The 283002-nt window shown below is 51.8% G+C and overlaps 3 protein-coding genes and 2 long non-coding RNA genes across 8 annotated transcripts; 3 read left to right on the top strand and 2 right to left on the bottom strand.

Moving 5' to 3' along the window:
* The first annotated feature begins 53549 nt into the window (after window positions 1-53549).
* On the top strand, window positions 53550-135252 carry NOS1 (nitric oxide synthase 1). The gene is made up of 28 exons (XM_039233421.1): window positions 53550-54508; window positions 64910-65036; window positions 80734-80862; window positions 82401-82546; window positions 84496-84658; window positions 85584-85675; window positions 88980-89121; window positions 91905-92044; window positions 93681-93855; window positions 97276-97377; window positions 99305-99499; window positions 99928-100013; window positions 102844-102988; window positions 104249-104353; window positions 104887-104945; window positions 107787-107903; window positions 111744-111918; window positions 114919-115057; window positions 115439-115517; window positions 121957-122150; window positions 123572-123741; window positions 126465-126675; window positions 127406-127493; window positions 129072-129193; window positions 130127-130275; window positions 131519-131713; window positions 133445-133563; window positions 135146-135252. Exons 1-28 carry the CDS (start codon window positions 53775-53777, stop codon window positions 135159-135161), a joined length of 4314 nt encoding a protein of 1437 aa, XP_039089352.1. The 5' UTR covers window positions 53550-53774; the 3' UTR covers window positions 135162-135252.
* A 13662-nt stretch (window positions 135253-148914) lies between these two features.
* Window positions 148915-151975, bottom strand: LOC120245574. Of its 2 annotated transcripts, none has more exons than XR_005531833.1 (3): window positions 151688-151975; window positions 150672-150809; window positions 148915-149300 (listed from the first exon to the last, which is right to left on the bottom strand). It is a non-coding gene; the product is annotated as an uncharacterized LOC120245574 (long non-coding RNA). The 2 variants fall into 2 exon arrangements; XR_005531838.1 differs by lacking the exon at window positions 148915-149300 and adding an exon at window positions 150062-150168.
* A 112-nt stretch (window positions 151976-152087) lies between these two features.
* Window positions 152088-197088, top strand: FBXO21 (F-box protein 21). Of its 3 annotated transcripts, none has more exons than XM_039229426.1 (12): window positions 152088-152343; window positions 153210-153345; window positions 155632-155726; window positions 162112-162233; window positions 165196-165342; window positions 165646-165782; window positions 166896-167032; window positions 175388-175567; window positions 176649-176781; window positions 184243-184433; window positions 186162-186319; window positions 194927-197088. In XM_039229426.1, the coding sequence occupies exons 1-12, from the start codon at window positions 152105-152107 to the stop codon at window positions 195112-195114; spliced, it is 1863 nt and encodes a 620-aa protein (XP_039085357.1). In that variant the 5' UTR covers window positions 152088-152104; the 3' UTR covers window positions 195115-197088. The 3 variants fall into 3 exon arrangements, with proteins under 3 accessions (XP_039085357.1, XP_039085286.1, XP_039085441.1); XM_039229355.1 differs by having other exon boundaries at window positions 184222-184433; XM_039229510.1 differs by lacking the exons at window positions 153210-153345; window positions 155632-155726 and having other exon boundaries at window positions 184222-184433.
* Window positions 197089-227185: 30097 nt separating this feature from the next.
* Window positions 227186-279322, top strand: TESC (tescalcin). Its single transcript, XM_039251564.1, has 8 exons — window positions 227186-227360; window positions 252256-252325; window positions 267369-267449; window positions 271767-271906; window positions 273418-273479; window positions 273583-273690; window positions 277172-277219; window positions 279054-279322. The coding sequence occupies exons 1-8, from the start codon at window positions 227303-227305 to the stop codon at window positions 279129-279131; spliced, it is 645 nt and encodes a 214-aa protein (XP_039107495.1). The 5' UTR covers window positions 227186-227302; the 3' UTR covers window positions 279132-279322.
* On the bottom strand, window positions 276250-277424 carry LOC120244879. The gene is made up of 2 exons (XR_005531662.1): window positions 277150-277424; window positions 276250-276578 (listed from the first exon to the last, which is right to left on the bottom strand). It is a non-coding gene; the product is annotated as an uncharacterized LOC120244879 (long non-coding RNA).
* Window positions 279323-283002: the final 3680 nt, after the last annotated feature.

Below are 283002 nucleotides of genomic sequence, written 5' to 3'. Positions count from 1 at the left end.
CAATGTAGTGATACTGAACAAATATTGGCTGCAGAAAGGGTTACTCCCAGAAGTAATCTTGTTTTCAGGGAGGCGGCCAAACCTTGGGTGGGGTTTGTTGTCAGTAATGTTAGAAGCGTTTTGGGGTTCCCTCGTGTTACTGGGGAATCATCTGAGGCTGTGGGATTTGTGACCAAGGGCTTAGAAATGTCTTGTCCTCAAGATGACCCTCTGGGACAGGAGTAACGCCTGATTTTTATCTCAAATGCCATCTCAGAATGTTTGGAAACGACTGCCTGGACCACCGCGTTGAGCACAGATACGGGCTCAGCAGGAAAGTGTGCTGTGATCCTCTAGTAATGTCTGCCAGGGGCAAGGGAAGAGTGGGTTATGCACACATGACAGCCATTTACCAGCTATTACCTGATCAAATGAATAGCATCGTGCATCCTGGTGAAAAATGCCCAACTAGAAATAGATGCAGAGCCATAACAGAGGGACTGTCCCGAGGTCCCATGTCACAGTGAGGAGCAGACTGAGCTCTGGCTGCAGGCTCCACCACTTCCATCCTGTGTGACCTTGGGCAAGTCAACTGCCTCTCATAGCCTTTGTTTCCTCATCTCATTATTACAGCAGTCACGTCATTCCTATCAAGTAGTATTTTTTAAGACTTTTTTTTTTAATGTTTTATTTATTTCCAGGAGAGAGAGAGAGAGAGAGAGAGCAGAGCAGGTCAGAGAAAGAGGGAGTCACAGGCTCTGAAACAGGCTCCAGGCTCTGAGCTGGCAGTCAGCACAGAGCCCGACACGGGGCTCGAACCCACGAACCGCGAGATCATGACCTAAGCGAAAGTCGGACGCCCAACCGACTAAGCCACCCAGGCGCCCCTCAAGTAGTATGTTTTAAAGATTAAGCGGGACCATATATGCAAAATGATTCAATACGCTCTATGTATCTGCTTCCTGCCCTGTCCCCCTAGCTAGGGCCATTCACTGTGAGGAGATGAGAAGTCAGGAAGGGAAGGGAGAAGAGCCTGGAATCACTGGATAAGAAATGTGTGGATGGGCTGATCTAGACAGGAACTGAGATTAGAACAACTGGAAAGGAACAGGAAGTTAAAAGAAAAAACACCCCAGAACTTCCTTAGAGATAAGAACTCATCTAGGCACACAGCCTCCTGGAAAGGCTGTTGGGAGTCACGGTTAAGAGCATGCATTTTGGAGCCAGATGAGGCAGCGGGGGAAGTCCAGCTCCACCTCATTCTGGTCGTGCACTATCACCTCTTTGGGTCTCAGTTTTCTCATCTGCAAAATGGGAGCCGTAAGGGAGCCTTCTTGCAGGGATGAGGTGTTACTTAAGTAAGACCTATGGGGGCACCTGGCTGGCCCAGTCGGTTGAGCATCCGACTTCAGCTCAGTTCATGATCTCAGGGTTTGTGGGTTCGAGCCCCACGTCGGGCTCACTGCTGTCAGTGTGGGGTCTGCTTTGGGTCCTCTGTCTCCTCCTTCTCTCTGCCCTAACCCTCCACTCATGCACACACACTCTCTATCAAAAATGAATAAACATTTATTTTGTTTAATTTTTTCTAATACTTATTTATTTTTGAGAGACAGAGCGTGAGCAGGGGAGGGGCAGAGAGAGAGAGAGGGAGACCCAGAATCGGAAGCAGGCTCCAGGCTCTGAGCTGTCAGCACAGAGCCTGATGCAGGGATTGAATGCGTGAACTGTGAGATCATGGCCTGAGCTGAAGTTGGACGCCCAACCAACTGAGCCCCCCAGGCGCCCTGATAAACATTTAAATAAATAAATGAGACCTATGGAAAGCGCCAGCACAGTCCCCGACACATAGTCTGTACTGTGATAATCGTAATCATAATTATTGCTATCATCATGGTCTAGCAGCATTTGCTTCTCCGTGGCCTGGAAGTTCACCACTAGGCTCCTTTGTTTCTGCCACGTCATCACCACATGAACTTGGGGAGGGTAGAAGAAATGACCACAGAGGAGAAGGCCTCCCACTGCGTCCAAGAGACGCGCCTCTCCTGTGGCCGGGTTGGGCGACCACACCATGCGGAGGCTTCTGAGTCCCATCCGGGCAGATGGCGTCTCCTGGGTCCTTCATTAATTATCACACAACAGAACAGTGCTGCTTCCCACTCTGATGCCCTGTAATCAGCCAAGAGCCCTCGCAATTTGATATTTGGAAACAGTCAGCTCGGCTCATGGCCTCTGCAGCATCAATTAATATGGACGTGAACATAAATTATGGGGAAGCAGGGACGGACACGGGGGGATGAGGTCACAGCAGCCGTGAACCTCTGGCTCAGATGAGATTCCCCCGGAATGGAGCTGATAGTGGGGTGCTTTGCCCCTCAGTCCCACAGGCGGGATCATTCTCCATCAGGGACCCAGAGCCAGAAGCCTGTGGCCGGGCCTCGGAGCTCCAATCCGTGAGGATGTGGGAGGAGCCCAGGTCGGCCAGCTCTCACACAGGCCACCTCGGCCGTTCCCCTGCCTCTGCTGCAGACTGCTCCTCAGAGGACGCTGCCACAAAACCACTTACCTCCAGGGACTGGTCTCAGCTTTGGATGTCCCTCCGGGCAAGCCAATACCTGATGCCCTTCTCCAGCCCAGCACAGGCTTAGGGTCCTTCCCTGACCAAGCAAAGGGCACCTTGGAGCTGTTTCCTAAAAGCAACCCCCCCCCCCAATTTGTTGGGAAGCAAAGGCTCAGAGGTCAGGCTGACTCTGGCTTGAGTCCCAGCTTGGCCATGTGGCAGCTGCGTGACTGCGTACAGGTGTCTTAACCTCTCCATGCCTCAGTTTTCGCATCTGGAAAATGGGGATTTCAAAAAAACTAGGTGGACAGACGGGTTTCACACGGTGCCTGGCGCACAGAGAGAAATTGGTCAGTGCGGGTGGCCTGAGTAGTAGTTAACGGATAGCTTGCTAGTATCTCACGGGGCTTCAGAGCTTACAGAGCCCTTGAACCACAGTCCCCATGGATCCTCCTAAAGTCTGGGAAAAGGAAGCAGACCAGAAGTCATCTCAAGGCGCTACTGGGCAGGAGCCCACATCCAGGATCACTCACAAGGTTCTTGGCAGGCCTCAGGGCCTTGCCTGACTTCCTGCAGAGCCCTCAGCCCCTCCCAACGTGGGCTTCTCCAAGGGGCTGCTCACAGCTTTCCCCAGGGCGGGGGCTCCCAGGGCCCCATGGGTCAACCGCTTTGCAGCCATTGTCTTAATCCTAAGGCAAGGACAGCAGAAGGCAAAGAGACAGATCTTCTGTCTTTTCGGAACCTAGTCTCAGAAGAGGCATCCATCACTTTAGCTGTACTGTTAGAAGCAAGTCACACCCAAAGAGGGAGGCTTCGCAGGGATGTGGATGTGACCCCAGGAGGCGGGGATCCCTGGGGGCTCTGTGAGGGCCACCTGCCCCAGAGGGACAGCTAGCCAGTCACCGGCTTGACTGCTTTGCCGGCATCGTCCTATACAATCCCTATTTACGAGGGGAAAAAACAAGTCTGCCCAATCCTGTTCCTATCCCTGTTTTATAGGTGAGAAACTTGAGGCTCAGAGCAGTCAGGTCACTGGCACCGAAATCAGGAAGAGCGGCTGGAATTTGAACCGTGTTTTTGTCATTGGCATTTTGCTCCACAGAGGTCAGGGCCAATGTCCTTTGGGATCCAGCCGCAGACCGTCTGGGCTGCCCTGAACTTGGGAAGTTGAATATCTGACTAATGGGGTCAGGAAGCCAGCCTCCTGGCTGGTCAGGGAAACCTTGCAAACAAACCGTAATTCAGTAATGCAATTTCCTCGACCAGGGAAGTCTAAGTATTCTGGAGCAAACGTCGTGGCCTGGCTGGCTTGGTCTCATTGGAGGCCTGAAAGTTACGGAGGAATCGCAGCCAGCCAGCACTGTCTGCTCAGACGGAACTCAGGAGAACGAAACTGATCGCATTGGGAGAAAGTTGCCTTGGACCCCCAAAGATGGGGAAGCACGGTGGCCTAGCCAAGGAGGCAGAGGGAAAGGGCCTGCTCGTCCCTGACCCCAGCAAGCCCAGGGCAGGCAGCCTTCCAGATGTGGGCAGAACTCATACCCAGCAGGGATGAGGACTCACACCCCAGCCAGCCTTGTTCGCCATCCCACCTCTGGCAATATCTGATTGTAGGACCCTAAGCCAGCCACTGACCCCTCAAAGCCCCGGTTTCCAGAACTGCAAAATGGAAGAGATGGTCATCTAACCTCACAGTACCATTGCCGGCACAGGGGTGCCGGCAAAGCACCCCACGGGAAGTAGGTGCCAAGCAAACGGTGACTCTTCTCGCATGGGGGACACGCCAGGCAGAGCTGTGTCACCGCCATGCTTGTTTCTCTCATGCCTGGCACAGACTCAGCCCTTAATCACGTGGGGCGAATCGATTAGAGAATCAAGGAAAAATGTAATTTCTGAACAGGGGGAAGGTCAGAAGGTGCACCTTCAAGAGTTGGGACCTTTTCTCAGCTGAGGGTCAACACGAAGTGGGCTGTAAGCCGATGCTACAGAGAGTGTTGGCCAAATGAGTCAATGGCATGAACTCCCTGCTTGGCAATCAGGTGTCCTTCGAGCCCTTCGAGAGAACGTGGGCTGTAGCCAGGTGGGAGGCTGGCCTGGAGCAGCTCTCATCCGTCCTTGAGGGGGCTCCCTCCCTAAGACCCCATGGGGACAGGGATTAATCCGGGCTGCCTGCCATCTGCCAGCTGGACCCTGGACCCTTCGGGACGACCAGTGGCCATTCGCAACTTACTAGAAAACCTGAAATAATGTACTTGCTCTGTGGCCTTGGGAGAAAGACTTGACCTCTCTGAGCTTCAGAAAATGGGACTCATATCAGCTCCTACATAATACGGACTTGAAGGGGACCCGAGAATCACAGTGCCTGGTGCCTGACATAAATCCTCAGTTACTGGTAGGTCCCTGTTCGCTATTAAGAGATGTGCTTCTTTCGAATGATTCTGCAACCCTAAAGATGCCCTTGGGTCTCCAGGAATGAAGCTAGGTGTATTTCTCTGGGAGAGGATCAAGGAGAAGCAGAGTACTGGGGGGCAGCTCACATGAGGGAGAGGGGACTGGGGTCTTTCTGAAGGCTAAAGGTGGGCTAGGGACAGGTAAGAGAGATCCAGATGTCACCTTGGCACTTCTGAATGTCTGCCATGGATGCATCATGTGGAGGCTCACAGAAATTTTGGTGTTGGCATAGGGGACAAAGAGATTGCCCATCGTAGCTCAGTCCGCTAGGGAGAAGCAGTGACAGAGGAGAGCAGGCATGGGGCAGGGAGAGGGACGCTTTCGTGCTCATCAGAGCCCCTGGCACCCAGGAGATGGAAGGTGTGTGTGTGTGTGTGTGTGTGTGTGTGTGTGAGAGAGAGAGAGAGAGAGAGAGAGAGGATCACTGGAAGAGACTTCTCATCTGCCAGGAGGGCTGCCGGCCGAGTTTGGGGGCTGCAGATGGTCAGATATTAAATTCTACATCTGGTGGCTGCACTGGCTGCCCGGGAGAATTCCCCAGAGGCCAGCTCTGGGTTCTGGACAAGCCACTCTGCCCTGACCCGACCCTCCAGTGACCCTCAGACAGGGCTGTGCTCAGCTAATCAGGAGAGTGTTCCCACTTCCGCCAAGACCCCGCCCATCCCCCATCCAAGGCACCCACCCCTGCTCTCTCCTGGGGATCTGCTCGTCCAGAGCAGGGGCTAAAAGAACACAGGGGTGGGCATCAGATTCACCAGGGTTTGATCGTGTTCGGGTTCCACTGGGCATTCACCCGGACCCCTCTGAGCCTCTGTTTCCTCTTCCATGATCCCTACGACACAGGGCATTAGAAAGACAAAACGGGGTCTCTCAGTCTTGATGCTGCTGACCTCTTGGGCTGGATAATTTTTGCGGTGAGGGGCTGTCCTGTGCTTTGTAGGGTGTCTGGCACCACCATGCTTGGCCCTTCCTTGACGTCAACCCACTAGATGCCTGTGGCACCCCGCCCCGACTTGTGGCCACCAAAACTGTCTCCAGACGTTGCCAAATGTCCCCTAAGGGTCAACGTTGTCCCCGCCAAACATCACTGCCACAGGGCGTTTTGTACTCTGCGCCGCACGTGGGGAACACTTGATAGGCAGAGGCTAGACCCGACCAACAACCAGGGCGCTCCGAATACTTCCAGGGGCGCGGTAAATGCTCAACACATGGTAGCTCTGACTATTGTCTTGCCGAAGGACCTTTCGAGTCCTTTGAAAGTAGGTTTAAAATAATTTTTTTAATGTTTCTTTTTGAGAGAGAGAGAGAGACAGAGAGACAGAGCATGAGCCAGGGAGGGCCAGAGAGAGAGGGAGACACAGAATCTCAAGCAGGCTCTGAGCTGTCAGCACAGAGCCTGACGCAAGGCTTGAACTCACGAGATGTGAGATCATGACCTGAGTCAAAGTTGGATGCTTAACGGACTGAGCCACCCAGGCGGCCCTGAAGGCAGCTTTTAAAGTCTGTGGTTCAACATGCATACATCAAGCACGTACAGAGAGCTGCAGGCCAGCCTGGGATGGACACATACGGGGACCCAGCTTAAGTAGAGAAGAGGAAAGGGACCAGGGGATTGAGGGGGGAGGGGGACACAACAGAAACACACACGCATCGTTCTCGTCTCCGTGACCTGGTACTTTTCTCTTGCCACTAGTGTCCTAACGCTCACTTCACATTTATTGACCTTCTACTCTGTTCCAGTGTTCTAAGAACTTGAAACATTACCTCGGGCGATCATCCAGATGACCCTAGGAGGTCACTTCTCTGATTGTGTCTGTTTGCGGGGAAGAGATGAGGGTATTTCAGCAGCTGGCCTGAGGGCTTGTGCTAGAGGGCTTTCCGCAGGGGGGTGGGGGGGCCGCCGCCCTGCAGAGAAGGGTTACCCAGCTGGCAGGTCAGGAAAGAGGGGCTGAGACCTGAGCTGGGTCCCGCTCCTTTCATAGAATCTCTTTCAAGGAAAGGAAGGAAGGAGGGGAGATCCAGGCAGTGGGTACAGCCTGGATAAGGCTCTGAGGCTGGAAAAGTCAGGTTTCATTCCGCAAGAGAGCCGGCTTGTGGGGGAAAGAAGTGCAGAGCAAGGGACAGTAGCAGCCCGCTCTGCCTCTTCCTGGGCCTCTGCCCCGGCTCTGGCCGTGCCAGGTGGGCAGGACCCGCCTCCCGGGCCTCCAGTAGCACATCCGTCCCGTACTCAGCCTCATTATGCACGGAGGTGTTGGTACTTGCTGGGCTGGGGTGACTGACAGTTCGGGTTGCCCAGGACTCCGGTGATGGTGGGGGGGTGTTCCCAGGACGTGGAACTTTCTGTGCCCAAAGCAGGACAATCCTGGGCGAACCAGCAAGGTCAGCCTCCCTACCCATGGCCCCTTTCCTGGCCCTGTACACATGCCACCCCGGGCTTCTGCCGGCGGGTCAGCCCACTTTCCACCCAGCCAGCCCTCTAAGCCCCCGGGGCCAGGCGGCCCGACAGCTGCTTCCCAGCTGCTTGGCAAAGCGCACCTTCCCCAGGGTGGGAGAATGCGAGAAGAGCCATGGAGACCCAGAGAAGGGGAGGGACTTGCTCAGGGCCGCGCAAGAGCCAGCAGCAGATCTGGGACTGGAGGCCAGGTCTTCTGGAAAAGCAGAGTAATTTCCACTCAGCTGTGAAGGAAAATAATGGCAATAACTGAGGTTTATCAAGCTCTCACCACGTTCCCAGCCTCACACTGAATACTTCACTGGCAACATAGCACTAAAGGCCCATCCTGACCCCAAAAGTCTTTTCTCATCAAGATCCTTTTTACAGAAGGGGAAACTGAGGCACACATACGTTAAATGATGGGGGCAAGATTCACACCCAGGAAGCCAGACACCACAGCCGGGGGAGGCAAGCATTGTGCCCCACGGCCTCGGGGGAATAGCATCTCACCCGGCCCCTGATTGCATTGCTCTGGACAGTGAGACCCTTGCACAGTAGCGCAGTGCGGAACACACACACACATACACACCCCTTTCTGGGTCTTTTGCCCCATGGGACACTTCCCTGACACCAGAACAGTCACATCTGGAATGGGGGTTTTCTACTTGAGGATTCCCCAGAAGGGAGCCATGCTTACCTTCAATAATGACTCGCTAATGCTGGCATTTCCAGCACTGCGGGAGGCTGAGCAATGGTGGGCAGGGACAGGGCGCCTCTCCCTCCCACCCTTTTGGCAACTAGTAATTCTCTTTGTAACTACAGGGATCTGGTACAGCAGGGGACAGGAGGCAGGGGTGAAGGAGATATGGCATGCATTCAGAACTCTTTATTTGCAACCCCGTTAGGCATCGGAGAGCCAGCCAGTCATGAACATGACACAGAGACAGAGAGGCAGCCAGGGAACCAGAGGACTGTGGTCTATGCCGGGTTGGAGGTGAGCCCAGGGGACTCAGAAACACAGAGGGGACACTCACCCTAGTCTCTAGAGGTAAGAGAGGTCTCCTGGAGGAAGTGATATCTCAGCTGATATCTGAAGGAGAAGTGGGGTTTAGCCAGGTAAAAAAGGGTAGGCAGGTGTTTCAGGCATAAAGAAGAGCTTATGCAAAGGCCCAGGGGTAGAAGACAATGACCTATGCTAGCAATCGTCAGTCACTTTATTCTCTTTTTGGCCAAAGTCTAGGTCATGGGGGCCAGGGGGTAAGGGGAGAGGAAAGGCTGGAGAGGTAGGCAAGGGATCAGATCAGATAGGGATGTGTAGTTCATTCTATCTTGAGGGCAATAGAAGGCCATTAATGGGCTTGGAGTAAAGGCATGGCAGCATTGATTATGTTTGTGTCTCAGAATATCACACTCACTGCTCTGAGGAGAATGAATTGGATAGATGGGGTGAATCTAGTGTAGACATGGGGTTGTATCTTCTTTTTAAAAAATTTTTTTTTATTTCTGAGAGAGAGAGAGAGAGAGAGCGTGAGCAGGGGAGGGTCAGAGAGAGAGGGAGACACAGAATCTGAAACAGGCTCCAGGCTCTGAGCTGGCAGTCAGCACAGAGCCTGATGGGGGGCTCGAACCCACGAACTGTGAGATCATGACCTGAGCCGAAGTCGGACGCTTCACTGACTGAGCCACCCAGGCGCCCCTGGGATTGTATCTTCTTAAGTCTCTGATTATCTTTAATACTTATTACAGTAGATGGGTGAATGGATGGAGGGGAAGGGAAGGGAAGGGAAGGAAGGAAGAAAGGAAAGATGGGGTAGATGAGGGAAGTAAGGATGGAAAGATGAAGGGAAGGAAAGAAGGAAGGAAGGAAAGAAAGAAAGAAGGAAGGAAATGAGCCCATAAAACAAATGAATAAGGTTCAAGAAGGAAATATTTCAACTTGGAATGGGAGAGAATTTTTTTTATAACAATCAGAACGGCCCAAAGATGGAAAGAGCTGCCTTAAGAGGCAGCAAATGCTCTGGTCGGCGGGGGCGGGGGCGGGGCAGAGAATGTTGAAGCACAGAGTGAGCTAGGACTCAGTGTCACAGGCGTCAACAACAGCACTGGCATCTTACTTTGTACAGGACTCCACATTTCTAAAACAGGTTCATATACTTTGTCTCTTTTAATTCTCATAACCGCCATGTATCTTCCTGAGTATTATCTCCTTTTCCCAGACGAGGAAATTCAGATTCACAGAAGTTAAGAGACTTTTCCAACTAGTCAGAAACCAAACTTGCCCTGGAAACCTTCTCACTCCTGGTCCCCTGCTCTTTCCAGAGAGCCCCAGCCGACTTCTAAAGCTGCTTCTAACCCTGAAATGATGGATTTCTTAGTAGAAGACATTTCTGCCCTATAGGGGCTTGCACTAACGACAGAAGATATCATTTTCTATCAGCTCCAGCTCAGAAAGCTGATTTGTCAGGACAGGCAGAGTGGCACAGTGGAAACGGGGCAGGTCAGGAGTCATCACAACTGCCTCCTACTGGCTGTGTGGCTTTGGGCAAGTTACCTTACCTCTCTGAGCCTCAATTTCATCTATAAAATGAGGGTTATTAATACCATTTTCACAGGGTTATTGAGAGACAAAGTATATAAAGGGCTGTCTTGGTCAGGATTCTTTTTTAAAGTTTATTTGTTTATTTTTGAGAGAGAGAGAGAGTGGAAGAGGGGCAGAGAGGTGGGGGGTGCAGATGATCTGAAGTGGGCTCTGCACTAACAGCAGAAACTCGATTGTGGGGCACGAACTCATGAACCGTGAGATCAGGACCTGAGCCGAAGTTGGATGTTTAACCGACTGAGTCACCCAGGTGCCCGGGTCGAGATTCTTTCGGTTGTAAGTAACAGAAACTCAACCCCAGACAGACAAAAAGGGAATGTATTGTGTCCCTCATTCCCTCTGTTCTCTGCTTATCTCTTCTTCTCTTGCAATGGAATCCCCAGTCTTCTCCCACAGATAAGCCTCTTCCAAATGGCATGGCCCGTACCACCCTCAGCAGAGAGCGATAGCTTCCTTCACCTAGTAACAGTGTATCAGTCCCAGGGAAAGCCCTTGATTGGTCCTGCTTGGTCACATGCTCACTCTTCAGCCACTAGGATTGGCCGCACCTCAGTCTTGTACTCACCACCATGGCCAGGAAAGTAGGCTACATTACGAAACGTTACTAAAACCCGTTACAAACACCCAGGGTTTTGTAATGGAATTACAGGCAGTGTCTGGAATGTAGTCGCTGCTCATTAAATGGGAATGTGGTTGGTGCCATTTCCTGGGGAAGTCAGTGACAGCTTTGTTTGTAGAGAAACAAAATCTTAAAATCTTGGGAAAATTCTAGCAGGGAGAGAAGGTCAGCTACATAGACCTTGTTAACCTTAAGTTCATGTTCACCTCCATGGAGACCATCATATGTTGCACCAGGATCCTCCGGGGGTCCTCTGTAAAGAATAATTTACACGTAGCAGGACTAAAATGGGAACCTTGGGAGATAACCAGGCCACTCGTTAAGGGTTCTCATACCCTGAAGCATGCAAATTTGCCCCTGGGGTTGTTACTCCTTTATTTGCCCATTATTTTATTCAACAATACTTCTGCGCACCTTCTTAGGCCTGAGGATTCGGCGGTGAACAAGAAGTGAACACGGCCCCAATCCTCAAAGCCTAGCTGGCACTCAGTCACGATTTACCTTTACTCTTTTGCTCACCTGTTGCTAAGCTTGCAATGTTTACCTCACCAATGAGGGGGATAAAAAGAACCACAAGTTACGGTTCACAGTTTACGTGATTGAGTCAAAGAACTTGTTTCGGTTCAGTAACAATTCCAAAACGAGTTTATCTCTTCCCCCTTGGGAAATTTCTTAGGAAGGAGGCACATGTCCCTTCCACAACTCCCTGAGTTTTCAAGCTGGTTCCAAGCCCAGGCATCATATGCACAAGGCACATGTTCTTTGGGCCACAGAACGCTCTTTAGATATAATTCGTTGCCAGCATTTGAAGCTCAGTAGGTTTCTAAAATCTGGATCTGAGGCTTCTCTCGAGAAGCCAAATAGACTGAGGGACAATGGACTCATGTTCCACATAGAAAGGATTGGCTGGACCCACATGGTGTCCACCGCTTTAGATAAGACCTGTACTCTCCCGTTCTTCAAGGTTCCCACGTGATGCATGTTTCTGAGTCATGATGCATCAGCTGGCCGGTTCCTCCAGGCATTTGACCAAGTTTGCTATCCTGGGAATAGAGACCATTGGGTGAAAGGGTCAGCTTTGCCAGGCGTCTCTGCCTAGTCAAACTGCCTCCGAGCTGCCGTTTCCTCTGCGGCAGCTCCTCCAAAGCCCCCATGGAGAAAAAGACATTTAGCCTGGGGAGACAGACGGGTGGCCTTATCCAGAGGCAGGTGAGGCCCAGACTTGCCTTTTTCACACTCTGTTTTCAAAACCCAGCCTATTAGGTGAAGGCACTTGAGGGAATAAAAGGCAGAGATTCAAGTGGTTTTCATCGCATCAAAGATGAGTGAGTGTTTTACCCAATGTGTCGAAGGCAGTTTTAAACATCATCAGAATTACCTTCATTCAGCCTTTGAATGGCTGGATTCTCAGACTTCTCTGAGCTCACAGAGCCTCTTCAGTGAGCGTATGAGAGCAGAGCAAGAAGTGGGTGGTTCTTTGGCATGCTCTCAGGTTGGGGAGAGGTGTCAATTACTTTTGGATGATTTGTGCCCATGGACTTCCAAACGCTAGCTAGAAGTGAAGAAGAAATGATTCATGTTCTGATTCAGAGAGTGTTTATTAAGTACCTACTATGCACTTCCAAATCTGTCTACAAGACAAATCCCTAAATTATGTCACCAGCTCAGACCTTTTTTGAATCTTTGTATCTTTCTACTTGACACTGCCATTTGAATGTCTCCCAGATTGCCAACAGCCAGATTCTAAATGCAGCTCTTTACCTGCCCCCACAACACACACCCAGAAGACTCTCTCACGTCTTCCCAGCTCAAGAAATATCAACTTCATCTCCGTAGTTTCTTAAGCTAAAACTTCGAAGTTGTTCTTGACCTCCTTCTCACTCATCCACAAGAGCCAATTCATTGCTAAGCCCTGATGATTCTTTCTCCTAACTGATCTGTTCATTGATTAGTTAAGGTAGTGCTAGCTGCTCTAACAGATAGACCCCACAATCTCAGTGGATCAGTAGAATAGAAATGCATTCTTAGGTCAAATAAAGTCTAATTAAGGATCCAGATGATGATGCGGGGACCCAGGGAGCTCCCATCTGCTGATTCCACCATCCCTTAAGACATTGCTTCCAACCAATGGACAGAAAAAGAGAAGGCAAGGAAGTCACACCTACTTTTAGCTGCTTGAGCCTAGAAGGGAAGCCATCACTTGCATTGGCGAGAACCAGTCACATGACCTCATCTAGATACAGGGGCCCTGGGAAATGTAGTCTCTGGCTGGGCAGCTCCTTCCCAGCCACAACATTACACGTTGGAAATGGAGAGCCAGCCATTGCCTCAGTTCCCTGCCACTTCCCCCATCTAAGCCACCGTCATGTGTCACTTGGGTGAAAAACAGTCTCCTGCTGGTCTCCCTGAGTTCATTCCTATCACTGTTCTAGTCTGTTCTTCACACACCAGCCATAGTATTGCTTCCAACCATATATCAGACCATCCGTGTCACTCCCCACACTCAGAATAAAACACAAACCCTCACTGAGGTGCACAAAACTTGATTAGCCTGGTCCCTGAGACCTTCCCCACTTCATCTTCTCCTTCTCCCATCACTGTGTTTCCTCCAACAACCACCCTTACCCCTGATCTGTTCTGTTATCCACACTTCGATCACCTTGGATCAACCTGCTGATCTTCATCTTCCAAGACTCAGCTCAAAGATTAGCCATATCCTTCAGAGGAGGGCTAGTTGAGTATTTATTTGTGTGATTCCTTGTTTATGTCCTTTTCCCCAGATAAGCTGTAAGTTCCCAGAGACTAAGAAGGCTGTTCTCTTTACTGCTGTGTCCCCAGCACCTAGCACATTACCAGGTACATATTTGTTGAATGAATGAATGAATGAACAAATGAATAACATGATGTCATTAACTCCCTGGCACAACTTAATGTGGTAGGCTCTATTGTCATTCCTATTTCTCAGATGAGAAGATAAGGCTCAGAGACAGGAAGTGGTTTTTCCTAAAGGCACACAGCAAGGAAGGGGAGAATCTACAGCCCAGATTTCTTTCTAGCTGGGTCTCTTAGCAATTCTATTTGGAGGTACTCTGGGAGACTTCTCTTTGTCTTCTCCCAGACCCTCCATTCTCTTCCCACATCCCAAGACCCTGGGAAACTCACCACTCCTTCCCATCTCCGCTGGGGTCCTAGGCAGGTATGGATCAGGCAGACACCTCCCCTGTATCAGTCAGGGCCCTGGCAAGAGAGGGATGCAACACTCAAACAGTGTATCAAAGAGAGGCTAATGAAGAGTCTGTTTTTGAAGGCATGGTCATGGTCAAGAGAAGCCAGCAAGGTGCATACAGGACCCAGGACCACGGGGATCCTCCTAGAGCAAGAGGAGGGAGCAGCTAACAGAACCTGGGGAGTGAGCTGTGTGGGGAGAGCTGTCTTTAACAGAGGGACATAGCCGCTGCTCCCCCAGCCCACAGGGAAGGACCCAGAAGGGAATAAACCCAACCTCACTGTCCTCCCAACTCCCACTGTTCTGCCCATGCTTTCCATTGGCTGAATCCAACCAGAAACCAGAGGCAAGGGGCTCTGCTGATTGGATCAGCCTGCAGAGGAGCCAACAGAGATGCAGAAGGGGGTGAGTGACTTGACCTGGAAGAGCCAACAGCTAGCCCATGAGACTTTCGGGTTGAAAGATAAGAGGTAGAGCCATCCATTAGGCCTCTTTGGTTTCAAGCACCAAATGACTCTGGCAAAACTCTAGCAAAACCAAGAATGTATTGGAGGGGTTCAGGTAACTCTAAGATGTCAAGAAAAGGCTAAAAAGCTGAGGCTCAAAGGTAGGAACCCACACTCCAGGACCGTATCTGAAGGAAGAGGGGAGCTCCCCAAAGAAAACGGAGGTACAATTGCCAGAAGAAAGGATGCAAGTGCTGGGCCCCCCCCCGCCCCCCCCCCCACACAGATGTCCTCACAGACTCATTGCTACTAAAAAGAAAATAAAACCAAATCAGTTGAGAAGCTAATGTCTCATCAATCCTCAGAAGGTTCACTCATTGGTGCTTAATCAACATTTGTACATTAGGAGAATAAATGAACCAAGAAATGCTAAAGACTGTGGGCTTTACCCAGAGGGCATTGGAGTTGTTGAAGTGTTTCAAGGTCAGGAGGTGGCATGGTGAGATTTGTATTTTGGAAAGGTGTCTCTGACTTGGGTGGGGAGACTGGACCGCAGTGGGCAGGGAAGCCTGTTAGGGCTGATGGGATGCCCTAGGTGAGGAAGATGGTGGCTCAGACTGGAAAGTGGTCATAGAGAAGGAAAGATAGAGTTTGAGGGGTTGGGGGTACAGTCACAGCCTTTGAGACTATATACCCATGACAGTGGATCAAGATGATAAATGCAGCTGAGAGCCCCCATCAGTGGGCCTGGATTGGGCAGCGGCAGCCTTGGTGAGGGGCTGAGGAGCTCTTGACGTGAGCAGATGCAGCAGCATATGCTGGTAGTTCGTCAGATGCTACGGGCATCTCTAACCCCATAGCTGTGGGTTCCCCAGGACAATCCCATGAACCAATATGGATATCCCCCTGTCTACCAGGATAATAGAGACCCAGTCACTGGGCCCAAGGATCTTCTGTTCTGTCAGCACAGGGAGATGGGCTCAAGGATAACCTTGCCCCTCGAAGAAGGACTAGGGGATCACCCAGAATCACCTGGCAGGTGCCCACAGTCTGTGTACAGCGTTTCCAGGGAGTATGGTGCAGCCCAGAATTAAACTAGAGCTCCAGACACATGACCTGCTCCCAGCTAAATCCTGAGCCACACAAAATTAGGCAAGGGGTTAATTCTGCGTTCGACAAAATGCAACCTCCCAGGTGTTCCAGAATGTGCCACCCCTTCTGGGTCTTTCTATATTTCTGGAGTTCCTCCCCCTTCCCCTGCTCCCCTCCTCCCTTCCCTGGGCCAACGCCAATCTTCTCCAGACTTTGGCTTGGAAGGTACACCCATGGGGTAGGAATTTCTTTGTCCCAGGCTGGGTAGGCCTTCTCCCTGCTCCCACCACCGCCATTATTGCCCACAATACATTGCCTTGTCATCGTGTGACCTTGAGCAGTTCCTTAGCCTTCTCTGAGCCTCCCTTTTCTCCCCCTGGAAAACAAGGTCAGAATAGTAGCCTCCTAATAGAGTCTTTGGGAGCCTTAAATGGTGTGACTCTTAGAAGGTGCCTAGGATGGTACATAGAGCAGAGCAAGCAGGCAGTCAGTGTTAGCTGCTGCTGGCCTCGGTCACTTCTCCGTCAGGAGACTTACTTGCAAAATCTGCTACAGTCCTTGGCTTTCCAGAGCCATAGGATCTTCCCAGGACCTCAGATGGCCCCTCGTTGATTCTGGCAGGACTCCTACTAGTATTGATCAAATATCACGGCTGCCTTCCTCTCAGGGGCGTTTATTGGCCCAAGAACTGTGTGCATGGTGGACCCAACAGATTTCTGAATGAAATCATGGATCCCTTTCCTGTGGCATCAACTCAGAGAGGGGTGAGCAGTCCTTAAAGAGCTTGGAAAAGTCTTCTCTTGTGTACTGAATGATGGGGTTTCAGAGTGATGGTGGAGTCCGGAGCCAACAGCCAAGAAAGAATATTTGAGACGTCTTTGGTGCAAAAAAGGTGATTTTATTCAAGCATGGGGACAGGACGTGTGGACAGAAAGGGCTGCTCTGGGGTTGTGAAGAGTGATCTGTTATACACTATGGAACTGGGGGAGATGATATCAAGAGGAAGTTTCTTTTTTTTTTAATTTTTAAATGTTTGTTTATTTTTGAGACAGACGGGGGGTGGGGGAGGGGGCAGAGAGAGAGGAAGCCACAGAATCCATAGTGGACTCCAGGCTCTGAGCTGTCAGCATAGAACCTGATGAGAGGCTCAAACTCACAAACAGTAAGATCATGACTTGAGCCTGAGATCATGACCTGAGCTGAAGTCAGAAGTCAGATGCTCCATCAACTGAGCCATCCAGGAGCTTCAAGAGGGAGTTTCTTAAAGGGATTTTTGCAGGGTAAGTCCTAGCTATTGTCAAGCTAAGGTTCTTTTTCCCCCCAGCAAAGTGTTATCATTAGGACAGTAGGGAGTTCCTGGAGATGAGACTATAGATAAGCTTGCTTTTTTTTCTTATAATTTACTAAGATATTTGTAAATTTATGGAGACTAGTGTCTTAAATGACTGATTTCTTAGTTAACCATTTGTTTTCCCCTTTCCTTTGTTCTTGGGCAGCCAGGAGTGCCTAAGGGATATCAAATACCTCCCACTTGTTGGGGCGGGGGGTATGGTAACTTGTGCTTGGCCCTCAGCTTCCCTTGAGCTCCTCCGTCACTGAAGGTGCAATCCTCTTTTTTGGTATTACTCATTGTTTACCAAACTCAAGGTTTTGCTTCCTGTATTCACCATCCCTTTATTAAGCACCAACTGTATGCACATCCTCCAAGAGGTCTTCTCTGCCACCTTACCTACAATTACCCGCAGCGCAGTCCCCTCTCTGCTCCCCTTGCTTTGCTGTTTTTGTCATAGTATTTATCCCAGTTTGACATTATATTCCTTGTTTCCTTGTGGATTTGTACGTTATGTCTTTACTTATTTTGTGGTCAGTCTCCTTGACCAGAGCGTCAGCTTCATGAGGGCCAGGACTGACCATGCTTTGCTCACTGTGAGGTCACCACAGCCTAGAACACACAGTGAGTGCTCACTGAATTTTTACCAGGTAAATATATAACAAGCTCTGGACCAGGGATTTTGCAAGTGGAAAAAATAATTGAACATTAAGATGTGGATTCTGGCTTCAGGATGCTTATTTGTTGGGTGGTCAAGAAAAAAACAGTTACAATTCTGGATACCATTGAGTGTATTCTGAGAGAGAGAGACCTTGCCATTCCCTGAAGGCAAGGGAAGAGAGATGGGTAAGAGACTCCTAGACCGACCACAGTTAATTCTTCACTGTCCGTTTCCTCACCTGGCCTGGCTACAGGTTCTAAATTGACAGCAGGGATCATATCTGCCCAGCTCATCATTAATCCAGGCTCAGGATGGAGTGTGGCACATAGTAGTTCAGTCAATGTCTTCTTTCACTTTCAGTTGGGAGATTGAGACTCGGGTCGGAATGCAAGGGATTTCTTTGGGGGGTGATCCCAAAGGTTATCATGCAAGTTCCCTTGGCGGGAAACCAGAGCTGATTCTGCAGGGGAGTCTTGGGAACCAGTGTAGACCACACATCTCAGAGTTACCCTGCTCAAGGGGACTTATGTGCCAACTCCTGTCAGGCAGTGGTTGAAGGTACTCCAAGGGCGGGGGGCGGGGGACGGGGTGGTGGTATGGGATTAGCACAGACATTTCTTCCACAAAAGAGTAAAGGTGCTTTAAGCTAGAGTTGCAGTCAGTATGTGTGAGAATTGTAGATGCCAATCAGATACAGGTGGGGCACTCTGGAAGATGCTACAGTAAATATTTATTGAGTGAATCAATAAATGAGTGAATGAATGTCAGTTGGATGCCTACTACATGCCAGGTGCCTTGTAGCTATTTGTTAATGTGATTTTCAAAGCTTTTGAAAGACAGGTAGACACTGGCGCTCAGCGAGGCTAGGTAACTTGCTCAAGGCCACACAGCAAGCAAGAAGCAGAGCTTAGATTTGGCCCAGTCTTGTCTGGTTCCATGTGCTCTCTCTCTCTCTCTCTCTCTCTCTGTCTCTCTTTCTCTCTTTCATAATGTCAGCTGGTGGGTTACAATAGCAATGTGGATACTCTGGGCTAGAAAATTCAGGAGGGGTCACTGCTTGTCTCATTCATCTTGTTTATCTGTCTTCTTTCTGGCTCCAGGTATGGGTCAACCCATCTTTGTCCTGAAGTCCAGCCAATGGATCCCCTTGCCCCGAGGTCACTATAACCCTCCAGGGATTCACTCTGACCAAAACTCCCCCCTTTGGATTGATGGACTTTGGAGTCCAATAGATCTGGGTTCAAATTCTGGAGCTGCCACTACTTAGCTATGTGTCCTTGAGCAAGTCATTCTACCTCTCAGTGCCTCTGTTTCTCCCAAAAGAAGGTCAATAACACCCAGCTTGCAAGGTGGCTGTGAAGATTAAGAAGGACTAGCATGGCCCATAATAAGTGCTCAAGAAATGGTAACCATGGTGATCTCCGAGAAGTGATGCTTACTTTATTTGTCACTCGCTACCCCACCTTGCTGTACCCCAAACTGCTTCCTCCACCCACTTCCTCCTCAGTATCAGCAACCAACATGTAGGATTTAATTGCACGGACCCTGGAGCCAGTCTTCCTGGGTTCAAATCCTGGCTCTTCCACTTAGCAGGTGAGCAAGAGCTAAGGTATAGAAATTGCCTGCCGTGTTAGGAGTGCTCACACGCTACTACGTTTCTATCCAAGTGTTTACCATCATACTTCTTGTTATTGTCATCGTTAATATTATCTAAAAGTCCTCCCATGAGCCAGCAAAATATTATTAGACACCGACTGTGTGCCAAACACTAAATGCAGTGCTGGGGCCCAAGACATGAAGAAAACAGGGTCCCCCACCCCCAAGGAGCATTGGATCAGATGCCAGTGGAGAAGCAGAGCCAGAGGACAGTGAATACAGAGCAAACTCATCAGCACTGGGACAGTGGGAGGGCCAGAAGAGCATTGGCAGCACACCCAGTGAAATGCCAAAACGTCCAGACCCTTCCCTGTGGACCCCCGGACACGGCTTTCTCTGAACACCCTGCTATCCCCTCTGTCCATGCTTCTCACTCTGCCCCCAAAGCTCCCACTTCCTGCCCTACAGCATGGCTAGAGCTCTTGATGAATCTTTGTGCTTCTCCTTGACAACCCAGCCATAAGCCTTTCAAGGCTGGGGCAGTATCTTAAGTTTCCTGTCTATGCCATGAAGTAGCCAATGCACAATGCTGCCATGGTTTTATGGATGCTGGCAGGAGACACAAGATTCTTAGGTCAGAGACACCAGATTCTATTATTCCCAGTAATAGTAGTAACCACGGTACGAGCGTTTGTGCCAGTAGCCTAAACCCCACTTCCCACTGGGCAACACGAAGGGGACCAGGTGTTGTGGTTTGGATTACAGGAGAGGAATCCCAAATTCAGAGAAACTGAATCATTTATAATGGGTGTAAGCAAACTCTTGAGGAAGTTAGTATCTTTTTTAAAAAAATTTTTAAAATGTTTATTTATTTTTGAGAGAGAGAGAGAGAGTCGGGGAGAGGCAGGGAAAGAGGGAGACACAGAATCCGAAGCAGGCTCCAGGCTCTGAGCTGTCAGCACAGAGCCCAACGCGGGGCTCAAACCCATGAATCACGAGATCATGACCTGAGCCAAAGTCGGAAGCTCAACTAACTGAGCCATCCAAGCATTCCTGGAAGTCAGTATCTTTATTATACAGAACAGTAGGCATGCCTACCTTTTGCTCTAAAAGGAAATACTATTTCTAATTTTCAAAGCTGTTATACAAACATCTTGAAAAGAGAGTCTGGAGAAAAGGCAATCAGTGCCTCTGCTGGCAAGACTTGCAGAAATGAATAAGATAGGTGGCCTCCCAACAAATATAGATGGATGGATGGACTGATGGACAGATGGATGGATGGATGGATGGATGGATGGATGGATGGATGGATGGGTGGATGGACGGATAGACGGATGGATGGACAGACGGACGGACGGACGGATGGATGGATGAATTGGTGGATGGATGGATGGATGGATTGGTGGGTGGATGGACAGATGGATGGAGGGATGGACGGATGGATTGGTGGATGGATGGATGGATTGGTGGATGGATGGATCGGTAGGTGGGTGAGTGGGTCAATAGATGGGCATGAGAATTAAACATTGCAATGTTTTTTAAGCTCTGTTCCTAGAAGTCATAAGCGCTTCAGGGGTTCCCTGGAAGAGGATAGTGCAGCCAGGGGTCTTGCCTCCTCCCCAGTGATTTCTCAGCAGTCCCTCCTTCATTCATTTTATATATTGACTCTGCATCCAATTCCATTTGGAAATTAAAAATATATGTATTGCCACAGCTAAAACAAGTTTGGAAATGATTGGTGGAAAAAAGTAATCCTCAAACTTAAAAATGTGTCAGGATCACCGGAGGATTGTTGAAACCCAGATTGCCAGACCCGACCCCCAGGGCTGCTGACTGAGGACTGCTTTCATAGAGAGACTTGTCCTGATTCTTCCATGCAACAGAATTCAGTTACTGAGTGCCTGTGATGTACTAGCTAACTGCTGGGCATGTTGAAGTCCATATAAACGGGTTCAGGCATGGCTCATACTTCTCAGAGATCTTCTAATCTTGAAACAGGGACAAGAACTCCATACTGATTAATAATTAATAATAATAATAAAAGGAGAAGGAGCTCTCATTATCTGAGCACATATTATGTGCCAAAAACCATGCTAAGGGCTTCACATGCATTATCTCAGTTAATCAGCACAATCCTGGGAGGTAGGGACTGTCATCACCCCCATTTTGACAGATCCGAAAGCTGAGGCTCGGACAGGGTAGCTAACTTGCCTCGGGTCACACAGCTAAGAAGTGGCAAAACCCAGGACTAACTCCAAAGCTTCTAAATCACACCATATCCCCGCACACCCCCCTCTTCCACACAATTAGGGTATAAGACAGTTTGCTTGGGTGTCAGATTAAATAAATCAAATGCCAAAGTATATGAAACTAATGGAGCTCTAGGCTGTCAGGCTGAGAAGAAGAGAGTGGGTTCTCTCATTAAGGCTTTAAAATTCAGGGTGAGGCCAGCAGAATCACTTTCTGGGGTTCAGGGCTGTGTAGACTTCAATGTGGCATGCCAGCAGGCTGGACCCTGAGATTGTCTGCCTTCTTCATTGTACAGAGTCCTTCAGGACCCCTGCCTGGGGGGCTATGGTTGCCCCAGACCCTGGCACAGTGCCAGGTATGTAGCCCACCAAAAAAAGAGGAGACAGTGGATGATTAAGTGGACAGTAGAAGATGCCATGAGAGTTCCCATGCCAGCCGTTCTCAAGTTTGTTTTTCGAATGAAACCTAGTCTGTCAGAGTCACAGACAAAGAACAGACCAGCTCAGAGTGGAGGGGGAGGCAAGGGGGATCGGGGCACCCTTCCCCACGTGCACAGGACACTGTCCTCTACGTGCACAGGACACTGTCCTCAAGGCCTCGCTGCAGGACCCAAGGGCGTCCTAGAGCAGAAACGGAAGCTATGCTCCAGTCCAACCCCCTTAATCGTATAGATGGGAAAACAGAGACCCAGAGAAGGGAGGTGCCTTGCCCAAGGTTGCACAATGATTGGAGGACAGAGTCAGGTGAGAAGCCAAATACCTTGGCCCCGGGTTGGTAGCTTTCCAGAACACTCAGAACACTGAGCTGAGCTGGAATCTCGTCTGCTCCTCTCTCTAGCACCTCCCCACCCACTACCCTCCCCCAGGGCTTGGCCTCAGAATTTTCCCAACTCTCAGAGATAAGTCCGAGTGTGTCATCTTTTCTGTTTATGTCTCTGGTCTGGGGGAGGGGCGGGGGGAGGAACAGAATTGCTAGAGATTGCTGCTTTGGTGGGGGGGAGGGAGCTGTCGTTGCCGAGAAGCTGTGTCTGCAAGCTGAGGTTGAGGATCCAGCCCAGCTCACTGGGGTGGCCTCACTGGCATGGAGTAGCCGACCTGGGACCAGGAGACCACCTGCCTCAGTTTCCCCTGAGGAGCTTGCTAAAAAATATAGCCTCTTGGATCCTCTCCCTCCACTCCCCCCACCCCAAGACCTACAGATTCAAAATCTATGGAGTCATGGTCCCGGAACTGGTGTTCTTCTCAGGTAATTCTTATGCACCTAGAAGTTTAGGGACCACTGTTTTCTGTTTTCTTTCTTTTTTTTTTTTTTTAAGTTTTTTCATTTTGAGAGAGAGAGGGAGAGCATGCAAGCAGGGGAGGCGCAGAGAGAAGTCCACGCGGGCTCCATGCTGTCAGCACAGAGCGTGATGTGGGGCTTGAACTCACAAACCATGAGATCATGACCTGAGCCGAAACATGGAGTGGGATGCTTGGCTGATGGAGCTGCCCAGATGCTGCCGGGACCGCTGCTTAGTGTCCTGATTGAGACCTGCCTTGCACTCAAACAAACACCTCCACTGCCTGGTGCTGGAATCCATTTCCTTGGTCAGAATTCTTACACTGATGGCTGACTTTGAATGTGAATGCCTTTAGAAGGGGGGCTGTGCACTCCACTTGGCCACAGGCCCTACCACTCCGTGATACCTCAGAGCCAGCCCGCTTCATCTGTTCCCCGGAAGCACTGGCTTCAAACTGCAAATACCTTGATTGGACTTCACACCCCAGTGTGACAAGCTATCAAAAACTCCAGGGTCTGGAGGAGCCCGAGATACGGCACCTTGGGTTGAGATGGGGGAGTACAGGAGCCCCCTGTATGATTGGGGGTGCAGGAGAGAACAAAAGGACTAAATAAGCCTCCTTCTGAGTTTTCAGTTCATTCTCCGGGGTGCTCAAGACCCCCCCCCACCCTAATGCCCCCACCTTCACATCCTTTTTGGTGTCTCCTCTGTGAACAGACACTGCAAGACTGGGTGGCAACCGGAAGATACAGGCAGTCCCCAGGGTAGCCCAACACTCTCATCCCTTTCAATTCAGCTCAGCATAAAGGGGACCCTTTCCTGAAGGGCCTCAGGAAAACAGGAAGGCTACAGTGAAGGTTTAGCGCCATCTGTCGGTCATTTGGGGAACTGCCTCTCTGCCGAACGGGCTGCGTAGAGCAAAGGACACCTGCAAACTTGCCGGGCGGGGGTTTCTCAGGCAAGAAGTTGCCTCCCTTTTGCCCATTAAAGCACCCCGTAAGATTGGTTCAGTTGCCTCTGGCCTTTCCAAGGTTTTAGACTCCTTTTAAAAAGCCACTGAATACTAAAAACCCTCTACCCCAGAAAAGCACACTTGGGCTTGATTTTGTGTGTAATTCCAGGAGCCATCTTCTGGTTCAGATCACTTTCTGAGACCCAGGGATGCCAAGGGGTTTGTCGAAGCACCCACAGCCCGTTAGTGGCAGAACTAGGTCTGGAAGCTGGATGTTCAAGCTTCAAATCTAGTGCTTCCTAGACCCAGGCTGCCTCTTTAAGCCTTAAAGGGCTCCTCCCTCTGTCTTCTCTGCAGGAGTCCTATGAATGAATGTCTGTCTTTGGGGGTGGGTGTTTGACCAGTCAGTAGCCATCCTGGGGACTGTGGCAACGCCTAGAAGTTCTAGGCTGTCAGACAACCTCTGTCCCTGCTCCCTGGCCCTGCTGGCCAGCCGTCCCACAGGTTCCCCCAGTGCCACTTAGAAGCACCAAAACCAGCATCTTGAGCCGGGAGCCAGGACAAAGATCTTATAGGCCACTAGCAGGCTGTTGCTCTTGGGTCAATCACCAAGCCTCCCTGGACCTTGGCCTCCCCATGTGTAAAAAGCCATGGTTGGGGACAGCCATCTCTAGGGCCCCTTCCACAGTGCTGCCCCTCCCACTCTGTGCAAGACTGACCCACAGGCTTGATCCTTCAAAGCATAGCTAAGTGGCTTCCCCAGCCAGGCACCCAGGGACAGGGTCTAAGTCTTTTCCAGAATTAGAGGACCTGAGTGGGTGGGTGGAATGGAGGACTACTTAAGGGAGGGGGGGGTTTATGTGCAGTGGGAGCAGAGGGGGGACACAGAGGATCCCGTCCACCCCCCCCCCCGGGTCTTTGAACTCTCCCTGTAGATCTTCAACTCAGGACAGAGAGGCAGACCAAAGGGCATTGCTGGGGAATGGAGGGGTGGTGGGCAATGGGGAGAGGCTGGGAGGGGCACAGCGTTTGGTATACAGTTGGTGGCTAATTAGGGAGCTATTGTCATTGCATGGCTGGACCCCAGTAAGCTCTTCATTCATTGATTCAACAAACATTAATTCGGCTTTTGGTTGGAGCAGAAGCTTTCCAACTTGAGTGGGGACCAGACTCTTCCGGAGAACTTGCATAAAACACAGATCACTGGGCCCGCACCTCAGTGTCTGGTTCAGCAGGCCTGGGCCAGGGCCCAGGAACGAGTATTGCTAATGAGTTAATATTGTGCCGAGGGGGCTGAGGCCTCTGATCCAGGGAACATGCTTTGAGAAGCACTGACTTTGAGGGACAGACGAGACAGACCCTTGCTACCATTCTGGGGCTCTTAGCAGCCCAGCAGGAACCCAGTAAATATCCTAAAGTGTGTTTCCTTAAGAAACAGCAAGCACAGGGCATTAGGGGAGCTCAGAGCTGGAGTCTTCCTGGAAGAAGGGATGTTTCCGCTGAGTCCCAAAGGCTAAGTAGAAGTGGCCCAGCAGAGCAGCAGAAGGGGAAAAGTTTTGTTAATCACTTACTTAGAATGTGCCAGAACCCCTCTCATATTCCTCATTGATTCTTCCCAGTCAATGAGAGGGAGGCAGGATTGACCCCATTTTACAGATGAGGAAGCTGAGGCTCAGAGAAGCAGAGGACTGGCCCAAGATCACCCAGTGAGAAAGCAGTCCCGGTCAGTCTGTGCATAGGACACCTCTCAGCCACTGCACCCCCTCTGCTGCTTCCCACCCCCCATGCCCCTCCCCTGGAGGGGGAGCTGCCACCCCCCACTGCCCTACATGCAGCTGCTGCCCGGCCGGACAGCCCTGTGCTCTGTCGCTACCCCCACCCCCACCCAAGCCCTTCAAGTGTTTTCGCTGCTGGGTGAATTCAACAGATGCCTTTCGATCGCAGCCTATTAAATTAGCCCCTCTCTGCAGCCCAAAGAAGATAATTATGTTTTCATTAGCCCTGGATAATGTATTACCCCCTCAGTGGCAGCCACATCAGCAAACCTCCCCTTTCCCCCTCCTCCCCTTGGTCCCGACGGAGCACTGTGCTCCCCTGGGCTCCCCTTTAAGCTGTTGGGTGGGGACTGGTTAGGGCCCTGGGTGACAGAGAGGGGGGACAGGAGGCAGCCTCCCTTCAGCCGGGAGAGGCTTTTTACACACCCGCCATCCACACAGGGGGAGAGGGTGTGGGCCCCAGAGAAGCTCCAAGGATAATTGTTCTCATGGTGACTATTTGTGGAGAGCTTGCTCTGAGCTGACCCCTGGATGTGTCGCAGCTATTTGAGTCCTACAGCACTTGGAGAGACGGGTGGCTTTACCGATGTCCCCCGCCTCTGCCTGAACACTGAGGGGGTCCTTCTGGAATCAGCTTAGAGCCAATGCCCAAGCAGCCTCGGAGAGGGAGAGACCTCAGGGGGCACCACGCACGAGCAGGTTTCGGGGACCGCCACGTGGCTGGGAGTCTCTGGTCCCAGTGCCAGCGGTCGAAGCCCTCGGGGCTCCATGCCCAGCACAAGAGAGGGGAGCTCCCCAACGCCAGCCACTCCCCTGCCATCCCGAAAGAAGGCTCTGACTTAGTCACTCTTTCTCCACAAGGCAGCAGGGGTGGGGCAGGGGGAGGCAGGAAGCCCCCCCACCCCCACCGCTTTGGGATGAGCAGGACCTGAGTTCTAACAGTTGCTTTTACCACCAGTTAACCAGGTGACCCGGAGCGAGTCTCTTTGCCTCTCAAAACCTCCAGTCTCCCTCCCCCCAAATGTACCATGGGAATAAGAAAAGAAATCATCTCTTAACAATTTTTATGATGAGTCAATGAGCTCTACCTATAAACTGCTTGGTCCAGACTGACAAAATGATGGAGTGCTCAGCACTAGATAGCCATTATTCTTTCTACTGTGATCACTAGCATCGTTCTAGTCCCCCAGCCTCATGGCAATAAACACCAGAAAGGAAGAGGAGCCTCTGTCTAAACTCTGCCTCCCGTGTCTCTCTCCTTCTCTTCCTCTTTCTCTCTCTTTTGCTCTCATACCCACACGCAGGACCTCTCAGGATGACAGGCTCCTACCCCGGGCTCCCCAAATCTCCGTCTGGAGAGCCACGTTCCCCGTGCTTGGCTCTCAGTTGCATCAGGGCACCCGGGGGGCAAGGCCAGACCTGAAGGAGCCGGATTTGTGTCACCCTCTTCCCAAACCCAGGCCGGTTCTGCCTTTTGGAGACAGACCCCACCTTGGTCTGACCCCACCATCTCGTGGCTGCTGCCCATCCCCTACCAGCCACCCTTCTCCCCAGATCAGAGCCACTGGTTCTCTGGGAGAGGATGAGCCCCGCCTTAGGCCTATTCTGGTCTCGACCCCGCACGCAGACGAGGTAGCAGGTGAATGGCCAGCCCCGTGGAAAAGTGGCTTCTCTTCCCCTGGCTTCCTGATTTTCCCCGGTTGCCATGGTAATTGAGGGGAGCAGCGTTCTGAGTCTGACACCACTGAAAGCCAGTGCTCAACTTTGAAATGGTTCAGGCCAGGGGAGCTGGAAGGACTCAGCTGCAGCCCCACGTCCCTGGGGTGACCCCCATCCAACCTTTATGTCACTAGTAGTCTCCGCATTGTTACTATTTTTTCTGGCTACTGTTTACTGAGCATTTACTACATGCTGGGCACTACGCCAGGAGCCTCGCCACCATTGCCTCATCGTGCACATCTTCCCGACGACCTCAGGCCCATTTCACCACTGGGGAAACCGAGGCTCTGGATCTTGGCCCACGTGGCACAGCTGGGAAGGGGCGGCAGAGCCGTGGGGCCTAAAGGGAATTTCTGGTGTCTTTCTTCCAGCAGGAAGCAAACACAGCTCTGTGGACCCGCCAGCTTACTCTTTGTTCCTTCCTCCCCTCCCCATCCCCCATGCCTCTCCTCCTGCCCCCAAAGTCACATCCCCCTCTACTGTGGTTGATATGCAAGAGGATCTGAAAAGCATGTCTTAGCGACAAGGGGTGGGGGGTGGGGGTCTTCTCCGCCTCATCTCTGCAGAACTCAGAACCTGAATAGGCTTGTTTCCCTCTGCAAGGCTGGTGGGGGAAGTCAGATCAAGCCACCTGGAGCCAGGTGCTGTGTGTGTGTGTGTGTGTGTGTGTGTGTGTGTGTGTGTGTGTGTGTGTGAAGTCTCGTCTCTTTCCTTGATTTTCCTGTTTCCCCAAGAGTGTGAGCAGCAGTAACAGTGAAATGCAAAATCCTTTGCAATCTGCCCAGGAAAAGACAGCTTTTGAGCCGGGTTTATATGGTTACCCATATGTTAGAGACCCTAAGAAAGGGAGGGAAGCTTGGATCTTATCTTCTCCTCCCCCAGCCGGGCCTAGGCCTCTCCCCACCTGCACGTCCAGGCAGACACAGGTGAGCCTGGCCCCTCCCCAGCTGCCAGGCCTAAGTGCTGCTCCCCGCAAGGCCAGAACATTTCCAGAACTCACTGCTTCTCTCCCAGTCTGTCCACCCAGAGCCAGAACGCAAGCAGGGGCCTCCTGAGGGTTCCTGGGGGCTTCCAGCCGCGCCCCACGTGGGGGACCGTGGGGCCCACTGTCCCGGCACGGAATCCTATCCCAACACTGATGTAGAGACCGAAAGAGCCCCCCCTGCCTCCCATGGGGCCTGGTCTGCCCCGAGAGCTGACCTGTGGCCACTACATTCGGCCCCCTCCGGGCTCCCAGAAATCGTCGTGGTGTGTGTGTGTGTGTTTCCTGATAGGGGGGAAAAATGGAAATTAGGTTATATAAAAGATGTATGCTTTGGAGCCCAGAGCGGCTCTTTTAATGAGGGTTGCGACGTCTCCCTCCCCACACCCATAAACCAGCCGGGTTGGACGTCACCGCTAATTCGTTTCAGCGATGATAGGATAAAGGAGGGACATTAAGAAATAAATTCCCCCTCACGACCCTCGCTGAGCTCACGGCTCAGTCCCTACATATTTATGCCGCGTTTCCAGCCGCCGGGCGAGGAGCCACTTAGCGCGGCGGCTCCTCCGAGGGGCGGCCAGGCGGCGAGCGGCAGCCGGGCGGCCGGGGTGAGCCGGGGGCGCGCGCGGGGAAGCCCGCAGCCTCCGTCCCGAACTTGGGTTAGCGGGGCGGAGGGAGGGGAGGGGACTCGGAGGGGTGGGGGCTAGGCGAGAGGGGGCGGGGAGCGATCTGAGAGGCACAAAGCGGAGGGGAAGGGGAGGGCGGCGCGCGGCTCCCATCCGGAGGTGAGCGGGGTGCCAGTGGCGCCCTCCGGCCGCGCGGGGCGGCGGACCCGGAGGATTCGGAACCGCGAGCGCGGCGGCTGCGGGCGCCCGGGAGGAGGAGGGGGAGGAGGAGGGGTGGGGGGGGGGCAGGCGAGCGGACCAGCGGGCGGGCGCGCGGCGCGAAGAGGCAGCCTCGGCGCTGCCCGGCTCGGCGGCAGGTGAGTTCTCGGCCCAGCCGTCCCGCGTCCCCTCCCGGCGTCCTGGGGCTCCCCGCTCCGGCGCCGGCCCCGGGAGCGCACGGGAAGGCGCGGGGTTTGCCGCGCGTCCCAACTTGGTTCGGGCGACCCTGTTCTCCTCCCAGCGGGCGGCCCGGGGCTGGGGGCTCCGGGCCGGGGGTCGGCGCGCCCGCCGCGCTCCAACTTTGCAGGGACCCGCGTCCCTGTCGAGCCGCGCGCCCGGCTCCGAGCTGCGCGCCCGCGGTAATGGCGGCCCCCTCGGCCCCGCTCGCTGCCCACGGCGGGCGGCCCGCGGCTGGGGAACGCCAGTCCCCGAGGATCGCTGCACCTGCCCGGCCTCAACTTTAAGCTTTCCTGCGCGCCCGGCCCTCCGGAGGTATGGCACCTGCGCGCCCCCGGTAATGGCGGACTCTTTGGCCTCGCTCGCCGCCCTCGGCGGGGGCCCGGAGGCGGGGAGGGCTCTGCTCTTGGGAAGCGTCGCTCCTGCCTGGCTTCCAACTTTGCGAGGATCCGCGTTGCGCTCCCGCGGCCATGGCGGGGCCGCCTGCACCTCTTACTCCGCCAGCCCGGGCGGGATTGGGGTGTCAGAGCGCCGGCTCCCAGAACCGAGGAAAGTTGTGCCTCTCGCTCGACAGGGGCTCTCGGGCTCCCGGCGCGTCCCCCGGACGGACGAGGGGCGCGCTGCGCTGGGTTTGGGGGCCGGGCAGTGCACTGCGAGCAACGGCTTTACTTCCAGGTGATCGAGGGTCAGGGCAGGGGCCCCGTGAGATCCGACGTCCCCTCGGATCCGTTGGGTCCGAGGGTCCGGACAGGGCTCTCTGGATTGCGCCCTAGAAACCCTGAGACCCTCGCCTCCATCCCGGGGACCCTGGGGCCAGAGCGCCCTGGGCTCTCTGCAGGCTGGAGACCGCGCTGCCTGCGATGGGCACCCGGAGGGATGAGGTGCGCGCTGACGAGGCTGTAGAGCGAGGAGAGGGGGCTTCCGACCCCTGGGGTCTATTCCTACATTTACCTTTTACTGGGTATGTGGCCTCAGTTCTCTTGTCCGTAAAATGGGAAAAACAATTCCTTTCTCGTGGGGCTGTGGTGAGGACATGAAAAAATTATGAATGCGAATGTAAAGTGCTCAGTACGCAGGGAGTGCTTCTGATTGTTTATTATTATAACGCCGCTGGGCCAGATCCGAGAGAGACTCGAGGGTCAGGGGTTTCCTGCCGGAAGGAACTGCAGTGCAGGGCTGCCCCTCAAGGCCCCCAGGCTGTGGTCGGTTGCACGTACCTCTAGTGGAACCCAGTGGTCCAGAGGAAGATGCACGAGGTTCTTCCTGGCAGATGAGACCCGCCTCTAATTCCATAGTTTAGCTCAAACCATGCACACAGACCCCAGAAGAATATACAAGTGGCCAGGGACGGAGCACCCCCAAGGGGCTCCCTGAGCATAGATGTGCTGGTGAGCCCGCCCAGGGCACAGGATCTGGCCTCCTGGTGGCCCAGGACCCTGAAAGGGAGGAAAAAGGAAGCAATCCCTCAAGCCAGTCCTCCCAAGGAATTAGAAAAATCTCCCTCTCTTCCACCCCTTTCTCTAATTGGGGTTAGGGTTGATGCAGCCTGTTCACAGACTCAAGGGAGCACTGATTTTCCCCATTGTTATTTTGAACTTAACCCAGGGAAGGGGCCTTTTGTGCCCTCGCTGGGAGGGGTGGCCTCAATGCCTCTTTGTCCCCAGGCATCTCAGCAGACAGATTCGAGAAGCCTTGGCAAAAATCCCAAGGGAGGCATTCTGCGCCGCCACTGCCACTACCACCACCCCAGTACTTGCGGTGAATCCAATTTCCAGAAGCCCCTGAAAGAGTGCACGGCTTTGTGCCATCTCCAAGGCGAGGTCACATAACAAGGTATCCCTGGAATACACCGGGAACACTCTCCCGGAAGTCCCCCAGGTTGCCAGTGCAGTGATCTGCATCCCATTTTGCAGATGCGGAAGCTGAGGCAGATTAACCCTGCCCACAGTCACTTAGACGGTAAGTATCACAACTGGAGAATTTAGTCTCCGTTTTTAGCTCTTTAATTTGGGGGGCAGGGGAGCATGTCTGGACAACTAAGTGGTCTAACCAGTCCATGCCCCTGCCCTCGCACCCACAGCCTCATTCCCTGATTCATCTGCTCAGGCAGAGGCTACCCCGGCGGCCAGGGGCACGACTGTGTCTCCAGAAATTGTGATTTCCCCTAAGTCCCTGACCACGTAGAGAAAGAGCAAGCAGCAGAGCAGAGATCTGGTAAAGATCTTTGCTTGAGACCAAGCCACTTAACCTCTCTGAGCTTCGGTTTCCTGATCTGCAGAATGAGAACGTAGCTCCCACAGGGTTGTGTCGGAGATGTTCTGCATAACGAATGCGAAAGGTGTTCTGGAAACGATAGGTTTAATGCCGAGACTGGTGATGGTGGAAGAAAGGGAATCATCCCAGAAGGAAGTCGTCTGTAGCACTATTTGGGGCCAGTAGTGTGCATGTGGTTTCCAGACCAGTCTGCTCTATGCTTTTCCTGTCCCTTCGTTGTTTCCCCCGCACGGTCAAAGCAAGCTGTCTAGGAGGCTGTCGTCCACAGAGAAGGACCTTCCAGGAAAGGGAGAGAGGCTAGAGGCGGGGTAGTGGGTGAAGCCCAGGACGCTGTCCAAGGTACTGACTGGACATTTGTCCCAAAACTTTCCTACTGGTGGGGTGCCAGTTTCCTAGGACATAGACTTGGGGGTCAGTTCACCGGGGTATCGTGAGAATGCACAGGTCTGGCTGTGGGTCCTTCTTGGCTGTATGTTTTGGGGGTGCCTTATGACAAGGCTCAGTGTGTTGCCCGTCATTCTGGTTCTGTGGGTCTGTGCGTGCCTCGGCGAGCTTTGGAATGCGATTGAGAGCCAGTGGCAAGTGTCCGTGCCCGTTAGAACCAGGGCTTTTTCCTGTTAGAAACTGGAATGCGCAGAAGTTGAATTTGGCATTTTAGGGCCAATTTTCATCTGGGCCTTTGAACAAAGGAGCATGCTTCCCATGACGGGTCAGTGTGGGTTTGTGTGTTTAACAGCACGGTGGCTGCAGAGACTGTAGATGTGACCATTTTTATCATCCTCGTACGTGATAGCGTTTAGACCTCACTAATCTCACAGCTTCTGAACAGCAGCCCCGTAGACTGCCGCCATCAGAGTCCACCAGGGTGCTGGCTGAAAGCAGAGATGCCAGAGCCTGCCCCAGGGCTAACGAGTCAGCGTTTCCAAGGGAGCCCTGAAGTTTCTGTGTTTTTAACAGGACTTCTGCAGCAGACTCTAATGCCCTCAGCTCTTGCCCCTCACCTCATCGTACAGATGGGGAAGCAAAACTCAGAAAAGGTATGTGACTTGCCAGAGATCACACAGCACCATATTGACAAACCTTGGTGCCTTGACTCTTTGCCTGTGCTCCATTTGATAACATCATGTTTACTCCAGGATAGAGAAGCCCCTTAGTTTCTGAACTTAAAGGGATTTGACTACGTGTCTCTCCCTCTCTCTGCCTCTTGCTCACTCGCTCTCTCCCAGTTGTGGTCCGATTGTTTGGGAGAGACTGAGTCGGATTCCTTCCAGTTTGACCTTTTGCTGTGCATCAGCCCTAGGTCCCTGTGTAATGTTGGGCATTAACCACATTGGTGAATCCATCTGTCCTTTCAGAGAGGATTTCATTTAAAAGTGACCTATTGGGTAAAACTTTAGGAAGTGAGTAATCACAGATGCTAACAAACCCTGTCTAACTACCACCGATCACACCAAAACTGTTGGGCTGAGCTCTTCGACAGCCGCGTCAGCCCCTGACCCAGCCTTCTCAAGTCCTGCAGGTGAACACCACTCGCAGGCCTGAAACTGTGAGCTGGAAGGTTGAGTCTACTTGAATCGGTTAAATAAAAATAATCGATCAGCAGGAAAGGCACCTCAGCCCCCCATAAAAGTGTGGCTAGCAGGGTGCACCAGGCCTGTGTCTTGGCATAGGCGTGTTTGGTGATGATCGGCCGAAGATGAGCAGCAGTTACGTGCGGCTCTGCGGCAGACGTCAGCACATTTGTCAGATGTGTAATGATGAGTGCTAAGTGGCAGGCTCGGTGCCGGACCCCAAGGGCAGATGCCCGGACGAAGGTGGTGGGAGCCCCGATCTGAGGAAGCCTGTGGGCTGGTCGGGCGGTGGGCTCCAAACCAGCCTTGGAGCAAGTGCCATGGCTGTGCCGGAGAAGCAGCAGTGAAATGCTGCAGGAGGTACCCGGGATGGATGGCTGGGGGCATCAGCGTATGACTGCTCAGAGGAGGCTGCCGGCCTCACTGGTGCGCGACTCCCTCTCAATGACGGGGTCCCCAGGGCCAAACTGGGTCAAGTGCAGCCAGGTTGAAAGGCAGAGACCACACTGAGCATCAAGAAGGGATGTCATCTGGGGAAGCATCTGACCCCAGGCCGTAGCACTTGTGGATTCTGTGACTCGGGGTGAGTGAGTTAACCCATTTGAACCTCAGGTACGTCATCCATAAAATGGGGGTTATGACTACTGCATGGAGCTATTAGGAGGATTTGGTGAGATAGTATATGTGGAACTCTGGAATGGGGAGCAGCATCAGTCCCGTGTTAGGGAGCAGAACAAAGCAAAGAAATGGGAAAAAGAGAGACCCCTTTAGTTGGCCCTCTGATGTGAACCATGCCTGTTCTGCTCGCTCAGCCCCCATGTTCTCATCTGTGAAATGATGCTTAGCATTCAAGGGCAGCTCTGTTTGGAAACCTGCAGGAATGTTCTGGCTGGCTGGCACGGGGTTCGCATTTTGGTCTGGTTTTGTTTTCTTTTTACCTTTGGGTCAGAAACCCCACTATTAGATATTGCTGATGTCACTTGCATGGCCCTTGAAGCCATTTTCTGTTTACAACCCCTCAAAGACCTTTTCCACTTTAACGTTCTGCAGCTCGCCGGAGACAAACATTTGCCCAGTTCTCGTCTGTCAGTGGCATTCGTGATTTCTGCTGACAGTTCCTGAAGGAAGCTTGCTCTGTCAGTGCTGGAAACACAGAGACCCTTGGCAGGGATGAAGTTCTCATTTCCAGCCCGGGCAGTGTTTCCTCTTTCCTCACCTCTGATTTGCAATTTTCTGCCCCTGGACCATTGTACGATCATCTCTTGTCAGTTGGGGCTCCCAGAAAACACAGATCGTCTTTTTCTTTTCTGGCCATTCAAGATGCTTTAGGACTCTTGCACTAAAGACACCTTTAAAAATCCCACAAATTATCAGGGGTGTCCAGAAAATTGTCTCAGCTTCTGCTGGAAGACTTGGCCCGCCCGCGTTAAATAATCCTCTGGAATTCCCTCCTCCTTCAAAACCTGACAGCTAAAGCCCTACCCTGGGGATTTAAACGGTGGGCCTTTCTGGAACCTGTTTCCAGGTTGAAATGAAGGGGAGCGTGGCAACTTCAGATGCTGTGGCTAAGCAGACAGTGCTTCTGAGCTAAAGGATTTCTTGTCATGAACAGGAGTTCAGGCAGCCACTTCTTCATCGAGCAAATGAGCCCTGAGCTCCCAGCTCTGTGCCAGAGCCCCGCACATGAGAGGCTGGGACATAAAGAAGCAGAAGACGTTATCCCTGCCCTCAAAGAGCTCTAGTGTCTAAGAAAGGGACCAATTTGCGAATGACTAGAAAGCTATGGGGCACATGCCGTGGGCAGTCTGTCCTCTTTGGTCATTAACATAGCCGTGTGGATTTCATGGTGCTGTAGTTCATTACAGGACTTGTAAGCCTAAAAATGTAACCTAGAGGGATAAATCAAAACACTACCTGATAGCAACCGACATGTTTTGGGCGTGGGTTTTTCTCCCCTTTGGATTTTGAGGCAGACTCTTAGCTGTGAATCTTCAGTATCCAATAAGGAAAATGAAAACAATTACATTCATGTAACCAGAATGCAGGTAATGAAAAGAGTCAATAAATAACATCGATGTGCTAGTTTATGAAGATAAGTCTTAGCTGGGAAAACCTTCATTTGTCATTTCTTTCTGAATATCACTGTAGTCGCTGAAATAACATCCGTTTATTTCTCGCCATAAAATGATGAGACAGGATGGCTGTTGGGGGTTCATATTTTTATTGGTTTTGATTATTTTTTTTAACAAGCATGCAAAACTCCTCCGTGTAGGTAAATGTTTCCTTAACTGCTATCTTCAATGCACAGGATTTCTTGGGGGTACCTCCTTCAAGACTTGCCTTCTGAAAGTCTACATGTCTTTCCGACTCCTGCCTAGTAGGCTTTTAAGGGGGTGCGGTGCGTTTCAGAAATAATGTCGTTGGGAGGCACATTTTGTGTTTAAGATGGGTGATTACATGGGATGAAATCATGTGGGGATTCTGTTTTGAGGAGGGGCTCTTTTTAAAAACAATATGGTATAATTAGATTTGGGTTTGTGTTGGTTTTTTTTTTTTTTTTTTTTTTTGGTCTGGTTCCAAACTGGTGTCTAAGTCAAGCATTGTGTCTTGTGCACTTCATCTCTCAAGTCTGATGACAAGAACCAGCCCCCATGAAGCCAAACGTCTTCCTGCTCAAGAACCTCTTGACAGCCTGTTTCCATGTCGCAATTGGCTTTTCTCTCCTGAGCAGTAGGGATTAGATTTAATACCTCAATTGCCAGTGTTCAAAATACAACCTTCACTGAATATTTGGGGACCTTTTGCAAGTACCGTTAATTTTCTTAGGTGTAATAATGACGCTGTGCATTTTGTGAGAGGCTGTCTTAATTCTAAGATATGCGTGCTTAAGAATTAGGGGCCGGAGTGTCATGATATCTGCAACTTATTTTCAAAAGGTTCAGGAAGCATAGATACAGATAGGAGATAGTAGTTTAGATAGATAGATGGATGAAGCCAGAGAGAGCTGATAGATGGATGGGTAGGTGGATAGACAGATGGACGGACAGACAGGCACAAGCCAGGCAGATATGGCAAATGCTAAGAGTCGTTGACTCTGGTTGGAAGTTTATAGTTGCTACTATACTATTCTTTTCAGTTCTCTGTGTTTAAATATTTCATAATAAGAAGTGGGGGTGATAATAGCTTCAGGCTTTCCTCTGCGTTGAATTTTCCCAAGTTTCTTACGAGAATAACACTCAGCTCCTCATCTCTGCCCCCCCCTCCACACACACGCATATGCACACATGCACACATAGACACACGCTCATGAACACTGCTTTTCCTGGAAGAAATAATCCTGTGGTTTAGCAGAATGTCACTGTTTTCCATGGCAGCCTTTCTTTACATTTTTCCCCCAGCATTTTAATTAGGGCTATGAGTCACCGTGCTTTATGAAGGCTGGTGACAATGTCATTTACGGCTGTTTAGCATCCCAATCGAGCCCTCTTCTGAGGCGCTCATTACATCAGGGGCATTGAGCAGTGAGCAGGCGACACTTCTCTCTGTCAGCAGCAGAATAGGTTCCGGGCCTCTTGAGGAATTCAGAAATGAGCTTGAGGTTCGTCCCTGGAATATCTTCCCAAGTTGCCTTTCCCACTGCGAGGCTTGATGGCCTGGGTGTGGTTTGAATGTATTTCAGCTCCAAAGGGTGATCCAAAATTGAGGGCTTGACATCCTTCTTGGAGACAGCAGGCTTTTCTCCCAGGCACAGGGGTCCGACTTGCCATGACGTTGGCTTTTCGACATGCGAGACCTCTCTGGATATGAGGAGGCAGGATTCTGGAGCCCATCCAAGCCAGATTCAAATCCAGCCACTGCCACTTATTCATCCTGTAACCTTGGGCAGGTTGTTGAATCTGTCTTTAAACCTCATATTCCTCCTCTGTAAACATGAGGATGACTCCACCTCACTGGGTCATTGGGACCATTAAATTCTCGGTGCCTATTGGGTGTTCCATGTGTTTATTCATAAGGGTGAGGCTCACCATGAAGATAATCCAGCGTAGACATGGCACACCCTTGACCATTGGGGTTGCTTCTGATCTTCCTCATTCCTAGACCCACGGTGCAATGGAGATGAAGTTTTCTCGGCCAGGGTCCAACCGGGAAACAGAAGACACCTGTAGTTGGGAGACTTTGATTCCAAGATAAATTAATGAAAGCATTCTTTAAGAATATAGTTTAAGATGCCAACAAGGGATAGTGAAGCATCCAGGAACCAGCCACAGGCTGAGTGATGACCACCCCAGGCCCAGTGGAGCAGGAGAGGGAGCATGTTACCAAAACACTGTGGGCCGTGGAATGGGGTGTGGGAAGCTCTCAGCAGAAGCTGGGCTCAGAGAGGAATGCAGACCTCAGCACCGAGATGGCAGGGATCCCCCCTCCCCCTCCTCCCCATCTCCTGTGTCCTCCCATCTGCCAAACCCATCGGAAGCCAGAGGACAAGGAGCCTCTTGATATCCCTTGAGGTCAGCCTCCTCCTGGGGCCCAGATTAGTTAGGAGAAGGATGGAGAATGGATCTGGGGGCAAAGGATAGAGGACGACCATCCCCGCACAGACAGGGAAAAGATGAAGACCTTGTTGATTATCAGGAAGAAGGCCAACCCCAGCTCAACCCTTTGATCAGAAACCTGCTTCCCTCATCTGGGATGAGCTGGAGTGTCTCCAGTTTTCTGTAGGATCCCCATGAAATTCTCAAAATAAATCAGGCATTTACTTTCAAGTACCAACATACATCCCAAGGTACTTTGAGGAAATGGGAGTGGCATTATAAAAGCCAATCCGTTTCAAGGCATCATGACTTAATCGGCAAGTTGTAGGCTAGCACCTTGGGTAAATAAAACATGCAGTCTTTGGAGGAGGTAAGGCTTGTTGGAGAGGCTGCTGAAATTGGTTTGGTGTTCAGTCAACAAGCAACCAGTTGCATGTCCACTCCATGTTGCTCTGAGCACATAACTGGAGGCCGTGGCCAGGTACACCATACCTACCGGGTATGTGTGTTGTAAAGCAGTTTTTCAATGCCAAAGCAAACCATTCTAGTGGTGGAGTCCCAGGGACACTGAAATTTTGTTGCTGACCTTCAACAAGTAGTACATCAAACATGGAGTAACTTTGTGATGAAAGCCACGTGATCTTGTGGAAAGAACCACGGAGTAGGAGCCGGGGGACTGGTGAGGGTCCAGCAAGGATGACAGCACGGGCCAGCATTCTTCACATGCTTGCAGAGGGCCGGGCACTGTGCTGAGTGCTGGGCTCACAAAAACATAGCCCTTCCAAAGTGGTCAAGTATGGTAAACTTCACGTAACAAGAAATGTGTCATTTTAAACTGTACGATTCCGCAGCATATGAGTGCATCCACAGTGGTTTCCAGCCATCACTGCTGCCAGGCTCCAAACCCTTCCCTCGCCCTGGCAGGAAACCTTATCCGCACTAAAACCTGAAAACAAGTGTTCAGACAAAACCCTGTGCGTGAATGTTCATAGCAACACCATCCGCAATGGTCAGTGGGTGGGAACAACCCAAATGTCCGTCAACAGATAAACCACACATGGCGTGTCCATACAATGGAATAATATTCAGCTATAGAAGGGAATGAATTACTGACGTACGCCATGCCGTGGATGGACCTTGAGTACGTGGAGCTAAGTAAAACATACCAGGCACAAAAGACCGCATAGTGTAGGAGTCCATTTGTACGAAATGCTCGAAACGGGCAAATCTGTAGAGACAGAAAGTGGATTAGTGGTTGCCAGGCGCTGAAGGGAGGGAGGGGGGAAAGGCAGCGGAGAGAGACTGCTTCACTTGAACCCATTTTTTAAAACCTTTTATTTTGAAGTAGCTTTAGACTTAGAGAAATGTTGCAAAAATAGTGCAACAGGTTTCTTTATACCCTTATCCTGCGCCCCCTCGGGTGAACGCCATACAGAGCTTGGTTATAACTGTTAACTGAACTTACCAGCCTGTTTGAATGTCACTTTTCCCACAAATGACCGGTTTCTGTTCCCAAATCTTATCCAGGATCCCACACATTTTCAGTGCTGATTTCTCCTTAGTTTCTTCTCATCTGTGACAGTTTGTCACATGGGCTGCCTCTTAGGAGTTTGAAACTGCTGAAAATTACCAGTCAGTTACTTTGGAGAATGTCCCTCAATTTACCTTCGTTCAGTGTTGCCTCATGATTGGAACATGGCGGCATCCATTTTTAAAATTTACTCACTATTTGTTTTGATCGATAATAGACAAACGTGGCTGGCATTTTTCTCCCATGGTCCCATGGATATTCCTTAAAATGAAGCTATAATAAGGGCGCCTGGGTGGCTCAGTCGGTTGAGCATCCAACTTTGGCTCAGGTCATGATCTCACCATTCATGAGTTCGAGCCCCGCGTCAGGTTCTGACAGCTGACAGCTCAGAGCCCGGAGCCTGCTTTGGATTCTGTGCCTCCCTCTCTCTCTGCCCCTCCCCCACTTGCACTCTGTGTGTGTCTCTCTCCCAAAAATAAATAAACATTTTTAAAAAGTTCAAAAAAAAGAAGAGGAGGCTATAGTAAGTATTTAAGGTAAGGAGTAAGTCAACTGTGAGGAAAAATAGTAGACAGATGATTGCATAAGTGAGGCACAGGTAGTCGGGGAAACATGAGACGTCATTTAATGTAATGTTCACAAGAACCTTGCAAAGCAAATACTACTATTTGCCATTTTACAGATGAGGAAACAGAGGCACAGAGATGCTAGATGTCTTGCTCAAGGCCACCCTTGAGCAGTAAATGGCAGAGTCAGGATTTGAAGGCCTACGGTCTTAACCATGACAATCCCCCAGAAGACTTCCTCCCCGCCTCTGTGATGTCTGCTTAGGAGGGGGCACTGTCGTGTGTCTTCTGCGATTGTACTGCAGGGGGGAAGCCCCCAGAGCTCGGTTCGGTAAGGCTGGATCAGGCGGGGATGTGTGGCTTGGGGCCGAGGGACGGGTGTCCTCTGGAGGCTTGCCGGGAGCCCGGGTACAACACAGAAGGAAACCCAACCAGTGCAGGGAACCCCAAGGCAGAGTCACCTAAGGAAAATGACTGGGATCTTGGACTGTGTGTTCCCTCTAAGGGAAGGGAAGCTGCTTTCTGTTCAGCTCTTGTTGGAATGAGTAGGCAGACTGGTTTGACATCAAAAGTGAAAGCTCCATTTAGAGAGAAGCGTGTCACTCCAGGAAGGGTTTTTGTAAATGCACCAAGTTGAGCAAAGCAGCAGCGAGGGAGTTAAAGACGACTACTCTGTGAAAGGCTCTCCCATTCTCAGTAACTTTAACTCAGGGGAAACGACTGAGTGAGCATCAGCCGCAGGGCATACGTGGGCACAGATGCAGAGGGCTCTCAGGACGGTGTGCATCCCATTGAGCACCCAGATCAACCAGGGGTACTTGGAGCAGGACCCAAGTCACTAAGCACATCTGTCCTTTCATGGGGCGGCTTCTAAAGGTGACCTTCCTTGTTTCTCTTTAAAACTCACTATGTAACAAGGGTCCCACGGTCCAATAAATGCCTCCAGGGTCCTGGCAAGAAACAAGTGAGAGAGGGGGGCTGCACGGGGCTGAGGGGAACGGGAGAGCCCATACCCTATCTAAAGGGGGCGCCACTATGGGGCGTTAGGCATCCAACTCGATTTCTGCTCAGGTCATAATCTCACAGTTCGTGAGTTCGAGCCGCACATTGGGCTCCCACTGACAGCACAGAGCCTGCTTGGGATTCTGTCTCCGCCCCCCTCTCTGCCCCTCCCCTGCTAACGCACACATGCGTGCACTCGCCCCCCCCACAAAAAAATAAATAAAAATAAACATTTAAAGTGGGTGCACCCCAGCTGTTTGCCGACATCCAGAAATGCAGATCTAGTACTAGCGTACCCTCCAGCCTTCAAAGAAAACCAAAAATTTGCATTTCATGTGAAACCTCCAGTTTTTTTTACATGGTGGTAACCAGTTTGAAGAAAAAAACCTGTTTTTATCTCTGTTGACCCAACGGAACTCATATGTATGCCTATGGGCTGCGGTCTGTGGCATCTAGACCCGAGACTTTTTGAAGCAAGTGATATCCTGGGTCTAAAGAACTTTTGTGCTGAACGGTTATAGTTTGGGTGGAAATGAAATTTCACTTGCAATGGCCATTTTTGCCGGTCACAAAATAGTTGGGTATCTGCAGTTTCACTCGGTTCAACCTAATATTATTCCACTCCCTTGCCTCAAGTGTTCTGCTTAAAGCTTGAAGGGACCGCAAGAAGAGGAACACAGGGATTTATTTATTTTTTTATTTTTTTTATAGTTTATTTATTTTTGAGACAGAGAGAGACAGAGCGTGAGCAGGGGTGGGGGGCAGAGAGAGAGGGAGACACAGAATCCGAAACAGGCTCCAGGCTCTGAGCTGCCAGACAGAACCCGACGCGGGGCTCAAACCCACGAGCTGCAAGATCATGACCTGAGCTGAAGTTGGACGCTTAACCGACTGAGCCACCCAGGCACCCTGAACACAGGCATTTAGAGTCAAACAAATCGGACCAAGGTTTCTCAGGCCACAAGGGCATGCCAATCACCTGGGGTCTTCTTAAAATGCAGAGTTGGATTCCTAGGTCCGGGGTGGGCTGAGGCTCTGCATTCCTAACCAGCTCTTAGGTGGTGATTGGAGATCTGTGGACCACAGCTTATATATAGTAGGCACTAGACCATGTCCATCAGTGGTGATTTTACAGACTTCGTTGAGACCCACCCCCTCCTCTTTGCCTCCCCTTTTTCTGAGTCTAAGTGTTCTTACCCAACGATGTGAAGCCCCATTTATTTGTTCTTTGATTTGTAATGGGTTGTGTTATCACCTCCCTGTAGCTGCCTGAGAGCAGCAAGTGATGTGTCACCGGCCCTGCCTTCCTGCGTGGCAGCCACCAGCCAGAACAGTGCTCTAGATGTGACAGATGTTCTCTAGTTCTCTACAGTCCCCACGGCTCCCTCTCACCTCCCTCCTGGGCCACCTCATTCAATAGCTGTGGGCTCAGGGATTGAGACTCTGGTTAACTGAGCCCCTGCTGTGCGCTGGTCACCTTGCTGTGCCCCGAGGGTCCGACGGTAAACCAAAACCTCAGGACCCCCGTCTTGAAGAAGCATACAATTTCATGGTTCGTTTAGGATGATAGGTTTGGGGACCAACGTAGTTACTCAATAAAAGCTGAGCAAATGAAGGAGTTGTGGCTGGGGTCTCTGATACTATGATCCTTAGTTTTTTTTTTCTTTTTTCTTTTAAGAACTGCATAATTTTTTATGGCTCCCTTCATCAATACTAAACAAGTACAATCAGCTTTTTAGCCTAACGATGAATCTGATCTTTTAAACACTAACCTTGACGAACAACTAGTATGGAGACTATGGTCCCCCACAGAGCTCTAGGACACCTGAAAATCCTGAAGTTGCACGTGTGCAACTTTTGTGATGATTTTCCCCCCGCCTTCGCCTGTCATGGTGTCTTCATTCACCCTGTTATCAATCCTGGATAGGCAGATAATAATTGGACGTGGTTCATCAGGAAGGGAGGGATAAGAAGATACTTGACTGCTTGGCCTTATTTTGAATAATCAGGAAACAGTAAAAACAGACGTCAAGGGCATTTACCATGGGGACTGTGCCTCACATCCTGAGATTAGCGTTACTGTCAAATACAGGATCCCGAATAAGTTTCCTGATTTCATGGGGAAGAGCAAGGAAAATGAGTATGGAACTTGAGGTGGAGAAGAAATCATGCAAGAGACCTGAATCCTACTTCTGACTCCGTCTTTAAGAAACTTTGGCAAATCCTTCCCTATCTGTAAGCCTCAAACTTCTCATTTGTAAAATGTAGGGTAAATCCAGTGTCTTCTACTCTTGTTGCTTATTGGGTCATGGAGTGCATAGAGAGTCATAGTAGGGATTGTCTCCCCATGTAAACACACATATGCACATGGTCACAAAAGTTGTGCACAGAGTTCCAGGACTGTCAGGAATCCCTGAGCCCTGCTAGGGGTCCACAGACTCCATATTATGAACAAGTGGAATAGAAAACCCCTCCGGTCCCTTTCAGTCACCAATTACTAAAATTCTAGGTGGTCATCAGGCCAGCTAGAATAACAATACACAGTAGTATTTGGGAAATGACAGCAGCAAAGATGTTGAACTGCCATTATTTGTAGGTGATATAATTATCTGCTTAGAAAACCTGAGACTAAAATTTACTGGAGCTAATAAAAGAGTTTAGCGAGTAAAAAAATAAAAAGAAAAATAAAAAGCAAAGGCTTTGAGCTCAGACAGACTTGGTTTGAATCCCCATCGTTGACAGTAGCTGCATAAACTTCTATGACATAATTAATCGCTTTGAGCCTCAGTTTCAAAATCTATAAAATGGGAATAATAAGATCATTGCCTTCATACAGTTGTTGCAAGAATGAAATTAGATAATTCAACAGAGTGTTTATGTATACAAATGTTCAAAATATTGGGTTGAATTTGATCATTTGAAAAACTGCTAATTTAATATAGTTCAGCCTAGTTAATAAAAATTAAAGAAATTGATCATTTACTTAGTAAATATTTACTTTGTGATTACCAGGTGCTAACATATTTTAAGAATAGAGTGAATTATATCTTTCAAATCAAAGCAGACCTGGGCTGCTTTTACAAATGTACATCAAACCCATATCTGGCTTGGTGAGATATTTTTCCTCCCGTCCTTTGCCCTCATCCCCATATTCATGCTAATATAGGACACCTCTGGATGTATTTAGTCATTCCGAGAGTCTTGATCTTTTACTCAAGTTTAACCCATTTACATTTATTGTTTTTACTGATCTATCTGACATATATGGTGTTATTCTCAACGTTGTAGTTTGTGTTTTCTATTTAACATATTCTCCCTTTGCTGAAATTCATTTGTAAATGATTTGTTCCTACATGGATATTGTGATCTGTTTGGAGGAAACTTTCAAGTTAAGGGAACAGATATGATCAGCCCTCCCTTAGAATAATCATTCTTCTGTCTTTTTCCTTCTGTGGGCACCTTTTGCTTGACCCAGTTTCCCTGCACCAGGGACACCCAGGCTTGAGAGGAGACACTTGGTTGAGTCTCAAGTTAATACTGAGCAGCAATTTAAAGAATAACATTCTTGGTGTTCTCCTTGAAATAAAGACTTAGCATTGCTACAACAGTTGACATTCACAGTTTACAAAGTGCTCTTTACAGCATCTGTCTTATTCAATCTTCACAAAAACCTTGGACATGGTTGTTAGTACCTTTTCAATTTCACAAAAGGAAATTGAGATTCAAAGTGTTTAATGACTTTCCCAATATCAAATGGCTGGGGAATGAGCCAAATCAAGTGTATATTTTCTGTAAATATACACTATTGGTGTGTCTCAAAATTATGGAAATAATAATCTCAGGAAATGTTGACTTTTGCAGTATACTAGGCCAGAGTTAAATTATTTATTACTATTCAGGAAGGACAGGTCTATCAGATAAGTATCATTCATTCTCATCCTTTCTCTTATCCTATTCTTACCTGCCCTCTGATTCTCTCTCAGCCAGGAAATGGCACTCTTTCCATCTACTTGTAGAGGCCAGAAGCTGGGAAGTCACCATGGACAGCCCTCTCTCCTTTGTTCCCTCTACCCGCTCAGTCACCACATTTTGTTGACCCAACCTTCTAAATCTCTTAAACCCACCCTAAGGGGCACCTGAATGGCTCAATCAGTTGAGCATCTGACGTCAGCTCAGGTCATGATCTCACAGTTCATGAGTTCGAGCCCCACATTGGGCTCTGTGCTGACAGCTCAGAGCCTGGAGCCTGCTTCAGATTCAGTCTCCCTCTCTCTCTGCCCCTCCTCCGCTCATTCTCTTTCTCAAAAATAAACATCAAAAAATTAAAAAAATAAAATAAAACAGCCTACCCACTTCCCCCCTTACTCCTTTCATGACGCTAACCACTGTCATCTCTGGCCCGCCACAGCCTCCTCGCTGGGCCCGCCCCCATAGCCAGCCTTGCCTCTCCGACCCATTTTCCATGCAGCAGCATGGATTAGATTATCAAATCTAAATCTGACCATAGACCTCCTCTCCTCAAAACTCTCCAGTGCTTGTCTTTGCTGTAAGAACAAAGACCAAAATCTTAGCTTGGCTTTCAAGAGACCTACGTGATCCAGCTTCTGAAGACCCCCCCCCCCCCAAACTTTATAAGACATTGGCTTTCTTCTGCCACAGCGGAGAGGGCCCAGTGGAGTACCTCAAATGCCCGCTCTCTCCCTCTCCCTTCTCAGTGCCTTCTCTCCTCCACTCCTCCCTCCCACCATCCACCCCTTCAATCTGGCTAACTCTGTATTCTGACTCTTCCACCAGGAAGCCTTCCCTGACCACCACCACCCAGACTGCCGTCCTGTCCATGTTCCTGCTAACACCCTGTACTTCCACTTTGTTCTCCTTGCTGCACTTGTCACTAATACCACTCTCCAACCCCTGCCCTCCCCCACCCCCAGGTTGTAAGTTCTGAGGGCAGGAAAGCTGTCTTATCTATCCCTGCATTTCCAGTGGCAGCCTCCTTGCTGACCCAGGTGGGAGCTGTGTAAGCTTTCATAATGAATGAATGGATGGTGTGAATGAAAAAAAAAAAGCAAGAGAGGAAGGGAAGGAGAGAAAAGGCGAGGAAGAAAGAGAGAAAGGGGGTTAGGTTAATTGGGGGTATGAAATATGCACTCTTTCTTTGTAATGATTCTTTCGTGATATTTCAGAGCCCACCGGTAGTGCTTCATTTTTATAGTAATGAGGCCATCCTCTTGGCTGTGGTTATGTTCACATATCTGGCCTGAAATTGTTCATTTTCCTTGAGGTGCAATCGAAAGTGACTCTAAAAATAGTAGTTGAGCAGTGCCTCACGTTTTACATAGATCATCCCATTGGATGTACTCCCGCTTCATTTCTACCTGAAAGGTAGAAACTCTCATTTTCCGCATCTTTCAGATGACAAAGCTGAGGCTAACAGGTAGTAGAAGTGGGTCACAAGCCTTTGTCTTTTGGCTCTAACACTCACCACTTTGACCACTGCATCACACCACCAGCAATGGAGTATGGCTGGTGGGGGCCGCGGGGAGCAGAGGTGCGTCTCTGAGGGTTTTTGTGCCCCTGAGGGGTGATGGAAGGAATCTAATTACCTTAGCCCCAAACCCTGGAGTTTTCTGTCTGTATGATGGATATAGTGCTCTCCAGCTGACTGAACTCACTCATAAAAATGAGCTTTGCAAAATGAAGATGAAATGTAGGCTCCATAATTCCCCAGATCTATTCCAACATGGGGATGATAGCCCCATAGCTCTCTACTGATGATGGACTGGAGACCCGTGACACCCCCATCCCACCCCACGCTGTTGACTCATCACCAAGATCCAGGGCCTGAGCTGCTGGCTGCCTCTCTTGAGTTCCAAGTCCCAACACACCCAATCCTGCTCCTTTGGTGGTCCGAGGACTCGGGAACAGACACCCACTCCACTGAAAAGCAAGACCAACCTGTGTATCCACAGCTTTTACTTGGTTCTTCAACACAAAGACGCTTTTAAGCACCTTAAGTCTGCCCACTTGACAGTACAGAGGACCAAAAGAATAATGGCTGCTAGCGTGATAGGTATTAGTAATCACAGTGGGGAGAGGACGCATCAGATGGGCACTTACCGCGGTACATGGCATAGTGTAAGAGCTCAGAAAATATTAACTATTATTCCGTCTTCACGGACACCCTGAAGAGATGCTTTTCTCATCCCCGTGTTATAGATGCAGAAACTGACTCAGAGAGGTTAAGCAACCTGCTCACCATCCCAAAGCCAAGTGGAGAAGCCAGAGTTACAGATGTAAGACAGTCTGGCTTCAAAGATCATGCTCTTTTTTATATATGATACAAAGCATAGTAAAAGATGAATAAATAAGCCTTACAGAAGAACACATTAAAAATATATACATATACAATGAGAAGTAAGCTTTTCTCCCACCCCACCCCCAGCCTCCCCACCCCCTTTCCCAGAAGCAAGCACATTTACCAATATCTTGGGTGTTTTTCCAGAGACAGTCAGTGCCTCATCAAACTTATATGGAAGCATGGATGAGTACATGGGATGGATGTGTAAATATATTTATATGTCAGTGCTCTCCACCTTTAAAATTTAATAGTGTATCTTGAAGCTCATTCCCCAATGGTCCTTTGTTTTTTGTTCTTGTTTTTTTTGAGAGAGAGAGAGAGAGGGAGGGAGGGAGAGGGAGAGAGAGAGAGAGCGAGCACAAGCCAGCGGGGAGCAAAGGGAGAAGGAGAGAACTTCAAGCAGGCTCCATGCCCAGCAAAGAGCCTGACACCGGGCTCAATCCCACATCACCATGAGAGCATGAGCTGAGAGTATGACCTGAGCCGAAATCAAGAGGCAGATGCCCAACGGACTGAGCCACCCCAGCGCCCCATCCCCATCGGACCTTTTAGATCTAATCTCCCCCTTATTTAATGCCTACACTGGATTCCGTTGCATGGATGTGCCATTGTTTATTTAATCTGCAGGTATTCTGAACAACCTTGCGAGGAAGCTGTGTGTGTGTGTGTGTCTGTGTGAAGGATGTTCCTTCTAGTTTATCTGCAGGAGAAAGTCCTAAAAATTGAATTGCCAGGCCAAAGATCTGTGTATTTTAAGTTTTAGGGTAAATATTGTCAAACTGCCACTCAAAGAGATAGTCCCAAGCAGCAGCACAGGAGAGTGGGGGTTTCCCAAAGCCTCACAGTGAGGCACACTATCTAACTGGAAACCCCTGTGAATACTCACTCTGCTGACTCTGAACCACGCTTGTAAGATGTGGGCATCAGATCTGAGAAGATCAGGGTCATCGCCAGCAAGCTGTAGTCATGCCGCTGGGGGAGTGACACGTCTCTGGGATCCCCAAGACACAGAACGCCAACTTACCCCCTTGATTTGCAGAGGTTGGCGGGTTTGTAGCTATGACTTGCCAGCGTGGGAGAAAGCGCGTCAGCCTGATTCCCGGGGGGCGTTCTCTCTGGGGGAAGACTGCAAATTAGCAGTTCGGGAGATACAAGGAAGTTGGTGGTTTTGTTGTGTTTTGCTGTTGTTGTTGTTGTTGTTTAAACAGCACAGTTGAGTTACGGTTTGGGCCTTTGATTTTGTTTTGTTTTTGAGACATGGAGCCTTGGAGTTTGTTTTTAAATGAGATTGAAGGGAGATGGGAAATGGCACTGTAACTCCGGCAGAGCTTTTGTGGGTGTGCAAACAGAAAACACCCAGGAGTTCACAGGCTGGGTGCTGATTCTTCAATAGCGTTCATTTAAAAGGTAATATACATGTAATTAAAAACATTATTTAAATGATATTCAAATAGAAACATAAGGTAGTCCATGCAAAGTGTGTCTCCCTCCTGCTTCTGACTGCTAGTATTCCTTGGGAATTGCAACCAATGATACCCATTTTTCCAGAATATTCTCTGCATTTACATGTGAAGAATTCACCTGTGTGCATTTTTCTTTTTGTACCTTGGAGCTCATTTTGTACCTATGAATAGAGATGTGCCTCGTTCTTTTTTTTTTTATAAGTTTATTTATTTATTTTGAGAGAGAGAGTGCATGTGCATGCATGCATGAGCAAGGGAGGGGCGGGGGGGGGGTGTGGAGAGAGAATCCCAAGCAGGCTCCGCCCTTGTCAGCACAGAGCCTGATGCGGGGCTCGATCCTACAAACCGTGAGATGATGATCTGAGCCAAACTCAAGAGTCAGACGTGTAACTGACTGAGCCACCCAGGCACCTCTGTTCTTTTTCTCGTACAAGCCTTTGAAACCCAACGTGTATTTCGCTCCTACAGCACATCTCAGGGGAACCGGCCACGGTTAAGGAGTTCAGTGGCCCCATGTGGCTTAGTGGTTGCCCTACTGGAGGGCACGGCCCTAGACCCCCCACCTGTCACTGATTGATCCATGTTGAATGAGCCCCTTGCTTCTCCAGGCCTTTGATTGCTCATTTTGGAATGGAAGTTGGGTTGGATAGTCTCACTGGCTGCCCTTCCCCCTAACGTCCTCTGACTTCCGGTGCTATAAGTGGAAAGTCACGGACCAGCCAGGACAATCAGGTCTGATATAGCAGCTTGATCTCCACATCTGTAAAATGGGGACAATCTAATGTGACCCTGATCAGGGTGAGGATGAAAACTATGACAGCTGATGGGGGTGTGCTTTGGAGAGAAGGAGAGGAAAATAAAGGAAGCGTGTTGTGGGGTCGGTATCCGGATTAGGAATGACCCTGGTGAGTGCTCAGTGTCCACTTGCCAGACGCAAGCTTGCCTCCTGGGCTCACTTCTCCAAACCTCAGTCACCTTGTCATGGGGAAGGGGGGGATGGCAGTTTCTCTTTACACCCGCTGCCAGGATCAATAAGGCGCCCATGCAGAGGGCGCCATGCTTAGCACATAGGAAGCTCTCCACCTGAATCGGCTGTCTTCCCCACACTTCTGGTTGCAAAAATGCAGCCCGGAACCCGGGGCCGCTTGCCCAAGGTCACAGAGTGAGATGGTAGTAGCAGACGCTGGCCTATTTTGGGTCCCTCCTTCTCGCTGGCAATCGTCCCAAAAGTCAGCCCGCTAATTTCCTCTCAGCAAGGTAAATGAAACAAATACACTCGAAACCACTGAACTACTCGAATGAGGCCCGGGTCCAAGTATTGTTTCCATGGTATGTACGAGGGCGTGCACGCATGTGATTTGTCTCCAACCCCCGGCTCCGAAGGGTGGAGGCTGGCTTGGCAGGCACACTACCCAGCACCCGGCTCCTTGCGTTCAGAGCCCTGGACCGCGACCAGCGCCAGATTCTGCCTTGTGATTTCCAGCAAAGGACCCCCCTAGGTGGCACGTGAACTACCTCTGGCAAAACTGTGATGGTGTAGAAAATTAAAATTAAAAGCCAGGAAGCCCGAATCGTTACATTTTACGTAACAATAACAGGAAGCCGTTTCTTTTTTTTTTTTTAATTTTTTTTAAATGTTTTATTTATTTCTAGGAGAGAGACAGCATGAGTAGGGGAGGGTCAGAGAGAGAGGGAGTCACAGACTCTGAAACAGGCTCCAGGCTCTGAGCCGGCAGCCAGCACAGAGCCCGACGCGGGGCTCGAACCCACGAACCGTGAGATCATGACCTAAGCGAAAGTCGGAAGCTTAACCAACTAAGCCACCCAGGCGCCCCAGGAAGCCGTTTCTTCGGAGCATCCGCTGTGTGATACTGCTGAGGACCCTGCTTTCGCTATTTTATTTAATCCCCCGGTTACCCAGGGAAGCGGTAATTGCTTCCAACCCCATTTTACAGATAAGGAAATAGAAGTTCTGGGAAAATAAAGAACTCCTGGAAACAGAGAGCCGGAAAGGGCCTTAAAAATCTCCCCTGTGGGGGCACCTGGGTAGCTCTGTCAGTGAAGCTCTAGACTTCGACTTGGGTCGTGATCTTTACAGTTCGTGGATTCGAGCCCCACGTTGGACTCTGTGCTGACAGCTCAGAGCCTGCTTCAGATTCTGTGTATGTGTGTCTCTCTCTCTCTGTTCCTTTCTCTCTCTCAAAAATAAATAAACATTAAAAAAAACTTTTTTTGAATCTCCCCTGTGGCAGAAGGGCAACCAGCCACCCTAGCTGACCCGGAAGTGTCCTGGATGCTGAACATTCACAAGCTGGGACAAGTCGGTCTCCCTGTAGCAACTTAATTTCGTCATCTGTAAAATGTGGATATTCGAACCTGACCCTGGTCAGAGTGAGGATAAAAATATGGCAGCAGGTGAAGATGTGCTTTGGGGAGGAAAAGGAGGGAGACAAAGTGTAGTGTGATTATTAGGACCAAAATAGACCCTGGTAAGTGCTCAGAGTCTGGTGGCTGAGATGGAGGCTTGTTCTCTCTCTATGTCTCTCTGTCTGTCTCAGAAGACACTGAGTATTCCTCCACCTCCCAAGCCCAGCCTCTTTCCAGTTTCTTCCAAAGATCAAGTTGCCTTTCTAAGGCCTGAGTCTGAGAAAGAGCACCCCAGTTTCCCAAGCACCAGCCAGCAGCCCTCCCTGAGAAAGGGGAAAAGCTGAGCGCGGCTGGGAAGGTGTATGGATGGCTTTATTCTTTTTCTTTTTTCTTAAGCCAAGCCCAGGCTCTGTCCTCCCCAAGGTCTGGCCCAAGCTAGAATGGGGGGGGCGGGGGGGGGGTAAGTGCTTACCTGTGAATCCCTTCCTTAATTAAAGAACAGAGTCCACTGCCTAACTTGGACTAGAGAGGGATCTAGAGGTCCCAGCTGTCTCTGCTTCTACCTAAACAACAGACATCCTGGGTTCGGTACACAGAAGAAATGGGGCTTGGGGAGAGTGAAGGAAGCAAAGCGGCTGCGGGGAGGGACCAGCCCTCCCAGTGAGGAAAGGCACAGGGGCTGTGGTCGGTTTTCTCTGCCGAATGCTGGCAAGGCACTCCGCTGGTCGACACTCGGGCCACACACGCTCACACGCACCGCCGAGAAATGACACAGCATGAGGGCGACGCATGAATACACAGAGAGAAACACACACACACAGCGACGCCAGATGGAGAACGCAGCCCGGGCTGGGCCTGGGTATTCATTATTCCCTCACCCACACACAGAGGGGCTGGCGGAGTTACATAACGCAAGCTGCAAGGGGGGAGGCTGACTTGCTAACCGCCCCGCCTTGAGGGGATCCAGGAAGCGGCACCTCCTTCCCGGGGTTGTCTGCACCCATCTCCTCACAGCGGCGGTGGGAGCTTGTCAGCTGCCTCAGCCCCCGGATGACCCTGGGAATTCACTAACAGGGAAACAAGGGAGGGAGTGTCACTTTGTTGGCAGTGGCAGATGGGGGCTCCCTCCTTGTGCGAAGCGTGGTGAGGATGCCGGCAGGGAAGAGTGTCCAGATAGAGCTGGGAGAGGACTTGAACCGGGGGATAGAGAAAGATGGAGGGGCTCTCTGCTGCCTCCCGCCTGCCCACACTCCACCCACAACCCACAGACGACCCGCTCCGACCCAGACCCATAGGACATACTGATAGCTGCCCGCTGTGTGTGCATCCCACAGGTGCACACGCCCCACCTGGGCCATAGCGTCTCCTGTTGTGGCTTGGTACCCTCGACAATACTCTATTTCTCCAAGCCTGGGGGAACTGGGGAGAGTGGAGAAAATAACCAGAATATGAACATTTTAAAACTAGAGTGTAAGCGTGAAAGCTCGGGCTCAAGAGTGGGGCACGCCCGAGCTCAAAGCCTGTCTTTCCCATCGTTTCTGCATGACCTGGGACAAGTAATTAAACTACCCTTTCCAGGCTTCTCCTCTACTGAAGGGTAATCGTGAGGATCAAAGGAGAAAAACAGTTACACCTTAGGAGTGTACATGCTCAATAATTTTTTTTTAATTTTTTAATGTTTTTATTTATTTCTGAGAGAGAGAGAGAGAGAGAAAGAGAGAGGCAGCATGAGCAGGGGAGGGTCAGAGAGGGAGAGAGACACAGAATCTGAAGTAGGCTCCAGGCTCTGAGCCAGATGCAGGGCTGCTCAGCACAGAGCCAGATGCGGGGCTTGAACCCGTGAACGGTGAGATCATGACCTGAGCCGAAGTCAGACGCTCAGTCGACTGAGCCACCCAGGCGCCCCCCAATAAATTTAATCTTTCTGGATTTTTCTTCAATCAACAAATGCTCACTGAGCACCTGCTGTGTGCTTCTGCCAACCCTTAGGGGGACCCAGTCTGCTCTTCTGCATGTTTTCCTATTAGAGTTTCGGGTAGTCTGTGGAATACAGATGCCCTCTAAAGTTTTGTATGGACCTATGTCCTCTGTATTTATTATATCAAATTTGGTTTATAATGGTTTGTAATGTGGCCAAGTCTGTCCTTTGAGCCAGGAACAAGTCGCCAATGATGAAAATGGTCAGAAAGGCCAATTGACATCATTGGTGGATGGCCCTCCCCCTTCCAGTCGGTTTGTCATGGGGACTTTGGGAATAGCTGGGACAGAGAGCCCAAAGATCCGTGCTGGCTGAGCTCCTGACCCATGAGTTGAAAATGTTTATAAAACACAGAAAACCAAAGACCATGTGACAGGTTGTTTTCATGAGGTGGGAAAGAGATAAGAGATAAGATCGTCATTCTTGGTATCTGATTTCCATGGATATCAGTGGGTTTTCAGGGAGACCCTCGGTCTTGGAAGGCTTTGATTATGGGAGATGAAACGAGGACGTTAGCAGCTAAGTGGGAAGGTCCCTCACCCCCTCCCCTCGAGGAGGAAGGATTTCATTTCTAGGTTGGCTTCCAAGCTCCAGTGTCTTGCATTGGACTTAGCCAGCTGCATTTCCCATCTCGGTTTTGAAGGCGGTGTCAGGTCCTCCACATCAATCTCCCTTTTGTAACTCTCTCTGTCCCCTCCCTCATTCCTTCTCTCCAGCACAGGCCTGACGGGCCGGCGGTGCCCAGAGAATAGCGTGCCGAAGCTTGCGTCACCTCTAGACACATCTAGGCACATCGACCAGACGCATCCCCTCCCCGGTCTGCCTGACCTGTTGCTTAGGGACACGTCCCACGGCCGGTCCTGACATCCGCCTGATCAGCCATCACTTCCTAGAGAACAAGGAGGAAGGCAGACACGGGAAATCATGCCACTGACGGCCGGGTGGCAATGAGTGGGTGATGCCGCATTGACGTCAAAGGCGGAGGAGACAAAGCCCCGGAGCAGCTCATTCCGGAGTTGTCCCAGCACTGGCCCCCGGCCCTTCCTTTCTGTACACCCCAGAGCCTGGCTTTTCCTGGTGGAACCCTGGTGGCCCGACGTATTTTGAGGTCTTCAGACACACGGATGCTAGATGCCATGGAGAGTCAGGTGTTCAGCGTTCAGCAGATCCAACCCAACGTCATCTCCGTCCGCCTCTTCAAGCGGAAGGTGGGGGGCCTGGGGTTCCTGGTGAAGGAGCGGGTGAGCAAGCCCCCCGTGATCATCTCGGACCTGATTCGAGGTGGGGCCGCGGAGCAGAGCGGCCTCATCCAGGCCGGGGACATCATCCTTGCAGTTAACGGCCAGCCCCTGGTGGACCTGAGCTATGAGAGCGCCCTTGAGGTGCTCAGGGGCATCGCCTCTGAGACGCACGTGGTCCTCATTCTGCGGGGCCCTGAGGGCTTCACCACTCACCTGGAGACCACCTTCACTGGGGACGGGACCCCCAGGACCATCCGGGTGACACGGCCCCTGGCCGCCCCCCCCACCGCTGTCGATCTGTCTCACCAGTCATCGGGCAGCAGAGAGCACACACTGGCAGCGGACGGGGCCACGGGTGCTGGCAATGGGCCACGGCTCGCCCCAGATAGCGGGCACGAAGCCGGTTCTGTCCCAGGTACCAACAGCCTGGCTCCCAGGCCCCCGGCCCAGGACCCCGCCAAGAAGAGCGTGGGAGTTGTCATCCAGGACAACCAGAAGAGTGATTTGCTCAAAGAGATAGAACCTGTACTGAGCCTTCTCAACAGCGGGAGCAAAGAGATCAATGGAGGGGGGCCTCCCAAGGCCCAGACGAAAGATGCGGAAGTCCAGGTGGACAGGTAAGCCCTACAGGTGTGTGTGTGTGGATGTGTCGTATGCAACAAATGTGTGTTGCAACTCGATCTCTCAGCCCAGAAGCCCACCTGAGCCGTCTCAGACACCTGCAGATGCACATCTGCTCAGCCGCTCTTGCCTCTTTCTCTTAAAACCTCAACCGTAAGAGCAGAATGGGCATGGTAGCTGATGTCCTGTCTTCCAGCAACCCCTCGCCGGGGGCATTTTTGCTATCTGCAATTCACGGGGCGGAAGATTGAGGCTCAGAGAGGAGGGGCCTTTCCCGAGTGGCCCAGTGAGCAGGAGGCGCGGGTCCGTAGCAGCCTCCGCCTAGGGCGAATGCCAAGGTCCTGGGAAGGGAGACAGGATGGGCTGAGGCCTGCGTAACCCTCAGCTTAAACCAGCTCTCACCTTAGGACAGCCGCTTGAGATTCCAGCTCCTTCTCTGGGGAGGATGGGCAGCTGGGCCAAGGGGTCAGAGAATAGTGGGTCTAGGCATAGAAGAGAGAGGCAAGTTTCCCTCTGCCCCCATTCTGGTCTCAGAATGCAGGTTAGCACTGACCCTACAGTCCCTACTTCTTATTCAACCCCTACTACAGAGGAGGCTCAGATGTGGGGCCACCCAGAAACCCAGGCCAAGATTCCCCCCCCCAAGTCCCCCTGAATGTCCAGATAGCACTTAGAGGCCCCCAAGATGTCCCTTAGGAGCCTGGATTAAAGCAACTCCCCCCAGGCCCCTGCACTGATTCATTTAACAAATGTTCGTTGAAGACCTGCTGTGTGCCAGACACTGCTCTGGGCACCGGGGGTGAAGCAATGAATGGAACACACCCACCACCTGACTTTGTGAGTATATGAAAGAGACAAGCCCCGTGACCTTGGGGGCCTTACAGTGTCATGGGGGAAGGGAAAGAATCAATGAGATAACGATGTTAATATGAGTAAGCCATCAGTGATATGTGCTAAGGAGATAAATGGAGTGAGTTAAGGGGTCAGGAAGTGTTGCGGAGGGTGCCTTTTAGAAAGGGAGGCTGGGCAGGTCTCAAGGAAGCTGATATTGGACAACCCAGAGGAAGGGGAAGAAGGGCACCTCGAAGCTTTATGGAGGAGGGGCGTGCCAGGCAGAGGGAACGGCAGGTGCTAAGGTCCTGAGGTGGGAGTGTGCCTGATGTGGAGGAACTGCGTGGGACCCAGTCTTCCTTCCTGATGGGTCAGCTCCCCAACCGCCCTTTTGGGGGGGCCTCGATCTGTGGCACCCCAACTCAGGCCACCGTTGCATCCTGGAGCTTTTCCAACTTCTCCCACCTGGGCAAAATTTAGGCTATTCAAGCAAGACCCCGAGCAGGAAGATGGGGTCTCTCTCAGGAGCCCCAGGGATCCCCTGCTGCCCTTTGAGCCCCTGTCCTCCAATCTGCCGCCCCTCTTCTGTGAGTCCCTGGGGAGCGGGGGGTAGTTTGGAGTCTCCCAAATGGACCCATTCCTTGGGTCCCATCTCCACAGGCGATGGAGGGTCTTGGCCCCAGCACACAGGACATGGTGTGACCCTCTCGGGGAGGGCGAGTGGGTGGGGGGCCCCTAGTATCCTGACCTTCCTTCCCAGAGCTTGGGGCCGAGATCGGTCCTCAGGGCTGTCCGGGCTTACAGAGATCTGGGGCCCGGTTCCCCCAGGACTAGCATGGACTAGCATCCTAAATCAACTGTAGAATCCAGAATGGGTCATTGGGCAGGTTTTCAAGGAGGCACTAGACGTGCCCCCCTCCCCCCCACCCCCGTCAAAATCTGAGCACAACCTCTTCCTCCGCATTCTCTATGTATATGCCTCCCCGCTGCTCCTCGACACCCCCTTCTCCCAGAAAGAGCAACAGGACCCTGAATGAGAGTGACAGTCCCCTCCCGGAGGCTGTATTTAATGATCCGTACACTGGGTTCTGACTCTCAGCTGTGCACGAGGTGTGCCTGGGGTTGTAAGCATCAGAATTCCCTGGGGCTTTATTTCAGCCCCGCCCCAGACCTGGGAGCCTGACTCTCCCTTTATGATATAGAGAAGTCCCCCGGAGGGTCCCTCTCATAATTGGGAGCTCGGCCCTCCCCCTCCGAGAAGCCAGTGGGACCCTCTCCCAGCTGGCAGTGCAGGATACAAAAGCCCGATGCAGGACACTAGGCTTGGGTGAGGTTGTCACATACAAAGGATTTAATAGGAGTCAGGCCTGAGGGGGGTCTTCAAACACCCGACTCCAAAAAGCAGCCTTTGTTTCCCTGAGGATGGGGGCACGGGGTCTCCTGTGGCCGACCTATTTTCCCAAATTGGGAGGCTGCCCCCCTGCTCTCAGCCTGCCCTCATCCATCACGGTCCTCCCTCCAGTGACCAAAAGGAGCAGAAAACCCTGCTTTGGAGGAGGTACAGTTTGGAAGGAAGTGGCCCCGGGCAAGGTCCGGGCTCCATGAACCCCGCAAAGGTACACGGTTCTCAGGAGGAGTATTATCCAATAATAGCGCAGGGTCCCCTGGCTCAATGGCCCACACCTGTGCTGGACTCAAAGCCCCTCCCCCACTTTAATAAGTATTTTTTAATTTTTTTAACATTGATTTATTTTGAGAGACAAAGTGCGAGCAGGGGAGGGGCAGAGAGAGAGAGGGAAACACAGAATCCAAAGCAGGTTCCAGGCTCTGAGCCATCAGCACAGAGCCCAACGCAGGGCTCAAACTCACGAACTGTGAGATCATGACCTGAGCCGGACGCTACCCGACTGAGCCACCTGGCAGCCCCTACAAATATTTTTAAATGCCCCCTTTATTAACCAGGAGCTAACAATGCCCAAACTATAAGATAAAGGAGACCAAGCATAAAAGTAATTTATAATAACAGAAGCTATAATTTCATCTATCGGGACTCCGCTGTTTGCCCCTAAACAGAGAATTGGTCTGCTCAGGACAGTGTCGAATGCACATGGACCCAGGTGTGTTGTTTTGGCAGCTCTGATGCCACCAGCAGTGTCGCGGTGGTGTGATCTTCTGAAATGGTGACAGACTTCCAGTAAAATGATGTTCTGTCTTTACCCAATGGCTGCCTGCATGGAAAACTGAGTATATGTTGAAGCCATTTTTATGTAAGACCGAATCGGGGTCCTGGCTCAGAAATGTAAGCTTGTGTTCCATCTTCGTTGATGTGCTAAGGTTGCCTGGCAGGTGCAACCCTTCTTCCTTGTGTGGGTTTGCCCCTGGGCCATCCCCAACTCCTTTCGACCGTGATGCCGGGAGCCCTCACCATCGTCGGAACAACCAAAAGTGCCCTCAGAAATCACCAAACGGCCCCCCAGGGGGCGGAAACAAGTGCCTTGCTAACTGTCAGCATCCCAAGTCAGGAGATGGAAGCCCAGAGACAAAATGGGCTTCAGCGCCACTCTCGGGGCTTGGCCGGCCGGGGAGGATTCAAGTCCCTTGGAGCACATGGCTGCCTGGAAATGACTCCTCCTCCCAGTGGCTTCCCCATCCAGGCTGCTTTTTGGGGTGGGGGTGGGGGGTCAGAGCCGGCACCCGGAATCTGGATGCCCGGGGAAGCCAGCTGCCCACCAGGCCCAGAGCCCCACATCCAGGTCACAGTCAGCAGGCCACGGCTTCCGGGGGCCGAGCAGAGGCTGGGGCTGTCTCTGGTTCTCAGCGGTGCCCTTGACTCTCCTGCTCTCTTGGCCTCATTTCTTTCCTTCCGTCTTTCCTCTTGGACGGAGACCTAGTCTCCTGTTTCCTCTAGCTCCTTGCCGTCACGGGGTGTCCCTAGGCCTGATGTTTGGAAATGCTGGCCCTTAGCTGGGGAGAGAGGTGACGTTTAGCCTAGACACAGTCTCACCCTCGATTCTGGGGACGAGGTGGGCCTGGCAGGTGGCGGCCGTGTAAGGAAAGGAAACCTGGGGGCTTCTGGGACCTTCGGCACTTGGGAGCGGTCACTTTAAAATCCCGCGTGTCACCGCATATCCAGGTTGTTCAGCTTGCTGCCCTGAAGGAGGGTTCTAAAGAGGCCAAGGTCCCTGGTCCAGCATCCATCTGGACCAGCCGGTCAGCCTCGCCCTGCGCTCTGATGGCTTCTCCTCCGCTGGCCGGGCACTCGGCTACTTACAGAGAACCCTCGGAGCTTGGGTGAATTCAGCCCCGCATCCTAAGTAGGTTGTGTGGTTTGCACCCCCTTATAGACAAGGAAACTGAAGCTCGGAGAGGTGGGGCAATTCGCCCAGAGTCACACAGCCCTGGCCACAGAGTGCTGTCTTGGTTTATCTAGAAATCTCACTGTGGGCGGCTACAGTTAGTGCAAAACTGGGCGAGAGGATGTGGCTAGAGGTACAGAAGTCAGTTTTGACCCTGGAGAATGAACTTAATTGGGGAAAGAAGGTCTGTTGTGACAAGCTTATGTTTTATGATCAATATACTAGTCGAGCTGTACTGAGCACTCCAGGTGGGCCTGGCCCCATGCTAAGGTCTTTACATCAATTAACCCATTTACTCCTCATAGCACCCCGTTTTCCCATTAAGCAAACCAAGGCTCAGAGAGGCACAGTCACCTGTGCCGGGACACAGAGCTAGCAAGTGACAAAGCCAGGACTCGACCCCCAAGCCCATGCTCTCGGCCTCCGCTAACATAGATTGCACTGCTGGCCACAGTGCACTTGACCACTAGCCATCAAGTTTCTCAGGACATGGGGTATTTTCTCAGCCCAGAAGGGAAACTAAAGCCCTGAGGTACCATCCACACAAGGCAGCACCCCAGGAGAACTGGCGGCAGGCTAGCCAGGGACCGCACCGATCTCAGGACTGTCCGCAACAGAGGGTCTCCTCCCTGGCTGCTCTGGACATGCCTTGTGGCTGAATCACTCTGCTGGCTTTGCCTCCAATGGCTGCCTTCACACTGAATCTCAGTGTAAGTTTCCATTCTCACCTGGACCGTTTGCACATAAGGGGCTTCCCCAGTCCATCCGTTCCTGGGGAGGGGAGAGACGTCTGGTTATAGAGTTATTACTCTTGCTTTGCCCTCCCTTCCGTCTGTGTCCCCTCCATCTTGTCAAGTGGCACCCAGCCCCTCATTCTGGGGAAGAGCTACGGAATAAGCCCACCCAGCCGCCCACTCCCCCCAAGAGTGTGTGCAAGGAAGGGGAGCTTCTTACTGTCTTTCGTTCAACAAATATTTACTGAGCGTCTTCTCTGCCCCAGATACTGCCCTCGGAACTGGGGAGCCATTGATGAGCCTCTGCCGTTACGGAGTCATAGACAAGCAACAAATAATAGACAGACTCAGGCAATTGTGTTAGATAGTGACACATGCTCTAAGAGAAATGACATAGTGGTTTGAAGAAATATGGCTTGGGGTTGGGTAAAAAAAAAAACCAAAACACTAGATCAGAGGGTCAGAGAAGGCCTCCCTGAAGAGGCAGCGTTTATACTGAGGCCAGAAGGTACGAACCATGTGAAATCTAGGGAAGGGCGTTCCTGGCAGAAGATACAGCGGGAGCAAAGGCCCTGAGGCAGGAACAGGGTTGAGATGTTCAAGGAATGGAAAGAAGGTCTGTAGGACGTGAGTGTAGTGAGTAGGAAGAGAGAGCTGGGCAGTGAGGTCACACACACACACACACACACACACAATCCCAGGCCATCCCTGACACCAGATACTCATTGTATCCATTTCTCCTCGCTGTGGTAACAAATGACCACAAACGTGGTGGCTTAAAACAACACATGTTTATTCTCTCACAGCTCTGGAGATCTTACATGTGGACGCTCTAGAGGCAGATCTGTTTCCTGATCTTTCCCAGCTTCTAGAGCTGCATTCCTTGCCTTTCTTGGCTGGTGGTCCCTTCCAAGCCAACACACAGCATCCTGCTTCTGGAGTCACGTGTGGCCTTTGTCTCCCATGAGGGGTCTCCTGCCGCTTCCTTCTCATAAGGACACGTGTGACGGCACCCTTATGGCTATTACAGTTAACGGCCCATCCAGTCAATCCAAGATAACCGCCCCCCATTCCAAGATCCTTAACGTCATCACCCCTGTAAAGACCCTCTCTCCATGTAAGGTGACATGTGTGGGCTCCGGGGGTTAGGACTTGATGTCTTCGGGGGCAGTTTTCAGCCCCCTGCCCCCATCCAACAAGCCCTGTTGAGCAGTTCTGTGGCCAGGCTCCAGACTGGCCATGACTCTGAGGTCTCATTGGACTGAGTGACCTTCCTTCTAGTCCCCCCTTTGCCACTCATTAGCTACATCTTTTAGGAAAGCCCCTCGGCCTCTCTGGGCCTCAGTTTCCCCATGTGTAAGACTAGTGTGTAGACCAGATGAGCCCGAAGATTCCTTCCAGAACTCCCATTCAGGTTCCTCCTAAAGGTCAATGGCAGGCATGCTCATCACAGGCCAAACCTCCCGTCAAGCCCCACCTGGAAAGTTTACTGCTCCACTCAACGTCTCCAGAGCATCATTCCAGGGAGAGGCACTCAGACATCCCTTGAGGCCAGGGGTCACACACTGGGGGTCGAGGGTCACACTCAGATCTCCCTCGAGTGTTATTGGGCCTGCAGAGTTCTCTGAAACAGCGATTTTGTGGCAAACTAGAGAAATCAAGAGGTTTCACCTTAAAACTGATTTCCAGCCTCTCAAAAAATAGTATCAGAAGAGCTATTAGCACCAAGTCTATACTGCAGGGAGACAGCCAGCCTTGGGGGCTGGGCAGGGGCTGGCGCGGGCTCTCCAGTTGCCCGGCATCCAAAACCAGCCAATCTGCTCAGCCCAGACGCTATCACCACTGGAGTTGGAGGCTCCTGCCCAGCGTTCATGATGTGCGCAATTACAGTCATGATTGTTGCTGAGCCCAGAGGCCCTCACCTCGCGTCTCAGCTGGAGAATTGCAGTAAAATTCCAGCTCTCGGGAGCATCCTGTTCCCTGTCACGACCTGCCCCCACTCCAGCGTGGAGAGCTCTAGAACAAAGCTTTGCAAAGACCCCAGATTCGCTTTCCAAAGCCCCCAAGTCTTCCTACTTTAACTTAGCTCCCAGCACCCATGGCCAGGCGGAGGGTGGATGGTGAGAAAGGGGGTCAGGGAACAGTGTGGTGTCTGTGGAGATATGCAGGGGACCCAGCTGCTCCTTAGCGGCCTCCTGGCCTGGTCGGGCCAGAGCAGATGGCCCCCACCTCCAGACTGTGCCCCGCACACAAGCCTGGCCCTCCTGCCCCTGGGTACTTGGTGTTGATTGGTGATCAGCCCAGTGCAGACTTCCTGTGGAGGTGAGCCCACCCCCCTGTATGAGAATCCAAGGCTTGGCCTCCGGGAAGCCCCTGTTGGAAGGACCTGGCAAAGGTTCTCAGAAGGTCTAGAGATGCCAGACTGACTGTTGGCTTGGGTAGGATTGTCCAGCTAGCAAAGTGGAGGCCAAGGAGCTTAGGTTTAGTCCTTGCCAGAAAGCATAGAAAATGCTCGCCAAGTGGGAGATGGACCTCCATGCCTGGTCTTAGGGGGGGAAAGAAGAGACAGAGCTTGGGGAGATGTTGGCATTTCCGACCAGGAGGGAGCCTTGCTGGTCACGGCCAGAGTCAGGCCCAGAGCCCTCCCGGGAAGGTGGGTCTCCAAGGAGGTCTGTGAGCCATGTGGGGTGCTTTTGAAAATGCAGATTCCAGGGTTCCCCTAGACCCACTATGTCAGACCCTCCAAAGGGCAAGTTCAGGAGAGTTTTAACCGTTGATTCCAATGCACCCAGAAGTGAGAACCACCAAGCATGACCACATGATGGCTCTGGGGTTGCCGGTCCACCTGGAATGCAAGCCCATTGGACGATGGCCTTTCTAGGGGGCTAAGGACACTTGAAAGGAGATAGAAGCCACTTAGTGAAGACAGGCTCTTCAGTCCCATCTGGGAACAAGGGGTAACTGATCAATAAAGCCTCGTAGATGTCGAGATGGGCATAGAGCAAGGATGGGAAGGACTGAGAAGCATGAGTCGGGGTCCTTAGCCATACCCAAGCCAGTGCCTCTCAAGAAGGAGGAGTCCATTTGTGCGAGACTGAGAGTTGGGAAATACTGAAACGCACTTCTGGTTTTGCCCCTGGGTAAATGGAAACAGAATCGCCCAGCCTGCATGTTCCCTCTGATCCCATAGTAAAAATATTCTTCCCCTGCTCCTCGCTCAGGGCTCTTAAATAAGTGTGTAGTTCACAAAACACTTCAAATGCATTATTTAAACAGAGGTGTGAAAGGCTTTTTAAAAAGGGGGGAAGGGCGACAGAGAAGCAGCTGTCCCTGAAGACGCACACAAGACAGGCACATGAGCCATTTCAGAGTTGCCTAGGTAATTGTTCTCTGCAATTCTTGCAAACTGGCCTCATTCAGCAAGAGATGTTGGATTACTTGCTCTTTAGCCTCTGGCTTAGAGTAACTAGTTTTTCCTGTCTCTGTTCAAAAAAAGGAAGAATCTGGGCCGAGCATCAATCAGACCTAGTTTCAAACCCCAGCCCTTCTTTGTGCTTTCTCTGGGACCGCGGGAAACTTACACAACCTCTCCGGGCTCAGTGTTCGCATCTGTAAAATAGGGCTTTTGTTGTCTGTTGACATTAGAGGAAGTCAGTTCTGTGCAAGCACCTGGCATGTTACAGATGCTCAAACAATACTAACCTTCTCTCTTCGCCGCTGAATCCCCACTTATAGTCGCGTGGTATCATGGGATCGGGAGTCTCAGAGCTGAGAGGGAGCAGAGTGACATTTCGAGCGGCTCTCTCAACAGACAATTTCTCTGTTTATCACCATGTAGGTAAACCATTGACTTGTGAAATGTCTGTAATCAAGAACCACTCCCCGTGTGTTTTGGTGACATTTTGAAGAGGGTAAAACAGAATGTTCCCTCTGACAACTGCAGACCTCTCCAACCAGAAGAGCCAAAGTGGCTCTGACGCAGGCCACCGGGATTTTTGGGATATGGAGAGGAGGGGAGGTCTGGCTGGCCCCAGGTGAGCAGCCACGGGGGCCACTCGGGGCCATGCACTCAGAGCTACATCCCTGGCTTCCGATTGATCCCAAATGACTGTCAGCGCCAGACTAGGGGTTGGGGGGAAATTCTAGAACCAGGATTCTAAGTTCCCAAAGCTGGGAATGTAGAACAGAGGGCCAGGTGAGGGTCAGCTTCTATACCTGGGGCCCAAACCAAGACTGAGCCGCAGAGCAAGCCATGGTGCCCCAAGATGGAGAGCAGACAGATGCTACAGTCAGAGTAAAAGTGGACGGGCAAGTTCAAAAGGAGCCCGTTGCCAGGAAACCAGAGGACAGCGCTCAGAGGGAGGAAGAGGTGAGGCAGGGCTGGTCAGGAGGTCTGGATTCTGATGCCAAGCCAGTCCCATCTCAGCCATGACTTCTCTCCATCTTAGAGGGTGGCCAGGCTGTGGACCCTGGCTGAGATAGTCCCCTCCCGAGTCCAAGTTCAAGAGCAGAGAACGAGAAAAAGGTTTCAGTTAAGAAGTCAGCCTTTCGAGTCAGGAACCAGTCTGGGTTTGAATCCCAACTCCATCATCCCTGGCTGTGTGACTTAAGCCAGTGATTTAACCTCTCTGAGCCTTAGTCGCCTCGTCTTATGATGACTATGAGACTTATGATTATAGGAATGAAGATGCTAATGATGTTGATGATAATGATGCCAATGAATGGTAATAACGAGAGCTCCCACTTCAGAACTCATGTGAAGAGTGGGCTGAAAAACTATGACCTTGAGCATCTTAGCCTTTGCCTCACTTACACTATCTCTAAAATAGTGGTTAATACTCATACCCACCTCATAGAGTTGTCCAAGGGATTAAATTTAAACACTTGTAAAGTGCCTGACACATAAGGAGTGCTCAATAAACACTAGCTGTCATTATTAATAGTGTTGTTATGTCTGTTCCCCTCATTTTCGGAATCATTTCTGTTTCTCTCGGGCTGGCCTCCTTAGTCTTACTATCAGTGCTTATTCAGCACTGGGATAACTTATCACCCTGGACCCCAGGACTTGTTTTCTTCCCTGTCTCTCCTGACTCATTTGTCTTATCTGTGGGCATAAGTTGTCCAGGGGGTCTGCCCGGAGATGAGCCTTCTGTGTTCCTAGGTCTTCGAAATGGGGAGGGGGGGGAAAAGCCCCGTCAGGGCCACTCTGAAGCCAGTTCCACGAAGGTGGGTCCACGCCAAGCATCGGTGCTGACGCCAGCGAGCTCTGCACTTGACAGTGGGGCTGCCTTTCCACCTGGGCTTGGCGACAGCACAGAGCGGCGCTCTGGGCGCCCACAGCTTGCCGGCTCTACGTAGGGTCCCGTGGGTGACCCGTGGAGGTTCTGTCCACAGACTCGGAACTTTTAGAGCGGGGCAAGCAGCCTGTCATTCCCGATGTGTCGCCTTCCTCACCCCCCCCTGCTTTGCCTTTCAGAGGTCTGGACGGCAAGTCGCACAAACCACTGTCCCTCGGCGTGGAGAATGACCGAGTCCTCAGTGACCTGTGGGGGAAGGGCCACATGCCCGCCGTCCTCAACAACCCGTATTCAGAGAAGGAGCAGGTAAGTGGCTCTCACGTTCCGCCCGTGGCTTCCTGACCCTTCTCCGTGTTGAAGCTGAGGGGAGGGATGCCAGATGTCCGACCGCGTTGGGGTGGGAATGAACCACCATGGCTCAGGGGCGTTGAGGCAGGAGCCTGTATCCTGGGATATGGAGTTGGCCTTTGTTTGTTTTGTTTTGCTTGCGAACTTGCCATTCTTCAGACTTTAACTCTGTTTCCACCAGGAAAGGCAGGCACATGCCATTTGCACTCCAAATTTACAGGGTAGAGACACGTAGTAAAAAGGTTTCCTCTCCCCGAATCCCAGCCACGTGGTTTCCCACCCCAGAGGCAAGCAACATTCATCATTTCTGTGGTCCTTTTGGTAAGACTTTATACGTAGACTGACGAATACACGCACGTATTCTTTCCCCACACGTGAGAGTACATTATACACATTGCTTTGCACGTTGGTTTTTTTCACTGATCAGCATATCTTGGCGATGAGTCCCAATTAGCGGGCAAGGAGAGTCCTGGTTCTTTTTCGTGGCTGTATAATATTCCATTGGTGGCTCTGCCTCACTCACTGAGCCTGTCCTCCATAATGGACACTTGGGTCACTGCCACTATTTCGTGATGACATTCCACACATGCCTTGCTGTGGCACACAGGCAGGCTCTTCAATAGAGTAAATTCCTAGACGTGGAATTTCTGGGCCCCAGATTATACACATTCGTGTTCTGGGCAGACACTGAGAAACTGACCACCGTAAAGATTGTCCCAAATCTACCAGCCAAGCAGGATAGTGGTGGGTTCCCCACGGCCCCGCCAGTATTACCAATTTTTCGGTCTTTGCCAATTTGCTGAGATGTGCCTTGACAGCTGAGTCCATACTGTTTGTGAGCATGGATAGACCTGGCGAGACATCAGCAGTGCCTTCTTCTCACCTTGGGTAGCTAACAGACTGGGCTGATGCAACCCCATTAAAGCGTGTGAATCCCCCCACCCCGCCAGCCTCTGCACTACGATGAGGTGCAGGTTGGAATGATGAATGGGAGGTCAGAATGGGGAGATGGCCCAGGTCGCTCAGCAGGCCATCTTCCTCTCTCTTCAAGCCCTCGACGCCACAGGGGAAATTGCCACGTTCTGCCTTCTGACGCGTGTATGTGATGGCACCCTTCACTCCTACCAGCTCACCTGAGCAGTGACCCCTAGCCTCTGTGCATAGCCGTACAGGGGAGGATGGGACATCCCAGAACCTCAGAGGAGATTGCTTCCCTCAGCTGCCGATAGCTGACCCGGAAGATAAGGTTGTCAGGGGCCTGTGGTAGATCAGAACCCCGCTCCCATTGGCTAGTTCCTCTTTCTCTTGCAGCGACCGACCTCTGAGTGCTTGGGGGCTGAGCGCCAGTGTAGATTTCTGCTGCACTGTCCTCAAAACTCAGGGCCACACCGTGAGCAGGAGGGGGTTACTTTTCATTCATGACTAAATAAACACATGAAGTTAGCATTTTTCTTTCTATTTTCTTTAACTGCAAATAAAGGGGTATCACCATAATTCACACCCTCCCAAGATGAATAAAAAGGACAGAATGAGGCGGCCCCAGGCTAGATGAAATGTGAGGTCTGCATTTCAATGTCCTAAGAGACCATTTGTATCCTAATCACAGCTTCTCTTAGAAACTGTGGACAAGCTGACCACCTTGAGCCTATGTTCTTTTTTTTTTTTTTTAATATTTTTTATTTATTTCTGAGAGAGAGAGACACACAGCATGATCAGGGGAGGGTCAGAGAGAGAGGGAGACACAGAATCTGAAGACAGGCTCCAGGCTTTGAGCTGGCTGTCAGCACAGAGCCCAGCGTGGGGCTTGAACCCATGAACCGTGAGATAGTGACCTGAGCTAAAGTCGGCTGCTTAACGGACTGAGCCACCCAGGTGCCCCAACCTTGAGCCTACGTTCTGGTGGGACAATCATCTGCATGGACTGAGTAACAGCCGTCCCTCTAGACAGAGCTTGGACTCTCCATTTTGCCCCAGCACCCACTACTCCCTCTCACATCCCTCTCAGTAAGGCTATTGTCTGTGGTCACTTTTTATTTTTTATTTATTTTTTATTTTTTTTAAATATTTTTTTATTTATTTCTAGGAGAGAGAGAGAGAGACAGCGTGAGCAGGGGAGGGTCAGAGAGAGAGGGAGACACAGACTCTGAAACAGGCTCCAGGCTCTGAGCTGGCAGTCAGCATAGAGCCCGACGCGGGGCTCGAACTCACGAACTGCGAGATCATGACCTAAGCGAAAGTCGGACGCTTAACCTACTAAGCCACCCAGGCGCCCCTGTGGTCACTTTTTATAACATCAATGCCACTGATTCTCTTGGGACGAAAGGGAAATGTTTTCACAGCCATGACTTTGTGATAAGAGTCAGACCAAGAGATTTATAGGTTTCAGGAGATGTGAGAAAGATTTCGTGTTTCAGAACAATGAAGAATATTCTTATGTGCTTAATACACAGCCATCTTGAAAGGAGCCACCCTGCTTTGCTGACTTCCCTTGCCTTCCTTCCTGTCCCCTCCAGGCATCAGAGTTTCTAAGTGCTGGTTTGCAGTAACCCCCGAGATCCGACTTACAGAGACAAAGCAAAGGAAGCCTTGACCCCACTAGAAAGACCCTGAAAGTCACTGCCGAGATCTTAGCAACAGCAGGACGAGAGCCATCTCCTTTTATGCTGTCCACCTCTGTTAGACAGTGACAGCTTGAAAGTCATAACCTTGAACACCAAGCCCGAGGAGTAGTGGGGTTCTCAGTGTTGGGAACGAGGCAAGAGTGATTAATACGACCACTGGCCCCCATTTTGGAGATTTGTGGTGAGATGATCAGGTGTCATAGGTCAGGCAGGTTGCATTATTTCCCAAATCCCATAAACTGGGGGGCTTACAGACAACAGGTATTGATTCCTCACAGCTCCCGAGGCTGGGAACTCCCAAGATCAAGGTGCCGGCAACTCAGTGTCTGATGAGAGCCCATTCCTGGTTCATGGCAGGTGCCATCTTGCATGTCTACACATCTGGGGTCTCTTTTATAGGATCAGTCCCATCCTTGGGGGCTCCACCCTCGTGATCTAGTCACCTCCCAATACCATCAACTTGGGGGTTTAGCTTTCAACATACGTATTTGGGCAGGGGGGCAGGGGACTCAAACATGGCGACTCCCTTGGCTTGGAGGAGAGAAGGTGCTGGGAAAGTTGGAAGAGACTGTATCTTCCTGTGGGTAAGACGGCCAGGCAGTTTTAGAATCAGGAGACTGGACGCATGGGATACAGAGCAGCAGGGCTTGGGATGTACATTCACTCCTTTATTGTCAGCAAATCCCCGGTGTTTTCTATGGCCCCAAAACCACTGGCCGGCGCAATCATCCCGGCCCAGTTGTCTGAGCCTCCGTGTTCAGATGCCTCTCAGAGATACGGCTGGAAGGGGGCAGGGATCCAAGCGCCTGGGTAAATTGGAATCCAGCCCCAGAGCTAAAGGAAACAGCCCCGTTACCTCCTGCTGGACGTCTCCATAGCCACAGTGTGGTGAAATGTTTCCAGGCTGAGCACATTAATAGAAAACGTGATGCTCTTCACCGTGTCCTAAAAGGCCAGCGTATATGCTTAGCCTCTTCTCTACCTGCTCAAAGCCTCTTTACCTGGAGCTCCTGAGATGGGCTTCCTTCCTCTCGGTTGTAACCCACATTGGCTGCTTTTTTAGGCTTAGGTGGGGGACAGCGTTGTTAATAACACAAAGAGAGACCCAGCCACTACCTGCTTTCGTGAGTCAGGAAGAGACAGCAGGAGGTGGAAGAGGAACTGGTCCACATTTCCCTGCCCCCGCCCCGCCCCCGGGGACTGAGCAAAAGGCAACAGAGTCCAAGTGAAGCAGGGCGGATGCAGGCTAGACAAGAGAAAGAACTCTCTGACTCAGAAGACTCTTCGCTCCCTGAAGGAATAGTGAGGTCTGCCCCGTCCTTGATTCTCTCCTTTGTCCTAATTCAAGGAAAACCAGCCACCTTCTTTTAAATCAGTCTCAGGAGGCTGAGATGTTAATCTGTATCCAGTGGTTATTTCTCTTACTAATAGTTTGGTTCAACAGTGAGCATGGCCGGTGAGACCCAAGGTCCTGGTCATTACAACGCTGTGTGTGATTGTGATGCTCATCGTCAATTGTATCTGGCATGGGCTGGTAGATTAAAAAAACAGTTTACCTGTCACCACACACTCACCCAATGCCAGCCACGTGCACAGCCCTGGTGGAAGCAAAGATGAGTAAACGTGGCCCTCCCTGCCCTTAGGACCTTCCCAGACAAATGTGGGGAGACAGACATGGGATACAGTGCAATTAATCTAAAATGCAAAGGAGCACAAAACACCGTGGGAGCATAAATACCTTGGCAGGAGACACAGAATCCGAAGCAGGCTCCAGGCTCTGAGCTGTCAGCACAGAGCCCGACGCGGGGCTCAGACTCATGAACCGGAAGATCATGACCTGAGCCAAGGTCGAAGGCTTAACCAACTGAGCCACGCAGGTGCCCCTCCGTGCCCCTCAGCCTTCGTCTTATTAAGCAATTATTGCCTTACCCACCTGATTTGCTTTCCTAAGGGGGAAGAGGATGTCCGCCTTAAGGGCAGAATGTCTATTTTCAGATGCTAATTAAGCACCAGTCCAATCCTTAGTAGATGTGAGGGAGGGGTCTTGGGGCCCCTGGGAGATGGGATTTCCATTTGGGGTCCCCCCCCATCTTATTCAGCCGGCTGCCCAGCTCTCCAGCCTCTTGCTGACAAAGGTGATTAGGTAATCAGGTAGATGACTCTTCTATGACATCGTCCTGTCCACCGTCACTACCGCACCCAGAGCCTGGCACTTCCTCACCCCTGGGGGACCTGGGGCTGGCTGGCTGATTTCAAAATGTCAGAATCTGTTGAGAAGCTTTTCTCTACTACGAGGTACGTGTCAGCTTCATACGGTCTCTCTGGAGAGCCCCAAATTGAGAGGCTCAGTGTGGGTCCCCGGTCCTGGTACGATCAGAGGCGGTCAGGGCCCCTCTCTGCCCAGGCACATGGCCCAGCTGGCCGGCAGGTGCGAAAGGGGGCAGCCAGCCCCAGCCAGGCTGCCTTGGAATGAAGGCGAACCAGCAAAAAACGGTCTGCCTCTCGCGGCAACCCAGCCCGCCACAGGGAAACCAGTCAGTCCTGACTCACCGTGCATTCATGTCAGGGTGAAAACAACATAATGCGGATTCCAACACCACCTTGTGTGGTGTGGCCGTTCGAACCCTGAGACTCCCCCCACCCCTGGCGCGGAGCCAAGAACTCAGCTCTGGGGTCCGCTCTGTTGGGGCGTCATCCCACTGGTGACCTTGGTCAGACAAACAGATTAGCGCCTGCTCCGTTTCCTGACAGGTTCATGCAGGGGGGGGGGGGGGGGGGGGGGGGGGGGGGGGGGGGGGGGGGCAGGTGAGGAATGACAGCGTGTACGGCAATGGCGGCTGATATTTGCCAAGCGATGTCAGACACCGTGCTGGGCACCTCAGCTCCGTGTTCCCAATTAACTCCCACCCCAATTCAATGAAGTACTAGCGCCCCCATTTGACAGACGACTAAACTGCGGCACAGAGGTTTAGCTTGATGAAGGTCCCATGACTAGTGAGTGGTGGAAACGGGACTTGAATGAGGCCAGGGAGCCCCAGAGCCCACTCTTAATTCTTAAAGGCCCGGCGCAGAATAAGTGCTCCAAAAACGTGCATTATTATTGCTGATGTTGCTGGGGTTTCATCTGGCTAATTATCATATTGCTACTTTCGGTGTAGATTTACTGCTATTTGTTGTATTGCTAACGTGAGGCAGACAGGTCAGGAAGCATGATCCCATTCTACAGATGAGACTTTTGGGGCTAAGAAAGGAAAGGTGACACCACCGAGCCTTGGTGACAGAGTTGCACCTGTCTCCTCCGTCATCATTTTTGTCGATCATTGAGATCGAGGTGGTGTGTATCTTTCTGCCGCTTGGGGCCAGGCTCTGGAAGGAGGCGCCATGAGCAGCAAGAGTTACGGCGGGAAGGCAGGGACTTTGCGGGCCTGGCTCTGTTAGCTGTGCATTTGAACTTGTCACTACATCTCTCAGAGCCTCTGTTTTCTCCTCTGAAAAATGGGCTTACCATGAGCAATCCGTGAGCCAGTGGATGTGCAGCGGCTTAGCGCCGGCCAGGTAGCGAACAGGCACTCGCTAAACGTTGCTCGCGGTGGAAGGAGATTGGACAACAACCAGTGCCCTTGATAAGTTCACCGCCTGGGCGGCGTCTCTTCGTCATACTGTCGCCTCAGCCTCTGGAAACTTCCATGTCTAAGACAAGCTACAGACATCACATACACACACAGCAGTTTTCATACTGTGGTATTTGGAATTCCGTAGAATCACACCCAGAATTTCCCTGCAGACCTGCCTGGCAGCTTTAGCCAGCTCCATCCAGGGTGCTGTCTTGAGCTGCCTGTTCATTACTCCCTTCCCTCAGCCTCTCTGAGCACCTAAGGAAACCCCTGTGTTTTGAGATTAATCTCTCTCTGGGGGAAGGTGCCCAGATGGCTGGTGATAAACGGCTGTGAAACTCATTATTGTCCTCAGCTCAATCGGACCAGCTATCCCTTGGCTGCTTCCAGCCAGCTCTAGGCTGGATCCCCCCAAAATCACCTGCAGCACCCCCACTTTGTTAGGTTACCAGGTGTTCCAAGGCTGCCCTCAGATGGGACAAAAACAGCCTCAACAAAGATGCTTTCTGGGAACTTACGGGGGACAGAGTCCCCCTCGGGCCCCACCGGCAGCCAGAGTCAAACCTTGCGAATGCTCCACCCATGACGTCACCTGCCAGTGACCCTCAGGGTCTTGATTGGTCACTAAGCCCTGAGACCAGCCTTCCAGGTCCTGCCGCCCCAGGTGGTCAGAGCCAGGGAGGAGCCAGGAAGCGGGGCCTCAATTGATGGGGGTTTGGGTTCAGCCCTGTCGGAATTTCCACATATTTTGCTCACTGCTTGTTTTAATAGTGAGTAGATTCAAAGCAAGCAGTCCTGGGCATGCTTCCTCATCGCATCAAACCATATTCATATTCTTTTCCCAGACACGCCAAGTTCAGTCAAGGTCATTTTTCCTCCTCTCTGTGTAAACTGATAGTTCTCCAAGCAGATTTGTAGAGGTCAGTAGAGCCCCAACCCACTTCCATTTTCCGAGAGTCCTAGGAGATTTTAAAAGGGAAAATGGTCAAAACATAATCACCAAGCTTGTGCATTTTAAATATTTACCTTTAGCAAGTTAATGCTCTTATTAAACAAGCACACACACGGTGCCAATGCAGTAGAACAGGGTTAGGCCACAAGGTAATTACAGGATTTCCTTTTAAAGTTAATTCAGGACGCCTGGATGGCTCAGTCGGTTAAGCGTCCGACGTGGGCTCAGGTCATGATCTCACTGTTCCCGGGTTCAAGCCCCACGTGGGGCTCTGTGCTGACAGCTCAGAGCCTGGAGATTCTGTGCCTCCCTCTCTCTCTGTCCCCCTCCCGTGCTCACTCACTCTCTTTGTCTCTCTCAAAAGTAATAAAGTAAATGTGAAACTTAGTTCGTAATGCGCAGATACATTTTGGTCTGGTAACGGGCCCAAGTGTAGAGCTGTCTGATGAAGTCTGTTTGCCTTGCGACATCAGTGCGACTTTCAGCATCTACTCAGCAATGTCACTTAAAGACCCCTTATCTGCAGAGCCGCATGTCTGTGGGTCCAAAGTGTGAGGGTCTGACTCTGGAGCACCTCCTTTCTTTAATCATCCTCCACAGAAAACAGACTGTTGAATTGGGGGGAGGGCAGGGGCGGGCAGGGAATAAGTGATTTCAAGCTTCAGTGAAGTCATTATAAAGAATGAATCACTTGAGAAATAGTACTTTGAATATACTACAAGCAAGTTATACTCCAAAGCACTAAACACAGTGGGTTAAGTCTGTCTGTCTGTCTGTCTTTCTTTCTTTCTTTCTTTCTTTCTTTCTTTCTTTCTTTCTTTCTTTCTTCCTTTCTTCCTTCCTTTCTTCCTTTCTTCCTTTCTTCCTTTCTTCCTTTCTTCCTTTCTTTCACTGTTTATTTATTTTTGAGAGACAGAGGGAGACAGAGGATCCCAAGCGGGCTCTGAGCTGTCAGCACGGAGCCTGACGCAGGACTCAAACCCATGAACTGTGAGATCATGACTTGAGCCCAAGTCGGACGCTTAACCGACTGAGCCACCCAGGTGCCCCAGTTAAGTTTTATAAGTAGCAATTTTTTTTCACGGCGTAGATGGGTGGGCACCTGCTGCTGTGTGGGCCTGTGGTCCTGGCCCTGAGCTGCCACGGCTCCTAACCGGACCACACTGGCAGCCCTGGGGAGGCGGCGCCCACAGGCTGGAACGGCGCTCCTTGAGGCTGCCCCTGGGGGCGCGCTGTGCTGCCTCGGCCCCCCCGGGTGGCTGGCCCGACACCCAGCTCAGCCCCAGGATGCCGGCCTCATTTTAGCACAGGCCAAGCGCACAGGTCGCTGCAGGCCCAGGAGGGAGAAGCTGTCCCTGGCGCCGACAGTCAGAGAGGGAGCAGCTACTTGCCTTGTACAGGTTTGGGCTTTCACTCCTGGATTCGTTCCTGGGGCTGTTCTGAGAGAGCACGACAAACCGGGTGGTTTAGACGGCAGGAAGCGTGTTGTCTCATGGTTCTGGAGGCTGGAGATCTCCTGAAATCAAGGAGCTGGGAGGGCGGCTCCTGGTGAGGGCCATGAGGGTGAGCCCTCCTCAAGGCCCCTCTCGTTGGCTTGGGGATGGCCGTCGTCGCGTTTACGTGTGTGTGTGTGTGTGTCTTGAAACCGCCCCCCTACCTTTTTTAAAAGTTTATTTATTTTTGAGAGGGAGTGTGAGCAGGGGAGGGGCAGAGAGAGGGAGACACAGAATGTGAAGCAGGTTACAGACTCTGAGCTATCAGCACAGAGCGGGGCTCAAACCCACGAACTGCGGGATCATGCAGTGAGTCAAAGTCAGACGCTTAACTGACCGAGCCACCAAGGCGCCCTGAAATGTCCCCCTTTTCAGCCCACCTGAATGACCTCATTTTAACGGAACTACCTCGTTAAGGACTCCACCTAAGGCCATAGTCTTTTTTTTTCTTTTAATGTTATTTTAACGTTTATTTATTTTGAGAGAAAGAGAGAGTGTGAGCAGGGGAGGAACGGGGTGGGTGGGGGAGAGAATCCCAAGCAGAGCGGCACAGGGCTTAATCTTACAAACCATGAGATCACGACCTGAGCTGCAGCCAAGAGTCAGAAGCTTCATTGACTGCGCCACCCGGGTGCCCCAGGGCCATATTCTGAGGTGGTGGGGGGCTAGGACACCAGCATAGGAATACGGGCGGGATGCAGTTTGGCCTGTAACAGCCCTAAGATGCTGTGTCTCCCAGGGGCCTCTGTCTCTGCTGCCAAGCCCATGGCCCTGTCCCACCATGAGGCTCCTGACCATGACAGCCCACAGTTACAGGAGGGCAAGGTGCACGGCCTCTGGCTCTAGATCTTCCAGATTCCGATGTCTCCTGTCTGTCTTCCTGCCTTCAAATCCCCCCTCCCTCCACCTTCCCATCTCTTCTGCTCCTTAACTCCCCAACCTCTGCTAGAAGGCTCCAGAAGGCTGGCCATGCTCCCACTCACGAAGCACCTGCGAGCCAGTGCTGACTCTGTCCCTTGCCCTCCCGCCCTCTCACACCCCCAGGCTGTCTGTCCTGCCTCTGGCACCCCCTGTGTCCAGCTCCTCCCACCCCTCACCCCCCCACTGCAGCTGCGGCTGTGTTCCGCCCTCCCGGCTTCCCCTCAGCCCCTCCCCACGGCAGCCCTTGCAGTCCTGGGTCCTAAACCGGAGCTTTGATAAGCCCCCTCCCCCCGCATCAGGCAACTTCCAGGGTCCCCCCTTGTCTACTAAGTCAAGACAAAAGCTTTTGGCTTAGCCTTCAGGGACTCTACGATTTTGAAATGCATTTAGACCTCCTGGCATTCGTCAGCTTGGGCTACTATCACAAAGTACCACACACTGGGGGTGGGGGTGGGGGGCTTAAGCATAGAAAGTGATTTCTCATGGCTCTGGGGGCTGGGAGTCAGAGGTCAGGATGCCAGCCCAGTCACATCGGGCGAGGGCTCCCTTCTTGGCTTGCCGACGGCCCCCCTCCCTGAGCTGTAACTCTGCCTTTCTGTGCGCGTGCAGAGAGAGGGAAAGAGAAGGAGGGAGAGGTCTCTTCCTCTTCTCATAAGGCCACCGGTCCTATCAGATTAGTTCAGACTCTCATGACCTCTTTTAACCTTAATTACTTCCTAAAGGTCCTGTCTCCTGATGGAGTCCCATGGGGAGTCAGGGCTTTAACGTATGCATTCAGGAAGGACACGGTGCAGTCCGTCGCAGACCTCAAGTGTTTATAGAACACGTACTGGGTGCTGGACACTGGTCTAGGGGTTAGCGACAGAGCCAAGTAGACAGCGGGTAGACAGAAAACTGCATCTATATCTACATATCTGACTAAGGCATAGAGTCATATGTATATATTCACCCGCGGAAATGTAAACACTCAAATTGCAGGCACTGATAAGAGCCTTGAAGAAAAATAAAGCGTGACAAGGGAAGAGCGACCATCAGGGGCGCGGCACTGTTTTAAAAGATGATCAGGAGAGATCTCTAAAGCAGTGACATTTAAGCGGATGGAGACAGAAGTAAAATAACTTAAGCGTTCAACCGCAGGAATTTGATTCTTTGGATCGAGAGTCCACAGACTTTTCTGTAAAGGGAAAGGAGGAAACATTTTTGGCTTTTGTGGGCTGTGTGATCTTGGTCTGCATCACAACTGCCCCTGTTCTGCTGCTGTATCACAAAAGCCTCCACGGCAATATAGAAACAAATATAGAAACAAAGAATGTGGCCCTGTGCCAATAAAACTTTATTTGTAAACGCTGAAATTTGAACTTCGTATACCGTGTATGTGTCATGAAACATTCCTCTTCTTTTGATAGTTTTATTCAACAGGGAAAACCATTCCTAGTTTACGGGCTCTGTAAAAACGTGCAATGGACCAGGTGTGGCCCGCGGGCTGCAGTGAGCAAACTCCTGCCTGCGTCCATATGAGGCTTCTCCCAGTTGTGCGATGAGAGTAGAGACCCCTGTAGGGCGAAGGACACGAGTCCCTGGCACACAGCAGGTGCTCGATATGTATTCATTTTTTGTTGTTGTTTTTAAGTAGGGTTCACGCCCCGCATGGAGCCCAATGCAGGACTTGAACCCATAAAGCTGAGATCAATACCTGAGCTGAGCCAGAGTCTGACACTCAACCAACTGAGCCACCCAGGCACCCCTCAATACATATTTTTTTAAGAAGATAGAGGAGGGAGGGGCCAGAACGAAACAGGGTGCGGTCGGTTAAGCGTCTGACTTTGGCCCAGGTCATGATCTCACGGTTCATGAGTTTGAGCCCCGCGTCGGGCTCTGTCAACAGCCTAGAGCCTGTTTCAGATTCTTTGTCTCTCTCTCTCTGACCCTCCCCTGCTCATGCTGTCTCTCTGTCTCTCAAAAACAAATAAACGTTAAAAAAATTTTTTTTTTTGAAGAAGAAAACAGGGGGTCAGGATGCCTGGAAAGTGGAATTCCTAGCTCAGGACCCCCAGGCTGATACGACCTCACCTCACCATGTCCTGTTGGGGTGTAAAGCCATTACCTTCCATTTCTTTGGGGCCCCTGCAGGCTCCGGAAGAAAAGAGGTGTTGACACACCTTGGAAATGCCCACAAGTTCACAGCCTCCTGTCCTTCCTCAGGGTCAAGCATCCCGGGCAGCCCCCCCCCGCCCCCGCCAGCCCACCAAGATCTAGCTGCTGTCTCCCACCACCTGAAAACTTCCACTGACCACCCCCCAGACACAAATCCAGAAAAGGACACGTGTAGCCACAGCCCAAAGCCCACTTGTGGCCTGTCTCCTGCTTAATAACTCACAAGTGCCACTAATGTGCATTTTTAGTGAGAACATCTCAGTCCCCACTCAGAAAACTCATTTGCTTCCCCCATGCAGGGCCCCTGACTGCTAAATTAATCTCCCCATTTGTCCCCTCCTGAGTCATCTAATATTACTGCTGGCTAATTAAACATCAAAGCCCCAAGTACAACAGCCCTGCCAGAGGGCTCCTAATGCCTGGTTTCAAGGGTGTAGTTCAATGCAGCCCAGGGTGGAGCGAGTCAGGGCTAACGCCCGGGTCCCCCGGGTTCTGGGCTCGAATGACCACCCCTCACGCATCTGCAACCTCCACAGATGGCCGTTTTCATTATGCCTGTTACCTCGCTACCTCCACACCCTGCCGATGAGGGCTGCTGGCTGTCCCCACCCCCAGGAGCCGCACCCCACGCCTCTTCCTCCCGCCTCACGGTGCTCCCCACCGTCTGCCCTCGCACCACTCCCCCCAGGGGGTCCTAGCTGGCCCCCAGTGCCGGCTCTGCGTCTCTTTTCCCCCACCTGGGATTCCAGCTACCCCCTCAGCCTCTAGGCCATTCCTAGAGATGGTCAAGAGAGGGTGTAAACTGGCTGAGCAATGCCCAGTCCTTAGGGAGGGTGGCCGGGGTGCCTCCCCCATGGGCAAGGTCAGATTTTGGGGGTTCTCATGGACACTGAGGAATTCGTCACCGCAGAGCCTTGCCCAAAGGTGTGACTTCCGTCACCCGCGTGTCTGCTGGAAGAGACAGTCATGGAGACAGAATCCTATTTTTTTTTAATGTTTTTTATTTATTTCTAGGAGAGAGAGAGAGAGAGACAGTGTGAGCAGGGGAGGGTCAGAGAGAGAGGGAGTCACAGACTGAAACAGGCTCCAGGCTCTGAGCTGGCAGTCAGCACAGAGCCCGACACGGGGCTCGAACCCACGAACCACGAGATCATGACCTAAGCGAAAGTCGGACGCTTAACCGACTAAGCCACCCAGGCGCCCCCCCCTTTTTTTTTTTAGACAGAATCTTAAAGAAGCGTTGAGGCTGTCTGGCCAGGCCTCCAAAGGAAACGGAGCTGTTTGTATGTGGCTCCACCAGGGGATGTAAGTAAAATAACCTGGGGCTGAGTAGGCAGGAAGTGCGAGTGAAGGGAAGAATCCCTCCAAATCCACGCCCGCCCCCGGTGTGGTGGGACGGCAGTAACACTTGCGGCAGTGACCTTGCCGAGAGCACTGGCCGGTGCACTAGGAGTAGCACGTTATAACGCCCGTAGCGAGAAGTGAGGGCTGACAGTTAGGAGGTGATTACATTCATCCAGGAGAAAGACGATGCTGGCCTGGCCGCGGTGTTGCCCAGTCAGATGGGGGGAAAGAGAAGGGCGTGGATTCTAGAGCTGCGTGGAAGCTAAGATGGTGCGACTTGGGGAGGCACTGGAGGTGGGGGAGACAGAGAATGGAGTCCAGGACAGCCCCCAATGGTGGCTTGCACAGGTGGGTGGGGATGCCCAGCACTGAGATGGGAATCACTGGGGATGACCAGATCTGGCTGCTGCAGGGGCGAGTCATGGCGGCCTCCATGGGTCCTCTGTCTGCCATCTCTTGCGTGGTTCTGGAGACATCTTCAACACGCTGTTCACCGACCTTCTGTTCCTCAGATTCCAACATGGTGGCACAGATGCCTTAGCACAGAGCTTTTCTATTCTGCGGGCCAGAAAGGTGGCTGTGCTATGCCTCTCACCTCAGGACCTTTGCATAAGCTGTTCTTTCTGCCCACAAGACCTTGCTCTTCTTTCTTTGCCAAATTAATACCTACTCGTCCTGAAGGTCTCTAGTTAGAAGTCAAACGTTCTGGGTTAGGCTCCCCTTCCATGTGCTTCCCCAGTGCCTTATATACAACCCACATCCCAGGTTATGATGGCCATTGCACTTGGTTATAATGACGCATAAACTGTCATCCCTCCCTTGACCCCCACATTGCACAATGAACTCCATGAGGACAGCGATCACATCTGTCTAGTTTGTCACCATGGCCCTGGCCCTTGCTACCTTGCTTGGAACATAGGAGATACTCAGTAAACACATGTTGGATGAATGAACGAACGAACGAACGAACGAATGAATGAATGAATTATGCATAATGACCAAGAGGCAGGAGAGTCAGCAGCTAAGAGCATGGCTTGAAAGACAGACTGCCTGGATTTGACTCCTGGTTCCAGTTTACTAGCTTTGTGATCTTGGACAACTTAGTTAACCTCTCTGTGCCTCAGTTTCCTCGTCTGTAATATGAGCACAATTAGATTTTGCTTGGCACATAGTGAGTGCTTATTGAATGCCAGTTTTCAGTAGTAGTCCTTCAGCGTACTCTGTGATTTCTTTCCTGGACTTAGCCCACTTAATCGTAATTCACCAGTCTTCCTCACCAGTCTGAGCCCCTCCAACCCGATGAGATGACAATTTGGGCTCCTTTCTGACTTCATCTCCTTGAAATAGCCATACTCACACACTCCAGCCACACCGGCCTCCTCGCTGGACCTTGGAACTTAACAAGCTCATCCTACCTCAGGGCCTTTGCACTTGCCTTTCTCTCCTCCACTTAGTCATCCATATATATTCTTACAACCAACTGATATTATATCATTTGTGTGTTGGTTTATTTATAATTTGTCTCCATTTCTTTGACAATAATGTCCCTGAAGGGTCAAGGCACTTTCTGTCTTAATCACTACAGTGTCCACAGTGCCTGACAGTGTCTAGCCCATAATAGGTCCTCAATAAATACTAGCTGAGCATGTGAATGCCCCGCCGCAGGGTCACTACCCAGTGCTCCGTTCTTCGGTATGAATGTGACTCCACATTGGCCTGTCTTCTCCCTTCCCTCACTCAGCTGTCATGTCAAGGTGTGCCTGCTGCATCTGACAGTTGCTGACTAACTGAGGCTTGTCTGTTGCAAAAGCAGGTAGACAATTCCTCAGAAACACCCAAGACAGAATGCGATCCTCATTAATGAGGCCTCAGATGGATGAGCCAAGAATGTCAGCCAGGACTTATTCCCCCCCCCGCCCCCCACCTACTGGGCAATTTGTTTATAGAAGTGAAGACAAATGGGGGACTGAGGGTGTTTAAGACAGAGCAGTCAGTGCAAAGGCCCTGAGGCAGGAACACACTGGGCATTTTTGAGAGGCAGAAACCTAAAGTTCAGGGGAAATATTCATGCTTCAGAACTATCTGATTGGATCTTTTCTGTTTTCCCAGCACTCACGAGAAATAGTGCATTTGGGCCGTAGCAGGAAAGCCCAGAAATCCAAGTAACTTGACCTAGCTTCAGATGTGATTCCTTAGGCCTGAAAGCCAGTACTGTTCAGAGGCTGACGGTGTCCCTTGCTCGTTTATTCATTCAACAAAAATTCACTGAGCCCCTGCCATGTGCTAAGACCTGCGTTAGACACCAGCAAGGCCACCTTTGAGTTCCTGATCCCTCTCCGCAGAACAGTACCCCAAAGGCTTTCCTGCAGTGCCTCCTTCTTCATCGGCAGAGGGGCCAGGTTCCCAGCCACCCTGCCCATGTCACCTTCTCTTGGTGCAGACACTTGGTAACTCTGGCACATTCCAGGAAGACCAGCTCTTTTCCCCGTCTCTGCAGACAGTTTCCGAGTGCCCACCGGACCCTGCCTAACGTTCCTTCTCCAATCTCTCCTCCAGCCCCCTGCCTCGGGGAAACAGTCTCCCACGAAGAATGGCAGTCCCTCCAAGTGCCCCCGCTTCCTCAAGGTGAAGAACTGGGAGACCGACGTGGTTCTCACTGACACGCTTCACCTCAAGAGCACACTGGTGAGTAACCCAGCAGGGCATGGACCCACCTCACACTGGCCGCATTTGGCGCTGGACAAGTCTGTCGTGGGGCCAGCCCCGTGCACAGCAGGGCGCTCAGCATCGCCCCTGGCCCATACGCGTGAGATTCCTCGCCCCCCTTGAAGTTGTAACCACACCACAAATGTCTCGAGATATTTCTCGGTGTCCCCGGGGTGGGAAGCCCCTCCCATCTGAGAACCACTGGCAGATACCTACTCATTCGTGTAAATATTTTCTTTTTCTAATTATTTTAATATTTCTGTTTATTTTTGAGAAGGAGAGAGAGAGAGTCAAGGTGTGAGTGGAGGAGGGGCAGAGAGAGAGGGAGACACAGAATCCGAAACAGGCTTCAGGCTCTGAGCCGTCAGCACAGAGCCTGATGCGGGGCTCGAACTCATCTACCGCGAGATCATGACCTGAGCCGAAGTCAGAGGCTTAACCTCCTGAGCCACCCAGGCGCCCCAGATATATTTTTTATTTGTGTACTTTGAACCTGAAAGAATCCAGGAGGGATTTCTGGTTCTGAATGCATTTTCTTTATCTCTCATAGTCTGACGCTAATGGGATCTTGAGCAAGCCCTTCTTTGCTTTCACAGTGTTTCCGCTAAACTTTTATATCCCATTTTTTAACAGTCAGCAAATCACCATATTGCTTTACATTTTCGTTGAAAATGAGCCTCTTCAAAGAACATCGTATCGGTGAGCTGTTGCCGTGTAACAAATTTCCCCAACGCTCAGTGGCTTAAAACAGCCACTAATTATGTTTCGAAAGTCCAGAGATTGGTGCAGGGGTCCTACTGGTCGCCGTTGATCTCAAGCCTCTGCAGTCATGTGAGGGGCCGGCTCTGGGTGGGCTGGTCTAGGATGGCCTTGGCCGTGATCACTCACCTCTATTTCATGTGGTCGCTCCATCCAGCAAGCTAGCCTAGCCTGGTTCACATGGTGGTTGTGAGGTTCTCAGAGAAAATGAGCAAAAGCATGCAAAACCTCCTGAGGCCTAGGCATGGGGGTGGGCATGGGATCCCATCTGTTATTTTCTATTGGACAAAACCAGCTCATGTCCAAGGGGAGAGGATATAGGCTCTACTTCTCAATGACAGTTGTTGTGAAGGCACATTGCAAAGGGTGTGGATACAGGGAAGTGAGGAATTGGGGCGACTTCCTTGCAATCAGCATCCCATAAATGTGTTCAGCCATACTAGCAGTTCTTCCTTGATGAATATGGGATCAAAAACTACTTGAGGATTCAGCAGCAGTGAGTCTGACGCTTAGGGAGAGCCAGTCAGGAAGCCCCTCTTCCCCAAGCCAAGTAGAGCAAACACTTTCAGAACCCCAGAACGCCGCCCATCATTCCCTACCAGGCCTGATGACCCCATCCTACAACGGCCGGAAGCTGGCACTTGAGCAGGCCTGTTTGGGAATTAAAGGCCAAGTCAACTCCACCACCAACGTCAGACCCATGTCCTCAGCCCGACGCGGGCCTGCACGTGGTAGCTCGAATCTCTCTTTCCCTCCAGGAAACGGGCTGCACCGAGCACATCTGCATGGGCTCCATCATGCTTCCCTCTCAGCAAATTCGAAGGCCCGAGGACGTCCGCACGAAAGAACAGCTCTTCCCTCTCGCCAAAGAGTTCATTGACCAGTACTACTCATCAATTAAAAGGCAAGTGTATGTTGGCTCCGGGGACCCAGGGCGAGTTACCAAGTACCTGGGACAAAGACTTCAACTCCAGCTCTTCAGACAGTTGAACCCAGCGTAAGGGCTCTGCCCACCATGTACGCATGGGTTAAAAACTAGTGGCCCGGGGGCCAAATCTGGCCCCCAGAAATGTCTTGGTTTGGCCTGCAAAGTGTTGCTTAAATTTATAATAGTTCAAGCAACTCCGTGCCCAGGTATAAAAGAAACTCTCCCCTTGTTCACCAGAAGATATGCGTGTAAGTGTTCACTGAAATGTGAATTTAATGGGAAAAAATTTAAAAGGAAAGAGCCAACCAGAAACCACCTCGACTCCCTCAACAGGAGGATGTGTGGGGATGTGGTGGTATTTTCTGAGTTACGGAATATTATACAGCTGTACAAAGTGAACGAGGTAGCCCTCAGCACATTGGTGGGAATGAAGCTTGAAAATAACTCTGCAAAAGGTAGAAAGGATAAGTTTGTAGAAGAATGCATTCAGGTTAGCATCATTTATATAAGCTTTGTAAACATACAGAATAATACAGTGTGTGATTTAGGGAATATATACACATGTGACAAATATATGGAGAAAAGCTTGAGACACTTCCAGGAAGAAAATGGGTTATGATGGAAAAATAGTTGGGGCGCCCAGGGGGGCTCAGTCGGTTAAGCGTCCAACTTCAGCTCAGGTCATGATCTCACGGTTTGTGGGTTCGAGCCCCACGTCAGGCTCTGTGCTGACAGCTCAGAGCCTGGAGCCTGCTTCGGATTCTGTGTCTCCCCCTCTCTCTGCCCCTCCCCTGCTCATGCTCTGTCTCTGTCTCTCAATCATAAATAAAAACATTTAAACAAAATTTTTTAAATGATGGAAAAATAGTCCCCAAGGAATTATAATATCATTTCTCTTTTATTATTTTTTAAAGTTTTATTTATTTATGTAATCTCTCCACCCAACATGGGGCTCAAACTCATGACCCTGAGATCAAGAGTCATACGCTCCTCTGACTGAGCCAGCCAGGTGCCCCTCATTTAGTATTTCTCAGGCTTGGGTATTCATCACAGTATTCTCGATACCTTTTTGTAAGCCCCAAATTTTTCATAATAATTTTTTTCAGCCTTCTCTACTTGAATTCCTTGTCATCACTTAAAAATGAGAAGATTTCTCTTTAAAAATGGCTCAGTCAGCATGGAGGAGGGCACTTGTTGGAATGAGCACTGGGTGTTATATGTAAGCCAACTTAACAGTAAGCAAATTTAAGGGGAAAAATGGCTCAGTCGGTGGAGCATGCGATTTTTGATCTTGGGGTTGTGAGTCTGAGCCCCATATTGGGTGGAGAGATTACTTTAAAATAAGATCTTTAAAAACGAATAAATAAAGGGGCGCCTGGGTGGCTCAGACGGTTAAGTGTCTGACTTCGGCTCAGGGCATGAGCTCACAGTTTGTGAGTTTGAGCCCCGTGTTGGGCTCCGTGCTGACAGCGCAGAGCCTGGAGAGTGTTTCACATTCTGTGTCTCCCTCCCTCTCTCTCTCTCTCTCTCTCTCTCTCTCTCTCTCTCTCTCCAGTTCCTCTTGAAAGGAGATCTTTGGTTTTATTTGTTTGTTTCTGTTTTTGTTTTCAATCGAATTTTATCTGTTTGTTTGTTTGGAATAGAATTTAGTGGTTCATCTCTTACATGTAACACCCAGTGCTCTTCTCCTGAAATGAAAGCCAGGTACAGGCTCTCTGGTCGGTTGCAGTCTCCACCCAGCCAGCTCGGTCGCCGTGGGCCTTTGTGGACCCTGGCATTCACAGGCCACCTATGTTTGAACCACCGTGTCCGCATCAACCCACACTTGCTGCAGCTTCTGGCCGCGCGGAACGGCTCACTCCTTCCACCGACCCCTGACTCGGGAGAGAAGGTGACACTCCCATGTCCCTTCCCTCCTCACTCAGATTTGGCTCCAAAGCCCACACGGAGAGGCTGGAAGAGGTGAATAAAGAGATCGAAACCACCGGAACCTACCAGCTCAAGGACACAGAGCTCATCTACGGGGCCAAGCATGCTTGGCGGAACGCCTCCCGCTGCGTGGGCAGGATCCAGTGGTCCAAGCTGCAGGTAGGGGGTGAGGCTCCTTGGAGGGTGGGGAGGGAGGGAAGGGGCCGTACAAAGGGCCGGCTCTCACCAAGGCCACCTGGCCGGTGTGGCGAAATCCCGGACGGTGGTCGCGGGGTCCCTGCCTCACAGTCAGGTCTCACTTAGCCAACATGCTGGGCTTTTTTTTTTTTAATGTTTATTTGTATTTTGAGAGAGGTGTGGGGGAGGGGCAGAGAGAGAGACAGAGAGAGAGAATCCCAAGCAGACTCAGCACTGTCGGCACAGAGCCCGACGTGGGGCTCGATATCACGAACCATGAGGTCATGCCCTGAGCCGAAATCAAGAGTCAGACGCTCAACCGACTGAGCCAGCCAGGCGCCCCAATGCAGCGTTTTGGTTTTTTTTAAAGGAACTTGCACGTCTCTTGGTTAAGTCCACTTTACCACAGACCCTTACCACTCTCTTTAGTGCTCCGCCTACGCTTTGCGTAGCTATATTATCCACCTACTCTCTGAAAGCGTTAGATTCTCTGTCCCCTGCAAGGATTTCTGCCCCCTTGGGGAATAGTTTGAAATAAGAAGTAGATTCGTTATCAAGGTGGGGTGGGGGGTGTTTGATTTTTGTTTTTAAATCCCTCATCCCTAGTGACCTAGCAGAAAAACCCTGCAGCCCGCCCGAGTCTCCTTTTTGCTCATCACCCCTTCACCGCCTTCACCTACACACCACGCCTGCCTTCAGGGGAGGTTTTCTGGTCTGATTGACCGTGGTTATTAGGACAGGAAAAAGAAACCATAAACGCCAGCCCGGATCACACGCGTGGAGTGCCCGCTACTCTAGAGGGACAGCAGGTGGCGTGGGCTCCAGTTCCCGTCCCTGCGGGAAGGCTGCGCCGGGGAACCGAGGAGGGAAGGAGGAGGCGCCCGCTCTCACCGTGTATCCTTTGCAGGTGTTCGATGCCCGCGACTGCACCACCGCTCACGGGATGTTCAACTACATCTGCAACCACATCAAGTATGCCACCAACAAAGGGAACCTCAGGTGAGCCCACCGGCTCCGGGGAGGGGGGTCCGATGGCCCCAGGGCATTGACTGTTGGGTGTGGAGTGGGCCCACCTGCTGGGGAAAGGCTCCCCGTCTGTCTCCTCTTGGGGAGATGTGCCACACGGCCAGAGGCGGCCGGGCTTCGTTGTTCCACCTGCCATGTGCTGTCTCTTCCGGAAGAAACAGACTCTTGCGTGGCAACCAAAATCCCGTTCAACCCTCACAGTTCATTCTCAGCCGTGGAGGGGGCAGGAAGGGGTGTTTCCCGTTGCCCGGACTCAAAAGTCCCATTGCCAATGGTGACGTGCTTTTACCAGCTCTCGCTCTTTTGCCTGGAGCTGCCTCAGAATCTCCCGGGATTTAAAAGAGAAGTTTGCTTCCTGCCGCTGTGAGCACTGCTCCTCCAGGTTAAGCCAAGCGAGCCACGCCTTGGATTCCTAAGAACCAGCCCGGGAAGGAAGCGAAGACAGGGAGGCACCGATGTGAGCTGCTGGCTTCCACACTGGCCAGTGGCAGCTGGAAGGCGACAGCTGGGGACCCCGCAGCCCAGCCGTTAGACGTGTTACTCCTGTGCGATGAGCCCTGCCCAGGCATCTGGTCCAGCCGCCGAGGACCGGCCCCGGGGTGGGGCCCTGTGGACCACAGCAGGGACAGTCCCACCAGCCCCCCCTAGTGGCTTATTTGCATCCAGCATGGGTTTTCTTGGATGGGTCCCTTCCTTGAGAAGGAAATGTGTCCCAGCTGAGCCCACCAGTGGGAAAGGGTCTGTCATGGAAGCCCAGAAGCTGCTCGGGGAAGTAGTAGTCAGATCTTTTCCTGAAAGACCTCACCCCTCGGAGAACACCAAAGGGTCAAGGTCTCAGCCCTCAAAGAGCTGATGGGTGGTTCTGGTAGTTTCCAAACGGTGCTATTCCAAGGCAGTATCGGGGTGGGGGGTCACCGGAAGCCAGACAGTGCACCTCCACTTTTTTCAGTTTTCAGTTGAGGGTCTTCTTGAGATCTTTTATTAAAGAAAATATTCAGCCGATTCCTTTTTTTTTTACACTTTTTAAAAAATTTTACTTTAGAGAGAGAGCACGAGTCGAGAGGGGTAGAGAAAAGAGATAGAGAGAGAGAGAGAGAGAGAGAGAGAGAGAATCCCAAGCAGACTCCATGATCAGCATGGAGCCAGATGGAGGGCTCAATCCCACAACCCTGAGACCATGATCTGAGTGGAAATCAAGAGTCAGACACTCCACTGACTGAGTGATCCAGGCACCCCATTTTTTTTCACAAGTTTCCAAAAAATTTTTTTAATGTTTATTTATTTCTCAGAGAGAGAGGAAAAAAATGTGCAACGTGAGGGAGGGGCAGAGAGAGAGGAAGACCGGGGATCTCTGTACCAACTGCAGATAGCCCGACGCAGGCCTCGAATGCACGAACCGCTAGATCATGACCTGAGCCAAAGTCAGACACTTAATCGATTGAGCCACCCAGGCGCCCCCACAAGTTTTAAACCACAAATCTGGACATGATAAGAAGGCCATATATAGAAATTATCGAAACATAACAGGAAGGCTGGCAAGGGAGAAGAAGGGAGGGAAAGAGAGAGATGGAATTTAAACAGAGCAGGGCATTCGATCTGCCATTCAGTGAAATTGTGTTTAGGAAACAGAAGCGTATTCTATTTCTTCTGCGGGTCTCAGTTCCCGCACACAGAGTAAGGATTCCGCCCGCTGTATGCGACTCTGGTGTTTCTAAACGTGCCTTTTAAATATATATTTTACACAAACAGCCTGTATCTGGTGCTCAACCAAAGAAACGGCAGTGTGTCTTACTGCTAGAGGGAACACTGACAGTTTGACTCATTCTGTGTTCGTCTCCAATATGGCGCCTTTGCCACAAGACTGCTAAGAGCCCTGGTGGACCTATGTGACTTCCACCTTCAGCCCCCGTTCTAGACTCAGCGTCCGTCCCTGCAGTATTAAATGCAATACTGTCTTGCGCACACGGTAAGACCTACGTGGGCTCAGGGGCGCCTGGGTGGCTTAGTCGGTTAAGCGTCCGACTTTCGCTTAGGTCATGATCTCGCGGTTCGTGGGTTCGAGCCCCGCGTCGGGCTCTGTGCTGACGGCCAGCTCAGAGCCTGGAGCCTGTTTCAGAGTCTGTGACTCCCTCTCTCTCTGACCTTCCCCTGCTCACGCTGTCTCTCTCTCTCCTAGAAATGAATTAAAAAATTAAAAAAAAAAAAAAAAGACCTACGTGGGCTCAGAAAGAAGGTGGTCCTGGGAACAGATAAGACAGGGGATGCTTTGTGGAGGAGGTGAATCTTGAGTCTGGCCTTGAACTTGGGTACACGACAGCAGTGAGGGATTCCAGCTGAGCTGGATAGCAGGGCAAAGGTCCAGGGGCAGGGTGTGTGTAGGAAAGGATCTGAAAGCAATGAGGTGGCCTTACCGTGTGATCCTCACACTGACCCGAGCCAGGGTGGTGTCTCCCACAGCCCGGGATCGAGTCCCCTGATGGGGCTGTTGAGTCAGGATGGCAAGAGCCGCTGGTAGGAAATAACGCTGAAATCCCGTCGTAAAGAAGTCATTCTCCTTTCAGTTGCTTTCAGTCCTTCTCATGATCCCAAAGACAAAAGTCTCAGTTTGGTGCTGAGATATCATTAACGCCTAACGCTGGTGATGTCCCCTTTAGGGGAGCGAGCTGGGCTCCGGCTCAGTGTCTTCAACAAGCACAGATATTTCTGCAACATAGTAATAGTATATGGCCTCGCAGTTCCAGTTGAGGGAGGTGAGGCCAGTGGCGATCTCCAGTTTTCCTTTAAAGTAAATAAACGTGATTTACAAGGGACGTTGATTTCTTCTTAGTCCTGTGTCTGTAGATACTGGTATGGTTCGGGGGAGGGGTGGCAAGTAGGGGAAAAGTAAGGATGGGGGTAAAAGAGCAAGAGTGGAAGTTGAAATCAGTGGTGTTCACTCTTCAAGGGGAAAGAGGGTCCCCCGTTGTTTCCATGGAGATTCCCGGCTGCCAAAGAACCCCTGGAAAACTGGCCCAAGTCAAGAGTGCTTCAAAGTCTCCAGTTAGAGCAGTATGCTCTGCTCTTAAGCGAGCTGGTGTGGGGCCTCCCATACCCTACCCTTCCTCAGACCAGTGGTCCAGTGGAGGGCCAGGGCATGGTCCCTCCCTTCCAACAGCAGCTCCGTGGGCTCTTGGGGACCTTGGCACAGAGGCAATCCACCCTGAGCCTCAGTTGGTGGCCTGGGTGACGTCTTTGCAGTGCGCCCACCAGGCGCCTCATTTCCCTCTCTCCACCGCAGATCCGCCATCACCATATTCCCCCAGAGGACTGACGGCAAGCACGACTTCCGAGTCTGGAACTCTCAGCTCATCCGCTATGCTGGCTACAAGAAGCCCGACGGCTCCATCCTAGGGGACCCGGCCAATGTGGAATTCACAGAGGTGTGTGCCTCCCACCCCACCCGGTCCCCCAAACTGTCTTTATCCATGGCCTTTTCTTCTTTTAATGTTACCGCCATAGGGAAAGCAGCCAGTGGGTTACCGTTTACTCCTCTCCAGACCCCCTGCTCCTCTGGGCTGCCCCCAGTCCACCTGGTTCCCTTACAGCTGGTCGTTTGGTCATTTTCATCCATTACCTCGCCCGACCCTCCTGATAGGAACTGTTGCCCCATTTTACAGACGAGTAGACTGAGTCTCCCCATGGCCACATGAGTTATAAAAAGGCTACTAAATGAGCAGAGGGAAAGCCAGAAGTACAGTCCAAATCTCCTGCCTCCCACCAGCAGGAGAGATGCTGATTGTGGGAGCCGTGTCTGGCATTTGCTGCCTCTGGATTGGGCACTATGGCAGACTCCTATCATTCATTCATCTGTCGATGCAGCAATTCTGCCTGCCCACCCACCCCTTCTTTGGATGGGCTTGTCTCTGCATGGTACGAACACAGCTCCTGGGAGCCCAAGTGAATTCATAAAAGCCACCACGAGGGCCGCCTGGGGGCCTCAGTCTGTTGAGCGTCTGACTTTGGCTCAGGTCATGATCTCACAGTGCATGGGTTCATGCCCCGTGTGGGGCTCTGTGCTGGCAGCTTGGAGCCTGGAGCCTGCTTCCGATTCTGTGTCTCCCTCTCTCTCTGCCCCTCCCTGCTCACGCGTTGTCTCTCTCTCTCTCTCTCAAAATAAATTAAAAAAAGAATAAAACAGTTTAAGATAAAAGCCACCAGGAAAGCAAACACCACCATCACCCCATTGGGTGGTGATGCAGCACAGGTAAGTCATGGTAGCTTCTAGCACCGTGCCCACGAGAGACACCACGGGCACACCCATGCCTAGAATGATCTCAGGCACACGGCCCGGAATCCCTTTTCCTTATCAGCCACTCAACCCCAGCCGAGGTTCATCTGTTCTTCCCTCACACCCCAGCCCCGGACCTTCCTCAGGACCCAGCTGGCAAGCCCAAACCCCCCCCACCCCCCCACCCTGACTTCATTTGCATGCAGCTTGCTCCACCCCCTCCCTGCTGACTTCATTTGCATGCGGCTTTTCTTATTGAAATGTTATTACCGGGAAGAAGGGGCTGTAACCAGGGCGACCAGGAGTTGCACCTGTGCCGGTTTAGACGCAGCCAGACTCCGGCTCCACTTGGCTGAGCGCTAACTGCATCGTTGGCTGACCTTGTCCTCACGGCCACCAGAACATAAACGCCACAGCCTCTCCCTCCCCTTCTGTCTCCAGAAACCTCGCTGACAGCACATGTTCGTCTCAGCCCCTGATTTCCTACTTCCTCTTTCTACTAACACGGCAGAAAGAATCTCCCCGAACATAACCACATGCCTGTATCTTTCGAAACCCTCCGGCTCTACACGGTCCAGTGCGGCAGCCCCTGGCCACGTGTGGCCAGTGAGCACTGGAAATGTGTTGAGTCCAAACTGAGGTGCGTCACGGGTGTAAACGACACACCGCGTCTCAGAGGCTGAGAACAAAACAGAGAGTGGGAACTACCTCATTAATAATTTTTACCTCAATTACAGGTTGAAATAATATTGTAGATAATGTTAGGCTAATCTATTATATTTATTAATAATTAATACACCTATTGAGTTCATAAATGTATGAAAATTTGTTAATGTTAAGTATCTTATTATAGTAATATTAATAATGTATTTAGGGGCGCCTGGGTGGCTTAGTCGGTTAAGCGTCCAACTGCCGCTTAGGTCATGATCTCGCGGTTCGTGGGTTCGAGCCCCGCGTCGGGCTCTGTGCTGACTGCCAGCTCAAAGCCTGGAGCCTGTTTCAGTCTGTGACTCCCTCTCTCTCTGACCCTCCCCTGCTCACGCTGTCTCTCTCTCTCTCTCTCTCCTAGAAATAAATAAAACATTAAAAATAATAATAATAATGTATTTAATAATTTATCATTAATAAATTAATGATGATTCATACACTTAGTTATACATTATACAGTATATATTTGATATATTTGTTGAATAAATATATTACATATTTAACCTTAATGTCAAATATATTAATATATTGATAGCAATACTTTAATACAGTATTAATAAATTGATATTACTATAATAAATTATAATTGTGATTTCTAACTTGAATAGTATTGAACTTTTTAAATTGTTGACATATTATTAAAATGAATATATCATTTAAATTATTGCACCTGATCTTTGTTGGACTTTTGTTTACTTTTTCAAGCGTGGCTACTCGAAAAATTTGTTAATTGCCTATGTGGCTGGCTTTATATTTTCATTGGACCGCTGCTCTCACAGATGCATTTATGCACAAATTCTGATAATTCTGCGCTCACCAACTATGGTAGATTTTCTGTATCTCTCAGGGTGCCCGATGCAAACAGCTCCAGAGCGAGTTAGTAGGACATCCTGGACCCTGTGCTCGAGGGCATCACAGACGCAGATTCAGCTCTTAACCCTCCGGAGTTCTGGGGCCGCAAGAAGAACTCAGAAAACGTAACAGAGCGCAGTGCAGGAGACCAGATTTGCCTTCTGTCCTGAGGGCCAGGAGAAGGCACATAGACAGACACGTGTGATGTCAGACAGAACTGTATGGCGGGGGTGGCGTGGCCCGAGCCTCCAGAGGAAGGTGCTGCTGGCAGGCTTGCACTGGGGCCTCTGCCCTGCCCTCCATTGCCATAGCGTCTGGAGGGTCTGAGGACATGTTGACCGCGGCTGGTTGTGACCTGGCCCCTTCTGGTTGCAGATCTGCATCCAGCAAGGCTGGAAACCCCCAAGAGGCCGCTTCGATGTGCTGCCACTCCTGCTCCAGGCCAATGGCAACGACCCCGAGCTCTTCCAGATTCCCCCAGAGCTGGTGCTGGAAGTGCCCATCAGGCACCCCAAGTAAGAGGGACTGGCATGGGGTGCGTGAGGGTGGGTGGATTCGCCCGGCGCCCCTCCTTACCCATCCCTAACCCCCGGCTCTCCCTCCAGCCTGGACGGAGGCTGAAAGGGGGGGTCTGGCCCCTTCCTCACGGTGGCCTTGGGCAGAGTGTGGGCTTCCCCAAGAATGAGTAAGTCCTCCTGACTAGCCGGAGGACCACCATCTCTTCTGAATCAGAATCTCCCTCCTCACCCTCCTCCCAAGCTCAGCCAGGACCTGCCCTTTTTCCAGCCGTATGAGGGCACCTCCTGTCCTGTGAGCCCTAGAACTATGTGACCTGACGTGGGTCAAGTTCAAAAGGAATTTGGAGCCAGGAAGGAACTGCAAGGGCTGGGCCAGCCGCACAAGCAAACTCACACTTTGAGAGTAAGAGAGGTCCTTAGTGAGACAGTAGCCTTGGAGGCAAAATTGGGGGGTAGGGTGAGGGAAGGGTGCCCCAAAGCTCAGTGATCAAGATAAATATTATTTTCATGTAATATACTTATGAAAATCAATTTTATATCAAAAAATTCAATCCAAATTTAAATATTTTTACCTGAAATTTTCTAATAAAGACAGGATCCAGTTCAGGGCTGAAATGCAGGTGAAGTAGGTGAGTCAGGCCTGTGCAAGGTGAGACCCGTTTTCATTTAAATTTTGGATATTTTGTTCACAGTGGATTTTTTTTTGCATTGATTGTGATTTTTTGAAAAACGTTGAGTTAATTTGGAATATAATGTAAATCAAAAGCAGTATTGGACTCAATTCCTAGGCCTGTTGGTGCACCCTTAGATTTTGCACCCAAGGCTAGTGGCTTGCTTATTTCACCCCAGTCCCAGCCCTGGAGAGGGAGGGGGTGTCCTGAGGCCATGACACTGCCCAATATCTGGGAACTCACCCAGTCTCCGTGGTGAAACCTGGCATACCATTCATTAACGCATTCACTTACTCATTCGCTTGTTCAGCACAGTTTATTATTCTTGCCCTGGGCCGGCCCCCGTAGCCGACTTGGTCTCTGCCTCCATGACGCTTTCGAACTCCAGGGGGAGAATTTACACATACTGTTACCCAAATAGCCACTTAATTCCAGTAAAGTGCTGCAAAAGAAATTTTATGGTGCACAGGGGCATCATAGTTGCCTGACACATCCTAAACTGGGCATCAGCAAAGCCTTCGAAGAGTAAGCAACATTAGCTGAGAATTAACGTTTGGGTAAGGGCTGGACAGACACAGAAGGAAGAATGAATATCCCAGGCGGAAGGGACTGCCATGCAAAGGCCCTGAGGTAGGAAGGAATTCAGCAAACTCCCTTTTCTCCTGGATTAACTTTCAAGAGTGGGTTTGGGAGAAAAACAGCAGCCCGGCCGGTGCACTGGTTCTCGGGCCTGGATGTTCACCCAAATCACCTGGGAAGCATGTTAAACATGCCTATCATCAGACCCAGCCATGGAGCCCGTGATCCCTCAGGTCTAAAGCAGAGCCCAGGAGTCCGGTTCTGACAATAGCAAGTCCCAGGAGGGTGCTGGCATTTCCACATCCCCAGACTAAGGCTGTCCCGCCCACATGTCTGCCTGAGGGACTGCCCCGTGGTGAGCTGGGCCATGTCACTCTGCACAGGTTTGAGTGGTTCAAGGAGCTGGGCCTGAAGTGGTACGGCCTCCCCGCTGTGTCCAGCATGCTGCTGGAGATCGGCGGCCTGGAGTTCAGCGCCTGCCCCTTCAGCGGCTGGTACATGGGCACGGAGATTGGCGTCCGCGACTATTGTGACAACTCTCGATACAACATCCTGGAGGTGAGGTCCCTCCGCGGCCATCATGACAGGCCAGCAGAGGGCAGGGGGGTGGGCCCCCCAGCTGAGCTTTGGGGCTAGGAAACTTGGAAATGTCTGCAGCCACGGTGAGGCCCCTGGTGATCTCAGGGCGCCCACGGCGTGGACTGCGCACGCTGTTCACGGCATTTTGTGTCACATGCTTAGCTCATCTCGGCACAGCCTCCAGGTATGATAGATAACCCCCATTTCACAGATGAGGAACTTGAGGCCTCTGGGAGGGTTAAAGTGAGCAGCTCAAAGTCACAGTCTGGCTTTGTGGTCCAAGTTCATAACCACCCGGCTACACAGCCTCTCGTTGGAAGGGTTTGAAAGTGACTCATGAACTTGGGACATTTCTTGCCTCTTTCCTGAAAAACAAGGGGGAGGGGGTTGGCAGTGATTCCCCAGCATCCGTGTTTCTGGGTGGAGGGTCTGATTCCCTCTTGGCTGAGTCATCCTTGTCGGCTAAAGGCTGCTGGGATGGAGTCTGGAGCTCGGATCTGGCGAGTGCATTGGGATAGTCGTGGCCTTGCCAGACGCCGTTATCCCTAACAAGTGTCTGCGGTGGTGGGTCTTGTTTCGAAAGGAGGCACTAAGAAACAGAGAGGTTAAGCCCTGGGCCTATGTCACACAGTAAATAAGTGAAGATTAGAACTCAGAATCACAGGGTGCCTGGGTGGCTCAGTCGGCTGGGCATCTGACTTTGGCTCAGGGCATCTCACAGTTCATGAGTTCAAACCCCACGTCGGGCTCTGTGCTGACAGCTCGGAGCCTGGAGCCTGTGTCGGATTGTGCGTCTCCCTCTCTCTCTCTGCCCCTCCCCTGTTCTACCTGTCTCTCAAAAATGAATAAACGTTAAAAAAATTTTTTAGGGGCGCCTGGGTGGCTTAGTCGGTTAAGTGTCCGACTTTCGCTTAGGTCATGATCTCGCGGTTCGTGGGTTCGGGCCCCACGTCGGGCTCTGTGCTGACTGCCAGCTCAGGCCTGGAGCCTGTTTCAGAGTCTGTGTCTCCCTCTCTCTCTGACCCTCCCCTGCTCACGCTGTCTCTCTCTCTCTCTCTCCTAGAAATAAATAAAAATATTTAAAAAAAAATTTTTTTAAAGAACCCAGAATCAAGCATTAGGTTGATGTTGTTAACATTCACGGGTGTTCATGTCGATGGACCTTGGAAACATTACCCTGAGTGGGTTAAGTCAGACAGAGACAAATACTGTATGCTACCGCTTACATGTGGAATCTGAAAAAGCCAAACTCCTAAAAAAAAAGAGAGAGAGAATAGAACGCTGGTCACCAGGAGCTGGTGTGTGGGGGAGTTAGGGAGGAGATGTTTAAGGGTACAAACTTGTAGCAGAAAGATAAATAAGTTCTGGAAATCTAATGCACAGAACGGTAATTATAATCCACAATACTGAATTATAAACTTCAAAGTTGCTAAGAGACTAGATCTTAATTGTTCCCACCACAGAAAAAGAAATAATAATTATGTGACACGACAGAGGTGTTAGCTAACAGCGGTAATCATATTGGAGTATATAAATGTATCAAGCCAAAACCTTACGTTTGTACACCTTAAACTCGCACAATGTCATATGCCAACTGTGTCCCAAGTTTTGTTTTGTTTTTTTTTTAATTCCACGGGTATTAGCTTGGACACAGAAGCCAGGGATCCTCAGCCTTGCCACACACTTGAATTACCTGCAGAACTTTATGATGCCTGAATCCCACTCACCAGGATTCAGATATCATCGTGCAGGGACAGAGCCTAGATACTAGCATTTTTCAGAGGTTCCCCCAGAAGATTCTACTGGGCAGCCACTGATCTGTCCAAACTTCTGGCAGGAAACGAAGAGACATTTCAGGCAATTTCCATAGATGTGCCTCAAGTCACATTCGGGGATTTTAAAAAAATCATATAATCTTTTTTTTTTTTTTTCTGCTAATGCTTTCCATTCTTCTAAGCAAAAGAATGCTCTAGAAGTAACAGTCGCAGCATAATGGCTACACACGATTTCCTCTCTCATAATGTAACTCGAGGTTTTTATGTATTTATGTAAAGCAGCAAATTTCATTCTTTGTGTGTATGTGTCACTGCCAAAAGGGCCATAGCAGAACCTAATGCCTCGGCCTCAAAGAATGAATTAACATGAGCTCTGCTCTCATGATCCCTGCTTACGTTTCGATTGCAAAGAGTCATCCCCGAGTAACTTAAATGAGATCGTCTCCCGCCCCAGCCCTTCAAGCCCGATGGCTGTTATTTACAACTGGTGACAGCAGGCCTGGGAAGCGGTTTACCCAAACCTGAGAAACTGTCGCATGCTAGCCCCATAATGAGACCTGGGCTCCCACAAGTGACTGGAACTGACAGAGGAAAGCACAGCGAGGCTCTAATTAATGAATTTGCTGCTGGGTGTTCCCCAACTCTTGACATCAGCTCCTGAGCCGTAGCATAAATGTCAGGAGTTGCTGTGGTTTTTTCCAGTAGTTTTGCCACAGGAGTGGGCCGGCTATGGTAGCAGCTCGCGGGTCCTTGGGCATTATGCATCTGCCTGGGCCCCAGCTTTGAGGCCAGCTGGTTCTGCGGACCTCTCTAAGCCTCAGTTTCCTCTTCTGTGAGATGGAGTCAGGCAGGTGTCCATCTGAGGTCAAAGCACCCATGATCCGGATCCCAAGTGTAGCTACTCCAGGCTTAGAGCAGGGTCAGTGGGAAAAGCTTGTCCTTCTAGAAGGTGGGTGATGTCACTCTCAGACCCACTCTTCTGCTTAAAACCCTCCAAAGACTCTTTCCATGATACAGTATTGGGAATAAAATCCCGACTCCTTGGCTCATCCCAGATCCTGCATGATCCAATCCAGTCCAGGCTTTCTCTCCCACCAACTCCCTTGACTCCCTACCCACCCTTCAAACACACCAGCCTTCTTTCTGTATCTCAGATGGTGGAAGCCTGATCCCACCACAGGATCTTTGCACATGCTGTCCTTGCTGCCTAGAACTTCCGCTGTAGACCTGAAGATGTCTTGCTTCTCATTATTTTGGTTTCACCTGGAGTGCCGCCTCCTCAGTCGGCCTTCCCTGACTATCCTGGCTCAATCCAGCCTGCGTATCCCTCTTCATCTCATCTCCTTGCCTTATTTTCTCCCAAGGAATTAGCTCTCATCCTAATATTAACTGTCTCTCTCCACCACTAGAAGGGAAACTCACAAATAAAAGGGCCACCCAGGTCTCTCTAGTTTCCTGCTACCAGTAGGGTCTCAACTAAAAAAAAAAAAAAAAATCTTTTGAGTGAGTTAACCAGCCCGGCAATGAGTTGACTCACTCGTTAAGACATTCATTGGTGCCACTAGCTAGCCCTGCCTCTCCACAAGTGCCCAGCCTGTGAGTCTGTGTTTCCTTCCTCTTTCAGGAAGTGGCCAAGAAGATGAACTTGGACATGAGGAAGACGTCCTCCCTGTGGAAGGACCAGGCGCTGGTGGAAATCAACATTGCTGTCCTCTACAGTTTCCAGGTAGCACAGCACACCCATCCTGGTTCAGTCCTCCAAGGTGAAACTAAAACGCTTCCGAGGCTTGGAGCAGACGGTCAAGAGACCTGGCTGGTGGGGGGGGGGGGGGGGGGGGGGGGGGGGGGGGGNGGATCTGTCCACCAGCGAGGTCCACATCCCATTATGTACGCTTTGATCTCCATCTCCATTTTGGATCCTGGGTGGGGACCATTTGAGGAAGAGATAGGTAGATGGGGGAGGGGCAGCCGTGACCAGTTGCCGATGATTTATTAGAATTGGGATCGCAAGCGTCCTTTGTGTCTGGCCACCTCTTTGGGGTTCAGACTGTCACACAACGGACACAAACACTCGTCCTCATTAACCAGACTCATACAGGCTCCTCATTGCGTGGCTCTGTGGTAATTCTGGAGGATGGCTGTAGAATTTATCATCTAAACCATGATACTCTTTTTTAAGTTTATGTTATTTATTTTAAGAGAGAGAGAGCATGCATGCAAGCAGGGGGAGGGGCAGAGAGAAGGGGAGAGAGAGAAACCCAATGCGGGGCTTGAACTCATGAACCGTGAGATCATGACCTGAGCTGTAATCAAGAGCTGAACGCTTAGCTGACTGAGCCACCCAGACACCCCAAGGCATGATACTTTTGAGAGCGAAAGGAAGACACTGCTAATAATAGTGCCAGCGTGATGGGCACAATGCTGATGGTATTTTCCTGGGCAAACCAGAAGACTACAGAGTAGAGCTCACTCTCTGTAGCAGAGACCAGCTCTATCTTCTGGGGGCTGAGTCTGGGAAGCTAGACCCTCCCAGACACACATGGAAGGCACACACAGAATGAACGCATCAAGTCATGGGTGGACGTGAATGTGAACTGCAGGCCTCTGTGTCAGGAGTAGGGAGAATGGATACTCTGAGGAATATTCCAGGGAAGAGACAGGCTGAGATGGGAAGGGAGCCCCCACTTCTCTCTCAGCTGTGGAGGAGTGAGGTCTCGGGAGATGCTGAGGAGGATGGAGCATGGCTCAGTGGGCTTGGGGGACTGGTATGCGGACCAGGGAGCCAGAGACAGCAGTGAGCAGGCTGAGTGATCGAGGCAGGGAAGTAGCCAGAGAGGGAAAGCGCTGTTTAGACAAGGTGTGAATCCAGACTGGCCGACCAGAGCGGGCCCCAGGGACCGGTTATCCCGATATGCAGCCCACCCACTGCTACTGCGATTTCTGTGTTTTGGTTTTAATAAACCCATCCTTGGGGCCCCTGGGTGGCTCAGTAGTTAAGGCATTGGACTTTGGATCAGGTTGTGATTTCACAGTTAGGGAATTCAAGTCCCACACCGGGTGAACACGAGCCCCAGTTCAGATGAGCCCTGCTGCTCGCTCGCTCGCTCTCTCTCTCTCTCTCTCCCCCCTCACTCACTTGTGCCCTCTCTCTCTCAAAAAATAAATAAATGGATAAATAAACCCATCCTTAGTACTTAAAATATTTTACTTTAAGAGGATTTTGTATCACTGCCATAAATGGAATTAGTATCAGTTGCCATAAATAGAAGGTAATTATAATATTAAATTAATAAGCAAATAAACACAAGGAAAACAACACCGAGTTGTCAAATTCTAGCTAAATGCTGCCTGAGCTTTCTCTTACTTGCTAAAACTTGCTAAAAAAAAAGAAAAGAAAAGAAAAGAAAAGAAAAAAGAAAGGAGGGAGCAAGGAGAGAGAAAAATTGGCAAATGAGGTATTAAAAGGTGTATTAACATGAAAAGGGGAATCTCCCCTGGATATAATTGAGAGAGAAATGCAGAGAATCAGTTTACAGGGCCTCACATCATCTCGGGGACCACCCTTTGGGAAACACTGTTCAACGGAGAAGGGAGTCCCCAAAAATACCCCAGCTCCCCTTCCTGCCTGACTTTTACCCCCTCTCCTCCCGCAGAGTGACAAAGTGACCATCGTTGACCACCACTCTGCCACCGAGTCCTTCATTAAGCACATGGAGAATGAATACCGCTGCCGGGGGGGCTGCCCCGCCGACTGGGTGTGGATCGTGCCCCCCATGTCTGGCAGCATCACCCCCGTCTTCCACCAGGAGATGCTCAACTACCGACTCACCCCCTCCTTCGAGTACCAGGTCCTGACCCTTCCTGTCTCTCTTGTGCTAAGTCTTCAATACTTGGTATGCATGTTTGGCTTCAAGCGTGTCTCAATTCAGACTTCCTCTGTGGACACTCGTGGGCTCCATTGTCCATGTGGCTAGCGGCTGCCATATTGGATAGCACAGCTCTAGCTAAAAGGCTAATGGAGACAAAGGAATAGTCAGTGGTCCCCAGGAGTGTTTTAGAGGGACCCAGGGCTGAGTGGGAGGGTCTTGCAGGACGATGCAGGCAGACTGGACCAGCCACTCTGTGCCAGGTTCGCTGGGGTCACCACCAGCAGAATTATTCCCTTCAGGGGCTGAGGGTTGGGCACAGCTGGTCAGCCACAAGCACCCAAGGAGTCCGGAGCCTCTCCCAAGAGGAGCCAGATCCGCTCACAGTGACTGTAGTCTTCTCTTCCCAGCCTGAGCCTTGGAACACCCATGTTTGGAAAGGCACCAATGGAACCCCCACAAAGCGGCGTGCCATCGGCTTCAAGAAGCTGGCAGAGTAAGTCTCCTGGAAATGGAGGGTGGGGAATGGGAGCACCCCCAACTCAGGGAGCCCCAGAAAAGGAGGCTGGGCAGAGGCCTATGCCTCTGACCTCTTGTGCGATGCGAGTTCTCCATTTTCTCTGACTGTCTCGTGCCTTCTTTGCCTCAGGGTCTGAGATGTGGATGTTGCTTCAACTTTTTTCCTTCCCAACCTCACTTTCCTCACCTCTGTTTCCTAAATTCTTGTCTTAGAGGCAATGACATTTTGATAAACCAGCTCTCCTAAAAATAATAATAACGGTAATAATAATAACAACAGATTCATAACATTTGCCAATTTCCATGGTATCAGTACTCCCCCCTATGGCCAATTTCAGGCTCCTGACAGGAAGTCGCTGAACCCAGAGGAGGGAGGAGCTGGGACAAGTCAACTCCGGAGGGCTCTCACCCAGGGCTGAATTCTAACATCACTCACTCATTCATTCATTCATTCATTCGGCCAACAAATGAACACCGAGGGCCTGTTCTGTGCCAGGCACCATGCTAGGTTCCAGTGATGCCTGATGAGACAGATAAATGACGTTCTTGTCAAAGCTCAAAGCCATTCACTTGTCGAAGAGTCACACAAATACAGAAAACACTGCAAGTGCCATCAAGGAGTGATTTCATGGTGCCGTAAATAGACCTAACCCCATTAGGAGGTCAGAGGGCTTCCTTCAGAGGATGCCAAGTGGGCTGAAGAATGAGATGACTAGACTAACCTGAGCAAAGGAGGGGAGGGAAGGGGGCTTATGGGCCAAGGCCACTGGAGAGTAATGGTCCTGAAGAATGTGTGGCCAGCCAAAGGACCCGCTGACAAGTGAGGTGGGGCTGACCGAGATGACCGAAGGGGGCTGCCAGCCTTCTCCTAAAGAAAACTAATTTCACTGGCCCACTCAGCAGGGACCCCTGTTTGGAGTTAACCTTCTGGCAGAGAAGCTAGGTATGCACCGAGCTGCTCTTCCCCATCAGCCCTCTTGGGCCCAGAACTCTCTGGATACAATCCCTAGATGTGCAACAGGTGGCATCCTTTCCCTAGACCCCAGAAGCAAGGGCTGTGGATCCTGCAGGGACTCCAGCCTGGATCCCGGCTCCATTAACACGGCCCATAGCACCTGTCTCCCCCTCTCCCTCCTTTCTCTCTCCCTCCACCTACCCTGATCTCCAGCCAGAAGAGAACACATCAGCACCCATTCTTTCCCTAACAAGAGAATCACAGATATTCTCAGGGAGGGCAGCCTTTGGCTTCAGTTCAGTTCAACTGTTTCTGGCAGAAGGGGGTAAAAAAATCTAAAACATTAATTGCACTATTAAGTGAGGGGTAGAAACAATGGGAGTTAATTATAGATGCTTTTTCGTGCTCTAGTCATTCAAAGGGAATCCTCCAGGCACCTTTTATTCTTTTCTATTTCCCCCTCTTGGTTCGGAGTGTTCCTGCAGCGTGGGTGGTTTTCCCTGATTCTAAAAAATTATTGATGAATTTGCCATCAAAAATCCCCAGGTGGGGGTAATTAGCGATTTGTCACGCTGGCTCAGGTGAGGCCCAGGCATTCCTGAGCCACTGGTTGGCCACCTCACGCCCTTGTAGATGGGAAGAAAGGAACACTGGTTCTGAATTCTCCGTTTTTTCGAGGAAGAGCCTAGACTTGATATTTCAACTCCCCAGGGCTCTGGTGGTAGCAGCATCTTTAAAATTCATCCCTTGCAGGAGTGCTGATGCATAGGAGCACATGTACCCCAGTGTTCACAGCAGCACTCTCAGCAATAGCCAACTCATGGAAGGAGCCTAAGTGTCCATCAATGGACGAATGGATCAAGACGATGTGGTTTATCTACACGATGGAATAGTACATGGCAATGAGAAAGAATGAAACCTGGCCATGTGTAGCAACATGGATGGAACTTGAGGGTGTTATGCTGAGCGAAATAAGTCAGGCAGAGTAGGACAGATACCATATGTTTGCACTTATAAGTGGATCAGGAGAAACTTAACAGAGGACCATGGGGGAGGAGAAGGAGAAAAATAGTTGGGGAGAGGGAGGGAGGCAAACCATGAGAGACTCTTGAATGCTGAGAACAAACTGAGGGCTGATGGGGGTGGGGGAGAGGGGAAGGTGGGTGATGGGCATGGAGGAGGGCACTTGTGGGGATGAGCACTGGGTGTTATATGGAAACCCACTTGACAATAAACTATGAAAGAAAAAAAAATAAAATAAAATTCATCCCTTCTTTTGATATTTGTTTAGCACCTATTTGATAGCAGACTCTGTGCAGGACTCAGAATATGCAAGCCTGACTAAACCAGGCTAGTCCTTCCTTTGTGGATCTGTAAACCTCTAAATTTCCTTCTGACTCAATGCCTGGTGATTTATTAGTGATTCTCTCTATTTTTCTCTCTCTTTCTCACACACACACACACATGAATATAAGCCCTGTGACAGATACTTGGCTATGTCCTTCAGCTCCTATAACTATGCCTAGCACATGGTTGAGCACTCAACAAATGTTTGATTAATGAACAAATGAATGAATGAATGATTATCTTTGGGGGCAACGCTTGGCAAGCCAAAGTTCTCAAGACTGGGATTGGTCAACCAAGCAACAAACTAACAAAACCATGTTAGCTCATGACGAGTCAGTATGGTGCTAAACTCAGGCTTCTAATGTCCCTAAAACCACCAGAGATCAAGAGACTAAGTTCCCTCCCATTACATTTCAAGGATCATGGTTCTTGCCCCAAAGTCCCAGCCTAGCATCATCCCTTTTTTCTACATTTCCCATTTTCCTCTCCATCCTCTTCTCTCCAGAGCCGTCAAGTTCTCAGCCAAACTCATGGGGCAGGCAATGGCCAAGAGGGTCAAGGCGACCATCCTTTATGCCACAGAGACGGGCAAATCGCAGGCCTATGCTAAAACCTTGTGTGAGATCTTCAAACATGCCTTTGATGCCAAGGTGGGTAGGGGGAAGCGCCAGCTCCCTGGCCCCATGGTGTATATAGTTGGGAAGGGGAGAGAGGGAAGTCAACAGAGATGAACCTTTGAGAATGCGTGAAAGCATGTCCCAAGGTAGCCATCGGCATGCATATGCGCATCCTCGTAAATTTCAGGGGACTTTGATGCCCCCTCTTCCCGTGAGCTTCCACGAGTCTGGGAGTCCACAAAATGAAACCCCATCTCAGAGCAAAATCTTAGAGGGTTTATGAAAAAAAAAAAAAACATTCTAGGGTCAGCTTGGGAAGCTCTGTATTAAACACAGTGCAGTGGGTTTCTTTGCTGAATGACTTCTCGGAGCCTTGAATTTGCAAGTCTGTACGGTTGACCGTTGAGAAAGATGGGGGATAGGGGCACTGGAAATCCACACATATCTTTTGACTCCCAAAAATGTAACTACCAATAGCCTCTGGCTGTCCAGAAGCCTTCCTGATAACGTGAACCGTTGATTAACACCTGTTTTGTATGTCACATATGTTATTACTGTATTCTTACAACGAAGTAAGCTAGAGAAAGGAAAATGTTAAGAAAACCATAAGGAAGAGAAAATGCATTGACAGTACTATATGTATTGGAGAAAATCCACATTTAAGTTGGATCCATGCAGTTCAAACCCATGTTGTTCGAGGTCAACTGTATTCTAATCTCCCAGTGAGAAGGGGATAGAATATAAACATGTTTGTGCGTGGGTCGCTTATTTTCAAGCAGCCTCTTGGGAAACGGGGCTTCCCTAGAACCTCCTTGAAGATGCCAAGGTAGAGGGCAATAATCTTCCTCACGGCAGGGATCTCAGACTTATTTGGGCCAGGTCCCATGCTGCTGGAGCGAGGATTAGCAAGGAGGCTGAGCAGACCTGGTCAGGCCCGGCTAGGCCGTTCCCAGCCTGAAAGTGGTCAGGAAGATTCCAGGATCAGTTGGTTATCAGAAACCCAACGTTCTCGATTAAGATCTGTCTCTATTAGCAGCCAGCGCCTTCCACCATTGCCGCAGGTTCTTTGGGGTCCTTCAGGCCACTGTGACTTTAAGAAAGGTCCCACGCTACCCACTGGAGCCCACTGAAATAGTGACACCCCGAACTTTGGTTTTTTTCCAAAGGACATGGCTCAAAATGACTCATGTTTTTCCTCTGTCTCTCTTCTTCTCCTTCACTTTTTGTTCTCTCTTACCTTGTCACCACCTCACTTCCTCTTTCCCTACCATCCTTTCCCCCTCGCACACCTAGGTGATGTCCATGGAAGAATACGACATTGTACACCTGGAACACGAAACTCTAGTCTTGGTGGTTACCAGCACTTTTGGCAACGGAGACCCCCCAGAGAATGGGGAGGTGAGATGAGCCTTCACCTGTTCTAGCATGTTCTCCAACAAGGGGAAGAAGGAAGGGCTGCCGTTCAGTAGCAGATCCTCCCAGAGCCTCAAAGCCCGGGACTTGGATTTGGATCCAAGTTCTACATGGACCGTTCTAAGACCTCAGTCTATTGGTCCCCACAGATGAGCCAATCTTTAGTGAAAGTGCTATCGCCTCCGTGAGCTACTTCTTGGGAACGGATGATCCCGTCAAGAGCTTGGCATCCCCTGCTCCAGATGAGAGAAGTAGGGACAAAATTTTGTCAAGAGAAAGCCACAGTGGGGATTGGTGTGCCGGGGGGCGGAGGGGCCACATTCTGTAGTCCCTTAATCAGCTGGCCCTTTCACATGCACCTGCTGCCCAGCCTGAACCCCTGACCGTCTCTGACATCCTGGTCCCCAGAGGCATCAGGCTCCCCTTGTACCAGCCAGGACCCCAGACGCTCAGTGCCCTACCCTATTCTGGGTTCATAAATCCATGCTTCACATTTTTACTCTTCTCTTGGCTTCCAGAAATTCGGCTGTGCTTTGATGGAAATGAGGCACCCCAATTCCATGCACGAGGAAAGGAAGTAAGTGAATGATGCTCCAGGGTCATATGACACACTGTGGGGGTAACTGAAAAGCATCTTTTGACACCTGGGGTTCACATTTGGGTCCCGGCTGGGTTGGGTGACCCAGCCCATTTGTGAGCAGTTTTAGCCGGTGGGAGTCTGGGGTTCACTGACGCTGACATTTTGGCCTCTCTGGTAACTTCACAACCCCAGGCCTCAGTTTCCTTTTCCATCAAATGGGGCTTATTATACCTGCCTTAACTTCTTGTAAGAATCAAAGGAGAAAATAGATAATAAGCGTCTTATGAAAACTTAGGAGCCCCATGTAAATACTGGTTCTTATTATCTTTCCTCTTTGGAAACCTACATTCAAAAGCAGCGAAAATAAGCTTCTTTCCCTAGAGCTTTTCCATCTGATGCTCACGGTGGAGTTGTAGCTAATGTAGAGGTTGAGTTCAGAGGATACCTCATAAGGCAAAAATAAATAAAAAAATAAAAAAGCCTGTAGCCAAAAGATGTACATGGTGAAATTGCATCCCAGTGTTGGGTTGGGTTCTAAAGATATTTCCTAAGGTGACAAATACCTGTGATCATGATTACCCTTGCGAAGCCCGGTAAATCCCCATAAAGTAGAGAACGTACAGCGAGTGCATGCTGAGCTGTCTTTCCATGAACACAGCGTCTGCTCGAACATGGAGCAGAGCAGACGCCACAGCCCATTGGTGCTCGCGGGCCGTGGTCTGCAGAAAGCCTCTCCCGCTTTTCTCTCAGCCATGCACCTGTTGCCGAACTCACATCCGTTCCTTCCATATCCAGGGGGTATCTGAGTCCCTCGCGATCAGTCATCTTTGACCGTGAGCACCTTAGTCCTGGCTCTCCCTGCCCATCTCCTTCCCAGGTGGCCATCACAGGCTCCCCCTCACCCCTCCTTCAGGGAGAGAGAGGGCACCATCCATTCTCCCCTCTAGGTACCCGGAACCCTTGCGTTTCTTTCCCCGTAAAGGGCCTCCCCTCCCCCAAGGTGACACAGAAGTCCATGGTCTGGCTGCAGCCCGTGACAGCCAGCAGAGGTAGCGTGTGCATGTGTGTGCATGTGTGTATGCATGTGTGCATGTGTGTGCCTGTGTGCAGGTGTGTGCGTGTGTACATGTGTGCGCGCATGTGTGTCCATCTGCGTGCACATGTATATGCCCTGTGTTCACATATGCGTGCAGGCGTGCATGCACAAGTGTGCATGCAGATATGATTGTGCACGTGTGCACACATGCCTGATGCCCACCCAAGCATCCAGAGCCACATGCGGGTCTCCTTGAGACCCGCATTCTAACCCAGGCTGTGCCACTAACTCACTAAGCAGACTTGAGGAAGGCGTTTGACCTCTCTGGACCTCAGTCTTTCTCATCTGCCAAATGGGGAGAACCCATCTGTGCCCTGACCATCTCTGGGACTGGCTGAGAGGATCAAAGGAGAAAAACAAAGAGGAAAGCATTTGGAAAAACCTCAAGCCTCACACAAATACACGTGCTGTTATTTTTAACCCACAACCATCAACTGTCCCTCCCACACTAACAACACAGCCACCCCTGGGATGTTGCATGACTTATTTGGAGAAGTGACTCAGTGTGAGACTATTTTCGGGCAGAAAATACACTTACATATATTTAGAACTTTCCTGATGCTGGAACAAAAACTTTGAAGACCATCCAGCTACCAGAATGCACGATGTCTTTTTGTCTGTTTGTGTGTGCGTCCTCTGTGCTCACATGTATCTGTTGAGCTGTTATGTTTTGCTTTCGGTCTCTTGCCTTGGGAGGAGTTGCTCTGTTTTGTTTTTTGGTCTGGGAATTTCGTTCTTGTTTTTGCTTTGTTTTCGCCTTGTCTGAGAACAACACTTTTAGAGGAATCCACGGAAACGGGATCTTATTTTGATGTCTTGGCGCTCCTGAGCCTCTTGTTCCCGTGGCTCAGAACTGAGATCTAATTTCCAATGACATCTTTCTTCCCCTTCCCAGTAGTTTAATAAAAAATTCAGTCTCTTTTCATGCCGCGTCTCAGTGCGGAAAATTTCCCACATTTACTTGAAATGGGAAATGTGACAGATCCTTGAAACATCCAAGGATCATCACTTGATGAAGACAGTGTATTGGGTGGGAGATGTCCAGCACGATCTGATCAAACTTTCGGGGGTGGTATGAATGCTGTATGTCTGGGCCACCCAAGAGGGCAGCCACTAGCCACACGCGGCTCTTGAGCACCTGACGTGTGGCCAGTGCAAGTGAGGAAGAGAATTTTTAAATGTATTTATTTTGAATCAAGCCACCCGTAGATACCCGAGTGGACACACCACTTAGTTCCTGGCTACTCAAAGTGAGGACTGGGGACCAGCAGCTTTAGTGCCTCTTGGGTGCTGTATTGTGCTTAGAATGTGGAACCTTAGGCCCTGCCGGGATCTGCCGAATCAGAACCCACATTTTAACAGCATCCCAAGATGATTCTTGGGCTTGTTAAAATCTGGGAAGCAATGAAGCGTTCTCTCATGGTTAGGGGGTGGTCTGATCTTATTTATGACTTTTTGCCAATTAAATCATTTTGGCTGTCTGGCTCACAAGATCCCGGAGTTGAGGAGTTGGGTACGGTTGGAAACCTCTTAGACACAAGCAGTGTTATGCATGGATGGCTAGCGCTCGTGGGGGATGTGGGGAAGTTGATCCATTCCGGAAGCATCCATAGAAGTGTTACGGTCTCAACATGCACAGGAAGGTCCTAGAAACAGGACTGGTCATTTGAAGATCCCTTGGGGTGTTGACCTCGGGAGAAGGTTCCAAGCCAGAGCTCACAGGGCCTCTTCTGTTTTGACAGGAGCTACAAGGTCCGATTCAATAGCGTCTCCTCGTATTCGGACTCCCATAAGGCCTCCGGCGATGGGCCAGACCTCAGAGACAACTTTGAGAGTGCTGGACCCCTGGCAAATGTGAGGTGAGCAGGGGTCAAGGGCATCAGGGAAGACATCTTTGGGGGCCTGGATTTATTTGCAAAGTGGGCTTCAGGGGTCTCCCTCATATTCCTGTCCATCTCTCGAATAACCCGTGCACTCTAGCTATCCAGGGACCCCCCTCACCCTATGAAAACACAGCACTGAGACCCCTTCGTGTACACACTCGCTCAGAGCCCCATCACCCAAATCTCACCCCATCATCAGTACACGTTTGTGCCGAAGGATGTGAATCCCTAGAGATTTCTCAGCAAGCTGCCCTTCCCGGTGATATGTTACACCGGATAGAAACTTCTGGAGACACTCTGCCAGGCCCCAGTGGTTCTCAACCCCGGACACACATCAAAATCATCTGGACATGTTGGCAGTATACCGATAACCAAGCCCCATTTCCAGAGACTCTGGTGTTATTGGTCTAGACTGGGGCCCAGGCAGTGCCTTTTCTTTTTTTCTTTAATTTTCCAAGTGACTCTAATGTGTAGTCAGACTGGCTAATCCCGTTTACCAAAGCCCAGTGACCACATACCAGATCATTTTAGGTGGGATACGGACAGATAGTTTATACTTTAAGAATTGCCCATGCCGTCCAGCGAGCATTTGGAAGGAAAGAAAACTGCAGGCTCCTGGTCTCACAGACGTGAGCGAAGACAAGGCTGATATACACTGAGCATCCGGGCCCGGCCGCCAATCTCTCTGACCTTTGCTAACGGAACCTTCTCACACCTGCTCAGTTCAATGCTTAGTAGATAATACATGACACAAGGGGTCCTGAATGTGGAAGTATTATGCCCTGTAGTGTACTTTGTAATAGACTTTATTTTTTTCAAGCAGTTTTAGGTTCACAGCAAAACTTAAAGGAAGACACAGAGAAGTCCCATATATTCCCTCCCCTGACAAAAACAGCCTCTTCCACCGCTGACATCTCTATCCAGAGTGGTACATTTGTACAGTTGCTGAGCCTACACTACGCACATCATTATCACACAAAGTGCATATGCACATCAGGGTTCATCTTGGTGTTATTTTCTGTGGGGTTTGACATCAGTGCATTGTTTTAGCTTAACGTCGAAACATCAGTTTTGCACTTTGACAGTCAGACCCATTTTTCTCTTTTTTTAAAAAATTTTTTTGTTTATGAGAAATAGAGACAGCATGAGTGGGGGAGGGGCAGAGAGACAGAGGGAGACACAGAACCCGAAGCAGGCTCCGGGCTCTGAGCTGTCAGCACAGAGCCCGACGCGGGCCTCGAACCCACAGACCGCGAGATCATGATCCGAGCCCAAGTCAGATGCCCAACTGACTGAGCCCCCCAGGCGCCCCGGACCCATTTTTCTCTTATTCGATCTGTCACGGCCTAGAGCAGGCACTGGCAAGCGGTAGCCTGCAGACCCAATCCAGCCTGGCCACCGTATGCTTTTACACAACCCATGAGCTGGGAGTGGTTTTTACACTTGAACATTGGCAATTCACTTGAGGATGGAAGCCATTACCGTTGAACCCCAATTAAACAAAACGCTATTCGCCCAAAAAGGAACTCTAGTCTCATACGTAGACATATTATTAAAAAATCATCCTCAATAACTGTAATAACAATTTAAAAAAATTTTTATTTTGTCATTAAAAACGTGCAGTAATTGGTTTTCTTTCTGTTATATAGGCATCCACACAATAGCTTCAATTTTGTTTCTTGGCCTAGAAACCTAAAAATATTTAGTCTCTGGCCCCACGTCTAGTGAGTTTGCCAATTCCTGGTTTGGAGGCTTAAAATAGGACGTTTGAAACCCTAACATGAAGATCATGTTGGAAACGTGAGTCTAGGAAATGACTGGGCGGCAAGTCCTCAGGTGTACCAGGAAATGTATTAATGGATGAATTGCCTGAACCATCTGTTAGTGAACACAAGTGGCTTTGGTGAGCGGGTGAAGACAAATTGAAAGCAAGCTAAACAGCAGTAATAAGTAAATAATAGTATTGGCGGCGGTCACATATGGCGACCTCGTGAACGTACATATTGCGTGCTTGAGGAATAACAGCTTAACCACAAAGTCATGACCGGTGCTGGGAAATTCCAGTCTCCCCTGGGCTAAGGCTAAGGGGGTGGCTTGGGGCAGAAGTACTCCTTCCCAGCCTCCCTCCAACCAGTCTGCTCCTGGTTAGCAGCTCTCCTGGCTGTTACACCCCCGCCCTTGAAGGAAAAGGTGAGGCACCCAGCTCCAGGAAGAGCATGGGTGTAGGAGTGAAGGTGGGTGGGGGAGGGGAGGGGGGAAACATTGCCTAATCCCATTTACTTTCTTTAGAAAGGCTTTACAACCCCAGGGAAAGAAGGGCAGGAGAGAAGGGCCCAGAGAGGAAGCATGCGTTAAAAGGGATTAAAAGGGGCAGATGTTAACCCAGGCTAACCTTCACCTGATCTGTGAGACCCCCGGACCCATCTCAAGGGCATTGTCCAATGACAGAGAGAACGGGAGTCCCTTCCCAGCTTCCATTCCTCCTCCCTGCACCCCCTCCCCAGCTCAGTCTTTCACCAACTTGACCGCTTCATTCTAAACAAAGAGACTGGGAGGCAGAGGCGGTATGGAATGGCCGCACTGTCAAGACCCGCAGCCAGGACCAAGCCTGGCTGTCACCCTGAAGGGTGACATCGAGTGTAGGGCAATGAGCTAGGAAGAGTGGCCGTGTGGACACAGCCCTCCCCTCTTCATACTTCAGTCAAGGCAGCCCCCCCTTCACAGAGAGGAAAATCTCATTAGCCGGACCCCCACCGATTCAGACACCCACATTTTCCTGCTGGTGTCCGTGCAGAGAGGGTTTGTGAGGCAAACTAATTTCATAGACATCGCACGGGGTGGAGCCAGCATCTTTATAAATCTTTCATCCCCTTTTAGAAGAACCTGTTTACACACCAACGTTTGATGTGTGTGTGTGTGTGTGTGTGTGTGTGTGTGTTTAAGCTTTTGTTTTAATTCCGGTTAGTTAATATACGGCGAACATTTGATGTGTTACTGACAAGTCCTTCTGATCTCTTCGTTAACACAGGTCCCTGAGGACTGCTGCCTTATGGTTTTCATTACCTTTGTCCTTGACACTCATCTGGCTGTGTCCCTTATAGAATTCAAGCCCTCCCGTAAAGTAGACTGATTTCTCCAGCTTAGAGAGGGGCACACAAGAAATAGACAATGGTTCTGGGTCATTGCTATCCCTCAACTACTCATCCTCCTTGGGACCATTGGGAATTTTCTCCTGAGGATGGTCCTACCTTGCAGAGGCCAGATGGAGAGGAGAAGAGGCCCCAAGGTCTCCCAGATCTTACAAGGGCCTAACCCAGGTGGGCTTGGGGCTGTCTGACCACCGCGGGCCACACACAGTCCTTCCGGAGATGCCAGATGTGTTAGTCTGCTCAAGCCGCTGTAACAAAATACCAGAATGGGCAGCTTCCACAGCGGATATTTATCTTCTCACAGTTCTGGAGGCTGGAATTCCCAAGATCAAGGCGCCGGTGAGATTGGTCTGTGCTGAGGCCTCTCTTCCTGGTTTGCAGATGGCTGCCTTCTTGCTGTGCCCTCACATGGCCTTTCCTCTGTGCACGTTCAGAGCGGGAGAGGGCTGCTGGGTGTTTCTTCCTCTTCTTCTCAGGACACCAGTCCTATTGAACTAGGGACCATCTTTATGACCTTATTTAACCTCAAGTCCCCATCTCCAAGAACAGCCATATTAGGGGTTAGGGTTTAAATATATGAATTTAGGGAGACATGGAGTCCGTAAAGCCAGACACCCCCTCGTGCCCCACAGTCGCCTAACGCAGACGTCTGTTGTCTCCCCGGCAGGTTCTCCGTATTTGGCCTTGGCTCCCGGGCTTACCCTCATTTCTGCGCCTTTGGACACGCCGTGGACACCCTCCTGGAGGAGCTGGGGGGAGAGAGGATCCTGAAGATGAGGGAGGGAGATGAGCTCTGTGGGCAGGAAGAGGCGTTCAGGACCTGGGCCAAGAAGGTCTTCAAGGTAACCACCTGCCTGGACCCCAGAGACCAAGGGGGGAGGTCATGACCCCCACGACCTCCAAAGACAGAGTGTCTACACCATTAGAAATGGAAGAAACTTGAGGGAATCTATGGTCTCCCCGCCCCCCATGTGTCCAGCCAGGAGACAGTTTTCAACAACTCACAGGAGTTTGGGTGCTCTTAAAACACGCATTCTCCACCCAGAATCTGACCTCCTGCGTTATGGGTAAGGAGTTGGTCTATCAAACGTGGTACTCCTGAAATTTCAGAACAGGGAGGAATCCATCCCTCACTCACATTTGGTAGACCAGTAGGCAAAAATAACCATAAAGTAAGTTAGCCAAACCAGGGGGCCGGGCCTTGGCCTGGAGCTCAGATCTTACCGATTTGTCTACTTTGACATACTTACCCCTCTTGCGCTAGATCTTTGCTGACCAATGCAAGAGCACTAGCCCCATGTGCTATTTATTTTTTTTTAAACCTTTATTTATTGTTGAGTGACAGAGAGAGACAGAGTGCGAGCAGAGGAGGGGCAGAGAGAGGGGGAGACACAGAATCCGAAGCAGGCTCCAGACTCTGAGCTGTCAGCACAGAGCCCGACGCGGGGCTCAAACTCATGAACTGTGAGACCATGACCTGAGCTGAAGTCGGAGAGCTCCCCAGGCAACCCACCCCCTTGTACTATTTAAATGTGAACGTAAATGAATTTGCATTCAGTTGGATGAATGGATAAATGAATAGAGTATGGGTCTACAATGGCATATTATTCAACTATTAAAGAATGAAGAACTAACACCTGCTACGATGTGGATGGAATGCGGCAGTAACAGGCATCATGCTAAATAGAAGAAGCCTGACACGAAAGGTCTATGATCCCGTTTATATGAAGTATCCAGAATAGACAGATCCAGACAGACAGAAACTGGAGGGGTAGTTGCCGGGGGCTGGGACCATGAGAACGGAAATGACTGCTAATGGGTACAAGGTCTCTTCTGGGGGTAGAAGCCGTTCTGAAGCTCGATAGTGGCCGTGGTTGTGCAACTTTGTAAATACACTCAAACCACTGAATTGTACCTTTTAAAATGATGAATTTTATGGTACATAAAAAATTCCTAGGGGCGCCTGAGTGGCTTAGTCGTGTAAGCATCCAACTCTTAATTTCAGCTCAGGGTCATGATCTTGCGGTCGTGAGATCAAGTGCCGCGTTGGGCTCTGCTCTGACAGAGCAGATCCTGCTTGGGATGCTCTCTCTCTCTCTCTCTCTCTCTCTTTCTCTCTCTCTGTCTCCCTCTCTGTCTCTCCCTCGCACCTCCTCCCTTCTCTCTTTCAAAATAAATAAATATTTTTTTAAAAGAAAAAAAAATTTCTCTCTCTCTATAAAAATAATTAAAAGTTTAATTATAATACATAATATCGTATATTATGACAGAAATACTCTATATTGCACAACTGCAGAAGTATTCTATATAACATGATTGCAGAAATATATTGATATCACATAAAATAATGAAATACATTAGTATGCTATAATAAATGTATAAAATTTTAATGATTTTTCATTGAATTTTTAATTCCATCTAATATATATTAGATAGAATTTGAAATCTCATTCCTTGGCTGCATATTTCGTATGCTCAGTAGCCACAGGCAGCTGCTGGCTCCTGTAGGAGACGGCCCAGAACATTCCCATCGTGACGGAGCACCTTCCTGGGCAGGGCTATTCTAGACATGACGTCACAGGGGAATAAATGGATAACGGTCTTCTATCTAAACGGGGCCTCATTTGACTGGCCATCCTGGGAAAACTAGGAAGCCATGAATGTGGACAGGCTCCTACATTTTCATGTGCTCCTACATCCACCCTGGAATGCATTCTCTTCAGCACCCCTAGGAGAAGGGGGATCCTGTAGCTTCCTGTCATTCAAGTCGCATTCAGATCTCATTTTCCATTTTGCGGGCAAATGCAGATAGCAGAAGGGGAAACTGAAGTCCCTGAGCTAGAGGGATAATAATGGGGGCAGGCTGTGTCCTTAAGCTTGTTCTGCATTTCTTCCTGGACAAGGAAAATTGAGATAACTCGGCCCTTTTGGCCTTGAGAAAACTACGGTTGTTGACTCCGTCAGCCAATTTCAGTTGAACACCCAGAGCCAGGGTCTGTTACCAGCCAGCATCCCCTTCAGCTAGCACCGCCCCCTCCCATCAGACACCCAGTCCTCACAGCCGCTCACCTACTTCCTGCCTCTTGAAATCTGCCTGTTCTGGACATTTCGCACGAACGAAATCATATAATATGTGGTCTTTTGAAACCAGCTCATTTCACATAGCATGTTTCAAGGTTTGTCCACAGTGCAGTGTAGATACTAGGACTTCGTTGCTTTTTGTGGCCAAACAATGCTTTGTTGTATGTATATATCATTTTGTTTAGCTATTCATCCACAGATGGACATTTGCATTGTCTGAAAATCAATACTAGGCCAAAAAAAGGGGTAAAAGCTACCCTTAGAAATATTTTTTTTTAATATTTTTATTTATTTCTAGGAGAGAGAGAGAGAGACAGCGTGGGCAGGAGAGGGTCAGAGAGAGAGGGAGATGCGGACTCTGAAATAGGCTCCAGGCTCTGAGCTGGCAGTCAGCACAGAGCCCGACGCGGGGCTCGAACCCACGAACCGCGAGATCAGGACCTAAGCGAAAGTCGGACGCTTAACCGACTAAGCCACCCAGGCGCCCCAACCCTTGGAAATATTTTAACTATCCATGGCTTTTGTGCCCCAAACCTGAATTCCAAACAGTTGTTCTTAGGATCACTAAAGTCGGAGAACTTATGAACTTGACAAGAAAGGAAGGAAGGAAGGAAGGAAGGAAGGAAGGAAGGAAGGAAGGAAGGAAGGATGAATGGACAGACGGGCGGATGGATGGAGGGATACACACCATGGTTTGGAGCTGTGGGTGGAGAGCCCCTCTTGGCTGAAAGAGGTCACCGAAAGCCCTGCGTGTGCCACAGGCAGCCTGTGATGTGTTCTGCGTGGGAGATGACGTCAACATTGAGAAGGCAAACAACTCCCTCATCAGCAACGACCGCAGCTGGAAGAGAAACAAGTTCCGCCTCACCTACGTGGCCGAGGCTCCAGAACTTACACAAGGTACCCCCCCCCCCCCCCCCGACCCAAGACCGGGAGGGGGAGGGGAAGGCAGGAGATGGGTTTCGTTTAGTGCAATCCTGTCAAAACAAACCCCCTGCCCCCACCCCACGCTGTCAGAGGGAGGTGCCCTTGGACTCTCCTCCCCCCAGCAGGGTGGTGTGACTCTGACCTCTTCTTCTCAGCTCAGCTCCACCAGATCTGCTTTTCCTCCATCTTCTCCACAGCCCGCCAGCCCACCCCACCCAGAGTCTTCTCTGTCACCTCCTGGCTTCACCCTGGAGGACAGTGGAAGTGTGATTAGAGAGTCAGTAGAAGCTGGAAGGGTTGTACCGGCCACATTTGAACACCATCTCAGGAAGACTGTCGTTTTTCTCCCCGCAGGTCTGTCCAATGTCCACAAAAAGCGGGTCTCAGCCGCTCGACTCCTCAGCCGTCAGAACCTTCAGAGCCCTAAATCCAGGTAGGAGCAGCTCGGGTTGGCCCGGGGTTACCCACCTGTGCTCCGATGTCACCCCCAATCAGGAAGGAGCCCTGGCTGGCCCAGAGGGCTGGCTTTCCCGTTACTCTTCCAGGTGCCATTGAGACCCCCTTGCTGCCTCGTGGCATCGGGGTTTTCCTGCTTTCCCTTTGCCAAGCTCCGACCTGAAGGGGCCGAGGAAGGAGATGGTGATAATCATCGCGGAAAGTAGAAACAGAAAGGTTTTATGAGGCATTATTGATACAGACCACACGCTTGTCGAACTGTGAATGGCAGAGAACATTTCCCCCTTGTGGGTCATTCTTCTCTGTGGAGTCTTGAAAACTGGCTACCCAGACTCTGTTTACATTCCTCTGGGATGACGGGAGGCTCATCACCTCACAAAAGAGCCCACTCTGTGCTTCGAAGTGCGGATTGTTCGACATGATCTTACCATCGCTGTAACTGACGGGCATCTTCCTAGCACTTCGCTTTGACCCCGGTTTTACTCCAGTGATCCCCAAAGCAGATTCAGTTCTTCCAAATGAGGGACCCGCTAGTAGCCAAGGCCACCAACTCGCCTCTCCGGGGTCTTGATTCCTTCCCATCATTCTTCCTAAGACCTAGTTTCCCAAGCCTTTCGCTTTAGTAAAAGGACACAGCCTGTCCTGCTGGAAGTGTCATTCTCAGACCTGGTCACGTGCAGCAGAGAACCCATCATAGCTGCGCTGAGGCCATGGTAACCGCCACCCCCCACCTGAGCAGGACACACCGAGGCTGTCCAAGATGGCCGGCAGTGCCCTGACCACCATGCTGCCCTCCCCTTAAGCTTATACACTTGCTGCTCTTAGACATCAGGTGGTTTCAGAATGACGGAGCCAGGTCTGTCCATCACTCTCCTTACATCAATAATATTCTTGGCCTTAATGAAGTCCTTTCCATTGATCCCTATTGAATGGCATTTTGTTTTTACTTTCCCGCCACAGCGCACAACCATCTTTTGAAATCTTGATTCGTTGCATGTGGCAGGGTCCAAAGAGCGGGTTCACAAGCTGGATGGCCCTGGGCTCTCGCCCCAGATCTGCCGCCCACCAGCTGTGTGGCCGTGGGCAAAGGCACTCCGGTCCTCCCAGCCCCTCTCTCCTTATGTCAAATGAGAATGGGGGCCATAAAGATGGCTGACGTTTACCTAGTGCTTTCTGTGTGCTGAGCACCGTTCTGAGTGCTCCCACTGCGGGGTCTCCTAGTGCTCTTTGACCAGCCCAGAAAGTAGGTGCTCCTGTTATCATCAGCATTTGAAACATGAAGAATGACGATTAGAAAATGCAAGTGACTTTTCCAAGGTCACACAGACTCGGGTCTCTGACTCCAGAGTCAGTATGCCGAATGGTCCCCCCATGCTTTCTACGTGGGCTTCAAACCTCCGATAAAGTTATCAGCAGGATGAAGCCCCCAGAGCCTCCGTGTTCTCTCAGATCCTCAAACACAAAAGAAATGGATTGGGAAATTAATCCCTTTGAATAATTAGTTACATGTGACATTCTGATACAGGGAGGGACTCTGTATTTGAAATACACACCCTGCTTCCCATTCTGCCCTGTGGAAAGGGATGACTGTGGTAGCGTGGAGAAGAAGGGGCTAAGAATCGACTGGAAATTTCCGTTAGCAACAAGCTCTGAAAGACCAGATCACAAAAATTACTCCCTAAACCATAAAAAGCAAGGTCCTTTGCAAATGTTCTGCATGCTAAGTTGGACCAGAGTCCCAGAATAGCCCCCACTCACCTCTGGAAAGGACAGCTGACTCTGTGCTGAGTGGCTTACAAGAGTGTTTCAGAGAGGTTAGGAACTGAAATGTAGTATTAAAATCAGTCCCGAAGGAGCACGGAAAGAACCAAATTGTATGCAGGTGTCTCTCTTTTTAGAAGCACGATCCAGGGGCGCCTGGGTGGCTCCATAGGTTGAGTGTCTGGCTTCAGCTCAGGCAGTTTGTGAGTTCAAGCCCTGCATTGGGCTCTGTGCTGACAGCTCAGAGCCTGGAGCCTGCTTCAGATTCTGTGTCTCCCTCTCTCTGACCCTTCTCTGCTCACGCTGTGTTTCTCTCTGTCTCAAAAATAAAGAAAACATTTAAAAAGAAAATTTAGAAGCACAATCCATAACACTACCTATTTTCAGGCTTTACTGCCATCTCCAGCTTTCCAAGTTGTTGGGTTTTTTTGTTTTTAAAGGATAATTGAGTCAAAAGATATGATACTCTCCCCCATTTTCCCTTGCCCAAGTCAGCACCAAGTCAGGGTTTTGGGGCCAGGAGGCCATAAGCAAGATATCACAAATCATTCTCTGCCTCCCAGGCCCTTAATTGCAAGCAAAGTGCTTAAGAGGAAGTAAACAACCCACTGATGGTGATCTTTGCACATCTAAAGAGAAAAGTGCCCACAGTTACTGCCTGGCCAGGAAATACACTTTCTAGGAACACCAATTAGCAAGCAATACAGAAGCAAACATAACAGAGTGGTAATGGGTCATTGGGTGGAGTGACGTCAAGTCCTGGATGTCAGCAGCAGGAGGGAAGACACAGAGTAAGCTTTAGAAAGGAAACAAGGACAGAGGAGGAAAATGTAGACAGAGGCTGGCAGGAGCCAGGATGCAGAAGGGGCCCGAGCACAGAGGCATCGTGGAGAGTGGCAAGAAATGACAACAGACAGTTCTTGGTGGAAGAGCTCTTGATTCGGGTCCCGCCTCGGACGAAATTGCTCCTCTCCAGCCTTTCCCATTTCGACAGAGGACACCAGCATTTGGCTTAACCCAGACACGCAAGCATCTGTCTTGTCTCCTGCCCCTCCCTTGCGCTGCACATCCGGCTCGCAGCCGGCCCTGTGGTCCCGTGAGACTTGACTTTCAACTTCATCTCAGACCTACAGCTGCCGCTTGGAGCAAAGCCATGTTCATCAGTGGTATAAGTGGCTACAGTAGACACTAATTTGCCTCCTTGTTTCTTGGCTTTTCTCTCAAAGGTACGTTTGCTAACAGCAGCCAGACCAGTCTTTTAAAAACATAAATTGAATCCTCCGCAGCTTCAAGCCCTTTAGAGGCTTCCCACTGGATAGAAGAGACCTTCAAACTTCTTTTTTTTTTTTTTTAATTTTCTTTTTAATGTTTTATTTATTTTTGAGAGAGAGATAGGGACAGCATGAGCAGGGAAGGGCTAGAGAGAGAGGGAGACACGGAATCCGAAGACAAGCTCCAGGCTCTGAGCTAGCTGTCAGCACAGAGCCCGATGCGGGGCTCAAACCCACAAACTGTGGGATCATGACCTGAGCCGAAGTCGGACGCCCAACCGACTGAGCCACCCAGGTGCCCGAGACCTTCAAACTTCCTGCCATGACAGGTCATGATGAGGCCTTTGTGATCCTGCCTCCTTCTCCCACCCCCCACATCTTTGTGGAACACTCTCCAAACACTCCAGCCTTCTTTCCTTCCCCAAACATGCCATACCTTTTCATACCCCAGGGCCTTTGCACATGCAAATACTCTTCCCAAACAGATCTTTGCATGGCCTCTTATTCAGGTCTCTCCTCAAATGTTACACCACAGAGGCCTCCCTAACCATCCTTAACTGATGGTCCCGCAGCCCCCTGCCCCAAGCCCATCACCACCACCCATCCACATTGCCAACCCCCTCCAAGACCTTTTTAAGTGGCTTCTCAAAGGATACTTTGTGTATCCAGTGTTTCCATCACTGTCTCACCCATGCCTAGAACAGTGCCCAGAACTCAACATAAATTTGCTGAATGAATGAAACTTGAAACTTACAATATTTACTCTTTACATTGAAGAATGAACATTAGCATTTTTTCCCATTTAATGCTGGACGTTATCCAACTGCTGTTGGATCTGTCAACCTGCCAATGAAACACTGCCCAGCACACGTGTGTGTTATGCTTCTGTATGATATACATATATATATCATATGTATTTATGATATAAATCACAAGCAATGGAAGAGGCCCCAAATGACTGCTACCTTCCCATACTTCCCTGTCTCGCCTTCCCGCATACTTCCCAATGGCCCATATGTGTCCCAAGCTTTAAAAAAAACAGCAACAACTTACAAATTTCTATACAGGACTTACAAACCGCCCCCTCCCCCACCACAACTGATTTAAGACACTGGTCCCCAGGTTAGTGCAACTGGGAGGTGGTTGGGGGGAAATCTGCTTCCCCCACTGGGTTTCAAGGACCAGCCCATCAGGGTGTCCTGGGGCCACGCTGGGCTTAGCAAATCATGCCTGATCAGAGGCTTTCCAAGTTCCCTTGGTTAAGCTGCCAGCCGCAGGCAGAGCCTGGGCTCACCTGGCTAACCTGCCGGCTGCCTCCCCATTCCCTGCCTGCCTGACCACCTTATGTCACGTTCAAGAGGACTTGGGAGAAATGACTGTGAACGTGAGCCAGCTCAGCAAGTACGGGTCCTCCGCGTTTCTATTTTGTACCGCCCAGAACGGACGCAAATATACTTCTGAAAGAAATCGTGATGATCTGGGAGAAAGTGGGAAATTGATTTGCGGGCCTTTCAAAGGCTTCCTGCGGTTGGCGCGAGAGGCTCCGAAATTAGCAGCCCCACAGCGCCCCCTGCCGGCTATCGGCCTCCGCTAATTCCAATCGTGGAGCTGTTGGGAGGTGATGATATCTTTGCTCTCTAGGAACCAGAAATCCCTGTGAGCTCAGAGCAGAATCAGTCGCGCAGGTCCTTATAATTGACGAGATTAGTGCCCCAGAGATAGCAAAATCTGTCCAGGAAAGGAGAATGGGGCCCCAGACCCTGACACCACCATTCACAATTTCAGCCACCAATCTCCCCACCGGACTAAGGACAGGGGATGCCTTGCTTCAAGAAAACACTTGCAAAAAGTGAATGTGCCAGCGCAACCATTTTTAATAATGGTGGCTATTTGCAGCACAAAAGGCTTCTTGGGTGTGCCAGAGACTCCTTTAAATAGCGAGTCCCATTGATCTATTCAAGTGTTGATTTACATACCATGGAGAATGTAGAGACTTCACATCGAATATGAAGGGTCTCTATCAACCCAGAACCAGTTGGCAATGAAGAAAAGCAGATCTGAAATGCAGACTCAAAGAGTGCAAAGAATCCAATTTACCAAAGTGTGATCAGCCCCCAAGTGTTCAGGTGGATCTGTACTAAAACTTTTTATTTTTTTTATTTCTTAAAATGTTTTTATTTATTTCTGAGAGAGAGAGAGAGAGAGAGCGTGAGCAGGGGAGGGTCAGACAGAGGGAGATACAGAATCTGAAGCAGGCTCCAGGCTCTGAGTTGTCAGCACAGAGACCGACACAGGGCTTGAACCCACGAACTGTGAGATCATGACCTGAGCCAAAGTCCAACGCTTAACCAACTGAGCCACCCAGGCACCCCTGTACTAAAACTTTTTAAAGGACCAAAATGATCATAGTCTGTGAATTCATTCTTGAAACACCTCCTGCCCTTAAAATTCAAAAAACCAATGCCAAAGAGAAGTGCCTGGCAGATTTAAATGAGTTTCTCTCTGCTTTCTCTCCTTAGATCTCTCAAATTGATTTTGGCGGATTTGCACATACCAAAACCCAATTATGTTTCTCTTTTCCATGACGATATGAGTCTCCTTCTCCCCCCGCCCCTGCCCCCGGCAACTTACAAAAGAGGAGTGGAGCATGAGAGTCCCAAGAGAGAGGGCATTTCACAGATTGGGGACTCCGCTGCCTTGGCCCCAATGGGGTTGTGATTCCTGGGAGAACCCGGTTAGTCCTGAGAACAGAGTCTGTTGTGGTGGCTGGTTAGCCCTGGGAGTCTGAGGCTTCTTCGTCTAATAAATATTTCTTGAGTCCCAACTATGTGCCGTGCACAGTCCTGTGTGTCAGGAGCAGAGCAGTGGACAAAACAGGTTCTTTGCCGCCTAGAGTTTGTGTTGCCCTGGAGGCCAGAGGGCAGGCAGGGGACCCGGCCACAGACCATGTGACGATGTACACTCCACTGGGAGGCAGATGGTGGTAACGGGTTGGAGAAAGGCCGGTTAAAGAATGTAGAAAAGCAAGGAATCAATCAGAGGACCTAACCCTGAGGTGCTCTCAGGCCCAGAGGTCGGGGAGATGAGAAGGGGCGGCCAAGGAGAGACGATCAGGAGAGCCTGGGGTGCTGGAATCCAGGAGAAAGGAGTTGAGAAGGAGGAAGTGAGCAGCCGTGCCCCGTGCTGGGCACTCGGAACTTGCCGTTGGGTTTGCAATGAGGAGCTCATGCTAACAGCTGGGGTGTGGGGTGACGGGGGCAAAGGACTGGGGGCCCCACAGAGAACGGAAGGAGGGGGGTTGCGGCCACAACAAGAGACAAAGGAGCAAGGAGAGGAGGCAGTTGCTGGTGACCCTTATCTGCTGTTCCTCAACTTTCCCTCCAGCCGGTCCACCATCTTCGTGCGTCTCCACACCAACGGCAATCAGGAGCTGCAGTACCAGCCTGGGGACCACCTGGGCGTCTTCCCTGGCAACCGCGACGACCTGGTGGCCGCCCTGATGGAACGGCTGGAGGATGCACCCCCAGTCAACCAGCTGGTGAAGGTGGAGCTGCTGGAGGAGCGAAGCACTGCTCTGGGTAACTGCGGCAAGGCTGGGCCCCGCCCCCGCTCCCAAGGCCCCTCCCCTTCTCCAGGGAGCTCCCGGGGCACTGCCCGTCCTGTCCTGTCCGGGACTGGGGGAGAAGAGACGGTCCTTCTTCCCAGTCACCAATCCTGGGGGGAGAATGGGTCCCTGTCACCTCCAGATTAGGAGACGGAAGACCCCTCCCTGCCTCATGGCCGAACAACCTTGGCCCCACGGGCTGAGCCAGTGTCCGTGATACCAGGACATTTGTCGCTCATCCTTGGGGGAGGGGCTCACCTTCCTTCATCGCCACCGCCTCGCTGACCACCCAATGCATAGCAGCTGAAGGACCGTCCCTCCTCTTGAAATCAAAAGGCACTGTATGCAGCTCGATGGCGCTCTAGAGGTTGAACCACATTTCTGATACCACTTCTGGGGCACCTAAGTGGCTCGGTCGGTTAAGTGTCCAACTCCTGATTTTGGCTCAGGTCATGAGCTCATCGTTCATGAGATCAAGCCCCACATTGGGCTCTGCGCTGACAGCATGGAGCCTGCTTGGGATTCTCTCTCTCTCTCTCTCTCTCTCTCAACCCCCCCAACCAACCAAACCCACACACTCTCAAAATAAATAAACATTAAAAGAAGAAGAAGAAGAAGAAGAAAGATACCACTTTTGAGAGAGGACACTTTATAAATCCTACCCAGCCAGTTCTTCCTTCATGTTGGAACAGCACTATTTTTTTATGTTGAGTCGAACCCATGACATAAAGTAAAGGCTTGTGTTTGGGGGTTATTTCAGCTGAAAATGACACAGAAGCAGTACAGTGTAGTAGTTAGAACAAGGTCTGGAGCAGTGCTGCCTGACTCCACACTTATGAGCTGTGTGCCTTGGGCAAGTTCCTTGACCTCTCTGTGCTTCTTCCATTTTTCTCAGTGGCAAAACGGAGATGATAATAATGGCACCAGTCACCTAGAGAGAGCTGTTGTGAGAACTAAGTGAATTAATGGAGAATAGCGCTTGGCATAGAGAAAGTGCTAGGAAAGTGCTAGGTATGTTTGTAATTTTAAACACTGGAATCCCACTTAGAAGTCTGAGAGGCTGGCACCGTGAGAAGGCAGACAGAGCCAAAATAGACCCGTGTTCAGTGGGGGGCTCACTGCATAGAATGCCATGGGACTGTCTCATGCTGTTTTAATATGGTTTATTTTTTTAACTTTTGAACTGGTTTGCTCAATTGATTTTGGATGTGTGCCTTGCACAGATGAGATAATTACGTGGTCCCCAGAGCCCTGGGTGTAGATGTGGGACATGGGAGGTGGCAAACCAAGAGGCTGCTTGGCTCACCGGCCCCATCCTCTCTCCCAGGAGCTAAGCCCTCGGAGCTCAGACTCCCCTCCCCCTCTCTGGCCCTCACCTCCGTTGTACCTTCATAGGAGTCATCAGTAACTGGACCAATGAGCACCGCCTCCCGCCCTGCACCATCTTCCAGGCCTTCAAGTACTATCTGGACATCACCACGCCGCCCACGCCGCTGCAGCTGCAGCAGTTTGCCTCCCTGGCCACCAGCGAGAAGGAGAAGCAGCGCCTGCTGGTCCTCAGCAAGGTGGGTCTCTGGCCTCATACACCCCCAAGGGCCCCTTTCACCTCCTAGTTGGTGGATTTATAGAACTAGTCCAACGGTCATCCAGCCAGCAGGTGGCAGTGTTGAGCAAGAGTTGCCAATTTTTAGTTCGCAGATGGTCGCCATATTGGCTAGTCTTGTCCTGACCATCTCCATTCTAACTAAGGTCTGACAGAACGAGGGAACCCTGTTGAATGTCAGAGTTCTCTGGCCCAGTAGAAGTTGCTGTGCCAACTCGTGTTCCTCCTTCCTTCGGAACTCTTGAGCTTCGGTTAGTTTTAGTTGTGTCTGAGCCCTTGCTTAGGAGGAAAAGATAGAGAGAATCCCACTTGCTGTGTTTTAGAGAGAGGCCTTTCCCAAAGCAGAGGAGCTATTAGTAGCACTGCAAGATACAGGAGGCCCTCTGACGGTAAAATGACTCAAACAAGCACTTCTTTCATCCTTGCTTTGGCTCCCTTGCCCTAAGCTGCTGCAAAACCATGTTCAGTAAGAATCCTACCCAGGAGGACCACCCAGACTTCTCCCAGTGGGGCCTCCTCCCCACTAAGCAAGGCACCAGCAAAGAATGATTTAGCTTTCTTCTGCTGTCCAGGAGAGGGCACTGAACAATGGGCAGAGAGGAAGAGGCTAATTCAGAAAATGCGTATGACATTCGACGCTTGAACAACGCCAGGGTTAGGGGTGCTAACCACCCCCTGTGTAGTAGAAATCCACATATAACTTTAGACCCCCCCCCCAAATAGCGACAAATACAGCCTAGCGTTGACTGGAAGCCTTACCAGGAATATAAACAGTCAATTAACACATATTCCATATGTTATATGTACTCTAGACTGTATTCTTTTTTTTTTTTTTTACAAATAGTTTATTGTCAAGTTGGTTTCCATATGACACCCAGTGCTCATCCCCACAAGTGCCCTCCTCCATGCCCATCTCCCCTCTCCCCCCCTGCCCAGACTGTATTCTTACAATAAAGTAAGTTCGAGAAAAGAAAGTGTGTTTGAAGGACCTGTGTTGTTTGAGGGGCACCTGTATTTAGAAATGAGAAAAAAAACACCAGAAGGAATATGTATAGAGAGTTGTAAGGGGTTGCCTCTGGGGAGTTGGAAACAGACTGGAGAAGTGAGAGCATTAATTTTTATCATAAGCTTTGCAGAATTGTTTATTTATACTATGTACATGCATAACTTTAATTTAAAGATGTAATTAATGAGTCGCGGGCTGCTATGCAGAGGGACCAGAGAGCAGCACTGTTTGGACAGGGTGATTTCAGGTAGAATTTGATAAACTGTACGTCTTAGCCCGTTTCTTCCAAAGAGCACAAACTCTAAGGTGGGATTAAATGAGTGAAGATATCTAACAAGGGAAACACCCAGGATATTTAACAAGGGAAACACCCAAGTAAGAGAAAAATGGGAAAAACTCAGCTAAGGCTGGGAGAACCATCAGACCTCTGACAAATCGGACCCCAAGTGATGGAGAGGGAAGGAAGTTTGAATGGAAGCATCTAGAACGGCAGCCATAGCCTTTGGAAGGACCAGGGATCTATGTCTGTTTCTGGGGGGGGTCCACTTCAGAGAGTAGCTCCTGAGGCTCTTGGCTAACTGCACCTTGTAGCTAGAGGTAAGTGAGACTGGAGGTCTGGGGGACAGGCCTCAAGGGTGCCACACCCTATCAATCAGCAGAGCAAGGTTGTCTTTAGGAAGGTGGGGGAAAGCTTCGTTATATGATGCACTTATAATAGGCTTTATTCTTCAAAATCTGAGCCTTGTATAAGCTGCCCAGGGCAGCTTCTGTGATGTGGGAAAAATAACTCGAGCCCCAGGGAGTTCCTCTGTTCCCTGGTAGCAGCTGGGTCGTGCCGTCTACGTGCCCCGGAACGTGGGCCTCCACACCCTAACCTGTTCCTCTGGGGCTGCCGTTCACCATCTTGAACTTGACCTATGCATCTCCAGCCCTGCAAATTCACAGATCACAGGTCTGAGTCTGTATCAGCAAGTCACGACTCCCTCCACTTCCCAGTGCTTCTCTCTTGACCTTTACATGTGGCAGGCTCTATAATGGTTGGGGGCCCAGATTTTGGGGGCCACACTGCCTAGAGCAGATGTCAGCAACCTTTCCGCATGGACAGCCAGGTAGGAAATGTGTTAGGCTCACGGTCCATGAGGTCGCTGTTAACAACCGTCAAACTCTTCCATGATAGCCCAAGAGCAGACAGCACCTAAGTGAGTGGGTGTGGCCGGAGTCCGATCAAACCTCATTTGTGGGCACAGAAATTTGAATTTCGTATCACATTCTCGTGTCGTGACTAGTATTCCTCTTTTGACTTCCTCCCCACTCCCCATCCTTTGAAACACCTAAAAACAACTCTCAGCTCACGGGCCCTGCAAATAGGTGGTAAGCCACACTTACGAGTTGCGCTGAAGTTTGCCACCCCTGACCGAGATTCAAAACCCAGAATCACTGCCTCAAAGCCAAAGGGCGTCAAGAGTTGTCCATTTCCTCCTCTATAAAATAGGGAGGAAAAAATGTACTTATTTCCGACGCTCGTTGTAAGAATTAAAGTCTGGCACGGAGTGATTACTGCGTAAATGTTAGCCACCCTTTACGAGGCTACTAACGACCTTCCGCAGCCATTCTGGCACCCTTGCTGGGCATGCGTACCAGGACGGGCTGCGAGTCCCGGGTCCCTCTCCTTGGTACAGGGTTTGCAGGAGTACGAGGAATGGAAGTGGAGCAAGAACCCCACCATCGTGGAGGTGCTGGAGGAATTCCCGTCCATCCAGATGCTCACCAGCCTGCTCCTGACCCAGCTGTCCCTGCTGCAGCCTCGGTACTATTCCATCAGCTCCTCCCCGGACATGTACCCCGACGAGGTGCACCTCACCGTGGCCGTTGTCTCCTACCGCACCCGAGGTGGGCAGACGCACTGGGGGCGGGAGGGCGGGCTCCGGGTCTGCATTTGCCTCCCCTCCTCCCCCCCCCCGGGGCCTCTATAGGTCTGCCACACCCCAAGTTCCCGGGCAGGAGACCCATCCCCAAGGCCAAGGGCTCAGGGAAGAAACGGAGCATGTGCACGGCCCCTTCAGGCAGAGCCCACCCTGTGCAGAATCAGAAAGCGGGAAAGATGTGCGCTTGAAATTCACCTCTGCTCCCCAAGCCTGAGAGCCCTTTTACTGCCTTCGTCTCCTCGTCACATCCCCCCAAGGCAGCGACTCAAACAAACCGCCCCCAGCCGTCCCTCGGGGTGGGGAGCTCCCCGCCGCAATGTCCAGGTAGTTGTAGGTCAGTCAGATGCTCTAGCGTTTTCTCTCCTGCGTTTTCCCTCCTTGATGAAGCAATTAAAATGTACGGTGCCTGGGGGCGCTCTGAGACGGGCATCCTGGAAGGTCACCCAGAGCACCCTGACCGTGACCTTCTCGGTGGGCAGGATCCGAATCCCACCCACCCTCACCCACAGGAATCCTGGGCCGTTTCAGAGCCTCGACTCACCCCAGCTATACCATGTCCCCTTCAGAGGAAGGGGTCCAGACAAGGAATGGCAAGGCGCAAACTTGGCGTGGGGGCTCTGGAGGGAGGGGGGAGGCCGGGGACTGGGGACCGTGGGGACAGGACCCGCCCCAGACCGCCTCGGTTACTCTGCTAGATGGAGAAGGGCCAGTTCACCATGGCGTGTGCTCCTCCTGGCTCAACCAGATACCGGCTGACGAAGTGGTTCCCTGTTTCGTGAGAGGGTAAGGAAACGAGCAGCAGTCTCGAATCTGCATATGGATGTTCCGAGATGGGGTGGGTGGACCAGCCCCGAGGTTTCTAGAGAAATGGCTGAGTCAGACAGAACTGAGATCGGCAAGCAGGCAAGCACTTCGTATCACTCCAAGTTGTTAAGTCAATGGGATCGTGGGAGGGCGACGCGGCAGAAACTCAGCAAGCCCTGGAGTTCAAGTCAGGTCAAGGTAACGAATATGTATCAAGTGCATGTACAGCGCTAGATGCTGAGGCTACAGGAGACAGCCAGGCAAACACAGTATCCGCTTTCCTGGACTGGGCAGCCTTGTGGAAATTCTATCCGATGTCTCCCAGACGCCCTAGCTCCCACTTTCTTGGAGATGGGAAAAGATCCACACCCTCCCCCCACACCGATCAGAGCTGTTCCTCCCAAACACATTTCTTTTTTTTAAAATTTTTTAACATTTATTTATTTTTGAGAGACATAGATGGAGCATGGGTGGGGGAGGGGCGGAGAGAGAGGGATACAGAGTCCAAAGCAGGCTTCAGGCTCTGGGCTGTCAGCACAGAGCCCCATGCAAGGCTCGAACCCCCAACCGTGAGATCATGACCTGAGCCGAAGTCGGACGTTTAACCGACTGAACCCCGCTGAGCGCCCCCAAACTCACCTTTAAAGGGCATTCCTGCCTACGATGAGCAGTGCTATACTGTGCACTTAAAAGTTCTGTTAAGAGCGTAGAATTCATTGAAGTGTTCTTCCCACAATCCATCACATAAAAAATACAACTTAAAAAAGGTTTCACAATAAAGGCTATGCCTGCGCCCACTTTAGGTTCCTGCTTTGTCAGCCACTAATTTCTCTACCTGAGCAGTGGTCTCGACCAGTGATTTTTCTCAGACTAGATTTTTCTTGGGACCAGAGTCTTCATGGGATGGTCCACATACCATTGGCATCAGAATCCCGCGTGGTGCTTCAAACATACAGTATCCTGAGCCCAGACTTGCTGCGTTGCCCAAGAATCTGCACTTTTAACATCCTGCCCCTCCATGATTCTTTTATACACTGTGGTCTGCTCCCCGAGTTTAGATCTCATGGGTGGTTAAACTGGTGGTTCTCAGAGGGGGTGATTCCTTTCCCCACCTCTGCTCAGGGCCCATTTGGCAAATTCTGTGGATGCTGTTGTTTGTCACAGCCGGAATGTGCTCCTGGCATCTAGTAGGTAGAGGCCCGGGGTGCCACTCAACATCCCACCATGCACGGGGCGCCCCCCCCAGCAGAGAAGTGTGCAGCCCCAAATGTCAGGCGTGCTAAGGTTGGGAGCCCCGAGTTAAATCTATCCCACTGCCCTTTGCGGCTTAGCTCGGCAATGAGGAAAATTGGGAATTTGCGTCGTGGCCAGATTGCCTCTGTTTGGGGAGTTCCCCAAAGCTGTGGGACCTCCCGCTCTCATGAGGGACACCTGACCCCAGGGGAAGCGTGTGATCCCACAAGGGTACCAAGACGACCGCCTGGTCTACCCAAGACCCAGGCGCCCTGGATCCGATCCGAGCTCAGCAAGCCTCCTGATTCTCTCCTTCTCATCCAGAGCACCCAGCTTCCACCTGCCCCGGAACCCTCAGGTGCCCTGCATCCTCGTCGGCCCGGGCACTGGCATCGCCCCTTTCCGAAGCTTCTGGCAGCAGCGGCAATTTGATATCCAGCACAAAGGTGGGTCGGAGTTCAGCAGCCGTGGGATTTCCACCCCGCTTGGACGTGGCGAGGCCCATCACCCCGGCAACGAAGGAGTTGTCGCTGGGTCGCATCACTGCCGGGGGCAGGCCAGGGGGATCCTAGTACTGACCTGACCCGTAGGTGAGGTTCACGGTTGTGCTTCGAAGGACGTATCCAAACAAATCTCGCACCTGATTCGGCCTCGGGCCTGAACGTCCGTTCCCAGAGGACATTTCTTGGACCGTTATGATAGGGCCCGTCTGAAACTTCAAGCAGACCTGAAGGAAAAGACATGAAGCCTTCTCAAATGCATGTCTGTTTTGTGGGCTTGTCCCAAAATGTTTGTACTCAAGAGCAAGCTTTGCTGTGTGAGAGACACAACAGATCAGCTTTGGGAGGAGTGGGAAAGAAGCCCACAGTGGCGGCGTGCCTTAAACAGGGGTTTACTGAGCATCTAATAAACGCGAACACTGTTGGAGGCGCTAGAGGCATAGCGATGAACAAGACAGAGACGCGACTTAAAAAAATACCAGTGATAAGCTGCTCCCATAGAGCAGTCATTCAGGGGGGATAGCTAATTCCGATCGAGGATTCCCTGCCTGCTGGGCGCCCCTGTTTTACTTCTCACGGCCACCCTGTAAGCACTACCCAGTAGGGGCCGCTAAGTAGCCAGGGGGTGGGGGCGGAAGGAAAGATTGAGACCCTGAGCACCCTCTACCTGCTTCCCTCATTGTGTGCATGTGTGCGTATGGGTGTGCGTGTGTGCACGTGTGTACCCCAGCCTGTGTCTGTGTTTGAGCGCCTCTGTGTGCACGGTACACACTAAGAATCGCAGCACACACCCTCCCCCCGCCCCCCGCTGCACCACCACCCACAGCCCCAGGTCAGGCCTCGGAGCTGTTGGTGACATGACATCCTCCCGGCCCCCAGGAATGAGCCCCTGCCCCATGGTCCTGGTGTTTGGGTGCCGGCAATCCAAGATCGATCACATCTACAGGGAGGAAACTCTACAGGCCAAGAACAAAGGGGTCTTCAAAGAGCTCTTCACGGCCTACTCCCGGGAGCCGGACAAACCAAAGGTAACCCCTGGCCCACTCACTGTCCCTGTACCCCAGCCCAGCACCCGCAGACGCCCCCACACCCTTCCCAAAGTCTCCTGCGGAAACTTGCTCTATACGTGGGGAAGCAGGAGCATAAAAATATTGATTTAAAATATTTGACAGCCCATAGCCTATGATGCCGCTTATGTGAAATATCTGGACCAGCCAAACCCATAGAAACAAGAGAGCGGATTTGTTGGTCACCAGGAGCAGCGGGGGCGGGGGCGGGGAGGTGACCGCCAGTGGGTACAGGGTTTCCTTTTGGGGGCATGAGTAAGTTCTAGAACTAGACGGGGCGATGGTTACACGGGGCTGTGGCGTACTACACGCCACAAACTGTTCGCTTTCAGTTTCGCGGTACCTTCTATGCGGTGTGTATTTTACCAAAAATCAAAAAATGTTTAAAACTATGAATTAAAAAGAAAAAAAAAAACCATTTAACAGCCCGTTCGTCCGTTAGAGGCACTGCCAGGCAGAATGGACACGGGCCTCCGGACTGGAGCACGTGCCTGCTGGGTCTTGGGGAGCCCCAGGGGGCGGTCCCAGGAAAGGGCCGGGACAGCTGGGGCGGGGCGGGCCCGCGGAGGGTCTGGGCCGCGGCTGCCTGACCTTGGGCGTGGAAGGGCATCGAAGGTCTTCACAACCGGGACAGCCCTGCCAGGCTATGCCAGCTGCAAGTCGGCCTCCGCCCGGGGCGGTCTCCTGGGCGAGTTACGGGCATCCTGGACGAATAAGGCCCAGCGCCTTAGAGGATGTACTGGACACCCTGCCCCCCCTCCTTCTGACCCACCTTTGACATCAGCTCTTGCTGCAACAGCTGGGTGTGTCCAGCTGTGAGCTGAGAGCCCCTCACCGCTCCCATCTCTGCCCTGGGGCCTCCCTGGCACCCCCCCTCCCCCCGCCACAGGATGCATGCAGTAACGAACCCCGCACCTACCAAAGCAGGGCGTTAACACCCCACGGGTGCCCGCTGCCCACTGCAGGGGGGAGCAGGTGGACAGTACCCGGCTCGGCGCTGCGTCAGGGGTGCGTTCTACCCCCAGGGGGTCCTTAGCACAGCTGCGCTCCGTTCACACACCCTTGGATTGGCTCTCCCTCTCCTACGCACTCCCCCCAGTCCCCTGGGGTCACCCCTGAGGTCACCGGTGTCAGGCTCTGCTCCCCAGGGAGTGAGCGGCCCCGGAGCCCGGCTCCTTCTCACGGCTCTCCGTGCTCCCTGCAGAAGTACGTCCAGGACATTCTGCAGGAGCAGCTGGCAGAGCCTGTGTACCGAGCCCTGACGGAGCAAGAGGGCCACGTTTACGTCTGCGGGGACGTCACCATGGCCGCCGACGTCCTCAAAGCCATCCAGCGCATCATGACCCAGCAGGGGAAACTCTCAGCGGAGGATGCTGGCGTGTTCATCAGCAGGCTGAGGGTGAGCGGCCCCGCTGGCTTCCTGGGTCCCTTCTCTGGCATCCAGTTCCTGTCTCCTCTTCCTCGCCCCACCTGTCTCAGCGATTAGGGGAGCCATGATGGCGTCCCTCCTGCTGCCACGTTCCCATTTATGGCTCAGGGTAGACGATACCGGTGGTCCCAAACCATAGTTGAGGGAGAAGGAAGGATGACTGGGCGCTGGGTGTGCGGGTGCCTGTATTAAATAGGGATGACGGCAGTGGTGTGTGAAAATAACAAGTGGGTGGACCACTGGGTAGCTAGATAGAAAGCATTCTCGCCCAATTTTCCTTTCCCCAGAACCAAGCTGCAGCACTGCCCCATGCGGTTGTGCAGGTTGAGCACTGCACAAAAAGGTTTGTCTGAGGCGAGCCACCCTATGCTTGCACAGAGCCATGTATGCTGGTATGGAACTATGTCTACCTCAGAAAGAAGGGTGCTTTCACCTAATTTGCACAGAGGCTAGCAGCAGCCCAGCAAGCAAAGTCCTAACTGAGCAACCAGCTGCCCCAAATAGGAGGAACTGAGTCCCGTACCTTCACAAGGCTCCAGGGATGATCCCATCCTTCCCTGTTCTTCCCTAAATGGGCATTAACCAAACATTTTTTGCACAAGAAGTCTTGCTCTAAATCTAATGCTAAGCTCCTGGTGGAAGGAAGGAAGGAAGGAAGGAAGGAAGGAAGGAAGGAAGGAAGGAAGGAAGGAAGGAAGGAAGGAAGGAAAAGAGAGGGAGGGAAGGAGGGAGGAAGGGAGGGGAGGGAAGGGGAAGGGAAGGGAAGGGAAAGGGAAGGGAAGGGAAGGGAAGGGAAGGGAAGGGAAGGGAAAGAAAAGAAAAGAAAAGAAAAGAAAAGAAAAAAAGAAAAGAAGAGAAAAGAAGAGAAAAGAAAAGAAAAGAAAAAAGAAAAGAAAAAAGAAAAGAACTTTCTGGTAGAAATGTCAGAGAGCTCCTATTGCTCAATCTCTTTGGTGTGAGCCCTGGAGACCCTGTCTTAGATTCCCAGACCTCTGCAGAATAAGGTTGGAAAACTACTCCAACTAAAAGTGAGCCTGTTCTACAAATGAGCAACTTCCTTCAGGACCAAAGGGCGCCAGGACTTAACTCTGGGCATTGTCGTGCGTCACCGTGATCCCGCAGCCAGCACCCTGCCCTCAGCAGTGAGGCACATTTCCCTTGTTGAATCCTCAAGGACATGGCCCTTTGAGGATATTCTCCATGCCTGCCCCTCAGTTTGCTGAAGGGGCTCCCACGCCTCCAGAAACTTAGGCGCAAGAAATCCTGGTCTTTCTTGGTTGTTTACTTCTGAGCAAGGATGCTCATCTTTGGATAAACTCCCGTGTGCCCGCGAAAGTCTCCACTCCGGCGGCTGTGGCGTGTCCCCTGAATGCTAACCGGGCACCTTTGCTCCTCTCCCATCTCTGCTGGCCTCTTTGGGCTGGGATGCCTCACACTGACCCAGCTGTGCCCAGATCTGCACGTTGCGGGAACAAGGGGGGTTGGGGAGCAAGATTTCCCTTGGGCCCCTGCGCTTCCTCTTGTCAGAACCAGCGGCCCTGTTTCTGGATGCAAACCGAAATGTTCTTTGCCACCTGGGCCGGAGAGACCCCTATGGGCTGGAGAGCACAGGGTCTTTAGGGACATTCCATTACAGGGTGTCAGCGTGTCTGTCCCTTTGCTGCCTTTGGCTGGCGTTTGATGGCTGTTTCTGTCCCCCAGGACGACAACCGGTACCATGAGGACATTTTCGGGGTCACCCTGCGAACATATGAAGTGACCAACCGCCTTAGATCTGAATCCATTGCCTTCATTGAGGAGAGCAAAAAAGACACTGATGAGTAAGCCGTCTTCATCCTGTGGGCAAGGGGCGGGGGGGGGGTGTCTGGCTTCATTTTACAAGGGCTTTCCCACAACTGGGGGCGGGGCTCGCAGATGCACATTCCCAGGCCACCCCAGCCCTGCTGGCTCTGAACTCTGGAGTGAGACCTTCAGTTTGTGCTTTAAAAAGCCCTCCAGGGGGGACGTCCGGGTGGCTCAGTCGGTGAGCGTCTGACTCCCGGCTCAGGTCATGATCTCACTGCTTGTGAGTTCGAGCCCCACGTGGGCTCTGTGCTGACAGCTCGGAGCCTGGAGCCTGCTTCCGATTCCGTCTCCATCTCTCTGTGCCTCCCCTGCTCACTCTCTCTTTCATTCACTCTGTCTCTCAAATATAAAATAAAAACATAAAAAAAATTTTTTTAAGCCCTCCAGGGGATTCTGAGGCCCCTCCCCACGTGGGAACCCTGGCTTTGGGTGCCCTGCGTCTGCCTGGGGCGCCCCCTAGTGGAATAATGGCTCCAGCCTCGTCCCCTAAATTGCCCAGAACGTTCCCATCCACACAAATCCCAATTGGTGTTATTATGGCAATTTTACCAGCCTTCTGGAAGTTGCTGGGGACAGCCTGAGGCGTCACAGGACTGGATTGAGTCTCACTATTTCAACCTTATCTTAATGCCCAGCCCAGTCAACTGCGATTGTAAGGCACTCCCCCCGTTTCCACCGGAGAGAACCTCCAAACCACCACCGTCTGCCCCTGGCATTAAATTCGGTAGGAATTCGGCCGTCTCGTTTTCGGTAGCATAGGGAAGACATCTCGTTTCTTTTCTTTTCTTTCTTTTTTTTTTTTAGTTTATTTATTTTGAGAGAGAGAGCAGGCTTGCACGAGCAAGTGTAAGTGGGGGAGGGGCAGAGAGAAAGGGGGAGAAAGAGAAAGAGAGAGAGAGAATCCCAAGCAGGCCCCGCACCACCAGTGCAGAGAGCCCAATGCGGGGCTTGAACCCACAAACCACAAGATCGTGACTTGAGCAGAAGTCAGACACCACCCAGGCACCCCAAGACACCCCATTTCTTCTTTTTTTTTTTAAATTTTTTTATGTCTTTATTTTGTGAGACAGAGAGTGAGTAGGGGAGGGGCAGAGAAAGAAGGAGACACAGGATCTGAAGCCGGCTCCAGGCTCTGAGCTGTCAGCACAGCCCGACGCGGGGCTCGAACCCATGGACTATGAGATCATGACCTGAGCTGGAGTCGGTCGCTTAAGCGACTGAGCCACCCAGGCACCCCATGACACCCCATTCCTTAAGCAGCCTCCTCCCCACCCCCTGTGAGGATACAGCGGTCTCGAAAACATGCTTTGTGTCCAATAGGCTCGCACACGACTGCCTTTCAGATTACAATTCCTGTGGCTGTCAGAAAGCCTCTCTCATTCCCTCTTCCTCCCCTTTGCTCAGCCTGCCCAACCGCACAGGGCAGTGCTGCAGCTTGGTTCTGGGGGCAGAGGGGGAGAAGAGGGGCGGGCTACAGAGCCGCTGTGCCCAGAGCTTGGTGGCTTCTCGGGCTCTGATTCGAGGATGCTGACTCTCTCCCTCCCTGTCTTCCTGCAGAGTTTTCAGCTCCTAACTGGCTCCTCTTCCCCAGACGGATGGCCGGGGGACTGTCCCCTGCGCTCCGGCAGGGCGGGGGGGGCTGCAGGTTTTATAAGCGTGGACACTGCGGAACCTTCCCTCCGGGCCCCCGCGTGGCCCCCACTGTCCCTCTCATACTGTCAGCGTGGTTGTTCGTCTTCCGGGCCCCCCGCCCCCCGGTGGTCTCCTTGGCCCTCCGGGTTTTCTCCCTGAGTTTTCCTGCCGCACTGCAATGCCTTCATCATCCACAGTGGCTCTTACAACACCCGTGTCCCCCCCGCCCCCCCCCGACAAGGGCAAATCGCAGGTGCATGAAACCACTGGAATGTGGCCGTCGCTCCTCTTAGGGCTCGTTTTCTGGGGTTTCCCCTGGAGAGGCTGCAGGGACTGGTCAGGAGAGTCTTCCCAGCCAGTCCCTCTGCATCTGAAGCCCCCCCCCCACCTTGTCCCTTTTTATGATGACGTCCTGGGTGTGTGTGTGTGTGTGTGTGCACGCGTGTGCACGCGTGTGACAGGCCTGGGTCTCCATCGTCCGCCTTCCCCCCCCCGTGCAAGCGTGTTGCCTCCGCCTCTCAGTGCCGAAAACCATGCCCTGCCTTGTGTTCGTCCCTCACGCGTCCGTAACTTATGATCTGTGCTCCGTGTCCCTGAAATTCTTGTCCCCGAAGCACCTGTCCTGGATGCAAAGCGCAGGGAGAAGGGAGCGTGATGACGGAGGGGAAACCGCCCTCAAACAGGGGCTCACAGAATTGCATGCATTCAGCTCCTGGCGGGCACTAGTTAGCAAGCGGGGCCCGCTCTGGGAAACTAACCCATCTCATCGATGAAGCAAACCCCCTCCCCGACCCCACCGCCCCAGATAGGATCACCCGATTTGGCCCTCCCCGGATAACCCTACCTGTGAGTCTGGGAGGTAATGTTCCCGTCTTTGCCACCAGGTGACTTTGGGCAAGTCGCTTTTCCTCAGTTTCCCCTTGCAATGTTATGACGCTAAAAGTACAAATAGAGGAAACATTAAAGTGGCAGAGACTGGAGACTGCAAACCATCTCAAGGAAGAAGATCATTGCTGGGTTTTTTGGTTTTTGGGCTTTTTTGAGGTTTTTTTTTTGTTTTTTTTTTGCTCCAAACAGGGGCTTGCTGATCCACCCAGGAAGGAAATCGTAGAACCCCATTAAAGTGGGTAGATTGGAGAGGGAAGCCATAATGAGGCTTCACACAGCCTCTTGTACAGGACCACAGCCCAGCTGGCCGGGCCCACATGCTCTTGGCCTTCCCGTGAATGATCCCGCGGTTTCTAGCCTGATAAAATAATTTTGACACATTAACGAACTATGACTCCGATCAAAAATGGGCGGCAGAGTCTTCAGTGCGAATCAGGGTCAGCACAGTTCCTACCCAGCAGGCCACCTGCTGAGCTCACCCTCTCAGCAGGAATGAGCTAGGAGGGTCCCTCTCTACCCATAAGGGCTAAAATTCAGTGGTGGGCCTGGAAAGAATTTCCTGGAGGGGCCTGTCCTGGGTCCCCAGGCTTGGAAGGGGGTGCCTCAGACAGTGGGTTCTTCTGTTTGGTTGTGTTATGTCGTACAGAGAGGCAGCCTTGCCTTTCTATATGGCATAATGGGGATTTCGGATGCTCTGCTTGGAGGCCTGCCAAAGAGAAAGTGCCCTGAGCCTCTCTAGAAGGGCCTTAGGACAGGGAGTGCCAAAGAGGTGTCCCCAGGAGGGGACAATCTTGGAGATTCTTGAAGGCAAAGGGCAAACTAGACCTCGCCTTTCTCCACCATCGTTCAAGGAGGGATTCATCAACGCTTCTCTCTCCAGACCAAGCTCTGGGCGTGAGTGCTTTTCCATCCCCAGATAAGTACTTGTGTGCAGTTGCTGTGTTCCAGGCATCTTCTTCGTATATCCCTATGCTTCTTGGTCACAGGCAGGCAGATGGAAGCATTGTCTCATTTTATCAGGGAGTCCAAAGCAGTGATTATAGAATGGGGATGCATCTTTCTTCCCAAAAAGGATTTTTGCCTTTAAACACCTTTCAACTCCCAACACAAGCCGCTTCATGATGCCCGGCTAGAAGACAGGGGATTGGTCTGATGTATTTCTCTCCTTTGGCAGAATCCCTGTTAGGAAAAAATCTCGCTGTAATGAGCCTTTCAAGACTCAGAGTCCTAGTTCAGGGTTTAGGTCTGATCCAGGATGGGTAAATGCTGCCCCCTTGTGGTGGTTTTTAGTTCAGTCCCAGTAGCCAAAACTACGTACACAAATTTGGTCTGACCATAGGTGAGCAGAAAATAGAACTGACTGGGCATTTGGGGGTTACCTGGGTTACAGCCCTGTCTTTCCCCCTCTGCCTTGAACTGGCCCCCAGTGTCCTCAACCTTACTGAATAAAAGTGAGTTTGGCCAAGAGGAAAGAGACGCCCCGTGCGATAGGAAAAGGAAAAATGGCCGTGCTCCCCATCTTGACCTATGGATCCATAATCAAGCCTTGAAGGCGCAGTGAAGCGTACAGAGCAACATGCAGTTCCTGTTTGTAGAAGATCGGAATCCTGTATTTAGACACACAAGCCTTAGAATCGACACACACGCCTGGGGTTTGAGAAGTGGGTGGATTGCACCTTGCCGGTCTGGGGACACAAGCTTTCTAGGAAGTCGGAAGAGGGGGGACGGAAGGCACAGATGGGAAAGTAAATCGGGGCCGGCTGAGGAAGGCTGAAGAAGCTGAGGGTGGCGAGGCAGGTGCCGGGCAGGTGAGCAGGGGCCAGGGACCAGGGGCCAGGGAGAGGTGAAGGCATGTCGAGGAATTTTGACTTCATTTGGTAGGCAGCGCGAAATCTCTAAGAATGTTTTTTAAATGGGAGGAAATAAGGTAATTGGCACTGCGCTTGGAAAAGAACATTGTGGCCGCAGCATAGAGCATGGATGGCCGGCCTGTTGAGCCATCGCTGATGTGTTTGCTGTTACCAAAGCTGGAGTGAGGGAAGAGGCAGATGTAGGGATAAAGCCACTCCAGGGGTTGAATCAACAGGAACCAGAGACTGATCTGCTGTGGACAAGGTCAAGAGTATTACCTCCAGGCTGAGACGGGAGCCTCATGAGAAAAACAAACAAAAAACACCTTCTAGGGAAAGATGAGTGTACAGTTGTTGACATGATTACCAGCCAGCGGGGTGAATCGTTGGCGGGGTCTGGCCGTGCCTAGATGCACAGAACGAGAACTGACCCCAGGCCAGTAGACATTAGCCTGAGAACACGGGATTCTCTTGCCAAAGACCTTCTCGGCAGCCACCTGCTTTGGACATCGAAAAGGAGGTCAGGTTTTTCCCTAAGTCCAAAACAAGTGAGATTTTTTGACCCAGATCACAGGTAAAAACGGTCCCTGCGCCAGGATGGCCAAGCCAGATGTCTGGGCCCCTTCACCTCTTAGAACGTTGGCTGTTCATGCCATCAGGAAAGCTGTGGGGTTCAGATTTTGTTTCGAGCCGGCCATTACCTGCCATCTTTGCATCTCCGCTACCCTGAGCCCTGGCATGTCATCATGCCCACCTTACCCACAGAGGCTTCTGTCTGAATTGGCCAGTTAATCTGAGACTGCCTGCAGGTGACCAAGAGAGGAACATTCCTCTGGGCATCTTAGAGGACTTGTCCATGCTCCCCGATGTCTCCCAGCCCTTGTAAACTTCCGGCACCTACATGTCCTGGTAGCTCAAGAATTAAAGGCCAGGGGCAGGGATGGAGGAAGCGAGATCGGAGAGTCCCTGTCCCATCTCCCACCGTTTGGGACTCATCACAGATGGTCCCAGTGAACCTGGATCTGACCTTTGGGCGCTGACACCACCAGCCTGGTCTCTTCTTTCTCCATCATGCATACCCTGTCCTTGGTCCGCTGCCAGTCCCCGCCCCCAAACACCGATGAGTCTCAGACCTAGGTGAGGACCTGCGTAAACGTTCACCCCTGGAACACGGGTCTTGAGTCCATACCCTGTTAATACTCGTCAAAGCCCCGTGCAGGGGCGGAGGTCAGGGGTAAATACGCCTTCATTTGTTGAATATCTGAACGGTTCTGGACAAGCAGGGCATTCTCCCTGGTCCAGGACGGAGACCGTTCTTAACGAGGTGGCCCTGGCAGGCAGGAACAAACCTGCCTTACGATGCTGCTTTCCAGAGTCTTCTAGAAAATGACTCCAGGACATCGAAGTGCCCGGGCTTGGCTCCCAAACTCTCAGAGCCTCTGGTCCAGGGGCCAGCCAACCTCAGCACTGTTGGCATTGGGGGCCGATTCTTTGTGGTGGGGGCTGCCCCGGGCATTGTAAAAACATGATGTGGAGTTTCATCTCTGGCCTCCACTTGCTAAAAGCCAGTATCGGTCTCCCTCCTGCCAAATGTGACAACCAAATATATCTTTGGACAGTGTCCAATGTCCCCTGGGAGCAAAAGCATCTCTCCTGGGTGCCCCAGGCCTTTCCATCAGGGACCTTTCGGAGTCAGCAGAGAACCCCTCAGGCTGATGGCTTTGTTTCCATCATCTGCTGTCAAACTGAGACTCAAGGGATTTGGAGGGGGACTGGGGGGGGGGAGGGCAGGGAGTTGAGGGGATAAAAAAGTGGCTTCACAAACTCCCTCCCAAGACAGAAGGATGATGCTTCCATTTCGGTAGGATGCTGTACCCTTGGCATTGCTCTGATTCGGGCCCATGGAAAGCCCAGTGCCTCCCCGCCCTGCCTCCCCCGTGCTTTCCTGTGTTGCCCTTCTCTCGTAGGACCCACCCTGGGCTCAGCGGTGGTTTTCTGGAAGGCAGAGAGAGAGGAGAGAGAGCACGCAGTTGGCCGCCCCTCCTTGCTGTACCAGTGGGTTTCCATTCAGGGTTGAGGAGCCGGGGAGGTGGGCAGAGTGGGTGTCGCATGTCACCACACACACACGCGCGTCAGAAACTTGGACGTCCCCCTACCTCTGAGCTCTCGATGCTGCTAATGTCTGCCCAGTGTCCCGTGTGCGCTCCGGCACCTTCCTTTAAGGACCGACGCCCGCCCCACGCGCCTCGCAAGGTCGTCCAAGCTGTGTTCACTGCATGCTCTCCTCCTGCCTCTCCTCCTCTTCTAACTTGATGGAATTCAACAAAAGTCTACTTATGCCTGTTTGCATTATGGTTAAAACATTAAAAAGTGGAGTCGACCTCACTGGCTGTTGTCTGTTGTTTGATTTGCTTGGAAGCTCTCCCACTTTTGCCTGCTGTCGCTGGCCAGGTGCCCCCATGAAGCCCCCCCCCACCGAGATGGGTTGGGGAGGGGCCTTAGGCAGGGGAGGAGAGGGGAGGGGAGGGGAGGGGAGGGAGGGAGAGCAGTCCCCCTGATGGGAGGGAAAGCCTTAGCTGCAATACTGTCGCAACAGAAATTTCCGCCAAGGGTGCGGGGAATTCTGAAGGTGACCTTCCAGAGCTGCCCCATGATTTGCAGCCGGAAGGCCGGGTTTCACACCCCTCTGTCAGTCAGTCCTGGACCAGCCTGCCCTCTGCAGCAGAAGCCACCCCCAAGGGGCGGATTGTGGAGGGCACCCCAGGGTGCTCTCTGCAGCTGGGGAGCGGTTCTGGGGTCCTGACGTGAGCCAGATCCCTGTGGGGCATCCCAGGTCCTCGCCCCGCTGCCCCACCATGCCTTTGCCCCCATCATGGCTGCATCCGTTCAATGGGCCCCCAAGAAACTGTACCACCTCCACCCCAGCCCTGCCTCCCGGTGCACACAACCCCGAGGACCCTAAATCCTAATTCCTAGCCGGCCTGAGACCCAGTTCCGAAGGGAAGGAAATTCAAAAGCACCAAAAGGACAGATGAAGAGGAGCTGACCCCAAATGCCCTGACGGGGTGGTTAGTATAAAAGGATACACTGGGGGGTGGGGGGGCCCAAGGCTCTGTTATGTCCTTCTGGAGGTGGCCATTTGGATGCTGTGACCGTTTTGACATTCACGCCTATTTCCTGGCTGAAAAGCACAAATGGCTAGAGAGCCTTTTACGCTACAGAATAACCTACCCAACATCAAACATTCCGCACATACCATCCCTGCCTTCTCCATACTATCCCTGAACCTCAGGCCCAAGTTCAAGTGCACGATGCAGGGCAGAGATGGCGGTGGGACCAGAGAATCCCTTGGTGTCCAGCTCTACCCTGCCCCACAGAAATCAATTAAAACAGTGGCTAAAAGTTATTAAATGCCAGTCCTCATGGGAATAATTAGACATGTCTCATTACTCAGCTTGGGAAACTGAGGCACAAGGAGATGAGCCAGTTTGTGCAAAGTGAACAGAGTACATGTTACAGGTAGATTTCGAACCCAGACCGTCCAGCCCTAGACTCTGCATTCTTCACCACCAGCCAGTGCTGCTGCCAAGATATCCAGACTGTCAGAGTTCAAATCCCAGCTCCTCCACTTCCTAGCTGTGCAACTTTGGACGAGTTACTCAACCTCTCTGCTTCTTCCTTTCCTCATGTCTGGAAGGCTGTGATTGTTTCCACTTCATTGCCTTGCAATGGGATTAAATGAGTTCATATATTAATGTATTCAACACGCATAGAACAGTAAAGGACAGAACAGAGTAGTCCCGTATGTGAGTAAATAAACTAATGTTACAGCTTCCAATGTTCTCAGCTTTTTTTCTCTTATTGAAGCTCCAGTCTTTTTTTTTTTTTAATATTTATTTTTGATTTTTGAGAGAGTGAGCAACAGAGTGCAAGCAGGGGGAGGAGGGGCAGAGAGAGAGGAGACACAGAATCCGAAACAGGCTCCAGGCTCCGAGCTGTCAGCACAGAGCCCGACGCGGGGCTTGAACCCATGAATTATGAGATCATGAACTGAGCCGAAGTCAGACGCTTAACCGACTGAGCCACCCAGGCGCCATCTTGGTGTAATTTGCCATTTGCTATTCAGCCCTGGGTTCCTTAGGCACCACCGCAGACCCCTGTTATCAGAGGAGACACTCACTCTAAAAGCCAATTCCCCGGTTTCTCCCGCCACCTGCCCATTAGCGCTTGCTGGGGGTAAAGACAGCCTTCCGCATTTTTAACCAGCCCCCCAACCTGCCCTGGGGTTTTGACAAGTCCAGCCTCAGAAGTAGCTGGGAACAATTTAACATTTCTCTGCATCCTGACTGGGGTGGCTTCTGTTGCCTGGCAACCAGGTGAAAAAATCCAAGTTTACACCAAAATGGAGCCTTCCCAACCACAAATCAAAAGGAGAAGGGGGTGGGAGACAAATGGGGGGAGAGGGAAAGCGGATTTTTGAGTCACTGCAGGTCGATATAGTATATGCGCCTCACGGTCAGTTAAATAGTAAAAATGTACTTTTTTTCCCCTTCATCGGACCCTTGGCAAATTCACCGAGAGCACAAAACCAGAGAAAACATTTACAATCGGTGGGTCAGTATGGAGCTTGGAACCCACATCACTAAAAGGAAATCGCTCTAGCAATGGCCTCTGGAGGAAAATAAGATTAAGTTAATCAAATAGCAGACAATTAAAGCTGAGTAATGAGTAAAGTGATTTTTTTTAAAAAAATCTTTTTGCACGGCTAGACTTGGGGATGGGGGACGAGGCTGGGCAGTCTCTTGGTCTCTCTGCAATCTTAGTTTTCCCTCCACTAGAACTCAGAGTTGATAGTGGCAGCCTGACTCTCTTAGCTTTTCCTTATAGTTTCCAAGAAGGTGAGATCTGCAAGTTATGAACCCTTTCCCCCTCTGCTCCCATTTCTGGTCTCCTAGGGAAGTGGTGGGAAAAAGATACGAAGTTCAGGAAAGTCTCTGAGACCCACCGTACATTCCAGGTGTACTATCGGCGGCCTCGGTGAAGCAGTATGCAGTAATTGAATCCGTTTTGTTTGGAAGGCTTTGAAAAGAGGCGCTAATGGAAATGCAGTTATTAGCAGAAGAGCTACAGGCAAATCTCTAGGGAGAGAGACACCTGTTCCTTTTTTCCTCCAAGCTGGCGGCTTCCCCTTCCTTGAAATATACACACTGCCCCCAGATTGCCCTTCTGAAACCCCTCTTTTACCTGTCATGCCTTTTCTTTTTTTAAAAAAAATTTTTCGGTGTTTATTTTTGAGAGAGAGAGAGACACACACACACACAGTGTGAGCAGGGGAGGATCAGAGCGAGAGGGAGACACAGACTCTGAAACAGGCTCCAGGCTCTGAGTTGGCAGTCAGCACAGAGCCCGACGCGGGGCTCGAGCCCATGAACTGGGAGATCATGACCTGAGCCGAAGTTGGACACTCACCCGACTGAGCCACCCAGGCGCCCTTCGTCATGCCTTTTCTGCAAGGCATTCAATGCCACCAGGGACCAGAGGAGCAGGGCCATCCTTCCTGGCTAATATTTAGTGCAAGCTCTGGCCACAGGCAGGCAGCCTTCTCAATTTCGGTTTCTTCCATGGCTCTCTGCAAAGCTTCCCCATGTGTGGGTTCATGCCAGTGTGTGTGTGTGTGTGTGTGTGTGTGTGTGTGTATTTCACCTTTGTCTTTATTTTTTATATAATTTATTGCCAAGTTAGCTAACATACAGTGCATACAGTGCATTGGCATCAGGAGTAGATTCCCGTGATTCATCACTTACATACAACACCCAGTGCTTGTCCCAACGAGTGCCCTCCTCCATGCCCATCACCCATTTTCCCCGCCTCTCTGCCCCCCTCCCCGCCCCCATGGTTCTAAAGGCACCTTTTACTCTCCTTCTGGCTACCCTTTGTTTCTGTCCCTCCCCTTCCCTGGAGAGATCAACCCTCCTCTTTCCCCAACTCCAGTCCCATTTCTATTGCTGAGGGTTGGATTCAAACATTCAAGCCTTTTCAGCTTCTCTGTACCAATCGCTGGACGTATCGGAGATACTGGTTTCAATGGTTGTGTGTGTCTGCGCGTGTGTTTTATCTGCCTCTATGTATGTGTTACCTCTTACCACTGAACGCTGAGTAACAGCCAACCATGAAATCTCCCCAGCACGCGGCACGCTGAGCTGGGGGCCATGTGGCTGCAAGCAACAGTCGTGTGGACACCTTTATTGTGGCTTCGTAGAACCCATCAGAGACTTCTGACAGCCAGAGCAGTGAGATCATCAATTTGTGAGGGTTTCTTTTTAATGTTTCTTTATTTTTGAAGGAGAGAGAGAGACACAGAGCGTGAGTAGGGGAGGGGCAGAGAGAGAGGGAGACACAGAATCCGAAGCAGGCTCCAGGCTCCAAGCTGTCAGCACAGAGCCCGACGCAGGGCTGGAGCTCACAAGTCTTTTTTTTTTTTTTTTTTAATGTTTATTTATTTCTAGGAGACAGAGAGAGAGACAGCGTGAGCAGGGGAGGGTCAGAGAGAGAGGGAGTCACAGACTGAAACAAGCTCCAGGCTCTGAGCTGGCAGTCAGCACGGAGCCCGACGCGGGGCTCGAACCCACCAACCGTGAGATCATGACCTAAGCGAAAGTCGGACGCTTAACCAACTAAGCCACCCAGGCACCCCTGGAGCTCACAAGTCTTGATTGAGATCATGACCTGAGCTGAAGTCGACTGAGCTGCCCAGGCACCCCATCAGGTTTATCTTATAAAGTGTATTTATTTATTTGAGGGTGAGAGAGAGCGAGCGTGAGCGGGATGGGGCGGAGAGAGAGGGAGAGAATCACAAGCAGGCTCTGCACTGTCAGCGCGTAGCCCTACATAGGGCTCGATCTCACAAACCATTAAGATCATGATGGGGGCCGAAACCAAGAGCCAGATGCTTAACTGACTGAGCCACCCAGGTGCCTCTAAATTTGTGTCATTTTAAAGCTAGTCAGTTGTGGTAATTTGTTACAGCAGCAACGGAAAACGAATCTGCGGTAGTTCGCTGCTGCTCTAGGAAGGAATCCATTTCCTTGCCTCTTCCTGCTTCTAAAAGCTGCCGTGTTGACTCCCACCTTTGCCTCCATTGTTACATCTCGACTCTCTGCCTCGGACCCTCCTGTTTCCCTTTTATAAGGACCTCGGTGATTACATTGGGCTCACCCAGGCCGTCTGGGAAAATTCCCCCATCTCAAGATTCCTAACCTAATCACATCTGCAAAATCCCTTTCACCATGTAAGGTAACTGTGATATTGTGATTTAGAGTAAAAAATATATATTTGGTCTTCACGCCTGTTTCTGGCAAAGAGTTCCTAAAACCCTTGGAATTTCCTAAGTGGTAAGAGCGATAATTATCCCTCACAAACTGCTTTCACCACCCCTGAGTGTATGTGAATGCACTGACTTTTCGAAAGCATCTGCGGATGGGGGCTGGTTGCCAGGGAAACGAACCACATGACCAAAGGGTTGGAACTTTCAGTCCCACCCTCCTTGACCTCAAGGAGGGCAGAGGGGCTGGAGGTTGAGTCAACCACCAGTGGCCAATGAGTGAATCATTCATGCCTTTGTAACGAAGCCTCCACAAAAACCCGAAAGGGCAGGATTCGGAAGCATCGAGGTTGGTGAACACGGGGAGATTCGGGGAGAGGGGCACACCTCAGAAAGCATGAAAGCTCCATGCGTCTTCCCCGCCCCTTACCGCGTGCCTGTCTTCCATCTGGCTGTTCCTGAGTTCTATCCTTGCATCATAAGCCAGTGATCTGGGAAGCAAAATGTTTCTGAGTTCTGTGAGTCATTCTAGCTCACTCATCAAACTGGTGGCGAGATCATGGGAACCTCCAGTTCATAGCCAATCAGAGCTACAGGTAACAACCTTGGCTTGTTAAGTATCGGCTAAAGGGGGGCTGAGGCGGGTCTTAGAGGTCTGAGCCTGAACCCGTGGTGAGGAGGGATGCTATCTCCATGTAGACAGTGTCCGAATTGGGTTGAATTGTAGTGTCGGAGAATTGCTTGGTGGGGTTGGGAGGAAACAGACCCATCAAAGTGATATAATCAGAGGCTCCAGGGATTAGAACTTGATCGTGTTTGGGGGCGATAACTCAGCCTGCCGTAGTCCACCCTCTGGCCCCCAAAGATTGATCCCCGCCCCATGCAAGATACAACCAGCTCCACTGACTTGCACTCACAGGATTACTTACTCGCTAGAAATATAATGACGAATTACTGTGCGTTAGGGGCTTTTGTAGACACTGGAGATCAGCCAGGAGGGCTCAGATCTGTTGGAAGAAGAGAGACAGTAATTTTTTTTTTTAAGGAGTATGTTATAGTGATGGATGGTGATATGCAGTTTTGGGGAAAAAACAGACGGAGAGTTTAAATAAGGCGGTTTGGTGGCGAGTGTGGGAGGGAGGTCTCATTGACCTCATGGACTGAGGTGGCCTGAGGGAGCAAGCCAAATGGTGAGTTAGGAGCTGGGACGCCAGCACTCTAGGAAAAAAAAAGAACTGAATTAGCAAAGGCCCTCTGGGGGAACAGAGTCTGGGGAAATGGACTAGAAGAGAAAGTGTTTGTGTATTTATTTTGAGAACGAGGAAGGCCATTGAAGTTGATGGGGGTCATGGAAATGATCTCTCTAGTGAGATTGTAGAGATCTCTTGGGAGAGGAATATTGAAACCCTCCAGCCAAAGATAACCAGACATACACCATATGCCCAGAGTCCACAAGGATGGGCTTATGTGCAGGGAGACGGGACACTGAGGAGCTCTGGAAGGGGGGGCATGTAGGATGGGGCGGGAGGGGATTGGTCTAGTGTTTGGGCTTATATTTGGTAATTTTAAGCAGGATCTAGGGTAGCGGGGACCAGCCCTGTGTTCAAGGCAGTCAGCAGTTCAGTATAAACTTTAAAATCTAGAATTTCCCCTGTTGCCCAAAGAAAAAGAGACTCATTCCCTTCTGCCCTTCTCAGAGCATTTCCTTGAGAAATTGCGTATGTGCAAATCTTTCCTCTGTCTCTATGATGTGTACACAAATCTTTTTTGTCAATGCTATTTTTTTTATCATGGTAAACTATATATAACAGAAATTTACCATTGAGCTATTTTTTAATGTTTATTTATTTATTTTTAAACGTTTATTTATTTTTGAGAGACAGAGAGTGAGCAGGGGAGGGGCAGAGGGAGAGAGAGGGAGACACAGAATGTGAAGCAGGCTCCAGGCTCTGAGATGTCAGCACAGAGCCCGACGCAGGGCTCGAACCCACAAGCCGCGAGACCATGACCTGAGCTGAAGTTGGATGCTCAACCAACTGAGCCACCCAGGTGCCCCAGCACTGAGCTATTTTGAAGCATACAATCCGATGGCATAACGGGCATTCCCAATGGCATATAACTGCCACCTGTATCTCTTTCCAGAACATTTCTTATCACCCTAAACAGAAACGATAACCAGTAAGCAATAACTCCCCATTGCCGCCTCCCTCCCAGCCCTCGGTAACCACTCATCTACATTCAGAGTCTACGTATCCGCCTCTTCTAGAAGTTTCACAGAAGTGGGATCATTACAATTTTCATCCTTTTGTGACTGGTTTCTTTCACTTAGCGTAATGTCTTCAAGGTTCATCCATGTTGTAACACATATCCGTGCTCCATTCCTTTTTATAGCTGAATAATATTCCATGGCACATAGGTGCTACAGTTTGCAAATCTTTTTGAAAGGCTAAACAAGCCGGGGCGCCTGAGTGGCTCAGTTGGGGCTGAGTTGGTTGGGATTCTCTCTCTGCCCCTCCCCTGCTCACATCCACCCCCCAGAATAAATAAATAAAATTAAAAAAAAAAAAAAAAACTAAACAAACCTTCTGACAGTAGTAAAACCCAGGAATGTTTTCCTTATGGGCTTGAGAAACATGTCTTTGAAATGTAAATATCAAGGAAGCTAGAGTTCTTATCTCCCTGTGACCTTGGGGGTTTAGCTTAAGCCTCTGGTTCCAAACTGTAACCACTGGCCTGTGGTGAAGATAAGAAGTTTTAATACTTCCTTGAGACAAAGGCAATTTGCTAGCACAGTGTGTACCCCCGATTGCCAAATGTGCTCAGGACGAGCTAGGAAAGTTGTGATCGGGTCCTCAACCTTGAGGACAAGATAGCATTCATCTCGAGAGCATGTATGTGATGCGGTACTTGGCTGTATATGAAAAGGGTGTAATTTCCCTCTGTGTAATCTCACTAGCGATTGCGTGCTGTGCCTCAAGTCTGGTTTAATGCCTGCTCACTATTGAAACGACTCTTTTCTAGAACTGTGGAGAGGATTTTCTGGATTGGCAGGAGACTTGAATTTTTTCCCAACAGTGTCTTGGTCATCTTTGATCAGAAATGGGCAGAGGGAAGGCCTGGATGGCATTGATAAGAATATAAGAGTTGTTCTTAAGAATGGCCTACCGATCACCGGTGCAGCCGTGGGATCTGCGTTCCACCTAAGGAGCTGAAAACTTTGTTTACTAAGGTCTCAGTGTCATTGGGACTGATTTCCACATTCTCGGGGCCAGGGTGAAAGCCAGGGGGACATTTAGGAGCCACACTGGGGACAGGGACTGAGACTGTGGCTGAGGAAATGGAGAGAACGAGACAGATTAACAACCATTGGGAGTGACCTGTTTAGAGAAGAAAATTGCTTCCTCATTCCAAAAGAAGAAAAAAGTTTTCTCGGAGAAACTGAGGCAGAGAGACCATAACCTCTGTTTGGGCATTTGAATACAGATAGTGTTTCCCCGCACACTCAAGGCAAGATCCTAACGTGTGTGCAGTGGTTGACAGCTTGGAAATCTGGACCCACCACCACATTCCAATTTAGAGCTGCCCAGCTAGGCTTTTTCCCACTTCCTGATCCACAAAATCAAGGACACAAAAGCAAAGTTGTACTATGCTGTTTAAATCTTGGGTATATTTGTCACGCAGCAGTGGTGACTGACATATGTGCACAGTTTCGTTAATAGGAAAATCTGATGTTCCCTCCCCGCCTTTGCCTCAAAAAGTGATATTTACTCAAAGAAAAAAAATGACATGAAGTCCATCCCTTGGCTCTCTTCACTCCCCCTTCCTGCTCCTCTTCAGCCCCACATGGACTGAACCCTGGGTAGGCTTAGGTAGCAAGACAGCCCCTCAGATGAGGTCAGGGACATTGAGGGGCATCTCCTCAATGGAGGTGTGTAGAAGGTCTTGACGTCTCAAAGAGTCTTCTTGTCTTAGGAAGATTTGTTTTTTTGTTTTGTTTTGTTTTTTAATGTTTTATTTATTTCTAGGAGAGAGAGAGAGAGAGAGACAATGTGAGCAGGGGAGGGTCAGAGAGAGAGGGAGTCACAGACTGAAACAGGCTCCAAGCTCTGAGCTGGCAGTCAGCTGACGTGGGGCTCAAACCCATGAACCGCGAGATCATGACCTAAGCAAAAGTTGGACACTTAACAGACTAAGCCACCCAGGTGCCCCAGGAAGATTTGTTTTTATCCCCACTTTAGATATGAGAAAACCGAGGCACAGAGCGGTTAACCTCTATTTGGGCATTTGGATGTGGATGGGGAGGGAGAAAGAGTTGCCAAGGATGGCACCAAGTTCCGGGTTTGCAGGAATGGATGGATGTCAGTGTTTCGCAAGGCAGGAAACACTGGGAGAGATCAAGGTGAAGTTGCTGGAGGGTGTCTGTTTCCTCCTGGATACGTTGAGTTTTACGGACCCAAAGGGAATGTCGAGTGAGCAGTTAGTTCAGCAAGCCTAGATCTCAGAGGAGCAGAGAGAAATGTGGACATTTCGAGGGGGTTTAGGGCGCCTGGCTGGCTCAGTGGGTGGAGCATGCGATCTTGATCTCAGGGCCACAGGTTCGAGCTCCACATTGGATATAGAGATTACTTGAAAAAACTTCCAAAAATAGGGCCACTTAAAAAATAAATAAAGGCAAGTTCTTTAAAGAGGCAACTGAGTTAAAATGAGGTCATCAGGATGGCCCCTAATCTAACAGGACTGGTGTCCTTCTAAGAGGAGAATGGGACACAGACGTACACGGAGGGAAGACCTTGTGAGGACAGAGGGAGAAGATGGCCATCCACGAGCCATGGAGACAAGCCTCGGATGAAGGCCACCCTGCCCACACCTTGAACTCAGACTTCTGGCCTCTAGAACCATGGAAAAAGAAATTTCTGTTTAAGCCATCCACTCTGGGCTGCTTTGTTACAGTGCCTTAGCAAACTAATACAATCAGTGACGTACTTTTGAACAAATATATTGAGGTGAAATTCACACAATGTAAAATTAAACATTTCAATTTTTTTAAGTGAGCTCTACACCCCACAACGACCCTGAGATTAAGAGTTGCATGCTCCTCCAACTAAGCCAGCCAGGTGCCCCTAAAACTAAACGTTTAAAACTGAGCTACTCAGTGGCAGTTAGTACATTCACAGTGTTCAACCACCACCTCTACCTAGTTCCAGAATACTGGAACAGTTTCTCCCCATTCCCCAATAACAAACCTGCATCCAGCACTTTCGCTGTGTCGGGCACTGTTCTATGTACTTTACCTCTATGTGCTCATTTAATTCTGTTGACAGTCCCGGGAAGCCAGTATTCGTATTATTATCCACATTTTACAGATGAGAAGCTGCCCCTCAGAAAGTCTTACCTGCTTGAACTGAACAGCTCATTAGACAATTGCAAATAAGACAGTTATTGAGGGTCGGCTACGTGCAGGGCCTGGGCAGAGTCACTGGGCACCCACATGTGTATCAAATATAGTCCCGATGCTGAAGTTGCTTTTGATCTAGGAGGCAAGATGAACGTTGAATAGTTACAAATTAAGTAAGTAATGACAAGACTGAAAAAACCTGGGAAGGAATCATACTTGGGGCAGTGGGGCTGAGGTGAGGGAAGAAAGGTCGTCTGGAGAAAGAGAAGGAGTAGCTAGGAGGAGGATATTCTGGCACAAAATATATTCTAGGCAGTGGGGCCAGCATACATGTGAAGGCCAGAAGTGGAAGGAAAGAGATCAGGCTGGCTGGGGCGTGGCTAGTGAAGGAGAGAATGGCTTCAGATAGGCAAGGAGAGGTAGGCAGGGGTCTATCCCTTTGCAACAGTGTTAAGAGATTTCAGATTCATTTCTAAGGGCAATAGGGAGCTATGGATGGCTCACCCTCCCCTGAAAGTTAACTTTACAACTTTATTCCTTTCAGGGCATTCTGATTTCCGAATTAGGGTGGGGGCCACCTTGTTGAGCCTCTATGTACTGACAACAAATCGTTCTATGCCTGTGTGTCCCCCTCCCCTCCCAGCTGGAATTCAAACTCCTGGGAGGCAAGGACAGCATCTTACTCACATCTGTATCCCCAGGGAACACAGCACAGGGCCTGGGTTAAAAATAATAATAATAATAGTAATAACAGACACAGGCACCAAAAGTAAAGTGCCCACCCACACTTGGATGGCAATTCCTGCTTTGAGGGTTCAAACCCAGGCTCTACCTTTTCAGTGTCTGTGACTTTGAACCAGTGGCTCCCACCTTTATGAGCCTTGTTTTCCTTATTCATAGCATGGGTCTCATGGACAGTACCTAACATTCAGGGCTCGAATAAGGAGAAAGAGCCTGTAAAATTCTTGGCACTGTACCCACTCAAGAATATTAAATTAGGTATTACGACATACTGGTTTAGAGCACAGTCAAGCAGAAGTCAAGCGGATCCGAATTGACATCTAGGACACGGGATTCCAAGTGTGTCCGTTTATCTCCCTGAATCTCAGTTTCCCCATCTCTGACTCAGGGAGATAAGAGTTGATAGGGTTCCTGGGAAAAATCTGATGAGCTCATGCACAGGAAGCGCTCCGGACACACAATTAAGAGGGACTCTGCTTTGATCGCTGGTTCGCGGCACCAGGACCCACCGCACAGCAGTCGGTTTGCGAGAACGGCGCGTTCCCCTGGGTCGGCCGCGGCGCGCGCCGCGGGGGTGTGGCCACGGGCGTGGGCGGGGCGATCTGAGGGCCGGCCCCTCGAGGCGGGTGGGCGGGGCGAAGCGGAGGGCCCTGGCGCGCGCGCGCGGCGGGCCCAGGTACGCGGACAAGATGGCGGCGGCAGCGGTCGACAGCGCGATGGAGGTGGTGCCGGCGCTGGCGGAGGAGGCCGCGCCCGAGGCGGCGGGCCTCAGCTGCCTCGTCAACCTGCCCGGCGAGGTGCTGGAGTACATCCTGTGCAGCGGCTCGCTGACGGCCGCCGACATCGGCCGCGTCTCCAGCACCTGCCGGCGGCTGCGCGAGCTGTGCCAGAGTAGCGGGAAGGTGTGGAAGGAGCAGTTCCGGGTGAGGTGAGCCCGCCGCCCCGCCGCCCGCGCCCCCCGCCCTGCGCCCCCGGGGGCCCGGGCCTGGCCGGCCCGCGCCGCCGCCTCCCGGCCCGCGCGCGCACCCCTCCCCGGCGGCCACCCCCGGACCCCTGCCCGCGGACCGACAGACAAAGGCCTCCAGGCCGCCGGCTCCCGGGGCCCCTGGGGTCCACGCCGCTGCCCAAATTGCGCATCGGGAAGCGCCCGGGAGCCGGGCCCGCCTTAGAGGGTGGCGACGGTAGGATCGCTGCTGATCCATCCCGCGCGCTTCTTTGTGCCCGACTCCGAGCTAAAATGTTTACAGCGACCCGGCGACGCAGCGATCCTAACAGCCCTTGGAGGAAGCGGACGCAGCATCCCCTGCTCGCGGGCGGAGAGCACAGATTTCGGGGTGGGACCGCGGAGAAATCTGGCCTTGCGGGGTAGCGACTTCCCTTCCCCGTGAGCCTCAGGCATCGACTTGAGGCGGCGATCGTTAGACCTGCCTTTCGCCGTTCGTTATTAAGTGAGGTGATGTGTAAGCAGCATGTCCGCGGGGCCCGGCTCTGGGGAGGCCCGCAGGAAATGTTAGCAGCCCCTGTCGTCACTGTTATTGTTGCTGCAACTGTCCCCATTTTATGGATGGGGAATGGAGACGCAGCGTTCCCACTGCCTCGCCAAGGTCACGGCGCGAGCGAGCGAGCGAGTGAGTGCGTGCGTGCCGGGTGGAGATCTGAACTCGGTCCATCGCCAGGGCCCCTGGTGCGGCTAACCCGCACCGCTCTTGCCATGTGTCTCAAAGGCTGCCTTGGATCTCGCGTGTCCGCCTTCGGGTCTCTTGTGAAGCTGAGGGGGTGTCTCTCTCCTTGTAGGTGGCCTTCCCTTATGAAACACTACAGCCCCACCGACTACGTCAATTGGCTGGAGGAGTATAAAGTTCGGCAAAAAGCGGGGTTAGAAGCCCGGAAGATTGTAGCCTCCTTCTCAAAGAGGTTCTTTTCAGAGCACGTAAGCATCTGTCGATGGAGCTCCGGGCTCCTGCCTCCTAGTGGGGCCTGTTTCCGGGTCTGGAGGCTTCGGCTCCTCCAGCCCTTCCACACCCCCCTTTCAGCCCCTCTCACAGTCCCTCACTCACTCAGATGGCCGCAGGAGTCATTGTGTCCTTTTCCTCTATCCAGCACCGCGGAGCCATTTGTCCCTGCTAGCTTTACTTTTCTAAAGCCCGAGAGAGAATGGGGGCGGAGGGGGAGGGACGGGCCGCAGCACAATGTAGAGGGAATCCAGATGAGGTTCTTTCCCTCCAAGGGGGTTAAAACCCATTTTTCCCAGCCTCCCCTTGAGTTTCGGGGATCCTCAGAGATCAAAGGGCTATACAGATTTCACCCAGTAGTTTTCCCCCAAGGGTTGACCAAACGAATACGGTTTTTCTTCTCTCTGGCTTGGAAGATTCTAAGCGGTGGGGAATAGCTTGATTTCTTAAGGTTAACAGAGGATCCGGGGCTATCTGTAAAATCAGAATTATTATTCCCTCAGTTGAATTATCTTATATATCGTTAGCCCCGAAAAGTTTTTGTGTGTGTGTGTGTGTCTGTTGTTTTTCTTAATATTGCTGAAATGCATGGGGTTTCTGTTGTTTTTGTTTTCCCACAAAGTGTCTCAGAATTTGTGTGTTGGGTCCTGGTTCTTTTTGTAACTCTGGGAAGTAGTTCACGCTAATCTTTTTAAGTTTATTTCTTTATGCGGGGTGGGGGGGTGTCTAGAAGTAGAGCCAGTCTGGTTTATTTATTTTTGGTCTGGGAAGTAGTTCACGCTAATCTTTTTAAGTTTATTTCCTTATGCGGGGTGGGGGGGCTGTCTAGAGGTAGAGCCAGTCTGGTTTATTTATTTTTGGGTTGGTTTTTGTTTGTTTGTTTGTCTTTTTTTTTTTTATTTTTTTTTTTATTTAAAGAAACTGTTTGTCCAAAGCGAGGCTTGAACTCATGACCCTGAGATCAAGAGTTACATGCTCTACCAATTGAGCCAGCCAGGCACCCCTGATTTATTTTACTATCATGGTTTACCGAAGATTAATTCCTCTTCTCTTTTCCTTCTTTTCTTTTTTTATTTTTAAGATTTTATTTTTAAGTAATCTCTATACTCTAAATGGAGCTCGAATTTACAACCCCAAAATCAAGAGTTGCATGCTTTACTGGCTGAGCCAGCAAGGCGCCCCGATTAATTCCTATTTTCTCATTTTAATTAATACTGCTTCATGGAGCTCATACATGCAGAGCATTTTCAAGGCTTTTCAAGTTTTGAAAGGGAAAATTGAACTTTGGACAAATCTGAACGTATTCCCCTGGGGAGAATAAAACTAGATATCCCCCAGTATAATTCATTTCTATAAATGAACGTTCTTTGATAATAGGATGGACAGTTTATGTCCTGGATGAGCCAGGCCCTGGCCCGAAGCATTCATTGCAGATTTTAAAACCTGGTACAAATGAGTTTGCATACATGTGTGTATATGGGCGATGGATGTATTTGATGCACTTTGTCCTGCGCTCCTGATTTGCAGCCTCTACTTCTAGTCCAGCTGGTTTTGTGCGCATTTTTGACAGTCTGTGTGTGTGTCCAATAATGATGAATTGTTGTGTTTTTTTTCCTTAGCTCCCTCTTTCCTGGTACCACTGCCTAATTAGAAGTATGTCAAGGACTTTGAACATAGTAGGGATATACTTAAGATTGATCTGGGGGCGGATGATTACTTTGGCTCAGGACCTTTCTATTCCTGTGTTCTCTGCATGCACACAGGTTGACATGAAATTTCCTGGCTACTTTTAAAACAAAGTGGGAGAATTAATGGAATTTTTAAAGCTCATTGGTACCATCACCTAAATTTACAGAGAAGATAGGCCCAGTGAGTTGAGTTACTTGCCCAAAGTACTAGACTTCTCTGGGTCTCTTCTCCTACTTGACTACAACATAAATTGCATGAAATCATTGTGAATTATGGTATTTCATATTTCAAATCCTTGTTTCAGAGCGATCTTTCTTCACGTTAGAGCTCTGAGTATTCACTTTGCGAAACTCCGGACTGTGAAAATATAATTAATGCACAATTGACAAGAAATTCTGAACAAATTATTGTCCCTGCACATGAGTGTTTCCACTCATGGTGAGTGGTACAAGATGGCGTAGGTTAGCGGTTACCACTCCCACGAACAGGATCATGTTTGTGTCTCAGATCTGTGTATGAGAGCGATAGCACCGTTGCCCATTATTGAGGCCTGTTTGTGTATGTCTTCTTCCTAGGTCCCTTGTAACGGTTTTAGTGACATAGAGAATCTTGAGGGACCAGAGATTTTTTTTGAGGATGAACTGGTGTGTATCCTAAATATGGAAGGAAGGTAAGTCACATTTGTGGCAGGGATTGTTTGTTTGTTTGTTCTAATAGTAATGCCCAGAATTAACTGCTGTAATTGGTATGTGGCCGAACCCTGAGGCATGTGCTTCCAAATCTTTCATGTCTTTGCTGTGATTATATTTCTGGAAAATTCCGTGTAAATAATGTAAGTACACTGAGACAATGGATATTTAAAGAAAGCTTACAAAAGTCCTTTCGGAAAGAATAGAGAATGTGTATTTCTGTCTACTGTGTGTCGTATACTGGGACCTATTAATGAATGCCATTTAGTAATATAAACTACCCTTCCTTTGTTATGACTCTGTCTACCATCACTGAATTTGTCTGTTATGGGTTGAAAAAAAAATTTTTTTAATTCTTTAGGCTTGTCTTCATGGATTTTTTTTTTTTTACAATTTCTAAATTTGGGTAAGAAATCATCTTAGTTTGGCCATGAACATTATAGGTATCTGGTTGAGCCCTTCTTTTCTCTCTCCTGATCAAGAAGAATCCATCATCTCTTGATTATTGCTTAAAATTTTTTATGCCTCATATTTTCTGCTGTGAAGGTTAAATTCCAGTTTACCTAAAAGATGACTTGGCTTCCAGTTTAACATCCCTGTGAAAAAGGTTTTCTGCTCTAAAAGTTTGGAAATGTCAGTGATGGAAGCTAGGAAAGCTAGCATCTTCCTTAAGAGAGCTCATTGCGGTGTGTCACGTAAGGTATTTTTCTTGTTTTTAAAGCGATTTAGGAGAGAGGAGTATCTATCAGTGGAAGAACTGGAGGGGAGAGGCAGGATGTGCCACTATTCTAGGCCTTGGATGAGTTCAGATGCAGAGGTCATTTTTCCGTTTCTATTTTGGTTTATCTATAAATGAATTAAAGTATGATCTAATAGTCAGCATCGTGCGGCCTTAAAAATAAAAGCTGACCTGTCTTTTTACGTAGGCATGCATATACTGTAAAACACATAAATGTCACCTATATACCAAGATTTTTGGCTGTTTTGGTTTTGATTTGATGTTGAGTGCAGACTTTTTTTTTCCTGCTTATGCTGTTCTTCCCTCCCTCCGTATTGGTTTCCCTGCCCCGCCCCTGTAATTACTGATGACATGAAGACTTAGCTTGGTCTCCTCTGTGCTGATATACATTGTTGATATACGTGGGGATGGATGGAAGCAGATCGTTATTTCACAAAATTGTGATCATAAAATAGGTACTTTTCTGTATCTTTTTTTTTTTTCTCATTCAGCATTACCTTGTGGAAATCTAATCAGCAGAGTTGATTCATTTTAATCAATGGCTATGTACTGTTTTACAGCATGTACCACAATTTATTTAACTACCCTGCCATTGATGAGTAACCACAGTCTTCTCCATCTTCTGTTCTGTGGAGGGCGGTGTTTTTCGTGGTGTCATGTCTAAGTCATAGGCTCCTAGGAATGAGTGTCCAAGATCAGGCTATAGAAGTTTATTGAAAAACAAAAGATAGTGAGTCCTTGACTGTGGAGACTTACTATCACAAAAATGTCAGTTCTTCTAAAATTAACACATAACCCTAGTGCCACTCCATTTAAGATCCAAAAAGAGTATGGGGACAGGAGTTTGTGTGTGTGTGTTAATTGGATAATATTGGCATAAAATATATCCAGAGCAATAAATTCACTAGAAGAGCCAGAAAAAAACAATTTTTAAATAATTGCAACATAAGACTTGGATCATTAGATGATAGGACGTACTATAAAGCTAGCTGTAATCAAAATAATATGTTTAAATGAAAGTTGAGAGCTACATCAGTGACAAAGAATTATTCAGAAACATGTCCCAGCAAAAAAGACCATCTAATATATTTAAAGTCAGAGGGGGAAAGATGGCATATTTAATGAATGGTATTGGAGGTAACTGAATATTCATCTGGAAGAAATTAGAACATCATATAACAAAATTAAGTTCCACAAGATTAAATAACCTAAATTTCCAAGTTATCACAATGAAAATCCTCAATTCAATTGACTTCGTGTCCAATCTAGGGAGACCTACTTAATCAACACTGATAATACAAAAGCAGTACAAGAATATAGGCAAAGGGTTTTGCAATAAAAAATAAAGTTCCCTGTGAGCAAAGGAACTATAAAGAAAGTCGATAGAATTCTTAACATTTCTAAGAGGAAATTGAAAAATGTACTAAGGAGGAGGACATTCATAGAGCAAATCCAAGTAGCTGAGAATCATGTAGATCTTCAATTTACTCTTCACAGAAATGTTAAATGGTAACGAAATACTGCTTTTTTCACTTATCCAGTTGGCAAAATGACTAAATAGGCACAGCCAGCTAAAAAGTATACTGTTAGAGACTTTTTAGAAGTAAATGTCATAGGTATGTCACCCCTTGGCCTGACATATTTTGAGCCTAAAACAGTTATTTTTAAAGGATGGGGATTACGCTCACATCTGTAAATATTTTGGGATACTGGTGTTCTTGAAGGACCCTGTTTGTTTTCATTCCCAGCAAATGCTTAATTGTGCAGATATGGAAAGTATAGGAAGGAAGAAGGATAGATTTCCAAAAATGCTAAAGCACCAATCTCTAGTTATTTGAAAAACAGTTTGCTTTTATGGTATTCTGGACGGCCTTTTAAAAGAGTACATCTGCAATAAAGGTTTGAAACAGCATAGTAAAAAAGGCATACACTGTACTTGAGAAAATGACCCAGGGTGACCATCACTGAAACACTTCAGTAAATCTACTGGATTTTAAAAGACAGAAAAGTCCTTTGGGCATCCAAGCAAAAAAGATGAAGTCATTTACAAGGGAAAAAAAATCAGAATATCATCAGACTTCTCAACAACTGCTCTGGGCCAGAGGATAAAAAGAATAACATATTTAAGATGCTCAAGGATCAAAAATGTCAGCCAAGGATTTTTATATCCAGCCAAACTGACTTCCAAGTATAAAGGCTGCAGACAAACTCACCAACTTGCAAGGACTCGGGGACTTTTGAGCCCTTCGTGAGAAATGTTCTAGAAAATGAGCGTCAGACAGTCAGAACAACCAGAGCGACATGGACACAAGGACTAATGGTGAGCGTCAAATCCGTATTTACTTGTAGGATTCAACCCAAGTGACACTTCACAGGGTCGAAGGTATTATATGTAATGGCCGTAAACCCTTTCAGTATAGATACAGCACAACTGCTTAAAAAGATGAGCAGAGAATAGGGGAGAATGTAAGCAAAGTAAATTTAGCTGCTTTCATTACTCAGCAAGGTGATAGATACATTGATCTCGTTATTCTGAGGCCAGGTATGTGTATGTTTCTAAGAGAGACGTGCAATAAAGCAGATGAGTAACTAGGTGACACTCTTAAGTCACCTCTGGTATCCCGGAGAAGTGGGACATTCCTGGAAGAGAGAAAGCTATAGATACACAATAGGGAGAATGGTTAAAAACTATTGTTCTGAATTTGATTTAGAAGTGTCAATATGAATTCCTGAGATATGTTTATTTTTTAAAATAATACTTCATTGTTTGTTAAGGAAGCTTTGATTGAGGACCATGTCCTAAGAATAATATAATTTTTTACATTCAGTGACTTTTTGATTAAACTCCTGAGATAGATTTAAAAATAGATAGGTGTGTGCGAGTACACACACATGAAGACATGAGATTTATTATTTCTATCCATTGATAAGGTTCAGAAACAATAACCAGCCTAGTAGAAATGATAATCCCTGGCACCCAGATGGTGGTCTTAATATACCATTTCCCATCAGAAGAAGCCAGGGTGTCATGGAAGGGGCTGAATCTCGGTCTGATACAGGAATTGTGAAAGGTGAGGCCGGAGAGTCTTGGAGGCGGGGAGCCAGATATCCGGAGAAGTTCCAATGCTCCATATTGTGAGTGGTCAGGGGTCAATGTGGAGAGGCTTCCGTTGGCCAGAGAGGTGATCTGAGCAGTTGTGTGGGTAACCACTGGAATGGAGTGAAACACACCAACTGTGTTCAGCTCTGTTAGTTCATAATAATACTTAGCAGCAACTAATCATTCTCCCCTGGAGGATAATAGAAATCCAAATTATTACCATTTTGAAAAACACTACAAGGAAAACCTGAGCATTTATCCTGCCTTTCCTATATGTTGTGCCGGGGGGGGGGGGACACCAAATAGTAGATGAGAGAAATGCTTGTAGAAATGCTCTGGCGCATAAATGAAGAAGGGCTGGTGGACTTAGAATATCACCGTTTTGCGACCTCTAATGCATGAACGGACCCAGGCACCGAGGAGCAGTGGCCGCCCGCGTCAGCAAAAGAGACCGCCAAGGCATGACTGCCTCCCGGTAGAAGGACTTCACTCCCGCCTGCGAAGTAGTCTTGCCAAATGAAGAGAATCTGAATCTGATCCAGCCTCCACATCCAATTTACAGGAAATTCAGAAGACAGAAGAGCATGGGAAACTATACGTCGTGGATGCATTCAGCAAATGCCACACTGGGGAACTGCAGGTCACACAGCCAGGTTTCTTCAACACGTAAAGCGCAAGGGAAAGGAAAGATGGAGGGGGACCCTGTGGATTAAGAGACTTGAAAGACCTCAAAACCGGCTAGAGTGTTTAGGGATGCGTGTTTGGTGAGGCAGTGATGAGCGCGGAAGTGCGGAGTTGTGGTCACTGTAGATGGGAGGGGAGGTCCTTGGGCAGCCTCCGGGGGATCCACACAGTTTCGTGGCCTGAGTGGTGGGTACAAGGGTGTTTGCCTTATACTAATGCATCAAGCCCAGTTCATTAAGCTGCGTGCTCGTTTCATGCAGTTTTCTACACTGACATACTTTACAACTCCAAGGTTAAAAGGCCAGCGGGACCTAGCTCTGCCGACATTCATTTACTAACCGAAGACTGGGGGTCCTTTACTTCTGAAGTCACGCAGATAAACCAATCACTGTCACCCCGTTTCCCATGATCCCCATGTACATTCGGCATGTGTGGTGAAGCGTTTCATCCTCTCGGCAAGTATTTATTGAGCATCCGCTGTGTGCCAGACCTCTCCCGGGCACTGAGGACACGGCGGTGAAAGCACAAAAAGTCACTAACCTAGTAAGATGATTTAGCACATTAGGAGAGGAGAAGGGGCTGTGGACAGATACTAACCAGGGAAGAGGGTGAAGCGGGAGAGGGGAGAAGGCCTTACTCAAAATGGCGTTTGAATGAAAACCTGAAAGGAGGTAAGGGTGCAGATTGCAGATCTCCAGGGAAAGAACGTTCCAGTCAAGGACCTGAGCGCACTGAGGCCCCAAGTGAGCACCACCAAGTGTGATGGAACAGCAGAGAAGCCGGTGCGGCTGGAGGCCAACGGAGATGGGGAATCGGGCGGACATGGGGGACCGGGCGGACATGGGGGACCGGGCAGAGATGGGGAATGGCCGGAACCAAGGCCAGAGAGGTAATGGGGCAGGAGTTTAAAGCAGCTCTTAAGTCGTCATCAGGACCGGAGCTTTTACTTTGAACGAGGTGGAAAAACCCTGGAGAATTTGGGTTGAGGTTTTTGTGCTGTGACTTCACGTGCTAACTGGAGCGCCCTGGCTGCCGTGGGGAGGGTAGAGTGTGGCGGGGCAGAGTTTGCCACCGGGAGCTCTGAGGACGTTGCTGGGCTCGTGAGAGGTGTTCACCTGGCTGGTAGACTTGGAAGGCAGAGCTGACAGCGCTGGTGGGTGGGTGGGGTGCTCTGTGGGAGTAGGCCCCCAGGGTGTCCCGGGGAGCTCCAAGCTTTGCAGACTGATGGCAGTGGGAGTCGCGCTTACCAGAGACAGGGTGACTCTGGGAGGGAAGGCATGTGTAAAGGCCTCCCCAGGTATCGGAGCGGGGACGTGGAGTAGCAGTTGGACGTGTAGGTCTGGAGTTGCCAGGAGAAATGCCTTCTAGAAGATAAGCTGAGGGCTGTCCGAAATAATATTCGAGAGAGGGAGATGGGAGGAGACCACCCTGGCAGTGATCGTCGAGAAAATCAGCCGCCCCGGCCTGAGCTCCCGAGACAGGTGCCCAGCGGCCAGTGGGGGATTCCAGCCACCTCACCCCTGGCTCCCGAGCCCCAGCCAGCTGCCCCAGCTATTCAGGTTTCTCTTAGATTTCCTTTTAGTCAGTCTGAAGCCCGGCAGGTCAGCGTTGCTTGGATTTCAGCAACAACTGATTTGTGTTACATTACAGATGCAAAGTCCTAAGTTGTGTTGTCTGCTTCTGTAATGACAGGTACTCTGTGGCCACGGACCAATTGTAGTTTTCTTGTGAAGTGGATTCTTTATGTGCTGTAATTAGTGTGAAGTTAAAAAAAAAAATAGGGAATTGGAGGTTCTTATTAAAAGTGTCTTGATTCTCATTGACTTGTGTGCTTGTTTTCCAGAAAAGCTCTGACCTGGAAATACTATGCCAAGAAAATTCTTTACTACCTACGACAGCAGAAAATTTTAAATAACCTAAAGGCATTTCTTCAGCAGCCTGACGATTATGAATCGTATCTTGAAGGTGAGATCTTAGAGATGATCTTCTGACAGGCAGCCAAGCTGTCGCTCACAGCAGCAGTGGACACTGTCCCTGAGGGCAGAGCAGTGGAACGTGGACCGGGCTGCGTGGGCTTCTGGAGGTGGGATCATATGGTCTGATCACTTAGGCAGGCAAAAGTGCTCGGCCTACAGCTAAGATTTTGCCAGAATATTTGACTGTCAGTTGAAGACCGTGCTTTCTGAAGATGCACTGTCAGTTCAAAGCATGAGGCTGATGTTTTAGCTATTGAGGCTAAATTCCCTGTTTTTCTAAGCTTTCAGGCATCATTTCCAAATCAGAAATAAATGTATCCAGTTTTGTCTCCCCGTGACCTCAAGCAGATCCCTTCGCCTCCCCGTTTGGCGTTTAACGAGGACGAAGTGTCCTTGTGTGTCAGGGAGGCTGCTTGTCCACAACAAGAAGTGAGGAGGAAGAAGTCCAGTGGACGGACACGATGAAGGAATAACTTTTTGTTCCTGCTAAGTTGGGCAAGAACAAAATGTGACTTAATTTTTTTTAACTAATTTAAATTCCTAGCATATCACACAAGCACTCCCATAAATCATGGTTATGAAGTACAGATAGGCCTGTCCGTTTGCTTTCACTCCCTGCTCCCCACAGTTTGCCCAGGTCACCGGTTTCTCCTCGCCAGCGCTTCCCTCCTGCTCACACCCCCGTTTGATCACTTGTCGCGCGGGCCATAACCAGCTCTCTCAGCCTGCAGCTTGCTGAGCAGCGCTTGTTTTCCTGAGCCTCATGGCTTCTGACCCCCTCATGCTAGTCTAGCCTGAAACCTGGCCTTTTCTGCACTCCGTGTGACCAGCTGATTCCCTTCTTCTTTCTTGTTTTTTTTTTTTTTTTTTTTTTTTAAATGAACCCTTTGCCTGGTTTTGGGGGCCTTCCGTAATCCAGACCTCCCCTGGTCCCAGACTTTTCCCCGTCACTCTCCAAAACACACCCTTTGCTCAGCCAGTACTGTCCTCCCTCCTGGCTTCATGTCTTCATTAGTGGGACCGCCCTCTTCAGTCCTGCTTGCCCACGAGAGCTCAGGTCACATTTTAACTCCCGTTGAGTTTCTGCTGACTGCCGTAACGTGTGCAGATCTTACTCCCCTCAGGAGAAGTACAGGCAGTAGCACTGACTAGTAGCCCGTGGCGCGGTGTCTGTTTTAGATGCGGGCATTAAGTGTCCCGTGTCCCTGGTCCTTAACATTATTGTGATCTCTGCATACTCCACGGTGCCCAGTGTGGATTCTTGCTGATTGCATAAAATTCTCATATCCAGAAGGAAGTGAAAAATCTGCTTCAGTCGATTAAAATCACAACAGCCTCACCACCCTGGAGTTCTCTGTGTGTACTGGAGTTGAGAGTCACCCACTCTTCTGTTCATTCCACAGTCAGGAATAACTTAACAGGGTCTGTTTTCTATGGCTTGTTTCTAAAGACGATTGCTTCTTCTTCATCTTCCAAATAACAAAGTAACATGATTTTCTAGAAGTCCTCCAAATCTGTACTGTAGGCACTGGGTAGCCATTACAGGTTTTTAAGTGGTTGAGCAGGAAGTTGACTCCAGGATCATGACAAGAATAATCTGATACTATTAGTGAAGTCTAGGAATCGTAGCATCAGGACGGCATGGACTCTGGAGAAGTTCTGCAGCCAGCAGGTGAGGAAACTCCATCCCAGGGAAGTCCAGGAGCCAGCCCCTGGCAAGATTGGGACTGGGGTCTGGGACTCGTGTTTGCTGCTTTCAGCTCCTCTCGGGTGTTGAGTAGGGGGTAAAGATCCCGAACTGAATTTAAATGACTTGAATTTAAAATGACACACAGGGGCGGCTGGTGGGTGGCTCAATTGGTTAAGTCCTGACCTTCAGCTCAGGTCATGATCTCACAGTTCGTGGGTTCGAGCCCCTTTTTGGGCTCTGTGCTGACAGCTAGCTCAGAGCCTGGAGCCTGCTTCCAACTCTTGTGTCCCTCTCTCTGCCCCTCCCCTTCTCATGCTGTCTCTTTCTCTCTCTCAGAAATAAATAAAACAATAAAAAATAAATAAAATGACATGTAAGTAATAACTGCAGCTTCCCAATTAAAAATGTCTTATAACCAACTGATCAAGTTAGCCCTTTGGCATCTGGTTAGAAAATAATCTAAGGTAGGGGCACCTGGGTGGCTCATTCATTTAGACATATGACTGTTGACTTTGGCTGGGGTCATGATCTCACAGTTTGGGTTCGAACCCTGTGTGGTGCCCTTCATCAGGCTCTCCCCTTGCTGGGGCAGAGCCTGCTTGGGATGCTCTTTTTCTAAAATAAATAAATAAATAAGAAAATAAATGAATAAATAAGTAAATAAATAAGAAAAGAAATGGAAAGAAAAGAGCCTAGGGTAGTAAAGAGCAGAGCAGTGATGTTCAAGAGACTGTCTCCTTGTGTGAGTCTTCAGCTACACATCCCCTGAGTGTCCCTGTTTGTGTAATTCAGAAGTACAGTTGTCTCCAAAGTTCTTTTACCGTTTCACCCTTGAGGGGTACAGTTTGCAGAAATACGTCATTGTGAGGGCTTTCGGCTTTTATATTTTGTTTAAGTAAAGGAACGTGGCTTACACCATTAAGCTTTTCAGAGCTCTTGGGAAGGTCTCCCTTACAGCTTTTATTCGTCTTTCCAATAGACTTTGGCAATCTGCTGCATATCACGTGATCTCTTGAGTCCATAAGCTTTGGGTGAGAGTTTGGTTTATTTTTGTTTTTTTAAAATAACGTGTGTAAACTCCTTTGTTGTGAGACTGTTGCTCCTTTGCCGTGGATTAGCAGCGGGGTCCGGCACCCACGGAGGAAGCTTATCTGGTAGGACGGTGGAAAGAAGAACAGCCCTCGGTGTCTGCGCTGCGTGACCAACTACTAGGAAGAGGGTGAAAACGGAACCTATTCAGTAATTTCCCGTTTATTTTCAGGTGCCGTGTATATTGACCAGTACTGCAATCCTCTCTCTGACATCAGCCTCAAAGACACCCAGGCCCAGATCGACAGCATCGTAGAGCTCGTCTGCAAAACCCTGAGGGGCATCAATAGTCGCCACCCCAGCTTGTCCTTCAAGGCAGGTGTGGAATTGCTTTGGATCCAGCTGTATTTGCAAAAGAAACCCTAGCAGAGCAGTGGGTTGATGCGAGAAATTCTGTGGTGTGTTTCCATTATGTCACCGAAAAAGCAGTTAATGCCCCAGCCACATGTTCACCTGCAAAAGCGTAAAAGACTAAATTCATGTGCTTTTCTCCGCCCTGGCGTGGCAGCGCCTGCTGGTAGTCGTGAAGACGTGGCCAGCGTCTGCGCGTTACAGCTTGTTTGGGATGCTGGTCACAGCCTCGCGCGTGCTGCTGTCCTCAGAGTAGTTCTCTGTGTTTCAGGTGAATCCTCCATGATAATGGAGATAGAACTCCAGAGCCAGGTGCTGGACGCCATGAACTACGTCCTTTATGACCAACTGAAGTTTAAGGGGAACCGAATGGATTATTATAATGCCCTAAACTTATACATGCACCAGGTAAATGTGGGTGTATTGAAACATAATCATCTGTATTTTTTAAAGCTCATTTTTGACAAATTGTATAGTTTTGGAGCACAGATAACATTGTCTTTTCATCTCTCAGTGCCCAGTGAAACTCACTTTTGCCTCTACTCTCAGGATATTGCTGTGGATTTTTATTTCTTTTTAGTGTTCTCTGTGTGAAAACCCTTGAGATAATTTCCTGTCCAGAAATACATATTTCTCTGACGTTGTTTGTTTAATTTGTATCTTATGAACACTAAGCTATGAAACTAATTGGGTCTTTTTTCTGCACTGGCCTCTAAACGGGTTGGAGGAAATTTGGCCAACCATTTTGGCCAAATCTATATTTAGTTTTTATGTGCTTTCTTCTTGGCACTGTGTTTAGATCTATTCTGTTGCTCTGTATGCTACCTTAATTTTTTTCTGTCATATTTTATACACTCTGTGAAATGGCCTTAAATTCTTTTGGGATGAACAGCCTATCCGCTGACAGCGGAGCCTGCTTGCCATTTTCTCTCTCTCCCTCTACCCCTCCCCTGCTCACTTGCGTGCACCTGTGCTCTCTCTCTCTCTCTCTCTCTGTTTCTCTCAAAGTAAATAAGTGAAACTTATGAAACAACAACAACAGAAGAACATCCTAGATCACAGGTCTGTGGACTTTTCCTGTAAAGGGCCAAACAGGCATTTGGGCCGGGCAGGCTCTGAGTCCCACGGGCTTAGTTCTGCCATTGGACTTGAAAGGATGCACAGGCATCACAAAAACAAACAGGTGTGGCTGTGTTCCAATGAAACCGTATATATGGACAGAGAAACTTGAATTTTATGTAATTTTTAATGTGTCACAAAACAGGATTCTTTTGACTTTTCTTTAAGCACTAAGAACTTTTAAAGCTCTTATGCAGTCCGTGCAGAAACAAACGGTGGACTTGGCCCACGGACTGCAGTTTGCAGACGCTTGATCTAAAGAAAGCAAAGATTCCTCCACTTAAGCCACAAAACCTAGTGTCATTCCATATGCACAGTGAGTGCCTAGTAAGGACTTGCTTTGAAGGTATGAAAAGGTATGTTTCGTTTCTGTGAAGCTAAAGGATTTTTTTTCTCCTTTAGGTTTTGATTCGCAGAACAGGAATTCCGATCAGCATGTCTCTGCTCTACTTGACAATTGCCCGGCAGTTGGGGGTCCCCCTGGAACCTGTCAACTTCCCCAGTCACTTCTTGTTAAGGTGGTGCCAAGGTGCAGAAGGGTGAGCCACCTACGCCGTGTTGTGATTGGCCCTTGGGACTCACTCCCACTGTGTATGAGGAAGTGGAGTAACTGAACGGAGGTTAACCAGAGCACTGGTGGTGGGCAGCTGGCTAGTTCCTTGGCCATCAGTGTCCGTACTCTGGTTCTGGGAGGAGGGCACTGGATCTTTCTGTGTTACTGCTTAAAACTGCATGGGAGTTTACAGTCATCTGTAAGTAACTATAAAGACTAGGACCAGGGGCGCCTGGGTGGCTCAGTTGATTAAGTGTCCAGCTTCAGCCCAGGTCATGATCTTACTGTTCATAGGTTCCAGCCCCACGTTGGGCTCTGTGCTAACAGCTCGGAGCCTGGAGCCTGCTTCCGATTCTGTGTCTCCCTCTCCCTGCCTCACCTCTCTGTCTTTTTCTATCTCTCAAAAATAAATAAACATTAAAAAAAAGAGTAGGACTAGAGGGGCTTCTGGGTGTCTAAGGGTCTGACCCCTGATTTCTGCTCGGGTCATGGTCTCACCGTTCCTGAGATCAAGCCCCATGTCTGGCTCTGCACGGACAGCTTGGAGCCTGCTTGGGATTCTCTGTCTCCCTCTCTCTCTGTCCCTCCCCTACTGCACATGTGTACTCTCTCTTACTCTAAAGTAAATGAACTTAAAAATGTTTTTTAAGTTGATGTATTTTGGAGCAAGAGAGCAAGAGTGAGGGAGGGGCAGAGAGAGATGGAGACCTAATCTGAAGCAGGTTCCAGACTCTGAGCTGTCAGCACAGAACCCGATGTGGGTCTTGATCTCATGAGCTGCCAGATCATGACCTGAGCTGAAGTCGGACACTTAACCGACTGAGCCACCCCGGTGCCCCAAAATAAATGAACTTAAAAAAAAAAATCATAGGACTGGGAGTTCAAGGTTTTAGGTGGATCGTAAAGTCCTTTTGTTGGAAAGCAGATCAGATCAAAGAGTTTTTTTTTTTTTTGGTCTAAAGAGGAGCCTTGCTTTTGATTTTTAAGTTTTTATTTAAATTCCAGTTAGTTGGTGTCCAGTGTAATATTAGTTTCAAGTGTACAATTTGGTGATTCAACGCTTCTGTACAACACTTGGTGCCCTCACAACACATGCCCTCCTTCATCCCCATCACCTGTTTCCCCCACCCCCCCACGCCCCTCCCCTCTGGTGACCATCAGTTTATTCTGTGTAGTTAAGAGTCTGTTTCTTGGTTTGCCTTTCTGGTTTTTTTTCCTTTTCCCTTTGTTTTATTTCTTAAATTCCACATATGAGTAGAATCATGTGGTATTTGTCTTTCTCTGATGTATTTCGCTTCTCATAATACCCTCAAGCTCCATCCACATCCTTGCAAATGGTAAGATTTTATTCTTTTTTATAGCTGAGTAATATTCCATTGTAAACATACCACATCTTTTTTATTCATTCTTCAGTTGATGGACACCTGGGCTGCTTCCATAAGTTGGCTGTTGTAGATAATGCTGCTATAAACATTGGGGGCATGTATCCCTTTGAGTTAGTATTTTTGTATTCTTTGGATAAATACCTAGTAATGTGATTGCTAAATTAACTTTTTGACGAACCTTCATATTGTTTTCTGAAGTGGCCGCACCAGTTTGCGTTCCCTTCCACCAACAGTGTGCGAGGGTTCATTCTCCTTTCTCCGCATCCTTACCCACACCTGTTGTTTTTTGTGTTGTTGACTTTCACCATTGTGACAGTGTAAGCTGATATGTCATTGTAGTTTTGATTTGCATTTCCCTGATGATGAGTGGTGATGAGCATCTGTTCGTGTGTCTGTTGGCCGTTTGTATGTCTTCTTTGAAAAAATGTCTATTCGTGTCTTCTGCCCATTTTTATTGGGATTATTTATTTTTGTAGTATTGAGTTTTATGAGTGTTTAAAATCTATTTTGGATACTAACCCTCTATTGGAGCTGTCATTTGTACCTGTCTTTTCCCATTCTGTAGGTTGTCTTTTGGTTTTGGTGATTGTTTCCTTCACGGTGCAGAAACTTTTTATTTTGATGAAGTCCCATTAGTTTATTTTTTGCTTTTGTTTCTCTTGGCTCTAGAGATGTGTTTAGAAAGAAGATGCTACCTGTGCTCCCCTCTGTGATTTTAATGGTTGCCTGTCTCACATTTAGGTCTTTCATCCATTTTGAATTTATTTCTGTGAATGGTGTAAGAAAGTAGTCCAGTTTCATTCTTCTGCTTGTCTAATTTTCCCAACACGATTTGTTGAAGAGACTGCCTTTATTCCATTGGATAGTCTTTCCTGCCTCATCGAAGATTAATTGACCATATAGTTATGGGTTCATTTCTGGGTTTTCTGTTCTGTTCTACTGATCTAAATGTCTATTTTTGTGTCAGTACTAGACCGTTTAGATCCCTACAGCTTTGCAAGATAGCTTGAAGTCCAGAATTGTGATGCCTCCAGCTTTACTTTTCTTTTTCAAGGTTGCTTTGGCTATTCGGCGTCTTTTGTGGTTCCGTACAAACGTTAGGATTGTTTATTCTAGCTCTCTGAAAAATGCTGCTGGTATTTTGAGAGGTATTGCATTAAATGTGTAGATAGCTTTGGGTAGTTTACACATTTTAACATTATTTATTCTTCTGGTCCGTGAGTGCGGAATGTTTTTCTGTCTCTTTGTGTCTTTACTTTCTTTCATCAATGTTTCTGGTTAGGTTTGTTCCTAGGTGTCTTACGATTTTTGGTGCAACTATAACTAGGATTGATGCCTTAATTTCTCTTTTTCTGCTTCATTATTGGCGTGTAGAAATGCAACAGATTGCTATATGTGGATTTTGTATCTTACGACCCTACTGACTTTGTGTATTGGTTCTGACAATTTTTTGGTGGAGTTTTTTTGGGTTTCTACATAGAATATCATGTCCTCTGCAAATAGTGAAAGTTTGACTTCCTCCTTGCCAGTTTGGATGCCTTTTCTTTCTTTCGGTTGTCTGATTGCTGAGGCTAGGACTTCCGGTACTGTGTTAAATAGCAGTGGTGAGAGTACACATCTCTGTCTTTACCTGACTATAAAGGAAAAGCTGTCAGTTTTTCCCCATTGAGGATGATATTCGCTGTGTGTTTTTCATGTGTGGCCTTTACAACGTTGAGGTATTTCCCTCTAAACCTACTTTGTTGAAGGTTTTTATCATGAACTGATGTTGTACTATGTCAGAAACTTTTTCTGCATCTATTGAAATGATCGTATGGTTCCCATCCTTTCTTTTGTGAATGTGGTGTATCACGTTGACCGATTTGTGAATATTGAACTACCCTGGCACCCGGGAATAAATCCCACTTGATTGTGGTGAATAATTCCTTTAACGAACTGTTGGATTTGGTTTGCTAGTATTTCACTGAGAATTTTTGCATCTGTGTTCTTCAGGGATATTGGCCTGTAGTTCTCTTTTTGAGTGGTGTCTGATCTGGTTTTGGTATCCAGGTAATGCTGGCGTTATAGATTGAATTGGGGAGTTTTCCTTCCTTTTCTATTTTTTGGAATAGTTTGAGAAGATTAGATATTAACTCTTCTTTAAATGTTTGGTAGAATTCCCCTGTGAAATCACCTGGCCCTGGACTTTTGTTTGCTGGGAGGTTTTTTGCTATTGATTCAATGTCTTTGCTGGTTATGGGTCTGCTGGCTATGTTTTCTGTTTCTTCCTGTTTTAGTTTTGGTAGTTTATATGCTTCTCAGAATTTATCTATTACTTCCTGGCTGTCCAGTTTGTTGGCATATAGTTTTTCATAACAGTCTTTTAATTGTTTGTAAATCTGTTTCTCCTCTCTTATTTGTGATTTTATTTATGTGGGTCCTTACCCTTTTTTCCTAAGTCTGGCTAGAGGCTTATCAATTTTATTAATTTTTTTCAAAGAAGCACCTCTTGGTTTCCTGGATCTGTTCTGTTGTCTTTTTAGTTTCCGTATTATTTATTTCTGCTCTAATCTTTGTTATTTCCCTTCTGCTGGCTTTAGTTCTGTGGGTTTTTCTTTTTCTAGCTCCTTTATGTGTTAGGTTAGCTTGTTGATTTGAGATGTTTCTTACTTCTTGAGGTAGGTGTGTATTGCTATATACTTCTCTCTGAGGACCACTTTTGCTGCATCTCAGAGGTTTTGGACCTTTGTGTTTTCATTTTCATTGATTTCTATGTATTTTTTTGTTTATTCTTTTTTTTCCTGGTTGACCCATTCATGTTTAGTAGCATGTTGTTTAACCTTCTTGTATTTGTTGTCTTTCCCAATTATTTCTTGTGGTTGACTTCAAGTTTCAAGCATTATGGTCAGAAAAGATGCATGGTACTATCTCAGTCATTTTGTATTTGTTGAGGCTTGATTTGTGACCTAACATGTGATGTGTTCTGGAGAATGTCACTCATGCACTTGAAAAGAATGTGTTATCTTGCCCTTTTAGGAGGGAATGTTCTGAATATATCTGTTAAGTCCATCTAGATCAAAGAGTTCTTAAAAGAACGTCTTACTCTGCAGTCTTCCATAAAACCTTCCCCCTTCCTCCCTTCCCCTGGGGGGGGGTGGGCGGGCGGGAGAGAGCAGGGTAGCTGTGTTCTTCACTCATGTGCAAAGCAAATGCTCAGTTTCTTATTATCAGTGATGTTCCTTTTAGATACGATCTGTGACTGATGTGTATTTTATAGACCAGGTCACTAAGTTCTGTTTTGTTCTTTAAATTTGGTGTCCTGTCGGACAGAAAACTTTTCAGCTGTAGTCTCGCTTTTGTGAAAGAAATCGTTCACAAATAGTCAGAACTATCTTCTCATTAAATGTGACATTTAGGGGCGTGTGGGTGGCTCAGTCGGTTAAGCTTCCTACTTCGACTCAGGTCGTGATCTCACAGTCCGTGGGTTTGAGCCCCGCGTCGGGCTCTGTGCTGACAGCTCAGAGCCTGGAGCCTGCTTCGGATTCTGTGTCTCCCTCTCTCTCTGTTCCTCCCCTTCTCGTGCTTTGTCTCTCTCTCTCTCCCTCTCTCTCTCTCTCAAAAATAAAGATAAAAATAAATGTGCCATTTAGAGGAAAAAGAAACAGTTATTTAATTGTATCCTGTTCTTTGAATGACCTTGTAATATCCTCTGGTGAGTGATGAGCAGAGCTTTGAAGTCTCGGCTTCCTCTGAGCCTTGGTTTCCTCCTCTGTGAAAATGGAGCACAGGTTTTTCAAGTGGTTGGAGGATCGAGATGGCCCAGTGCGTTACACACCTAGCAGCATTTGTGAAGCACGCCTAGAAGAGAGGTGTCACTTGTCTCTGTGTCTCTACCCGTTAGTTTAAAAAATAAAACCTGTATAGCTGGAGCCTAGGTATTCTTCCTCATCCCCTCCTTCTTCCTGTCCTCTGCAGAGATAACCGCCAGTTACCTGCAGGGTTCTGTTATTTCCATGCCGATGTTTATAGTTCATTACGTGTGTGTATTTCCTTAAAGGGTAGGCACGGGCGACCTTCTTTTCCAGATACCCTTTTCTAAATGTCTATGGCATGGCTGTTTGGGTAGCAGGTACCCATTTTCCATTATTGTAAACAGGAAGTATGCTTTCTCAGTCCATTCTCTCGCCCTAAATAAGCCACACCAATTTCCCCAAATATCTCAAAAATAATTCTTAAATGCCCATGTAATAATCCACCAAGGATCTCTGCATGACATAAAGCATTTAAAACTGCAATTACCATATTATTTGCCCTAGAAACTTACTGCTGGGCACAGGTGTGCATGGTAACAGTCCCATTTCTCCTCCTGGGGCTACAGTGAGTGTACACGAATAGTGCACATGAGCAGCGAAATAATTTGTCAGTGCCCCAGGCACCGGGCAGAAAGGAGCCCTGAGCCCCTGGCTGGGTCCTCAGAGCGAAGGAGTCAGGAGGCTGGTGAGAAGAGTGGGGGCGCACAGCCTGTGAAGCAGCATTCGGCCACAGGCCCTCTCCTCGCTTGGACCCATGTTCCTCATGCCCTCGGCCCCTGATCTGTCCCTGCACCAAGACCGCGTTGCGTTGTTTTACTTACTGTAGCTTTATCTTTCACTAGTATCTGCTAGGTCAGACCCCCCCAGCGAGTTCTTCAAAATTTCCTTGGCTATTTTTAGGCTCTTGCTCTTCTGTAGATTTAGAATCTGTTCACCAGCCTCCTTGAGGAGCCCAGAGGGTGCTAATTGGCACCAGAGCTCCCTCTGGATTGGATTGATGAGCTACTATGGGCAGTGTTGTCGGTGTTTCACTACTGAGTCTGCGAACGTACACCTCCCTGCACATGTGAGCTGTCCTGTATACCCCCACAAAGATTTCTTTGTTTTCTTCATGAAAGTCTTTCTTAGTAGACTCCTTTGTTAAGTACCTTAAATTTCTAGTGCTAATGTAAATGGTAATTTTTAAAATTACATTTTTTAAGTATTGATGGCTTCTAGGGATATGATTGATATTTAGGTATAAATCTGATAGTCATCTCCTTCGCTGAATAAATTACTAGAGCTAATTGTCAACTCCTTTGGGTTTCCAGTATAGATGGTCATATTGCCTACGAATCATGACAGTTTTGTTTCTTTTCTCTCTAGCCCTTGCATGTCTGTTTCTTTCTTTCTTTTTTTAATTTTTTTTATAGTTTATTTTTGAGACAGAGCATGAGTGGGGGAGGGGCAGAGAGAGAAGAAGACACAGAATCTGAACCCCGCATGGTTCATGTGGGGCCCGAACCCATGAACCATGAGATCTGACCTGAGCCGAAGTCGGACGCTTAACCAACTGAGCCACCCAGGTGCCCCTGCACATCTGTTTCTTATACTTAACTCTGGTGGCGGGGCCCTCTTACACGAAGTTGTGTAGAAATAGTGACAGCAGCTACCCTGGTCTTGGGTATGACTTTAGGTAGAAGCTTTTAAAACGTCATCATCAAGCATGTTTGGAGTATTTCCGTTCATTGAGATTATCAAAGCTCCCTTCTAAATTCCTAGTTTGCTTAAGTTTTAAAAAATTAATTTATTGTGTTTTAGAGGGTTACAGAGGGTGGGAGTGAGCAAGGGGCAGAAAGAGAGGGAGAGAGAATCCCACAAGGAGCAGGGGGCATAGAGAGATAATCCCACTCAGGCTCCCCCCGCCGCCCTCTCAGCACAGAGCCTGAAGTGGAGCTTGAGCTCATGTACCAGGAGATAGAATCTGAGCCAAAGTTGGAGTCTTAGCCAACTGAGCCACCCAGGTACCCCTGCTTAAGTTTTATTAATAAGTAGGCATTCAATTTTTTTTCCCCAAAATCTGTTTTCTGTGTCTACTGATAAAATAATACATTTTTCTCCATATGTGCTGAAATATTTTAACATTCACTTAATCCTTTCATTCTTGGGGTACATCTGTCTTAATCATACGGATTTTTAAAAATACATTGCTGTATTTGATTTGCTCCTATTTTATTTAGGATTTCTGTCTATAAATTTGTGTGAATTTGTGTGGTTCTCCTAAACTCACAAAAAGAGTAGAAGAGACTCTCTTGTTTTTTGGAACATTCTGTCTTGCTCCAGGAAATATATTAGTATGACTCTAGGAAGAAATCTGGGGTTTTTTAAGCAGCCCAAGAGAAAGTCTCCTGCATGCTTTGCAGTGGACATAAGATCAAAGTGGAACAGTTAGCACTCAGGAAGAAAAAACGCAACTGTCCCTGAAACAAAGACCCACCTCAATCCCCCAGGAGTCCTCTGAGAATGTTCTCGGTAACGGTGGTGAGGACTTGCTTCGTGTGACCTCTTCCCACGGCTCCGCTCTGGCCACCCCCCCCTCCCCCGCAATAGTACGGTTCCTGGGAGGGGTGGCATGGGGGAGTGCAGGGGCTCAGCTGTCTGCTTAGGAGCCGGGTTCCCAGGCTGAGCCCTGGGTGATCCCCGGGGCATGTCTGCAGAGCTGGGGGCAGGACCCTTGGCCAGGCCAGGGCTCTGTAACTCTCCCCACAGCCCCAGGGGCCCAGGGCCCACAGACGGTAAGCCTGCTAATCTGCAGAATCCTAAAGTGCCTCGGGTCTTCCCAGCCAGCTTCGGATAGAGCGTCTTGTAGACTAGGTCAATAAATTCTCTTGTGTTCTCTTAAACTTGGTTTGATCTGTCTTAATCTCCCCGCAGAACTATGTGTGACAGCATACATCAGTGCTGTTTCCTAAACATCTGTGTCCTTTAGTCATAACACAGCAGGGAATGTCTAAAGGGTCCGATTTTAAACTTTAGGCGAGGCCTTAATATTTTAAGTAGAAATGCTGGTGTGTTGATATTCAGCCTCTAATTTGAGCTTCTTGCGGGGCGGGGGGAGGGGATGTTAGACACTGCCTCGTTCAGCTCTGGTTTGGATTTGGCTGACTGCCTGCGCTGTCTGGATAGGGCGACCCTGGACATCTTCGACTACATCTACATAGACGCTTTTGGGAAAGGGAAGCAGCTGACGGTGAAGGAGTGTGAATACCTTATCGGCCAGCACGTGACGGCGGCGCTGTACGGCGTGGTCAATGTGAAGAAGGTGTTACAGCGAATGGTGGGGAACCTCTTAAGCCTGGGAAAGCGGTAAGGTCTTCGTGGTTTTCCGGCCCTCCCGCAAGGTGCGTGTCTTGGAGGCCCGGCTTGCTTGCCCTGCAGAGAGGGCTGTGCTGGGGCCTCCCTGCCATGCGGCCAAGCTCTAGATGCCATGGGCACAGCTGGGCCGTCTGCGGCTGTCTGCCCGCCGTGGAGAGCAACTCAGCCCTGTGACGGAATGCTGTCCTGGCTGAGGCTGTGCCGGGTGACTGACACTCCTGCAGCTGACTCGTGCAGGTTTTCTGTGACACTGAATGCATTCTTTAGCCACCAGAATATTTGAGACCCGTAAAGCTTATTTTTCAGGGCAGGATGTTTTCCGGTCCCAGTGGTTTGTCGTCTTTTGGTTTATACGTTTCTATCACTTAGATAAGAAGACAGACAAAAGTATGAACCCGTTTCACTTCTGAGCCCGAAGAAACTTGTCTTACAGGAATAATAGAAGATTGTGTGCTGTAGTCATAGTTCTCTAATGGTGGACTCGTTTGTTTTTTTAAAGTAGAATGTGTTTTTTAGGTTCGTTACAAAACGGAGCAGAAAGTACAGAGAATTCTCATCCTCCCCCGCCCCCCCCCCAACATCCCCCATCAGAGTGGGACACTAGTTACAGCCGCTGGAGCCCACGGATGGGTCACCCTCAGAGTCCATAGTTAACACTCGCCTCCACTCTCGGTGCCGCATGTTCTGTGGGTTTGCGGGAACGCGCAGTGACGTACCCACCTTTGTGCTTTTGTGCAGAGAGTCGTACCGCCCTACGAGGCCTCTGTGCTCCACCCAGTCAGGACTTACTTTTAATTACGTGCAGTGTTACCAAAAGTGCTTATGGCTTTCATGCTCATCACCAAAGTGGGGTATAAAGGTTAACATTTCTTCTGGGGCTTTTTTTTATTATTATTATTATTATTATTATTATTAAGATCATTGTGAGTATTTGCCGAACAGAGAGGAAGTATCAGAATCCAAAAAGGTGTGTGGCTTTGTGTCCCTTACTTATAAAACCTGGGTCTTGCAAACGAGGGTCTGAGCTGCGAGGCAAGCAGAAAGTGAGGCCGTGATTGGTTCCCCCAACTAGGGAAGGCATCGACCAGTCCTACCAACTCCTGCGAGACTCGCTGGATCTCTACCTGGCGATGTACCCGGACCAGGTGCAGCTGCTCCTCCTGCAAGCCAGGCTCTACTTCCACCTGGGCATCTGGCCAGAGAAGGTAATTATTTTACTTTGATGCTTTGCACTTGCCTTAGAGAGGGAAAACTAGCTTGAAAGGCGGCTCTTTGAAATTTATCCTCATATCAGTCAGCGTGGGGCATAAGCGTGAACTTACTCTCCCGATCTTGACCCGTCAGATAAATGTTTTTTGTCCCCTTTAATCTAAAACCCTCAGTGGCATTGCCGGAGCTGCCCGGTGTCTTTGTGGCCCGTGCCTTAAATAACACCTAGAGCCGGGGCGCCTGGGTGGCTTAGTCGGTTAAGCGTCCGACTTTCGCTTGGGTCATGATCTCGCGGTTCGTGGGTTCGATCCCCGCGTCGGGCTCTGTGCTGACTGCCAGCTCAGAGCCTGGAGCCTGTTTCAGCCTGTGACTCCCTCTCTCTCTGACCCTCCCCTGCTCACGCTGTCTCTCTCTCTCCTAGAAATAAATAAAATATTAAAAAAAAAAAAAAAAATAACACCTAGAGCCACGAGCCTCAGCCCCCACTCACCTGCGGGCGCTCAGACGTGTTTCCCCCAGGTCACCCTGAGTCAGCAAGGGGAAGCAGAACTTTAACTGTTCCCTCCAGCAGAGCTGGTAGCTCTCACACTGACCACACGTGAGCACCCCTGTTCAACAAGGAAAAGTAGATCTCGGGTGCGTTCCGGTCCAGCTGCTGGACTTCACGGACCGTTTCCATCTTTGAAAACTGTTGAACTTCAACACAGCCCCCCCGGGCTCCGCCGTTCTCAGCGGCAAGCACCGTCAGAGGACGTGGCGCCTGCGACTGGACCCGACCCTCGGCGCGCTGGGGGTGCAGCGGGTGTGTGAGTCCGATGGCGTCCCAGCGTGGGGGCGCTGCGCGTTCCCGTCGCGCCCTGGCTTTTCCACGGAGATGTCTTAATAGTCCGTTTTGTTTGTTTCGGGCAGCCTGGTGAGAGAACTTTATTCTGGGTTCTCCCAGGGACATCGCGGTAAACTCCGCCCGTTACTAGAGAAGGGCAAATAGTGTGACCCCGCGTTGCCTAGAGCCAAATCGTCTCATTTGTTCCCACTTCAAAGCTCTGGAATTGTGGTGAGAAAGGACTCGTCAGTAGGGACATCCCTAGGCTCCTCTCTCAGAGAACATCTGTAGCCAAAGTGGCAGATGGCCTCCCGCACAGCGTGTGGTCGGCCAGAACCAGACCCTCCACCGAAGGTACCGCCTGCTTCCCAGAACCTCTTGTCCACAGCTCAGTCGTTCATTCTCCTCTTTCGCTTTATTTTTGTGATGCTGGGATATACATAACCCTTTTTTGCTACTCTTCTCTTCAGTTAAGGAATGAGATCATTTGTAGAATGCTGAGACCCTTTTTAGAAGCAAATTCTGTGTTCCATCACACAGCAGCCTCGGAGGCGGTAAGGTTCACATCTGCCCTGGGGGCGAGTCTGCAGGCGCGCTGACATCCTTTCCTTTGATGATGGACTCCGTTTCGTGCCCACGCTGTGCGCTGGGCACGTACCTTAGTGTCCTGCTTGGGTGACCGAGAGTGCCGTCCTGCCAAGCACATGTCACCAGAGCAAGTGCCCAGTGCTTATTCGCATTTCCTCACGACGACCATTGATTTGCTTCTGGGGTTGATCCCCTCATTCGGGATCAGGAATGCAAAGTGGCCCCCCTCCGGGAGTGTGTGCTTGAGCTAGGCTAACGCCCCCGGAGAGAGCTGGAAGACTGGGGAAGATCAGGAAGATTCCAGGGGCCACTGAAGCCATGGGGAAAGGCTCCTCTCCAGAGAGAGTGTTCAAGTGGACCTTGAAGGGTGGGAAAGCATTTCAGAGGGCAGAGAAGCAGGCTGTCCGGTGGGCGGGAGCGGCCTGTGCGCGGCAGAGAGGTGGGCAGGCCGGGCGCTGCGGGCCCGCCCTGCAGGGTATGTGTGCACGTAAACGTGGGCAGCTGCGTGTATAAAATGGTTTTCGGATCAGTTTCTGGAGGACTTGGAATAGTTGGCCTTATTAGGTAAAAGGGAAACATTCCCACACTGGGAAGACTGGAAAGTCAGCTTGTTTTTAGTTGAAGTAAATCAGGAAGAGTGAAGAAACATAAGTCCACTCGGTCACTGTCCTAGCCCAGAGTCCTTATGGCTGTGACGGAAAGAGATAGTGGAGGGTGGTCACGTTTTGAAGTCACCAGCACCAAACCCTGTGGGGTGGGTGCTGGGTTTTTGTCATTCTAGAAGTAGTGAAACTGAGGCAGCGGGAAGTCGGGTAACCTGCCGAGGTCACCCTTGCAGGCGGCGATGGCATCAGGAGTTGCGCACGGGCGGTTTGGTGCCCCTGTGGGCCAGCAGGCTGTGGGGGGTGGGGACTGTGAGGCCGGCACTCGGGCCTGTTCTTCCTGCCACCAGAACCCCCTCCTCAGTTTGACTCGTGGCCCGCCCTTCCCCCTTCCTCCTCCACGCCTCCCTGGAAAGGATCTCCTTCCGGTTTTCCAAGGCAGCCCCGTTTTCCTTTATGTCTCCTGCGCCTACAACTCCCTGCTTCTGCCATCGGCATTCTGCTGACTCCAGCCTTTCTCATCTTTGGGAAAGAACTGAAAAGTGCTCCCAAGACATCCCTGCCGCACTCCCCTGCGGCCACCTCCTTCTCTCCCCTCCCCTGCAGGGCTCCAGCCCCAGGTGGCCGCGTGCCTTGCCTCCCGCCCGCGCCCCGGAGCTTGGGGATCATTCCCCCACACACGCTGCTCTTGCCAAGGGAGCTCATGACCCATTTACCAAAACCTTTCTTTTTGTTGCCAAATCCATAGATACTTGTCTTTCCTTATCTGTGTTGATCACTGAGGGGCATTTGCTGCTCAAAACACTCTGTTCCTTTGACTCTGGTCTGTGGTTCTCAGGCTGTTGCTAGTTCCTTGTCCTGTGTTTTTTCCCTGCAGGGTAGTTTCTAGACTTCTGTTTATGTCTTTCCCCAAGGTGACGTCTCCTGGTCTCCTTGCCTCAGTTACAATCCACAGGCTGACAGCCCCCGGCTGACGTCCTGCCTGGACCCGAGGCTCCAGACCCACACGCCCAGATGGCCGCCGCACGTCTGCACATGGCCCGTCCCCTAGGCCTTCCGCCTGCGCTGCCCCCTGCACTCTTACACTCTGAACCCGTTCCGTGCACGGCCGCCGGAGCAGTCTTCATAAAATGTCGGCCCTGCCCCCGCAGTGCTCAGAGCCCTCCTAGTGGCTACCCCCGGGTCTTGAAGGTCAGGCTCCTTCCCTCCGGTGTGGCCTACGAGATTCTTGGCGGTCTGGCCCTCCAGCCTGAGCGGCCTCAGCTCTCACAGTTGCCCCTTTCGTACTCTGTGCTGCCCGCACATCCTCCATCTGACTGTTCTCTGGCCTTGGCGCTTGGTGCGCACCAGGGCGCTGCCTGAAACCCCTCTCCTGGGGCCTCAGCCCCTTTGCTGCTGAACCCCCAACCCGAGCCCGGCTGTGGCAGTCTGGGTGCCTGCCCTGCCGCACAGCTTTCTCCGCCAACACTGGCTGCTCGTGTACTGTGCCTTCACCAGGGCCTGCCCGGGTCCTGGAGGGCAGGGACCGCCTCTGGGTGGTTCTTCACTGTAGCGGCTCCCTGGCTCTCTGCACTAGGCCCAGGACGCAGGACATGTCGAGAAAATGGTTTGAACAAGTGACAAGGAACTTCCTTAGATGGTGAGGGAGAGGATATCCAGATTTTCCTACAAGGGAGACTGTTTGGGCACATTAAAAGTGGGTATATGGATGGGGCTTCTGGTGGCTGTCAGTTAAGCATCCAAGCTCGGTGTTGATCTCAGGGTCATGAGTTCGAGCCCCCATTGGGCTCCGTGCTGGAAGCCTCCTTTAAAAAGTGGTTATTGGGGCACCTGGGTGGCTCATTTGGTTGGGCAGCCAACTCTTTCGGCTCAGGTCATGATCTCACAGTGGTTCATGAGTTTGAGCCCGGCATCAGGCTCTGCTGATGGTGCTGAACCTGCCTGGGATTCTCTCTCTGCCCCTCCCCCCACCCCTCACAAAACTGGGTGTTTGGAGAACAGGTTTGTTTCAGGGGCAGGAGAAAGTGTTCAGTTTGGGGGTTGTTGAGTTTGATACGACTGGGGGCCATCGGGTGAAGCTGACGACATCCGGTGGGGGCTCCCGCATTAGCATCTGGGGGCTGAGGCCCCAAAGCAGAAGAGCCCACAGACAAGTAGAGGTATGGGCGGAGCCGGGCACTCGGCAGAGAGCCACAGGGACCCTGCAGTCGGGACAGGACAGGGCCAGCACGCTCTGCCACTTGGCTTTGTGGGTGTGTTGTATCAGAGGCACATCTCAAATGAGGCCCATTTGCTTACGTTTCTGTCGCAGGCTGCTTTCCAGCCATGGAGGGCAGAGAAGAGGGCAGAGAAGGGTGGTTGCATCGGAGACCTCACGGGCTGCAAATCCTCAATTACCTTCTGGCTCTTGGCAGTAAAGGTTGCCAGTCATGAGTGATAGACCCCTGTGTTCCAAGATCCCTGCCCCCAAAATTGTGGGCTCTTGGGATTGTCAGCCTGGACATTTGGTTGGAGACCTCATGGCGCCCTCACTATCCCCAGCACTGAGCTCGGTCGTTCAGGAGCACACCAGGCCCCTGTCGTGGGGTCTTTTCTGTTTCTGCCCTCTCCATTCACCATGTCATCCGCACATCAGGGGAAGGTGGCAGTAATTATCCCCGAACCTTGTCTCTTCCTGATCCTACAAGTCAGTTCAAACCTTCCCCTGTGCTTAGAAGACTTCCGAGTTAGGTCTGTTCCGCTTATCTGCGGGGGAGGGGCTGCTAGTTAGGGAGGGAAACCTTGTCTGTAGAATGTAGCGGAAGTGTGGTCAAAAGTAACTATGGTCAACCCTTGCATGGGGCTCTGTGCTGACACTGCTGGACCTGCCTGGGATTCTCTGTCTGCCCTTTGCCTGTGGTTAGGGGAGTTAGGGGCGCTGACCCCTGACACAGTCAGAAATCCACGTGTAACTTTTGACTCCCAAAACCTAGCTGATAGCTTGTTGAGTAGAAGCCTTACGGGTAACAAATAGGTGATTAACGTATTGTGTATGTTACCTGAGTCACATGTTGTGTTCTCATAATAAAGTAAGCTAGAGGAGAGCAGATGTTCCTGAGAAAATCACAAGGAAGAGAAGATACATCCACAGTCCTGTACTAAAGAAATCCTCGTACAGGTGGACCCAGATAGTCAACCCCGTGTTCAAGGGTTGGCTGTGGTTGGAGCTGTGGATAGGAGCACAAGAAAGCCACATGCAGGCAACGGAAATGGAAGCACACCGTGCACATCCGAAGCTTGTAGCTTCAAAGGATGAATATTATTAGTGTCCCCCACATTACAGCACAGTACCAGTTAAAGCAAAGTTGGGATGGTGGATGGAAATTGGCTCTCAGTTGATACCAGTTGAAGCCAAGTTTGAGGGGCCTAGGGTTATACCATTCTGTCCATATGTGCATGTATGTGTGTGTTTTTAAGCAATTTTATTGATTTTTTTAAAAAAATTTACTTATTTATTTTGAGAGAGAAAGGGCACTCACATGGGAGGGGCAGAGAGGGAGAGAGAATCCCAAGCCTACTCCTCACTCACTGTCTACGCGGAACCCAACATGCAGTTTGAACTCATGAACCGTGAGATCATGGCCTGAGCTGAAATCCAGAGTCACACGTTTAACTGACTGAAGCACCCAGGCACCCCATTTTTTATGTGTTTGAAAATTTTCCCGACGGTGAATTAAAATGCTCCTGCTCTTGCTCGGGTGAGATGGCGGTTGAGACCTTAGATTTGGAGTCCTCCTCGGGCCCACGTTCTCCCTCCGCACCTTCACGCCCCTGGCATGTTCATTAACTTCACAACGCCTGATTCCTCTTTGGAAATCGGCACTGACTATACTTCACGTTGGGAGGATTAAGTGAAATCGGAAATGTGATGGGCTTGACACGGATCAGTGATCAGTGGAGAAGCAGCGTTCACTGAATACTGAGATCCTGCAAATCTCAGTCTGGAGGACAGGAGTGGGCTTGGAATAACATCTTACATTGCAAAAAGCTAGTTTTTGGTGGTTTTTTTTTAATGTTTGTTTATTTCAGGGAGAGTGCACGCACTTGCATGGGAGGAGCATGGGGGTGGGGAGAGAGAATCCCAAGCAGGCTCCGTGCTCAGCGCGGAGCCAGACTCGGGGCTCAATCCCATGAACTGTGAGATCCTAACCTGAGCTGAAGTCGAGTCGGATGCTTAACTGACTGAGTCACCCAGGCACCCTGCAAAAAACTAGTTTTCACAACAATTTCAGTGGGTCAAAATACATCAGGAAATAAGACAGTTATTAGTCATCATTTGATACATGAATAAACTAAAGGTGAAAACAGTTTGCTGGATCTGGGACTAGATTCCAGGTCACTCTGCCTAATGTCCTCTTAGGGCTCAGTAAATGGGAAAAGATCCTGTTTCCAAAAGAACATGTCAGAGACCCTCTGCTGAATGCCATCAGAGAACAGGTGCTAGGTGGTGTGTGTGGGTGTGTGTGTGGGGGGGTGTGTGTGTGGGGGGGGGGGGGGTGTGGGTGTGTGTGGTGTGTGTGTATGTGGGGGGTCAGAGTGGGGGTGTATGTGGGTGTGTATGTGGTGTGTGTGTGTGGTGTGGGGATGGGGAGATATAGGGGGTGTATGTGGGGGGTGTGGTGTGTGGGGGTGTATGTGGAGGAGGTGTGGGGGTGGCAGTAGGGGGGTGTAGAGGGTGTATATGTGGGGGGGTGTGGTGTGTGTAGAACTTTGTCTGAATTGTGGTTCCCTTAGCAGCACTGTGTACAGTAGGAAAACAACCTTGGAATCAGTTCTGCCGCGAGCAGCTTAGTCATTTACACTCCGCACAGACGTGGTGTCTCCTTGCCCGCGTGAGTTCGGAATTCCGCTGTGATTTCAAGTATCTGAAGCGATCAGTACGCGTTCAGAACCTTGAGACCCACATGTTCATCAGCTAAGCTAACGGGCATCCCTTGGTGGCTTCTCTGTAGCCCCTTCCACTTCCTTGCTTAGTCTAGTCAGCTCTGTTACACGTCCCCTTGGTCTGGATTGAAGCGGCTGCTCCCAGTTCATCAGCGGCGTGTTTAAGTCATCTCCTCTCTGTGTATGATAAATGGAAGCCCCACGCTGACCCCCGAGTGTTAGAACCTTCTGTGGGAGTCCCTAATCAGACATGCCGGAGGCGGCAGGCTCTTGCCCTGTCCCCCTCACTTGTTCTGCCCACCGTGTTTCTAAGTGATTCCCGTGTTCCTGCTGGTTGCATCGGGTGTGGGGCCACTGCCCCGTGTTCGAGGTGAGACCACCGGCTCCCAGACCCGTGGGCCACCAGCACGGCCCCGCCTTGCCGTCCTTTGCCAGGTTAGGTAGCTCTAAATCCCGTGCTGCGAAAAAGAAAAGGCCTAAATGAAAATATTATCTCCTAGTCTTTCTGTCTTGTCTTGAAGGTGCTTGACATCCTGCAGCACATTCAGACCCTCGACCCCGGGCAGCACGGGGCGGTGGGCTACCTGGTGCAGCACACGTTAGAGCACATCGAGCGCAAGAAGGAGGAGGTGGGTGTGGAGGTGAAGCTGCGCTCCCACGAGAAGCACAGGGACGTCTGCTACTCCATTGGGCTCATTATGAAGCATAAGAGGTGAGTGGCCGTGGCTGCCGTCCCTGCGCGGCAGCAGAGGACACGCGTGCCTGCGAGCGCGCTTCCCGGGAGCCGCGGCGACGGACTGGCCACTGCAGGAGCCGAACGAGGCTGGACTGCGTCTGCACTTTTTGTTTTGTAAGAAGAGACTTGCTGTCCTCGCTCAGGGCCTTCTAACGTAAGGATATGTAAGCCGGGGCTTTTCCTCTCATTTCCTCCTGTCCTGACGCTCCCTTTAATCTCCTTCCCCAGGAACCCCGCTGCAGGGCAAGCGCAGGGTCGATTTACGAGGCAAAACCAAACTGCATCCACGGCGACTGTGTCGGTTACGATTTATAAGCCACTAGCAGGCTGGGAGCGGAGGGTTCCTGTCCTCCCCAACGGGGTGCCGCAGAGCTTTAAAATGCACTTAACGTAGGGAATGGGGACTGGAGTTGCATTGTGTCACATTTCCCCAGGGACGACACGGATTGGCTAGTAAACCTATAAAAAGAAGCTCATTCAAGTTTCCTTTTATTAAGCACGTCTTCCAGTGTGTCCTTTTTTCATCTGAGTTACTCCTCTTATGGGTTTTTAGCCCTTTATCCTATTACTAGTGTCTGTGTGCATATATGTTGCAAATATCTTGTCCTAGTTTGGAGCTAGTATATTTTGTCCGTTTATTTTATTTTTTAAAATGTTTTATTTTTCTCTGAGAGACAGAGAGACAGCGTGAGCGAGGGAGGGTCAGAGAGAGAGGGAGACACAGAATCCGAAGCAGTCTCCAGGCTCTGAGCTGGCTGTCCACACAGAGCCCAATGCGGGGCTTGAACCCACGAACCGTGAGATCATGACTTGAGCCGAAGTCGGATGCCCAACCTGCTGAGCCACCCAGGCGCCCCTATTTTGTTCATTCAGTGCATTCTTTTTTTCTTCAACTTTAACATGGAAATTTCAAGCAGATATGAGTAGAGACGAGTATAGTGAGCCAGACGATGCTCCCATACCCAGCCTCAGCAGTTGTGGGGACGGTCCCCCTTCACTGTTTCATCCCCCTAACCCCACCCCTCCCCAGAAGCCGGTGCCAGGTGTCATTGCATCTGTGGCTCACCTGTAGCTAGTTCAGTGTGTACTAAAAGGGTAAGGCCTTGCTCTCTCCTTTAAAAGTATATTTTCCATTGTCTTGTCATATCTCAGAAAAAACCAGCTCCTTCACCTCGTCACTTAGATCTAGTCAGAGGTCCTGTTTCCCCAGTTGTCCTATAGGTTTTTAATATCCTATTAAATTAAATCCTAATATCCTAATGTCCTTGAATCTGGGTCCTTTAATACTGTTGAATTGAGTCCTCTTTTCCCTTATGGGCTGTATTTTTCGTTCCTGGTTTAAGGACTCTTTTTCTGTCCCGTGTCATGAAGCCAGCCTGCGAGTTCTGCGTTTCCTCTCTAGGCCCTTGTCCCACCAACTACTCACTGCTCTCAGGCCTGGGTCCTGACCCCTTTCCCCGGTTGGCTGACCAGTTGTCGGTGACTCTCGGTTGAAGTCTGGTTTTTCCACCTGAAGTGCTGTCTTGATAGTGAGAGGGGTTTGTGAAGGGGCCAAGAGTGCCCTGAAAAGTGCTTCACAGGGATGAGAGCAGGGAGATTTGCAAGAACACGAACTTCAGAGAAGCCCCGTCATCAGTTACGTATTTCATAGTTGCCGTGACAAGGTCCAGGGAATTGATTTGCCACTGCTCTTACATTAATTAGGTACGGCTATAACTGTGTGATCTATGGCTGGGACCCCACCTGCATGATGGGACATGAATGGATCCGAAACATGAACGTCCACAGCCTGCCTCACGGCCATCATCAACCTTTCTATAATGTTCTGGTGGAGGACGGCTCTTGTAGATACGCAGCCCAAGGTAAGCACCCAGCCCTGCCTCCACCTGTGGTGACACACAGGCCCACGTGAGCACACACTGGAGCACTCTGGTGTTGTGGCCACCGTTGTTTAGAGATGGCTCACCTCATCAGGGCCGGGGTTCTGCTGAGCATGGGTGGGTGTGCCCCGGTGCAGCCGTGCCCTGGGCCAGACAGTCCCTGCCCCTCGATTCTCCCCTCCTCACAGCCACACCCACGACCCGGTGCTGTTGCCGACCTCTGCCGACCTTTGCCATTCATATTCCCGAAAGTCTTGCTGCCCAGGCCCTGCCGTTGACTCCCTCCAGGCAAGAGGGCCGGCCGGTGCCCTGCCCGCATGGCCTGGCTGAACTGGAGGGCACTGAGCAGGCAGTGTTGGGAGGACGCCCCCAGCAGCCCCGGGGGGGCAGCCGGCCCTGCGTCCCCAGAGATGCCCTCGAGTGGCCACTGTGGGAACTGCAGCCCGCGGCGCTGGCCCTGAGAGCCCCTCGCAGTCAGCAGGGGCTCCGTGGTGTCTGGGGCCACTGCCAGCCCTGAGAGGTGCTGGTCCAGGGCCCTCGTGGCAGGGGGAGGGGGTGGCGTCTGTAGGGGCAGATGCCTCCAGTGTGGGTGCCCTCTTTCTTTGCTCCCCCATTCACTGGGGTGAATGTACTGCCTGGCTGCCTGTCAGAGCGTTCCCAGCTTTCATCTTATAAAAACAAACACAAATGTGGGGCACCCGGCTGGCTCAGTCTGAGAGCCCGCGACTCTTGATCTTGGGGTTGTGAGTTCGAGCCCTGTGTTGGGTGCAGAGATTACTAAAAGAAAACTAAATAAATAACCACAAAGGCTCGGGTAGTGCTGCTGTGTGACAGGCAGTGTTCTAACGTGTATCACCTCCGTCTGAGAGCCAGCGATACTGTCACCGTACCGTGTTGTAGATGAGGGAGCCGAAGCACATGGGGCTCGTCTAAAGTTTAACTTAACAGAGTGTGCATTTGAACCCGACACCCTGGCGGAGAGCCTCGTCCTTAAGCGTCATGGCCACACCTGTTTGTGTCTGACCTGAAACAGCAGGCTTTCCCTAATTCGGGATTGTGTATCAGATGCGTAAAGATCTCAGAACTGTCAGAAAGACTAGAAAGTCTCCTATTAATGTTCACTGGTCAGAAGCTGAGAGAGGGTTGTAAACAGAATCAAGAGAGGTGTGTTCTTTGAGGCCATGCAGGTCGCTTAGCCTCCGTCAGTGTGCTGGGCCAGCTGTAGGGGAGGCTGTGCGCCCTGTCAGATGAAGGGGCCGACGGCAACGTCATCTCACTTTTGACACCGTGCCATTAAAAACAAAATCATGTTAACAGTGTCTAAAAGCCAACAAATGATTTAGAGATTATCGGATGGCGCGGTGGGCTCTTGCACCCGCACTGATCACCTGGTAAGCACTGCACTTCACCTGTCCCAGGAACAGAGGGGATCGTCCCTTCCCCAGCACTGTGGGCCGGTGTCCACTGTGGGTGTGCCTTTGTCCCCCTTTACGTATGGTTGATATTAAGACATCTAGTATTTAACGTTTGAGTTTCTAGAAACATTTATATCAACTTTAAAATAGGCTTTTCAGAGTAGGTGGAACTGGGTGTGCAGTTTCAGGTGTTCTGAATTTGGTGTCCGTGTTGGGGATTCGGGAATTCATCCCTAACAGGTCTAAGTAGACTTTCGGGGTGAGGTTTATTAGAGTTGTGGTATGGTGATGAATTGGTTACAAAAAAAAATCTGGTCGCGATTCTGCTTTCTAAAACTGAGATTGAGCTGAGTGACTGTGAGCAGGGTTAGCAAAGTTGCCTTTTTTAGTTTGAAATTCTGAGACTTTGAGAAGGTCTTAGAAGCGAACAGCCAGTATTCCCGGACCAGAGCTGTCCGTCTGCCCCGGGGCCCTGTCGGCCCCCGGTCGCTGTTGCCCGGGTGTGGGCTGCGGGGCCAGAGTGCACCCTGGCCGTGGGCGCGGAGAGGCTTCGGGGCTCTGGGGCACCCCGTCTCTCTGTCCTTGCCCTAGGACGTCAGCTGTATCTCCCGAATGTCTCTCCTGCTTCCACCCACCGGCCTCCGCTCTGCCTGTCTGGTGAGGAGGCGTGCCGTGGGGTGCTCCAGACCCCCGCGGATGCTCGCATCTGTCTCACAGGAACTTCTAAACATAAATGCAGTGGGGCCTGGGTGGCTCACTCGGTTGAGCGTCCGACTCTTGATTTTGGCTCAGGTCATGATCTCGCGGTTCGTGGGTTCAAGCCCCACCGTGGCCTCTGCACTGACAGCACAGAGCCTGCTTGGGACTCCTCTCTCCCTTTCTCTCTTCCCCTCCCTCCCTCACGCTTGCCCTGTCTCAAAATAAGTAAGTGTAAAATAACAAGGTGAGTGTAAACAGCATGTCGTTAACAAGATGCTAACCTCCTTTTTTACAACTTTCGATTATAAGCATTTTCAAATATGCAAAATGGTCAGAAATATACATCGAATACCCCAAACACCGTCCATTAGATTCAACAGCTAGCATTTACCGTATTTGTTTTCTCAGTGGGTAGAGATGTTAAGCTTCTGCTGGACTTTTTGAGAGACTGTTGCAGACCTCACCACCTAAATGCTCAATCGGGCATCTTCTCAGAATAGGCTGTTTCTCGGCGTCGCCGCAGTTAGGTCGCCACGTGTAACAAACAGACGCTGTCTGCTGTCTGGTGCTCGTCCGTGGTCCGTCTCCCCCTTGCCCCTGGCACAGCTCTGATGGCTCTTTGCTGCTCCGTGTGACCCAGCCAGGACCCACACGCTGCAGTCGGTCGCCAGTCTCCTCCCGGTGAGGCCGGTTCGTTCCGCACTCCTCACCTTGTTTCCTTCCTGTCTCCTGTGCCTGGCCGAGGAGCCCGGCCGGGCCCAGCATTCTGGATTCGTCTCGCTGTGTCCTTCCCTGTTTGTCCTAAACTGGAGGCAGAGCCCGAGGCTGGATCCGATCCGGGTAATACTTTTGGCTCGACTGCTCACTGTCAGCTGCTGTGTGCGTCACCTGCGTCCCCTCCGGAGTGCGTGGTGACCAGTGCCCACTGTCGGCCGGCCTGCTGTGGTCCACGTAAGACACAGTTTTCCCTTTGCAGCCACCACTGACGTCCTGCGCATGTCCTGTTCCCAGGAACCGTGATCCCTCATTTTTGTTTCGGCGCCTGTTGAATCTCGTCGCCTAAATCATAGGAGAGTTGCCAATGCCATTCTCTCCCATTTCTGTGAACGAGAGCTTCGCTGGCCCTCCCTCTCCCTCCCGTTTTCCTTGCTTATTTCTCTGTCACTTTTCCCCTCTCCTCCCATAAATTCCTGAATTACTTCAATTTTGTTTAGAGAGAGAGAGAGTGCAAGTGAAGGAGGGGACAGAGAGAGGGAGGGAGAGAGGGAGAATGCACTGGGGCACCTGGCTGGCTCCATCGGTAGAGCATGCTTTTTTTTAATATGAGATTTTTTTTTTTTTCATTTTTTTGACGTTTATTTATTTATTTTGAGAAAGAGAAGGCAAGCAGGGGAGGGGCAGAGAGAGGGAGAAAGAGAACTCCACACAGGCTCCATGTTGTCAGTGTAGAGCCTGGCAGGGGGCTCAATCTCACACACCATGAGATCGTGATCTGAGCCAGAATCACGAGTTGGATGCTGAAGTGACCGAGCCACCCAGGCACTCCAGGCATGCAATATTTGATCTCGGGGTTGTGAGTCGAAGCCCCATGTTGGGTGGAGAGATTACTGAAAAGTAAAATCCTAACACTTAAGTATTTTTTGCACCTTTCCAGTTTAATTTATTTGTATCAGATTACTTTGTTTTCAGATCTCTTCATGATCTAAGTTTGTACCCTTTGGCTCCGGTAACCCTGTTGGGGAGAGCCCGCTGATGAGCACTTCCCTAATTGTAAGCTCTCCACAGAGAGTGGAGGAGTGGATTAGAAGCCACACACATCCTCAGAGAGCTTCAGTCTGCACGATGAACAGAGTTTTTCTCTCCACGTGTGAGATTTCAGCTAACCCAAGTGGGGTGCCCATGGATAACTTTTGCTCCCGCTACGGGGCACACTTGAGCACCTTCCAGACATGGGGGCCGGGGTGGGGTGGGTGGGCAGCACCTCCTGCCCAGCTTCCCGTCCCCGTGCTTAGACCCTGCAGAGAGCGAGCCTCACAGATGGTCCGCACCTGAGTCCACTGCCCGCACTGGAAGGCCAGGGACTCACCGCAGTGTGACCGCACAGTCCCGACGTAGTCTTGTACGGAGGGACCAAGCCCCTCGGGGAAGGCTCGCGACATGGTGCGCCTCGCCGAATGTCAGCTCCCGCCTCCGTAATTTGTCCCACCCTCGGGCTGTCCCTGGCAGTCTGCACGTGCCGGCTGGTGCGTGAGGGGTCCCGTGGGGGTGAGTTTGCATTCTCAGCCCTCTCGGGGGTGATGTGCTCCTTCTCCTGTCCTGGCAGTCCTTCCACCAGAGACACGCTCGTGCACGTGTCTGTTCTTGTCGGGAAAGGACAGCAGTGTCATTGAAAGGCTCGCCAGGGAGCCTGTCCAAACTGCAGAGTGCTAAGCTGCAGTTAAATGATGAGTTGCAGATAAGTGCTTACAGTATGTTTCATATCATAAACACACAGAAACATCACCAAGTTCTCTTTATATGTGGGGGGGGCTCTGCGTGGTGGCCCTGTAGCTTTACAGAACTGGATTTAGATATCTGGGAAGCTGAAATTTTTCTTAAGTAGCCTCCATGGGGCTTGAACTCATGGCCCTGAGATGAAGAGTCGCATGCTCTACCAACTGAGCCAACCAGGTGCCCCTGGGTAGCTGAAAATAAGATACACAGGCACGGGGCGCCTGGGGGCGCTGAGTCAGTTAGCCATCCCACTTCAGCTCAGGTCACGATCTCGTGGTTTGGGAGTTTAAGCCCCACATCGGGCTCTGTGCTGTCCGTGAACAGGGGAGCCCACTTCGGATCCTCTGGCTCCTTCTCTCACCGCCCCTTTCCCACTGTTGTGCCCATGCTCGCTCGCTCTCTCAAAAACAAGTAGACACATTTATGTGAAAATGTCAAGGAAATTGGGAAAGGCTTGTTAAGATTTCTCTGGGACTTTTGGGGCGCCTGAGTGGCTCAGTCGGTTAAGCATCCAACTTCGGCTCAGGTCATGATCTCCCGGTTCATGGTTCTGTGCTGACAGCTTAGAGCCTGGCGCCTGCTTCAGACTCTGTATCTTCCTCTCTCTCTGCCCCTCCCCACTCATGCTCTGTCTCTCTCAAAAATAAATAAATGTTTTTAAAAAAAAGAATTTCTCTGGGACTTTTAGGTAGGCCCTGTTTGATATTTTGCTCACTAAAGTTTAGTATTGCTTAGAGTTTTCAGTACTCTTCAGGTGAATTTTTTTTTTTAACTTTATTTAGTGGATTCGTATTTGTCCCTCATAATACATAGTACCATCTTCATTATCTTTTCTCCTTGAAAATGTTTTTGTATTAGTACCTTCTTTCCTGTTTTGCTAGGAGCCTGGGCAGGTAATGCACAGAACCCAGGCCCCGCCCCTCCTTACTGGCCAGGCATGGCTGTGAAGGTCCCTGCCACCGGCCTCCCATGTGGCTTCTCTGCCGGTCTGTGCTGTCCGTTCCTCGCTTTGGACCCACACACAGGATTCTGCACAGCCGCTGGGGTCACTTTTTTCTCCCATAACCTGACCTTGACTTCCTGTCCTCTTTGCAACACTCAGGAGCTGCTACTTAACACACAGAAAAAGAGTCGGGGCAGGGGTGGGGGTGGGAGGTGGGTGATGCTAAAGCCGACACCTGAATCCGTCAGAGCAGTCGCTGTCGGCATTTTGGTCTAGTCCGTACTTTGTGGTGGGGACTGTCGTGGGCATTTGTCAAGCGGCGGCCCCGGCCTCCCACCTGATGCCAGCGGCAGCGCCCGGTTGTGACAGTCAGACCCACGTCCACGAGCTGCCGAGTGTCCCGCCAGGGGCAGGGCAGCCCCCGGGTGAGAACCACTGCTCTGGGCAGACCGGCAGTAGAGCAGCTGTTCTGAATGAGCCACTTGAATTCTTTTTGTTTTAAATATTTCCATCATCCCTACTGATGACAGGTGGCTGTGGTCCCTGCAGAGCAAAGGGCTTTTTTGCCTCTTGGTGGTGACTCCAGAGTCTTGGCCCTTCCCCCAACACTTCTGTGTTTCTTGGTGGGAACATGTGAGGCCCTCGGCCATGGCTGCAGCCCTCAGGCCTGGCGGGGACGCTGGCGACCAGGGCAGGTGCAGCAGGGCCATTTCTCAGCCGGTGGCGATGGTAAACGGCTGAGAGTTTTTTACACTGTTTTTTCTAGCTGCAGCACAGGAAACCTATAGAACCGGGGCACCTGGGCGGCTCAGTCAGTTAAGCGCCTGAGACTTGATCTCAGCTCAGATCTTGATCTCAGGGTTGTAAATTCGAGCCCCACTTTGGGCTATGCGCTGGGCATGGCGCCTAGTTATAAAAATAAATACATACATATTAGCAGAAAAGAGAAAACCTGTAAAATCTAAAGGAAATAAAGTTCTCCGTAGAGATCCAGCGTAACGGGAGCTGCCCGTGTTCACAGACGGCTCAGTCCCCCTTCCCCTCGGGCTCCTGCGTCCACAGAGCACCGGCAGCCGGAGCCTGCGCTGCCCTCCTGGGGCCACGCGGGCCCTCCGGTCAGCCCTCCTCCGCCCCTGAGCCCTCTGTCGTGTGTCTCCTCCTCTGATGCCCTCAGCCCTGGAACTGGACTGTCTGGGTTTGAGTCCCCGTACATCCTGGGCCAGGCCTTTCTGTCTGTGTCACAGTTTACTCGGCTGCAGACGGGAGTTGTGACGAGCCCCTGGTGCACGCCGGCTGCCACGGTGCCTGGCACGCCCGCTGTGAGCGCCCATTGGTAAGAGTACAGGGAAATAGTATGCCGTGGACGGGGCGGCCCTGCCGCGTGGCCCCCAGGCTCTGTCTGTGGTGTGTTTTCCTCCCCCTTCCCTCGCAGCGTGTGGAAACCAGGTCACAGCCACGGCGAGCTGCGGTGGACCGTTAGACCGCCCTTGCGCGCTCGCTGAGTAAGGCTGGGCTCATCTCCACGCTCATCCTTGCACACGGTGTGTGTGTTTTCCTCGGCAGCACCGGTTCTCAGACTGCTGGCCCTGAGTGTGTCGCACTGACGCAGCCTGAAGAAACCAGTCGCTGTTAGCACAGAATTTCTTTACATACCTTCTCATTTTGTTAAAAAAAAAAAAAACCCAAAAGAGTCCCAGACTGAATCACGCAGTTCCTTCCCGCTCCCAGCATCAGTTAAAGTCTATGCTTCCAGAAGAGGGTCTTGTGGATGCTGGGGATGCAGGGCCTCTGGAGGGAGGGCACGGAATGTCCTGGATTTGCATTTCAGGACGTTTGCCCCGGCTCTTCTAGGGACAATTGGCTGCTCTGTTTGTGTCAGGCCCTGGGCTAGGCTTGCACGGAGAGTCGTTTGTCATCTGAGTGAGTGATAGGCAGTGCGGAGTGTGGCTCTCTCCCGATCAGAACCGAGCCTGCCCTGGTCCCCGGTCACAGTGGGACGGTCTGCCTGGCCCAGCTCCTCTTGGGGCCCGGCCCAGGGGGTGTGGCTCTGCTTCTTCTGAGTGGGGGGCTTGACGCTGTCCTTCCATCGGGCTCTTGGGGGAGCCATTTTTCAAAGTTTTGGGAGGAGAAGCGATGTGAACAGAGTTCAGCCTTTTGTTTTATTTTTTAATGTTTTTATTTGAGAGAGAATCCCACGCAGTCTGCGCTGTCAGGGCAGAGCCCAGTGCAGGGCTCGAACTCACAAACCGTGAGATCATGACTGAGCCAAAAGCAAGAGTCAGGTGCCCAACTGACTAAGCCACCCAGGCGCCCCTAAGATGTCAGCCTTCTGAATACCTTGTACATATGTCTTCTGGTGGTTTTAAGGAGTCTGGTGGCAGAATGGCGAGCAGGGAGAGGAGGTAGCAGGGTCTCCTAGGAGACCGTATGAGTAGCAATAACCCACATCCGTACAGGTGGGAGGTGCGAGCCGCCCATCGGCTCCTCCCGCGGGTTCCCCACAGCCCAGGGCAGGCTCGCCTGCACAGCCCGCAGCCGGGACTGAAAGGCACCGGGCAGGGCCCAGGCGAGGCGAGGTGAGGTCTGCGTGGGAGCCCCAGTTACCAGAGGAGACGGATGGCGGGGGCCAGACGTGCAGCCACGTGGTGCGGGGGCTCCACGAGGCGAACTGAGGCAGACGGCGGGCAGGCTTGGGTGCCCTGGGCCTTGTACGCTTGGCTGTTTGCGCGATCGAGTCAGAGGAACGTGACGCACCTGTAGTTCGCCAGTCCCCAGAGGCTGGAGAGCTGCCGGGGCCGACCTCGTGCCCAGAGAATGGGAAACATTCTCTGTTCTGTGTGGAGCCGGTGGGGCGCGTTCCTCCAGCCCCCCGCCCGTCCCCACTGCTTTTTCCCGTTACCTCTCCAGGCCCCATGCACGTGCCTTTCCTTCTCGTCTGCCTCACACGAAAGGGGGCGAGCGATAGGATGCTCTCTGGATAAACGATGCTGCAGAAATGCCCGTGTTAACAAGAATGTCCATGTGCCTCTTTACCAACAGAAAACTTGGAGTATAACGTGGAGCCTCAAGAAATCTCGCACCCCGATGTGGGACGCTATTTCTCCGAGTTTACCGGCACTCACTACATCCCGAACGCAGAGCTAGAAATCCGGTATCCAGAGGACCTGGAGTCTGTGTATGAAACGGTGCAGAATATTTACAGTGCAAAGAAGGAGGACGTAGAGTAGCGTCCAGTCGAGGACCCCGAGCCTTTGCTGCTGCCGCTGTCTCCAGGAGAACAGGATTCCGGAAGAAGACGCCTCCACGGATCTCTCTGGGTTCACACCACCAGGAAAGCCACTTAGCCAGTGGCGCCGGCTGCCTCCTGCCAAGTTTAAGTGACGTGTGCTCTCCTCCAGCCGCAAAGACAATGTCGCTCTCCGCTACACTAGTGAATTCATTTGACGGCACTGTGTTCAGTGGCATGGCTTGTGTGCTTGTCCTGTGGTGACAGTCTGTGACACTCTGTCTTCATGAGGCCTCACAGTCGACACTCGTAGAGTCCTCCTTCCTGCCCACTTCCCGTTACGTCTGTCTACACTCGTCTCCGACCGTTCCATTTGCCGGACCGACGGGGTTCCGCGTCCGCACCGGCTCCTTGCTGGGCTCGCCGCAGAGCGCGTGGCCCGGGGCGGGCACCGGGGCCCCTTCGCCCTTTCCGCTGCTCTTCAGCTGCAAGGACTTTAACCCACGGATGCTGATCAGACCCATCCGGCTTGTTTGTTCCAATATGTGAAATAGATTTCAGCCGTCCTCACCCTTCCTTTACCTGAAGCGGGAGTGCGCCGAGCCTCGCCCTCCCGGTTCCCCCCGGGTCCACGCTCCCCTCTCTGCGAATCCTTAGTTTTCTTGTCTCCCTCACGTGAGATCTTGTGAGAAAGTGCACCGTCATGGCCTTTATGGATGGATTTTCCCACAGTCGTCTACTTTTCCTCCTTTGAAATAAGTACTTTTTTTCCTCTTTTAATTCTAAAAATTATTCCAGTATCGTAAATAGATCTTAAGTCCGTGACGGGTTCTCCTTATAGTAGGAAACGCAGTCTGGTGTTAAAACGTTCACTTCTAGAAACCACACTCTGTGGTCTCCAGAGACCTAGAGGAGGTTTCACTTTTGGAGTCAGAAAAAAAGAAATCATGAACCTTACACATTTTTTAAGAAGGAAAGAGGAGGTTCCACGTCCCCTGTCACCACCCAGACTCCCCCTCAGACCCAGCCGGCTGTGGCAGGGCGGACGCAGTAAGACGTCTTTCATCTGAGGGGTGCCCATCCGGGGGGGCGGAGGTGGGCGTGTCCTGCTCCCTCGAGTCTCCGCCGCCCCGAAGGTCCCCGGGCTCCCGCTCCACACCCTTGGCCCCCGCGCGCCCGCCGCTCTCCACCTGCCAGTCCTCACGCGAGCTAGCTAATTCGTAGTTAACCGGCAGAAGCTAACTTCCGGAGTTAGGTCCTACTTACGCTTCTCTCGGAATCGAAAAGACCCCGCTTGCTGTAGGGAGCAAGGAGGCCTCCCGGGCTGCGATCCGACCCCGCCTCGCCCCCCTTCTGTGCATTTATCTGCATGTGGTGCCCCACACCCCGTTTGATGACGGCCTCGTTTCCCCCTTTGGAAGCCCCGGGATGACCGAGGTTTGGGGAGGCCACCAGAGACCACTTAGTCCCTGACGGCTGGCGAGCCGCTGTTAGAAAGAGACGAGGGTCTGGCCGGCCCCCGCCAGCCCGAGTTCGCACTTGCCAGTCAGATCCAGAGCCTGACGGTCCCGGGCGGCCTGGAAACCCGGCCACTCCCGGCACCCGGCCCTGGCGGGCCGGGGCTCTTACACTACTCTTGTTTAAAGGTGAGAACTAGTTAATCTCGAGGTAATACTAACAGAAGCATTACTAACAGACTGTGGAGCATGCTGAGTTATCGTTGCTGGTTTCCTGGTTTGGTTTCCTTTTTTCTTAGAGCAACATCAAAGCCAAGAAGGATGGTTTGACCTTTACTGACCCAGTGTAAATATGTATCTAGACCGTTTTTAAATGTGTTTCTTCATGAATGCTTCATTTGGCTCCAGGAAGCCTGTGTCACCTGTGTAAGTTGGTATTTGGGCACTTTATATTTTTCTAAAACCGTGTTTTGGATCTCCTGTACTCTAATAAATCGTAAGTTTCTTTTTAAAATTTTTTCCAAAAGTTTTCTCCATTTAAAGAAGTCCTGTCATAAGAAAGTAGGACTTTTGCAGTGTTAAAATACTAAACATTTGGGTATAGTAACTTCCTTTTCTCTTCAAACGAATGCCAAGGTTTTTTTGTACAATGATTAATAAATGGAACTTACCCAGAGAAACCACGCAAGTGGCCTGCACGGTCTCGTTTCGGAACAGAAAGCCTGGCCCTGACGGCGACAGAACGCCTCTGGCTTCCCTTCTGATCCCAACATGCAAAGCTTGGCTCCACTGAATTTTTCTTAACGTTGGTGAGTGAACAGGGTACCTTTATTCTGTGGGTTCCCGGCCAAACAGCAGTTTTATAAGCTGCCCGGGAAGGCTGAGGGCACCTGGCTGTAATGCGAACGTTGCAGCCCTTTGCTGACGTTAGAGACCTTGGCACAGAGGGAGAAGGGCAGGTGCCGGTGCGTCGTTGACGAGGCGACAGCTGCACGACGTGCTGCGTGTCCACGGCGCCCCGCGGAGCACGCGTTGTCCGTGACGTCCCCGCGGGCCATGCGGAGAGCAGCGGTCCTGTGCCACGCGCTCGCCGGTGTCCTGCGCTGCGGTGGGTCTCGGGCCCGTCACGTACTGTCGTGTGATGTGACTTTATGAGAGGAGAGTGTACTGTGCTGTGTCTTCCCTGCTTTTCAGACCCCAGGACTTTCCTCCACAACACACACACACACACACACACACACCCCTCACACACAGCCCCCTCGAGGTCCGGTGTTTGCAGACGTGCTTTGGGAAACGCTGTGCCCACACACACACACACACACACACACACACACACACACACCCCTACACACACAGCCCCCTCGAGGTCCAGTGTTTGCAGACGTGCTTTGGGAAACGCTGTGCCCAAAACTAGCCTGCCTTCTCCTCAGGCTAGTGTGGCCACGCGGCTCTCGTTTGGAAACGTCCATCTAGCCCGATTCTGGAAGGCTGACTCACGCGCATCCGCCCAACCCTCACGGGGGAGCTCCGTCGGAAGCGCGTTCGCACGGCGAAGCTGTTTTACGCGGGAGCCAGCAGTCATCCTGTTGCTGAGGCGGTTTTGCATTTCAGAACACCTCCTGAAAGACCTGTTCTCGTTTTAAAACGTCTCTTTCTTAGCGCATTAAACCGAGTCCAGCGTTTGCGTTCTAGGCTTTCTTCCACCACTAGAAGGGGAAATCCTTGTTTGCCTTTCTCCATACTCCAGGTACGTGAACTCAGATTACCAGCAGCCTTTGTCATTTGAAAAGTATCCTGTGGCCATAATAATCCAGACGTAGCTCTTCATGTTTTCTTGTTTGTTTTTTTGGAGGAAAGGAGCGGATGTTCATTTAGACGAAACGCAGAACTTGGCCCTGTGACCGCTTTATTTCTGGAGACGTCGACAGTTGTATTGCATGTGTTATTTTGTATTGCAAGCTTACCTTGAGCCAGCACTGGCCGAACCTGTATTCTTCACGGCCGCCCTCTAAGGCAGGGCCAGGTAGTCAGTTATTTTTCCGGGCCACGTAAGGTCACATGTTCTTTGTTCTTAAAAACGTAGACGACCTTCTCGGCTCGAGGCCCGTAGACAGAACAGGCCCTGGGCTGGGCTGGCCCGCGGGCCCCGGTCTGTGGCGCTCTGCTGAGGTGCGGGCCCCGCCAGCCCCCTGCCGCACAGGCGGGGAGCCCAAGCGCGCCGCTCGCTGGTGGGACAGCGGGCGGGAATCCGGGGTGTCTGACCTCCGAGGAGCCCCGGCTCCGGACAACCACACTACCGCCACCTGTAGCAACTACCTCGCACTGGTTTTATCCTTTGCAGCCACTTTACCTTCTAAACGTTTCGGTTCTGAAAACTTAGAATCTCGAGAGGAAAGGACATTCCTGCGGTGACTAAAATTCTGTGCAATTCTAGACTAACTGTATTATGGCCATTAGCGATGATTGTATTAGGGTGATGCCGGTTCTGTAATAAATAGACCCAAAAACATACCATGGCTCGAACACAATAGAACTTTCTTGCTCACCTGACACCAGGCCGGGGAGCGGGGTGGACGGGGGCCCTGCTGTCCACCTGCCGTATGTGGCTCCCAAGCACACCGTGGGGCCATCGTCCACCCGTCCCGAAGGGCAGTGAGCGCAGAGGGACATGTCTGGGGGCCCCCACGCGCGGAGGCTGGGGGTGGCCCTGGGCGGCACGGCCACTCAGGTTACGCAAGGGGGCTGGGAACGAAGCCCTGGAAACCGATGCGGCCAGTTCCCCCTGCGTGTGCTTCCTCCGCAGGGAGACGGCCTCTGCGAGGTCAGGCTGTCCACGATGGCGGACACTTCAGTCCAGAAACTCGCTGGCTTGGGCCGCAGCAGCACGGCCACCAGTGGGGGCCGGGGGGGAGTTAACTCCTTCATCCACACTCCGCAGTCCCTGCAGCAGATGACCATGAGAGGGACGGAGGGGACAAGTCACATGTGTCGCTTCTGCCTCAGGGACCAGACGAGTCGTGCACGCACCAACCCACAGCATAACTCTGGGGGAGCCTTGGGAATGCCTCCCGTGCACCCAGAAGGAAAAGGAAAGGTTTGGGGGCTCCGCCACATCTGTGCCTCTCACCCCAACCCTCTCCTACCCACTTCCTGTGTCCTGTCCAGCGTCCGTCCAGCATGGCTTCTTGGGGACCAGCCCCATGAGCTAGAAGTTTTGACACTCCCCTCCCCCCGCTACACATTCAGTGAGGGTGCAGGGGCCAGACAGCTGCGGTACAAAGTGCCATCTGGAAAAAGAACGAGAAGCACAGAAGCCAGTGCTGCCAGTGACAAGATGCTGCTGGGCAGGCACTGTGAAGCCACCCCACGCCCCCCATGGTGGAGGGGAGAGTGGCTGCTGTACCCCTCCTGCCCTAAGCCCAGGCCTCCCTGGTCACACCATGACTGGGGGGTGGGGGTGCGTCCTCCCTGGGTGCTGGGCACCTTGTCCGTGTACTTCTGCCTGGTGCAGGTTTGGGGCGAGCCCTGGGTGCCTTTATTTTTACCAGCTTGTGATTCCTCGGGCAACGATCCCTACAAACCCTTAGCCGGCTACTCACCCATCTTTGCCTGTGATCATCGTTCTTTTCCAGAACTTTCCAGTCTGCTCCATTTCCTTGCCTGTGCCTGCCTGTCTCTCCCCCCGCCCCCTGACTTCAGCCTGCTATTAACCACAGCTGAGTCCAGCTGTTTAAAGAGCCTGCGTGGCTCAAAGCGATTCTCATGCTCCTCTCTTGCTGGGGGGTGCACGGAAACAGCTGCCTTCTTGAACCTAGGAAGCCCAGGATTTCTGACCTCTGGTTCTCATGTTTTTCCCTGAGCGTCTTCCTTGTGACACCAGCAGGCGGCCGGCACACCCTGTATTCTCTCAGCTGCCTGCTCTGGACCCGCCGCGGCACTGCTGGCTCTAATTGCAAACGGTGAGCAGAGCCCCAGACACGGCCTTTGCACCTCCCAGCTGCCGCACCTGTTCCTTGCCCCCGGCTGCCGAGCCAACGCTGTACCATTTAGGTTTTTGTGACAGCGGATCCCCTTGCAAGGCTTTTAGTTTTGGGGGCGACGAGGGTAAGGGGAGGGTGGTTTTTTGTTAAGTTTCAAGTTAGGCTACTGTTTCCATAGGAAATTCTCCTTCCCCGTTTGGCAGAGCAGAAAAACCAAACACGAAACAAAAAAACACAGCTGAAGACAGTGACGGCAAGCTTTCTGGGGATTAGAAAGAGCTAGAAGCACCTTGTTCAGTGAACTTAGGAAAAGAAGTTGACAGAATAAAGGAAAGAAATCTGGGGAAGAACCAGGCGGGCAGTTCTAGAAAGAATCCTCGCAGGGCCAGAATTCCCAACTGCTTCCCTTAGAAGGACACAGATCTTAACGGAGACTTTCATATTCAAGCCGCAGAAGTCGGAGCACTCTGAGTGAAGGCTCGTTTTTTCCTCTCCGTCTCCAAAACCTTGTCCCCGCCCCCCGCATTGGGTTTTGGAATTCTCTAGTAACCCACCACTTACTATACGGTGATGTCCTCCCTCGGTCATGGCCGCAGGACAGGAGGACATTGACTTCCCTCCTCCCTGCTTGCTCCTTTGGCTGGTCTGCCCATTAAATTGACACGAAACAGATGAACAGGAGAAAAGCTAGTAATAAATGTAATTTCTTACTTAGGGTTGCCCGTAGAAAAGCCCATAAAGCACTCAGAGGAGTGCCCAGAGCGGGCAGCTTGGTACCTTCTAGACAAACGACACATTTGTGAAGAATCGAGAGCAAGGGGTTTGGGTGTGGGGGTCGCAGATTAGTGGAGAAGCAACCGGGGTTGTTTCCACAGCCTTCTCGGCCCCCAACTGCCTGTCTTTCCCCTGGCAGAAGGAGGGTACCGAGCCCAAGGGAGGTGGATTTCCCGCTCTCAGGGGGGCAAAGGAGGGTCAGAGTGTCCTGGACCTGGCTGCACTTTCGTTCCAAATAATAAGCCACAGTTGGGTCCTTGGGGGCGCCCGCCCTGAGCCCCACCTCCTGTTCTATGCAGAAGACTTTGCCCGCAGGCTCTCCTACGGGCCCCCCCCTCAAACCCCCTTCCTGGCTTTGCTCAGCCTTTTTTTCTCCCCCACCCACCCCAGGAACTTCAGACAAGTTTTTCCTCATCACCTCCCCCATGAAATTGTTTGGCTCTTTTTTTTTCTCAATTTAGGTGAAATTCACATGACATAAAATGAACCATTTTATTTTATTTTTTAATTTAATTTATTTTATTTTATTTTATTTTAATGTTTGTTTTTGAGAAAGAGAGAGACAAAGTCCGAGTAGGGGAGGGGTAGAGAGGGAGGGAGACACAGAATCCAAAGCAGGTTCCAGGCTCTGAGCGGTCAGCACGGAGCCCGACGCGGGGCTCAAACTCACAAACTGTGAGATCACGACCAGAGCTGAAGTCAGACGCGTAACCGACCGAGCCCCCCAGGCACCTCTAAAAATGAACCATGTAAAAATGTACAGTTCAGTGGCATTTAGTACGTTCACAAAATTTTGCGACCACCACCTCTGTGAGACAAAAACGCTTTCGTCACCTCAAAGTAAAACCCTGTACCCCGTTAAGCGACCACTCCCCATCCCTCCCTCCCCCAGGCACCCAACCTACTTCCTGCTCTATGGATTTGGCTGTTTCCGAACAGTTCATGTAAATGGGCTCAGGCAGTATGTGGTCCTTGGTGACTGGCTTCTCTCACTTAGCAGCGTTTTTGCGGTCCATCCACTCAGTAGCATAAGTCAGTGCTCCGTTCCTTTTAAAACCGAATACCATTCCACTGTGTGGACGCGCCATATTTTGGGTATCCATTCAGCTAATTCAGCTATTGATGGCCATTGGGGCTGTTTGGATTTTGGGGCTGTTGGGAAGAGAGCTGCCATGAGGCCTGCGTGAAATCTGCTTATGCACTGTATGGACACCTGTCCCTTATACATCCCGAGAGTAACGACTTCATTCTGCCCACTTTCCCTTAGGGGGCAAGGTCGCCCCACTGAGAATGTGAGCCCTCCCTGGGAGGCGGCACTGGGAAGAGCTACCATCTCTGGCTTCTAACTGGTTGCCCACTGGTGTGTCGAACGTCTTTAAATGCGCCCACCTTGGTGCCAGGAGCTCTGCCTGGAGAAGTGCCTGTCGCCCGCAAGTGCTAAACTGTATATTCTAAAGCCCTTTTGGGATCCCTATTGCCCAGTCTTTGCCCTGGTTTGCCTCTTCTAAAAATGGGATAAAAACGGGGCTCCTGGCTGGCTCAGTCGATAGTGCATCGGACTCTGGATCCCAGGGTTGTGAGTTCAAGCCCTACCTTGGGCATGGAGCCTACTTTTTAAGAAAATGGGGTAAAAGAAAGTGGAGTCGTAAGACTTTCTGGGTAATGGCTACCTTTGCATGAAACCGTTCCCAGGAGGTGAGATTAATTTGAAAGCTAGAGGGCTGCCAGACCATTGCTCCCGACATTTTAGAAAGAAATAATGAGGCCCGTGGAGGGTAGAAGTGCCTTCCCCTGGCAGGTGGCTCAGAACAGGTACTCAAGCCTGAGCGTCTGGACTTGACTGCAGAGGTGCTTCTGTTACCCCCAGATTGCTTCTTCTGAGGGGTTTCTTGCCCTACATCATCCCTTACTATTTGGCATTCAAATCCTTGTTAAATTTCTCCCTCACTAACTGTGCCGTGACAACCTCCCCACCAGCTTCAGGTAGTCGTCTCCCATTTCACTCACATTTACCGTGACAGAGGATGAGAAAGCGTTACTTATCCCGCATGGTCTCAGCAATTTGTCCTCTTGAAGTTTGGGGAAATCTTATTCAAGACCTGCAAAGGCTTTTTTTTTTTTTTTAAATGTTTATTTATTTTTGAGAGAGAGAGAAAGACCGAACATGAGCAGGGGCTGGGGCAGAAAGAGACAGGGAGACACAGAATCTCTGCCGCGGGGCTCAAACCCGCGAACCACGAGATCATGACCTGAGTGGAAGTTGAACACTCAACCGACTGAGCCCCCCAGGCGCCCCAGCACCCCTCAGTTATTGATCTTTCTTTTCTTCTTCTTTTTAATGTTTATTTGAGACCCAGAGAGACAGAGTACAAGTGGGGGAGGGGCAGAGGGAGAGAGGAGACAGAATCCGAAGCAGGCTCCAGGCTGTGAGCTGTCAGCACAGAGGCTGACGTGGGGCTCGAACCCACAGACTGCAAGATCAGGACCTGAGCCAAAGTCGGACGCTTAACGGACTGAGCCCCCCCCCAGGCGCCCCAAAACCTGCAAAGACGTTTTAAAGGCAGCTGCTCGCTTCCCCTCCGGCTTCATGGAAGTGTAATTGACCTCTGGCATTTAGCTCCCCTTGTGTAACTAACTTGAAACATGATTTCTCCTCAAACAGGGGTCAGCCGACTTCTCCTGGAAAGGGGCAGATTGCAAGTATTTTGGGCTGAAATTTCAGGCCACACAATTACTCAGGCCTCTGCCCTTGTAGCAGGAAAGCAGCCATGGTCAACATGTCAATGAGTGAGTGTGGCTTTGTGTCAATAAAACTTTATTTACAAAAACAGGCATGGGCTGGGTTAGGCCCACGGTCTGTAGGTTACAGACCCTACTGTACAATCCACTTGACTATATTCTGTAAACAGAAGTCTAAGCAGAAGCCACATCAAAAAGTTGAAAGAGGGTCAGAGCACCTGGCTGGCTTAGTTGGAAGCGTGCAACTCTTAATCCTGGGGTGGTGAGTTCAAGCCCCATGTTGGGTGTAGAGTTACTAAAAACAAAGTAATACATAAACTTTTTAAAAAGTTGAAAATGGTCCTAGAAACCCACATACCCTGCACCAAGCTTCAACATTTACTATGTTCTCTTTATTCCCCTTCTCTCCATACGTCCTCACCCCCCCGACCCCTTTGAAAATGTCTCAGACAATTCTTCTGCACACCTCTCCTAAGAACAGAGACATTTTCCTCCCCCGCCGCAATGCCATGTGCATCTCAAAAAGCTAACAGCAAGAAATGCATCCTCAGTGTAATGAGCTTGGGTGTTGAGGACCAGCCAATGTTCCCACAGAACCTTCTACCCCTTCCGATTTCTCAGAGCACCCTGGGAGCACCCGGCAATTGAGTAGGAGTCGTTAAATTGAAGCCATTTAGAGCCAGTGCGCTGGATCCTTTATCCTCTGCCCAGAAGTTCTGCCCAACTCGAGGTAGGGACGTTCCCTTATTATAACGGCCCACACGCCACCTTGTGGCCTTCGTCTTTAATTAGTTACAACAAGGACCCTAATTCCATTGGCTGCATTGGCTCTAAGAACAATGATTTGGGCCCAAGTATAAGAAAACAACCCACCTACGGGCGCCTGGGTGGCTCAGTCGGTTAAGCGTCCGACCTCGGCTCAGGTCATGCTCTTACAGTTGGTAAGTTCGAGCCCCACGTTGGGCTCTGTGCTGATAGCTCAGAGCCTGGAGCCTGCTTCAGCTTCTGTGTCTCCCTCTCTGTCTCTCCCCTGCTCATGCTCTGTTTCTCTCTCTCAAAAATAAATAAACATTAAAAAAAATTTTTTTAAAGAAAATAACCCATCTAAGCTCCATCTAAGAAGACCCTAATTCCATTGGCTGCGTTGGCTCTAAGAATAATGATGTGGGCCCAGGTATAAGAAAACAACCCATCTAAGGTCGGTCTGGGGGCTGCGCTTTATTTCTGGGCCTGGTTCTCAGCAATTCTGTTTGCAGATGTGGAGAATCTAATGGCCTCTCTTCTGAGCCTTCGCATCGTGTGAATGAGCCAGTGAGGTACTGGTTTGCTGAAATGCTCACGTTCTTGCCTCTCAGCCCTCCTGGGCCTTAAGCATCTACCCTTCGTGACCCACTCAGGATGCGTGGCCGTCGGTAGGGCTCCGCCAACAGCCATTTCTCAGAAGCAAGCCAGCCAGTTACATCTCCTACAACCCCCCGTCTTCACATGCGTCCTCAACGCAATGCCCTCCACTTCTCTTCTTCTAGGCCCGGTGGGGGGGGGGGGGGGGGGGGGGGGGGAGTGGGCGGTGTTTTTCTGAGCCCCGGGTAACAGATGCTCTTGCACAAACCTAGACATGCAAGCATTCGTGGGCAGGGGTCCGGCCCAGAGCTTTGTAAGGACGGGAGACCCCGTGAGCTGGGGCTCGGCCAAGTCCCTTGGTCTAAGCTGATGCTGTTCCCGCAACCTCCAGCGTGGCTCACGCACGCTTCAGCCCAGCAGACCGCTTCTTCATTGCTGCTTGGTGCGGGTCGCTGGGCACGGGGCCACTGTTCTCCTCCACTTCCGCGAGTCTGTTCAATCGCCTGTAGGGCCTGGACCTCATGATGCAGGAGACACAGTCAGCAGAGGTTTAGAACCAATTGGGACTCCCCTCTCGAACCTGGAATAACTCGGTTTGGTGTGGGAGGAGATTTAGGCTCACAGTGGCCCCAGTTGCGTGCCGTCCTGGCTGTTGAGGCCACACGTGGCTCTGAGGAGCTGGGGCTCATTCACCCCAGTCTGGCTGGCATGTCTCAGGCCGTAGTGCAGTGATGCCGATGTCCCTTCTGCTGGGGCAGCGGGGGTGGGGCGAGACTTCAGTGGGATGTAGACGGTGGGCTCCTGACGTCAGCATTCACACTTACTCCCGTCTGTATCCACAGTGGCTGACGCTGTGGCAGGCAGATGCTTCTAGAACATTAACTGAAGTTCCTTTACCTTCCCATGATGGACACTCTGCCCCCAAAGCACAAACATCCCATACTGTCCAAGCTCACACCCTTCGGAGCCTTGATTCTGTGCCAGCCCTGGGTGTGCTTGGAATGACCCCGGCTTTACCCACCTCAGAGAAGGCTCAGAGAAGTTGAGTAACTGGCCCAAGATGGCACAGCTACTGAATACCGGGGCCCAGATCCCCACCCCACCTTGCCGACTCCCAAACCCGAGTTGCTCTTTACAACCACTGCAGATAGAATGTTCCAGAATGTTCCGAGTGCCTCCCGTCAAGTTTGTATGTTGAAACACGAACCCCAGGGTGATGGTGATTGTAGCTAAGGCCTTTGGGAGGTGACTAGGTCACAAAGGTGGAGCCCCCGTGAAGGGATTAGGGGGACCCCAGGGCCTTCCTTCCCCCTCCCACCACGTGCGGACACAGCAAGAAGACCTCATCTGTGAACCAAGAAGCAGCTCTCAGCAGACACAGAATCTGCCTCCGCCTTGATCTTGGACTTGCAGCCTCCAGAATTGTGAGACATCAGTGTTCGCCGCATGACCCCCGCCCTCCCCCCCAGTCTGGGGTAGTCCCGCTCCAGCAGCCTGAACAGATGAGCATAACTCCCCTGGGCGAGTGGACCTCTGTATCCTTCTGGAAACATAGAACAAGGCAACCTCTTGTATAAAGCATCTAGAGCTGTCCGTGAAATTGTGACAAAATTTCAGCGAGTGTAGCTCAGTTCAGTTCGTTGGAGTCCCCAGGGTAGACTCAGGGCATGCCTCGTGACCTGTGCCAAAGCATGACTTACTCGTGCGTGCGTCATCCTTTCGCCTTTCCAGGCAGGGACTAGAAGCTGCCATCCAAAGGCGTTCAGAGGACCACCTGTTGATTTCTTGGTTTCTCAGGATGGTACCTCCGTGGGTATGTTCTCTGTCGTCAGCTAAGGTTCCCTCTATGTGTTATCCACTGGAATTGTACCGTCCAGCCTGGTTTCAGCCTCCTCTGGGGGCTGGGGGGTGGGGGTGGACATACCCCTGCAGAACAGAAGGGCAGGTTCTGGGCCTCAGGTTTGTGGCATTGGAGCCGCCATCCCCGGGTAAGCCACAGAGCGGGGAGGCAGAAGTCTTCTCGCAGCGCTGTGCACGTGGCAATAGAGACAAGCAGATGGTTCTGTGGTGAGGGCAGGCCACGAGATCTGGGCAACGGCTTTGTAGTTTCCTCTGGCCGTGATGGACTCTGCTAAGCGTCACTGTCCAGGCAAGGTGCATTCCGCACGAGTCACCCCCGTCAGGCAGCGGCCCAAAACCGTCAGCAGCACTAACCTTAACATCTCACTGGGCCTCTGGCGCTCTGCGGCCTGGCAAGGGAGCTCTGCTGGGAGCACCCAGAGAGCCAGAAGCAGGGAGCACCCAGGGAGCCAGAAAGGAGCGAGCCGCCACTCAAGATGACCCTGGTGTCCCGCCAGCTGGTCTCACACCCGAGGCTATGCCGTCCCCGCCTGGGAACCCGTGTTCCCATTTGGGAAGGAGAGAGAGGGAGACTGGGAATTTTCCATTTTCCTTCCCTGGGTGACTCAGAAGAAAGCCAGATCTGTTCCCAGCTCGTTTTAACTTCTCGTGTCATTTCTCTGGTGGAGCCTCACAGATCGGAGGCTGGGAGGGCTTCATCTACCCCCACTCCGCCTCCTGACTGTAACTTCTCCCCACGATCTGCTTCCCTCTCCCACCTCCAGATGCCTCCATCTTCGGGGGGCCCTCCCATGGGCTGGGTGTACTGTCTTTCTATCCTCATTTCATTAAAAACAATTTTTTTTTTAAATTTTCTTATTTATTTTTGAGAGAGAGAGAGAGACAGAATCCGAAGCAGGCTCCAGGCTCCGAGCTACCAGCATGGAGCCCGACGTGGGGCTCGAACCCGCGAACTGTAAGATTGTGACCTGAGTTGAAGTTGGACGCTTAACCCACTGAGCCACCCAGGTGCCCCTGAAAAACTCATTTGAGAAGGAAAAAGGAGGAAGCCATCCATTCCATGAGTTGCCCCCAAACCTTTCCAGACACACAGACTCTAGTGGTGGGTCATGTCTATTGTTTTCTCTTTTTGTGCGTGTCATCTTCCCAGCCGGAGTACTGCTGCCCAGAGAGGCACTCCTCTGAAGTTTAAATAATGAGGAGTGTCACAGGGTAAGGCACAAATTGACAAATGTCACCTGCAAAGGAAGGGCCAGATAGTAACTAATTTAGGCTTTGCAGCCCCGATGGTCTCTGCTGCCCTCCTCAGCTCTGCTGTTGTAAGAGGAGAAAGGCATAGACCTAAGCAAACAGGCACGGCTGTGTACCGGTAAAACTTTATTTACAAAAATGGGCCAGCCATACTTTGTCAACACCTGTTATAATGATCTGCGTGGTCAATGGGACCGCCTCTCATCCCTTCTGTTTCCAGATTCTCTCCATGTGCTTAGCGCAATGCCAAGGGGGTATGAGGCACTCAGGAGATAGTGAGTGGCTGGTTAAAGGTACAGCATGTGAAGCCAAGGATCTAGCGGGACCCTAGGGACAGCTTGCATCTTGGTTGTCTATTCGACAGCTATTTCTCCTTCGTTCTTACAAACAGAACCCAAACTTTGTTCTGGCAGGAAGGTACCTAGCTCCCCTAGTTAGATATGAACTAACTACGTGTGGTTAAAGCCAAGTATGGTTAGCCTGGTTTGCTAGCGGTTGGTCTGGGAGAGGGTATGGGACTCAGCCCGAGTCTGCACGGAGGTATTGGTAAGATTTTGCTCCCTGATGGGAGGAGAAGCCTTTCCTTTCTGCCTCCCCTCCCATCCTGATCTGAATACCTATTTGAGAGGATGTGATGTCCGGAGCTGCTGCAGCCACATTGCAGCCATGAGGGGAGAGCCCAAAGCATTGCAGACATGCCAGCCCAGGCCCCCAACTTTGCTAAGCTTCTATACCAACTCTGGAAATGCTCATCTCCAACTTGTTAATAAAGAGGGATAACATCTGTGATGTTTACACCAAGCAAGCATTCTTCACTCGTAGCCTCAACAGGTCCTAAATAACCGAAATAATGCACTATTCTTATTATATAAATAAACACCCAATGGTACAAAGAGAAAGCAGCTTAATATGTTTCCTCCTATGGTGTCTACTCAATCTTGAATCTCTCCCTGTTCACTTTCCAACCAAATGTGCAGAATCCCTGAGGAGAAGTTCCCTGGAGACAGGGGCCTCGGAGCCCCAGCTGGGGAGAGCCATCTGTCTCTTCTTGTCAGTCTTAGAGAAGCCCAACTCAGTAATCCCTCCGTGCTTAGATCCAAGAACTGGCTGAACAAAGTATGGCGTGAGCCATGGGGGAGGTGACAGAACATCCTCCTACAAGAACAGCGAGGGAAGAAAACTCCAGCGCTCTCTTCTGAGGGAACCAGAGCAGGCGTGGGTGACGGCCATACCCCCAGAACAGGAGTCCCTAATCCGACAGCCCACATTTGAAAAGTCACCAGGCGACCTTCAAAGGGACTCTTTCCTGGGACGATGAGCTGGTGGTGACTTCGCACGGTGTTCTCTGTGGCAGGCACTCGGACATGTGGCCACGCACGCCCCGTCTTCCCAGCTCGTCACAGACAGCCGGTGTGCGGTGGGTCAGATTAGCCCCATCCCCATCCTGCCCTGGGGCTCGCGCTTCCAACCGGGCCAGCCTCTCGGCTCTGTCTTACAGTCACTCAGCAATCCGCGTGATCCCAGTCCCTGCAAGCCGCGGCCCAGGGAACAGTGTAGACGAGGAAGCCTCACTCTTTTCTGTCACTAGGCACCTTCATTTCCCTCACCCTCCTGGGGAAGGCAGACCCTGAGGCCAGGGGCTTCAGGTGCGGCTGCTTGTGGTCACTCCCTAAGTATTGCCCTCAGAGCCAGCCCTTGATGGTTTGTAGTCGGTGGGGGAAGCAGGGGCTGGCAGGCTCAGTCCATAGAGCATGCAACTTGATCTCACGATCATGAGTTCAAGCCCCACGCTGGGCTTCGAGCAGACTTAAGAAACAACAAAAACAAAAAGAGAAACAGAAAACAACACCACCTGGCCTCTCTGGGTCAAAGTCTAGTCCCTGGACCGCCCACATCAGCATCACCTGGGAACTTGTTAGAAATACAGGCTCCGGGGTGCCCGGCTGGCTCATTCAGAAGAGTGTGCAACTCTCAAATCTCAGGGTTGTGAGTTTGAGCCCCATGTTGCATGTAGGCCCTGCTTAAAAATAAAATCTTAAAAAAAGAAAGAAAGAAAGAGAGAGAGAGAGAGAGAGAAAGAAAAGAAAGGAAGGAAGGAAGGAAGGAAGGAAGGAAGGAAGAAAGAAAGAAAGAAAGAAAGAAAGAAAGAAAGAAAGAAAGAAAGAAAGAAAGAAAGAAAGAAAGAAAGAAAGAAAGAAAGAGAAAGAAAGAAAGAAAGAAAGAAAGAAAGAAAGAAAGAAAGAAAGAAAGAAAGAAAGGAAGAAAGAAAGAAGGAAAGAAACACAGGCTTTTGGGCACCAGACCCACTGGATCAGGAATTCTGGGGCTAAGCTCAAGATCTGTATTTGAACACCCCCCCACCCCCCACAAAGGCTTCTGATGCACACTCAAGTCTGGGAACCGCTGAGCAGTGAGCTGTCTTATGCACAGATGGTTTGAAGGCCGTGAAGCACTTTGTCAACTTGCTGTCTAGAAAGCCTTTTGTAAAAGGTGATTCGGTGATTCGGGGACCTCTTTGTTGCTGGTTTTTTTCCAGTTAATATTCTATGTCTTACAAAAACAAATTTAAAACACAGTTCTTCCTTAAGATTTTGTGTTGAATCTATGCATCTTTTGTTTATAAAATTGACTGTATTTTACAATCACTTTTAAAAAATTAATTTCCCTTAAATACTTTAAGTGCACTCATGAATTTAATACATTTGACTTCTTCTTAAGCACTTTTCAAAACCTTCCAAGCACTTAAACCTTCCAAAGAATTAAAAAAAAAATGTATGTCAGAGAGAAAAATAGAGCACAAGTCGGGGAGAGGGGCAGAGGGAGAGAGAGAGAATCCCAAGCAGGCTCTGCAGGTGTGGAGCCCAAGGCAGGGCTCAAACCCACGACCCCGAGATCATGACCTGGGCTGAAACCAAGAGACGCTCAACGGAATTAGCCACCCAGATGGCCCTCATGAATTCTTAAGAATTCACTAAGTTGAGCTTTTAAATGTGGCAAATCTCAGTGCGCTTAAATAGTAGCATACTGTCTGCAAACGTGTAACTTTCAGATTAAAAATCTGCCCAGTACAATATGAATGCACTTAACCACCATCCATCCGTGCACTTGAAAGTGGTTACGACGGTCAGGTTTGTGTTAATGTGTATTTTACCACATTTAGGAAAGATCTAGCCATACTGATGACTCAATCCATTTCAACTGGGAACCACAAAGCCTTTCTGTGTGAGGACGCCAAGTTCTCTTAAACGATTTAAGCACTTAAAGTACAAAATACACATAGATTGCTTTCCAATAGAAGATAGGATGAAAATAAAACACAAATAATAAAAAAAAAAAACATGGCTTTGCTTTACTTCATCATCTCCGTACTAATAGTATAACCCATCTGGGGAGTAAAGACCTAAGAAAAGCGATGTCCCGTCCCAAGCGAGCTGATGCTCCCAGGAAGTGCAGAGGTCTGCAAATTGCTCTCTGGCCAGGAACAAGGAATTGATTTTTTCCAGAGACCTCAGCTGAATCTTCATTGTAGACTCTGCCAGTGGAAGATTCCAGGTCCCCTTCACTCTTCCACGTGGAGCGGTGGTCTCAAAGCCTAGATGCCCTGGGTCCAATGGCAGGTACCCTAATTGCCCCGCACATGAATCTCCAGCCTCCCCTCTTCTTCAGAGCTGCTCAAGTGTGCTGTCTGTATGGCTTCCTTCTGTACCGAGCCCTTCCCACCTGCCAGGGTCACGACCCCTGCCGAGAACTTTCAACGCGCCCTGCTGATGAGGCACCCTGGGACCCTGATGATTGAGCACCCCGGGCTCCTCCTGACTCTTAACTCGTGTAGATTTCCAGAGGAGGAAGAGCGAGGTGTGAGTCAAGGACAGCAGAGAAGGATTTTCCAGAAAGAAGAACTGACAACTGGTCTTTGGAGAATGGGCGTCCGGGAGAAGGAAAGCTTGAGAGGTGAGGGAAGCTCATTCTAGCCTGGTAAGTAAAATGTCAGCTGGGCAAGCTGTTTGCTCGCCCCCACCTGGGAGCAGCCTTCATCCCTACTGAGCCCCCCTCTTCCATCATCTGGTGGAGGGGTAGCTGCCTGTCACAGGTCTGGTAAGGCTAGAGAATGGGAGAGCAGCCCCTTGCTCATTGAGCTGGCCAGACTGGAGGGACCTGGGGAGGGGGCCGCCCCTTGGGTCCTGTCTCTCTGCTCGATGCCTGCCGCCCTCCTGCCGCCAGCACGCGGCCCTGGCCTGTGCCGTGACTTGTACCGAGTCCGGTGCTCCATCACAAACACGGAAAAGTGTGGGGAACGCCTCAAGTCTCCAGATGGCGTTTCACCACGCGAAGTGAGCTAGTACGTAATGCCCCGCGGAGGGGTGGGTGGTGAGGGGGAGCAGCTGGGGAGGCAGCCTCGTTCCGGTGCTCTGGGCACCTTCTCCCTGGCGAGGACATCAGCAGAACCTCCGTGTCCATCGAGGGAGAGAGACTTACGCACACCACGGACCGATGCACGTCGCCCAGCATGTATGCCAAAGATGCAGTTTTCTGAAAGGGCTCCAGGGAGGTGTGGAGGAAGACGGGAGTGGCCCAGCCTTAGCGCATCTTGGAGGTCAGTTGATCTTGCAAGAGGGTTGTGGGGGGGGGGGGGTCTGCTCTATCCAGGAAGCTGAAGAGTGCGCCCCCCTGCCTTCAAATCCTCACGCTCCTCTGCAGAGTGGATGCTATTATTATAAACCCATGCTATAGATGGAGAAACTGAGGCTCAGCGAGGGGGCACCGAGTTGCCCAAGGTCTCAAGGGAAAAGAAACAGATGGTGGAGGGGCAGGGCTCCCCCAGGTTCAGAGAGATGGGGAGTCCCCCCCCAATGCTAGACTTGGCTCTGTCAGATTCCCCCTCATGCCCTAGGGGGCAGCAACACTTCATAGTTGTGTGCTTCTGGCAGAAGAGACCCAGGTTCAAATCTGACTTCTGATACTAGCTGAGCAAGTGTGGGCAAGTCATTTAATCTTAGGCAGGGGTCCCTGCTTCCTGTGGGTGAACGGAGAGAACAGTACCTCCTCAGAAAGCTCTTTCTCGTCCAGAGAGCACAGAGGCCCTCAGAGGGCTCCCCCGTGCGGCCCCAAGCCTGACGTGTGCGCCGCGTTTCAGTCTCCGTCGCCTGCATCGCAGCCCCGTGTCCTGGTTTCACAGAGGCAGACACGGAGGCAAAGAGCTGCAAAGTGGCTTCTCAAGGTCGCCTGGCCGGGAGTGGCGGAGTCGGGATTTGAACCCAGGTCATCCAGCTGATCAGAACTGCCTCTGACGCCCCTCAGCGCTTACTTAGCGCCCAGCACCATTCACGGCGCACTCCCTGGGTAGCTGCTGGTACTGACGAGGTCGAGGTCGGGTTCCAGGAGGGCTGCATGGAAGTGGAAGCCTGCATTCCTGAACGCAGTATGCACCCGGGAGACCCTCTGCACATCCCGCATAAAAGGAGTAAGTGCTTACACCAGTGGCACACTGCACACATTTCTAAGTTATTTATAAAGAGCCTGAAGTCTAGAGACTTCTAACAGGCGGAGGTGTGTTCTCCAGACTAAGAATAGCAGACAGGAGAAGCTTCCTGGTGACATCAGAACACAGCAGCAGCTTGGGGGGGGGGAGGGGGGGCTGCGGTTTCCTCCAGCCTAGCAACATCTGCCCCTTCGGGCTCCCCGCTCCCTCCAGAGGGGACCTGATGAGGGTGTAGAGAGGGGCCTGGCGATCCCTGGGACTAGCCGGTTTCCATCAGTCTGCGAGTTCCTTTTTTTTTTTTTTTAAATTGCAATGTTTATTTATTTGAGATAGAGAAGGAGAGAGAGTGAGCAGGGGAGGGACAGAGAGAGAGGGAGACAGAATCTGAAGCAGGTGCCAGGCTCCGAGCTATCAGCACAGAGCCTGTCCCGGGGCCTGAACTCATAAACCATGAGATCATGACCTGCGCTGAAGTCGGACGCTTAGCCGACGGAGCCACCCAGGCGCCCTATTCTGCTGGTTCCTAACGAGTCATTTCTCCCCTTCCTCACCATCCTGCCTTTTTTTTTTTAATTTTTATTTATTTCTGAGATAGAGACAGCGTGAGCAGGGGAGGGTCAGAGAGAGAGGGAGACAGAATCTGAAACAAGCTCCAGGCTCTGAGCTGTCATCACAGAGCCCGATGCGGGGCTCGAACCCACGAACTGTGAGATCATGACCTGAGCCAAAGTCAGACGCTTAACCGACTGAGCCACCCAGGCGCCCCCTCACCATCAAAAGGCAGGACAAGGAGCAGAAGTCAGCAGGGGGGAGGGCATAGGGCAGGTCCTGGGATTTGGAACAGAGGCGCCTCCATCCTGCTCACCCCTGCCTCTCTGTCCCCTCGGTGGGGGGCTCCTAACAGGAGCGGGCCCCAGGCCCCCAGCCCTGGCCACTGCACCAGACACTTCCCGATGCACACCGAGCCTGGCACTTGCTCAGGGCGCCAGCAGGGTGACCCCTGACTTTTTCTGAAGTCAAAATAAATTCTGGAGCTAGAGTTCAGAGATGAAGTCAACCCCAGGTTAAATCGTGGAGCTGGGGGCGCCTGCTGGAGGCTCTGGAAGGGTTGGGGGGTTAGGGGAGAGAAAGGAGAAGGGAACAGGCTAAACAAAACTCAAAACACTGTTTCAAATCATGTCTCGCCCTTTGCAGGCTGGTGTAAGGCACTGGTCTCACTGGCCGTTTGAGCTGGTACGTCCTGTATACTTAGCGCACAGGGTTGTGGGTTGTGTCCGTAGAGCTCTGCGCACCATACTTTATGGCCCCTCGTGGATTTTCAGGGATAATTGGGGCTGCACGTGAGGATTCTGACCTTGCACCCTGGCTCTGCCCAACTTCGCCCCCAAACCTCAATGTCCCCCTTTCGCCGGTGTGGTTCTGCCTTCAAATGTTTAGTTGGGGCTTGACAAATCATCTTCTTTTAATATAATTTTTTAAAGTATATTTATTTATTTTTGAGAGAGAGAGAGAGAGAGAGAGAAAAATGGCACAAATGGGGAAGGGGCAGAGAGAGAGGGAGAGAGAGAATCCCAAGCAGGCTCCCACCATCAGCACAGAGCCTGATGCGGGGCTCGAACCCATAAACCGTGAGATCATGCCCTGAGCTGACATATCAAGAGTTAGTTAAGACACGTAACGGACTGAGCCACCCAGGTGCCCTGGCAAATCATCTTTCTAAAACTCATGACACCTGAGGTTCAGACTCCCCCAAAAGCATTCACCTACACATTTTGGCTTCAAGGAAGGATAAAGGGAGATTTTCTTTGTTCTTTCTTCTTTTTCCCTTTTTTTTTTTTAAACAAAGGAAACACTAAAGCCAGAGAAGAGAAGCCACTTGCCCAAGGTCACACTGCCAGCCCCCCTAGATGACTCACTCAGGCTTGTCTCTACCACTTGAGAAGGCATGCACACCCTGAATGGAAAGACAAAGGGGGTCGGCACCTGTGAGGCATCCCCGGTGTCCCGGCAACGCGCCCTTGAGGCTGGTATGCCGCAGGAGCCTCTGGGACACAGGGTTAGTGAGCCCCAGATGCCAACACAGCTGGCAAGCAGAAGGTCCAAGGTCACACTGCCAGAACTCGCCATGAAAACACTAGTGCGCTTGCACCCGTGGTACCAGGGGCGGAGGAAGCCCACCGCCGCGTTCATGTGATCTGTGACTCTCCACCCAGGTGGCACTTCTTCCAAACCACCAACACCTGAGCCCCTACCCCACCCCCACCCCACCCCCAGGGTTTGCAATGCCCTGCGCCTGGAACAGAGCCTGCCTGTGTTTGCTTCAGGCGCTCCCCAGGGGAATCGAACTTGCAGCTAGGGGTGGAGCCGGGGTTCCTCAAACTCTCCAGTGTATTGGCATCACGTGGGAGGTTAAACTACTCCCCACCCCCACCCCAGCCTGATTTAATTGGAGGGGGTGCTATGGCCTGGGCATGAGGGACTTTAAATGCTCCCCCAGGTGATTCAAATGTGCGGCCAGGCTGGAGAAGGCTGTTCTGGTTCATTCCGCAGCCGGACTCTCGGCCCCACCCCGGATCCCCTACAGACAGGGCTGCCCTGCCCTCCCAAAGTCCCCCTGAAAGGGACTTTAGTCCAGTGTTGCTGCTTATATATAGATAAGCGTCTCCAGAAAATTCTGTTCTTGACGTCTGAATGTCAAGAAGTCAATGCGAAGCCATATGTCTTCTGGCTGCCCCTTGCTGGATAGGAAATAAACAGCGTGAGTGGCATGAAGGCCGCCCCGTTCTACCCTGCTTTGCGGGCAGACACAGAGGGAAGGGGGCCTTGCTGGAAGCCAGCCGCCAGCCCTCACCACTCATCTCTGCGGGGGTGGGGGTGGGGTCATGGTTCATCAGCCCTCTTCAAGTGCACACGCAGTATCTGAGCCCACCTAGGGCTGTCTCCTCTGTGCCCTTGAATCCTGGCCTGGCCTGGCTGAGGTCCCCCTGGAGGGATGCCTGCTTCTGGATGTCCAGCTCCTGGGACCTTTCCCTGCTGACTTGCAAGTCCACCGGAGGCGGGGAGGGGGTGCACCACAGTGCTGAATTCCTTCCTGTCTGCACCAGCCTCCCTCTCCCCCGAAATCCACAAGATGCCTTCACTCTGTTCCTCTGCAGACTCCCTCCAGGGCACACGTGCCAGTCGGTGCAGGGAGCCTGCCCTCGGCCAGTCCCCACGGAGGCACGGCCAGGACATGCAACTAATTGGCCCCGAGCTAGCCCAGCGAACTGCCCGTGCCTGAGCACCCTCCACGCACCAGCAAGGTGTGAGCACTTCATGTGAAGTGTCATGCACCCATTTCACAGATGGGGACCAAGGATTCCCACGGGAAGTCCTGGCCTAAGGCCAAAGACAAGATTTGAACCCATATCTCCACCCCCAACCCCAACCTCTGCAGCAGAGGCTCCCAAATCTGAGAGTACATAAAAATCAGCCCAATGAGGGGCGCCTGGGTGGCTCAGTCGGTTAAGCGTCTGACTTCGGCTCAGGTCATGATCTCATGGTTTCATGGGTTCGAGCCCCATGTCGGGCTCTGTGCTGACAGCTCAGAGCCTGGAGCCTGCTTCAGATTCTGTGTCTCCCTCTCTCTCTGACCCTCCCCTGCTCACGCTCTCTCTTTCTCTCTCTCTCTCTCAGAAATAAATAAAACATTAAAAAATTTTAAAGAAAAGAAAAATTAGCCCAATGGGACCCAGGAGTCTGGATCTCTATACCAGAATGCAGGAGACCCTGGCACAAATGCCCAGGTGCCAGCCTTCCCCCCACCCTGCTCTGAGTCTCAGGGCCTATTCTAGGCCCAGCCAGGGTTGTCCTTGCTGTGTGACCTTGACCTCTCTGAGCTTCCTGTCCTGTGAGAATGAGAGCATTGAGCTAACCAATCGCAGGGAGCTCTTCGGTTCTGCCTTGAGCCCTCTGGCTTGGCACTCTTCCAGTGTGATCTGGGGAGGGGAGAGGGGGTTCTATTTCGGGCTTTCTCCCAGCAGACCCTTCTGCCGGGTCAAAACGCCCAGCCCTGCCCAGGATTTGCACCTGCCTCCACACACTGTCAGGGACTGAGAAGCCTCCAGGGCGCCTCCCTTCCCCACCCACCGACCCCCTGGAGTCTCGGAGGAAGTCTCCGGGGCATAAAGGGCCTCCTTAATCCGGATCTGGTTCCCATCTCGGCTCTCCGCGGCCAGCCCCAGGGGAGGTCTCAGAGACAGCCCAGGGTGGACATCTGGGCAGGGCACCCGCTCAGCTGGAGCAGGCCCTGGGCTCTGCTGAGTCAGCAGGGGCGCGGCGAGGCCCTGGGGCCCCTCCCACCCCACCTCCCTGCCGGCCTGCGCCCTCCACCGCCAGCTGCCCTAATGGTAGGTGCCTGCTGCGGCCTCTCCCCAAAGCCCCAAATTATTGACTGCGCCGATTCTGAAGCCCAGCGTGTATTTATCATCCTGCCTTCCGAGCGCACTCAGCCGGGGGCTTGCTGGAACACGCAGCCACCCAGCCGCCTGCAGGGACGGGGAGGAGGGCGGTGGGAGGTGCGGAGGTGCTAAGGTGAGGCAGGTGCTGCCGGTCAGTCCAGTCAGCTCGAGGTCCCGAGGTGGCTGGCTCAGCACCTAATCCCGGCCCTGTCACCTACCAGCACACTGGAGGTTCAGGCAGCCAAGGGGACAGTCAGTCGTGGTAGAAGGTGTGCCAGAGCCTAGTGTTCTTCACGCTCTGTACCTGTTTGCAGCCACAGAGGTGGCCTTTGAGGAAGGGTCTCTCTCCCTGCACCCGAATGTGGAGTCTTGTTCGCACAGGGGCCCAGTGGCGGCGAGGATATGTGAAGCCGGTGTCTCAGTCCCCAGCTCAGTCTTGGACACCAGCCTGCACGCCTTTCCTGAAAGGATTTGGGGAAGTTCCTGAAGGGGTTTGGTGGGAGCATGCCCAGCTCTGTATTCTGCCCCAGGTGGAATTTGGGGGCGGTGCAAGGCTTCGTGTGTGGTCCTCAGGTGACCTGCGTCAGAAACAGCTGGGGCCCTCGCTAAACATGCAGATTCCTGGGCCATACCCTTTCTCTAACGCTGAGGTGCAAAGCCATTTAAGAACCAGCCATGTGGCCGCCAAGAGCTTGGGCTCTGAGTTCCTTGTGCTTATCATGCGGAAGGAGAGGAGTGAAGAATGCACACCTCAGGGTGGTGTCATGGGGTTCAGAGAGGTAAATACGACCGAGAACGTGCTTTGCACTCGGTAGAGGGCATCTTCCTCAGTAGCAGAGTGAAATTGTGGCCAACGGATTCGGCAGATGGAGGAAGTAGATTTTCCACTTTCTTCCTTCTTTTCCCAGCCCCGTAACCTGGCTGGCAGCTGACGGAGGAGTCTCAGTGGAGAGTCCGGTGCATGGGCCGGGGGCTCGGACCCACCGGGGTTCACTGACAAAGCACGTGAATTTGAGCGTGTGATTTAAGCCCTATGAGCCTCAGTTTCCACATCTACAAAATGGGAATGCTAGATTGCCAAATCCCGTCACTTGGCTGCAGGGACTCAGTGAGCTACTCTCAGGAAAGCCATGCGGTTAGTCGAGTGTCCCTCAATGGATGGATGCAGAAATAAAATGCAGTGTACCCATACGGCGCTGTATCCCCTGGCAACTAAAAGGAGTGCCACACCGCCCCCTGCGACAACACGACGGCTCTTGAAACCGTCGTGCTAAGTGAAGGAGGCCAGACACAAAAGGTCACATATTATAGACTCTAGTTACATGAAATGTCCAGAACAGCCAAATCCATAGAGACAGGAAAGTAATTAGTGGTTGGCAGGGTCAGAGAGGATGGGTGACCGAGGGGTGATAGGTTAAGGGTGTGGGGTTTCTTTGGGGGGTGGTGGTGCACATGTGCTAAAACTGATTACACTGATGATTGCACAACTCTTTGGAGATACCGAAAACCACGGAATCGCATGCTCTAAATGGAGTGGGGGTGGGGTGTCTGGTATGTGAATTACATCTCAGTAGAGCCAGTACTGAAAATAAAAGACCGTCAATATCAGAATCACCTGGAGTTCTCATTTCACATGCATTCCTGGGCCCCCTGAGTCCGGACCTGTGCAGGGGGCCCAGGAACCCGAATTTGAAGAAGAACCCCAGGCGATCTGCATGCACACAGAATTTAAAGAGCCATCCCCCTGGGAAGGCGGTCTGGTCAAGGCTGCTTTCCTTGGCACTGGGGTCTTGCAGGGGCAGACAGACCCACGCTCCATTAACTTCCTAAGGCTGTTGTAACAGAGGACCCCAAACTTGATGGCTGGCGAGGAACACAAATGTCTTGACTCACGGTTCTGGAGGTCAGAAGTCCGAAACGGGCCTCCCTCGGCTAGCATCCCTGTCAGCTGGGCTGAGTTCCTCTCTGGAGACTCTGGAGAAGAATCTGTTTCCTTGCATTTTCTAGCTTCCAGAGGCTGCCTGCACCCCTCTGCTTGCGGACCCTTCCTCCGAATGGAGGCTCGCGGTGCCTAGCGGAATCTTTCTCACATCACATCACTCTTGACCTTGACCCTCTCCTGCCTTCCTCTTTCACAATCCAAGACCCACCCACGTGGTCCAGGGAAATCTCCCCATCCCAGGGTCCGCTGGCCTGCTCCCAGTTTCCAAGGATGGGGACGTAGACGCCTTGGGGGGGGGCGTTATTCTGTCTTCCATACAGCCCCACCGCTCAGGGGTGTAGGATGCCTCTCCCCCCATCACAGATCCCGAGTAAATCAAAGCAGTTTCCATTTGGAGCCCCCACGGGGTGGCTGCCTTTGGGTGTGAGAAGTAGCCTTACCAGACCCCCCCCACACACGGACGACCTCTCCCCGCCCCCCCCCCCAGCCCCCAGCCGTCTCTCTGCGGAGCCTGCCCCACCGCTCGATGTGAAGTAATGGCGGTGGCGAAGTTAAAATAGATCTTGGGCCCCTGCCACTTCTTCCTGTTTCTCTGGTGAGCCTGTTTCTCGGACAACGATGCAGGGCTTGACGCCCATCCAGGGACAAGTTTCCATCTGCCACTTGCAAATCCCAGTAATAGGTCACTATTTAGATAAATAAGAGGAAGACCTGTCCAAGTCGCCCTCCCCAAAGGACCCCCCATCTCCTATTTTTAGGCGACCAGCCCTCCCTTCGGTGGAGCCGCGTCCCTCTGTGGTCCGGGCGGTGGGCTCCAGCTACGGGTTAGGATGCAGATGCTGCGGCAGCCCGGGAGGGTGGGGGGCACGAAGGATCCGGGAACTTGGTCACCCGGAAGGAACCTTATCTCAAGCAATCGAAAGGACATGATTTTCCAGCTCAGGGTTGGAAAAAGTCTCCGAGACGAAGACAAGGAACAACGCTTGTAAGATGCTCTTCAAGACTGCAAATGATTTAATAAATGGTTGTAAGACCGAAGTGCGAGTGCGAGTTCTGTTTATCTGTCTCACGAGGTGTTGCGGGGAGGCGAGCGATGGAGGGACAGGAGAGTCAGCCTGGCGACAAGGTCCTAGATCTTGTCCCCCAAGAAAGGGAATGGACAGTTGTGGAGGACATGTACCAGGCCAGCGCTTCACCCTTGCTGAGTCCTCTCCAGAAAGATGGGGCTGTGGACCCCTTCTACCGATGAGGACATCAAGGTTCAGAGGGCAAGGCAAGCAATGCCTGGAATGGCAGAGCCGTCGTGGGGGGGTCTGACGTAGGGTTGTGTCCAGCTGCTCGAGTACCCTGTCGCCCAAGGTTCACCTAAAAGATCAGGCGCCTCAGGCCAGAAAGGATTGTTTAAAAGATAACCAAAAGGGCAGCTTTAATTCAAAAGGCAGGGGCGCCTGGGTGGCTCCATCGGTTAAGCGTCCGACTTCGACTCAGGTCATGATCTCACAGTTCGTGGGTTCGAGCCCCGCGTTGGGCTCTGTGCTGACAGCTCAGAGCCTGGAGCCTGCTTCAGATTCTGTGTCTCCCTCTCTCTCTGACCCTCCCCTGCTCACGCTGTCTCTCTCTCTCTCTCAGAAAGAAAGAAAATATTAAAATATTTAAAAACAAACAAACAAACAAACAACACCAAAAGGCAGATTGGAGGTGGGACACCTGGCTGGCTCAGTCGATTGAACCTCAGACTTTGTTTCAGGTCACGATCTCATGGTTCACGGGTTCGAGCCCCGCGGTGGGCTCTGCCTCTGTGTCTCCCTCTGTCTCTCTGCCCCTCCCCTGCTTGCACTCTGTCTCCTTCTCTGTCTCAAAAACAAATAAACATAGGAAAAAACGGGCAGATTGGGGGTGGTCCTTCTCTGATTCCATTCATGAGACCAGCAGAAGGGGCCTTATTGAGCTTAAGAGAAAAACTGCCCATGTTAGAGACTAGACGTGGGTGTGTGGCACCCGCAGGCATCCCCTCCCTCCCCGCCTCAACGTATTTTATGGGAACGTCACTAATCCTTACTTGTGTGAAGTGGTTTAGAGATGCTCTTCTCTGAGTCCAAGGCTAAGCAAGGTGGCACTTACATTCCCTGTAAATTTCTTAGAGTTGGGGCCTGAAGATTAAAGAGGCCTGTTTGCTCCCAGAACATTGCCGAGCCTGGGGAGTACCCCTAAGTGATTAGACGGATAAGGAATCAAGACAGATGAGTTATAGGAACTGCTGTTTATCCAACTTCACATCTGCACTCTGATTCTGGCTTACCACACACTCTGAATACCTTGGTTTTCCCATCAATAAAATGGGCATGTATTAGGTGCCCTCCACCAGACTCCCACAGCAGCTGGTATCCATTAGCTGTACCATGATTGTCTGTTTTATATCTCCTTCCTTCCTGACTCTGGGATCCTCCGAGGTCAGGAACTGGCTCCTTTACTGTAGTATTTAAGGGGCACCTGGGTGGCTCAGTGGGTTAAGCATCTGACTCTTGGTTTCTGCTCAGGTCATGATCCCACGGTTCCTGGGTTTGAGCCCCTGTGTTGGGCTCCATAGCTGGCAGCACAGAGCCTGCTTGGGATTCTCTCTCTCTCCTTCTCTCTGTGCCTCTCTCCGCTCGAGCTGTCTCTGTCTCTCTCAAAATCAATAAACCTAAAAAACAAATTCCTGGCACTCAACAGCAAATGAACAGGGGCACCTGGCTGGCTCTGTCGGAAGAGTGGGCGACTCTTGATCTCAGGGTCCTGGCTTCAAGCCTCACGTTGGGTGTAGAGATGACCAAATAAATAAACTTATAAAATTAATGAACGACCCTATGAATAGTAAGAGTCTACTGTGTAGCGGTGCTGCAGTGGACTCAGACTGGCCTGCAAGATGGAATCGTCAGAAGGCTCAGGAATTTCGCAAGCCCCTTGTCAAACTATCGGTAGCTTGAAATTGACGGAATATTTAAACCATGGATATAGACAAACGCTACAAAGTAGGGCGTCTCCGGCTTTACCTGTGTGCCACATGGATACCCTTTCCTCTATCAGGCACTGTATTAAGCAATTCACAAACACCCACATTTCAACTTCGCGGACACCCTGAGGAAGGCACCGTTATGATTGCCATTTTACAGATGGGGAAACTGAGGCCCAGGGAGGGGAAGTCACCTGCTCACACATGGTCTGGGAGCCTTCCCCAACAGGACTGTGGGAGGGCCGCAGGAAGACCATCCTTGACATCTCTGGGCGCCGCTGCCCTTGCTGGGCTCACAGCCGCCAGCCATTCTAATCTCGGCCACCGGTTTTAATCAGCTCCTCTGGGAGAAGAAAGGCAGTTGCCTGGTGACTAAAGTGTTTTCCAGCTCTCCGAAGGGCACGCGGTGAGAAGGGAGCTTCAAGATCCCCACACGGGGTGCCCCTTTCACAGGACTCCAGACGGCAGACGCCATCAGCCCAGCCAGACCCCGCGTGAAGTGCCAGACCTCCTTCCTGCTCTGACGCCGACAGAGCCACTGCTAAGATTGAATTAAAGCCGCAAGGGCCTGGAGCAGGCAGCGGGCAGCTTTGTGTGGGGAGAGCCCATGCCGCGTACATGCATCACAGCCGGAGCAGGGGGGCGAAGCCCAGGCCCCGCACGCCGCACGGGGACAGCTGTCCACCCAGGAGGTGCCTGCCTATCTGGGTTCGAGGCGGGGGCTAGTCTTGGATTCCCCGAAGGTCGGCTTACAGGATAAATCAGAGTCTTTCCAGGAACCATTCTGGCGCGAACATTCCAGATCTTTCCTGGCCCGAGTCGGCTGGTGCCTGACCCCTCTGCCTTGCCACCTCCGGTGTGTGTCTGCCCATTCCTCCAGTTCCTTAGGAGCAGAAGCGTGGCTCCTGATTGTCCCAGACAGGTGTCGGAGCACGACTGGGTTTCAATAAATGTGCAATGGATGAAGGAGCGAATGAACACTTGGCTTTGGCCTCTCCGCCTTCCTGCTGCCACAAGGGACTCCTGTGTTTCCCCAAGGCTTGCGGTCAGGAATAACCCCCCCCCCCCCCCCCCGCCCCACCCCGGTCATCACGCCTGGCCTGCCTGCTGGCTCGTGAAGGTGGCTTGTTGGCAGAAGACCCAGGGGGGTGGAGGGAGGCCTTGAGGAGCTTCTCAGAGGAGGTGATGTTTACCCTGAGATCTGAAGAGGAAGCCCCGGCCATAGGAAGAGGGAGGGGAAGGGAGTTCCAGGCACAAGGGACAAGTGCCAGGACTCATCTAGGAGCTGACAGTGGCCAGCTGAGCTTGAGGTGATGGTGTAGACAGGTCATAGAGACAGGCTCCCTTCACCCCAATGCTGGGGGCCTCTTGGTGACCCCTGAGGGGCAGAGCAGAGCCATGTGTTTCCCCTGCCCCCCTCGCCCCCACTGCCCCAGCCACCTGCACTGCCTCTAGCCCTGGGAGCAGCTATGCCAAGGGGGAGGAGATGCGGTCCTGAAAACGTTATTTTCTGTCTCTTTAGCCGAAAGCCCCATCATTTAATCCTCGGGTAATCTAATATAATAAAATTCCAGGAACTAGTATTTTATTATAAAGTTTATTTATTTATTTAAAAAATTGTTAATGTTTATTTTTGAGAGAGAGAGAGAGAGAGAGAGAGGGAATGAGTGGGGGAGGGGCAGAGAAAGAGACAGACACAGAATCTGAAGCAGGCTCCAGGCTCCGAGCTATCAGCACAGAGCCTGATGCGGGGCTCAGCTCAAACCCACCAATCACGAGATAATGACCTCAGTTGAAGTCGGATGCTTAACTGACTGAACTACCCAGGCGCCCCTAAAGTTTATTTATTTATGTTGAGACACACACACACACACACACACACACACACACAATCCCAAGCAGGCTCCGCACTATCAGGACAGAGCCCAAGGATATGAGGCTCGAACTCATGAACTTTGAGATCATGACCTGAGCTGGAATCAAGAGTCAGGTGCTTGGGGCACCTGGGTGGCTCAGTCGGTTAAGTGTCCAACTTCGGCTCAGGTCATCGGGTCATGGGTTCAAGCCCCGCATCGGGCTCTGTTCTGACTGCCAGCTGAGAGCCTAGAGCCTGTTTCAGATTCGGTATCTCCCTCTCTCTCTGAAACCTCCCCTGCTCATGCTGTTTCTCTCTCTCTCTATCTCTCTCTCTCAGAAATAACTTTTAAAAAAATTTAAAAAATTAAAAAAAAAAAAAGAGTCAGATGCTCAAGGAACTGAGCCACCCAGGTGTCCCAGGAACTAGTATTTTACATCAGAATAAAATTGTGTCCAGCAATTGTGGGTAATTCCCAAGGGGCCCTGGAACCCCTTTCCTGGTCCTGAGGCCAATCTGGGTTTCTAGATTCCTTCTACCTTGAAGTGTAAACTGTGGGTCCAGTTAACTCAGACCAGCTGATGCCCCACAGCCAACACTCCCCTAGCTTGGCTCTCTTGGACCCCCCCCCCAGCACTGCCCACCCAAGAGTGCTTCCGAAATGCAAACTCCAGGTGCTACCCCAGCTCTTTGAATGCCAACAGCGTAAAGGACAGCTGGACCTTCAACTTGGAGGGGGGGCCCCTTTCGTTCCTTCCAAGGCTCTGGCTGGTTTCAGGACTCCCCCCCCCCCCCCCCCCCCCCAGGGCTGTGACTGTCACTTCGGGCCTGGGATCTGGGATCTGTAGGAATGGGCAGTGCCCTCCCAGCACCCTGTGAAGCTGCTGGAGGTGGGCCCACCCAGGTCTCTGTGAGCACCCGAGGACCTGTGCGCCCACACTGTTGGCCGCGACACCAGGCACTGGGGAGCGCAACGGCCTCACCTTGAGAACCGGAAGATGTTGACTTTGAATTTGTGCCCTGGCTGTGTGACCTTTCTGAGAATCAGTTCCTCCCTTGTAGAACGGACATGATCGCCATGTGCTGTGTCCCACGCCAGGCCCTTCTGATGGACATGTCATGGACTGTCATTGTCCCCATTTTAACTAGAAGGAATCATGGTCAAACAGGTGTAAGGACTGACCCAGGTCATCCAGCCTGAGCATAGAATCCAATTCCTTAAACCAATTTAAGGCGAAACTTCTCCCAGGAGCTTTGGGGACCACCCTCATTACATTCTCTCTGGCGGTTTGAAATGCAGCCTCCTGGGTCCTGAGTTAGAATGGTGGGGGATCAAGGGGTCCCCTGTCCCTCAGGTTTGAGACCCCGCCCCAGGCTCCTGGGCTATGCCCCCAATAGGGGCTGCTCTGGCATGTGGTGTGTCCACTTCATCAAGGTGCTGGCGAGGGGCCAACGGCTTCCCTGGAATAAGCCAAGCAAAGCACCGGGTGCGCATTTAAGTTGGATTACCATCATTCTATTCCCTTTACCGCCGTGGGCCACAGAGCTAGTTAACGCTGGCTGTTTCTCCACTGTCTCAGGTGAGTTTCCCTCCTGAGATCTGGGAGGATGTGTGGTGGAACCGGAGTGGGGGTGAACATGGAACCTCCCGGGAGGCTGATCCCGCCCACCCACACCCCAACTCTGTTCTCACCTGTCCCTTTCCGAAGCCGGCAGGGCTGCGGAGGTGCCGAGCCGCGGTGAGCCCGGGCCGCCGCTGCACGGGAACGGAGGAACCTCAGCGGAGGGCTCCTAGGTCCTGCACCCGCTTCCACCCCCACCCCTCCGCACCGGTTCGCGCCTGGGGCTGGGCGCTCCCCCTCCCCGCAGTGCTCGAAGCCGGCGCGCGCTAGGACCGCGGCGCGCCGCCCTCCGCCGCTATAAGAGGCCGCGCTCGCGCCCCACGCGGAACCCGCGGCTCAGACCCGTCCCCGGCGTCCCGACCCGCGCTGGACCCGAGGCCGGACCGGCCGCTGCGCAGCCGACGCCAGCCCGGGGCCTGCGAGGGACGCGCGCCCCGGGGTCCCCCGCCGCGGGCACCATGGGCGCTGCCCACTCCGCGTCCGAGGAGGTGCGGGAGCTCGTGGGCAAGACCGGCTGTGAGTATCGGGCGGGGACACGGGCGGGGACCGCCGGACAGTTGGCCGGCGCAAGGCTCCCAGCCCACTGCCGCCCGCCCGGCTCCGCGCCGCCGCGCTGTGTGACCTTGGGCCAGTAGCTGGCCCTCTTTGCGCCTCAGTCTCCCCTTCCTGCAAATGGGTCCCCGCCGGCCACTTTGCAGGCTGCGGCGAGGAGCTCCGCGGCGGTGCTGAGTAAGTGCCGCGGCCGCTCAGCCTCTGCGCCCTCGGGGTTGGCAGCGAGTCCCCGGGCCTGGGGACTGCAGACCCGGGAGGGAGCAGGGCCGGGGCTCCCCCAGGGCAGGGCAGGCGTCCCGGCCCGGAGGGTGAGCGCCCCGGCCGCCCAGCTGGTGTGCGCGCTCCGCACCTGAAAGTCGTTCGGGTTCGCGAGGCGCAGGGGCCGGAAAGTTTTGAAGTCGACGGCACCTGGGTGGCAACCGGGCGTTCTCCGGCCGTGTGACCTCGGGCGGGTGAGTCGGTTCCTCTTTGTCCTCCCGTCTGTAAAGTGGGTTCAGGCGGGCCCACCTCCCCGCGTAGCTGGCAGAGCCCGCGGAGCACTGGGCTGGGGCCGGGCGACCTTCCTCAAGCTCGCCCGGACTCCTGGGACCCGCAGACGCTGCGCGCCCGGCATCCGGCGCGAGGCTGGGCGCCGGGAGCGGTTGGGCCGCGGGGGGCCCCGAGCCGACCGCAGGGAAGTGACGGCGGAAGTTGTCTGCCCCAGCCCAGCTGGGAACTTGACCCTGGGCTGTGACCTCGGGGTGCCGGGTTCTGCCACCCGCTGGGAAGGGCAGTGTGGACTGAAGACTGAGGCAAGCCGGGTGAGGGGGGCGCACTGGACAGGCGGATGGGAATCCTGCCCAACACCACCTTCTGGCTGTGTGACCTTGGGCTAGTCATTTCATCTGTTTCCTTCTCTCTAGCACGGAAGTTCTGCTAGTACCTGCTAGATGCCCGAGATATGGGAGCTGCAGTGTTATTTGAAGCAGAGAGCTGTCTGCTGGCACCTGCTTTGAATTTAGTGCAGTCAGCCAACTCCATAATTGATCACCTGGGTTGGGGCGGAGGTGACCCAGCCTCTTGTGCCGAGGCTGAAAGGCGACCCCTGCTGACCCTAATCTAAACATCTCTTTCCAGGAGAATTGGGTGGAATTACAGAAAACACCTTAATAACTCACTGGTCTGGTGTGTGTGTACACACACATTCACACATCATGTACATACATGTATACGTCTTCCCTTGTACAAATGCAGAAGTATTTGTGACTGGAGGTGGAAAAAATGTGCAGTGTACATAATACGGAACACTTTTTGGTTTAAGAATAGTAAGTGATAACATATGTTTATCATTGCTTTGTTTACATCAAGGGCTCCGGAAGGATCCACAGGGAAGAATAATGAATGCTTGGAGGTTTGGGGGAAGGGATGAAGGGAGAGTGAGCGTTTCTTTATAATTTTTTTAAAAAATTTTCATCTTCAGAAAGCTTTGAGTCCAGTTCAACCCCAAGGCTGACATGAGAGAGGAGGTAGGATTCCGTCTTTGTTGGGCTTCCCGTTAGCTGCACGCTTTGTTGCTGCCCTGTATCTGAACGGGTTGAAGTCCAGGTTCTCTGGAGCCCGGGTTTCTGCCAGAAGGGTGGGCTGGCCACCAGCCCCCATCCCTCAGGCAGCCCCCACACAGGCGGTTGGGGGGAATTCCATCTGTTGGTGAGTTTGACAGTTGACTGGACTGCAGAGCATGCTGGGAATCTTGTCAGTTTCCTGGGTCCGGTGTGGGGGGAGGGCAGGGGAGACTGATGCTGACCGTTCCCTCTGTAGTTTTCCTACAAGTGGCTGATGTGGCTTCCTTCTTGTGCCCCAGGATTCCGGTTTCCTCCCCCAAAGGGGAAAGAGAGACAGGGGGTCAGGAAAAGGGTTCTGAAGTCAGAAAGGAGAATGAATGCCTTCAGTTCTCTGAACTTTCAGCAGGTGGAAAGATCCGCCTAGTTCTCTGAAAGGAGCTGGGAACAGTCTGGGCGCTTTTACCCATTCAGCGAGTATTTTTTGACCAAGAATTTGGGGATTTAGAGGTGACCCAGAGAGGCTGACGTTCCTGAGGGGAATTACACCGTGGCATGAGGGGCAGGGAAACGTTTCTTTAGAAAGGATCAGGAGGGCTTCCCTGCAGAGGCAGAAATAGAACAGAAACCTAAATAAGAGGGAACCAGCTATGTGCAGATCAGCAGAAAGTGCATTTTGGGCAGAGGGAACAGTAAGTGCAAGGGCCCTGTGGCGGGAAGACATTGAGGACTATACAGGAGAATTGTGTGAGATGAGGGGCTCAGCTTGTGGGAGGAGCCAGATTTAAAGGGTCTTGCTAGGAGCATTTCCTGCAGTTTTAGACCCATTTGTATGTCCCCATCACTCTGAGCCACAGCTAAGTTTGGTCCTACTTCTTCTGGCTGCATGACCTTAAGTCCTTTTACCTCTGAGTGTCAGTGCCCCCCTCTGCATCCTGGGGCGGTTATATGGATTCTGTAAGTTGACGTATACATGTATGTCAAGTGCTTGGCTTGACACGGGAAGGTCAGCTCCCAAGATCCTGCTCCCACAAGAATCCTTGGGAAGCCTTCAGCCTAAAGGGCCCATCAGCCAAGGGACAGGCTGTGCCCACAAGGCTGCTGGGCTCCCCTGGCCTCTTTGAGGACCGTCCCTAATTTGAAAGGTCAGCCTGGTCCCTTCCTGAGGACTCCCTCTGGAAATGAGGAACACAGGATGGGGACAACGGACACGACTCCTTGAGCACCAGGCTCTGTGCTGAACCCTCTGCATTCTGGTGGACTCTTCATAATAACTCTCCATGGAAGATGGCCCTATGGCCATTTTACGGAAAAGGAAACTGAGGCCTGGAGGGGTAAAGCAACTTGCTTGCAGCCCCACGGGTCATAAGTGGAGGAGTAGGGGCTCCGAGGATCCCTGAGCCCGTTTCCTGCCAATGCTGTGCACTCACCGCGTTGAGTTGCCTCTCTGATTTCCAGGAACGCAGAAGGGGTAGGAAGGCGTTGCTCGTCTGTTTGTCTCACCTCCGGGCCTTGGTGCAAGCCATTCCCTCTGCCTGGAGCACTTTTCACTCGATTCTGCATAATTTGGCGTTTATGTAAGGGGATGCTTCTGGAACCGCTAGCCAGGTTAAGACGGCAAACGTTCTGGGGCTCTGGGGCTCCTTCCAGAAGCCATTCTGGTTCCTCTCCATCCAGCCTCTGAGGGTTAATGCGCATCCTCCAGGCGGCCCCGCCCCCTGCAACCCCTCCCATTGTAGCACCCTTCACCCCCAGACGGAACTGTCAGCTCTGTCACCAGCCACCCCCTCGAAGCTTGGAGCTTCAGGAGAGCAGGGGGATGGGGTCTTGTTCACCTCTGCATGCGCGCACGGTACTCGGGCACGGAGCCGCTGGTGTTGAAGGCGCGGAGGCCCCAGGGACTTGATAACCGAGGCGTGTTGCCCAGAAGCAACGCCCTGGTGCCACGCCCGCCCGAGGGAGATGCAGCCCGTGGGCTTCAGCGCTGAGCCAGCCCTGCCAAAAATAGGCCTGAGCACCAGCTCGCCCCCACGGGGGCATCTCCGGGTTCCACACCCACCTCACCGCGCCTCCCCTGTGAGCGTCTCATTGATTGCTTTAAAACCCTAAAAAAGTCTCCCAAACATCTTTTCTGAGCCAAGAAAGCGGACTGCCTAGATTGTTGAAATTCACATTAAACACTGAGCTGGCCTTTCTCCTTCCACAGCAGGCGCAGAGTGGCCCCCCGACAGGAAGAAAGGCCTCTTTGGAATCAGTCACCCAAGTCGGTTCCCCTTCGGCACCTTGAGCAGGCGTGGAGGTGGCCCCTTCCTGCCCCCCTCCATCCGTGTCTGCTCCTGAGGCTGGAAAGGAAATAATAAGTGGAGAATTCTGGGAAAGGTGGAGGGTCTATTTTTTCCTTCAGGCTCCAAACCGCTCCACAGGCATATCTATGTAGATGCCAAGAAGCTGCCAGAAGGAAGAAGAAAAAACAACGTCCCAGATCTGGAGTTAGACCTCGTAACGGTGACAGCGCGTGTTTACCAGGCGCCTGTCCTCTGCCAGAGCTCAGAGCCGAGCCGTGCAGTTTATATGCACAGCTGCTTGTGGGCCCCTAATCCCACCCCCCCCCCGCCCCCCAGGTACACCATGGATGCCCATTTCTTGGATGAAGGCCTGGAAACTGAGGCAAGCAGCCCACTTGCCTGAGGCCACAGGCTCCTGAGGAATAGAGCCGGGATTCCGTTTCTGGCCTGAACCCCAGACCTCTTCACCGGGGCTGGTGTGGGTGGCACTACGTTTTCCACTGGGCTCTGGCCGTGGGGCACCACTTTGAGGTCACAAAGCCCTCAAGTGACCCCAGACCACAGCCTCGGCCTATTTGTCTTGTGCTGTGTTCGCTCTGGGTACCCGGGTGGGCCAGAGCCCTCCCCTGCCCACAGGAGCCTGGGGACTTCAAGTGTGGGCACACTGGCTGGCACCACTGAGTCCCTCCTGCCCTCGCCGAGGCCTGTGAAGCCAAATGGCCAGTGACAGCTGTCCAGGTCCCTTTCTATTGCCTGCGGGTGGACGAGGGCTCTTGCGCTGGGCCCCTGGGGCGATCTGTAAGCCCCGCGAGATAGGGTGCACTGTTGTGTCTGCGGCTCTGGCGAGGTGGCGGCGTCTGGTCCCCACCCCAGGGCTCATCAGGGTCTCAGGACAGCGAAGATGTATTCCACTGGAAGTAAAGCATAAATCCTACCCTTAATAAGAAAATAATTAAAAACATTTTTTTTAGAACAAGATGAAAAATGGCTCCCAGGCAAGGGGGAATAAACCTGTCTGAGGGGCCTGGGGAGGCTCTGTCCCCGTAGGCTGAGCTCCCAAGGTGGGCTGGGGCCGAGGGGCTGGTGGTGATGTGGGCACAGTGTTCCCAACCCTCCGGAACCTTCTGTACCTCGGTAAGGTGGGCAGGATTGAGATTCTTCCACCCCTGCTCATGCCTGGATGCTTGCAGTGTGGAAGCCTGCGGGCTGGTTTTGGAAGCCTTTAAAAGGGCCGGGTGGGAAGTGAACTTAATTCCTGAGCACCGGAAGCCCCCCTGCACTTCGACCCAGCACTGCTAATACTTTGTACTCTGGCTGGGCTGGATTGTCTCCCCGTTAGAGCATATTGTTGCCATTTTACAGGTGAGGAAACGGAGGCTCAGACACTCGAAGGGACTGCTCAAGGTCACTTATGTGCTGAGTGTGCAGCCTACATTCAAAGCTGCCTCTCCCACGTGACCTAACCCCCACACAGCCTGGACAGGGACCAAGGGTCTGGTATGTCTGGAAGAGGCAATGCCATGACACCATGACCTCGTTGACAGGGTCCCACACGCTCGTCTACTAAGTTGGCAGGAGGAGAATTGGACCTCGAGGCAGATAGGCTTGGTTTTGTGCTATGGAAAGTTCTAGAACTGTGGGCTGTCCCTGGGGAGGACAGGCTCGGTGGTGAGCATCGTGAGGGAACTTGGGGGCTCCGAGAGCAAGGGCGGAAATGGGCTGCCCTCTCCGTTCCGTGGGGTCTTACTGCGTGGCTCACGTGTGTCTCAGAGGAAGAATTTGTTTTCTCTGCATGGGAGCAATCGACAGTCTGCTCCAGACTTGCTATAGCTCTGCGAATTAGGAGTAATCAGATCCCTTACTCCTTTCTTTCTCCCCCCACCCCCAGCCCTACTCTGGCTGGATATCTTTTTGTGAGTTAATGGCCCCCGGAGTGCAGCACGGAGTGCCATCAATGCCCAGACATGCCGAGGGACCCAGTCATACAGACCAAATACCTGAGTCGTTGATAAGGTGCTCTTCCTCTCGCAAAGCACTTCGGTATCTGTTATCTCAAGTGGAGGGAACGCGGTGTTTTTGGCTCAGAAGCGCCCACTGCTTTGGGGAGATAAAACAAGGGGCCCTCTCGTGCCCAGGCCGGTGGGACCAGGCAAGGTGATGGGGAGGTGGCGGCGTCTGGGCCTGTGAGCCGCCCCGCCCCCGGTCCAATTTTATTATTAATTCATAAAGCCAGAAGGTCGAGTGGGTGATTTCCGCGGTGGTGGCAGCCACCTTAAGCACGAGGACAAAAAGGCCCTTTGTTGTCGGAGCCGTGTGACCTTTGCGGACGGGCAGGCTGTCAGAAGTGGGTCTTGGGCTCTGGGCACGGCTCCCCAGGAGGTGAGAAGATGCATTCAGGTCTCCGGGATCAGGTGGCTCCCGGAGGCCGGGCAGGCGGCCAGCAGGAGACCTCACTGTTAGCAAGGCTGAGTCCTGGACCCAATGCAGGGGAGAGGCGGCCACGGTGAGCGGCTTTGCCTGTGCACTGAGGTTGGGGGGGGGGTCCCTACCTTCCTCCCGATGCTCATGCTGGGGTCCCAGGGGTCAAAGAGTTCCCCAGGCGAGCACCCGGCAGCTAGGCCTAACACCAGGGGTTCTCTTGTTCTCACCTGCACCCCCAAGGCAGCAGCCGGGGTCCCGCACGGACACACGCTGGCCTCCACACCCCCCCCCCCCCCCGCCCCCAACCTTGGCCTTGAGCAGGCAGATAGATGTGGCTTTGAACTGTGGCACTGCCTTTTACTGTCTGGGCGAGTAACGTTGCTTCCCCGTCTCGGTTTTCTCATCTGTCAGATGGGAATGTGTTGCAGAGCTATTGGGAACATTAAATGAGAATTTTAGTAAAGCTCTTGACGTGTCATAAGTGTTCAATAGTTGTTGGCAAAAGGACCGATGCCATGAGAAACCATTCAGAAGCCAGCTATGTTTCTCCCTTTTTAAAATTTCATTTTCTTTATTTTATGGAGCGTGCAAGAGTGGGGGAGCAGGGCAGAAGAAGAGCAAGTGTGGAGCCTGATACGGGGTTCGATCCCACCGCCCTGGAATCTGCAGCAGGCTCCAGGCTCTGAGCTGTCAGCACAGAGCCCCACGCGGGGTTCGAACCCACAAACCATGAGATCATGAGCTGAGCTGAAGCTGGATGTTTAACCAACTGAGCCACCCAAGTGCTGCATACATTTCTCCCTTTTCAAGGCGTTCTGTAACTTCACTAATTCATTTCATTTTTTGACATGGCTGCCATCTTTGACACACATGACATTAATCTTTCTTTCCCTGTACTGATGATCAGGGACCTTAACACGATTTAATTTGTGTCACCCTGTAGTGCTTTTTCTCTGTTTTGAAAACCTACTCCTTGGTTTGATTATTGCTTTATGCAGACCCTATTAATTCATCAAACAGTTTTTCCCTATATATCTAATTTTCTTTAAAAAAATTTTTTTTAATGCTTTATTTCTGAGAGAGAGACAGCATGAGCAGGGGAAGGTCAGAGACAGAGGGGGAGGTACAGAATCTGAAACTCTGAGCTGTCAGCACAGAGCCCGATGTGGAGCTCAAACCCACGAACTGTGAGATCATGACCTGAGCCGAAGTCAGGCGCTCAGATGACTGAGCCACCCAGGCGCTCCTAGATCTCATTTTCTTATGTGCTACACCTTTCCATGGGTTTTTCAGTGAGTCTCTGAGTTGTCAGCTTTGTCTGAAAGTAACTAGATTTTGCCAGTATACACTAGAGATCATTGGCTGGATATATCTTCTCTCAGCACTTTGGTTTTGGTCTCTTATTGCTGTTGAGAAGTTAGCTCTTTGGTTTTTTTTGTTGTTTTTTTAAAAATTTTAATGTTAATTTCTTTTTGAGACAGAACGTGAGCAGGGGAGGGGCAGAGAGAGACACACACACACACACACACACACTCCGAACACACACACACTCCGAACACACACACACTCCGAACACACACACAGAATCCAAAGCAGGCTTCAGGCTCTGAGCTGTCAGCTCAGAGCCCAATGCAGGGTTCAAACCCTCGAACCATGAGATTGTGACCTGAGCCGAAGTCAGACACTTAACTGACTGAGCCACCCAGGTGCCCTGAGAAGTTAGCTCTTTGGTCTTATTTTCTGTTTGAAATCTGTTTTTCTATCTCTTTGAGATTTGGGTTTTTTTTTGTTTGTTTGTTTCATTGGTTGGGTTTTTGTTTTTCACTGCACTGCATGTAGGTGTGGATTTGTTTTATTTCTCCTGCTTGGGAATGGTTTATGCCGTTTCATTCTAAAGAAGGTGTACGTTTTCAAGTATGAAAATGTTCTCTCCCCCACCCCTTTATCTTTTTCTTCAGTAATTCCTATTAGAAATATGTTGGATCATATCATTCTGTCTGGAATAGCTCTTTATCCCTCTCTGATATTTTCTATCGTTTCATTGCTTTTTGCTCTATTTGGAGTCTTTTCCTTAGGTCTCTTCCAATTCACTAATTCTCTCTTTAGCCATTAAAATCTTGCTGCCCCTTAAGTTTTTAAATTCCAATGACTTTTAAAAAACACAGGGGCACCTGGGTGGCTCAGTCAGTTAAGCAACCAACTCTTGATTTCAGTCAGCTCAGATCATGATCTCGTGGTTGTGAGATCAAGCCCTGCGTCAGGCTCTGCACTGACAGTGCGGAGGCTGCTTGGGGTTCTCTCTCTTCCTCCCCCTGCTCATATGCACACATGCTCTCTCTCAAATAAACTTAAAAACGTTTTTTGTAAGTCCTATATCGTTTTCAAATTCACTGGTTTTGTCATAGAGTAGCGTTCTTTCATTATTTATGGACATTTAATGCTTATTATATAGTCTCTTCTGTTTCACCTTCTTGTGCCATTCCTTTTTAAAATTTAAAACAAAAAGTAAACTCTACCCCCAACTTGGGGCTCAAACTTACAACCCCAAGATCAAGAGTTAGATGCTCTACCGACTGAGTCAGCCAGGCACCCCCCTCCCAATACTTTATTTTAAAAACTCTACTGAAGTGTAGTTGACAACGTTAGTTTGTCATCGAGTGATTTGCCAGTTCTGGACATTACTCGGTGCTCCCCACGGGAAGCGTGGTCACCGTTCATCACCACGTGGTGTTGTTACAGTGCCAGTGTCTCCTTTCTCCTTTCCCCATGGGGACCTTCCACGTCTGTGACCGGAAGTCTGGACTCTTAATCCCTTTCACCGTTTCCTCCTCCCACACCTCCCCTCCGGCAGCTACCAGTTCTCAAGAGTTGGTTTGGTTTCATAGATATTTCGCAGAAGTGAGATCCTACGGCATTTGTCTTTCTCTGACTTCTTTCACTTTGCAGAATTCCCTCTAGGTCCATCCGTATTGTCGCAAATGGCAAGATTTCATTCTTTTTTACTGGCTGAGTCAGATTCCTCTGTGTGTGTGTGTGTGTGTGTGTGTGTGTGTGTACATACACCACCTTTTGATCCATTCACCTATCAGCAGACACTGGGCTGTTGTGAATTATGCTGCAATAAACATAGGGGTGCGTGTATTTGCAGATCCGTGTTTCCATTTTCTTTGGGTAAAATACCCAGGAGTGGGATTACTGGATTATAGGATACTTCTCTTTTATTTTTTTGAGGAAACTTCATGCTGTTTTCCACGGCGGTTATACCAATTTACATTCTTACCAGCAGTGCACAAGCATCCCTTTTCTCCACACCCTCATCACCACTTATCTGTCTGGTTGATTTTAACCATTCTGGTTAATTCCCTTATCTGCCACTTCATTATTAGCAACTGGTGTGAGGTGATCGCTCATTGTGGTTTAAATTTGCACTTCCTTGATGAAGGATATTAAGCATCTTTTCATGCGTCTGACGGCCATCATTTTTCTTATGTATCTTGTTAATGTTTATTTTGGAGACGGGGAGAGTACGAGCGGGGAAGGGGCAGAGAGAGAAAGGGTTAGAAGATTCGAGCTGGGCTCCACGCTGGCAGCAGAGTCTGACACAGGGCTCAAACTCCGGAACCTTGAGACCGTGACCTGAGCCAAAGTCAGACACCGGACTGACTGAGCCACCCAGGCGCCCCGGGCCATCTATTCTTCTTGGAAAATGATGTCTATTCAGGTCCTCTGCTTGTTTTTTTTTTTTTTTTTTTTTTTTTTTTTTTTTTTTTTTTGTTTTTTTTTTTTTTTTTTTTTTTTTTTTTTAAATAGGATTGTTTGGGGGTCTTTTGGTGGTGTTATAAGAGTTATTTGTATACTTTGGATATAACCTCTTTTGAGCATGCCATTTGCAAATATCTTCTTCCATTCAGTAGGTTGCCTTTTGGTTCCGTTGAAGGTTTCTTTTGCGGTGCAAAAAAAGCCTTTTAGTTTGGTGTGGTCCCATTTGTTTCTAAGCTTAATGTCCAAGAGATTACTGCCTGTGTCTTAGGAGTTTTATAGTTTCAGGTCTCCTATTTCAGTCTTTAACCCACTTTGAGTTCGTTTTTGAGTATGGTGTAAGAAAGTGGTCTAGTTTTATTTTTTTGCACGTAGCTGTCCGAGTGAGTTTTCCCAGTGCTGCTTATTGAAGAGACTCTTCCTTCCCTGTCATGTATTCTTGCCTCCTTTGTCATAGATTAATTGGCCATAGGAGCATAGGTTTATTTCTGGGCTCTTGTTCCTGTGGCAGTGAAATAGGTATCTATTTTTCTGCCAGTCCGCTACTGTCTTGAGCATTACAGCTCTATAGTAGGTTTTGAAATCTGGAATCTCTAACTTCATCTTTCTCACGATAGCTTTGGCTCTTTCAGGTCCCTTGTGGTTCCGTACAGGTTTTAGCCTGATTTGTTCTAGTTTGTGAAAAATGCTCTTGCTGTTTTGATAGGCATTGCTTTGAATCTGGAGATTGCTTTGGGTAGTATAGACAGTTTAACAATATTCTCCCAATCCATGAGGATGGTACATCTTACCATTTGTTTGTGTCCTCTTCAGTTTCTTTTATCAGTGTCTTGTGGTTTTTCAGAGTATAGGTCTTTCCCTCCTTGGTTAAGTTTGTTCTTTTTGGTGCAATTATAAGTGGGGTGGTTTTCTTAATTCCCTTATCTGCCACTTCATTATTAGCATGTAGAAATGCAACAGATTTCTGTATATTCTGTATATATATACAGCTTTACTGGAATTCATTTATTTTGTGTCTGATCGCTGCAGCTATAGGGCTTCCAGTGCTATGTTGAATAAAAGTGGTGAGAGGGGAAAACCCTGTCTTGTTCCTGATCTTAGAGGGAAAGTTCTCAGTTTTTCTGCATCGAGTACGATGTTAGCTAGGAGTTTTTCAGCTGTGGACTTTATTGTGTTCAGGTGTGTTCCCTCTAAATCCGCTTTGTTGGGAGTTTTAATCCTGAATGGATATTTTGTCGAATGCCTTTTCTGCATCTTTCCTTATCATAAGGCTTCTTCCTCGTTAGTGTGATGTATCACTTTGATTTGCAAATACTGAAACACCCTTGTATCCCTGGAACAAATCCCACTCGATCGGGATGTTATTAATGAATTTAAAACAAAAAGGGTGCCCTTCCTTTTGTTAATTGTGTCTGCTGATTGTCCCTTATGGTGATTCGTTGGCGTGGTTTGGTTTTTGATGATGAGCTCACTTTTCCTCTGGTTTTCACGTCATTTTGGAAGGATCTTCGGCTCCAGATTTATGCCAAGGCCAAACCAAGTGGAGAAGGGCTTACCTAAAATACCTCTCCCATGAGGGTCCCTCGCGGTGCTTTTCATTGACTGCGTGAGGGGCCTTAGAGCGGTCACTGGTCTAGACTCACTTTTTACATTGATTCCTTCATGTGGCTTTCCTGCACCATACGGATTCGGATTTTTCCCCTGTGCATGGCACAGACTTGGGGTCTTGGTTCATCACAGAGGCCTGCCCGTCACTTCCTGCATCTGGTCACCTCCTTAGCCAAGTCCACTTCCTTGCTGGCTCTCTGAGACGGTAAGGAATACTTTTTCTATCCCAGCGTCCGTGGGGAAGCGGCCTTTTATGCATCAGCTTTTGATAGGAGCCTCGCTTCTAGCTTCCAGCTTCCACAGACCCGAGGCCACTTCTGTCCCTCGGTGGGCTGGAAGCTTCCCGCCCTTGGCTGTTAGAGCCTGGAACCATTCCCACACCATTGGCCCACCTCAGCAGCACCTGATCCTCCCACCCTGCTGGATGTGACAGCCCGCCTCACTCCTGGCCTTGAGAGCTTCCCTTCCTTTTGAGCTGAGTGGTGTGTGCATGTGAGGTTTTTCGTATTTTATCCGGTCCTTCAGGGACCTGCACTGGAGCAGAGGGTCTGTGTTAGTTCCGGGCACCAGAAACTGGAGCTTTTTACCTAATAAGCTCCCCCCCCCCCCACTTTCGGTGAGCCTGTCTCTCTACTTGATTCAGCCTCCATCTAATTTTGGAGTTGAAGATAGTTCTGGAAGGATGTGGGAAACCGTTTCCTTGGATGCTCTGAAAGACGCCCACTCTTCACATCTCTGCTGTGTAACTGTCATCCCCCCTCGCCCCCGCCTTCAACCATCTCTTGTCTTTTTGTTATAATGGAGACCTCTTTGTCTCATTAGTGACATAAATGATATGTGTTCCTTGTCCCCCTCCTCCTCACTCGGGGCCCAGAGCCATAGCGTGGGGTTGTGAGGAGAGATTCTGGGAGCCACAGACCCAGGTTCAAATCCCAGTCCTGCCACTCAACAGCAAATGACTTAACCTCTCTGAGACTCCATTGTTTTTTTTTTTTTTTTTAGATCTGTAAAGTGGGTGCGAAAACCACCCTAAGGGCCAGGCCCTGCGATGAGGACCACAAGATTCTGTGCGCCAAGCGTCTGGCTTAGCTCCTGACTCGGAGTAAATGCTACCACATGGCAGTTAACTGCTGTGATCAGGCAAATGGCAAAGCACAGAGCAGAGCGGTAGGAAGGCGAGCGCAGATGAGCAACGCGCAGGCTGTGTGATTCCGAGAGTCGTGCCCACCCACTCTGTTCCAAGGCGTCTCATGGCTCATGAGAGAAGGCCAGTTCCCAAAGTCAAGTCCCTTTGTTCTGTCTCCGCTTCTGCTACGGAAGAGTCATTTCGCGTGGAAAGAAACCCGCAGAGAGCCTTAGGAGAACCTTCATCCCTGCGATTTAAAATAAACGCCATCCCTGTGCTGGCCGGGGCCTGGGGCAGCTCCTCCCAGGAGCTTCTTGACTCTTAACTTAGAGCCTGGGTTGAAGTTGGCATGGAAAGGGTTCGAAGGTGCTGGATAGAAGCCAGTAGCGGACCTTCTTGTTGCTGCTTCTGCTTTGGAGACTAGAATTGGCCTGGATAATCTCCTTCTCAAGGCTGAGTGCATCTTTGTGGGTTTTTTTTTTTTTTTAAGTTTATTTTTGAGAGAGAGAGAGCATGTGCGCTCATGAGCAGGGGAGGGGTGGGCAGAGAGAGAGAGAGAAAGAGAGGGAATCCCAAGCAGGCTCTGCACTGCCAGCACACAGCCCGATTCGGGGCTCGAACTGAGGAGCTGTGAGATGATGACCTGAGCTGAAATCACGAGTCGGAGGCTTACCAACAGAGCCACGCAGGCGCCTCGCATCTCTGGCTTATTTCAAAATGAGTTGTAGGGGCGCCTGGGTGGCTCAGTCGGTTGAGCGTCCGATTTCGGCTCAGGTCATGATCTCACAGTTCATGGGTTCGAGCCCTGTGTCGGGCTCTGTGCTGACTGCCAGCTCAGAGCCTGGAGCCTGTTTCGGATTCTGTGTCTCCCTCTCTCTCTGGCCCTCCCCTGCTTACGCTGTTTCTCTCTCTCTCTCTCTCTCTCTCTCAGAAAAAAAAAAAAAAAACAAAACCACATTAAAAAAACATTAAAGATGAGTTGTGGTCCGTGACGGGTATTGCACATTCCGTGCTGGGTACCATGTGAAGCATTTTCTGTATGATGGGCTGGTCCCTTCCAGGCTGTGAAGGTCTCCCTCCACCCTCCCTCCCTCCTCCCTCCTGAGGCCCAGGATTAGTCATTACTTTGGCTGTAGCCCCAGGCAGCATGTAACTGCCTCTTCCCTCCCCTGTGAGTGAGCGGGGAGACCTCTGAGGAGCAGAGTAGGTACCAAGGGCATCATGATGGCTCTCACTGCAGCTCTGGTGTCTTCCTAGCTCTTCCCGCTAGGTCTGGTGCAAAATATATGTGATTTCTTAAAATTTAAAATTAAAAAAATTTTAATGTTTATTTTCGAAGGAGAGAGAGATCGAGAGAGAGAATGAGTGTGTAAGTGAGGATGAGTGGGGGGGGGAGGGGCAGAGAGCGAGGGAGGCACAGAATCCAAAGCAGGCTCCAGGCCCCGAGATGTCAGCACAGAGCCCGACGCAGGGGCCTGAACTCAAGAGCCGTGAAATCACGACTCAAGCCTAAGATGGACGCCCAACCAACTGAGCCACCCAGGAGCCCCTGAATTTTTATTTAATTGGGGACAGATTCACGGCACCTAAGACTTCCCATATTCACCATTTTCGAACCTACAGTTTGCTGGCGTGAAGCTCATTCTCAGTGTTGGGTGGCCATCGCCATGACTCAGTTGCAGGGCATCCTCACCAACCAGAAAGAAACTTCGTGCCCATTAGCTGTCCCTGAAATGCCCCGCTCACAGCCCCTGGCAGCTACAAATCTACTTCCTGTCCCTGTGGACTCGCCTGTTTTAATTTTTTTTTTTTAACATTGTTTTTTGAGAGACAGAGGGTGAGCAGGAGAGGGGCAGAGAGAGAGGGAGACACAGAATCCAAAGCAGGCTCCAGGCTCTGGGCCGTCAGCACAGAGCCTGACACGGGGCTTGAACCTATGAACTGTGAGATCATGATCTGAGCCGAAGTCAGATGCTCAACTGACTGAGCCCCCCCAGTCACCCATGGCCTCTGCTCCGTGTAAATGGCAGGCTACACCAGTGGCCTGGCGTGCGTGGCTTCATGGTTTCAGGGTCCTCTGTGCAGGTGTCCGTGGTAGCACGGCGTTGGGCTGTGTAGAACTACCCCGTTTGGTTCATCTGTCCACCGACTGATGGGCGCCTGGGTGTTCCTACCTTTCGGGGACGGCGCATCGTGTGTATGTGATTTTGATTGTCTTCCGGGGTGTGAACAGCCTCCCGGGGGCGGTGCTATTATTATCCCTGTACTCCGGGGGAGGCGGTTTAGTAGGACGGCAAGCTGGGGACCAGCCAGCAGCTCTTGGCAGCGAGGCTGTGAGCTCACCTCTGTGTTCCGGGACTTCGGCCGATGCTTGGGTCCTGGCCCGTCTGTCGGGACGCGGCGGCAAAGCAGGAGAGCTCTGAGGGCTCCCGCAGCCACCAAGAGCTTCCCAGTGACGCCACCTGGTGTCCTGGGGCCCGCAGCCAGGGCGGCTCGGCTCGGCTCAGCTGAGAGAGCCGGGGAGGCCGGGTGGATCCTGGGCAGCCCCCGAGCGATCAGGGGCAGGTTTCAGCTGCCCTTGTCCTTGCAACTGCGTTTTGAGACCCTCCCCCCACCCCAACCCTGGACGGCTACACCTGCTGACCCTTAGTGGGTTCCATACATGCTGTCCTTGGCATCCAGCCTCCATTGTCACCAGCACATGGGGTCTTGTCCGCTCCCTTAGCATCCTATGCAGACTCATAGGTGGGGTCTGAGAGCTTGAGTTCAGTATGTGTGGCGGCCACTACGTCCCTCCTCTCTCCCGGTCCTTAGCCGGCCTTCTGCCCGCCTTGCCGAAGATCCTGGGGCTTCCTGAGCCCTGCCCTCCCCGGCCTGGCCATCAGCCTTCGGGATCCCACAGGGCGGTGGCTCCCTGCGGGTGCTCCTTGGCAAGCTGACGCCACGTCTCTTACCCTGGAGCCCGGCGAGGTGACGCGCGTTTCCAGCAGACAGCTCCGCCCCCTGTGTCTGCACCCCCAGCATCCTCTGGGAGCCTAGCCAAGCGGGGGCGCCCCGGGAGATGTCTCTTAATGAACGGCAGCCATCAGAGGGTCGAGTGACCCAGGGTGGACCGTGGGGGAGTCCGCTCGCACCCCCCCCAATGCTCCTAGCCAGCATGGATTCAGGAAGGACCAGGTGCAATTTTAGGTGTCCTTTGCCACCAGACTTGAGCCCCTAGAGATAGAGGCGCAGGTGGTCCTGGCCACCCGGTAGTGGGTGTGGTGAGGGCTGATGTTCCATCTCCTCCCGAGCCCGATGAGGAAGGCCGGGCATCCTGAGGGTTTCACACCCCTTTTCTGCCCACCCTGTCTCCTGCCTCCACCTCCTCGAGGGTCGTCTCAGACCTCCTGACCTACGCGACCCTCCCCCTGCCCGGTGACCCCGAGCTTAGCACAGCGAGGCCGTAAGCCGCCCCCACAGCCTGACAGGGGAGACCAGGGCCAGGCAGAAACCCCATGTCTGCATCACTCCACATTCCTCTCCGCCCCAAACCCTGGCAACCCCTTCGTCCGCTTTCTGTGGCGAGATTTGCCTACTCTGGACGTTCCACGTAAACGTAACCTGCACTGGGCTTTTTTCCCTTAGCCTCACGTATTCAGGGTTCATCGATGTCGGAGTGCATGTCTGTGCTTCATTCCACCTGGGACCGAATCCTGTCCCACTGTAGTGACAGACCACGTTTGGTTTATCATTTCATCTGTTGATGGACATTTGGGTTGTTCCCTTTAGGCTGTTGTGAACAGTGACGTGTGTTTTCATTTATCTTGGGTGTGTACTCGGGAGTGAGATTTCTGGATTATGTGGTGAATCTGTTTAACTTTTAAAAGCTTTTTTTAATGTTTATTTTTGAGAGAGCGTGTGAGCAGGGGAGGGACAGAGACAGAGGGAGACACTATCTACAGAGGGGGACACTATCTAAAGCAGGCTCCAGGCTCCGAGCTGTCAGCACAGAGCCTGATACGGGCCTCAAACTCTCAAACCGCGAGATCATGACCTGAGCCGACGTCAGACGCTTAGCTGACTGAGCCAGCCAGGCGCCTCTCGATGTATAATTTATTGAGGATCCACGGAGCTGTGTCCCACAGCGGCTGCACCGTGTGACAGTCTCATTGGCAGCGTGTGAGGATGTCAGTTTGTCCGCAGCCTCACCAGCGCTTGTTACTGTGTGTTTTATTTTTCATCCTGGCCATCAAAGTTCAAACAGAAGATTATACAAGTAATCTCTGACAATTACAGAAAAGTTAAGGGACAGATCAGCAAAGATAAGAGACAAAAGGAAGAGAAGGATGTCCTGTAACTCTACAGGACAATGTACTATTTTGTCGTGCATCCTTCCCAATTTTTTCTGTGCGCACACACGTAGATGATTATGGACTTTCATGTATGTGAGATCTTGTAGCCTGTTGGTTTTTCCCTGCAGCGATATCCCACGAATGTTTTTCTATGTTATAAATATTTAAAAACATTTTTTTAATGTTTATTTTTGAGAGAGAGGGAGAGACAGAGTGTGAACAAGGGAGGAGCAGAGAGAGAGACACACACACACACACAGAATCCAAAGCAGGCTCCAGGCTCTGAGCTGTCAGCACAGAGGCTGACGCGGGGTTGGAACCTGTGAACCGTGAGACCATGACCTGAGCCGAAGTTGGATGCTTAACCAATTGAGTCACTCAGGCGCCCTGAAATATTTTAAAAATGTTTCTTAAGGCTCTGTAGTATGCTGTCTTTGGGATGATGTACCATGATTTATTTCAACCGGTTTCCACAAGCTCACCATTTCCCCAATTTTAAGGTTTATTTATATATTTATTTATTTATGGATTTTTAAAAAAAGTTCATTTTAGGAGAGAAAGAACATGCAAGCAGGGGAGGGGCAGATAAAGAGCAAGAGAGAGCATGTGAAAATCCAAAGCAGGCTCCACACTGTCTGTGTGAAGCTGGACATGGGGCTCAAACCCACTAACCATGAGGTCATGACCTGAGCTGAAATCAGTAGTCAGACACTTAACCAGTTGAACCACACAGGTGCCTCGTGAGTTTATTTATTTTGAGAGTGAGCATGTGTGTGAGCAGGGGAGGGGGAGAGAGAGAATCCCAAGCAGGCTCCACGCTGTCAGTGCAGAGCCTGACCCTGAGCTCGAACTCACAGTGAGTCAAGAGTCAGAGGCTTAGCTGACTGAGCCACCCAGGTGACCCTGTTTTCTACTGTTTTAAACAGGGAACGATGATTACTCTTCCCTGTTTATCTCTGTACACTTGTCTCGGTTCCTCAGCACGGTCCCCAGGGATCAAGTTGCCGGTCAAAAGCAGATACCAGCACTGTCCAGTGCAAATACAATGTAAGGCAGAATAATTCTGAATGTTTTTATAAGTTACATGTTTAATGTAATTCTACACTTTCTAGTAGGCATGTTTAAAAAAAAATTTTTTTTTTAATGTTTAGTTTTGAGAGACCGCCTGAATCGGGGAGGGGCAGAGAGAGGGAGTCACAGACTTGGAAGCAGGCTCCAGGCTCTGAGCTGTCAGCACAGAGCCCGACACAGGGCTCGAACCCACGAACCTCGAGATCATGCCCTGAGCCCAAGTCGGCTGCTTAACTGCCTGAGCCACCCAGGCGCCCTTCTGGTAGCCATGTTTAAAAAAGAAACAAGATACAGTTAGTTTTAATATTTTACTTGACCGATTATGTCTAAAGCATTTCAGTATATGACCAATATGAAAATTATGGAGGCTGTGTACACTCTTTTCTGTACTAAGTCTTTGGAAGCTGGTGTGTATTTTACACGATTTCACACCTCACCTCTCAGCTTGGACTCCCCACCTTGCAGGGGCTTAGCAGCCACATGTGGCTGGTGACTTGCAGGTAGATACTTTGTTAAATATAAGCTTTTGATACAAAGTGACCGACCCCCTCCCTCAACACACACAAAGATTGGGCCAGTTAAACTCCACCCCCCCCCCCAGCCTGTGGAAGGGTGTGAAATCAACCCTCAGGTTGAAATCTAAAACCAAGGATAATGAGGTCAACATGCCAGGCACCCAAGTGACTCTGCCTCTTGTCTCCATGGCAACCGTGACCTCCTGGGGACCTGGAGAAGGGGCTGAGAGAGGGGTGGGGAGACTAGTAAAGCTTCCATCCTTGGAGCCCCTGAGGGCACTTTGCACACAGGTGGTAGGTGCCCACGGGACAGACCCTCTGGGGGACCACTGGTCCCCAGAGCCTGTGAGGTCTTTGAGAGTCTGTTCGTGGGGCCTCAGATGCCCCTTCCCCCGATTACCAAGGCTGGGGAGGCTTCTTGAGCTCTTGGCTCAGGGGACTTGGCTGCTGAAGACCAGGGACCAGAGATGGCAGGCTGGTTTCCTCCTCCCTCTGCTTTCAATCAGGCACGACAGGAAGGGGTGTGTGTGTGCGTGCTCGCGCCTTGGATGCAATTAGCTGGAACTGCATTAGGGAACCCTGGCGTCTGGTGATTTCTGGTGTCCACACCGCCTCCTGTCTGTGCGAGCTTGGGCACATCTCCGTGTTCTCATCTCTAGATCGGCGATAAAATCATCCCTAGCTGATAAGATTGATGAGAGCGAGGGTTCTGCGAGCCAGGGCTTCTCAGGAGTAGGGCTGACACCGTGCCCTGGACACAGCGAATCCTCAGTTGATGTGGACTGTGGCGGTTCTCATGATTGTGCACGTAATTCATTTGTTTAACGGCTCTGTTGAGATGTAACTCACATTCCATACGTTTCACCCATGTAAAGTGTACTCAGTAGTTTTTAGTACAATCACAGAGTTGTGCGTCCATCATAATCTAACTTAGGAACATTTTCATCCTTCCCACCCACCCTCCCAAGAAGCTCAGTACCTATTAGCTTGACTCCCCATCCTTGCCCAGCCCCAGGCAAGCTCTGGTCTACTTTGGATTTGCCTATCTGAGCATCTCCTATAAATGGATTCATGCACCGTGTGGCCTTTGTGACTGGCCTCTTTCACTTAGCATCATTTTTAAGGTAACTCATCTCAAATAGAGGTCATTTAGGAGCACATATTTGGCTGCAATTTCTATGGTTATTTCTCATCAGCATTTTTTTTGTTTGTTTTTGATCTGCGGTTGAGAGCTGGGCTGCCTTTGATCAGTAACACACGAACATAACACCACACACGTTCTGCCAGGCAAATTGAGCTTAAATCCTGGATTTCCCTTTCAAGTTTAGTGACTGACTTTCAGCAAGCCACCTAGCCCCTCAGATCCTCAGTTTGCTCTTCTGTAAAATGGGAGCGGTCCTTTCATTTTGTGGTCATGGAAAGGATTAAAGAAGACCACGTGTGCTCAGGACATGGTACTCAGCCAACAGATGACTCATCAGTAGCAATATTTTCGAGATCTCTCGGCTGTCGCATGTGGTACCATATTGTGTGCCTAAAATTTTCATTACAGGACTAATAAACGTGCATTGTGTTTAGAGACAATTTAGAAACTATAGATGAGTTAAACCGAAACAAAGTCTAATCCCGCTACTGAGAGGGACAATTGCTATTATTATTTTGGGGGAAAGTGAGTCCAGATTTTCTTTCATTACTTCTGTACATTTGTATATACATGTACATGTTTTCCCCAGCATGAGGTCATGCTGTTTTTGTAGCAAGCTGTCGTGTTTTTGTTTTAAGCAAGCTCCATGCCCAGTGTGGGGCTTGACCTCACAGCCCCAAGATGGAGAGTTACATGCTCTACCCACTGAGCCAGCAAGGCGCCCCGTAGCAAACTGTTTTTAAACATTTTCTTTTTTAAAGTTTATTTTGAGTGAGAGAGACAGAGCGTGAGTGGGGGAGGGGCAGAGAGAGGGAGACACAGAATCCGAAGCAGGCTCCAAGCTGTCAGCACAGAGCCCAACACAGGGCTCCAGCCCATGAGCTGTGAGATCATGACCTGAGCCAGACGTCCAACCGACTGAGGCCCCTTTTTGAATTAAAAAAAAAAATTTACATTTTTTAAAAGTTTATCTTCGAGCATGTGCACTCGTGAGCAGGGGAGGGAGAGAGAGGGAGGCACACACAGGATTCCCAAGCAGGCTTGGCACTGACAGGGCTCGAACTGGCAAACCATGAGATCATGACTTGAGCAGAGATCAAGAGTGGGACCCTCGACTGAGCTACCCGGGCGCCCCTACTTTTAAACCTTCTATGTGGAATGCATTTCCATGTCAGGTATATAACTGTCACTTTTTAAAAGCAGCGTGCCTTTTTTTTTTTTTTTTAATTGCTAAGCATTCCATAAACTATTTGGCCAGTCTCCTTTGGGTGAGCACTTAGGTCGAGTCCATTTTATAAGGTGTTAAGACTACAAAGGTGAACACATTTATGTATTCATCTCTTGTACTCATTGGATTTACCTCTCCCCGCCAAGTAGAATTCCTGAATTTTTCAAGTAAACCTTTTAATGTGACATCAGGTGCAGAAAAGTGCATCACCCGTGAGCTTATAGTTCCGTGTGCTTGCTCAGAACACGTGGGTAACCTGCACCTGGGTGAAGGAATAGAATATTCCCAGTACCCAGAGGTGCCCCTCATGCCGCATTCAAATCGCTACTCCCCCTTGGGGGCAGCCACTACCCTGACTTCACTTTTTAAAAAATAAGACAGTGTCATCATCATCATCATTTTCATTATATTTTTTAAAGTCTTTTTTTTTTTTTTTGAGAGCATGTGAATGGGGGAGGGGTAGAGAGAGAATCCCAAGCATGTTGCACGCTCAGTGCGGAGTCCAGTGCGAGGCTCGATCCCACGACCTGAGCCAGACAAGTCAGACACCCAAGCATCTGAGCCACCCAGACACCACCTTGTCATTACTGTCACAAGACACATATTAGATGGGTTCCTAGCACAATTCAGAGGAAGCTAGTTTTCCCCCCTGCCCCACCCCCACATGTGCCCTCGCCTCCCCCGCCGTCGGTAGCCCCCACCCGTGTGCTGCGTTTGATTCAGTCGACGAACCTGCATTATCGCCCCAAGTCTGTTGTTCACATCAGAGCTCGCTCGTGGTGGTGTACGTTCCGCGGGCTTGGATGTACGCTCAGCAACGTGTGTCCATCACCACAGGACCCCACAGAATAGTCTCCCTGCTCCCCAAACCCTCCGTGCTCTGCCTGTCTGCCCCCCGTCCCCGCAGACTCCGACAGCCTCTGACCTTTCTGGTGTCTTCGCGGTTTTGCCTTTTCCAGAATGTTCCCTATAGTTGGAATCTTCCAGTATGTAATCCTTTCATCCTCACTTCTAACATTATAGAAGAGTTTTTGCCCGTTTTTGAACTTTATGTAAATGGAATCCTAAAGTACTTGCTCTTTCGCGTCTCACTTCTGCTTGATTTTGTTTTTGAAACTCGCCCAACTTATGACACACATAATTTGCACACTTCCCCTGCTGTATACTATTCCACTGCTTGAATAGACTGCGCCTGAACACTTCATTCTGCCGTTGCTGGGCGTTCGGATGGCTTCCAGTCTAGGGCTGCTGAAACCGTATTGCTGTGACCCCTTCCTTATGTGTGTCTTCTGAGGAGCACAAATCTGCAACTGTTGGGTGTGTGCCCGGGAGTGGAATTGCTCGGCCGTCGAGAGTATTCAGATGTCCTTGCTGATACACAGGTGATGTAAATGGCCGTGTCCTCCTCCAGAAAGGTGGTGACTGCCCCTCACGGTCATCCTACCTTTCCAAGGGTAGCGTCTACACCTGTAATGGGGATACAGCGCTATCCCAGGGTGCCATGGGAAGAGTGCGCCAATGTGCAGAGCTGTGCATCTGGTACACAGAGAACTTTCACAGCAGTTGGCTGTCCCTAAGAGGTATTTCCTCACCAACAGCTTCTAGGGAGGCTGGAGAATTCTGAGCTATCGATCTTTTTTTTTTTTTTAAAAACAATATTTATTCGGGGCGCCTGGGTGGCTTAGTCGGTTAAGCGTCCGACTTTTGCTTAGGTCACGATCTCGCGGTTCGTGGGTTTGAGCCCCACGTCGGGCTCTGTGCTGACTGCCAGCTCAGAGCCTGGAGCCTGTTTCAGTCTGTGACTCCCTCTCTTTCTGACCCTCCCCTGCTCATGCTCTCTCTCTCTCTCTCTCTCTCTCTCCCCTAGAAATAAATAAAACATTTAAAAAAAAACAATAAAAAAATATGTATTTATTTTTGGGAGAGCGCAAGCGGGAGAGGGGCGGAGAGAGGGGGACAGAGGATTTTAAGCAGGCTCTGTGCTGACAGCAGTGAGCCCAATGTAGGGCTTGAATTCTCAAACTGTGAGATGATGACCTGGGTGGAAGTCAGATGCTCAACTTACTGAGCCACCCAGGCACCTCTGAGCTACATATTCTTTGTGTGTGTGTGTGTGTGTGTGTGTGTGTGTGTGTTTAATAAATAGTTTATTGTCAAGCTGGTTTCCATATAACACCCAGTGCTCATTCCCACAAGTGGCCTCCTCCATGCCCATCACCCCCCCCCATCTGCTCTCAGTTTGTTCTCAGCATTCAAGAGTCTCTCATGGTTTGCCGCCCTCCCTCTCCCCACCAATTTCCCCCCTTCTTCTCCCCCACGGTCCTCCATTAAGTTCCTCCTAATCCTCCTATACGTGCAAACATATGGTATCTGTCCTTCTCTGCCTGACTTATTTTGCTGAGCTACATATTCTTAAAGTTATACAACCTGAGCCTGAGACCCTCCCCCCCCCAAAAAAAAGGTGGGGAGGGCACCTGGCTGGCTTAGTCTGTGGAACATGAGACTTTTGATCTTGGGGTTGTAAGTTTAAGCCCTGTATTGGGTATAGAAACTACTTAAAAAAAATACTCAAAAAGGGGGTGCCAGAGTGATTCAGTCTGTTGAGTGTCTGACCCTTGATTTCAGCTCCAGTTATGATCTCAGGGTTGTGGGATCGAGCCCTACATTGGGCTCTGTGCTGAGCATGGAGCCTGCTTGGGATTCTCTCTCTCTCCCTCTGCCCCCTTCCTCCCACGTGCATGCCTGCTCGTGCTTGCTGTCTCTCTCTCTCTCAAGTGAAAAAAAAATTTGTTTTAATACTTAAACAAAACCCACAGCAAATGAGATGACCAGCTGGTCCCAGAAATCAGCTGCCTCTGGAACAAGAGGAGAAAAGACATTGAGGGAGTGGGAAGTGGGGGGAGGGGGAGCGGGGACGGGTGGCTGTTCCTCAGCCCCGCCCCCATTGGGAAAGTTTTCCCTGAACTGTATCTAGTCCCCGGAACCAGCCCTCAGGGCCTGAGCACCAGGCTGTGTGGGCAGGTGAGTGCAGGCTGGGGAGATGGATCCCAACCCCAGCCATCACCGGTTGTGTGGCCTAGCGGGCCCCGGGCTGCAGTTTTGAAATTATCCAGCAGAGAAAGGCACATCTACCCCCTTGAGCAGGGTTGTGTCCTGGAGGAGGTGAGGGGGGGCAGGTCAGTGTCTGGTACTGTGCGCATCATAAAACAGTGCGTCGTGGGGGCGGAGCCCTCATGAAACCGGGACCACAGGGCCCAGTCTTACTGGGGAAGAAATGCGGCCGCCAGCCCGAAACAGTGATTAAGAAAAACGGGGAACTACTAGGGAGATCTAAGTACATCATCCACAGCACAGTTTTTGAAATTCTTTTCCTTCCAATCCCCCCTCCGCATCTTACTGCGTGTCTCCCAAACGCCTCCAGCACCAGCCCGAGCCCCTTTTCCCTGCCACGCTCCTCTGTCTCTCAGTATGTGACCGTGTGAAGCCCCTTGCTCAGCTAGGAAGACACCTGTCTCAGGAGCAGGAAGGGAAGAGGCCACACGGATGTGATCTCTTTAGGGGGAAGGAGAGAACGAGCTGGTTTGCTTCGGTGCCAACTGGGGAGCTGCCGCTCGCAGCAGCTTGAGGGGATCGGGGTGACGGCCCCCGGGGTGCATTGCCAGGAAGAATGGGAAGCCCTTTGTGTCGGTTTCTTCATCTGGTGGTAACTTGGTGTTGCCCACCTGGGAAGTGGGGGAGAATGTCACCAGCCTCCTGCTGGTGGCATCGAGTTCAGTGGTCAGTAATGTCTTCTCTCTCTCTCTCCCCCCCCTCCCTCCCCCGCTTCCCAGTCTCCTCAGACCAGATTGAGCAGCTCCACCGGAGGTTCAAGCAGTTGAGTGGAGACCAGCCCACCATTCGGTAAGACCTGCGGTTGGGTTTGGGCATTTGGCCCCCATGGCCCTGGAGGATTTCTCTTCTCTCTTTTTCCCTGAGTGCAGCGTGACTCTAGAAGAGCCCCTGGGTGGCCCTATTTCCTGCAGCAAACTTGCAGTTGTCATTCTTTGGGTCCCTTGTAGACAAGATGTTCTAGAGTCAATCTCGAGCCATGCCTGTTCCTCTTGCGATCAGGAATGTCTAACTAGAGTGAAGACGGGGCCAGTCAGCCACGCATACCCTGCCCTGGCTTCCTCAAATGGGACATGTTTCTGGCCTCTGTGCTTAGGTATACATCAGTCGAAGACCTTGTTGAAGGTCACTTGGCTCTACTTCTTCTCCGTTGTTAGTTCTGGCCTCAGGCAAGATGGCGGGCAGCAGCCTCTGATTTCTGTCAAGAAACTGGCCATCTTACATTGCATTAAAAATTATTTTTAATGTTTATTTTTTAAAATTTTTTTAATGTTTTATTTATTTCTAGGAGAGAGAGGGAGAGACAGCATGAGCAGGGGAGGGTCAGAGAGAGGGAGTCACAGACTGAAACAGGCTCCAGGCTCTGAGCTGGCAGTCAGCACAGAGCCCGACGCGGGGCTCGAACCCACGAACCGCGAGATCATGACCTAAGCGAAAGTTGGACGCTTAACCGACTAAGCCACCCAGGCGCCCCAATGTTTACTTATTTTTGAGAGAGAGAGTGAGAGTGGGGAAGAGGCAGAGAGAGAGGGAGACACAGAATCCGAAGCAGCCTCCAGGCTCTGAGCTGTCAGCACAGAGCCCGACCCGGGGCTCAAACTCACGAACTGCAAGATCATGACCTGAGCTCAAGTCGGATGCTTACCCGACTGAGCCACCCAGGCGCCCCCCTACATTGTATTTTTAATGTTAATCTTTTAGAAGCTGTGTAGGTTATTTCTTTATGAGGAGGAATGCCCTAAACTGTGCTCCTTACCCTAGGAGAGAGTGTGTTCAGTGTTCCATGCTGGTTGAGTTCTACAGAACTAGGTTAGCGAGGGGTCCGAGTTGGTGTGTGTGGTTATCGCCCCGTTGGGGAGGAAGCTTCGAGCTGAACTGTAGCAAGCAGGGTTCCCAACGCAGAGTGGACAGTGCTCTACCACAAGCTTTCTAACAGATGGAGTTTCCTAAAATAAATACGCACGCTCTTAAGGTTACAGTCTTCGAACTTCCAACATTTTGATAATCCAGGGAAACTTCCTTTTTCTTAGCAAACAGACTAAAACTTCACCAAAGCTTAATGGAAATTGACAGAAGAAACCATCACTTTCCTTGGTCTGTCTAAACAGAGGCATGGTGTTGATCCCATGCGTTATATTTTCAAAGCATCCATTTCCAGAGCTTAGATCCTGGTAATCTCTTGGTTCCTGTGGCCTCCGGTCTCAACCTGATTGAATCCAAGGCAGAATTAAAGCCAATTAGGGCTGTGATCTTTAATTCTATCCATGACACCTGGCTAAGCCCCGTGAAGGAGAGGGAGTGAGCCCCCCCCCATTCCCTGCCCCAGAAAGTCACCTGGCTTCTCATTGGTTCTGAGGGTGTTACATGGCTGAGTCTGAGCCAATCACCGTGGCCGGGGCTAGAAATGCAAATTGTTTTTCCCAGAGGAGTGATGGAGTGGGACTGGGCCATCAGCAGGGGGAGGGGCGCCTGAGGAGGTCCTTCAGGGTGGGAACACCTGCGTGTCTAAGGGCCTGGCGATTGGAACACGGATTTGTCACGGGCACCCTCCTTCCTTCAGAAGCTTATGAGCATGTGTTCTGTGCCAGGTGCTCAGTACCTGCGCCGCTGGATGTGGCTTACAGTGGGCGATCTGAGAAGGCGGGGCCCCCTTTCTCAAGATCGTAAGCCCCATAAGCTGCTCTGGTCGGGGGTCTGTGGGTCTTGCCTATTGAGAGGTTTTGAGTTCACACTCCACGTGTGTTTAATTTTCAGACTTGGGGGAAACAGAGGCAAAAACCCAGGCTTGAGAAACAGATTGCATCGGACTCCTCTGTACGAGGGGCTGTGTGTGTTTGTGTCAGTTGCTCTGTGTCTCTGAGCCTGTCCCCTCCTCCCTAAAGGGCTGTGACTCGAGCACTGAAAGTGACCACATACCATGCAGGGTGTCCGCTTTGAGCCGGGTTGTCGGCATTGGGCAGCTGGGCTGCCGTCCTCCCCACCCCCACGGTTGGTGAGGCATTGGGGACCCACTTTGAGATGCCCATTAGCAGATGTCTGACTGTGGGGTGGGAGTGGAGGTGGGGAGGGGGCTGTGAGGCCCTTGGAGCCCCTCCCGCTTGGAGGTTGTAGCATCCGAGCCCCGTGTCGCCCAGCGGTCCCTCCGGGGCCTCTGCAAGGACGAACGGAAACACTGTCCCCTGCACACGCTCTCTCCCAGCTCGCCTGCGTGCGTGGATCACGCGGGAATGCTCTGAATGCAGGCTCGGCCTCAGCAGGTGCGTGGGGCCTGAGACTCTGCATTTCACCGGGGGTCGCAGGGCCCCGGGGCAGCCAGCACGGTGCCTGGGGGCAGAGTCAGTGCTCAGCAAATGCAGCTGCCTTTCTCCTGCCACTGACCAGCCCCGGGGACGCCCAGCTCTGCCCGCCCGCCCTGGCCCATTTGCCTCTCTCCTGCCCACCCACCCCCAGGGCCACCCTACACGCCACCGTTTCCACAGCGGCCCTCACGCAAGCCCTGAGTGCACCTGCCGAGACCCAGTGAGCAGCCCCTGCTCCCCTGTGCTCTTAAGGTGACGCCCATGCTCTAGCTGGGGCCTAGTGTTCAGTGTGGGCAGCATGTCCTCCAGGATCACCCCCCACCCCCTGCACCCCACAGCCCCCTCCTGGGGGTGCCCCATGCCGCCACTTACAGGGTTGTAACTGTGCCCCTAGCAGAGCGCTGGCCCCACGCGGGGCCGGAACTGATGCTCTTGCCCTGGGCCGAGTGCTGACTCCAGGGCTGGTAACCTACTACCTGCTCAGGGAGTACAACTTCTGGTTGGTTGAATGAATGAATGAATGAATGAGACCAAAATAATGAGGAAAAAGTTAGTATAGGGACTACCGAAGTTCTGTAAGCTTTTTTTTTTTAATGTTAATTTTTGAGAGAGAGCGAGGGAGGGGCAGAGAGAGAGGGAGACACAGAATCCGAAGCAGCTCCAGGCTCTGAGCGGTCAGCACAGAGCCCGACGCGGGGCTCGAACCCACGAACTGTGAGATCATGACCTGAGCCGAAGTCGGACGCTTAACTGACTGAGCCCCCCGGGCACCCCAGGACTGCCAAAGTTCTTTATAGGCCACAAAGCACGGTCTGCGTGAGACTCGTTGTTGTTAATACGGTTTCCCTCCAGAAGGGGAAGAATTGATCTGGGGCCTGGCTCCCAGGAAGCGTTCACGGATGTGAGCTGTTCTTCCCTGAGCATGCTTTCTGTGCTGCGTAGCCGGAGCCCGTTACTGAGCCTTACAAACCCCACAGGAAGCAGTGGTAGGAACACCTGTTCTCCCCGTTTTACAGCTGGGAAAGTGAGGCTCAGAGAGGTCCTCACCTGTTCCCGAGTCACACGGCTCATAAGTAGAGGAGCCCAGCGCTGAGATCCTCTGTAAGGGAGCTGTGGGCATCGCCTTAACCTGTGAGTGGCCTCTGAGGACCGTCTGCCCTCGGGGGCCCGGGTGGGCGTGGATCATCCCCAGCACCGAAGCCCCTCGCTGCCCCCCCGAGTCTCCCAGGCTCTGCTGGGAAGGCAGTGCCCGCCCTGCCCAGCGGGAGGGAGGAGATGGGCCGCGGTGTTCTGTGCAAACAGGCCTGCCTGCCAGGCCCCTTCCGGAATCGCTTTGCCTGCTCCCGACCTGCGTCTCCGGGCCTGGAGAAGGGTGACTGGGCAGGGCTTCCGGTCCCGCGGGCTTTCCTGCCCATCCCCCCAGGGCAGAGGAGGTGCAGCCCCTCGCACCGTCCCCACACTGCCCAGGGGCTTCCTGAGTGACCCTGGGCACATCCGCGGGGGGGGGTGTGTGCTACGCTGGGGGTTCCGAGTAGGGAAAGGAGCTTCGTTTCCTTAGGGTTGAGTTTTGTGAACGGCATTGACCGAGGTCCACTGGGCAGGGCCCCCGGCACCACAGTCTGGGGGGGGGGGGGCAGCACCCTTTGCCCCTGCTTTCTCAGAAAATGAAGGTGCCTGAGAGCCTAGCATCCCACGGGACAGGGGTTGGGGGGAGGGGTAAATACCCCCCGTGCAAAAGTCCCCTCAGCGGTAGCCATTGAAACCTGCAGGCTTTAAACGTACAGCTAATAAGTTTTGTAACTTGCATTAAAAAATGAGGAGGGGCGCCCGGGTGGCTCAGCTGGTTAGGCGTCTGACTCTCGGCTTCGGCTCAGGTCACGATCTCCACGGTTTGTGCGTTCGAGCCCCGCATCGGGGGCTGCGTCCATAGTGTGGGGCTGCTTGGTATCCTCTCTCCCTCTCTCTCTGCCCCTCCCCCACTCGCTCTGTTTTGCAAAATAAATAAACTTAAAAGATATGAAACTTTAAAACAAAGTAATGAAGAATGGAGCATCTGAACTGGTGACTCTGATAAATTGCATGTAGCTTTAAAAAAATCCCACAAGGTAAAAACCACTGAAAGGGATTTAATGTTAGCCCACTGGTTTCCTACCCGTGTTTGGTTGTTCCCCTCTCCTTCCGAAAATTATCTAACGGTGTCCAGGGATGGCCTCCCCCTGAGGCCTCAAAGCTGACTCATCAGAACCCAGTTCTGTACACATCTGTTTCTTACAAGGCCCGGCATCTTATTTTAAAAAAAAAAAATTCATAAAGATGCATTATTTTTCTTGAAGGGCCCCCCCTAAGTTATATGTTTCTGGGCCCCCAAAACCTTGAACCCACCCTGACGGCAAAGCACTGAGCTCCATGGGCTCATGGAGAACTGCTTGCTTAGAAAACGGTCACGCGACACATTGACGGAGTACGGATGCTATGGAGAGACTTGTCTCTCGTCCTCAAAAAGCTCCTCTTCCAGCGGGGAAGCCCCTGGAAGCCCGTGAACAGATACGAATTTCAGATCGTGAGGGAAATAGAGTAATTGCCTCTTGCACTTATTCTTTCTGAAGCTGGGCCACTTGACGGGCGAGTGTGTTAACCTGCAGATTTGACCTCCCGAGGGGATGCGTGGCAGGCTCTCAGGCCCCAGAAATAGACGCTGTGGGATACGTCAGCCAACGCAGGCCTGCCGGAGGGCTGATGAGGTAGAGCCACGCTGCAAAAATGTTTGTAGATTCATCAGGCCCCCGAACGTGGGCGAGTTGTGGCATGAACGGAACCGTGGACACACAAGGCAAAGGGACAGGGAGCAGTGTTCATCGCTGATCGTCACCGAAGCCCAGAGCGGCCTTCTGATAGGCCACCTGCCAGGGCACCGACAGAGCCCTAACTCCGTGTCCTGTTTCGCAGCCCCGGCAGGACTTACCCCTCCTTTGTCGAGTTAAAGGTCAGTTCGCAGTCAAGTGCGCGCGTAGGAGCCCCAGCTGCCGTAGCCGGGGGCTGGCCGTGTGCTGGGCACTGCGCTGAATGGCCACTTGTGTGGTCCTGGGGGGTCTCAGGAAGCCTGGGAAGTTCATACCATTATCCCATTTTCCAGATTAAGAAACTGAGGCTCAAGAGGATAATGTCACCCAGCAGGGCTGGGGTTCAGAGGCAGAGCTGGAGGCCCTCAAATAAATATTCTCCCCACTATTTAAAATCTGTATGTTTTAGGGACACCTGGGTGGCATCCTAGTGTTGGTTGCGGCTCCAGTCATGAGCTCACGGTTTTGTGAAATCAAGCAGTGCGTCTGGCTGGGTGCCAGCGGCTCGGAGCCTGCTTGGGATACTCTGTCTCCCACTCTCTGCCCCTCCCCTGCTCACACTGTATCTGTCTCTCAAACAAACTTAAAAATGAAAACATCTGTATTGGAGTGCCTGGGTGGCTCAGTCAGTTAAGCGTCTGACTCCGGCTCAGGTCATGATCTCACGGTTTGTGGGTTCGAGCCCCGTGTCGGGCTCTGTGCGGACAGCTCAGAGCCTGGAACCTGCTTCAGAGTCTGTGTCTCCCTCTCTCTCTGCCCCTCCCTCACTCATGTTCTGTCTCTTTATCTCAAAAATAAGTAAACATTAAAAAAATAAAAGAGGGGCACCTGGGTGGCTATCGGTTGGGCATCCGACTTCGGCTCAGGTCATGATCTCACGATTCGTGAGTTCGAGCCCTGCATTGGGCTCTGTGCTGACAGCTCAGAGCCTGGAGCCTGCTTCAGATTCAGTGTCTCCCTCTCTCTCTGCCCCTCCCCCGCTTGTGCTCTGTCTCATGGTCTCAAAAATATTAAAAAAATTTTAAAAACTATATCTTTTGATGAGTTTACTTGGGGAGGGTCTTCCCTGCTTAGAAAAAAAGCCGGAACCTACAGTGGATCATACTGGATTTCTCTTAGTCATTTTAATCCAGTCACTTTGCTTTCAACTTGTCAAGTAGCTAGAAATTTCCTTTTTTTTTTTTTTTTTTTGTGGAGTACTCACAGCAGTGAAGAGTGGAGGCCCTGCCTTCACCATCAGGCCATCTTGCTGTCAGGGTTTATTGCGTTCCGGAAGTCCATGCATCCTCCCTCGAAGGCTTCAGCCAGCATAACGCATGTTCATCTGAAAAAGATAAACCCACAGTTGCTTGTAAAACTCCCCAGGCCGCAGTGGGCACGAGTGGGCCCGCTTTCCCATCTGTTCAGGTGACCTGGGGAGCCGTGCGGGAGTCCCTTCAGTGTGAGGGGTGCTCAGGTGTCATAGAAGCAGCACGCAGCTTTCTAAGTGGACTTGAATAATTCACAGATACTCAAATAGCAGGTTTTTACAGAGACTCTTTCCCCCTTTGTTTAATAAGGACTCAGCCCTTGCTTGCAAAAGCAGGCAGTGGGGGCTTCTGTTTGGAGGTGGGGCATGTGGGGAGGGGGGTGCATGGAGGGAAGGAGGGAGGGCCAGAGAGGAAGCCAGCGTGCACGCAAGGTTATTTTATATGTATATATATTTTTATTTTTTATTTTTTATTCTTAGAGAGAGAGAGAGAGAGTGAGCGAGCATGAGTGGGGTTGGGGCAGAGAGAGAGGGAGACACAGAATCCAAAGCAGGCTCCAGGCTCTGAGCTGTCAGCACAGAGCCCGACGCGGGGCTCGAACCCATAAACTGTGAGATCATGACCTGAGCTGAAGTCGGATGCTTAACTGACTGAGCCACCCAGGCGCCCCCTACACACACACACACACACACACACACACACACACACACACACGAGATATATATATGAGATGAGGAAGGAAACGGAGAGAGGGTGCATGTGTTGGGACCGTGGTGGGGGGAGGCACCTTGGGGCAGGTGGCCACGTTCAGACTAGAACAGAAGGGGCAGCAGGAGCTCCGTGTGATGACAGCAGGCAGGGGCACTGGCCGGAGGCCGTGGCAGACCCTGCGCGGTGGGCCCGCTTGCCCGCCTCCCTCCTGACCCGTCAGCCTCCGGCTGCACCTGCTGTGGCCGCATGGGCATTCCTGCTGTTCCAGCCACAGAGCTCTAGGATGCACTCACGACCGGCTTTCTAGAATGCTCTTCTCCAGAGCGAGGTTTCTATTGGCCCTTGGGGCTGGAGAATGTGTGGGGGGTGGGGTGGGGGTGTCCTGTGCACGGTAGGGTGTAGAGCCCATTCTGCGCCCGCCCCTGGGGTCATCACCCGAAACGTCCCCGGACATGGCCAGGCGCCCCCCGGGGATTGAGAACTCGCCACCCTCTGCTCTCTGCCCGTGTGTCACCTTTCCCGGTCGCCCCACTGAGTCTTCGTCCGGTTCTCTGGGGTCGCTGCCCTGTCTCTGCTTGGTTTGCTTGCAAAGTGCTCATCGCTGCCCAAGAGCCGTCGTCTTCCCTCTGTCCGTTTCCGCTGCTGGAATCCCAGGGGGTGGTGTCTGTCCCGCTCCCTGCTGACGCCAGCACCTGGAACGGTGTCTGGCACGTGCAAGAGCCCTGCGGTCGGTACGCGGCAGGTACTGAGGGGGCAGCGGGGTGCAGGCCTGGAGCAGATACAGGAGCAGCTGAGAAATCGTGTGGCAGGAAGGGATGACGGTGGGGACAGTGCTCTCGCTATTGAAAGAGACATCTGCCTCGTGGCAGGGGGACTGGGGCTTTTACTGCCGGACCTTTTTTCTTTTTATGTTTATTTATTTCAAGAGCAAGCAAGAGTGTGTACACATGAGCTGGGGGAGGGCAGAGAGAGGGAGAGGGTGGGAGGGAGGGAGGGAGAGGGAGAGGAATTCCCAAGCAGGCTCCACATTGTCCACGCAGAGCTCACTGTAGGGCTCGATCCCACGAACTGTGAGATCATGACCTGAGCCGAAATCAAGAGGCAGATGCTCAACTGACTGAGCCGCCCAGGCGCCCCTCTGCCAGATCTTTCGTGCCAAGGCATGTGGACGGGAGAAACGCCTGGTGCATTTCGGGAATCCCTAGTGTTTCTTAAACCCTGACCTTCACACAAGTGTCCCTGCGGTCACGTTGAAACGCAGGCCCTGACTGCGGGCCACACACACCCGAAGCGGCTGCTGCAGGCCAGGGACCGCGCTTTGAGCTGCTCAGCATTGCCCGGGGAGACGCGTGGTGAGTGAGGCTTGGTCCCCCCTGCCCGAGTCCCCATGGGGCCCCAGTTTCCCCAGGGTGGGGCGTCCAGGAGCGGCGGGCCGGCAGCCCCCGCAGTGGTAGAGCAGGGAGGCCGGAGTTCCAGGCTGAGAGCTCTTGGTGCCTCATCCGACCTCATCCCCCTGGGGGGTGGGGGGGGGTGTCAAGGCCCGGTGGGGGCTTAGGACACCGAGCAGAGAGGAGCAGCCGGAAACCAGCCACATATGACAGGCTTGGGGTGGGGGCCCCCCCTTGGCGGTTTCTTAGTCTTTCCTTCCCTTGTGGGCTGGACGCTTGTCTTGCCTTCTTTCTGGGTCCCGGATGGGGCCTCCCGGGGCCGGGTGGGGGCGGATCCCCAACCAAGATTGCAGCTGTGTTCTCTCTTTAAAGTAACACCGTGCAACCCGGAGGAAGTAGCAAGTATGAGGAAGCACGCAGGGCAGTCAGAGCCGGGTTCAAAGCTCCCCGCCTCGCCCGGGGGGAGGCTGTGGCCTCCTCACTTGCCTGCCTGGGCCTCATTTTCTCGCCTGCAGAATGAGGCCTGTGGTGTGTTTGCAAAGCGCTTAGCATAGCCTGGCCCTGGGGCGGGGGGGTAGGGTCGTGGAGGGAATCCTTCAACCCCGGGGCTCACCCCCCCCACCCAGAGGAGGTGTGTAAGTTTTGTGCCCCTGGGGTCTCCATGGGGGACCCCTCCCCACTGGTCACAGGGGCCCCGTGGCCTGACCCCTGGCTGCCACCTATCAGCTGGGGCCCCAGAGCCCTGGGCTTGGGGGGAGCAGAGCACTTTCCTGTGGCTGAAGCCTGGGCCCCACGCCTTCAGCTGGTGACACCGACACACTGACCGGTTCTACCAGCCCGTTGGGCACCTAGGGGTGGGGAAGGAAGGAAAACAAGACCGAAACTGGCGTTTTTATGGGACATTAAACTGTGGTCGGCCTCTCCCAGGCTCTGGGCTCAAGGCCTGCAATCGGCTTGTTCAAAAAGGAGGTTGACAAATCTCTGCCAGTGACCCTGGAGACCGGCTGCCAGATGGAAGTCCTGGCATCTGCTGCCCGTCTGTCTCTTTTCTTTGCAATCAGACGTTTCTTTAGCTGGCTGCCTCAGTTTCCCCTTCTTTAACATGGGGATAAGCGTCTGCCTTATAGGAGAATAATGTAAAGCTTTTAGAGCAGTTACTCGACCCCTTGGGAGTACATAAATCTGCTATCATTATTCTAATTTTCAATATATACATATATTTTTTAAGTTTTTAATTAAAAAAAATTTTTTTAATGTTTTATTTATTTCTAGGAGAGAGAGAGAGAGACAGCATGAGCAGGGGAGGGTCAGAGAGAGAGGGAGTCACAGACTCTGAAACAGGCCCCAGGCTCTGAGCTGGCAGTCAGCACAGAGCCCAACGCGGGGCCCGAACCCACGAACCGCGAGATCATGACCTAAGCGAAAGTCGGACGCTTAACTGACTAAGCCACCCAGGCGCCCCTTTAAGTTTTTAATTTAAGAGAGACAGAGACAGAGAGCGAGTGGGGGAGGGACAGAGAGAGAGGGAGAGAATCCCAAGCAGGCTCCACACTGTCAGTGAGAAGCCTGATACGGGGCTCAAACCCACGAACCACGAGATTGTGACCTGAGCCGAAACTAAGAGTCAGAGGCTTAACCGACTGAGTCACCCAGGAGCCCTTGTTATTCTGATTTAAAATTAAGAGCTTGCTGTGTGTCAGGCAATGTGCTAAGTGCCTTATGTGTACTTATGGGATTTAATCATTTCATATGAACCCCATGAGTGAGCAGAGGCTCTGCGATGTGGGGGGCCGGGGGGGGGGGCTCACCTGAGCCAACGGGCCTGGCGAAGGGCAGAGCCTGCGCCGGCCCCCGGGCACGCTGGATCTCACCTCCGCTTTGCTGTGGGCGGTGCCGGGTGTGCACCCAATTCACAGTGCAGGAGACCGAGGCAAGGAGCATCAATAAGGTGCCCGCGTGAGGGAGAGCTGAGGTGTGAGGGGGCGTCCAGCAGGTGCCTGTGGCAAGAAGGGGGGGGGGCGCCAGGCCTTTGAGACCCTGGCGCGGACGTGCCAGAGGCTGTGATGCCTGGGACACTGTGCGCCGGCTCGGGGTCCCGGCATCTGCCTCCCCTCCTCTGCCGTCGGTGGGAGGTCAGGCTGCTTTTCTTGTTAATATTCTCCCGCAGACACGGGGCAGGCTCTGCGAGGTCCTTGCTCGCTCTGTTCTCCCTCCTTCCAGAGTCAGCCGCGCGGGCCCTCTGGCCCTTTGTGGGATATCGTGGGGCCCCTCTTTCCGAGCGGGTCTCCAGCCCCTGCAGCCTGCACTTTCCCCGCTGGTGGCCTCAGTTCCGGGATTAACTGGCTTCACTTCCCAGGTGTGTCCCCAGATAAGCTCCTTCCAGCGCCTCTGGGGACAGCCGCGCCCGTAGCCCATTCCCCAGCTTGGCCAGGCACAGCTGGGGGTTGATGGGCTCTGAGGGTCCAAGGGGAAGTCCTGGGAGCAGCCGAAGGGTCTGGACACCTGGGAGGGGAAGTGAGCTGGGCACCGGCTGGTTGCTCAGGACAGAGTGAATGAGGAGGCGAGCTGCACCCCTGCTCACCTCCCTTCAGCTCTGCTTCCTGCCCCTCTGTAATGCCCCCAGCCACGCGGGGATTGAGAACATGGTGCTTTGCAAACGAGAGTCCCTGTCCCCATGCTCTCTGGTGCGTGAAGGCTTCATCTATGGCGTCTGTGTGCCCACTTTACAGATGAGGAAACTGAGGCTGGGGATGGATTAGCCATGACCCTCTGGCCAACCAAAGCCAGGGGGGACTTGGGGTCTCACGAAGTAACTCGCCGTGGAGGGCTGGTTGTTTCTTTTCCATTCTCCCCAAATTCTCTCTCCAGCTCCACGTGGCCCCTTTGATGAGACTCGTTCCACGGAGGGGTCTCTGGGCTCTGTCTGTCGTCGCCTGTGGCTGCCTCCTGCCGGGCGGGGCGGCGGCGGGGGTGACGTACGCCAAGGCAAGTGGAAACATGTCAGGTCCCGGAGAGAGGGACTCTCACGGGTTGAGCGTACCCATGACCGACAGATCAAGAGCAGAACGTTCTCAGCCTCACAGCCTCCTCGTGTCCCCACCTGGTCACCCTCCCCGAGAGCAGCTGACCTGTGTCCTGACTCGGAGCTGCAGGGGTTAGTGTTGGTGCCTCTTGTTCTCTGTGTAAACAGAGTCCCAGTGTGGTGGTTTTTAAACGCATTTTAGGGATTTTTTTAAAAAATGCTGTATCGAGACATAACGCATATATTTTACAGTTTACGGATTTAGAGCATGTAATCAGGGGCTCCTGGGCGGCTCATTTGGGTCAGTGTCCAACTTCGGCTCGGGTCATGATCTCACAGTTCGTGGGTTCGAGCCCCGCGTCGGGCTCTGTGCTGACAGCTCCAATCCTGGAGTCTGCTCCAGATTCTGTGTCTCCCTCTCTCTCTGCCCCTCCCCTGCTCACACTCTCTCTCTCAAAAAATAAATGTCTTAAAATTTTTTTAAAAAAAATTTAAAAGTATGCGATCAGTTTGAGGACATTTCCATCACCTCCATCCAAAGGAACCCTGTACTGTTAGCCGTCAACCCGTCCGCACCTGCTCCACCCGGCAACCCACTGCCTGCTTGCTGCCTCCGTGGGTTTGTCTCCTCTGGTCACGGCGTGTACATGGGTCCTCTCCCACGTGGCCTTTTGAGCCAGGCGGCTGCTTTTTCTTTTCCTTCCTTCCTTCCTTCCTTCCTTCCTTCCTTCCTTCCTTCCTTCCTTCCTTCCTTCCTTCCTTCCTTCCTTCCTTCCTTCCTTTTTCTTTCTTTCTTTCTTTCTTTCTTTCTTTCTTTCTTTCTTTCTTTCTCTTTTTTCTTTCTTTCTTTCTCTCTCTCTTTCTCTCTCTCTTTCTCTCTCTCTTTCTCTCTCTCTTTCTCTCTTCTTTCTCTCTTTCTCTCTCTCTTTCTCTCTCTCTTTCTCTTCCTCCCTCCCTTCCCTCCCTTCCCTCCCTTCTTTTCAACATTTATTTATTTTGGAAAGAGAGGGAGAGAAAAAAATCACAAGTGCGGGAGGGACAGAGAGAGAGGGAGACACAGACTCTGAAGCAGGCTCCAGGCTCCGAGCTGTCAGCACAGAGCCCGATGGCAGGACTCGATCCCACCAACCGTGAGACCATGGCCTGAGCCCAAGTCTAGAGCCGGATGCTCAACTGCTTGCGCTACCCAGGCGCCCCGAGCCCGGCTTCCTTCACTTAGCACCTGGTCTTCGAGGTTGATCTACATGGTAGCATGTGTGTATTAGTACTGCATTCCTTTTTGTGGCCAAATAGTATTCCATCACCGCAGGCAACTGTACTGAGTGTGCCCCTTCTTTGGACCTGGGGTCTTAGGAATCGAAAACACGGGCGTCCACGGATACCAGCTCCTGAGTTTGGCCACACGCCCCACAGCCAGCCCAGCCAGGAGCACTGGGAAAGAGGCAGGGAGGAGCGTGGGGGGTCGGGGTGGGCTCACGGAGCTGTCTGGATGCCAGGGCCGGGTCCTCCTTTCCCTCCAGGCCTCAGTCTCCCCATCGGTATGGTGGGGGCAGGACAGGGGTCAGCCATGTGCTTCTGGAAGCTTCCGGCTCAAACAGTGCTTAATTCTCCAGGTTATGTGGAACTCCCTCCTTCCCGGCATGGCTTTGTTCTAGTTCTGAGTTCCAGATCTGATGAATATCGCACCCCTGCACGTTCTCGTTTTAAGTAGCTGATGTCTTCCTCCTCCCCGGCCTGGGGTGCCTCCTTGATCTCCGGGATTACCAGTCTGTGCCTTGGGTCCCTTCCAAGGCCACTACCCCTCGAAGTCTATGGGACAGAAGAAAAAGGTGAGCAGGAAGCAGGTTCTGAGAACAGAGGATGTCCTTTCGTGGGACGGTCGGCCTGTATGACCCGTGACAGGGTAGCCGGGTTTGAAATTCACCTTCTCTCGCCCCAAACCAGCATCTTTTTTGTTTTTGTTTTAAACATCTTTACTGAAATACAGATTACACACCATACATCTTGCCCATTAAAATGTACGATTCCAGGGGTGCCTGGCTACCTCAGTGGGCAGAGCATGTGACTCTGGGTCTTGGGGTTGTGAGTTCAAGCCCCACGTTGGGTGTAGATTACTTAAAAATAAAATCTTTTTTTATTAAAAAATTTTAAGTGTTTTATTTTTTAATTTTTTCAATGTTTATTTTTGAGAGAGAGACAGAGAGAGCATGAGCATGTAAGGGGCAGAAAGGGAGACACAGAATCCGAAGCAGGCTCCAGGCTCTGAGCTGTCAGCACAGAGCCCGATGTGGGGGCTGAACTCACAAACCATGAGATCATGACCTGAGCAGAAGTCAGACACTTAACCAACTAAGCCACCCAGGCGGGTGGCTTAAAAAATCGATCACTTAAAAACAAAAGCTTAAAAAAATGTATAATGCCGTGGCTTTTAGTATGCTTGAAGGTGTGCGTCCAGCCCCACCATCAATTTCAGAATATTTTGATCATCCCCTGAAGAAACCTTATACCCTTAGCTGTCACTCCCCATCATTCCCCCAGCCCCTGGCAGCCACTGATCTACTTTCCGTCTACGGATTTACCCGTTCTAGACGTTTCGTGTAAATGGAATCATACACTGTGCAGTCTTTGGCATCTGGCTGCGTTCACTCAGCACATGTAGTGTTTTCAGGGCTCTGTGTTGCAGCGTGGCTCCCCACTTCCTTCCTTTTTATGGCTGGATCTACTCCATTGGATGGATGGGCCACAACGTATCCGCTTATCGGCTGACAGACACTTGGGAAGTTTCCACTGTGTGGCTATTGTGAGTAAGGCTGGCCCTGCCATTCACGTACAGGTTTCTACTTGGATGCGTGTTTCTGTTTCTCTGGGGCGTAGATCTAGGATAGTGCAGTTGCTGGGTCACGTGGTCACATTCCACTCCGCCCACTGAGGACTTGTCAGACTATCGTCTAGTGCCCAGCCCATCACTCTGCTGCCCCAGTTCCAGAATGGCCAAATCCAGGCCTCCTGACCTGGGGTCCCTGATGGGGCTCAGTGGGCTCCAAGTCCTTGGAGGGGGGTGCACATCTTGCATCTCTGCATTTCTCCGGGGGTGAATGTTGAGGACACGTAGCATCGTTGAGCTTCTGAGTCCTTCCAGGTCCTCCCTGTCACAGGATAGAGCAGGGGCAGGCCAGTGCAGCACGCTCCAGTCCCGTCCCTGGCCTCTTCCTCTGGGATCGGCTCAGGATTAAAATTTACAGCCTGAGAGTGGTGGACATGCCATCTCATCTCCGATTTTCTTCCCCTCTTTCTTTTCCCGGTGCTTCTCCTTCCTGGGACCCAGTAAAGAGAACTTCAACAATGTTCCTGACCTGGAGCTCAACCCGATCCGATCCAAAATCGTCCGTGCCTTCTTCGACAACAGGTGGGCCCCGTCCCTGAGCCAACCAATGGCAGATGACTTTGGCCTTGGGGGAGTGTTTTACCTTTGTACCTTGTTATCATGCTCATGTGCAAAGAATGGCCCCTTAATAGAGGAGGGGACTTCTTTGGGTAGGAGTTACGAACACAGTTTGGGGGTCAGACAACTCTGGGTGGTTGATTTGGGGCAGCTCACTCAATCCCTCTGGGCCTGTGTATTAGTTAGTTATGGCTGCGTAACAAATTATCTCAATACTTAGCAAATACTACCTCACTGTTTCTGTGCATCAGGGATCCAGGGGCAAACTAGCCGAGTTCTCGGGTTCAGGGGCAGCTGGGGCGCCAGTCTTCTGAAGGCTCGACTGGGGACAGCTCTGTTTCCAAGCTCACACATGTGGGTATCAGCAAGCAACACTTCAGGGACCTCTCCCTGGGGCTGCTCACACAGGGCAGCTGCTGGCCTCCTGCAGAGTGACGTCTGCATGAGGGAGAGGAGGGGAGATTGAGCCCCTGGGATGGAAGACCCCATCTTTTCACAACCTAATTTTGCGAGGGACATCCCATCACTTTTGCTGTGTTCTCTTCATCAGAAGTGAGTCACTAGGTCCTACCACAGGAAGAGAGGGGGTCACAGGGGCTGAGTGCCAGGAGCTAGGGATCATTGAGGGCCATTTTGGAGGTTGCCTCAGTTTCTTTGTCTGTAAAACGGATGTAATGATAGCACCTATCTCGCGGGATTGCTGAGCGCACACTGATCTGATGTGTACCAGCCTGGCTATCAATCTGCCCATCGCCCTGACAGACAGAGAAACTGAGGCATAGAGAGGTGGTGCACCTTGGCCAGGGTCCCAGAGCTGAGGCTCCAACCACAGTTCGTGTCCTCAAGTGTCCAGTGTTGTTGAAGTTGCAAGACTCTCGTGACTGGAAGGAGGCTCGCTGTGTGAGGCTCTATCAAGGTGTGGGTCATGTACGGCCTCTCCAGGCTGCCAGGGCCTCTGGACAAACACACCAAGACCCTAGGCCTGACACCCAGGGTCTGCAGAGATGGCCGAGAAACCGGGAGAACCAGCAGAAAGAGGAAGAAGGGAACGGGCGTGCTGTGGCCAGAAGATGCACGGTGACTTCTCGGACAGGTTTCAGGTTTGTGAGCCTGAGCCACTCAGCTGTGGTTTCTGCCAGCTGTGCGTCCCTCTCTGAGCCCCCTCTGTTCATGGGGTAGGGGTAGGAGTCCTCAGCTGCCATGGAAGATGCAGAGGCCGGCCTGCAGGGCGAGGCCTGAGAGAGTGACCAAGAGCGACAGAACTGCACGTACAAAGGCCCTGTGGCACCAGAAAGTACAGCGAGTGTGTGTGGCAGAAAGGAGGTCTGGCCAGAGCACGGAGCGGCCATGCAGGAGGAGAGGGGTGCGGAGGGCAGAGCTGCATTGTGCGGCCCCCTGACCAGTAAGAGGGGTCTTGACCGCAACCTGGGAGCAGCGGTGGGGGGCGGTGGGGGGGGCTGATGGGTTTCAGGTGGGGTGTGGAGCCCACTCTCTGGCTATGCCAGTGCCTCATAGGGGTCCGGGACCTGGGAGGGGGTGGTATTGTGGCCCCCCAGGCTGGACGCAGGGCTGCTGAGTGGAGGTGGAGAGCCGTGGGCAGCTTTGCTACACCGGGGAGGAGACAACAGAGGACAGAGTGAAAGTGAGGTCTGGGGTTGGAGGGGACGAGCCGGCGTCCCTTGCGGCGGATTGTCCTGTCGCCAGCGGAAGGCGCACGGCCCGTGGTGGAGAAGGGGCTGCGTGATCCTGGCTCTGCCTGAGTATCTCGGAGGAGGCGGCCTCGGCGGCCAGCAAGGCTGAGCAGGAGCGAGAGGTGCCAACGGGCGGTGGGAGGGGTGCCAGGCTGGGAGAGGCGCCCCTGGTGTGGAGCGGACGTGGCTGCTGGGGTCTGGGGTTCAAGGTGGCACAGGAAGACGGTAAAGGGAGACCAGAGCCTCCTGGTGCCTGGAGCGAGAAGGGGACGTGAGGGTGTGTGCACGCTGTCTGCGTGCTGCCCGTGTGTGTGTGTCTGTGAGCGGAGGCTTGTTTCCCAAAGGCTCCATGCAGACCTGGCCACGTGTGTAGCTGGGGGCACCGGGGACCCAGCCTTCTGTGGGGCGGAGCCGGAGGGGCCAGGGTCCCCATAGCACGTGGTCCCCCGGCGGGGGGGAGGGACCGGCAAGCCCTGCTCCCTGGGGCCTGCGGGAGCCGGGGCCGGGGACTCGCAGGCTGGCCCTCGGGTCCTCCCCACTGCCCTAGCAGGGGCCGGATTCAGGCTGCAGAGAGAGCGCTCCTGGCATGGGTGAGAATGTTCCGGGGCCTTAAAACAAGTCTGACCTGAGGTCACAGCTCTGCTTTCCTCTGTCACCCGTGGGAACTGGGAACAGCTTCGGGAGCTGGGTCTTCAGCTCCCGGGTGGCATTCAGGTGTCTGCTGGGCTGCCGTCCGGGAGCCGTGGCCTCCGCGGAGGGGGCGGGGCGTGGGAGCGGGGCGGCACTGAGGCCTCCATCAGGCCCAGGGACCGGACTTGGGGGCGGTCAGCGAGAGGCAGGAGAGATCCCTCCTCACTCGGAGGGTCCGGAGTTAGGACAGCTGGTGGCAGGCTGGGGCAGGTGCGACGCTGCCTGCAGGAGGGAGGAGGTGACATCAGGCGGTCAGGGAATGTTGAGTGTCCAGAAGGCTGATGTCCAGACAGGCCTGTGGGGAGCGGGGTGCGGCCGGAAGGGGTGCCCAGGGCTGGGGTGGATGGTGAGACCCATACCCACCTTCCAAGCCTGGGACAGCAGGTGGGGGAGTTGGAGGTGATCCCGAGAACTGAAGTCTCTGGAAGGTTTCAGGCAAGGGAGCAACGGGGTCTGATGTGCATTTTGCAAAGTCCGTGTGGCTGCTCCTGGGACACAGCGGGGGAGGCTCCTGCCGGGGGTGGCCGGGCTGGGTGGCCATGGCATGGAGGCGAGTGGGCAGGCAGCCCGGAAGTCTCTGAAGAGGGGACGGCTGAGGAGGGGCTCCCCCAGCTCGGGGCTGCAGCTAAGAGCGTGTCCGTCCTGAAGATCCTTCCCTTCTCATCCTGAAAGGTCTAAGGTGGGGGGAGGGAGGGTGAGAAAGGACTTTGGAGCGGGGGCCAAAGGCAGAATTTTCTTCACAAGAAATCCCGCATCAGCCTTGCTTCCTGAGGCCCTTCAGGAACAGCACGGTGGTCGCAGAAGCCAGTTTTGGAGGGCGGCGTGAGCAGGGTCCTTCCCCACCTCTAAGGGCTGCATCTTACAGGGTCATCAGAAAGTCAAGGATGGAAAATACTGTCTAAACCGGGCATCTCTGCGGCAGAGCGTGAAAGCCGCCCGTCTGCTGAGTGCCTGCTGTGCACCGGGCGCCATGCCTGCCACGAGGCCGACCCAGCCTGAGCCTCACCTGGAAAGCGAACGCTTCTTGCCCCTTCTGAAATGCACGCCCGTGGAGACAACCTCAAGCCTGCCTTGACTTCCTAAAAATCTGAACTTAGGAGGAAACTTTTCACTTCGGTAGTAAACCGGTATCTCCGCCAAGCCGACCCCCGTATTAGATAGTGTTTCAGACAGCTGATCGCAGGAGTCGGCAAACTTTTTCTGTAAAAGGCCACAGAGTAAATATTTTAGGTTTCGTGGGCCACGCAGTGTCTGTCACGACTGCTCATCTCCGCCTTGGTAGCATGAAAGCTGCCGCAGAAAGTAAATGAACGGGCGTGGCTGTGTGCCAATAAAACTTTATTTATAGACACTGAAATTCAAATTTCATGTAATTTTTACGAAAGTTTGTCATGAAGTGCTATTAGTATTTTGGGTTCTTTTTCTCTCCCCAACAGATATTTTCAACCACTTAAAAACATGAAAACCCTTCTTAGTTCATGGAATGTACAAAAACTGGCCGCAGGCGGGGTCTGGCCCGTGGGCTGCGGTTTGCTGGCCTCGGGTCTGAAGGGAAGGGTCAGGAGATGTAGCTTGGTGAGTTACAGAGTCGGTGCCTTGGTTTCCCCACATCTGGGGGCCCTGCCCAGGCGGCTGTCCACCCCAGGCCTCACCAGCAGCAGCGTAGCTGTGCGTCTCCCCCCAGCCCCCCGCACGGTGAGCTCTGGGGGGGCAGCACCTTCCTGCCCCTCCCCCACTAGTGCCCCCATAGGCAGGGGGCTGAGAGACAGAACCCAAGGCTAGGCCGGACCTCGCGGAAGACGCGTGTGCCCAGAAGGGCCGAGTTCTCGGAAGCATAGGAAGGCAGAGGTCAAGCCCCAGCGTTTAATGCATTACCGACACCCCATCTCTGTGCCCACAGGAACCTGCGCAAGGGGTCCGGCGGCCTGGCCGACGAGATCAACTTCGAGGACTTCCTGACCATCATGTCCTACTTCCGGCCCATTGACACCACCATGGACGAGGAGCAGGTGCAGCTGTGCCGGAAAGAGAAGCTGAGATGTGCGTGCGGGGCCGGGGCCGCGCCCCTGCAGCAGGCGGGTGGGCGAGCCTGGGCGCGGGGAGGGGGGAGACGCCAGTCCCAAGTTACAGCCCCCAGGAAGGCCCCTGTGCGTCTCTCCTCCCGAGCTGCGCTGTGGCGGCCTCCGCGTGGACACCCTGGGGAATGGGACGGGGTGTGGGTGATGGGAACAGAGCACAGGCCTGGGCCCTTCCGCTAACACACCTCGTTCTGAGGCTCGGTGAGGTCGCACAGGCAGAGACCCTTGCTTCCCTCGTGCCAAGTTCATGGGACACCAAGTTCGTGGGACGAGCCTCTGGCTGATCTGTCCTGGAAGAGCCCCCCGGGCCCTTGGGCTCTGGGGCGGGCTTGGCTGTGATCCGGGCGGGCCAAGCAGCACAGGGTCCCCGGGTCCCATGCGTCACATGTCCCTTCCCTGTGTGGACTTTCCCACGACTCCTGACATCCCACCCCCACCCCACCCGAGGCTCAGCCTCATCAGCAGGAACGTGTAAACACGGGGCCTGGGCTGTATTTAGCTCTGGAATGCAGACGAAAAGGGCTGCCGGGAACTTCCCCGGGCTGGGTGCCCCGAGGTCCTTTGATGGTACCCTGGACCAGGGGGGAGCCTGGTGGCGGCCCAGCCACCCACCTGCTCCAAGGGCCAGGTCAGAGGTCGTGGGGGCCCCTGGTTTCTCCTCCCTCCATGGGGCGGTCGTAGGCAAACGGGTTAACTTCTCTGAGCTTCAAGGGTGCAGTCTGTGAAATGGACTCAGGGCAGCCTTGCCTCATGGGATCACGTGTGGGTGAGAAGAAGTGACGTTTGCCACACGTGGCACAGAGCAGGGTGTCTGGTCCATGTGGGGTCAGTGCCGGGGACTTTGTGAGTGTGAGGGTGAGTACTGGGGCCAGAGGGGTTGCCCCCCCACCCCGGCCTCTGTTGGGCTGCCGGATGCTGAGAGATGCCCGTAAAGGAACAGAGTGACTGTCCCCAAGTGGAATAAGCAGAGGAGAGGAGGTGCTGATGTCCCTGGTGCCCACCGGGGACGGGCTCAGATCAGCCAGGGGCCTGGAACACCGCAGTGGGGTCCACACCCTGCCGACGGTGGCTGCCTTCTTGGATCGTGCAGGAATGACTCCCTGGGATGTGAGTTGTCTTCACTGGAGTGCGTGTGGCATCTGTGCTCACAGTGTGCCTGGGCCTCGTCCCCCAGCTCGGCAGCTCCCTGAGCCCTTGCGACGCCGAGGGTAGACACTGCGGTTGCTCTCGTTGTGTAGGTGGGAGAGCCGAGGCTCAGGAGTTAGGTCCCTTGCCCGAGGTCACCCACCCGGAAGTGGGCGGTCTGGACCCATGGCCTTTGCCCTTGACCCCTGTGGTTGCTGTTTAGGGTTCATTATGGATGTCTCTTGCTGGTTTTGAGGTAGATTTCCGAGCAGGAAGGTTGGGGAAGCGGGAGGCCCCCGGGCTCCCAGCTCGGCTGACCCAGCCCTTCTCTCTCCCCGCCGCCCCCAGTTCTGTTCCACATGTATGACTCGGACAGCGACGGCCGCATCACCCTGGAAGAATATCGAAATGTAAAGTATGCTCCTCTGCCCACGGGCCAGGGCTCCTGGCCCCTCCCCGCCCCCCGGCCCCGGGCGGAGGCCCTAGGTCACCCCGTGTCTGCTCACCCGGCAGGTGGTGGAGGAGCTGCTGTCCGGAAACCCGCACATCGAGAAGGAGTCGGCCCGCTCCATCGCCGACGGGGCCATGATGGAGGCGGCCAGCGTGTGCGTGGGGCAGATGGTGAGCCGTGGCCCTGGGTGGGGGGCCCCGTGGCCCCAGAATCCCCCGTCCCCTCCCCCTGGGCCGGCTGACTCCCGCCACACCTTGCCCTGCTTGTAGTCTGTGTTCCTGGAGGGCCTAGTGGTGCCTGTCCGACCCGTCGCTCTTAACCCACTGCTTTCCTGCCCCGGGGGGACCCCTGGGGTGGACTCCCTGCCAGGCAGCCCCAGAGTGTCACCCGCCCCCCAGCATCCTGTAGTCAGGGTGCCACATGCGACTGATGACGAGTGGCTGGAGGGCGTTTCTGGCCTTGAGAAGGGCCAGCAGGGCTACCTGGCCGGGGGGGGCACGCGGACAGGAGACAGAGGAGGGGGCTCGGCCTCAGGGCTGGCGCCTGTGGAGGGGAGTCCCCGGCGGCCGCGGAAGGGGCGCGCGGGCCAGAGGCAGGTAGCTGCGGAGGGTGCCGCGTGGCCGCGGAGGGGCTGGGGCAGGGCTGGGTGGGGAGGGGGACAGGCAGGCCGGAGCACCGGAGCCTCCGCACGAGTGCTCACGTGGAGAAGCGGCTGGGTCATTTCTCAGAACAGGACACGGGGACAGCCGTCCGTGGCGGGACCGTCCTGTGTGTTGTAGGGTGTTTAGCAGCGTCCCCCCACCCCCCCCAGTTGTGACAACCAAGGATGTCTGCACACATGGCCAGATGTCCGTGGCAGGGGGACAGGGTTGTCCCCAGTGAAGAACCATTAACTAGAGGGGCCCAGAAACAGATGGTGGGCGGAGCGGCCGCTGCCCTGGGACCGGCGAGCAGCGGCTGCCGGGCGTGCGGGGCCCGCAGACACATGCAGACATGCGCTGCTCCGTAGATCCTTAGTCTCGTTTTACTGGTGGGGAAACTGAGGCCCAAGGACATAAGGAACATTCTGGAATTAGAGGGGCAGTGATCTTTACGTGCTGGTGGACGCAGTCTTATAGGACACAGTGGCTTTGAGCCCCGGGGACCCGGAGGACAGACACCTGATCATCTCGAGGGCTCCATTCCGAGGGTTTTGGTTGGTCTCACGGAAGCTGTCACCCCTTCAAACCTGTGTGCTTCACGAGGGCGTTGGGTTCAGCACAGCCGGGGGGGCGGGGGTGTTTTCCTGCCGGATCCTGCTGTCTGTGTCCCCAGCCTGCCATCGAGGGTGGTGGCATGCCTGGGCCTGCTCCCAGCGGCAGGGGCTGTGGTCATTTTATTGGCCTGTGTTTTATCCGTCTGCTCCTCGGGCCCAGGGGTCGGCTTCTGGCTTCGGTGAAGCCACCCCACTCAGCAAATTAACTGCGGCCGAAAGGGCCGGTGACCTCGGTGGGGAGCGCAGGGATCCCCCTGCTGTGTGGTCGCGCCAAGTGCCCGTTTGATTGAATTACACTCTCCTCTGAATTGCTCCCCGTCTCGCTCTGGTTTCAATGGGTGACTGTTCCCTTAATTTGCTGTAGTGACCTGCTGGCAGCTGCTGATTGGCATAAAACCTACCACCTCAGAGGCGGAGGCATTTGAGAGCTGATGCCTGCTCCCCGGCTGTGCGTCCCAAGCGTCTTTCTTTACTTGTGGGTCCTCTGTGTGCTCTGAAAGTATTTTCTCATGTAAACGCCGGCCAGATAGATGGGCTGTGCACACAGGCATGCGTGCACAGGGTGAGGGCCGGCCGCACAGTTCCATACCATCCGGCCTCTGAGGGCGCGGAACATTCCAACCTGCGCTGCCCACCAGACAGACGGTCCCTCACTTGCTTTAATAACTGCGGAGCCAGTTATTGACGGAGCAATGCTTTCTTCCCAGAGTGCTGCTTCGGGAAAGTCTTGTGGCCTGGGGGGTGGGGCTGCTTGGCTGGGGTCTCAGCCTGGGTATCCCCCCTCCCCCCACCCCAGCTCTCAGGATAGGGAGCCTGGTCTATAATTAGCTCTCCTTGGCTGCCCCAGGGGACCCGGGGAGAGCAGGGAGCCCTAGGGACCTGCCCGGGCATTTGAGAACGGTCACGTTTAGAAAATTAAGACATATATAGAGATTCGTTTTCTGTATTAGAAACAAGTGTCAAGAGACCCCAGAGGGTGAGGAATCCTGTTAGACACTTGGAGTCAGCCATGCTGCTCCCGCTGGACAGGCAGGCGGCCCTGCCTCTGCGCCTCAGTGGCCTTATCTGAAATGGGAGTAAGAACAGAACCTGAACAGCAGACACAGAGTACCTGCTATTCAGTACACATCAGAACAACTCCAGGGGCGCCTGGGGGCTCAGTCAGTTGAGTGTCCGACTTCGGCTCAGGTCATGATCTCACAGCTCGTGGGTTCGAGCCCCACGTCGGGCCCTGTGCTGACAGCTCAGAGCCTGGAGCCTGCTTCCGATTCTGTGTCTCCCTCTCTCTGCCCCCCTTCTCCCACCCCACCCCCCACTGCCACTCTCGCTTTCTCTCCCTCTCAAAAATATTTAAAAAAGTGAAACAAACCCAGGGAGGTATAGGAAGAGAGGTGAATCTCTGTGCCCTTCTCTCCCTCACCCACTCCCCCCAAAAGGAAACGCCCTTGCTGGAGTTTATTCTCCAACACACACCAACGTATACATATGCTTTATTTTTGATGTACGCGCAGTGGAACTGACAATTCCTGCCGCTTCTCTGTGCTGACCCCACACGCCCCCGGGGCAGATGGCGGCAGTGTGGTCAGCGGCACGGGAAGAACTTGGCATGCACGCGGGCATCTGCAGACATCTCTGCTTGTTTTTTCCGCTATGTATCTTGGAGCCTTCTCCGCATCTGCATGTAGAGGGCGACCCCTTCTTCACGGATGCCTGGTGACCACTAGCACGGAGGACCGCGGTTTACTTAGCTAGTCTTCTGTTGATGGACAGGGGATGGCAGCAGGCTTTTGGTCACAGAGAGTGCTGCGGGCAGGGGTGAGGTTTGGGGAGGCTGGGTTGTGCCAGAGCCTGAGATAGCAGTAAGAGGGGCAGGAGCCCCACCTCTGGTCTCATGAGGTCATGTGTGCCCAGAGCAGGAAGGACACAGATGGAGCCTGGCACTGCCCACAACTGGGTGGGTGAGAGGCCCCACGGGCAGACGTTATCGCGGTGACTCACTGGCCCAGAGGGGTGGGCCGCACAGGCCAGCCCTTTACCCTCCTGCCCCAGTGGTCTGTGAGCCCAGAGGGTCAGGGCGGGCAGGGTGAGGCAGGGCCGGGAAATGGCAGGAGTCGGTGGGTAGATGAGGGGAAAGGGAGCCTGTGCCTCTGAGCCCTCCCCCTTCCTTTCCACCCTCATCCACTAGGTTCTCCCTCAGGGGCTCAGGTGGGGCCCTGGTCGGCTCGCACCCTGCCTTCCAGCCCCGAGTTGGAATTCAGAGTGGCCTCCGGCTGGAGGCAGCAGGTCCGGGGGGACCCCTGCTTCTCATGACCGAAGGGGCCCAACCCTCTGCGTCCCGGGGAGGGAGGGGGGTCTCCCGGGGGAGGCCGCTCACCCTGCGTGTGCTCTGTCCCCAGGAGCCTGATCAGGTCTACGAGGGGATCACCTTCGATGACTTCCTGAAGGTGGGTGTCTAGGAGCAGAGGTGGGGGTTGAGGGGGGGTGTCCCGCCCGCTGGTCAGGAGGAGACTGGCATCTCTGTGGAGGGGGGGGTCACGCGTGGCCTTTTAAACACCGGCTGTACTTATTTTTATCGGACGAGTAATATTCACGTGTGGCTGGAGCAACTGGAACAGTATAAGCCGCAACAAAAACGATCCCCCCCCAGGTCCCCGGTCCCCCCATCAGAAGCGTCACTGTTAACAGTCGGAACTGGGTTCTGGAATGTTCTATGCCTATGAGGCACACACTGGAGTCCACTGTGTGGGGTTCTGCCCCTTTCCCTGTGCCTTGCACACAGCTGCTGCTCCCCCAGCCCCCGCGGGTGGACACCAGGTATCCGCTGTCACAGATGTGCTCCGAGGTTGGGAACTGGGAGCCCCGCACTGCTCTGATTGCAGGTACCCGGTGGAGGGACCCTCTGCCCCGTGCCTGGCGCCAAGGACCCCAACAGCGGGTCACCAGGCTCATTCTGGGATCAGAGGGCAGGAAGTCAGGGGAGCACGACCCAGAGGTGTCAGTCCAGCCCACCGCAGTGGCCTCTGACCCGCAGGAGGGAGCGGACGGGCCCGGCCCCGGAGCCGGGTCAGGACTTGGGCGGTCATGGCTCCAGGGAACCCAGGGGCAGCTCGGATGGGCCCTCCCCCCAGGTGGCGCTGCTTCTTGGCCAGTCAGCAGCCAGCTCTGCAAAGGGGGAGGGGGGGCAGGCTCCCCTGCTGTGCACCCGCGGGGCCGGGCAGAGAATCCTGCGACACCCAGCTTCTTCCCTGACAGGCTCCTCTGCCCCCTAAGCCTGTCCCCACTCCACGGGGGCCTTTCCTGACCGGCTGGCCCCTCTCCTCCCTCGGGCCTCACCGGTGACCCTGTCGCCACCTGGCATTTAGCAGAAAGCACTGTGGGTGCCCCGGTCACTTCCCCAGGAGCCAGGTCTGTTTTCTCTGCACCCTCCTGGCACCACACCTAGAACAGGTGGAGGAGCCCAGAAAGCAGCTCGGCTGCCCGCGGGGCTCCAACCGCAGCCCGATTACGGCCTGGTGGCCGTCCCCAGAGATGCCGCAGGCGACAGCTTGAGTGTCTGAAGTTCTCACAAGCAGGGGGGCTGAGCCACCTCCAGCTGTTTATCTGCAGCCCTCTTGGGTCCCCCGAGGGGCTGGCAAGTGCGGTCTGGGAGTAGGGGGGGCCTGCAGTGTGGCAGTTTGTGTCAGGGCAGCCCAGCTGTCCCCCGGGGCCCTGGCCGGACTGTCCTGGCAGACCCAGCGCCAGGTATGTGCCCGTGGTCAACTTTGGGCAGAAAATACCCTTCCCGGCACGAGCTTGTCTACGTCGAACGGGGTGGCCTGTCCCTAGGAGGTTTTCATGAGGGGGGGGGATGGGTCACTGAAACAGCACAAATGCTCAGTGCTTAACGGTTTACAAAAGGTTCCGTGCACGATCCCATCTGAGCCGCCAGCACCGTGTGACCTGATGTGGGCAGTGTGGGTGGTGCCAAGGAAGAGGAGGCTTGCTGGGGTTAAGGAATTTGCATGAAAATCACAGAGCCCGAAGGGTGGTGGGTGCGATTGAAATGACGGAGCTGAGAGCTTGGATTCCGCACTTAATAACAAGCTGCTGTGACAGTATCGGAGAGGCTCCAAATGTCAGAGCCAAATTAACCCACAGAAAGGCAGATGGAAGTTTCTCTTCCACTCTTGGCTCCCAGCCCTGAAACCAGCCCCCTGGCTTTCACCTGTCCTGGGGGCGGGGACGTGGGCCTGGGGCGGTGGGGACGCACACTCACTGCTGCCGCTCTGTCCCTTCCAGATCTGGCAGGGGATAGATATCGAGACCAAGATGCATGTCCGCTTCCTGAACATGGAGACCATCGCCCTTTGCCACTGACCCGCGGGTGCCCCGCCCCCCGAAGCCGCACTGTGGTTTAGAGCCGCCTGCGGGGCCCGAGGCCACTGGTGTCCTGCTGCAGCTCATGTAAATAGTCCCCCTCCTCTGCAGCCTTGTTTTCCCCGGGGTACAGCGGGACCTCGCTGTTTTTATCTCTAATAAAAAAAGAAAACTATTGGTTTGTAAACGAACGTGGCTCCTGTCCCCCATGTCCCCTCTGTGGCCTGGCCGCCTGGTGGCATGAGGCTGAACACGAGCAGACGGCAGCTAATTTTCAAAGGCTGGCTTGGAAGAGGGGAGTTTTTTCCCCTGTACCTTTTCTGGTTTATTTTGGGTGAAGGGTTTGCTCTCTTGCCTGTGTGGGGGCTGGGTGGTAATCAGTAAGGTGAGGCAGCTCCTGGCACCGTGGTGCCCGGGACTCAGATGTGGGGTTTCCTCGCTGTCGTGACGGAGCATTTAGGCCGCAGAAGATGGGGGGCCCCACAGTGATGCCCCCAAGCTTGTCGATGGTACCCGGGGCGCCAGACTCGGAGCCTGGCTGCCGACTGCGGGAGGTCGGGCTGGGTGTCTCCATGCCCTCCCGGGCTGGCACATGGCAGCCCCCAGTGGTGGTGGCAGCCGGGGAGGGGACTGTCCCTGTGAGTAGCTCCCAGAGCTCCAGGGTCACCTCTGATTCAGGGGTGGGCTGTGCTGGGGGCAGGGAAATGACGGTTGTCCAGCTGGTTGGTGCTCAGGCCCAGCAGGGCCGTCGCTGCGGTCGCTCATCGCTGGTGGCACTCCAGGCCTCCTTGCTTGGTTCCTGCCGTCCACACTCACTGGGAGGTTCCTTTCCAGCCTTCCCAGAAAGTTCTGGTAACTGAGAACTGCCATTACCGGCATTCTTGCACTTCCACAGCTTCGTTGTTAAGGGTGTTTTTGCTCCCACCTGTGCTTTGGGGTTCAGAATTTAAAAGGCGCGGGAAGGCACACCGCACAGCCCTGACCCCGCGCCGGCAGGCCCCGGCTTGCCCTTCCCCGAGGCCGTCGGGCCAGCCTGTTTCTTTGACGTCTTCCCAGCGCTGTTCATGCAGACGCAAGCAGGTATGTTGCCAAGCATGAGCCAAACGTTGGTACTGAAGTGAATTGAAACGCAGCAGTGAGGCAGGTGGGAGGGCAGGGTGACCGTGTGGACCGAGCACTGTGTGGCAGCACAAGCCCCGAGGCTGGCACACTGTGGCGGTTTGGGAACCGCGTGCATCGTTCCGGTAACGTTGAGGACCTGGGAGGTGAGAGCAGACGCCTGCCGGTGTCCTGTCGGCAGTGAGCGCGTAGCTGGACCGCCTGGGCCCCTGGGCGCACGGCCTGAGGGCAGCTGGCCTGCGGTGAAGGCCGTGGCCTCCGCTCCCCCGGGGGACGGCTGAGAGCCCGCGTGAGGAAGCAGCGGGCTGTCTGAAGTCACTTCCAGAGCTCTGCTGTTCACACTGGCACTTCCGCAACAAGTGTTTTGACATTTCCTAAGCGGTAGGTCTAGGTCGGGGAAGGCAGAGGCCTCGGCTTCCCGCCCTCAGGGTACCAGCCACCTGGTGGGACCCTGAACTGCAGCGGTTTCCTGGGGCAGGTGGGGGCTGGGAGCTGCCGCCCTGCTGCCCCTAGGGACTGCCTTGCTCATGCGCTGGGCTCTCCTGGCCGCAGGGAAAAGAGTCTCCAGTCCCTGGGATGGCCTGGTGTGTGGAACCTGGCCCTCTCCCCAAGTGCCTCTGCCCGGTGACGCCCCTGCAGCCTCGCAGAGGCGCGCATCCTCCCCTCCCCCACCTCTGGAGGGTGTGGCGGACCCCACGGTGAGCAGCGGGATGGCTGGCGTGGCCACCATGGCCTGCATTTTCTGGGACTCTCCCAATTTGCTTCGATTTTGTGCTTCTCAACGAAGGCAGGTCATTAGCGTAAAGTGTTTTCAGAAACCATTTTCCATCAGCCCCCGTGCACCGAGTTGAGTTTGGGAGGTGTGGCCTCTGTTGGCGTGCATCAGTCGTTTTCCATTTGTTCAGACCACGGAGGGCCGGCCTAACGTCTGTGAAGCTTTGGGCCACAGCTTACCTAAACAGCTAATTAAAATGAGATTTATTCACTATGAGCCCAGGCCATGCTGCTCAAAGGAAAGCTGATTTGTTCCAGTCACTGCGGGTGTCGTCTCATTGGCAGGGTTAAGGCTTATCCCCCCCGGAGCGCGGCCTGCCAAGGTCCCCTGGAGCTCCACCGGCTCCCGGGGCGCCCGCTCGGTCATTCGAGGAGTGATCAGGTTGAGTCCCCATGGGTCCAGCAGAAGACGGGGGCGGGGGCTCAGAAACCCCTCCTGTTACCAGTGAGGGTGCCCGGGAGGGGCTTCATAGCCCCATGGCCCTGGGCAAGGACAGCAACCCCCCGGGTCCCCGGATGGGGCGCCTCATCAGAAGCAAGCGAGGTGTTTGTTTTGAAATTTGTTCTAAAAGAGGTAAGTTGATGAATCGACAGATGTACTTGTTTAACAGCCTGCCCTCTATCAAGAATCACACCAGTGACTAAAAGGAAACAGGCAGAAATCAGTGCTAAGGCAAATATTTGAAGGCAGTACAGTCGTGCTTTGAAGGCCTCAGGCTGTGGGTGGAGACCCAGCACGGTGCGGGCTCCCCTCTCTCCGTTCTTCACCCATTTGCCAGCAGCCAGGCTGAAAGCCGGGTCTAGTTTCATGCTATCGTGTCCCCAAAGGGACAAGCTACCAGAACTCAGCTTTTGGAGGCTACGAGAATCCGGGAGTTTGGCACAAATGCATGAGTCTAGTAGCTTCACAAAAGGCGGTGCGTTGGAAATCTGACAGGAGCAGCCCGGGAACGTCCCGCAGCCCCGGGGCCACGCATCATGCATCAGGGGTAGCGTAAGATTACAGCCGCTTCCACTTTCGGCCAAGCAAAAAGTCTTGCTGGCCTTGAACGAAACAACTCCGTTACTTTCTCGTCCCAGGGACTGGTAAGTTCTGTTTGTGCTCTGCTCAGGGGAGGCAGCTCCCACGTGCACCTGAGCCTGCCCCCACCTGCCCGCTGGGGCCGAACCGCAGCGCCAGGAACGGCAGTGACTTCCGTGGGCTGACGGAGTTAAAAATACAAGTTGCCTTGGCGAGGGTTTTTGCAAACACCTGCTTTGCAAGCTGTCCTCCCACACGGTGACCTTGGGAAGGCCTTGGGGGGGGCGGGGGGGAGGCGGGCGCCGAGGAGGCAGGTTTTCTCTCAGCTCTGCCTTTGTCTCTAGGCCTTTCCGGAACCAGGAGGCAAGCACCAGTGGGGTTGTCGGTGCTGGACGAACTGGGCCCGTGGTGGCCGGTGAGCCTTCTAATCCAAACAAGTCAGCAAGAGACTGGGCTCCATCTTCCGCCCCAGCGCCCAGAGCAGCAGCTGCAGCCCCCTCGGTCTTACAGGAGGGACAGGGGCTGTCCTGGCAGTGGGCATGGGAAGAAACGACGTGACAGGCTCCGCTCTTGGGGCTGTAGGAGCCGGGAGTGTTCCCTCCCTCCCTAGGGAAGCAGTGGCCCCTGGTGCGGAGCCGGAGTGGAAAGCCTGCCGCAGGACGCACAGCGGAGGTGAAGGCCTGCCCTGCCTGGCGGCCACTGGAGCCCAGCGCCGAAGGACCCTGCCGCCGCACGTAGGGGGCAGCCCGTGCACACGGCCACAGGCAGAGGCAGCCACTGCAGCCAGGTGCCCATCGGGCCTGGCCGCCAGGGCGGGGCGGGCAGGTCTGCTCATGGTGCCGCGGCCCAGCCCGCGACCCAAGCTCCTGGTGGCTGCGGCTGCTGCCTGAAGCAGAGGCCCCCAGCTGGGAGGCGAGGCCGCACCTGCCTGCAATGACAGGCCACCAGCGGCTTTAA

Source organism: Hyaena hyaena, unplaced genomic scaffold (genome assembly GCF_003009895.1).
Source record: "Hyaena hyaena isolate Hyena2069 unplaced genomic scaffold, ASM300989v1 scaffold_0, whole genome shotgun sequence".
NCBI lineage: Eukaryota > Metazoa > Chordata > Mammalia > Carnivora > Hyaenidae > Hyaena > Hyaena hyaena.
The sequence above is the reverse complement of the archived record's forward strand: the minus strand, read 5'-3'. Positions and strand labels throughout refer to the sequence as shown.

Bases quoted from the DNA above. Each gene is read 5' to 3' on its own strand.
- TESC (XM_039251564.1), top strand. From the start codon at position 227,303: ATGGGCGCTGCCCACTCCGCGTCCGAGGAGGTGCGGGAGCTCGTGGGC. The intron at 252,326-267,368 runs GTAAGACCTGCG...CCTGGGACCCAG, and splicing joins GGAGACCAGCCCACCATTCG to TAAAGAGAACTTCAACAATG. The intron at 277,220-279,053 runs GTGGGTGTCTAG...TGTCCCTTCCAG, and splicing joins CCTTCGATGACTTCCTGAAG to ATCTGGCAGGGGATAGATAT.
- FBXO21 (XM_039229355.1), top strand. From the start codon at position 152,105: ATGGCGGCGGCAGCGGTCGACAGCGCGATGGAGGTGGTGCCGGCGCTG. The intron at 165,783-166,895 runs GTAAATGTGGGT...TTTCTCCTTTAG, and splicing joins TAAACTTATACATGCACCAG to GTTTTGATTCGCAGAACAGG. The intron at 176,782-184,221 runs GTAATTATTTTA...ATTATCTCCTAG, and splicing joins TGGGCATCTGGCCAGAGAAG to TCTTTCTGTCTTGTCTTGAA.
- NOS1 (XM_039233421.1), top strand. From the start codon at position 53,775: ATGCTAGATGCCATGGAGAGTCAGGTGTTCAGCGTTCAGCAGATCCAA. The intron at 127,494-129,071 runs GTAAGGAAACGA...CTTCTCATCCAG, and splicing joins GTTCCCTGTTTCGTGAGAGG to AGCACCCAGCTTCCACCTGC. The intron at 131,714-133,444 runs GTGAGCGGCCCC...TCTGTCCCCCAG, and splicing joins TGTTCATCAGCAGGCTGAGG to GACGACAACCGGTACCATGA.